Source organism: Melopsittacus undulatus, chromosome Z (genome assembly GCF_012275295.1).
Source record: "Melopsittacus undulatus isolate bMelUnd1 chromosome Z, bMelUnd1.mat.Z, whole genome shotgun sequence".
In the NCBI taxonomy this organism is placed as follows: domain Eukaryota; kingdom Metazoa; phylum Chordata; class Aves; order Psittaciformes; family Psittaculidae; genus Melopsittacus; species Melopsittacus undulatus.
In genome coordinates, this window is record NC_047557.1 from 47,922,982 (window position 1) to 48,206,136 (window position 283,155).

Consider the following 283,155-nt stretch of genomic DNA (forward strand, 5'->3'; position numbering starts at 1 on the left):
TTACCAGATCCGGGCTTACACAGAAAAGAACAGCAAAATGTAAATGTCAAACATAAAAAGGAATTCCCTTCGTCTATATCCTTTTTTCTTGTAAAGTGAGATCCTACACAAGGGTTTGGTGGAACAGGAAGTTTAACTCATTAATAGAAAACACTTCACTATTGAAAGAGTATTCTATTATATCTTTTAGCGTTATTTCTGATATGCCAACTATTTTCCTGTTTAGCATAAACTGAAAATCTCACTTCTATTACCTACCATGACTTTTATACAACCTGGACATCTCTAGGACTGGGTTGGATGTTGTCTTAACAGTTATGGGCCCTTAGAACAGATGTATTTTGAAGTCCTGCTGTTAAAATTCCACCTCTTTACCCCTTTTATTTTTTTACTATGATAAGTGAAAATCAAGACAAAGATTATCACTGCTAGGTGGAAACTGAATTGCAATAAAGTGAACCAGCCTAGTTTCTCTCCACCATCTCCTATTCTAATGGCAAGTCAGACTTCAAAAGTGGAAGGTTTTCAGATTATGTCAGTATCAACCAGAAATGCCAAACCTTGTGACAGTCAAGACTCATTCCAAAGTACTGGTGCTATGGCATCTCCCCCTGAGTTCAGCATAACCAGCACAGGTGTCACAGATCTTGCCAGCTTGGTTCACTGCTTCTTCTGATTTGCTCTTTCAAATGGGGCTTCAACTTGCAGGGATGGGAGCCATTATATAAACAAAATAAATGTAACAGAAAAGAAAAATACTCTTGAGGTTAGTTAAAAAATTAGCTGAGTCATTTGGGGCCTTCTAATCAATATTAGTGCAGAAAACTATACTGGAAAGAGGGGTTATAATATATAAAAGCAAAAGATCAAGTTAATAATTTGCAATTCCTTTCATTTATAAGAATGCCAGGTGAAAAGTCAACCTAGTGCTCAAAATAAGAAATCCTTTGCCAGTCGCTTGCTGGATTCAGTCCCTGAAACAGTGGGACTTATTGCTCACTGTCTTTTTCCTTGAAACTTTTCCCTGAGATATTGTTTTATTTTCAAAATAACTTGAAAAAGCATTATTTGAGAAATCCCTTGTAAAAGGTGCTGGAAGTGTACCCTTTCCAAAACAGCATTTTATTCGACTGCGTTATGTGAGGAGGTTCAGTTTGTTTAATGCAGCTTCTAAAACACTAGGAACTATTGATCAGTTTTGAAAGAATGTATTCCTTCAGTAGTCTGCTCAGCCTCTTCGACAATACAAAGGTAAGCATATGCATATGCTCATAGCAAGAATCTAAACAAGTAAGAATTTAAAGCATTTGTGCTTGACTTCAAGGTCAAGTGTAAGGTTATTTTGGCTTTATTGGAATTGCTGTGAAAAACTCCTGGGGAATCAGGCGGAGCATTTCCACAGAATAATGCACACTAAGGACTTCCTTAGGAAAATATCTACCTTAATTGTTTTGACATGACTTTGCGATGTTTAGCAGCAGCATAAAATCTTGATTTCCAACCCAGTATTCACAGAAAACCACTCAGGAAAAAATATTAAGTGAAAGTATGTACACAAGAACACACACTAATAACAGTGTCTTGAGAAACTGCAAGTGAAAGCAAAGCAACTAGGTAAATGTGGAAGACACATTGCTTCAAATTGCTGCATTAAGGACTAGTATAATAAACTTTGTGTATTAAACCCACACAATGTACATGCAAATTGATTTGTATAAAAAACAGTTAATCTAAAACCTGCATGGGACTTGCACAAATGCTGTCTGGGACTGCAAAATGCTGCTTCTTCCCCCACTATGGCACGTCTCTCCAGTTTCAGGAGCCAGCCAGAAGCAGAAGTGCTGTAGCAGCTGGAGGTCTGTGGGGCTATGTTTCTGTTCTGGAGAGAGGAAGCACTAGCAGTCCTGCCTGAAAGCCAGTTTTTATCAACTTGCTGACAGAGCAGATCCCCAACAAGATGAAGATGACTGCCTTCTCATTGCTGATGCTTTTTCTGGAGAGGGACGGGTGAAAGCTCACCAGCCTTCAAGATGGGGCCTGTAGCATCCCCCCACAACCCCCAGCATCTGCTGTAGTCCTGGGCAGCTGTTAGTGTCCACCAGCTCCATCCCTAGAGCCATGCGGAGTTGCCACAATGACCTTTCTGTGCTCAGTGCCCTGGGATAGACTCCAAGTACCCGTTCCTTAGAAGAAAGGAAGAAAGACCCCAGAGCCAGGGCCCAATAGGGAAGGGGCCAGGCTTGCCATGGGGGACATCAATGGGATGTGGTCCCCAGGATCCCTGGCCCTCTGATTCCCAACAACAGTGATGTGGCTGTTTTCAATACATGTGAATGGGGCAGAACACAGTCTTGTTCTGATCCCACTCTCCCTTGCTCAGGGACACTTAGATCTGCACCTCAGACTGGAGGTGGACCCCTTCCCATTATCCACCTCCCCCCAAAGACCCTCATAAGACAGCTCTCTTAAAACTGCATTAACAAGGTAGGTAAATTAACTCCCACTTATTAAAAGCAGATTATTGCAAATATGTATGCTTATTTCCAAGCAAAGCCATAAAGGAAAAAAAAAAAAGAGGTTTTCATGCATGTTCTTTTGGCAAATGTTTTTCCCAAGAGCATAGGCTAGCAAACAAAACGATTATAAGAAATTACAGTATGTATTATGAATACTTTTTGGGATGCACAGAACAATTTAAGGTGTTACAATGTTACACTGTCACACAAAAAAAAAAAAAGAAAAAAATCACAGGCTTTTTAAAGTTATTCACAGAAGAATACAGTGTTCACTCTGTGTTACAGAAGCTGTTAAAAAAATTAAAACCATGCTTTAATAACACAATGATTACAAGTTGGGGGGTGTTTATCTTAAAGAACAAGATGAATGTTTCTTACGGCCTTAATCCAAAACACTTTGAAGCAGAAGAGTTTTTCCCAATGACTTCAATGGGCTTAAGACAGTTTGTCATTTTAAGATGAACCTACTCATTTCAGAACAATGTCACCCACATAAGTGTTACATTTGCACCCAGTTTGTCTATAGTCAAATAGTCTGCACCAAAACCAAGAACACTGCAGCCTGGTAATAAAATAATCTTCTAGGAAGCAGAAAATGCCTTTATGCAATGCCTTTGTGCCTTATCTAGGATGAAGCATAATGTATCATCAAGCTGCTAATCTTGTCTGCAGTATTAATTCCCTTGTACTTCATATGCTTAACCTTACAATACCTTTATGAAGGACTAGAAATCTTGTTGTTTACAGGGGAAACAACAACATGAACATGAATAACTTACACAGGGTCCCACATAGTACCAGTGACAGAGGTGAGGGCTCAGTGCAGAATTAACCACCTTCAGCAGTTCAGCACCATCTTTCAGCATGAGACTTCTGCCTGATAAGAGATGCCCATACAGTTCACAGTTCACAGAACTATCTGGGCTGGAAGGAACCTTTAAAAATCATCTGGTCCAACCCCTAAGGTTGCAAGGTGTTTCCACCACTCACATACTTCACGCTCATGGACTTCCACACAAATTGTTAGAACGGGGATTTTAAATCCTTAACTATTCGGACTTCATTGCACTCTCTGAGCTTCCTTGTAACCCTTTCATGATTCAGTACTATACCAGTACTGAGATGGGACCCATTCCTTGTATAATGCACATACCTTACAACTATTTTCTTCTAGGTATGTCAGGAACAGGAGTCACTATTCAGGTCAATGTTTTCTGAAAAGTAGAGAGTGAAAGCACATTTAGGACCCCTGATGTCCTCCAGCACTAAGTAGCTTAGCACCTCCAGCATGGAGTCAGTCAAAATGACCATCCTTAGGTTGAGGTGGGTAAGGACTCACAACATTCTCTGCTCTGCGTCTCACCAGGTGTGTCCCAGACGTAGGGGGAGGCCTGAGCTTAGAGCATCCAGTCTGTTCTGGAAGTGAATTCTGCATTGGTTTAGATGCATTTGCTTCTTTTAATGTGAGGTAGCTCATACACAAAAGCATCCTTAACATACACCAACAGCAAAGGACTGTTCAGAGTTGAACTGCTTACATCAGGTACCTGGATAACAGAACGGGTGAAGAAATTACAAATATATTAACTAATTGTAAGCATAGACATGGCAAAATGTTGATGAAAAGACAGCACATATGTTTTATAGGATGAAAAAATGCAGGCCACAGAAGAGTCAGCAGCCAGCCAGCACTGAAAACTGAAGTCCTTGCTTCCATGCATCCCTTTACTTGGGAATGTTTGGATTTGCAAGTTAGTGAACAACAAAATCCTCATATTTTGTCACTGCATGCTTTTCAACATGTCAAGACTGAATTAATTTGTAAACACATCTATTCATAAAAATATAAACTGTGCCTTTTGGTCTGCCTTTAGAGACCAGTATTTCAAGTAGAGGAAATACATTAGCGAATGCTGTGGTTGTCCTCTGAGAAATGCCTAACGGAGGGCAAGAGTGAGGAATATATTAAAGAAACTAGGAAGAGAGGAAGCAAAGACAGTATGAATTACCTCCTCTTTATAAAGAAGCAAATTCTTTATTCCCAGTTCTCCCAGTGTTAACAGTGTATAATTTGAAATTTAAGTAATTTGTACCTAAATGATCACCTGAATGAGCCAGTAAGAGAAAGATGTGCTAAGAAGACACGCATGTGGTGTGGAAACAAGACTGGAAAAACTGCAACACAACATCTCCTCCTAGGTACAAAAGGCAGATGGCTATTAGCTCTTTCACAAGGTATTTCTCCCAACATTTCCAGTTACATCTTAGATATATATTTAATTTAATCTGATCTGAAAGTAATTAAATGGCAAACCACATCAAGGTATGAAAAAATGTATTCATAGGATTAACAACAGAGCAAGACAAAGTTCTTTACCATAGCTGTAAAACCTCACTTTTGGGAATAATCAGTCTGAAATCATATTACATCTAAATTAAATGAATGTTATGCACCTGAAATGTTTCTGGTTTAAAATTACTTAGAGACAGTCCCTATGTGGTCAATTACTTCTTTAGTTTGCTGCCTGTTTTCCTACCCCCATCCCATCTGTTAATTGCAATGTCTTTTGTGGTTTTGAAGGGAATTCCTTTCATTTGTTAACAGTCATGTATATCAAATAGTTACCTCTAAAGCAAACTAAGAATTAGAGTTAGATTTCTTCATAAGATTGTTGAAATTGATAGTTATGAATCAAGATTACAACAGCTCCCAATATCTCAAGTGATTACTTTGGTAGTTTGAAAAGAGATTTGCCAGAATTCAACATGGATGGTGGCACGTACAAAATAAAGTCTTCTTCAGTTACAAATAAAAAATATGTGGCAACAAAAGCACAACTGTAAATCTTCATGATGATTATTTATAACTCGGTGTATGGAAGCAAACATTCAATTTAATGAATATGGTAATTTTTAACCAAAATTTCCCCCTAATTCCACCACTTTGAATTAACAAAAGAACCTACTGAACAGACGGGTTATTTCCAGTTTTAGACACAGGTCTCAAAAAAGACAGTTAAACCATCAGGTACACTGTAATTGAGATAAAGTAAAGTTCCTCTTTCAGATCAATAGAAATGAGAAGTAGCTACATCAGATTCTGCGTTCCCTTGGTATCATATTATTTTAAATTCCGACTCTCCTGGAGATTTACAGCCCTGTGAACCCCATACTATTTCCAGCTCCTGCCATAACCTCAGCTATATTACTTCCCCCTGCTTCTGCAATCTTGCAGTACTCATCTAAGATTTAGAGCCGTGTTTTTTCATTTAGAACAACTGGATGGGGCCTGGGTTGGGAGAGCACTGAGACCCTTATCACGGGTGTCAGAGGGACAGCAAGAGTGTAACTGTGACAGTGGCATCCTCTCCACAAGTCCAGCATGGGGGTGGTACTCCATTCCTTGTGTCAGGATCAGCCCAGGAGTCTTTTCCTGGCACAGCCCCAAATACTGTGACCAACTGGAAGCAATGCCAGCAAAGGACTTCAGATTAGGAGGAACTGGATTTGGATTCAGAGCTCCAAAAGACCTCACACAGCCCTGGAACACCTGCACGTTGCAGAAAGGGCAAAGGGAAAAGCACCCCCTAAGGAACTGCAATTAGCTGAATATGCATTGCCCCTTGCTGTTTTATGGGTGCATGCACATGTGTTTACATAGGTGTGTATGTGTATGTATATGTATATGTGTATGTGTATGTGCACGCAGGTACACACATTTCATTTGACCCTGAACACAGAGCATTGCCTTATATTCCAGGTTATTTTTTCTTCCAAAACCAGGCATGTGTATACACATGCACACGCAGGGAGTGCCTTCTACTTGTGATCACAAAGCAAGCCAGGGGGCACAGTTTTCTGCAGTGGGAAACCAATGTTGGGAGCACCCAACATGCATCTATCAAGGAAAAACAGTGCCTACAGAGTCCTGTCTAGAACTTTCCAACATCAAACACAGGACAAGACAGGCATATCAGTTGTTAAAATGTTTCTACAGCATTTTTCTGGCAAGGGAACCCTGCTGAACCATCCTATGGTTTATCACAGTAGATGCAGTATGTTTTGCTCTAGAGAAAGGTCTGCCTGACAAGGGTATCATGGACTTGGCTTGTCAGCTGAGCACACTTAGTATTGCTTGATAGTCTCTAGATTGATCAGATGCCATCTTGCTAATTGGAGGATGTAATGACTTGTCATTTTTTCAAGCTAGACAAACTGAAGGCTTGCAGAGGGTCACTTTGGAAGACAAAAAAAAAAAAAGAAAAAAAGAGAAGAAAATTCAGATTTCTAATAATATGGAATTAAACCTTGTTCACTGAGCAATGCCATCATTCATGCTGTATGATCCTGCTCTTCTGATCTTCTAATACCCTTTTCTCAATGTCTGAGAAAACCCCCAAACTTGAATCCTGCAATTACACAAGCATTTCACAGATTTTACAGATCATTACAGAGCAGGAGCATACATTGATCCTTACAATATGAATTAAATGCCTTTCCTCAAACAGAGGATGGCTTTGCTAGTGGTTTTTATCTTCACATTTTGGGTAACTGAAATGCTGGTTTTGAGAAGTTTTCAGTCAAGCTTGCCAGTCTAGAAACAAAGTTACTGTCAAACTGTGACTTAAAAACATTAAAGCATGGCCTTACTTGAAGATAGAACTGTGCTTTCAGCTGTTGTGACTTCCACTGTTTGACTTGAAGCTGTTTTGCTTCCACTTGTTTTGACAAATACCTCAAGGGCTGACATCTTTTTGAGAGTGCTCCAACTCAACAAGTGTCCCTGAGCTCCCCTCAGAAAGCATCAGACCTCTTCATTCCTGTATGGCCAAAGTGAGATGATTTCACTGAACACAGGAGCTAGTGACATCTAATGAACTCTTTACATAATAAGTGAAAAACAAATTCTAATTTATATCTCTCATCAAAGTTTGAGGTTTTGTTACTGTGTAGTAATTTCCCTTTGAATTACTATGATTGTCTCCACAGCAGATACAGGAAGCAAAGGATTCATACCTCCACAGGAAGCAGTTCCTTCTGGATCGGCCTATAGAGAAATCATTAGATGAAACTGAGAGTAGTGAAGGTTAGATGAAGGAATGAAGCTGCCTATCAAAGCCTGTAATAATAAAGCCTGTTTTACTGATCAGTTAGTACTGTGGGTGAATCCTCAGTTTTTACACAACTCTATACTGCATTGTCCCTAGTTCTGTTTCCCCTGTGGTAAACAAGATGAAAACACCTTGCAATAGCCCAGATCTCAGCCAATATCAGAACAGGATTCAGACTGGTGGTCTTACTAGCCTGCACTAGCATAGTGGAGTTGTGCAGAGCTACAGTTACTTCATGTCCCCACTCAGACTCTGAACCATACCCTACTGTGTCTGCCCTGTGATTGCAAATTCATCTCCCATCTACACCATACGCTTTTGCAAACAGACCCACACTTGTTTTCGAGGACAGCAGATGCCCAGCTGACCAAGGCGCTGCTGAACCCTACAGACTTTTGCTTCTTTGTGCTCTAGGATACATGAACCCTAAGAAAGTCCTGTCGTAAGTCAAGACTTTCCCTTAGCACTTGTGAATATGCTACACCCAAAACCTTCCTGCCTCATATTCCAGCTTCTGCCTCCTTGCCTTTTCCTCACCAGGACTCATGAATATGGGCAGTGCACACCTTGAGGCTTGCTGATGCTGGGCTGATCTCCAGCCTTGCTAGGGACTTGTTCAGCACAGGCACTAGCACAGAGTTAATTTTCTTCCTAGTAGCTGGTACAGTGCTGTGTTTTGTCTTTAGTCTGAGAACAATGCTGATAACACATTGATGTTTTAGCTGTTGCTGAGCAGTGCTTACTCTGATAAAGGACTTTTCTGTCTCTTGTGCTCTGCAAGTGACAAGGGACACAAGATGCTGGGAGGAAGCAGAGACAGGACACCTGACCCAAACTAGCCAAAGGGATATTCCACACCACAGCACATTATGCCCAGTATATAAACTGTAGGGAATCACCCAGAAAGGGTTGATCACTGCTTGGGGCTGGGAGGGCATCAGTAAGTGTGTGGTGAAAAACTGTGCTGTCCATCACTTGGATCTTTGATTTTTAACTCCCTTTATTTCATATTATCATAATTTACTTTATTTCAGTTATTAAACTGTGCTTACTCCAACCAGTAAGTTTTTACCTTTTTCCCCGGTTCTCCTCCTCATCTCAGTAGAGGGGTGGGAGTGAGCAAGCTGCTGCATGGTACTTCACTGCCAGCTGGAATTGAACCATGATGAGCTCTTTCTTCACAACAGTCTGAGCCAAGATCAAACACATGCAAACTATCAGAGAGCTGGGATTGAGTAGGACAGCTAAATCAATTGGTATGGGCAGGGGGAAAAGCATGCAGCAAGTCCAGTGTCATACAGCCCCAGAGATGCAGAAGAGGCTATCTCTGTTGGCTGCAGCCTCCTGTCTCATCAGTGGGCTGCTGTGGACACTACCAATGCTCTATCCAGTTTTTCCTAATTTTCAACACCTCTCCTCTTGGGAAGACCATACTGGCTGAAGCAGAGAAGGCAACTAGCAAGAGGCAGGAGAAAACTTTTGAAATATCCCAGTCTTCTCAAAAACACCTTGCCCTCTCCTGGCTGTCCAGACATGTATTCATTGCCTAAAAAATTGTTCTGCAACCAGAACAAACCCCACCTTTACCGACCCTGGCATGCCCTAGTGAGGAGCATTATGCTGGTTTTTCTGGGCCACAACCTCAAGCCTTCCCTCCCGTATTCCCACTTTACTACCTTATCACATCCACTTACTACCACATGCTTTCCCTGCTCTTCCTTGGCCTTGCTTCCAAACCTCGAGGAGGAAAGGCAGATTCTGACTGTGGGTGGGTCTTTGCAGAAGCTACCACCAGCAGAATTGCCTGGCAAATTGCAGAGCAACAAGTTACTGCCAATCTGTATGATTTAACGTGGTTGTGGTATCCATTTGTGCAGAGGTGCTCACCTGAGCCACCAAGGAAGTGTTTGCATGCTGTCATGGCTCTGATTGTGGCAGCTCGGGCAAGTATGATCACATCAACAGAAGGGAGAAAACCCCTTAGCAGTACTATCACCAAGGCTGGGCTAGAGAATTGTATACCAATCCTCTAATATCACTTTGTGGTCACTTTGAGAGAGCATCCACATCTTGGTGGGGATGGGAAATTCAGCATAGGAGTATGTCCTAATTTTTCTGACTACAGTGACTTATAGGCTTGAATTTATGAAGTGTGAAGGAGGGAATTAGGAGTTTTGTGAGCTTCATCCAAAGCCCCCAGAGCTGTAATATTCCTTGGCTGTTAGAAATGGGCTGAACCTCAGCCAGTGCTGTACAGAACCTTCCACTGACAGCGACTCATTTATTATACCTCATCTCTCACTGATGTATCTGTGGTGTAACTTGGACCACTCACTCTTTTTCTTTTTTGAGGCAATAGGTTAGCAAAGGAATCCAATGTAGTTGATTAATCAAATTCATTAACCTGAGACTGCGAAACCTAGAGGAAACAAAGAACTAAAAGTAAATAACAAATGTGTTTTTATTTATTTATCCTTTATTTAGTAATAGCACCCAAAGCTGCATTATATTAACACAAGTAATAAAGCTTTCATATTTATTCCTACCAGTGCATTTCCAAATCCAGATGAAATGCTGGAAATAAGTAATGCTGCCATACCATGAACACAGGGTGTAGATCACAATGATACACAACTCACAAGTGAATCCCAATGTAATAAAACAGAAAGTTGTAGCTTAGGTGTGAAACCTGTAACCTAAGGAACTGTGGCCATCTCTATTTCCACAAAATACCGTAACAAAACATTGTCTGTAGGAACTATAAAGATAACATACTTAACAATATGTTTTGTATCACATTATTGAATACTCAATGTTGGATGTACAACTTATAGCTATAGTGTATGTTGGCTACAACTCTACAATAAGAAAGTGTATTGCTTGTGTAACAGAAAGGGTCATGAAATGTGTGGACCTGTTTGCATGTTTAACAAAATGAAACAGCAATACAATAAAAACTGCACCACATGTGAATATTGAAAATGGTTAAGTTACAAAGTCATTCATCCAAAAATCCAAATACTTCAATGAAAGAAAGTATATAAAATGTAGTAAAACATAAATTACATTTAAAGGTCTGTACATGATTCATCCTGCAAATAGAAGCACAAAACCAGCACTTTGTACAGTAAATTGCTTATTTTGTTCTTCTAAATTTCAGAGATTCATTTTGTCTAAAGAGGCAGGAAAAAACACGGTTTCACATGCAATCCAGCAGTAATTGTGGTAAATCAAGTAAGCCTATGACTCTGCACAAAACCCAACACTTCAACAATGTAGGAACATATAATGTGGAGCTCTTTTCTGTACTTGATAAACAATATGCAATTAAAGTTGGATTGTTAAGTTAGTGCACACCTACAATATCCCCTACAATATCCCCATTTTTGGTTAACAGTGTATTAAGGCTGCTTGCTGCTGAAAATGCACAGCAGAGAAGAAATACTTTAATCCATAAATGCAGTCAGACGATTTTGTTTGGAAGTTTCTGTCGCAGTCATTCATTGGGAATGATGAAAGAAAGCCATCTTCTCTCATGGTATTCCACAAGATGTTGTGGATGCTATAAGTCTATATGGGTTCAAAATCATTTGGATAAATTCATGGTAGAAAATTCCATCAAGGGTTATTAAACAGAAAAAAAATCCACTTCTGGCTTGGGAAGTCCCTAAGCCACAAATTGCTGGAGCCTGGGGAAATACCCTGGGAAAACTGCCCTTGCATCTTCCCTGGGTGGACATTATTGATGGCCTTTCATGACATGCCACTGGGCTGGACAGACCTGTGGTCTGACCAAGCACAGTCAATTTTATGCTCAGATTCCTTACTTTTCTGGTTATCATAATACAAACAGATCAGTATTCTCAACTATTTTTTTTTCGAACTCAAAAAGCAAATAACAATCTTGCATCCATTATATCAAAGAGATAAATACTATTAACTAAGCTGTCCATCACATCCAGGCCACTTCTTTATGCTCAGAGCAATTCAGCAACCATAGCTGGATTCCTTTTTGTGTTATTGGTTTAAGCATAATTCACTAACATTACACTCACATATCATGATATACATGATGTGCAATGCTACTCTGCAATACGTTGCACAGCAACAGTACATAACTGAAAAGCAGCTTCCCTCAAGAACTGTAGAACAGTAAAAAAGATTAAACTCAGCAATTCTATACCATCGTATTTGCAAAATATGATGGTGGGAATGGTCAGTAAACCTGGTATATCATTACTGCTGCACTTTACATGGTTGTAGGGTTTTTAGGTTTGATTCTTTTAGTCAGATCAAAATCACTGCTATTAAGCCTAAGGATCTACAGTCTCCATGCATGGAAGTGACGTGAAATTCTCAGTAATAAGGCCAAATTCCTTAGGCTTCTGATTGAATTTCTGCTTCGTCCATCTGAAGTGTCTCATTATCACCCAGCAATTCTGTTTCAGGCACAGAGCCCTCCTCTTCTTCCTCCTCCTGGACAGGATTCTGGGTGATGTCTTCTGTTCCATTGTGTGTGTCATCTGTGCCCTCTGAAAGTGGAGCAGCCCTGTCTGCCACTGATGCATTGGAAGGTGCTGTTGTTACATAACCTGTGCTGGTGGATCCACTCCCGCTGTGGTGGGAGCCTGGTTTGGGAATGATTTGGGGAGGCATTTGCTGAGGAGCCATCTGCACTGGAATTTGGACAGGATAAAAATTTGGCAAGTAAGCACCATAGGCAGGCATTGGCTGGTAACCATTGACTGGAATGTAGAGCTGAGGAGCTGGGACCATCGGTCTCATCTGCCCTTTCATTTGTATGAACTGTGGTTGAGGGAAAGCTGGTGTTTTCTGCTTTGGTCCAATGTACCTAGCATTGCTGACATTGCTAACAGGGCTTGTGCTGAGAGAACTTGTTTGTGTGGTGTTGCTTGCCCCAGAGGTTTGCGCTGAGCTGTTGTAATTAGAAAGGTTTCCCCATGTTCTTAGTCTGTTGTGTATATCTTTAAATCTTGGTCTTCTATTGGGAAATTCATTCCAACACTCCAACATCAAAGTGTATATCCATGTGGGGCAGTCATCAGGACATGGCAAAACCTGTCGGTTCCTTATCATCTCGATGACATCCTGGTTAGAATAACCACAGTAAGGCTGCAGGCCATAGCTGAAAACTTCCCACAGGACAACTCCATATGACCATATATCTGAATCAATAGAAAACTTGCCATACATAATAGCCTCAGGGGACATCCACCGGATAGGAAGAAGGGAATTTCCCATCAGTTTATAGTAATCAGCAGCGTAAACTTCCCTGAAAAGGCCTAAATCAGATATTTTCACATTCAGTTTATCAAACACCAGTATATTCCTAGTGGCCAAGTCCTTGTGGACAACATGGTGGCTTGAAAGATATTCCATTCCTGCAGCTATCTGAGTCACGATGTGGAAAAAATCTGCCGGTTCCAGAGTGGATTTTACTGTCTTGTCATCATCAGTGCTGCCAACATCTGAATGGGGAGATCTCATCACCAAGAACTCATGGAGGTCACTGTGGGAACAATAACTAAATATCATGCTTATGGGTTGTTCCTTCGTCACTATTCCCAGCAAACAAACAATGTTTGGGTGCTGTAATCGTGATCTCATCATTGCCTCATGTTTGAATTCTTCCCGAAGAGCCAGTTCTGCTTTGTCTTTAAGTGTCTTGATAGCAACAGCTTGCGTCTGTTCACCTGGTGCTGTACCAAAAAGGTGTCCCTTGTAGACTTTGCCAAATCTCTCCTCTCCTAATTCCTCCATAAACCGCACAGTAGATAGATTGATTTCTTTAAGTTTAGCCTGAAATGACATAAAGAAAGTAAAGTCACAATGTTTTCTAAAAGAAAAGCTCCTAGTGATTGGATGCTCCAATGGAAGATAAACTAGGTCAAAATGACTTCTAAGTTTTTTCTGTATTCACATCATATATTGATTTTACAGTTAACCTTGAAATGAGTTATTCTATTATCAGAAGTGTAAATTAAATTATGCTGCAAGTTGATGAGTGTAATTATTTTTACAAAGGAGCAACTACATTCCCTGCAAGCTAAATGAATAATCAGTTCAGAGTAAATCTGGCGAACAATGATGTCTATTAGCTGCAACTGCACATGTCCTACAGATTGGCCCAGCGGTGCTCACTAGAGATTCGTCAGAAAAGCTGTGGGCACTGGCTGAGGAGCTGGCAGCCTTGGGGCAAACTGAAACAGGCCAAAACAAGGAGGAACAAAACCTCTCTCCTTCGATCCTGCAGTAGCAGATATGCACTTTTTCTTCCATTGCACTACAGGAATGGCCACTGCCTGTGGGTAGCAGTATATAGTTAGTATCCCTGCTGAGAAACTTCATGCTAGCCCTTTGATGAAAAGGAGCTGGAAGAGGAGCAGAAGCAGGAAGGAATTTCTCTCTAGTACATGAAGGACAAGGTGGCAAACCCAAGAGTGCAGCTGGCAGGGAAAGCAAGGGAGTTTGTGATGGTGATCTAATGGGTCCATTCTGATCATCTCTATGGGCTGGACGAATCCCCAGATGGGACAGATGCAACTGGCACAGCTTCACACACAGGCCATCACAGCAGGAAGGAGCAGGGCAGGATGGAAAGGGTATTTAACAGGTGATTTGGGAACAAACTCTTATTTTAGTTGCCAACAGAATGGACCAGACAGTTTCTAGCAAAGTGCAGACTCAGTCATTAAACCTCCCGCTTATTACACAAAATCAATGCAATTTGCTGCAACTGGTTAATAACCTGCAAATATTCCACAGTTTCCTGAACAGATGTTGTCAATTGTTTCAAAGTAAGCATTGTTTTTTAGGGCTTGCAGCTTGTAAATGCTGTGATTAAAAATTCAGCATTAGCTCTGACCAGGATTTTAGACAGAGATCAGTTAGTTGACCCAGAAAATCATATGCAGGAGCTGAGATCTGTAGACAGGAGTTCAAAGCCATTTTTGTTTCACCATCTTTTGTGACACACAGCCTTAGAAACATGTTGCACCCTGGCTCAGCTGCCTGCACAGTGGTGGTTCAGAATGCCAGTGGACTGAGCTGATGGATTAGACGAGAAACCCCACCGTGCACCCTGCTTTAAACAAGCAAACCAGCTGTGTCTTTAACAGGAGTGAAAATGAGCTGTAGGCTGAAGACTGGATCAGAAATAACATTTCTAGTTACTGAGACAGCAGCAGAATGAGAATTAGCAGATAAGGACAAATGTCACAAAACATTTTGTCCTGAAAACTGTTGCCTGAGGCTGGGATTTCTAGACACATATAGTGAGTACAAGACCTTCTTTTCACTAAAGTAGATGGCCACCATGGTATGGAAATCACATCCCTCACAATACAGCTCAATTTGAACACTGATAACCTTAAGCACTGAAAATCATGACATTTTAGAAATACGTGGCCTAAGCAAATTCTGGAAAAAATACCTGTTTGTGTTGATTAATGAGTGGCATTTCCATGTCCTGGCTGGGAGATGCCATCAGCTGGCGGCGCTGTGGTGTCGCAGCAGATGCCTTCTGCTTGTTTCTGCACATACATACCAGGAAGAACAGGCAGGCAATAACCAGAGGGATGGCTATGCTGGGAACCAGGATATAGAGGATTCCCATTTTACTGTTGTCACGTGGACCTGTCAGGCACAGAAATGTTCATTGTTTACAGTAAGCAATTTTAATGCATCCTATAGTAAGGAAACAAAACAAACACAAAAGCAAACGACAATGCAGTATGATTATTAATACTATACTTAAAAAAATGCCTATAACTTGCAAAGAGAAGTCACATTACTGCCTTCCCCTTCTTTGTAATTTTCCATTAAATATTTCAAACAAGTTTAAGGGACATAGCAACTAACAGTATGAAGATAAATTAGGAGCCCTACATTTAATGCATTGCCTGTAACAATATGTATTTTATTTCACTTTTCTTTTGAGGATTCCAGTCGTGGAAACTGCAGTACACAGACTAAAATATCATTGCATTATCTTGTTCAGGAATACAAATCAAATGCGTAGTTTTCATCACAGTATATAAAGCAGTGACAAAAATGTGATAAAACATAGCACAACACTGAAGTCTGTCATCACCCTGCTTCAGCCATTTCATCAGTACTTTGCCCACTTTCTGCCTCCACTGGTAGGATAAAATGAATCTTCTACACAGCATAAAATAAATCTCACTTCTCATTGGCAGAGATATTATTTGTTCCCTTTATGTTACAGTGAGAGAGATATGAAAGATACATCTTTCTTAATACTTAATAATATTTTTATAGAACCTTCCTCTTGATACTTACAGACTCTAGGACAGCATAGTGATGTCCAAAATTATCACTGGAACTTCCTGGGATGTTTCTTGTAATCAGTGGTTTTGCTATTTGTAGCTACTGCTTTCACCCAAACATGCAATGTAGAAATTTATTATAAATGTCAAATTAAGTTACTGTATAGAAAGTGAAATAACTAAGAAATTTTCTCAAGTTTGAGCACTCTTAAATATCCAAGCAGTCTGTAACACAACCACTGATACATGTGCTGCTGCAGGAAACATGCTTTTCTTTCTAATCAAACACAGTTATTAAGTTGCATTGTTGCCTCGGAAGACTGTTACCACTGGAACAGCTTTAGGGTGAAGGTTGTACCCATTACAGGGAAGTGAGAGGGCCAGTATTAAGCTGAGAGAGCTCTGCTTCTCATTTTTGCTATCACTAGTGCAGTACACAGCCACCAGCAGACAGCATGGGACTTTTACAGTACCTCTGCTTCTGCACTTCAGTTTCCTTCCAATCAAGCATGGTGCTGTATCTCCCTCTACAGGACCTAAAAATCCTTGCTGCCGGCAAGGTAGCATTGAATAGCATGAGCAAATCAAACATGGAGTCTGGCGTTTGACAAGCTGGAATAAAAACTGCAGCAGTGTTGTTAATTGTTACCTCAGCTTAAGCACACAATATGTAATAAAAAGGGGCCACAGTATCTCAGTTACAAGCTCTGAAAATACTAAACGCCTACCACACAAAACAAGGGTGCTGCATTACAGCATAACATTCAAAACCATAACTTTCTTAAGTGAATTCTACTTTTTGGAAATAGAGAACATTAAAAATTACACATGATTTGGGACAGTAGGGAGAAAAAAGAAAGATAATACATACTACAAGAAGGTATGTCACACAGTTCCATGCGTACGTTTTTGTTCTTTGTAAAACACCAGGGCCCATCCATCTGACCTCCAGGATTTCGACAATATGCATGTCCTCCACCTATCTCTGGGAACTGTGTGCTTGTCAGATCATGGTTGTGAGGACTCTGGGAGTCCCAGAGCTGGCAAGTGTGGCCAGACTTAGTAACGCTGACTGTCCCTCTGTAGTCTGCTCCAGAACCATTGTAGCACTGATGATCTGCAACATAAGGTTTGACAAAACATTGCAAATAACAAAAAAATCAAAGGCCAGCAAGACCAAAACGAATTTAATGGGTAGACCACATATGCAAAATGTGCTTGAAGTCAGGTACTTTAAGATTTAAATGAAAGCTGTGGGATTTGAATTTTCCATTTTGTTAGTATCTGTACTTTTGTACCCAGTTATTTCTGGTTTCTGCTCTAAAGTGATCAATTGCTAGCAAACAGAGTAGGCAGAAAAATTGTCAGCACATAACTAGTGACCCAGGAACGGCCCATCTACTCCCGGATGCAAATATAAATTCACAGAAGCGAGATCAATGTTTTTACCCATCCTGTGTAGGTGAAGAAAGACAATTGCACTCCTTGCTTAATTTATAGGATTATATTCTTGTGGATTTCCATATAGAAAGGGTGAACATTAAGTTTAATTTCTTAGCAGATTTTTCCAGTAAATTTCCCACAGTTTTTTTTTGAGGTTTACTGATAGGTAAACATAACTCAAAAAAAGCTGCATGGGGGGACTCACTTAGAAAGGCAAAGACTGAGCCAGAGGTGGGGCAGGCATGTGGGAAGGGAAGCCTGAAATGCACTGTAAATATGAGTCAAAATTGGCTGTGTGAATATGAAGTTTTATAGCCCAGGGTGGTTCATATAACCCTTTTCAGTACTAAGCAACATCCTTTAAACTTCCTCACCAGCCTAACTATACCTTACAACAGTGCAAGATTATCATCAGTAAAACATGTTAAAAAGTAGCAGCATCCAGTATATCAGTGCTTTCTTTACAAAAAACATGACTATAAAAATACTGCTTCTCAGACCCAACCTGAGAAAGCCACAAATACTACTTTTTCCCAGTGATGAAACACCTGGACTTACATCGGCTGAGCCGTTCCACAGGAATTCCAATCCTTATGCAGTTGGCAGCTTCCAAGGTATCAGGTCTTGGGAGATCCTCACACTTAGGCAACTGTAGCTGCATCAAGATGAGGGGGTTTGACCTAGCAATGTTGTACTCCTGCCTACAGAGATCATTCTCCAGAACTTCACATTCATCCCGGCACAGCTCCCGTGGCTTAGGTATCCGAGAGCGCTCATCACACAGGGGAAACACGAAGTGGCAGAAGGATGGTATAGCGAACTGTGAACACTGATCAGACAAATGTGTGGAAGTGCCAATCATGGTAAATGCAGCTGCAAAGGAACAAAAATACTGCTTAATTCACAAGAAGCATGACAATTTTTTTGTGTAGTTTGCTTTTTATAACTTTTTTCTTTTCTGGAGGGTCTGAAAGCCCACTGAGCACTGGGAAAATGAGGTAAATTCTGCTGTATAGGAGAGCTGACAAATGCAGAAAGCAAATCCAGCATTCCAGTGTCCCTCTGACATCTAAACAGAGCTTGCAGACCTCAGTTTACCCAAGTGACTAACACTGAGCAAACTGCTGGCACCTAATTTTAACTTGAAAAGATAAAAAGCAAAGAAAAGATACACTTGCCAGGATGCTAACATGTATTCCCTAAATTCCTAATTAGGAAAAACCTGAACAAGGATCACCTAACTTCTTCCTCCTGTAGAAACTCTGACAAGTGTTTTTCAAGGCTTAACAGACAAAAGGAAGTGCGCCACTGCTATCTGGGGAGACATTAATAGACGTGAAAAGCCTAACAGGCAGCAGTTTGGGGAAAAAATGCAATCAATCTCAGCAAACTGATCACATTAAGATGAAAATTAAGATGCAGTGACCTAGGGATTAAGATGTAGTGAACTAGGGATTTAATCCTCCCACGATCTCAGCATCTACGCACTAATGTTTATCTGAAAGTTTCCTTGCACACTGCAAAGGAAAGATCAGTGTGCATGTGCGTCATGTATCTGGGAATGACTCAAGTTTTAAATGGAGAAATATTCATTGATGATTTGGAAAGCATCATTTATGAGTGAGGCTTACTAGACTGCATGTTCCACCAACGCACACTGTGAAAAGAGAGGAAATGAGCAGTTGAAGTAATTCAGCAATCTATTTACAACCTAGAAATCAATTCTTTCCCTCTTGTCCAGCTCTCTCCTTTCAATCATCTACTTCCTGCTGCTACCTGCTATCACTGTCTCCTGTTTACTCCTAAATGTCACACATACAGTAACCAGCCCCAATTCCAGCCTCTTCTACTGTTTACACCTCTGCTTATTTTAATACAGAAATATTAACACAGGGAATATAACCATTAATCTGACACATAGGGGAAAATGCATGCACATGTGATATCAGGCCTCAAATGACATCTGTGATGTGCCTGTCCCAAAGACTAGCAGGGAAAAAAATAAGCTTGGAGGAATTAAGAAGTCACTGTTACTATTTGAAACACCAAACTAATTTTTATGAAGGCATTACGGAACTTAGACTGGCATGAGTGAAAAGCGCACAATTCACGATCATGTCCTTATTTTACTGTCAGGTGCAAAAGCCAGCAAGACTGTTTGGTGGCATCTAAGGGTTTTATTTTGTTTAGTTAATGAACAGATATTAAGCAGCACAGGGAACACTTTACAAGCCACGCACATCCACTGGTCAGGAGTCAGGTCCATGCACTCTTTATTTCTGGCCTTCCAGTTGTTCAAGTCGTGTCTCTAGGTTTTCTCCAGACATGTACTATTGTTAACAGAAGGCTGCAATTCCCACCTAAGTACATGGCCAGGACTGAACAGCATCAGGGGTGTAGGAACAAAGGGAATGTATCTCACACAGCAGCACAGCAGGGAAATAAGAATCTAGAATGAAAATTCCCCCATGTTCCCATAAACTCCTTAAATGTTCTTGGCATTGGGCAGTAGGTGTCACCGTTTCCCACTCATAGTTTTCCCAAAACACACAAAGGGACCACAGCCTGCGTTTAAAAAGTATGGGCAAAAGTATAAGCAACATCTCAGGTGATTTTTTTGTTTGCTTGTTTTTAAATCTAATAAATTACTGCAATTTCAAAAACACCCTGTCGTTTGAACAGAGAACACTGCCTGAATACATTACTTGTTTTATGTGTAAGTAAACTTGGAAGAAACAAGTCTGTGTGAAATCCTCAGGGTTATTTTGCATAAGATATTTGGTCTGACCTTCAGGTGTATATAGTTTGAAAATGCCGTATTGTTAATGGATTATTATTACTGCCTAGCTAGGCACTGGGCAGCCCTACATGATGGTTCACAGACTTTTTCCAAAAAAGAAAAGTTCCATCAGAAATTCCCCTCAACTCCAGAACAGAGTCCCAGACCCCAGCCTCCAAAATCTATCCATCAGTGGTATTAGGGATCCAGCAGCCAGATGTTGTATATCCCAGAAGCAAGTATAACTTGATGTTGGAAGAAGTTTTTGCATTATTTTTTTGTTATTTAGGGGTTTTGTTGTTGTCGTTGTTGGTTGATTGGTTGGCTTGGTTTTTCTTGGTTTCTTTTACGGGGGGGGGGGGGGTGAGGGTTTGTTGGTGGTGGTGTGGTTTTGGTTGGTGGCTTTTTTTTTTTTCTTTTTTTAAGGATATTATGAACCTAATTCAGAGTTCTAGATTTCACCATTTCAGATAGCTGAACATTTCCATTATGCTGAAAAACATTCAAACAGGGCAACGATTCTGTCATAGAAAAAAAATTGTATCCATAGCATGTATTAACTAATGACATAATGGTAAATAGGCTGGAAAAACAACAAAATACAAGAGAAAGAAGGGAGGGGAATGAGTCACAACAGCCCAAGGAAAGGTCCACACCTGCATTTTGCCAGTCTTATCATGTGGTCACCATCTTAAGAAGAGGAAAAATCCTGACCTGGTGTTCTTTCAAAGGCCTTAAAGATAATGTCTTTAAGGAGATAGAGCTGACAGTCAAACTTTTTCTGGCAACCGGCAATGTTAAAATTGCAGATTCACTTGGCCATATATGGTCAGATGTAAATAAGCTCCTGCTGGAATGCGTTAATATGCCATATATTATGATAAACAGTTTATTCCATGGGTTCATTTGCTTGCTTTACTTATTCACATCAGAGTCACAGCTGCTCATGTCGGCTAACTGAGGGCCAGTGAAAAAACCCATGTTCATGTACAGACCATTAGAATCATTGAAGTTTCTGATGCAAGTTTGAGACTCTGTATTAAAACAATGATCAAAGAAACAACCAATACCTTTTTAGTACATCATAAATTGTTTTTCAAAAACATCTTCTATTTGAATCTATCATGCAAAAAGCTCAAGAACAAACTACCAGCTGTTAAAAAGTTAATGTTCTGACATTTTACTTAAGGACAGCAGATACTCATCTTCCTGGCTTCACCATTTTGCTAACTGTACAAGTGGGTAACCGGCTCACCTTCTTTGAACCTTAATATATGGATGTCCTAGTCATGGACCAATAATGCTGAAAAGGATGAGAGCATTATTTATACTTGAATTGGTACTTTCACAAATGTTTTTTTGCTCTGCTATAAAAGTGCATAAGCTTACCAGTAATTCGGTTTTCAATTTCCCCTTGCATCTGGAGGGAGTCCACATAAATAGTCCTGTTTCCAATGATTCGTGCACACGCAATTCCCCTGTATGGCTGACAGAACCCATCTTCATGGTAATCTTCTCTGCAAAAGACAGGTTAGGATTTTATAAGCAGCGGTCTAGCTGTCCCCAGTGAATTTTTACAAAATACATTCTTATAATGGAGAAAACACAAAAGACTAAATCTGAAATTTTTCCATTCCCCAGGTGCAGCTTTCTCTTCCAATTCTCCTTATACTACCTTAAAAGTATTAATGAGGCACCTTGTAAAGAGCTTATTAGTGAAAGAAGTAAACCGAAACTCAAGATTAATTTAAAAATCATATGCTATTAGTAATAGGATTTGGCAGGTGAATCTATTAAAAAGCCTTTTGATTCAGACAGCAACATAGAACTTGTTACATGTCCCCATAAATTTTTGGCATCTAGCAGCACCAAGCACAAGTAGGCAAATAGTGGGTTCTCTTCTCCCACTTATATATACCTCTCTTAATTTTCTCTAGTGACCATCAGAAGAGATCTTGCTAAGCTTTAATATGGAATAATTTAAACTCTGAATTAGGTAAACAAGATAAAAAGTGATCAAGGTTTTAACCTCTCTTCCTCTTTTCTCTAGTTAGAGTCTATGCCAAATTCCTCTTTCAATATATATTTTAATAAATTTTTCAGTTCAGTGAGGCTTTGGGCCAGATTTTACTCCCTTACATCAACACAAATATTTTGGCATGAAAGTACTAGCCTTTAGGCTCAGTGGCTCAACACATCATCCCCAAAGCTCCAGTATATAATACACAGCTGAGCTGTAGATCGTAACTGCTTAGTACTGAAAGGGGCTTCAGAGTGCAAGTACTCTCAGAGTTAATATTCAGTATGCCATGCATTTCCTTCGGCACAACATAGCCTCTGTGCTAGGATTCACTAGCCTGATGGATTTACATCATGTCATTCACTGCATGATGGCCCAAAAGAGACATAAAACATAGTACAGAAGGCTATGACTCTAGAATAATCTTAGGAAACTCAAAACTTTAACCAGCTTTTGTAGCTAAACAATCAGTTTAAAACTCTATGGCTCCTCTCTGATATAGGCAATATTTGAAGAAGTACTTCAATACACTTCTGCATCTTGTACTTCATTATCTAATCATAGGCTAAACTAGGTTAGAAAAGACCTTTAAGATCATCAAGTCCAACCACTAATTCATGTCACTGAGGGCCTCATCTACACAGTTCTTGAACACTTCCTGGGATGGTGATTCTACCACTTTCCTGGGCAGCCTGTTCCAATGCCTGATCACCCTTTCAGTGAATAAATTTTTCTAAATATCCAGTCTAAATCTCCCTGGATATCTATACCTGTTTTGGTCACATGTGTTTCCACTTCTTTTGCAAATGCCTTCACCCTTCCTTAGGGTGCCACATGAGCAGGGCAAAGTAGTCAGTGAATAGATGATAAAACACATGACTTCAGCTAGCCAAATTAGCATGAAAACCTACCGCTTGACAACAGCTAACTATGATGAGCGTATCACTCAACACCTACACAGTACCAAGTGCAGCCCATTATTTCCAATACCTTATTCTGTCTTAGGAGTCTCTTCTCATTTTTCCTCCCTGATAAAGCTCATCTCTTCAGGGAAATCTTACCAGTGTTTCTTAAAGTATAAACTCTTTTGGCAGTGGAAGAATGGGCAGGACAGCTCATACAGTGTAGACAAAAGCTGTAACCATTGATCACTACTTGAGCGGCAACTTTCCCTTTCCTCCCAGAAAGACAATGACTTGACAAGACCCAATTCACTACACAGCTGCTAGATAAACCATGGTCATATGAAGTGTCTCATACAGTTGTTGTCCTGATCTGGCCCTTATTTCCTATCACAGTATGATTGTTAGGTATTCATAAAGCAACATTTTGTCTACAAACTCTGAAACAAGTTCTGCTTCCAGCAAAGATATCCAAGTTTTTTATTATGGTGGGTGAAGTAAAGGAGGAGTCTTTCAGGATCAGTTAATTCCTGCAGTGAAATTATTTCACTCTATAAAACCCCCTCTACTTTTGCAACAGTTGCATCCTGCCTGAAGGGACAAAAATATCAAAGCATTCTGTCTGTGCCTATGATCCTTGTGTTTTATGATCCTTAACCACCTAAGTAGGAAGTCAGCAATTCCCTTAAGGAGCTGAATGAATATGAAACCTCTATTTGACCTCCTGCTCTAGAGCAAATTCATACCCTATCATGCAGAACAAAGCCTGTAATGTATCTAACTGAAACTATACCTCACACTTTGACTATGAGTGCAGAGCAATCTTGCCAGCACAAAAAACCCCCACAACTCAACACCCCAAAACCAACAACACAAAAAAACCCAACCAAAAACTATAAAAAATAACACTCCAAACAGCATGGGTTTGGTGACAAAAGCTGTGTGATCTCTTGCTTGGCTCAGTTTATTTATTTCTATAAACAACCTTTTAAATACAGCTTAGATACTATATATACACACATACGCTTTCCTTTCCCATGGTGTAGTCAACTGCTGATTAAACTAAACTGGATATGACCATTACCATGGATGCAAGCAAATGTAAACAGTAATCTGATGTCAGATACTCTAACAGAAGCTGGGTTGATACTCTACATGCATCTTTGTCAGGTCAGGAAACTCAGCGAATACCATTTGACTAACAGTAATGTTGAGGGGACAAAATTACGTTAGTCTTTATAGGAAAACAGTTTATTTCAATAAAGCTGCAGAAACAGCAGCATTTACAGTGTCATTATAGATTACTCTTACCCTCAGCTACATGTACACTCACCACATGGCAAAACATCCGCAGCAAAAAGTGACATGGGGTGAATCTGATAAAACAGTGCAGGTGCAGTGTCACACTCAGTTCCAATAGGAATCGTTGGAACCATGTGTGACTTTGATTCCTGCTCCAAACCATAGAACAGCAATTCAGCCACTGCCCAGAGCAAGAGTTACAAGCTGCTGAAAATACGTAGAAATACTGACTCTTCAATTTCCTGCTGTCTGAGCTGTAAATTCAGCTCAAGAACCCTGATAAAAGCAGATACCTGACTCCACAACAAGGATCCAGAAGAGTTAAATTTGTTCCACTTGCAGGATTCCTACAAGCTAAATGCCATAGGTGCTTTTTTAGCTTTGTTGGTTTGCTCTGAATGTTTCAACATGTCATGAACTTTTCTCACTAGTGATTTCATTTCATTTTTATGCAACTTTTTTGTTTGTTTTACAAAGTAGAGTCAGGAACATCATACGTGTTGATCATCTTTTTTCACCTTTGTGGAAGGCAGCATTTCCAGGCAGCCCACCCGGAAAGCAGCACACAACTAGAGTAGAGGTAAGCTTTTTTATCTTAGTGAGAGAACTCTCCTCCCAACTACTTGTCAGATGTACAACCAGAATTTGGATTTAAAAATAAAGTCAAACAGAATCTGACAGACCCTCCATTCTTAAAATCGCAACTTCCATTTCTTAAGATCAACGCCATTATTTTTCCATGCCCATAAGGTGATCTTATGCCATAATCATAAAGTTAAGATCTAGCTTTTTTAATATAAAGCTAAAGCAGGAGAATCTTTTATTTCAGGCATGGACAAGTAATACCAAAACATTCATACTACTTTTATATACAACATGGAGTGTCTCTAAAATTGAACAGGCTTAACAGGTCTGGAAACATCTTGAAGATGATAAGACATTTACAAGTTCCTTTTCACACATGCACTTCACTGTCTGATTAAACACAATCTGCTTTTAGGTTTGTTGGCACAAGTCTGTATGAAATGGAGAATTAACCATATAGGCAGTGCAGAATATATACACAGGTTCAGTGGTATGGTGCCAGTTCAATCTCTTCCCTCTAACAGAAATTGTAACCTCTAGGGACATCTGGGTCTATAAAGGAAGCACTGGAAGAACCAGATGCCTCTCAATAGGAATAAAACCCAGGAGGCATGAATAGGAATCTCTCTAGATGGTAGTCACACAGAACTTTCATACAACAGGTAGATATCTGCTCTGGAAGTATGTGGAGACATTTCTAGGTGTATTAAATGTGCTTCAAAGACATACATACTTTGCCACCCCCACCCTTGCATTAAGCTTCACTTTAATTTCACATGTGACAGAGAAAGAACACTGAAGAAAAGACTACAAAATAAAATACCTAGGAAACAAAGAGGCTTTTCTTATTGGAAAATCTGAAATGCTGAAAGAACACATCTGTATGATACACACTGTACGATACCCATGTAGCACAACCCATTGTGACTGTCACATCTGATCAGTCTGGAGGGCATATGAAACAAAAAGTCTCAGTAAATAAAAGGCAATGGTGGAAAATGTTTAACACTAAAATCATCGTAAGCATATAAGTCAGATAAGGGCTTTCAGTATGTATTTGATGCCACTGAAAACACAGTAAGTGCAGACCTAATGATTTTGCTGAAAAACAGAAAAACACATGAAGGTGTTTCAATTTTTAGCAAGGGTTCACAAAAGGAATTCTGAAAGCAGAGTTTAGAGGTACTAGATATTTATTCTCTTGTAAAATAGAGTTTTTTTTCTGATTGCATCCCACAAACAACTAACAAAGACAACAGAAATTCATTAAGATAAATATATTTTCCTGAAAATAAAAAAAAAAAACAACACTGTGCATCAGCCATAAAAAGAAATTCAGAAATCCTCCAGAAAACTCAGAAAGAAAAACTTTTTTTATTGAATAAACTGCAAAAGACAACTAACTTAGTATGTCTAACCCTTGTAATAAAAAAAAAGAAAAAAGTTAAAATTATGAGTTAAGAACAGTTTCTTTTAATACTTTAAATAATAAATTTAGAACTTATTTGGAGGGATGCATCCTCAGCTTACACTTTACCAAAGTAAATAATACTACTCCAGTTCATAGAATATAACAGGATATTCCAGAGGCTAGTTTTCAAAAAAAAAGATAGTGAAAACTTTGTTACAGCAGTTTCCCACAAGCAAAGTGCAGTTTAAATTTCCTATAAAATTTACCACAACAAATAACAAACCTGAAGTTTTGACCTTCTTTCATATGTCCAGGTATTAAACGGCTTTTAATTAAAAACCATTAAATACTGAGAAAGCACATTATGACTCCTCCTTTCCCCCCCCCCCTCCCCCCCCCATATTCCATTACAAGTGGAATGGCAAAGCAAGGCCAAGTGCACAGAAAACCACAGTTAGACAGTGACAGACAAAGGAAAGGATAAATTATTTATGCCATATTATTTGCTATGGGTAGAGAAATATAACATCTGGTATACAGTCACTTGACTTGAGGGAAAGTCTCAGAGTTTGTGATAGCTACACCTTGAAAACTGATGGCAGAAGCTGTGTAAAGAGAGTAATTTTGATCGACAGTCAGATCAGAGGGAAAAGGACAGGCATCAGATTTCAGATTACGAGTTTACTTAGCCCAGTATGTGGCTACTTCATAAACGTAAAGCACACAAGCTAAATGACCTACAATACAAAGAATAAAAGGAATAAAGGGTTTATGTTTAACCAAAGAGAGCAAATCACTCTGACTTGAGGGAAGGGCATTATAAAGAACTGCAGTAAAACATCAGAAATTTCTGGTTTTAGCATACATATATATTCATGGTTTGTTTATACTGCATCTCAAAGAGGACCTCTTATAACCTGGCACTAAGGCCCTTGTAATTTGTTACCCTTACTCTTGACATGTATCATATTGTAGTGCTGGGGAGCAAACTGACTCACAAGGGGATCACTTTTCAATGGCTAAAATGAGTTCACAGCTTCAAATATTCACTCCCTCCCACTGAAACATGTCACAGAGAAGATCAGAGAGAAGAGAAACACACTACCCTTGTCATATGCCATATCACATCTATAAAATGCCTCCTGTAAGAAACACAGTGAATTTATATTAACTTTACTATAGAAAAATACTAGGTAATTTCCAGCCAGGTTTTTATATCTACTTTTCAAGGGGAAATGTAAAAATAAAACTCTTGTTTCAGAATGAATTATAATTTGTCAAGAGTGCTGCCTTTTAAAATAATAGTTACAAAAGGCTATGAAACTGCCTTTGCTCATAGGCCTCCTGTTGTGCACAGAAGATGAATGGAAATTTTACTACTGACACTGAAGGCAACAGGACTACGGAATATTAGGTGAAAGAAAAGAATTGTATTTTTTCAAACCCAGTATTTTATTCATCTATTGAGAAGGGCTTGACTAATGCCAGGTGCTCCCAATATCACCCATAACTTCTGCCCACACAGGGCAGAAATTAAGTAAAATGTATAAATGGGTTAGAGGTTTTAATGAAGCTTCCAAAATCCAGATGCACAGGAAAACCTAAAAAAAAAAAAACACCCCAGCCAACCAAACCGAAAAAGAAACCCCAACAAAACCCCACAAACCCACCAACAAAACCCACAAAGCCAAAAAACCCACAAACCAAAAAATCCATAAAACACCAAAACCCAGCACCTGCACATCTGTGTCCTGACTGCTAAAGCCAAGAAGTAAAGAATGGTAAGGGCAGCTTTACTGCTGCATTAAGCCCCTACCTGGAGGGAGGCATCCCATCCCACTTTGTGGGAGAAGGGCACAGGCTTCCTGCACTACCTGTATCCGTGCTCTGAACAAACAACTTCATTCTCTGACCAAAGGGTTATCTGCAAATAACCTAACTTTCCAGCACATAAAATTGTTGTTTGCACATCTTCACCCACATTTAAAGATCATGGATCCTGGGATATCAGAAAATAGTAGTTAAAACCTCAAAGAGAACTTCACTATAATAGGAGATGGATGTAAAAACTTTTCCCATAAACTAAAGGAATGAAATAAACAGTATCAGAAAATAAGGGGACTCTAGCGTTAAAAAGTCAAACACTAACAGCAGAGGGAATTTATATAAATAGTCATAGCTCACTTGAAGTTAATGGACCTGTGACAATTTACACTCACCAGCTATATGGCCCATGAACTTTGCTGCCAGATACTTACTGAATGTAACAACAGACCCCCAAAGCAAGATTTCCTTACATCTAGCATGTAAATCGGATAAATATTAACAAATAGCATTTTTTCTGCATTTTATCTGAAAAGTAGTACATAACAAATCCCTAACAAAAAGTACTTAAAATCATATTCACTGAACACAGGAGTTGTGCTGTATTTGAGTTGAATACTTGGCTGCTAGTTCCTAAAAACTACACTGTGAACTGAAACTCCAGATTCAGTGTGTAAGATCAGTAACAAATAGCAGTTGATCTTTATTCTGTTGATTCTACTAAATGATGCATTTGTTAATATTAGTCATAGGACCTGAGACACCATTAATAGATAAAGCAATTCATTGGAATGTCATTAGTAAAAACCTAGCTGCAAATGGACTTATGTTTGTGACAAACTAGAGAAAAGTAAGTTGTTTGTAAAACAGCAACTTGTAAGCAATAATCTCATTTTTTTAGCCTATTTCAGTTATTTCCACAATCCCATAAGGGATTATAAAGGGATGATAAAATCAGTGGTTTTAAACGCAAAATTCAGGCTCCAAAGTCTGTCTCTAAAATATAGTCCAAATAATGTTATTCTGATGTTACCATGAAAGGAGTATGCAAGGTATTTAAAAAACATTTAAACACAAGAAAGGGGAACACATATCAATTGTGTTTATGCATATGCTTATGCTTTCACTGAACCATAAACCAAACTGCTTTCCTCAGCAGGCATTGCCTTAAGTGTATGTCAGTAATCCTAGCTGAGCTGTGTCCTTGCTAAAAGATACCACGTTCAATTATAAAAGCAGATAAAATCAATGGAAAATGGTATTGCCTTCCTTTCACAGAATCATCCTCTATCACTCCTGTACCACGGAAAGCACACAACCTTTACTAGCAAAGATGTAGGAAAGAGCTGAACATACAAGACTGTGGCAAGGTGCTCTTTAGATTACACCACACGCTGCTGTGATTTGATGGTATCACAGGCATTCACATATTTATTATTGCATTACATAATTAGAAAAGGTTTCAGTGTACCAAAAACTGTTGCTGCTTGCAAGTACAGTAATCACATACACAAGTACAGACATTGGTGGTAGGATGGTGCTTACTAGAGTAACCTGGATAAAACAGGCAAAGCAAAGCTAAACAAGGACAACTATGTCCTGAATTTCTGCAAGGAACAGAGGATTGTCCCTGGAGGTATAACCAGCCATAATCCTCCTTCAAACAGAAAACCTAACACTACCTCTACCTACAAACTCACAATTTACTCAAATGATATTTTTGTAAATTTTCTCAACTTTTATAGGTGTTAGCATGTTGGATGAAATCTTGAAATCAGATGAGTCACCTGGCAATTCAAGAAGGTGGCAGGTCTGTTTGCTGAATGCCACATATTTTTAACAGAAGCATCTCTGTTACAACCAGGGTTACTGAAGAATCAGGGGGAGGTGGGAAAGAGGGGAACCAGGTCACCAAACAAAAACAAAACAACTAACAAAAAAACCCCAAAGAAAGGAAAAACCTAAACAAAAAGACAAACCTTCAGGAAACTAATTTTAACATATAGTAGCACAGACCTGGCCATACAGCATTCCAGCTTTTTGCTCACCAAAGAAGTCATTATTAGTCTCCCTTCCCACCCCCCTTTTTTAAGGCATGTTAAGCCTCCCAGTGTGTAATGACTGTCTAACGAATTGTCTCCCTCTGACATACCCAAGAAAAAAACAGCAGGTCAATGAACCTTCCTAAGAGCCTCTAAAAAGCAGTTATTTCCTCTACTGCCAGAGGAAAGCAAAATTCTTCTTCACTTTTATTCTTTTTCCTCCTGCTATGCCACCCTGAGTAAAGTGTATGCAGAACAGCTCCAAAAAGATTTTGGAAAAATTTACCAGCTGAAAATGTCATTATAATTGCTGCCATATCCAGGTAGCAATAAAACAGGTAGGGAGCATACCAGGCAGCCCAGTGATATGGCTGCCAGTGCTTTGGGTTCTGTGGAGGGCATGGAGGACTCCATCTGAGCTGCTGTGCTATACTGAAGAAAGGGTGTGATCAGGTAGGCAGAGCAAAGAGGCCATGTAGGCTGCCCAGAGGCATGAGAAAGCCATCAAGGAAAAGGAGCAAAGAGCAGCTTTGATGGTGGGGATGCCATAGAAGGAAGGGCAATTGGGCCTGAGAGGACAGGTCTGGGTATTGGAGTTACTTCTCACCCCTGCAAGTGGATGCAAGGCAGTCCATCTTCTACTGGGATGCTCTGACCTTGCCTAGTGCTATGCTCACCCCACTTCATCTAAACTACCAGGGATAATAATAATTCATGCATTGTGATTTACCAACATAGGCAGATTCTAACCACCAAGAGAAATTTTATTATTATGCTCAGCCCATTAAAATCCACTGATGGAATTCTGTATTTCAGAATTGCTGAGGTGAGTAGCTCGAGAGAGGACGCCTTCAGCACCAGAGCAGGGAGAAGCTCAGCGTCCGGGAGCCTCAACTCAGAGCAGCCAGACCCACCGACGAGGGAACCTCAAACCCTCGCCAAGACTTGCTCAGGAACCGGCAGCTCAGCTGACGCGAGCAGCTGACTCGGAGGGGGCGGAGCCAGGCGGGACGGCGCCAGTCCGGACTGGTTAAAAGCGCGCCCTAGGAGTGCGGTGCGGCGGCTCTTGGGGACAGCTGAGCGAGTTGGTGAGCAGTCACTGGTATGGGCCAGCAGGGCCCGCTCTGGGAGTTCTGCTCTGGTTGCCTTGGCTGTGGTCAGCGTAGGCACCCAGACAGAGCCGGTAAGAGGGGAGGCTGCGGTGCAGAGCTTGGAGTGTAGAGAGTGCCTGCACTGGTCTTGTGGAGCGAGGGTGCACAACGGGCAGGGCTGCACTCGGCGCTCCGTGGTGGTGGTCCTCCTGCAGCAGGTGGCTGAGCTGTGGGACGAAATCAATAGGCTCCAAAATGTCAGGGAAGCTGAGAGGAAGCAGGACTGCTTGCTCCACGCCCAAACAGTGCAGGGGTCTCAAGCATCCATTGTAGCTCATGGAGGAAAGAAGGAGGCTGTTAACACAGGAAGCTGGGAAATAGTAAAAAAAAAAAAAAAAAAGAGGAAAAAAAGAAAAAAAGGAGAAAGAGGACAACTAAAAGCAAGAGACTTCCTCCTAAATCTATGTCCCCACCAAGAACCACTTTGCAATTTTGTGAGGGGCTGATGAGGAAACACACTTGCAGCATAGACAACCAGCTGATGCACTGGTAAAGAAGATCACTACTGGTGCTGCTGCCAGGAAAAAGCAGTGGGTCATAGCAGTAGGGGACTACTTTGAAAGGCTCAGAGGAACCCATCTGTTGGCCTGACCCAGTCTCAAGGGAGGTATGGTGCCTATCATGGGCTTGGATCAGGGATGTTTCAGGGAGGCTGCCTGCTCTAGTAAGTCCCACTGACTACTACCCACTTCTAGTGATCCATGTGGGTGCTAGGGATAAAAACAGCAGCAGCCTGGAGAACTAAAGAGCCCTGGAAGAGGAGGTTAGGAGCTCTGGAGCTCAGATACTCTTGTCAGTTCTCCAGGATAAAGGGAAAGACCTTAAAAAGGCTAGGAGGATTGGACAGGTTAATAGATATTTAGAACAGTGGTGCCACAGTCAGGGGTTTGGGTATTTAGAACATGGGACTCTAATTTGGGAGGCTACATCTACTGGGGGCTGGTGGAGCTGCTCTGATAAAGAAGGGGAGAGGGGTTTTGGAAGGAGGCTTGCCAGACTTGTCAAGGATGCTTTAGACTAGTTGTGTTGGGGGATGGGGGTATCATTCCATCCCAACACTCCCAGTCAGTTGCCAGTGCCTATAATAAATGCTTGGAGCAAATTAGAGATATTTCAGCCACTCCAGCCGATGTGCTGGCTTCTTCTGGAGCTTGGCTCAGATGCCTCTATACAAATGCCCGTAGCGTGGGGAACAAACAAGAGGAATTAAGAGATGTGTGCACGTCTACGGGGATATGATATAATAGGCATCACCGAAACATGGTTGATGGCTCCTATGACTGGAGTGTTGGAATGGAAGGTTACAGGCTCTTTAGAAAAGACAGGCCCGGGAGATGGTGAGGGGGAGTTGCCCTTTATGTTAGGGGTTGGCTGGAGAGTATGGAACTCTGTCTGGGGACAGGTGAGCAGTCAGCAGAGAGTCTGTGGGTCAGGGTTAAAGGGAGCACAGCTGTGGGGACATTACTGTGGGGATCTGTTACAGATCATCTGATCAAGAGGACTCTGTTGATGAAGCACTCTATAGACAGATAGGAACAGCCTTAAGCTCACAGGCCCTTGTCTTCATGGGGGACTTCAACCACCCTGATATCTGTTGGAGGGGTGGTAAAACCTGGCACAAGCAATCCAGGAGGTTCCTGGATTTTGTGGAAGACAACTTCCTTCTGCAAGTAATAGAGGAGCCGACAAGGAGAGGTGCCCTGCTTGACCTTGTCCTCAACAACAGAGAGGGGCTGGTTGGAAATGTGACACTCCAGGGGAGTCTTGGTTGCAGCAATCATGAGATGGTCAAGTTCGAGATCATCAGGACAGTGAGAAGAGTGTGCAGTAAGCTCACTGCCCTGGACTTCAAGAGAGCAGACTCTGGGCTCTTCAGGAACCTGCTTAGCAAGGTTCCATGGGATATAGCCCTAGAGGGCAAGGGGGCCCAAGACTCTTGGTTAATATTCAAGGATCACCTGCTACAAGCTCAGGAGTGTTGCATCTCAACTAGAAGGAAGTGCAGCAGGAGGGCCAGGTGACCTCCTTGGATGGATAGGGAGCTGCTGAGAAAAAATCGCAGGAAAAAAGAGGCTTATAAAAGGTGGAAGCAAGGACAGGTGGCCTGGGATGAATACAGGAATGTTGTCCGTGAAGCTAGGGACCAGGTTAAAAAAGCTAAGGCCCAGTTAGAATTAAACTTGGCTAGAGATATGAAAGATAAGAGAAAGGGATTCTATAAGTACATTGCAAATAAAAGACAGACTAGGGACAATGTGTGTCCTCTCTGGAAGCTATGAGGAGAAGTGGCTACCCTGGATTTGGAGAAAGCTGAGGTTCTTAATGACTTCTTTGCCTCAGTCTTCACTGGCAAATGCTCTGACCACACCACCCAAGTCTTGGAAGGCAGATGCAGGGACTGTGAGAATGAAAACCTTGGGCCCACTGTAGGAGAGGATCTGGTTCGAGACTATCTTAAGAACCTGAATGTGCTCAAGTCCATGGGACCTGATGAAATCCATCCATGGGTCCTGAAGGAGCTGACAAAGGAAGTTTCTAAACCACTGTCCATCATATTTGAAAAATCATGGCAGACAGGTGAAGTTCCCGATGACTGGAAAAAGGGAAATATAACCCCCATTTTCAAGAGGGGGAAAATGGATCACTCAGGGAATTACAGACCAGTCAGTCTCACCTCTGTGTCTGGTGAAATCTTGGAGCAGATTCTCCTGGAAGGCATGCGAAGGCACATGGAAAACAACAAAGTGCTTGGTGACAGCCAGCATGGCTTTACTAGGGGGAAATCCTGCCTGACCAGTTTGGTGACCTTCTATGATGGGGCTACAGAACTGATGGACAGGGATAGAGCAGTTGATGTCATCTACCTGGACTTGTGCAAAGCGTCTGACACTGTCCCACTCAACATCCTTGTCTCTAAGTTCGAGACACCAATTTCGTAGGTGGACCACTCGGTGGATAAAGAACTGGCTGGATGGCTGCACACAAAGAGTTGTGGTCAATGGCTCAATGTCCAACTGGAGACCAGTAACGAGTGGTGTCCCTCAGGGATCAGTGTTGGGACCGGTCTTGTTCAATGTCTTTGTTGTTGACATGAAGAGTGGGGTGAGTACGCACTCAGCAAGTTTGCTAATGACACCAAGCTGTGTGGTTTGCTGGATATGCTGAAGGGAAGGAATGCCATTCAGAGGGACCTTGACACACTTGTAAGTGGGCTGATACCAACCTTACGAAGTTTAACCATGACAAGTGCAAGGTCCTACACCTGGGTGGGAGCAATCCCAGGCACAGCTACAGGTTGGGCAAACAAGAGATTCAGAGCAGCCCTGCAGAGAAGGACTTGGGGGTGTTGGTCGATGAGAAAATGAACATGATCCAGCTTCAGTGTGCACTCGCAGCCCAGAAAGCCAACCGTATCCTGGGCTGCATCAAAAGGAGCATGACCAGCAGGTCAAAACAGGTAATCCTGCCCCTCTACTCTGCTCTCGTGAGACCTCACTTGGAGTGTTGTGTGCAGTTCTGCTGTCCTCAAAAAAAAAAGGACATGGAACTGTTGGAGCAAGTCCAGAGGAGGGCCACGAGGATGATCAGGGGCTGGAGCACCTCCTGTATGAAGACAGGCTGAGAAAGTTGGGGCTGCTTAACCTGGAGTAGAGAAGGCTGCATGGAGACCTCATAGCAGCCTTCCAGTATCTGAAGGGGGCCTATAAGGGTGCTGAGGAGGGACTCTTCATTAGGGACTGTAGTGACAGGACAAGGGGTAATGGGTTAAAACTTGAACACGGGAAGTTTAGATTGGATATAGGGAAGAAGTTCTTTACTGTGAGGGTAGCGAGGCACTGGAACGTGTTGCCCAGGGAAGCTGTGAATGCTCCATCCCTGGCAGTGTTCAAGGCCAGGTTAGACAGAGCCTTGGGTGACATGGTTTAGTGTGAGATGTCCCTGCCCATGGCAGGGGGGTTGGAACTAGATGATCTTAAGGTCCTTTCCAACCTTAACTATTCTATGATCCCCTATGAATTTTTATGGATACAATATTAACTTATTCTAGGCAATGTTTCAGAGTGTTACACTTCCCAGTGTTTCCATAGGTGCTTGTAACTTTGTAGAAATTGAGTTGAAATTTTCCAGAGTCCAAAGCCTTTTTTTTTTTTAACTTCTAAAGAAATGGTTAAGGTGTTCCAAAAAAAAAAAAAAAATAGGCCAGAGAAAACTACCATTTTTCTCTTTAGAAAAACAAACAAAAGAGAACCACTACCAGGAAGAGGAACAGCAATTTGATTGTGATGCTATCATGTTGCCTTGCTGCTGGGCAGACTCCTGAGACTTGCTGGAACATACCTTTTGCTGTTCCCGTGAAGCACTACATAAATTTATCCAGCCTTTATGTCACTTCCATCTGTATGTTCTTAGCCCAGCCTATGAGACTGTAGCTGATACATTCTCCAAATACCCTGCCTACAGGAAGCTTTGCACAGGTGTGTGTGAGAAAATAATACTCCTTGGCACCCTTGACAGGTCTAGTTCCTAAGGTTAATTGAGGCAGTGGTCTGAGGACCTTCCTGAGGGCACAGGAGGACAGGGGCTCTTGAAGTGGAAGAGGCTCATCAGAGATGCATAAAGGGGCTACCACCAGGAGAGCACAAGGTCTTCCAAAATGTGGGGCAAAACCGAGTATTTTTTTAATCTAACCATTTCTTTCTGTCAGCAGATGATTAAGTATGTGTCTCCTCTTCTGTGCTGGTCTGTATTGAAGACAGCAGTCTATTATTAGCACTATCCGCCTGTCAGCTGGCTCCAGCAACTGAAGTCTGGGTGGTACTGCTAAGGAATCCCAAACTCATGACATAATTCTGGTGTGTCATCGTAATTCCACAAAATAGGATTGTTGATCTTTTTGCAAATTAGGAAAATTAGCTTTTTCTGCAAAGGAAATTGTATCCCAGTTTCAATCAAAGCCTCTGTAGTTTTCAAGAATTAAAAATAAGCAGATACTTCAGCCACTGGAAGAGGGTACAAATAGACAAAACTTTGGCTCTGCAGCTCCCCTTTATTTGGCTGGAAACATAGGACCATGAATTGCTCAAAACTGCTGGGAGGCCTGTGTGATCATCCAGCCCTCATGTAATCCCAAATTATAATTTCCTCTTACTTTTCTTCCTTTGGATGTAAAACCATTTTATGGAATATTTATCAAACCTTAATTCCAAAGACTCCTCCTTCTTTTTTCCCTACACATAACTAATTAATTCCTGAATGTCACATTTTTTCATTTAAATCTGTACCCACAATATAATATTGGGTACTGCACTGTATCTCAGGCAAAGAGAAATAGCTTACATTCCAACATCAGAGTTATAATTATGCCACACATATGATGCCATACGAAGCTGATTAGTTTGTTAGGTTGTAAGTAGCAACTGAACCAGCACCACAGCTCCAGAAATTAATCTGATCAGGCTTAACATTAATAAACTCTTCCTGAATCAAAACACGTAGAAAACTCAATTAGGAAATCAAATGCTTCTCCAAGTTTAGTATTTCAGCATTTAGTTCTTAATGTTGGAAGCTTGAGGTCCTCTATATACTGATACATCTGTCAGTCTGAAAGACAGAGAATGTAAAAGTACAGTAACCATCCATTACATGTTCTTCCTGGTGTAAACTGAAGCACAGGAGATTCCACATTAACATCAGGAAGAACTTATTTACTGTAAGAGTGATGGAGCACTGGAACAGGTTGCCCAGGGGGGTTGTAGGGTCTCCTACATTGGAGATATTCAAAACACAGGTTCCTGTGTGATGTACTCTAGGGTACCCTGCTCTTGCAGGGGGGTTGGACTAGATGATCTTTTGAGGTCCCTTACAACCCTTGGGATTCTGTGATTCCTGAGACTTGGAATTATTGACTTTGTAATGTGTTTTTGCTTTTCTCTCTTCTCCTCAATCTAATGTGGGAGGAAATGCTGGATGCTGAGGTTGTCTTTTTCCACATTAATTACCAAACACAGTATGAACATGCTACCTTGAAGCTGTGAGGCAGGGTTCAAGGAGTTGTAGTGAATGGGCCTACACCAGGCGGGCTGGCAGTTGCCACTGGTGTTCTTCTGGGTGCAGCTCCAGGGCCAGTTTTGTCCAGTACTTTTATCCATGATCTGGAGGCAGGAGTTGAATCTAGTTTGTAAATTTCCTGATGATACCAAACTGGGAGGTGCTGTTGACTCTCTTGAGGGATAAGAAGCCTTGCAGAGGGATGCAGATGGATTGGAGCATTGGACAATCATTATTGGCATGAAATTTACCAAGAACAAGTAATGACTTCTGTAACTGGAATGGAGAAACACCAGACACAAGTGTAAATTGGGAGAGGAGTGGCTGGAGAGCAGCCCTGCAGAAAGGAACCTGGGGGTGCTGGTTGGCAACGGGCTCAGTGTGAGTCAGCCATGTGCCCTGGCAGCCAAGAGGGCAAATTGCATCTGAGGGTGCATCACAGCACAACCAGTGCTCAAAAGAGGTGATTAACCTGCTGTATCCAACATCGACACAGCCTCACCTTGACTGTGGTGTGCAGGTCTGGGCCCAAACACTTGAAAAGGATGTGGAGGTACAAGAATGTGTTGAGAAGACAGCAACAAAGCTGGTGGAAGGGCTGGAAGACATGTCCTGTGAGGCCTCCGGGTGTGTCTAGTTTGAAGAGGAGGAGGCTGAGAAATTACCTCGTTGGTCTCCACAGCTTCCTGAGGAGGGGAAGGGGAGAGGGAGGTGCTGATCCTGACACACTGACATGGCACATGGGAATGGCTCAAAGCTGAGTTAGGGGAGGTTCTGGATTGACATTCAGAAACATTTCTTCACTGAGAGGGTGGTCAAACACTGGAACAGGCTTCCTAGAGTGGTGGTCGATGCCCCACACCTGTCAGTGCCTCAGAAAGAGTTGTTTAGACAACGCTCTTAATATGCTTTAACTTTTGGTCGGCCCTGGTGTGGTCAGGCAATTGGACAAGACAACTGTTGTAGGCCCTGTCCAGCTGGAATTACTCTATTCTAGTTTATTCCATCCTCACCTGACCTGGTCTGGCCTGGTGACACTTGTGCTCTATGTTGTGGCCCCTCATTTCTTGAAAACCTCCCAGCTTAGGGATGCCACAATGTCTCTGAACAACCCACTCCAGTGCTTCTTTTTTCTCACATGGATTTTGGTTTTCATTCCTTATATCCAGCCTGAACCTCTCATTTCAGGAGCTGCCATTATCTCTCACCCTCCCACTCCAGTGCTTTGATGCCTAAGCCATAGAGACCAGGATATTCTCTGAGGTGCACCAACACTTTCTCTGCTCCATGCTGAACCATCCCCAGCCACACACACCCTCAGTGTCTGGCATGAAACACCAATTCTTAGCACACCAGATATGGGGGTAAGAAGTAGGCCTGGGTGCTGTGGTAACCCCAGATGCATGGGGTTGGATGGATGTTGTGACATCCCCGGGCAATGGCCAGTGACATCCCCAAGCAGTGGGTTCTGAGACCCCAAGTGATGTGTTCTGCTGTCACCAAGGCATGGGCTGAGATGTTTCCAAGTGATGGACTATGATGTCACCTAGCGATGGATTGCGACCACAGTGGATGCCAAGCCTCCCAGCCAGCAGATGCTCATGCTACCAGCTGAGCAACTTTGCAAGGCTTGGTGTGCTGAGCAGCGTTTTGGTCCTGAGGCTGTGCTCTGTGAGTTGCAATTTGCAGCTCTCAGGGCTCAGCTCCAGAGCTATTGAAGGATTTTCCCCAGCCCTGCCAGGGTTAAAGCAGCCAGGATACCCCAGAGTTGAGCTTGCAGCAGCAGAGGTGAGCTGTGCAGGGACACCTCACCCTGGGGAGATGGGAGGGTTTCCTTCTTGAAGGACCTGGGCATTTCTTCCCTCCTTCCCATCCCAGCCAATGACAATGGCCTCTCTTCCTAGCACAGCACCCGGTGCTGCAGCACCAGAGACAGGGAGCAGCTCAACATCACCAGTTCCCTCCAACCCACTGCAGCCTGTCAAGCGCATAGCCATGGAGATGGAGGACTGCTGTCCCATCTGCCTGGGCAACTGGGAAGAGGTCAGTTACGTGATGCCATGCCATCACCAGTTTTGTTACCAGTGCATCCTGCAGTGGGCTGAGACTAAGCCTGAGTGCCCCCTCTGCAAGAGGGGGATCCAGTCCATCTTGCATTCGGTGCAGGCTGATGATGACTACGTAGAGCATGTCATCACACCATCTGAAGCATCATCAGCCATTGTCCACCAGGCAAGGAGAGCTACCAGCCACCCAGCCACCCATGACTTCCGAAGGCGGGCAGCAGAAGTGGTGCCAGTGGGTCCCATGGTTGGTTTCTGGACCCCAAACTGGCTGAATTCTCTACAAGACCAGCCGGTGCTCTTCCAGACCTTGCAGTCCTGGTACCACCATTATATGGAGATGTTTGGCACTGTGCTGTTTGGCAGCAGAGAGACTAGCCGTCACCTGGACAGGCAGGGCACCCGTGCTGCCAGAGAGCAGGAGGGTACCCAAGAAGGGCATCTCACCCCCAGCTCAGCGACCTCCAGCAGCCCATCAAGATCCACCAGGGATGAGCTTCCCAGCACTTCATCTGCTGCCATTGGTGGACGTCCCAGCAGCCACCCCTCTGCTCGCAGAGCCACCCCTGTGGAGCAAGAAGAGCCCCAGCAGCAGCCAGAGGAGGCCATGCCTGGGCCCTCCACTCTCAGCTGGCACTGGCAGCGCTCCACTGGGAGGCAACGGCAAGCCCGTAAAAGGAAGACCAGCAGCCAAGGAGCCCCTTCAGCCAAGAAGAGGCCACCACCACGTCTGTGAGCAAAGTAGGGAAAAACTAACCATAATAACAAAAAATAACAAGTAATACAAAAGTAGAGAAAAACTAACCATAAAGCCATTAAAACTGAAAGAATGATTTATGATGTGATGTTACAATATTACCGTATTTTGTTAAATTACCTGTCACTACTGTACTTTGTGCCTAACTACGATGTTCATCGTTTCCTAGTAACACTTAGAGGCTATTCAGCATCCTAAGGAACTCTAATTAAACTCAGTGTTACTATCAAATGCTGACAAGAAGTCTCAGGGACATATAACTGTTCTTTCATAGGGCATACAATAAATACTGTGAAAGCCATTTAAGCTACTGAATGGAGAAGGGAAAGAAGGAGGAAAGAAGTAAAATCAAAACAAACTAAATATTGCTGGTTATATAAGGGATGTCCAACAGCTGCAGTAGCTACTCACCAAAAGGTCAAGGGCCATTACTACTGTAAATATCAATTTACATATATCCTTAAATGGATTAACAATTGTCTTAGTTCATTTGCAAATTGTTTAGTAGTTTAATTCATTTTTTTTCTCTGAGCTGCCCAAACCTGAGCACCTGCTGCTGATCTGGAATTTGTAGGTGAAGAGGGTTTTGAGCTTGATCAGAGCATGCTGAGCAACCTTGACTCTTTACTGAGCTGACCTTGAGCAGGAGGGATGGAACGAGAAGAGTGCTGGCAGGGTGTACAGGTAGGAACTTGGAAAAGAGAACGAGGAGGAGAAGAAGGTGATGAGAGACCAATCAACCAATTGAAAAAGTTTGTGTTGTACGCGTGGACAGTGGCTAATTGCATTGTAGCCCTGGGCACGTGAACAGAATCGTTACGTAGATAATTGTTGTAATCTTGAATAAAGGGTCTTTTTGGTTGTCAAGATACCAGAGTCTGTGCAATTAATCTCCACAAATGGTGCCCAACATGGGGCACGAGCATGGACTATAGAGCAGCAGTGGAGAGCTGACCCAACGAGCAAGCAGCAGACCAGAGAGCTGCCACTAGGGGTCATAACGTAATGCCAGTGAGGTGAGCACAGTCAGGATGATGGGGTCTCAGCTTTTGTCTGAGGAGAAGCCAATTTTCACCTTATTGTTAAAGCTCTTAGCCAGACAAGGGGTGAAATACGATGAAAAAGCAGTTTGATCACTTTTATCCTGTTTAAAGGGGCAGGGGCTGACTGTGAATTCTGCTATGGCCTTCCAGTTACGCGTTTGGGAACAAGCAAAGGAAAAGCTGAGGGATGGTGCTTCTTGAGGGGATAAAAGGGCGATGCCATTAATGACAGCTTGGTGTTTAATATATGAGGCACTGAAGTGGGTTAATCATCATACCAATGACCCTGATAAACCTACAGCAGCTCCTGTCACTACAGCGGTGCCAGCTTCCACTAAAGGCTCTAGCCCTGACCCTCCTCTGTAGCCTGTCGAATCTGCGTAGACTGCCAGCACTGCCTCTGTCCTTCCCGCATTGAAACAGTTAACAATAGACGAGATAGGGGACTGTGATCCTGCTGCTTGCTGGAGCCCTCTTCAACACCAAGCTGCAGCTGAAGGAGAGCTGGTGAATTTAACATTCTCTGTAGTTGTTTGTAATCAGGCACCTAACACATGGGAGCCAATGGGCTGGGAACTGGTAAAGGAGCTTAGAAAAACAATAATGCAGTATGGCCTGGCATTGCCTTTTACCTGCAGCTTATTACAAACAGCCATGAAAGGTGAACTCACTACTCCTTTTGATACACTGGCTCTGGCTGACTTAATTTTTACACTCACACAAAAGATGCTCTTCAGGGTGCATTGGTAAGAAGCTTGTGATGCAACAGCAATTGAAGACTTGGGCCAGCAGTTGAGGGATCCTCTGGTAGGGGCATTCCATAGCTTATGGGAGAACCACCAGTAGCAACCCAATTGCAAGCCCATTTGGCTCCAGAAGTTCTACGGCAGTCTGCTGACTTAGCTCTCCAAGCTATGCTAAAGGTTCCAGATACAGGAAAGATGTCAAAAGCATTTACAAGTACCCATCAGGGCATGGATGAGCCATATATGCAGTTTACGGATCTCCTCCACCATGCAGTTGATAAGCAGACAGAACACAAAGCAGCTAAGGAGGCACTACTGCCCAATTTGGAGACTGAATATGCGAATCCAGACTGTAAGAAAATTTTGCAAACTTTAAAAAATCCATCAACTGTAGACATACTGGAAGCCTGCAATTGTGTACACTCCACTGATCACCAAAATGAAAGTTTTGCCAGAGCATTAGTAGTGGCCCTGCAAGTTAATCAAAACCACTGTTTTCGCTGTGGGAAGCCTGGTCACTTTAAAAGAGAATGCCCATGACAAATGGGAGCTGAAGGGAATAAACCTGGAATATGCCCAAGATGCAAAAAGGGGTGTCATTATGCTAATCAATGTCATTCTAAATATAACAACAAGGGAGAACCATTATCGGGAAAAGTGAAGGGGAGCATGAGATGGAGCTACACCCAAACGCAAACGGTTCCAAACAATTGCATTTGCCAGGGACAAGCTTGGCCCCTTTATGAACCTTCACCTCTGGCAGTGCCACAGTGGATGTCCTCACAGCCACCAGTATCTCACCAACCGACACATCTGTACATAAAATACCTCTTGCGTTAACAGGACCTTTGGGGGATGGGTTTAGTGCCTTATTGTTAGGACAATCAAGTGTGATGCTCCAAGGGTTGTTTGTTATTACCAGGTGCTATTGATTCAGGTTATTGTAGCCAAATTCAAGCCATGGTCTGGACCACAACTCCTCCGGTACATGTACAGGGAGGGGAACGCATCTGCCAACTAATCCTTTTCTGTGGCTACACTATTAACGTGGATCCTGATGCAATATGTGAGTCAGGTGGATTCGGGTCCACAGGCAAACCAGCTATTTATTAGGCACAGAGATTGGAGAAACATAGACCTATGGTAGACTGTATCTTATGAGAAAATAAGATAAACCAACACAAGTCAAACTTAAGGGGTTAATTGATGCAGGTGTGGACATCACGGTTATTGAAGCCCATTTTTGGACAAGCACTTGGAACACTATTCAATCACAAACAGACCTGACTTGTATCAGAGATATGTCATCATCACGACAGAGTGCAGAAGTGATATGGCTAATCAACCGAGAGGAGCGGGTTGCAACTGCTCGTCCCTATATTGCCAATTGTCCTTTCAATATATGGGGGCAAGATGTATTGAGTACGTGGGGAGTAACTTTGAGTGCAGATGCCTGACCTTTTTAGGGGGGTCACTGATTGCCTTTGGCCTCTAAAACTCACATGGCTAATGGAACAACCGGTGTGGGTGGATCAGTGGCCCCTACATCATGAAAAGGCCAAAGCATTAAGAGGGTTGGTACAGGAACAGTTACAATTAAATCATATTGTTCTACCACAAGTTCATGGAACACTCCTCCTGCTTTTGTGATCAAAAAGAAATCAGATAAATGGTGATCAGTGCCTGACTTGTGTGCGATCAATGCAGTAATCCAAGACATGGGAGCAGTTCAACCGGGTATGCCAACTCCCACAGTGTTACCAAAAAATTCAGATATTGTTGTTATAGATTTAAAGGATTGTTTCTTTACCAGCTCTCTCCATGAGGCAGACACCCCATGATTTGCAGTTTCAGTACCATCTATCAATCAACAAGCCCCAGTGGAACAATATAATTGAACAGTCCTTCCACAGGGCATGAGAAATAGCCCTACAATCTGTCAATTATATGTAGCATCAGCTTTATAAAAAGTAAGACAATGCTTTCTGCAACTAATTTGCTGTCATTTATATGGATGATATTCTCTTGTCTGGCCCTGAGCCACAACAATTAGAGCCAATGATTCAGTTTACTAAAATCTGTTTGGAAGAACAGGGGCTAGTAATAGCCCCAGAAAAAAATACAGAGACAAGCACCCTGGAAATATCTGGGCTGGAAAATTTTAGAACAGGCAATTCAAACACAATCAATTCAGCTTAACATTAAGATCAGGATGTTAAATGACGTACAGAAGTTAGTCAGCTCTATGAGCTGGGTGCGCACACTACTGGGCATTGGTAATGCTCCACTGTTTGCATTGTTGAAAGGGGATGCTAATCTTTCATCGCCAAGGCAACTCACCCCAGAGGTTAAGAAAACCCTAACTATTATTTCTGACTTAATTACAATTAGAACAGTCTAAAGCACTCCATATATCCTCTAGAGGCCATGCCACCTTAAGGGACTGTTAATGCAGTCACTCCCTGAAAATAACCACAACCCTTTAAGCATTTTGGAATGGTTATTCTTACCCCATCAATGTTCAAATACCACAGTCACAATCTGTGAACAAATAGCACAGCTTATATGCAAGGGATGCTTACGGACAGTTGAATTGACAGGGAAAGAACTACATACGATATATGTCCCCCTCACAAAACAGTATCTTACATGAGCCTTAAGTAATAGCCATGAGCTGCAAATATCTCTTTCAGACTATTCAGGAGAACTAACTGTTCATCACCAACCACACAAGTTTTTTCCTGTCATTACTGAAACTGTATTAATACGCCCAATTTTATGTTGGGAGATACCTGTCCTGGGTCCAACTTATTTTACAGATGGCTCAGGAAAGACAGGCAAGGCAGTCACAGTCTGGCATGAAAACGAGGAGTGGCACCATGAAGAGCAAATAGTTCAGGGATCAGCTCAAGTAGTAGAACTAGCAGCCGCTGGTTTTGCTTTTCAACACTTCCAGAGGCAAATGAATCTGGTCACTGATTCACAGTATATCACAGGTATTGTATCTAGACTCGACTGCTCATGGCTAAAAGAAGCCACGAATTCAAATTTATTCTATTATCTTAATGAACACAACCATATTCTGTTTTGTACATCCATAGTCACACCAATTTGCCTGGATTTATAGCAGAGGGCAATGCTCGAGCCAATCGCCTTGTAGCAGTGATTCAAACCACCACCCCACCCAGCCGATTTGAGCAAGCCAGACTATCACATACATTTTTCCACCAGTCAGCACATTCCTTGAAACAACAATTTGCACTATCCTGGGCAGAAGCCTGTGCCATTGTCCAGACCTGCTCTGATTGCCAACTTTTTGCTACCTCCCCTAACATACACGTAAACCCATGAGGTCTAAAAGCCCTGCAAATTTGGCAATCAGACATCACACACATTTCTGAATTTGGCCATCAACGTTATATTCATGTCTCTATCGACACCTTTTCTTATACTATCTGGGCTACTGCAGAATCAGGAGGAGAAGGACGAGATGTTATACAACATAGGCATGGAGCCTTTGTCATTTTAGGTATACCACAACAAATCAAAACAGACAATGGTCCCAGTTATATTAGTTCCTCTGTCCAAAATTTTCTCAGTCTTTGGGGCATGAAACATTACTGGCATCCCTCATTCACCACAAGGCCAGGCCATCATTGAATGCACACATCAAACACTAAAAATGGTTTTAGAAAAACAAAAAAGGGGAATGCAAGGGGAATCCCCCCGGCATGACTTCTGAAAGCTGTATATGTGTTGAATCATCTAGCCCTTAGTGAGGGACAACAAAACCCTCCTATTGTTCACCACTTTATCTCCCTTGGTGATGGTACAGAACATGTATTATCCAAATCTTATCCGAAAGTATGGATCAAATCTCCAGTTACTTTTAAATGGGAAGGACCTTTTCCTTTAATAACTTGGGGATGAGGGTATGCTTGTGTCTCTACAGATCATGGCCCTCAGTGGACGTCTGCGAGGGTGGTTCATCCTGCTTTGGCTCCCGATGCCAAACTCAATGATGTAGATTCCTCCCCAAACAAAAACTAATGTATGGATTACCCAGGCCAATGTAACACATGAAGATTCTTTGTGAGTTGCAACTGCCTTGCCAGGAAATCCTTTTTCTATATGCCTTGTAGGAACCCCATTGGAGAGCTGGCCAACAACTAGCCAGCCTGTGGCTCGGAGTGGGGCTGATAGGGTTGATCAGTGGGAGGGTGGTTTCCATACCTGCCTAAGGCCACAGTGGAGCCTCAAGAATTAGAATTATTAGGGTCCATAAAAATTGATTATTGTGCGTTTTTCAATTATTCAGGAATGAATCAGTCTTTGGTGTGGAGTGTTAATTCCAGCTTAGTAGTATATAAAAATAGCAGTGCTTGGTGCAATTATACTTCAGCCAATACATCCCATTCTAGTAATATCCCATAGCTTTACCCCCAGGAATGTTTTTCATTTGTGGGGATCGGGTGTGTTGTGCAATTCTGCAATTCTCTCACATATCAAAGGTGGCCCATGTAGCTTAGGAAGACTAACCTTATTAACCCCAAACACATCTATTATTCTACAGCATCGTCTCCCTAGTCAAGGAAAGCAGAGTGTGCATGCATTCAATTTGGAATGCGATGACAACGTTGACTTTTGGAATTTGGAGAACAGTGGGCAGCTTCCTTTTTTGCCCCTGGTGTAGCAGCAGGGTAAGCATTGGGAACATCAAACAAATTAGGCTGTTGGCTAGCTAAACAAACGAATGCAACATTGATTGCCTTAAGCAACTTACTGATGGGCGTTGATTCTGTCCAACATGACACTTTACAAAACAGGGCCACCATTGAATTTTTATTGTTAGCACAAGGTCATGGCTGTGAAGATTTCGAAGGTATATGCTGCATGAACCTCTCAGACCATTCAGAATCTATCCATAAAGCTATTCAAGATCTGACAAAAGGAGTAACCAAATTGCAAGTAAATGATGGATTTTTTTTTTTATTAGGGATTTGGCTTAGCTCTCTAGGACTTGGAGCACAGTTTGTATCATTGATCAAGGCAGGCCTTATACTGTTGTTCATTGTTATTTGTATTTTAATGATTGTTCAATTTTTGTTGAGCTGTCTACAGCATGTTAGAAAAAAAATGTAAACAAGTACTGTCTTTAGAAAAAAAAAAAAAAGGGAGATGTAGGTGAAGAGGGTTTTGAGCTTGATCAGAGCATGCTGAACAACCTTGACTCTTTACTGAGCTGACCTTGAGCGAGAGGGATGGAACCAGAAGAGTGCTGGCAGGGTGTACAGGGAGGAACTTGGAAAAGAGAACAAGGAGAAGAGGAAGGTGATGAGAGACCAACCAACCAACCAATTGAAAAAGTTTGTGTTGTTTGTGTGGACAGATTAACCAATTGCATTGTAGCCTTGGGCATGTGAACAGAATCATTACATATGTAATTGTTGTAATCTTGAATAAAGGGTCTTTTTGGTTCTCAAGATACCAGAGCCCATGCAATTAATCTCCACAGAATTGGCTGGAAAGGGGCACATTGGGGTCACATATTTATAAATCAGAACCATATCAGGCTCTTTGCCATACACTCACATCTCAAAGTTGCACCTTACAGCTTGCTGGATATGATAGTCTGCTGGCTATCAGAAACCTAACCACTGCTCTGCAGAGGAGGAAGAAGGCTCCCCTAGCATACAGGCTGTGGGGAAATTATCCCATATGGAAACCATCAATTTTTTAATATCCACCTACAAGCTATATTTGTAAATTTTGGAAAACAGAACTCATAGGAATGAAAGTGTTGTGCACTTTGATGTATTGCCTGCTGTAACACCATATGTAAATGTGAAATGATAAGCACTGCATTCATGACACTGCTTGATCCAACCCATTTACAAGTTTCTTGGTAGTACTGCTTATCAGAAGTGGGAAGGTGTTTCTTCACATGTGACCTTAAATTAGCTTAACTGTAAGAGTAGACAGAAGTGTAACTAATCACTTCTTCTTAGGGTATTTGGAAACCTTACCAAACAGCAGGCAAATCCCATAGGCTTTCTTGTCTTTACAACCAGGCTCAGTAAAGCAGCGCAAAGTAGCTGCATCACAGCATAAGTCACAGGGGCATTCAGTTTATTCAGTAGCACAAAGAAGGTAAAGCTTTCCTAGAAGTTTAATCACTTTTGCATATGTTTGGCTTCCCTTTGGTTTTTGGGCTTTCTGAATAATATAGATTAGTGAGTGTAACAAATAGAAACAAATTAATATCCTTTTTTCTGTATTCCCTGTCAGCTTCTTTCCTTTGTTCTCCCGTCCTTTGAAGGAAAAGAAAAAACTACCACTTGCAACAGTTTCCCCAGATAACACATTGCAGGCATACAGATACATGGGTCTGCTTCAAGATGCTGTGCACATTAGTTTAAATACTCATCTGGCTTTTAAAAGTAGTCAATTTTGTAAGCACACTGAATTTCTCCTTCTTTCACTAAAACACAAATGCATTAAATCATCATTTATTTACTAGTGATTAGAAAAGATTTAAGTGAAAGTTTAAAGCTGAAGAAATAATGCAGTATGAGAAGAAGCTGGGATCTGTTGTGGTGCAAAGCAACCAAACCAAATACTGCTCTTTAATTCTGCCTTGAATTACACATAGTCTGAGGGTTTAATGAGAAAAATTTTAAATTTTGAAACACAAAAGTAAGATTAGGATAAAAATTCCACGCATTCCATTACAAGACAGAGGGTCAGCTTCCTCTGAGTGTACTCTACCATGATGGACAGAACAGAGTATAATTTTCAGTTACTTACTATTTGTGACATGATATACTTATGAGGTACACTAAGCTGCATCCTACACAGCTAAGGTAAAAACAGCCACTGTACCAAAAACTGCTCTCTAAAATAGGTAATAGAGAAATGAGCATGTAAAATGGTTTAGTACAGCCTTGGTTTAAGTTCCTTCCTTCCTCTGCAAATATTCTGTCTCAGACTGAGTGACTGTCAAAGGACATTCAAACCAATGGACCCAGAAGCAGATCTGAGATTGTGGATCAAAATTCCCTGAAAGGAGCCCCTACCCCACACCAGGGTGAAATACAGCTCCCTCCCCCCTCAACCTTGAAAGAAAAAAGGAAACTGACACACAGGGGCTAGGAGGGAATTGTAACATGTTCCAGCCTGATCCCCAGATTGGATTGTCAGGGAGCCAGGAAATCTGCCAAGGCAAACACATGCTGTTTAATGTAGACCAGCCCAAGATAATCTGTGCCTCAGTTCCTCACTCGTAAAATAGGAATAACATTCCATGCTTTATGGGGAGAGAATGTACCCTAAACATTTGAAACAATCTGATCCCGTAATAGGGGAAGGCAAAAAATTCCCAAGACTGACCATCTCCATTTGATGTACAAAACATGGAGAGACAAAGGTTAAACAACTTGCTGCAATCAAACATGGAGACAGATGCACAGCAAGAAATTGAATCCAGACCTCTAAAATTATGGTCCAGTGTTTTAATCACAAAATCCTTCTTCTTCCTTGATTAAAACAGGAAAACAGAACACAAAGTATGCGCTTATTCTGTAATTTCAGCATGTTACCACAAATATCTTAGAAAAAATATGTATACTTCAAATATGGTCATCTCAGCCAAGTGCATGTTTTGTTGAAACAAAAGGTGTGCATGTCATTCTGGAGGAGGCTGATCATTGAACACCTGGTCCTCATGGGCCTGAATAAACACTGTAACTTCTGAGTTGAAGCAACCTTGTATTTGTTATCTAAACATCTGTTTATGTGAATTTTACAATAACCTTGTACAATTTACAAGATTAAAAGTGTTGTTATGAGTGGCTGAACTGCAGTGAGACTAAAGAGTATTTGCCACACCACCTGAGGACAGGATGAAGATACAAGTGGTGCTGCAGTTTGACCATAGGTATTCTTCCTTTGTAACATGATCTTGAGTACCTTTGGTTTGCCAGACAAATCCAGTTTAAAAAACTGTTTTCCCCCACAGATACTTTTACCTGGAAGACCCCAGCCTTGTTCAGGAAAGCAGCCTCTGGGTAAGGTGCTCTGATGGCCCACTCCTTTCTAGCCTCTTTCCCAAGGCTCTATATACCTTTCTCCATCTTATATTTATGTGTAGATTTGTCATGATGAAGATAAATTGCCCCCATCATAAAGCTGTATAAGTACCTGTCACATCACGCAGAAGGTGCCCCTTTGGGATCACAGAAGAGATGTGCTTTGGCTATGTGATAAAAGGTAAGAGATATGCAAACCCATAGAGAATAAACTGCCCATGCCAAAATCAGGATTCCTCACCAGAGTTTTAACTCAGGCATGTCACTGTTTTTTAGACATTCTGTTATCCATTGTTGGAGTGAACTGTTATTTTTCCCAACTACAATTGTTTCACCACTTTTATTCAATGGATTGAATTTTAACATTTTTCCTGTTGTCCCAAATCACTTGAAGAAAATAAGGCATGAGAGCACACAAATTTATTCTGAATGATTAATACCTCAAAAATTTCTCCCCAAAGTAATGACAATTTCTATGCGATTATGGTGTTTTTTCCCACCTATTTCTCCTTCTAAGAGTCCAGCCTGTATAGGCATCTGTGACTGCAAACCCAAGTCTGAGTTTGATAAAACAGGGACTTTTCAAAGTTTCTCAGAAAGTTAAATTCCCCTGCACAGGGCACTGGAATGTCCACCTCCTGGCATCCTGAACAGACTGAAGAAAACTCATGTGTCGAAAAGTGAAGCAGTCACAACAGAGTCACTTTTATACATCTACACTCAGCAAAGCCTGAGTTTATAGCTACTGCTTTCTGCCTGTACTGTTGTGTTTTCATCACTCATCAGATTTTCCAGAAGCCTCAGAAACAACAAACTGTCGGACATCTTCTATCCCAAGTCCTTTCAAGGTGGCACCACTGTAGTCACAGCCCTAATGAGAACTCTAAATGGCTTCAAACCAGGAATTTGCCTCATGGGAAAAATTCAATCTAATTGTTCAAAAGAAATATACATTAGACTAGAGAACACACAGTCTATTAAAATAACATTATCTTGTAGGAGGAACACCTCTAGAGAGGAAGACAACTGTTTTTGCCCGCCTGTGCTTGACTCCAAGAGATAAACACCTGTTGCTTATTTTTAAATCATGCTAAAAAATATTCTCTGTTATTTGCTACTTATTTACAGAATCACAGAATAGTTAGGGTTGGAAAGGTCCTAAGATCATCTAGTTCCAAACCCCTGCCATTTATTTTGTTTCCACTCACTCATACCTTCCTGAACAGACAGCATGTTTCTCTTTAGAAGATAAAAAGCTAATAATAGCTATAAAACAAAAGGTAATAGCATTGTACAGTGAGAGAAATTATTTAACCAGCTGGCTTGTTCTCTAGTAGAAAAGTCCTCTAATAGCACAGGTTTGGGACAGCAAAGGCTGGCCAGATACTAGTTTTCTGACTGTATTTTGATTTTATTTCTTTTGTAAATAAATTTGTACTAGCTATTAATTCATTCAGTAATTTTTATACTTGTGATTAATAATTAGGATGGATTTTATATCTCCATTTCTTCAGAAAATATGTACAAATTTTTACAGTTACAGACCTTCACAGGAAATAAAGGCCTCTTTATCCTCTCAAAAGAATCTACACCAGATTAAGACAAAGTATTTGGTTGAAAATTTTTACTTTCAGATTTTTGTGGAAGTGTCTCAACTTCATTACTTGAAGGTCAAGGCCCTTTTTTGCACTGGCAAGTCTGACTGCATAATCAATATCTGATCTTTGACAATCTTTAATTGTAGACAATTACTAGAAACCCACACTAGAACACATTGACTGCATAAAAATACCTTGCTAGATGGTGTCTACATAGGTAATGGTTTTTATCCCTTAATAATTCATTTAGGTATAGTTTTAAACCAAGCTACAACGGTTTTAGGTTTCAGCACTTCTGCTGAAGCATGTCTTTTTGGAAGTGTTAATGCCAGGAGAAACAGCTCTCAGGTGGCTCAATGCAAAACTGTGCTGTGCAGCCAGCAAAAATAAAGAACCTTTTGTTCCATGTGGACTACTTCCAAGCACTTAGGTATTTCTTTTGTTTTTTTCCACTTCCCTGGCTTACAAATTGACCTGCATAATGTTACCAAAATATTCAGATAAAAAAATCATAATCAGTTTCTGAAAACTAAAAAATAATACTACCAAATTATTTTATTTGAAGGACTAGGTAGTGGGATGGAACAGAGAAACATGGGGACAATTGTGAACATAAGAAGAAAAGAAAGGCAGTGTCAAAAGGAAGGATGGGAACATTGGAAAGGTGAAGACGTTATTAAGTAGGAAAGATAGAACAAATTGAAACAGGATCAGGCATGCAATAAGGCAAAGATCTGTAATCCCTGGAAGCTCCTGGACCTCATGTGATAAGTCCCTCACTTCGCACTCGACCTTTGACCTGAGCTTGTTTTTCTCAAGTTTCAACTTTCCCTTTAATCTGTTGAATATTGGGGAAAATAAATAAATAAATAAATAAAAAAAAACCTATCATCAGTGTACTCTTCACCTTTTAATGGCAAGTCCAAAACAACAATGGTACACTAATGCTTCCAGGTCTACCATCAACACCATTGGTACAAGACTGATTTAGAGGTGTCATAATCCAAATGACAGGATTTTTTAGTTGTTCTTTCTTTCTTTCCTTCAACTTATAGTTCAAAACCAACAAAAGTGAATAGTCAAGGCAAAACCTAGGCAAAATCAGAAAGAAAGATGGCTCAGGAACCTTAATTCTCTTCCACTTTTGGGGGGAGCATTTAATTAAAAAAATGTGTCACACTGTACTTTTTTTCCACTTTATCAGTTGGATATTTTTAAAATTTTATGCAGATATTTCTGAAATATTAATTAATAAGTTGATGTTAAGTACAGGAGAATAAATGACAGGGAAACCAAAAGAAATCAGATTATCTTTTTAATCACTTAAAAAAAAAGTAAATAAATGTAAAATTTGATTCCCAGTTTTTCACTTCATATTTGGAGCTTACTAGATATTCAGTTGCATTTGAAAACTGTTCTCTGAGCTTCAGTTCAGTACTTCATTATGTATATTTCAGTTTGCTGTCTCTTGTAAAAGTCTTTGCCTTCTTATCTCATAAAAGATCAGGCAGCTTCCTGATATCTTGCTATTTTTCTCTTTAGTAGATCAGATGCATAACTGTTTTCCAAAGTACTGTAAGATCTGAGCTAAGATTTTGGTGGTTACAGAAATTATCATTATTTTTTTACTATGTTGTCATGAACAGCTGTTTTGAATCTTCAATAGTTAGCAATCAATTACAAATAAGTTACAAATAAGAAAACTTATTAAATCCCTATAATGTTAAAATCCTTTAAAAATCATTTCACTTTCTGCATATATAAAATACACGAATGCGTACCATGTGGTAGTATTTTAATGTATGTAAGATGACTGACTGAGGTACATGCAAGATGGGTGGATGAGTGGTTGGGCCACTGCAGATTAAATTTAAGTGCTTCCACTCAAGGTGTTGGGAGTTCAGAGATCACAGAATCATAAAATGGGTTGAGTTGGATTGGAACTTTAGATCATCTATTACCAAATCCTCTGCCATGGGCAGGGACAACTCTCACTAGACCATATCACCCAAGGCTCCATTCAGCCTGACCTGGAACACTGAATCACAAACACTCATCAATAATGTACTTCTGAAAAGCATCCATGTATCTTTAAAAATTTGCTTTTACTCTTCTTTTTAATTAATCCATCACCAACACTAACTTTATGCCATTAACACATCAAAAGGCCTCAGACTGCGTTCTTTACTCCATTGATCAATCAACTGCAGAATCTGTTTCAAGAAATCATTCAATACAAAGTATTTAAATTAAAACTAACACATAAAGCAACAATGATGAAACATAACTGCTCTATTTTCATCCTTACTTTTGCTTCAGCAAGTGAGCCCAGACAGATAACAAATATCTCCAAATCACTACCAAAGTCAAATGACAATAGCAAACAGAGGTTTTACCTAGCTATTGAAACACATGCTAGTCTTGTTTTATCTGATTTTTCAAGTTATAATAATATAATAGGGGTTAATTTACAGCCGCAGGAACACAAGCACTTTATCCATTCATTTTTAACCACTCTTCTAGCCCATACTTGCCCTGTAAACAATTACTGTTTAAACATCATGACTTTGTGGTATTTTGCTTGTCCAAAATATGAAATAAACAAGCAGAAGTTGCTCAAAAAAAATGTGATTAAACCAAACCCCACCATAATACAATGTTACCCCTGTCTGAAAAAGCTTCGTCTATTCTGTGACTTTTCAAGCAAATTAGGTATTTTTAGCAATCACACTGTGTTTGCAGGCAGTGTTTATCGAGTTTATGAACTAAATTCTTACAGAACAAAATTGTGCAACTGCATTAAGTAATTTTTTAAAAAAGTACTTACTGAAGATTGTGATTTGGACTGTTTGTTGGACCTGTAAACATAAAACAGACAAACATTGCTGGCAACTTTAGCTGAAGGACAACAGCATAAAAAAAGTCAATAGCAATCTAAAGGACACTGTCTCTTTAAGGAAGTTTTGTCTTAAGACTCAAACAAAACCCTCTGCGTTCCTGCAGATAATTATATATTGCCATTTTCAAAGCCACAAATAAAAATCACATGAATCTTCAGTCTGCTCAAGCAGAAACTTGAGTGAACTTAATTTTTGTTGGAAAATATCTCCCACTGTAAAAAAACAGGCTGCTAAAAAGACAATGTGTTGACTTGACGCCCCACTCACCTCCTAATAAGCCCCACCTGAACCTTGTTATCAGAGTTTATGGTATGACAAGGGCATGCTCTTAACCTTTGCAACAGCAGGAACAAGGTCCAATACCTAGGACTTAATGAATCACTACAAAGTAAACTGTGGGGTTAGCTATTTTAATCACAAAATCAAAAGGAAATTTTAAGAAAGCATCTCTAGAATTATTTTCCTCATTACTTCAGAGGCAAACTAAATAAAACCTTTCTTTTCTGGCTGGATGATTAAGTCTTCAAAATGCAATACGAGTACTTCTTGAAAGGAGTGGTATACCTTCAGCTGTCAAAGGGCAGAATTTGAGGCCAGGCTTCACATAGCAGTAGTACAGACATAATATTTCACAAGGATGGGCCCAGCACTATGAACATCATGTAGAAAATGGCTTCTTATTTTTCTCTTCCCTTTTTTTTTCACAGACTGAGTTCAGCAGTCCAGGCAATGAAATGTTATCTTTTTGTACTTTATCCTGGCATGCCTTTAAAATTTTTTCTTCACTACGTATTTACAGACCTTTCCATCTGTATTTATTTTCTTTTATCACCAATAAGTGGGTATCAAGTTCAACCAAGAAATTTTGCACTGGGGGAGAGGCCCCCATCAATGGATTTATTTATTTCCTTTTGTGTTGAGGATTCTTCTTAAAACATCAAATTCATTTCTCCTTATGCTATTGTGAAAACTAATACTTAGTCTATAAAGCTGAGTAATTATAGAACTAGGAACTCACCGAGCCTTACAAACAGCACTCCTGTTGCAGTTATTGTTTTCATCCCATTTGAAGCCACGCACTGGTAGTATCCTGTGTCTGTGGTATCCAGATCTTGGATTCTCAGACGTGAACCATAATCTGTTTTTCTGATGATGATCCGTCTTGGCTCCTGAACCACTGGAGCATCGTTTTTCAGCCATCTGACGTTCGGAGATGGATTTCCTGCTACCTTGCAGTGGAGGATTGCTGTTTGCCCCTGGACTACAGTGATATTGTTTACTGGTTCCAGAAAGGTCAGGAAGTAACCTGAGAGTGTAAAAGGTCAGAAAAGATCAAACTTCACTTGGGTTTCAATACAAGACTGCCCAAAGGCACATTTTTAAGAGTGGATCTTGGAAACAGTTTCGGTTTTCTTACAAGAATGTACTCCAAAAAATGGAAATCACTGTCTTAGAGACAGTATAGCATCATACTCCAATTTGTCTTTCTTGATTGACTTCATCTTTGTCTGCAGGTAGTTATGCAGATTAGAAGGTCAAGCATAAATTAATACTATTATAATCATAACACCCTTGTGAATACCTATTCTGAAGCAATAATGCCCTTTTCTGGTTATTTTTTACATCTCTTGGAAAGCAGTACTATAACAGAAAGCTGCACCATTATTGCATAAAAGAGTAATCCCAATTGCAACCATATTAGAACAACATTATAATTTTACCACTTCATCTTCTTAGGTGGTCATATATTTGTCTTAAAAATAAATAAAACTGAAAAAGTTACTTTTAAGTATTGACTTGCCAGATACTCGTCAGACAGAAAGATCTTAAGATGAACCTAATTTGGATATGTTTATATCTCAATTGAATTTTAAAGATGATTAAGTCTCATGTTCATAGAATCATAGAATGTTTTGGGTTGGAAGGGACCTTAAAGATCATGTGGTTCCAAGCCCCCTAGACAAGGACCACCTTGCACTGAACCAGCTGAATTTAAAGAAAGGGTATGTCAATTGCAGAAGAAACCTATGATAGAGGTGGCACTTTCAATTTGATTATAGGCTGCCATGTTTTTTAAATGAAGTCCTAAAATAGTACTAAATTGGATAAAGGAATGTCTGTGCGGATACTGAGTAATCAAGTTTCATGGGTTTAGTTTTATAAATGGTTAAACTAAAAGCAATAAATTGGTGAACTCAAGTGATAAAAAAAGGAAATAACTGATTGAAGAATACTGTAAAAACGTGGTAGTCCAATCTTCTGTAGGTTACTATTTTTAAATTTGATTTGGTGTTAAGAGTCCTGCAACTGACATACATCCCACACTGAAAGCATGAAAGTATGTAATTCCACTGAAATAATAATGAGATTGTCAAAACAAGCAAGAAAAGTATCTAGCTGTCATGCTCCTCTTATGTTTGTTTTGATCAATTTATACTATTTATACATACAGCATTAAGAATACTTCATATTATATTATATTTTTATGTCAGCTGGATCCAAATATCTAATCACTTTGATGGATGTTCATATATGCCATTTCCTATCAGTTGGACTATTTTGCAGTTCTGTAATTAGGAAATAGTGTATTACTGTACAGGAATCTAACACCAGTAATGCAATGATCAGCATTCACAGCCTGATTGCTGAAATACCAGCAGAAAATTGGTGCTCTGCTTTGATATACATTGACATGACCACCAGAATATAATGAATTTGTGAAGCCAGATCTTGCTGGAAAACTGGTAAGAATGTTGTACTCTACCACTGGCCTTTGAGAAGAAATCCTGCTGTAATGAATAATATGAAAATACAGTGTAAGCAATTTAGTGAATTTAGTGTGTCACTAAATAAGAAAATTAAGTAAACCTAAATACATATAATCTCTACATGACACTGCAAACTTACAGGTAAATTATTTTGTCATTCTTTTTTCTTACAAAATAATAAATTATTCTGTATGGAATTTTGCATTAGTTTTCTCTATAGTTATCTCACAGATCTCTAGTAGACTTTAAAACATTCTGACAGAACACAAAAAAATTATTTTCAAACACCTGATAAAAAAGGGAGAAAAATATAATGCTTTCTACAGTGTCATGCCACAACAGTGTCATTTGCTGTGGTTTCCAGTTACATTTCATAGCTGATGAATTAGAATTACTAGGATGACATTCTGACAAGGAACAGATAAAGAACAAATTGCCTTGTTGGTATAAGGAATAGAAGCAGTTGATTAAAACCATTACTTAAACCAAAATTTTGCATATATAAGTGTCTCTAGCGGTAAAAGAGAAAGGATGATTAATCCTACCAGAAGTCAGAAAAGGAGTTTCCCTAATTATTTCACTCTTAGCTCATTATTTAGGGAGTACCACTGCTCATCTTGCTACTTTTTGACAATCTGTATGTTGTTTATTCTCATCAGCACCATCGATGCAGAGTATACAGTGAAGAAATAAGTTTGAATTCACTTGAAGTATTTTCAAAAAGAGTTGTCATACACAGTAATACACAGTAATACTCGAGTCAGAAGACTCACTTTATGAAAAGAGGTGGAAACTTGGAAAAGCTGAAAAATTCTTTTAATTCTAGCAGAACAAATTATTCTAATATTAGTAAAATAACTAGGTCACTAAAGAAGTGCAGAGACATTATGTCATGGTAATTGCTGTGTCATGGTAAGCAGCATGGTAAGCATGGTAAGCATGGTAAGCAGCATGGTAAGCTGCTGTGTCAAAGAGGAGTGGAGCTGTAATGCGGGGCCATGAAAGTACCAACTCAAGGAATAGCTCTGGCAAGGTACAGATTGAATGTGTGGCCTGCAAGATGGGCAGAAAACTGGCTCATAGGCCACACTCAGAGAGTGGTGATCAACAGTTTTTACTCAGACTGGCAGCATGTCACACATGGAGTCCTCCAGGGATTAATACTGGGCCCCACACTGTTCAGTATTCTTTTTTCTTACAAAATAATAAATTATTCTGTATGGAATTTTGCATGGTCAGCATCTTCAGAAATGGCTTGGAAGATGAGGCTGAAAGCACCGTCAGCAAATTTGTTGATGAGACTAAACTGGGTGTTGATGGGACAGAACATCTCAGAAAGTGACCTGGGCAGGATCCTTCATGGAGCTTCATGGAGTTTAACATGGATTTTAATACAGATATGTCTAAAGTCCTGCACCTGGGTCAAACTAAACAGCTCCATACAGGCTAGGTTGAGGAGAAAGCTTGCTGAAAGGGATCTAAGGATCCTGGTGAACAAGCAGGTCAACATGAGTCAGCAGACTGCTGCTGTGGCAACAAAGGCTAATTGGATCCTGGGCTGTGCCCATGGGGCATTGCTAGCAGACACAGAGACATGATCATTCTGATCTACTTAGTGCTTGTCAGCCCACACCAAGATTATTGTGTCCAGTTCTGGCCCTCAAAATTAAAACCAGAAAGACTGAAGAGTGTCCAAAGGAGGGCAATGAAGACCACCAAAAGGCTTGAGAACCTGCCCTGTGACGAAAGACCTGAAGGAATTAGGTCTTTTCTCCCTGGAAAAAAGAAGGCTTGAGGGTAACCTCGTCACAATTTTCTTGTACTTAAAAGATCTCTACAAAAAGGATGGAGAGGATGGAGGATGGAGCGGCAGTGTGTGGAAGTTTCATCAGGAGAGGTTACTTTTCAATAGAAGAAAGAAACTTGCTGCATTAAGAACACTCTTCCAAACACAATCTTCCAAACGTGTGGTGGAGTCCCCATCACTGGAGGTTTTCAAGATGTGATTGGACAGGGTCCTAGATGATCTTGTTTAGGCTCCCCCAGAAATGTTACAACAGATGATCTTTTGAGGTCCCTTCCAATGTGAGAAGTCCTGTGATTCTATGGGTCTATAATTCAGCTATTGTAGGGGCAGCCTGAATGTGCTCACACAAGGGAGGCAAAAGAGACAATTTTACAGTCTTTTTTGGGGGGGAAGAAGTTGGTCCACTTCCAGAACGGAGCTAGCTCAGAGGTACAATCATCTGGCTAAGAGATGTTCCCAATTCCTATGAAGAGAATGAGGCAAAGATGTCTTCTTTAAAGGTGGGGCCAATGCAAGCGCTGTAAGTTGGCAGCCAGGGAGTGTGGCTTTTCTGCTACTTTGATTCACTTTTTGTTCTTAATGCAGAAGTATATGAAAGGGCTACATTGCTCCTGTGCCACTGGTCACCTTTTGTGCCATTGAGCAACTTACATCCTGCTCAAACACCAGTATTTCCCTTTTCCTGATATAAAATGAACTGGGTTGAGTCTTCACTTCAGGTTAATCATGGATATTACATTAAAATAAATTTGGTTGAAAACAGATACTAAGTTTACTTATTAGGACCAACATACACTATTAACTCAAGATTAAATCCATGTTAAATCTTTCTGTTTTGGCAAGTAAATCAGACTTACTGTAGAAAGCAATTTGATTCATAGCTTTTAAGCAATCCAAAATATTTCATATGAATTTATGAATTAGATCCTGTTAATTACTACAACAAAACTATTACCACCACAAGCAATGCCAAAGTTTTCTGGATGATTTCAGGCCCAGTGTGATTAGATACACTTCCCCTGAAGTTAGTGTAACTGAATCCATTTCCTGCAGGTCAGAATTGGCTTTAGTTCACTATTTCTCCTGCCAATATTACAGGCATTTTCTGCAGTGTTTTATATTACCCTGTTATTAAAAATCAAGTAACTAATATCTTACTGAACTTCAAAGCACTTCTGTTTTCTTCAAAGTTATGCAGAGCAGCTTAGGAGCAGTGGGGCATCTCACTGCCATTCCACTGTCCCTGTCCATACCCTAAAGCATACACTCTGCTAGTTTCATTTCCTCTGTGAGAAATTATGCTGAAGTCTGATGTTGATATACTTACTGAATCTAAAGTAATTGTATGACAGAATGGGCAGACATGTTATGCTGCTCTGTTATTTAGTGTCCACTTTAGATAGCCCATAATTGCAAACCTTTCAAACCAAGTGGAAAATTCAACCAACCATGTGCTTAAGAATGTTCTCCTTATTTAATTTCTGTGGTGATAATCAGCAGTTACTTTTTGTGATGTACGTCACACCACAACCACTGTGTGGATGACAGTTTGATGCAATGGTTTAGGGGAAAAGAAACTGTTTCCCAGGAAAAACTGGGACCTCAACAATGTGCAAAGCAAATTTCTTCCAATGTAGTTCCTTTTCTCTCTTAATAAATATTCATTTGAATCATATATGGAAAAAAAACCCTAAATATGAAGGCACTAGAACTTGTATTTAACTTGTGTTCTGTATTTTGTGTTAAGCATCAGTCAGCTGGAATTTTTTAAAACTTGAACTGTTTTTTTCATATGTTTTAAAACAAAGAATAAATACTCTCTATAAAGTATTTTGGACTTGCTATGTACAAACAGCATTACCAAACTTGTAAATATAATATAATAAACAAACTTGTAAATGTCATATAATAAAAATCTATATGTATTAAAAAAATAATGTCACAGAATCACATAATAAATGTAATATAATACATATTTAATTTGGGATATTGATATAAAATTGAAAATTTTAAAAATCTAAGTATAATGCCCAACAATTTTCTGTGTTACACAAATACAATTGTTATATACTATTTTCTATACTCTGGCTTGGTTCCAAGGGTCATTGAAATGAAAGAAAATGCTTCCTTTGCTTTCAGCCGTCTTTGCTTTGGCTTGAAGTGCTTCAAAGAGTAAAGCTATCTGGTGGATATTTCTTCATTTATTGTTGGCAAAGACAGTCTGAATTAAATTTTCCTTTTATTATGGTTTCTAACATAGTGTACAAGCGATATTAATATTTATTTTGCTTGAACAGAGTAAAAACTGTTCTGTCAAGAAGCTATGACAAGATAATGCATCTTAATCTATATATTATGTTCACTTATCATACTCTGTATACCCTATGAATAATGTAGCTTAGGGAAATGATTGACATTAATTTTGGCAAAACTCTTTAATATTTTGAAATACCTTTGTTAGGTTGCCAGTACTTCATATTTTTAAATTAAATAGATTTGGTATAAATATATCAAACAGAATCCTACAACAAATCAAAATAAAGATGACAGGTCTATTGTGCGTGTTTTGGCAAGAATATAAAAATAAACTTTTCTCTTATGTGTCAAATCATTGTAAAGATATGAACAAGAATAGATGATAAGCTAGAAACATAAAAGGTGCAACTATCACTGAGACCTCATATGCATATTATTTTTTTTAGTTTTATTTGTATTATTCTGGCACTTAGATGTCCAAGTTATTAGCTCAAACCATATGTGCTATTCTTGGCATAAAAACAATATAAAATAATTGCTCTGCTTATGTTATTTTAAGATCTTAGCTGTCATTTTGAAGTTCATTTTATAAAATATTTTAAACCACTTTAGTTACTTTAGATCAAGTTAATTCTGGCTTCGTTGTTCTCAACTGGAGTTTTGATTTCTATTAAAATTTTTCTTGTTGTTGCTCCTTTTTCCTGATATAGTTTTTAAAATAAGTATACATTCATTATTACCAAACCAACTTTTTGATGGCCTCCATGTCATTTATGAACATTGAAGTTTTATGATATGGGAAAATTATAACCAATTTTCTTTTTTTTCAAATGGGAAATCTGAAGCAAGGGGATTTTAAGTGATTTCTCAAATTCATATAAACTAAGTGGTAGTATGTGTGATACTATACTGAGTTTCACATATTTCTGTGCTCCTGAAATAATGAGGATATGAGGCAATCATCCATTTTTGTGGAACAGTTTATTCCCTTTTTCGTCTGCATTGATAGAGGAAAATAAACACTGGAAATAAAATGTCCAATTTCTGAGAAAAAAAGGAAATTTTGAGTCATAAATTGCTAGATACCTGAAGATGTAACAATCTTTTTAGAACAAGTAGTAATAATTACATATGTATCTTATCACTGTTTTGGAATACAGATTTCTTGACAAGACATATTTAGATATTTAAGTAACTTTATCCAACAGTTGAAAAAGCCCATCAGTGCATCTGTTTGGTATTACAGAACACATCACACCTTACAGCAGTGTTGGCTTTAGATTTAAAATTTAAAATCAGCTATTAAAAAAAAAGACAAATATTTTTGTCTGCATAACTGCAGATTCATGGCATAAAATATTCCCATGTTCAAAACCACTAAAAATATGTATATTGTGATTTGTTTAAAAAACTATGTGGGATTTTTTTGTTTTCCCTCAGTTCCTTGCTTTTTCTTTCTTTCTCCCTCCCCACCCTTTCTAATTTTTTTCTTCAAGCAACTTTCTTCATTTTGTTAGATATAAATAAAGAACATGGCCTCTCTCATCACAACTATGACAACCTTCTGTGATGGTGTTTTAAGACTAATATAATCTTATATGCAATATAAAAAATTTTGGGGGAAAACATTTTTAGCAATTAATGTACTGATATTCACATTAGAAGCAACTTAGTAATTCCTGGAATAAGACCTATTTTTTCACTTAGGAGGCATACCTTAGCTTATGGAATGACTGCTTATTAACAAGGAATGGCCTGAAGAAGACAACACTGTTCCCAAATTTACGGTGTTATGAATACAGTAATAAGTATAAAGAATTGTCAGGTAATCTATAGAGAGTATCAAAAAGTTAGGGAGTGATCTGGGCTTATGAAAGAACTGAACACTATCACAAGAGAAAACAAACATAGAAGTTGATGAAATTCAAAGCATTTCTTTCTAGAGGTGTGTACAGGAACAATGATGTATGTACAAGTTTTAGGGACTTGGATCACACCTTGGTGGATGGTAGGAGTCCAGTGAAGAGACTTTCCACAGGCAAATCAGGACTGAAAATACATCATTCTAATGAGGGGGAGTTAGAAGTCTAGGACTCAGTATTTCTTGCACAGACCATTTTCCTAAATACAAAACAGTCTTCCCAGTTCTTTACCCCTCTGCTTTATTTACAAAGTACACATGAGCAATTAAGGAAACTCTGCTGTTACACACTGTCACATAGTATTTCCAGATCAACTGATACTTTTAGAGCCCACTTTAATCCCATTATTTGCATCCCATCTTCTATACCATTTGTGATCTCAATGTACAAAAATGCAGCCAGAAGCATGTGCAATAAAGTAATTTGGATCATATGCATTTCAAATGTATTTCAGACCAAATTAGAGCCAATGCAGGAGTCAAGGGGAATTAGCATCAAAATACTGTCACAATGTGCGCATGGTCCTCCACACCAAAATCACTGGATTTAAGCTCTCTCATTAAGAGAAATAAATTTATTTTTCAGTTCTACCAGACGGAATGATTTTGTTTTCTTGTTTTCTGACTCCCAGATGAGACTGTGAAGAGGCATATACCACCTGTTCGAGGCTACTGCTCATTTAGGAGAAGATCTTCTAGGGGCACAAAAGTGCAGTTAGGATGTGGTACTCTACACTGCAGCTGCAGAGAATGGTCCTACCTGGAGCCTCTGGCAGAAAGCTCCAAGGGAGATTTGAGATCGACCCCTTGGCTTTTGGAGTTGGGGATACAGAGGACCTGAGGCCAGCTATACCCCAACTGAGAAAGAGATACTGGCAGCCTATGAAGGGGTTTGAGCTGCTTCGAAAGTGATTGGCACTGAAGCACAGCTCCTCCTGGCACCCCGGCTGCCCGTGTTGGACTGGATGTTCAAAGGCAGGGTCTCGTCTACACTTCATGCAACCAACGCTACATGAAGTAAGTGGGCTGCACCAATTATGCACTTTTTTTGTCCTCATCAGGTGGTCAACCTATGAAGGAGACATTCACTTACATTCCCAGCTCCCCCACCAGACTATTTACAGCATCTTTTGAGAGTCCTGAAGGTTTTGAATAGCCTCTAGGTACCCTCGAGACCTGCCTTAAATGAGATGTGTTGTCATTCTGGTCATACCAGAGAGGGCAAATCATGGCAATGTGCTGGGGCTTGGCCTTACACTTACAGAGCCCTGTTCAACACTGTCCAGCACCTTCAAAGGGGAAAAAATGTCTCTGGATCTGACAAGAGCAACAGACAACACAGCTACTCCTACTCCAAATACAGCAGCTACACCAACCCTAGTGACAAGTGCAGCAGCTACCTTAACTCTGACTACAAGAGATAACATGAGAGGCACCAGTACTGTAAATTAAAGGCCATCACTTTTAGAAAATATGCACGTTATTCCTGACAGGTTACCTTATGTCAAGTCAAAGCAGCCAGTGTCCAGTCATAAGCTGGATTTACGTAGATACCTCTTGAATCAGAGTAAGTTCCCAGACCAACTATACTGAAAGTCAGGTGCCTGGAGCAGCTCAATGTCTCAGCTGTTGCGGGTTGTCCTTATGCAGTTCTTTTGGTGCATCAGTCCAACATTCTCATGATCAGGCATTATTTATTTTACTGCAACTAAGATTTATTTTACTGCCAGCACAATTTTACTGGCAGCCTATCTGTGCATGAGCAGTTTGTATTTTACCCTTCAATACTTTTACCAGACTTGCTTAAAGAGTACAAGACTGAGAGCAGTGAACCTCTCCATGATGATGCACCAACAGTGATCATCACCAAAGAAAAGCTTGTTTTCAGCTTGTGCCACACCTCTTGCATTTGTTTGTGATTAACAGGTATGTTCTTTTTCTCTTCTGGGCTTCAGAAAGGAAAGCTCCCTGTAGGCCTTGTCCTGGCCAACCTTCTGCTGCAGTGAAAGAGAGAGAGAGAGAGAACTTCATCCTTCCCCAGCAACAGGAAAAGCTGGAGTGTGGGAAGGTGGGCAGGGAGCAGAACAAGATCCCCCAGGCAGCAAGTTTCCAGAGTGGAGCATGGGGCTGACACTGTTCTGCCTCTTTCACAGGGGAAAGAGACTTTTTAGGAGCTAGAAAGAGTTTGTTTGAGTACTTGTTGTAAAACAGAAATATACCAAAGAAATGCTCGACTGGTATGCTGTGGGGTGGGGGGGGGGTGAGGCACTGGCACAGGTTGCCCAAAGAAGTGGTAAATGCTCTATCCCTGGATCCCATTAGTGTTCAAGACTAGGTTGGACAGAGCCTTGGATGACATGGTCTAACATGAGGTGTCCCTGTCCATATCAGGGAGGTTGCAACTAGATTATCTTAAGGTCTTTTCCAACCCTAAACATTCTATGATTCTGTGGTTCTATGAGTGAAATCAAGGTTAAAGAAAGGATCATCTCTGCAAAGACTCCCAGGACTGTGAGGAGATTTGACTTCAAATCTTTTGGTTTTATTCCAAAGCAGCCCTAAATTCTTCTCTAAGTAAATGTTCGGTGTTCTGCTCTGCTTTTCTGTGAGACATGGCTGAGAGGCTTTGTTCTTCTGGTGATTCAGATGCTCACTTAAAGGAAACAGGAAAATAAATTTTGCTCAAAGCCCTAGCCAAGTATTGGTCTTATCACATGAACTATCAGAAGGCTAGCTTCACTTGTAGGAAGAGACTTGCAGCTTTTTTGAAGTGCACATTATTAATAATAATGTTTAACCTGGTTGCTTCTTTGGAGACAGAACCAATTTTCAGGACTTCTGGAGGATTTAGAGCAGAAAGTGACCAATACACTTAGTACCTCTAAAGTGGCTTTAACTTTGGGCATTTATAAAGACCATTTACTACTGTTTTCAGGCCTGTTTGAAGTCTATTCTACAATCAGTAAAAAAAAATAGAGGTTATAAATAAAACAGAGTAACAACATTTTTCAGGGAAGGAAAAAAGGTTGATGTGGTGAAAGAAGCTGAAGAACCCTTTCTAATGGCCTTAATAGTGTACACAAACTCTGAAGCAGAACTGTCCAATGATTTTTTTTTAAAACCAAAAACTGCTGCCTCACTATGATACAGGAACACACAAGTTAACATTCCAACCAAAGAAATTAAAAATTTCAACCAAGAGATTTTTGCTTATTCTGGAGAATTTTGTAGCCACAAAAATAAAATTGGAGCAAAATGAGACCCATTTCCTGACCAGGCATCTTGGGAACTAACAACTGATGCAGTAGCATTCAGTCATATGAGAACAAGGGTCTCTTCTTTTTTCTGAAGGAAGTAGAAAATCCTTATGATGTAGAAATGATTGAGATATGATTAATTACTTCCTTAGACAGGTATTGCCTGTGGCCCTGCAAAAAAAGAAATAACTGTAACTCCTTCCTCAGCAAGAATTTAATCAAGTAATGTCATAAGAAAAAAGACATTTTCTTTTAAATCTGTACCTTTAACAGGTACAGCTGTAAATCTGTAAATCTGTACCATAACAGAAGAATAAAGTGGGACCAACTTGCCAAGTAAACAAGCTTGTCAGATGCAGTTAAAGATTAAACATGGACCATTTCCCATCAAAATTAGTGGGTATGTGAGTGTGGAGTGAATAAAACAACTGTAGTATACAGTATTGCTGACAGGAATGACTGTTACTGAAATATATTCTCATGAAGGAGGTCAAAGTTTAATCCTCTAAAATAATTTGGGAGCTTCAGGAAGTGGAAAGGGCTGAAGAGTACACCAAGTCTTCTTTCCAACTGGGAAGAACACATGATGATCAGGTGTCACTGATGATCAGTAACAACACAGAGGTGCACAAACATTAATACATCTTCTTTTATTTAATAAAGGATAGAAATGAATGTAAAATTCTGAAAAAAATAGCTTCTAGGAAGCATAGTCAAGGTAAGAAACCTAAATAGCATTCAAATGAAGCACTTAGTAATATGATATCGAATATCTATGAGAACAGAGACTATATTCCAATGCAGTCTCAAACTTATGTTCTCTGAAGTAGAAGCTTCAAGAAAGAGCATCTGAACAGCACCCCAGAGCTTCACAGGCTTTAGCATGTGTTCATCTTGCTGAGAATGCTAATCATAAGGTAAAAAGGCTGAGCTCTTTATGCTAACAAAATTGACCTTTTTTCTAAGCATCAGTGTTGACTTTACTATAGCAGTACATCCACACAAAATAAAAAAAAATTACTACAAGTGACAAAACGTATTTCTTTGGTTAGAACACTGAAAATGTTCTTATTTAGGAAGTTATACCAGACTGTAATTGAACTCACAAAATGCAGTAAATATGTGCATTTTCAGATCCAAGAAAGCAGTTGGACCTGGGAGGTGGGGGGGGTGATGGAGAAAAAGTAACTACAATTGATGATTTTACCTTTAGGTGTTGGAATTGGTCTCTCAAGTCCATCCACATGACCTAAGGGGTCATTTGCTTCTGGAATTTCCATTTCACCTGGGAAGAAAAGAGAGATTGTTGAATTAAAGTTCCTGCTGTACAGGCAGTACTACTGATTCTATATGAGTTGTGTGCTCATTCCCAGACACCCCAGTTAGAGTAACGGTGAAGACAGTGCTATATCCCTGGTAACGCATTGTCTTTCAAATTGGAAAACTAAGTCTTGGGCAGACATATTCTGCTACTCCCAGCATAGGCCAATGAAATGATACTCTTCATCTGCAGACTGGAGGAAGAAGTGGAAATGGGTGGCCAAGGTGGTTGCGTCTTGAATTGCCATTGTAGATCAACCCCCCAGAGTCTCTTCACACCCCTGAGAGTATGATGCAGACTCGATGCCTGACTTTTCTGTTGATTTGCTTGATCCAGCCTAAATGGGTGAATGCATGACAGGGACACGTCAAATTTTAGCAGAGATACATCACATCTCATTTTTTACCAATGGTCAGCAAGGCAAGTTCACCTCTGTTCTCCTGCTTCTGCTTGACCTACCCTATGTTGCATAAGTTTATAATGGGACAGCAACATTTACTGACCACAAGGAAGATAAATCCAAGATGAGACACTGGAGTAAAAAAATAAGAAAAAAAAAGTCAAACCTGTTCTTTTAGTCCCCAAGCACTTGCACTTTACTTGTTCTGGTGATCATAACCCAAAAATATACACAGGATGAAACACTATGCATAAGAGCCCATTCTTAGGCACACTTGGCTGTGTTCTGAGTGGTGTTTTTGGGTTAATGCCACATGTTCAATTTTAAAATAGTTATTTCTATTTCTTCAGTCATTTAGTGGAATGCACAAAGGAAAAACTCTGGAAGCTCAGATAAATACATACGGAAACATCTTTTTCTTGGTTCTCTCCTTCCCAGACCTCTATCTCTTAATATTTTTAAACTTTTCAAGACAGAGATGGAAAGAAACAATAGCATTTGCTGATTTGCAAATGTTTCAATACTTTTTTTGTGTGATTCACTCTCGTGTTTATGTCTGGGAAAAACATCAATCTCCATGTGCTTTAATCTCCAATGTGCTTTACCAGAGAACAATTACCAACCATAGACACTACCTACCAGCAGAGCCTCTATAACTAAGCAAATTTAAAATTGAAAGTCCTTCATGTATTTTGGAATTTCTAAACACAAATCAGATCTGTCACTTAAACTTGTTTCCATGAAAGAAATACGTATATTTTCTGTAATCTGCAAAATTCCACTTTGACCACATTTATTATTAATTCCAAGATTTAACCCTAAAGTTTCTTTACCACAACTTAAAACACTGAAAAATTTTTATCAATATGAAGTTTTTTACACATAACTGATTTTTGATCAGATGACAAACAAGTCACTACAACCAAATAAAATCTTTTCCTCTTGGATTAAACAGAATTAAACACCGCTGCTGTGAAGAACTTGAAGGGAAAAAGTGTGTATTCTCTAGGTCTTTCTGATTTTGCACTAATAACTTTGCACATTTTTTCTTACATGAGTATATCCATATTTTTCTCAACAGACAATAGTCCTTTTTGTCATTTTTAATCCAATTTCCCTCACTGTAGTGCAAATGTACCCTCCATCAAGTGCCGTCACCAACTCTCTGCAGTACTATCTGATTTTTAACTTATGTTCCTTTTCCCACTTTGTTTAGTCAACATTTCAGTAAGGGTATCCCATTTTGCTTTTATTCTTCCTACTTCCTGTACATTTTTCTAGCAGCATTACGTGTTACTCTACTGCTTGAAAATAAGAAAATTCCATCAAGTAATTTTAGGTGCCAAACTTTCACTGTCAGTCTTGACCAGTAAGGCAGAAAAAAATATAACTGTTCATTACACTGATTTTAAGCGCAACAAAGGTATTGGATAGTTCCATCTTTTTTGCTTATCTATTACAAATATAGCATTGTCATACAATGTTAAAAAAAAGGTAGACCGCAAGCTGACAGAACAACACCAACCCACAGTCGTTATTAAAAACTGGTAGGAAAAGATGCTCAATATTTGAACCTTACATGTCGCACTATCAGCACAGGCTGGCAAGAAGTACAGTCTTACCCACTGCACATTACATGCTGTTGAGGTCCTCTCACCTCAAAAAATGTACAGAAGAGATGGAAGACTTTCAGAGAAAAGCAGTAAGGATAATTAAAGTTATAAACCAGGTTTTGTACAGCTGCCAGGTCTTGTCACTCTAGGAAGGAGATGGCTGAAGTCAACAACAGCAAAGTTCTATGGAGGCATGAGTCTTAGGATGGACCAATCTCTCAGTAAAGCAAACAGCAGAATGAGGGAAAACCAGCAAAAAGTCATTTCAAAACAAAGCTAAAACAAGGTAAAGTTTTCTCAAGCAATATGTAGTTAGGCTGTGGGCAGAGTTCATACATGTTACAGGTGAGACTGGACAAGTTACTGGAGAAAAATCCATGCAGAACTAATTCATAGAAGTCCTGTGCAAACAGCTAAGTCTCTGAGCTCAAAATGGCTGGAGGCTAGGTAAATACCCAGCACAGGGTACTATGTACAATAGACCTCTTCTTACATTTTTACTGGAGCATCTTCTTTTGCTGCCATTGGAGCCAAGACACAGGATTGCACTGATCTCTCATCTGCTCCACCATGGTTACTCTCGCATTTTTCATTTGCATATGTTCTCTGCTTACACATTAAATGTATCATGGCTTATTTCTGAACACCCAGTTCTTTAATTTAATTGACTGCGATACTGCCAGGTAGAAAAGATCACCAGTGTCTGTCCTCCTTGCATGTTGCATGACCAAACAAGACTTCAGCATAACCAGAACTCATCCTGAATGCCAACTGCCAGCACGGGACAATGTATTTTCCAGATATGCTACAGTTCAGATCCACAAGAACACCCCTCTTTTTAGGAACCACATGGTCAAGTAAAATGAAGATGCTGTAAATAAAAAAAGATGCTCTTTTAAACTGCTCATCAACACAAAAAGTATTTCTTAACTTTTCAGGGCATTAAAGGAAGTTACTTCAATTAAAGAAAAATCCCAGCTCCAAAACAGAAACCATATTTGAAGTCAGTGTTCTATATTTCTGATGTACAAAATACATCCTTTTCCTTTGACTTAATATAGCAAACTGCAGCAAGAAAACCAGCAGTATAAAAAATCCTTTTCCAAACAGAATCTAAATAATTTATCACTTCTTTTGTCAATTCAGTTCTCCTGAAAATATGAGGAAAATATGAGGAAAATATGCTGACAAGGTCAGCACAGGTAGCCCCATTGCTCCATTTTAGGCAACAGTGACAAAGAAAATAGACAAACAAGCATCCTGTGTTATTGAGAAAGGAATGGTCTTTCACACATTTGAAAAATAAATTGCCCAAATGATCACAGTGTCAAATCACAGGGCATATGCTATTCATCATAAAAGACCTAAATTTTTCCCTCTGAAATGGTTATGAGTTCACAGATCATTCCTTACTTGAGAGGTAATTGCAACAAACAGATTTCAAAATGCTCATGGCCATAAGCAGAGATCAAAACAATACATTAATCTTCATCAAAAAGCCAGTCACAAGGAGGAAGTTATCATAATTGATACCAGGAATAAACCAAGGTCTCAGCCTCACACAGGAAGAGAATAACAAACTCAGGTATTTTCAACCAAAGTGGGTCTGATTAATTTAGAGCAGTTAAGGGCTGGCTGATGCAATGTCATGCAATGTTAATAACTGCTTTTTAATTCTTGCAGAGCACATACGAGATCTTAAAAGATGGGAAATTGCACAAATATTTCCTATTATTTATTAAAAAGGGTGAAAAAGACTGCCAGAGAATTATAGACCCATCATCTTAACTTCAATTCCTGGAAAATAATGGAACAAAGAGATTATTTTTAAGCATTTAAAATAAAGCAGAGAGATGAGTAATAATCAGCATAGAAGCCAAGACTGACTTGTGTAGATTAGAATTGAACAAACATCAACAATCTCAAGCTATTGCAAAAATAGCAAATATCATATTGGAACACATAAGCAGCAGTAATTCTTCCAATCTACTCAGTGCTAGTAAGGCCCTGGAGCGCCTTATCCAGTTTTTTGTATTCCATTTTAAGATGGATACAGGTAAAACTGAAATACTACAACTAGTGTCATAAGGCTGGTCTACAAAACATGTCCAATAAAAAGAAAAAATAAATTACTACTACCCACGCTTAGTCTGAAGGAGATTAAGCATGAACTGAGAGCTAGCATATTTCAAACGTACAGGTCTCAGTGAATGAAATTTTCCAGGGTGGCAGACTGCATGTATTGCATATGACATATGCTATTTCATAGGCATATGGCATATGACACGACACAGATACAGCTAATACTTCTTCTCCCAAGGTGAACAGGACAGCTTAAGATTTTTTCTGTCTTATGATGCTATGAGAAAAACAATCATCCTTATAGCATTATACGTAAAATTCATAAATAAATCCTTCAACACCAACAATTGTATACAACTACCATTAGGAAAACTGCAGATTTTTGTTCAGTTGTTCCTTCCACTGAACAATAATACTGTTTCTGGAGCTGAAACTATTTTCACGTTTAAACAGCAATATGCAACTTTTGCTTCCTGTGACTGCAACCCTTGACTCAGATCCTAACTTTCTTCCAACAACATAAAACTACCAAACTCTCTTTCTTCAGCCTAATATCCTCTAATATTCTGTTCTTTTCTTCATAAAACTTTGTTGACCTTCTGTCAATTACTAACCTCTGGAGCTCCCAAACAAAGGGCCCACTGTACCCGTTGATTCAGCTGCCAATCTGATTACTTTGGCTGGGGGAAGCAAGCTGCTTGGGTTGCTGAATCAGGGCCTTTCATTGAAATTTCTCTTTTCCAACATCTGCAGCCCCTGGCAACCACTTGCAGAGTGGGCTTGGCAGACCTGTAAAGGGTGGTGAATAGTCTACAAAAGATGCAGTTTGTAGCATAAAATCAGTGCCCCCCTTTCATAGTGATGGCAGATTAGGACCTCCACAGCACACGTTGCTCAACTGCTGCAGCTTCACATAAAAATAGCTGAAGGTGGGGGAAGTAACCTGCACTTTTTGTCATAGCTCTACTCAGACAAATATGAGGTCTGAAAAAATAGGCACTTAGTTTACTATCAGCTTGCAAAGCATATTATTCACAGGATAGTATGTTAACTAGTTAGTTAAAATTTATTCTTTAGCCATCTGAAATTCTTTAAAATTACTTTAAGTTCATAGTAATAAATAGCTCTCACTATGAGACCATTAGAAACCAAGTATGCTTTTCTAAGCCTGCTCTGTTATAACATCAAAATAACATTAAATAAGCATATTTAAAGTAAAACCAAAGCCAGCCTGCAAATCACAGAACCTTCAGAAAGCTGGTAGAAAACACAGACAAGAAACCTTTTACAAGAGCCAGAGCTGAGTTGTACAGAATAAATTCCTGCAATTCATAAGCATTCCTTATTTAAGCAAATCTCTTGTTCCATTAGTGTGAATTTTACCCTTTTTAGTTGTTGCGGGTTTTTTTCTGTTTTACCTTGGAAAAGTAAAGCTACATTGAAATGGCTCAATTTCAGTAAGTATTCAGAAAACCACTCTGTTGCAGTATGTGGGAACTACACTAGGGGATGAAGGCAGATCTGAGGTTTATGATCTGTAGCAATGAAAAGGGTTTCATTATTTTGAACTGACAATTTATCATTGATTTAAAATAAAATTCCAAACACACACGCATGTTAAAGCATGTAATTTCTAAAAAAAATCTTAATAGAAATTCAAAATCCTATACTTTAACATCCTTTTGTCAGTTAAATACATAAAAAGAGAATCTGCATATTGCATTAATCTCTGCTACTGTGAATGTGTGTGTTCACAGAGTGATCTAAGATAGACTAGTTGATAACAAAAAAGCTGCCTCATAGACTTCATGAGGCTCCAGCAGGAACTTTGTAATTTGATTTTGTAAATTAAAACAATCCTTTGTAACCTACCACTAAACCACTGTAAACATAGTAAAAAAAAATCAGCTGGCAACCAGCACAAAATTTCAGAGAAGAAATGATTCCTGATTTCCACACAGAGCTGCAATGAACCTTCAAAACAGGAAAAAGTAAACTGAAGATGCAGTTTATCTTCTTAATCACCAACCAGGTGCCTCACCAAGTACTATGAAGTCAGTGTGAAAAGAATAAAATCAGAGAAGTCATTTAAAATATTATTACCAGGGATTCAAACACAGACTTCAATGAATACTTTGATTTATTTTAATGTCTCATATTGTTAATGCATATTTTACATTAACCACACAGCTGCATTTTCAATTGTACTGTCAGTCTTTACCCCTTCATAATACAACTATCGTCGAGCTTAGCTATGAAATAACTTAGATTCTTCCTCTTGCAAATCATATATGCTACTTAAAATGAGAGTTTAGAGATTTTAGTGAGACAAACAAAACACAGAGATTTATCTAGATTTCATTCACAGAGAAACCCTTATTAACCCTTAACAGCTGCTACAACACTGAAGTAAATCAGACAGCACCCATGGAAAAGAAGATACTCATTTTAAGTCAGCAGTTTTAGTGCACAACCAAGTTCTGAAGATCATATGCCTTAGATTACAAATGAGCCTATTAATTCATAGCCCAAACACTTTTTTGATAAAGTTACAATAAAGTTCATCTCCTCTTATTTTACAACACAGAATGGGAATTATTAAATAGGAACCCAACCTGCACAAATAAATATCCAAATTCTATTTTCAATGCTTAGGACTTCCTGCAAAGTCCTGGCCAAGTCACCTTAGGCCAGACTGCTAAAAGCATGTGATGCCAAAAGATGCAGACAGATGTCTACCAGGATTTTCAAAGCATGTGGGCATCCAAATATCATGTCTGCAGTAAGTATCCCGTAATCTCTCATACCTGGGTTGCCCAGGGGCTGAGAGGGGGAAGAGTTAGCTCCCTGATGTGGTTCCCAGTGCAGCTGCCTTTATAGCATTTGAGTCAGCAGAAGCAAGGGAGCAGCATGGAAGCAAGAAGCAGGGGTAGAGAAAAGGAGGGAGTTTTTTGATGACTGTGGTGATTTTTGCCACTTTTAACTGATAATGGAATTCTAGACTTTAAACTTATTCCTGCACAATGTGGCAGAGAAACCCTATGGTCACTGCAGATCACTAGCTTTGCTTCTAGTGTGGAAAAGTAAAAATTAAAGGACTACTTGGAAACAAATTAAGATGTAATTATGCCAGTAAAACTGTTCTGAATGTTTAATAAAGAAGAATGAACTCCACAGTATTTACAGCATGAAATATTTGAGGGTTTTTAAACCACAAATGCATTTCAATATCATTTCCAATTTAGCAACAATGAAACTGAGTCTACCAGCTATCACATAGTTTTTCTGTATAACTGTATGTTAGGCAGTTCAAGTCAACCAATGAGTATATAAAAGCCTCAAACTGTAATAAAAACACCGTAATTCTGGATTTCGTAATAAATCATATTTGTTAGTAATGCATTATGTTAAAAAGGGGACATTTAAAAGAAAGTAAAAAAAAAAAAAAAAGTAAAACAATTGTGGGTACATTCCAAAGCTCTTCAGCACCTCAGCTGTAAAATCACAGTTTAAACACAACTGAACACACCTGCAGTAGCTCAAAGAACACCAAGCAACATGATAATTATCCATGGCATTATGATTGATTATTTTACTGCTTCTGGCTGTGAAAACAAAATAGTCTCAACCAAAAGGCTGAAAATAATCATGATTTATGAGTATAACACTCCATCAACTGGGATAAACAACGATTTTCACAGCACTTTATTTTTTTTCTGAAAAATAATTTAGAATCCAAAAATGCCAGTCCTGTTCACAGCCTTAGGCTGAAACTTTTAAGACTCCCATTCAGAAAAACATTCCTAGTGAGACAGACACAGAAAATGGGCTTATTTTTAGGCACACTTTTACATGCTTTCCTGCATTTGAAACAAAATAATACATTAATCTCCCTCAGTCTAGGTGGCAATATAAAAACAATGCAGATTACAACTGAGCATAACAGAATATAGTAGAAACTGCTATTACCTATCGTAATGGTTATTTTGATGGGGTGAACAACAACTGGTAGAGGAACTACTGTAAGTGTGAAAAAAAAAAAACCAAAACACCTTGCTACATTTTGTTTGGATTTTACTCTCTAGCTGTATTTCGTAACAAGGAATTGCAGCTCCAGTCTTGGAAAGCAGGCTGGTACAGTCAGCTATGCCACTCTCTGGAAAATAGTGAGCATAAATAACACACTCATATTAAAAGCACTTTCTGAATTGTAATAGTACTTATGGGTAAGTATTATAGCCATCCTTCAGACAGAAAGGATACAGTGTATACCAATGAATAATTAATTCTGAAACCCAGTGCCTGACATAAAACACTGATTTGAGAACCCTGAACACCTAGGCAGGAGGTCTGTGTTATCAATATATTAAGAAGCAAAGGCTGGCAAATGAGTCAATTATAAGATGATATTCATCCCTAAATACAATAATTAAACAGATGCTCATGTTCTTTCCTATCACCAAGCATCACTTTTTTTTTTTTTTTTAAGACCCAAGAAGATACAAAAGTAAGCTTCTGGCTATCTGGTGTTTACCTGCTCACTGGAGATTTGTCTCCACTAAGTCATATTAGAACATGATTTTACAAGTTATGCTGCTAATAAGCAACACCAAATACTGTGTTCAAAGAGAAGCAGCTCCTCACTAGTCAAAATTATTTCTTATTCTAGGTTTTGCTGATGATCAGTTGGCATAAAGTTAAATACACTGGATTAAATTTTTAAAGAGGGTATTTTTAAAAAAACTTATCTTGGTTTATAGATCAAGTGTTTAAAATTCTTAATTTTCTACTGAAAAGCCTCATTACTATGAGTAACCAGTTATAATCTATATAAAGTAATGTCTCTTCCCCACTGACAGTGCAGCTTGTACTGACAGCCATCGAACAAGTATGGACTGAGTAGTTCAGCATGCAGGTGCGACGGACAGACAAGTCACCAGTGGGCAAATACTGTTGGTGACTAAATAGGACTGTGTGAATGTATGTGGGTGTGCACACTTACCTGTGTGTGTAGAAAATGGAGGACAAATATAAGAAAGGATGTCAGAATGTAAAGGAAACTAACACCAGACCTGTATTTTAGCCATTGAAATATGCAAGTCAGTTATTCTAACTGAAAGTTTAAAAGAGATGCTATTTAATGGACTTTTCACCATTTCACAGTTGGATTTATTTAAATAATATTAATAACATTTATATGTCTTCATTTGAGACTAAATATCTAAACCACACAGTATTTCTGCTAAGGAGCTGCTTGTCCAGTCTAGATAGGAAAAGTCTTTTTCTTCGTACTGCAGAATCTGTTTGATTTCTTACATTACAACTGAATGTGTACAATAAAGTCATAATGGTTATCTGCTCTGAAAGAAATTTCTATTTCTCTTGTTTAAACTAACTATGCTGCTGGGGGGAGGAAGGGAGAGCAAGAGAATAGCTCAGATGCATAAGTGTACTTTGATACAGTCTTTTTTGTTATTTGTCTTTAATTAACAGAGCCAAGAAACACTTTGCTGTGTGAAAAGAGATGTGATATTATTTGCTTATACTCTTCCTAAAAAAAATAATAAGAGAGTAGAGCCCTGAGGCGGAAAACAGAGTGAGCAGAGTGCTTCCAGATGTGGATACATGCTGTTTTCAGTGGGTGGACAGTGAAAGAACTGAAAGAAAACTTGGTCATAGTCCCACTGACAGTAGCCAGCACGGCCATTCCTAAACGACATAGTGATGCAAAGGGGCAACACTTGTTGTGAAGTGCAGTACACTTTCACAACTGCATCTTCCCATTGAAGAGCTCAGAAACTTGCATGTATAAACTCCTATTTTGCAAACTACTGACTTTCCCATATTCGTGTTACTGTGACAGCAGAACTGACAGGTTTTTTTGTTTATAACATGGGTGCATTTTCTTCTACACCATCAAAAAAACTTTGGCTGTAAACCACCTGTTTTCATGACATACAAGTGAGAAACAACACACACAACTTAATTTTAGATTACAAGGCTAACTTATGGCACTGAGTCATGACCTCAGATTCTTACTCATATATATATTGAGCATATCTTGTCTGAAAGTCACAGACACCACAGCAGAGCTTTCATAGAAGTGTTTTCAAAAAAGCACTCACTTGAAGTGAAAGCCTGTTATTTTTTACAAATGCAACAAAAAACTCAGATCTGTAAGTTAACTATTTCAGTCATAATCATATATGGGAGTGGAACAAGCTGTGTGGAACCAGCAGCATTTTTCTGCTGGAGAACTGGTTAGTTCCACGCTGAAGTGTGAAGCACACAAAAGCCAACAGCTAACAGCTACTCCAAGCAACTGCCAAACGTGCTGGTCTTCATTCCTAACACTTCTGAGCCATAATGCAGATCTCTCAACTTTGGGATTGAAACAGATTGTGTTTTAAGGAAGAATGTTCTTTACAGTGAGAATTAAAATTGGGACATAATTCTATTCCATTTTTATGCATTTTATTATGTTTCAACATTTCAAAATATACATAGCAGGTATTCTGCTCAGATCCAAATGTTCCTCTTATATTTGATACATTCCCTTGCAACCACTGTTTACTCAATCAAAGTGGACAGCTGTGGTTTTCATTATCCTTAAGCAAATATTTGCACAGGTATTACTTACTTGTGTTATACATTACCATAAAGTTTTGCAAGCAAAAGCCAACCATGATGATCTAAATGCCCTCACATATGAACTTGTAGCAAATGTGAGCAATTGCCAGATAAATTGTTCTAAGTATTTAAGCAGTTGCCTTCATTTATGTTAGCTGTGGACAGTTCTAAAACTGCATTAGCTCCAAAGTATAGAAGGAAACTGCTAACTCTAATAAGCAGGAGAGGATGCTAGAATCAGAATATACACAACAATCAAAGCAGTCACTACAACACAGAATAACATCAAGAAACTACATGATTTTTGTATGTGATCTAAGTATATCTAATAGAATCTAAGACTTTTGTTGATAATGAAGATTCAACAGAAGTGTTCCATGTTGTATGATATCCATGGAAGCAACACATGCATCATTGTCACTTACGGTGCAATGGAAAGACAGAAAATTACTAAGCTTAACGGGGAACTTCTTAACTGCAAATGCTCTTTATTCTCTGTACTGGGTACATTCTAAAACACTAACTAGTTTCTGCTGGTATTAAAAGGAAGTAGAATAAAATCTTTCCATTCTTGCTTGCATATGTAGTTAAACCACTTTCCTTGCACTACATGAATTTCCCAGGTCTGGCTGGTACAGAGCCCATCAGATAATTACCAGCTTGTTCTGTGTTACTGCATAGGCTGTGGTCTGCAGTATTTGGCACACCAGCTGATTCAGAGAAGGACCTGTCAGAAATGGAAAAGATGGCAGTTTCAGCTCAGCATGGACAGATGAGGGGCTCAGTCAAGCTCAAAAGGAGCCAGGCTGTAGGAGTGACAGCAGCATGCCCAGTCAAGCAGCGTGGAAGAGGGAAACAACACTACAAGGCAATTGGCAAGATGACTTCAAAGTAGAGTGTTTCTTTTCACTCATCTGACCATTTTGTGCCAACAGTAGGCAACATTAAAAGAAAGCCAACAGTTTGTCTTCCATCAAAAGCATAGATCTTCTGTTTTGAAATAAGCTCATTTGCTTGAGTTTAACCTGACAAAGCTTCACAGCAATAACGATAGCTATCTGATGGTTGCCTGAGCCTCAGCCTCATTTATAGTAAATAATATTTACATGACAAACAACTAACATAAAAACTATCAGCCAATAGCTGTCATTGCTATAAGTCACAGAGACTGGTATCATGATAGATCATCACTGACCAGTTTAAAGACAAGGAAAGTTTGTTACATCTGCCACTAGTTTCAGAGAAACAGAGCTTTTTCTTCTCTAGTACTATCAGGCATTAATTTCTCAGCACATACTTAGCTTTATAAATATTTGTTATTTACAATGTTTTGGTTTGGGCTTTGTGTGTTTTTTTTGGGGGGGAGGGGATTTGTTGGTTTGTTTTTGTGAGCATCCAGCTGTTTCTTCCTCTTTTGGAGCATGACAGGGAATTTTGGGAGAATCTACGTGTTCTGAAATAAAATTCAGCTAAAGCCAACTTTTAAATCTTGGCAGAGAACCCGCATTAGGTAGAAGTTACTGTCTTCCTAAAAGTATGAGAGGTTATTTTCTCTGGTATGTATGCATGTTTCCATGCTGTGGGAAAATACTTAGGGAATTCTGTTCAAAGAACCAAGTGAGATGCTAACCACAACCTAAACATTAGCTACCTGCTGTGGTGGGTAGCTAATGCACTTAAGAAATGCATCTTTGAAAAGACTGGAGTGATTATTTGCATGTGCTTCAGTTTCAGTTCTAACCCTATGGCTAGACTGGAAATAAAGAATACACTGGGAAAAAGCTGCTTTGGATCTTCCACTAAATCCACTACTTACTGCCTCTTAGTTTTTTTACAAAGCAGCCAAGATGAAAGAGAACTGGTGATTTACAGTCTAGCTCTACAAACGTAGATAAGATCTGGCCAAAGATCTAAACCAAAACAAAGAACTTTGTATTACTCCTGGAATGGCTTCTCAAATATTTATAACTACTGTGACCCAGAAAGCCAACCGATTGATATATTGCCCTCGACCTTGTCACTTTTGGCTAGTCTGTTTTGCTCTGCTCTGTCTCTGTATTCTGTCTTGTACATATTAATCTGAAATACCTAACCTCACTTGTTTGATAAAGAAAGTACTGTACAGATAATAGGTTATTAAGTGCTCTGCTCAGTTACTTGGCTGTCCAAGAGTATCTCTTGACTTCGTAATGTGGCAGAGACATCATTTTTGCTAGTATTACTTTTCAGAAGAAAAATATAATAAGAAAAGTCTATTAATTTGACTCCTAGGTTAATGAAGTTCATATCTGAAACTTCTAGGGTAAAGTAAATTAACTCAATTTTTTCTCATCTTTGCCTCACTGACACAATATATATCATTCTTTGTAACAGAAAGAAGCAGTGATAAACTTGAACACACAAACAAGACATATCAATCTAAATACAATCAATGAATAGAAAAAAAATTATTGCGCATATAGAAAAAATACTACAGGCTGTACTACATATACAAATTTCTCCCTTTTATTTTTCTCCTTTTCTGCACAAAAGTAAGTATAGAAAAACCCAACCACTCTCTCCAGAACCTGTAAAAGAATCTACATTTCCAGAAATTGAAAGAGAAATCAGAATTGAGTATCTGGCATTGGAGGTCTTGCATGCTTACAACTGCTAACAGGAGCCTGAGGAAAGAACAGTAACAGATGGAGTCCTTATTTGGCATAAATCCCTTTCCAGGAAAAGGTCTACAATATAGCAAAAGTAAAATTAAATGATGTTGAAAAAGACTCCAAATGTCAGCTTTGAAGAACACATATCCTTGCCACAGCACAGAAACTCAACTTCTAGTAGTCACAGAGGTACTTACCATAATCCACCTTTCTACCCATCACTTTCCCTGAGACAAAGGCTACAGCAAACTTTCTGTCACTTGATTTGGCAGGACTTTGTGAAACTGCTTTATAAACAGAAAACGCGACACATATACTGTATTATGTTACTGTAACGAGGTTTTTAAGCAGATTTGAAGTGACCTTATTGGCCTGAGTCATAAAATGGTAATTCTTTGTGGACTTAAAATTTACGGCAAAATTTGAGGCTTGCTGCTTTAGTTACTACAAAAGGCTATATCACATTCTGATTTATTGCATTCTGATCGCTATACTTTGAATTTCTTACGGGTTTTTTTAAAGAAATTCATGACAATGCTATTAAAGAGCTCCAGTACAATGACAACAAGCAAATCAAGAACAAAATGCTTTAATAGGCATTTTGCTTTTCTAGTAAAGAATTTAATACTCAATACCAAACTCCAAACTCAAAGTGCTAGTTAGGTTAGGATAAGATCCAGTTATATCAGTTCACTGCAAAGTGTGCTTAACAAGGTATATTGATCAAAATAATTTTCTATAAGATGCAAGTATGACTCAATTTCTGTAGTTTTCCCTCATTGCAGTGACTAAGCACTCAAAAGAAGATGCTTAGGTGCAGTACTCTTTAACAAAAAATAATAAAGTAAGGTGAAGCCTTTATGTTGATATTTTCCCCCACAGACTTTTTAGCTAAAGTTTTTGAGAGAAAGAGCTGTGGGAGACTGAGCACAGGTTGGAAAAGAGCAGTAGTAACACAGGCTGTAATTATTACCCATCCCTCTTCTGTCAATGGAGTATAAAAAAGCCTGAACAAAATTTAGACTTCCTTGGAGGGCATCTGGAGACTAACCTATAATTCAGTACAAACAGGACTGAAATTCTTAAAATTCAGCATTATCTTGGCTTTTTTCATAATATTAGATACTACAGTTTTGTGAAAATTTCTTATATTTTATTTGTGGGAAATCCTTTCAAGGGTAAAACTTGTGCATAATTGATCTGAAGACAATTACAGGACTCAAGGACAGAAACAAGCAGGCACGTGTCAAAATTTCATGTGTCAATTCTTTGCTATATCCTGTGTAATGGGCCTACAGAAACATATCTTTAGGATGGGAGAATATAATTTTGTGTTAGCTTTACAAGTGATAAGTCCTTCGAAATTCAAAAAGTCACATCCACCTAGAAAAAGATGTACTAGGCAAAAAAAAAAATTCCTTCAAATTGCAAAGTTTTCAAAAATAAGACAGTTTAAACACTTGTATTCATACTGTCTCCCAAACATTGTCGGGCAGAAGTGATCAAGACATACACAGTTAAAAATTCCACGCATTTGAAAATGTATTTTTTTATTAGATTACCAGAAAGCAGTTGCTACACCCAAGAAATCCATCACGTTTTTAAATGTTTAAGTCAGTAAATGCTTTTTTCTTTTATTCATGGTGAGAATTGGGTCATCAATTAGAGTCCATTCATTCATGTCAAGCTGCAGTTTGTCAGGAAACCTGGTATACTAATTCTTGTCTCTGCCATCTTTTCACCTTTAAGTCTTGATTTCTATTAGGTAAAGATAAAAACGCTTTGTTTCCTGTTTGTACTTGTGTCCCCCTAGCTACAGCTAAGGTCATTAGACATTATCTTTATTATGCAATAGAAATAATTAAGAAATTCTGATAGTGAAAATAATTCCCCCAATCAGCTCCTTAGAAGGTGCCGTACATACATGTGCCGTATGTGCTTCACATCCCAAAGGCAGTAAAGAAAGCCTGAAGTTATAGAGCTGCTGCCCGTGAAGTGCAGCAGGGCAGCAATACGATGGGCATACTTCTTGGCTCCTTCCACCCCTGCTCCCTGGAGCTGCAAATCCCCCAGGTAGCCAGCAGAAAGCTTTCCAACAGCAGATGTAAGGGAGATAAACTCCATCAGCCAGCTTTGTCTCTTCTGTGTGTACTATAAGGTTTGCTGTAGCTGGGAATGAGGAGTCAAACGGGTTACCACTGACCACTGCTTATGCAAATAGGCTCTGAAGCTGCTACTTACTGTTCACAAGCACTTTCAAAATCCCTGATACCACTAGAATGAATAGAGCTATCAATAAACTTGTTTTCTGCTCATATGCATTTCCTTCACATAGCTATTGTTTTCTTAAAAGGGTGAATGCTTGGGTGGCTATCCCTACCCTGACAAAGATGGTTTAACAGTCTGTTCAGTAACAGCAGAGTTGTTTGCTGTGAAACATGTCACTATTGTATTGCAACAAAGTGAAGATTCTGCAGTCTAATCAAAACAGGTAGTCTAAAAACAACAATAAAAAAGAGGCACATTTATGGGGGGAAAAAGAAAGAGCATCCTTGTGAACAAAGAGATTCTCTTCTGTTTCAAAACAGGCAGCTAAGAAGAGCATACTGCTTTAATTCTATACCTTCACTCAGTAACACAGCACGTGGGTAGTTTATGATTGCTTTTGTAGTCATTCTCAGAATAACTGACAGCACAGACTACAGTGTTTCTGTAAATATTCTGGACAGGAGCCATAAAATATGAACAATTCTGTTTATTTAAAGAATTCCCAGGACCAAGTATACATTTCACCTTGGTGTGCTCATGGTCAGTCTGCCCTCTCTTCATCCATCTTTTCCTCCCTCCGTCTGTCTCCCCCTTCTCTTCCCCCACCCCAGAAAAGTTTTTAACTTTCCTCATGCTTTCACTTTACCAATTTAAACCAAAGGATTTGCAATAACCCTAACAGAAGTACTTAAATTTGCTGGCTTAAAGTTAGGTCTTAAAAAGTTATGTTCTCAACAAAACTGACCAAACTTCTGAGTCTTTGGTTAAGCCATTTTCCACGGTGGTTCACCATGGTTCACAGGTGTGTGGTTACTTTAGGGTAGAGGGGAGAACTGAGCTGCTTCCATGTACATTTTAGACACAGAGTCTTACAGGCTCAGATACTCGGGTCTTATATCTCTTCAACCAGCTAAGCATAAGACTTTTAGATTATGATTTAACTAGATGCACACTTCTGACTCAACTAGCTTTTGCTATTAACGTAGCTTTAGATCTTAACATGTGAAGAAATAAACTTCAATTAATACTTTTTGCTCTCCTATTCTTCCTTCTTAGTTTTACCCAGGGAAAATATGTTTATGACCACACTCCTCTAAAATGTTGACTCATCACCCATCATGCGGCAGAGCATTCTGTACTGACTACAGCACTTCAAAGCTTAAGGTATATTGTGGATTTTTTCTGCCAGATGTTGCCCTACTCAAAATCTGTACACAGGTAAAGAAAAATAACAGTGACGACCTGCCTTTTGGCAAAATGACAAAATAGACATACACTAAATGTCAACTTTCTAGCATTTACATCACTCACACCCCTCAGTCTACAAGGACCTACAAATTACAGCTGTCGAAGTTTTTTTCATAACCTAAACTTTCAGCTCTAGAGAACCCTTACTTGTCTACATTTATTTATATTCTTGGTAATGGAGTGGTTCATTATTTATAACTGTTTAAACAGTTTTAGGAATTGTGCATTTGTGCAGAGGTGGGTTGTGCATTTTATGTATCTGAAGAAAACCAGGATTTATTGACAAAAGTAAGTTAAATCTTTACAATTATAAAATATTTTTCCCTAAAATCTTTTGCAACAGATTTTGCAAGCAAACAATGTAGATTAAGTTACTCCACAAATGTACTACTCATGTTGCTTGATATTGTTAAATTTATAAACAGACATTAGTACATTTGCAAGTCTCCTTTCATTTTCAAAAATATGTAAATTCGCTCACATGTAAACAACAGCTCTGGAGACATGTTATGGAAGAGTTATTGCCTACATACTAAACACTCCCCTAGCTGAGCTTAGAAACAAGACTGCAGCTCTGCAGACCTTCAAAACCAGAAATGGGTAAACCTTTTCAAATAAGGAGCCTTTTGATCTTAGAGATTCAGCATCCACAGAAGTACCAGGAACTCTTGCATCTCTAATCTGCACCATTCTGGATGCATGTTTCTTTTCAAAATTGACTGCATCAACAGAATTATTATTTGCAGGAATTTAGAAACCTGGACTCTGTATGAATGACACTCTATATTAAGCAGTAGATATTAATTTGGACTTTTTTCTCTGTGCGGTCCTGTTCCTCCAGTATCTTTTAAGTATGTATCTTTTAAGAGATACTCAAAAATGTAGAAATTCAAGTAATTTTCTGAAAACTAGTTCAAAAAGTTAATAAAATAGCACTCTGGATCCCATATTTCAGATCTTAAAAGCCAGGTAAAAAGGATGTTAAGGGTTTCATGCTAAAACACTGGCAGTGACCATATATCCAGTACAAAGGTGAGTATTTATGACCTTTGTGAGATGGGATTTCCATTTTCTTTAATGAGCCAAGACATCAGACCTGCACTCTTAACTTACTCTTACACATAACCTGCCCCTGGGACAGTATGTCTGTTTCTGTGGAAGCAAAGGAAAGTAGCTATGGAGAAGTGGTGGTGGGAGACAGGGATGGGGACTTGGAGAAAGACTTGCATAATTAGACCAAGACCACAGATAGTATCTGTGATGTGGCCAATCTTCGGGACATAAAGGAGAGGAAGAAATCACAACAGTGAAGTTTTGCTTTGTGAATCACTGATGATTCCCATATTCCCCAGCTCTGAGTAGCAGTGTCCTGGGTTCAGTGGACACACACTGCAAGTATTTTTATTCCAAAGATTGAGTCCATCAATAGCTCTGATCACCACAAAATACTGATTTTCAATTTTTTTATCTCCAGAACCATGGTTTTTGTTCACAGAGCACAGTGTTTTTTTTCAAAGCCATTTGTATTTTGTTTGATGAGATAGCAGGAACATGATACCCCAGCTCCTCTGTCACAACAATTAATACTGGCAAAGAAAGTAAACTAAGGTGCCAACAATGACAAAAAATATACACTGTATTTAAAGGCATCTTTTTTACTCCTACCATTCACTGTTTCTTCTTTAAGTAAAAAGACACATCTCAGATCTACAATACATGTAGGCCACAAAGTTAAAATTCTGCCTTATCACAGTTGAGAGGCAGGCTATGGTTTTTAGCCTAAGGTTCACAAGGAGTGCAAGTCTCCTAACTGGAGACTGGAATTGGCTGGTGAGTGAGGAAGGGTATATTCTCCATCTGTAAGGTCCATACCTGCCTGATCATCTAAACCCCTTGCCAAGCAGCATATAACACAAATTCGCTCTGGCAAACCAAACAACAAAGGGGAGAACTTGCATATGGAGGTGAATGAAAAGAAAGACAGGAGGGCAAAGGGGGAGCAGGGAACCTGGGGAAGCAGGGAACCTAAGGAAGCCTGGAGGAGTCTTAAGAAGGGAATAGAGAGCTTGGATATGGAGGCACTGCTGTAGGACTGTAGGACTGTAGACTGTAGGAGAAAAGCTTCAATGTAGTGGTATATGTGTGGAAAGAAAAGATGTCTCAGAGGGGAAATACAGGAAGTCAGCTGGTAAATGAACTTCTCAGCAAAACACCTTACCCACATGTACAGAATAACCATAAACTCTTTTAACCATATCACCTAAACAACCAGTTTTGGCCTCAGTAGCCTCTGCTATTCTAATCTCACTCTCACAGATCAGAGAAGGGAAGGCAAAAGTAACCCAAGTCTTGAAAAGGTCTTCAGAAGACCTATGAAAGAAAGCGTTAAAAAGGAAAATAATCTATGGCATTTGAAATATAATTTGGTGGTCCCAATTAGAAACCCCTTGAGGGATAAGAGATACTACAAGTACACAACTACTGTGCTCCAGGGTGGTCCCTAATCTGAAGTGGTCCATTTCTTTATTTTTAATCCCAGGCTAAAAAGATTGAATCTGCATGAGTACTAGTATTAAGTTTATTTTTTTAGAAGAATACCTAACAGCTTAATTTACAGGCAAGAATGAAAGATGTTTGGGTAAAGCACTTTTTAACTACAAGAATAATTAAATGTCAGATGGCTAATCCTCTTCCTGGAGCTTTTTAATTTCTTAATATCTGGGAAAAACTATTAGCTGCAAGTCATTTGTTGCAGCTGTAAAGTACTGTGAAGCACCAGGCTGAGTCATTTCATTAACTACTGTTTTTGAAAGAACAGCTTGCTATTTAATTCTGTAAAGTCATTCAGCCTCCTGGTAGCACATGGATACATAAACCAACACAAAGTTTCGCCAGTCAGTTTCTGAGACCAGACTGACAGTGACACAACCAAAACCACAGAAAAGGGTAAGTGCTACATGGTTTATATTGGATCTGTTAGCTTTTGTCAGAAAAAAATGCAATTTGGACATACAACAAATAATGCTCTAATCAAAATACTTGTATAGGTATCTGCCTCAGCTTAAAGCAGCGTGTAATCTACAGGTTCACAAGATCTACACAACCCAGTTGTTCCACAATCAGAATAATAAAGCTTCTGCTGTTATGGAAAATGAAAACACAACTTTAGATAAAACAGCTATACAGATAGCCATGACTGTTTATTGTCTTGCTTATATCATGCAAGCAAAGTACAAGCAGAGAGCAAAGAGAGACAAAAGTATTCTAAGGAAGCAGAAATTTTAAATGTCTTTGATTCTTGCAATCTATACTTCAACATGCTGAAGTATCAAGTAGATGCAAGAGATGTGACAGGACCAAGAAACCTGGTATTAAATACAGACATTTGCTCTTAAATCGACCAGTCCAGATCTCTAATGTTACACATGCTAGTTTATGTGTGAAAAAGTACTACAGACCATCATAATTCATTATAATAGCTATACAGTACAAACCATTATTTCCTTTTGAAAAAGAGCTTTATAATAAGTAAGCAATACATTTTAAACTCATAGCAACATGTCTCAAAGCATCTTCTTTCATTAATACAGTTTGTCATTTTACAAAAATGTATACTACGGCTACTTGTATTTTACGCAAAGCTAGAATGCAGGACTTGAAACAGAACACTGAACTTTTAAGATAAAATATGTACATTTCAATTCCAAATGAGGCACTAAATCAACCAAAACTTGTTTCTGACAGACTAGTGATGAATTATAGGATTTTCAGTAATCCTCCAATAAACAAAGTGAACACTGTTCTTCATGCAGAAACTGCTTGTGAAATCAAACACAACATAGATCTGGTATTCTTGCTGGAAAATATGACATTACCTTGATTGTCAGGCAGCCTTCTAGAAACACTCAATTTTCCAGCTTGCCTCTATGTAAGCACACACTTTAAAAGAAAAATTATGTGATAGAAGTCATAAACATACAAAAACCCTACCTAGCAATGTAGATCTTGAAAGAGTTTTCTATGCTCCGGATCAAGGAAGAAAAATACTTTCAAAAATCTACTGTGAAGACAGGAAGAAGGATTACATGAAGCTGGAATTATTTTGCAAAAGAAAATGAAGCCTGCCATCCCTCTCCAACAGCCTGTAAAGATGCCTAATATTAAAAGTGGTTTGTCTCCTGTAAGAATTAAGAGTTGATATCTGGAACAAGATATCTGCATGGTGTCTGGAACAAGACCTGCCTTGCAATGATAAGCTCCTATATGTTTGGCACGGAAACAGAACTACCTGCACTAAATGGCAAAACTTATTTGTGTTCAAGGCCAACATCTTACACACCTTGATGAAACATGCCTGTTTCAAAGCTTGTGGAGCAAAAAATGCAATGTAATGCTCTGTGCTTTAAAGTGAAAGTTTGCCATGGCAGAAATACTTAACAGAGTAATTTCAACTACAATACTTATTCTAATTTTTTGGACAAAACAATTAATTTATATAAATATCAGATTAACAGAATGAAATTATATCACCCCCCAGTTTGTCTGCTTTTGAAGTGACGACTGTGTTTTAGTGAAGTGGGAACACATATCAACCCTTTCTATCAAATTTCCTTTCTTCAGAGAGCCAGCTTCTCAGATCTCCATAGGCATCTAGGCAGGGTGGATGAAAAGGAATTAATATTTTAAATAGCTAGTTGCTGGATCTTGAGTTATTTAAATATATTTTTCTTTTCAAATTCCCCATTTATACTATATATTAATTATATTTTGTGAAAAGTAGTAACCGAGTAAATATAATTAATTTAAGCTACAGTAGCATTTAAAGTGTTTAAGAAAAATCAGATCTGAAGAAGTAGAAGACAAAGACAAAGCAACTGGAACTAGAATAAGCTGAAATATTAAACCAACTTTTGACAGAAACAGACTACTCCGCAGGTGCATAGAGAATATTTGATTCATTCCAAATTTCAACTACTTCATTCAAAGCTGAAAAACCAACTGGGATTTTAAAAGCCAGGAAACCTTATTTTCCTCATACAATCCATGAATAAAAATGAGGTGTTAAAGCCCATGGTAATGGGAAACAATCAGTTCAATTCATTACTATAGATAAAATTGTATTTACTAAGTCAGTATGTTTCAAATTAAAAACATATTTTTTGAAAGTTATTTTCTCTTCCATATGCATGCTAAAGAGATTTTATTTTGCTATTTTTTTCCGAGGCTTTGTTTATGCACAAACAGCACAACCATGGTTAATAAATACCTACACTTAACACTGTTTATATTTTGTGAAAATGTGAAAACATAATAAATGTGTATTAAACTACACTACTGCTGAAGTGCATTGCCCCATTAGAAAAAAAGGATACTAGTAACATGCGCCTTTAAGCTGTTTTCATTATAAAAGACAACACTTCCCTGACAACAACAAAAAAATAAAATTGAAAGCAACACTTTTCTTATTTTACAATTTAAAGTATAGTCAGAAGCATTTATGTTACTTTAAGTTTTTCTACCCTGCTCTTCTTTGTCTAGATCTTGGAGGAAAAGGGACATCAGTTATAGTCCTTAGAAACAACTTAGCCCCTCTGCTAAACTCATTTCAGGTTTCTTTCATAGCAGAAGGAGAATCCTTGATTCAAAACTGACATTGCTTCTCTTGAGAATCACAAGATCTCATTTTCTCCTTCTAAAAAAGTCAAAGTGCTGAAATACAAGCTCTAAAATAAGCTCCATGGTGGTGTGGGGTTGACAGTGGGATTTGCTGGTTGGCACTACTCGTCACCAATATCTGAACTTTAAAAAAAGAACTTAAAAGAACTCATTTCTGTTTTAAGACAAATTTCCTCTCTTTTTCCTGGCACAGGCACAGTACTTTCCCTTCCCCTTTAAATAGCAAGGAATGGTCTTTGTGGGGCAGACAGAAGTAACTCCCCCTAAATTAAAATGTATCAATAAAAAGGATAAGGAAGGCACTGGCCTCCCTGAGTCCACAGAACTGTATTGCTTTAAAGTCTATGAGCGGGAGCACAGTAACTCTTTTGATATATAAAAACACCTCCATAATAACCAAGCTTGCACAGTGAAAAGACTTCAACAAGTTGCTTGCAATTAAATCATTTGATGTCATAAATTTCAGTTTCCTGTCACTGAGAGAAATTAACAGGGAGTTGAAAGGGCCTGTTTAGGCTACAAGGAGATGTTTTCTGCAGCAGTGAAATGGCACAGGTGAAGTCAGGCCACTTCAAATCCCTAGTATGGGTGAGGTGCCTAGCACAGCGGGCACACAGAATCAGAGTTATATTAAACGATGTTAACAAGCATGTTGAGGACAATTTCATGAAAAAGACACAAACTAATGTTCTGTGGGTTTGGGTTTTTTTTTTTGTTCTGGGTTGGGTTTGGTTCTTTTTTCTGGCCAGTTGAGCACCTAACAAACTGCTACAGTTGAGTTTAGCAACAGAAGTAGAACTAGATTATCCAGCTTTATAATTAGCTAAGAACTTGTACCATTGGCTCAGTTAATTTGATGCACCCTGATCCCAGTCTGAAGATCTGCATTTTAACCAGGAAGGTCCATCACTTCAGCAAAGTATAAATTGTTTAAGAATGGAAATGGCAGGTTATATACTGTGGAGCAAATCCACAGTACCAAAGTACAATTTTTTACCTTTAATCAAGCTTTCCTTCCCCAAGACTTGCTAATATTGCTTGGCATAAAATTCATATATATTTTGCTCTTGTATTGTTTATGGGCATGTATTTTACAAGAGGTTTTCATCATACATTTGATCTTAGCACTGCAAATAACATGATATTATATAGTTTATTTAAAGTCTCTTCATTTCCACTGAACATCCTCAATATCTTTATTAAGATAAAGTTATTGCTATTCAAATGAAGAAAATCCACTCAGACACCTACCTGGTATTGCAAAAGAATGAACATCAAGTTTTTTACTGCTGATGTACACATAGATCTATTGTTGAGCCATATATACAGGTATATACCATATATAATCGCTTATGGCAATTATATATGCATATGTTCTGTTTTATTTATTAGAGAAAAGTAAATAACTTATCTTCTAAAACTTAAAATTGTTCACAAATCAGAATGTGTTACCTTAAATGTATGCAGCTGATCTAATTTAGCTATGCTGATATAACTCTTAAGTTGCCTGAGCTCTGATGGCAGTTTAGGCATTAAAATGTTATAAAATGGATCAAACTGCACTTGTTTTATCCATTAACTCCTCAGGTATGGGTGGCTTGATAGACATTCTGACTATCGGTGAGCAGTCACCCCTGTCTGCTAGTTATTTGATCACAGGAGCAGCAAAAGAGGAAATTGAGTACACAGGAAACTATACTGAAGGCAAATACAGTATGAAAGCAGTAAAAGCTAATTCTTTTAAGCAAAAATTCAGCTTTGAAGCATATATTCTCCCAGCACCACTACGAGACCCAAGCACACTCTCAGAGCAGCTCTGACTGCTCCCAGTATCAGGCATTTTGCAGGCACTCCACAACATCAGTCATTAATCTCCATTATGGCAGGAGATGGGTCAGTGGTAGAACTTGTACTTGGGGCATAGGATGAAGGAATAGAATAACATAGTATAGACCTGAGTGCTGCTCTCTGTGGACTGCTCCCCCCAACACTGCTTTCCACTCAGAATCATCTTTCCCTTCACGTTCCTTTACTGGGAGACAATGGTCTATGCATTGGGCTTCCACAGGCTCAGTGCTGAGCAGATGGAACATCTAAGTCAGAAAACTCCATCTTGCTGAAGTTCATGCATCAAGAACTTTAGACAATGTTATAGCCTTATTCTCCCATTCACCTTCAGAACCATGCAAGGAGCCTAGCTGCACCCTGAGGTTTTAGAGGCTGGCAGGATATGTTAGAGTTAGTAACCTAGTCAGCTTGCTGAAGAAGTAGGTTGTCTAGTCCTTCTAAGGGCACACATCAGTGGCAACAGCAGTGAGGAGTCAGTGTTAGATGAAATGACATCTGACCTAAAATGGTACGACTAAACACAGCTAAACTGGTTGGAGTACTGGCATGTGCAAATGAACAAAAACAAGAAGTTTTCTTTCCTGGTATTCAGAGAGAGACTGCTTTTCTCCAATATCCAGTAAACAACAACAGAAATGGTTTTCAGGTAAACACTAAGAAAGAGACAAGGAGCAGAAGTACCTGGGAACTCTTGCAGTATCTGAAAGCAGATGGGAAAGGTAAAGTCATCTCCGGCTGGGTACAAATGAAATGAGCCCTACACATTCAGTTCAGAAATACAGCTAAATGTTTGGTAAACATAAATCAGAAGTAAAAATGTTACTGGCTTGATCCCAGAACCTATGTGGCTCAGATACAGCAGCTAAAGTGAGTTTATTGTGGTTACATGGCCTGCATTTGAGACCACCACCATCCCCATATAAAACAAATCAGGCAGCTCTTGAGCTGAAATAAAAATGTGTGACATGTTCTACCAACTAACGTGTTTAATAGTATATTTTTTTTAATGTTTTACTTTCTTTCATAGTCATCACTAGACATGGATTAAATTGACAGTTGTGGACAGTGTCCATAACTGACATCATGCTGGTCTTACATTCAGTGAGAACCATAACACTTCCATTTTCAATGTTTTCCCAAGCATGTAAGTATACTAAGCATATAAACCCTTCAGAACTGTAATTATGCAGTAGCAACAATATAACTATAATTGTCTTGACCAAACAGGGACAATTCTGAGGAAAAAAGGGAATGGCAAAGAAACGGTAACAAAATAGTCAATACAGATTTAGGAACTTAAGTACAACACAGAGTCTCTTCTGGCATTCAAACAGAGCATGCAATAGCAGTCCAGGAGACCTTACTAAAACCAATTTTAAATACCCTTAGTTCAATATATCTAATATGTATTTCAGAGTATCTAGTTAATAACTTTTCTTTCTCCATGTAAAAAAGAATAATCTTCAGAGATTTCAAAAATGAAAAATTGGCCCTCAGTGAATACCAAATTCACCTATTTTTCACTAGTTCTATGGTAAGTTCTGTTCTTCCTCAAGCAGTGAAAAACAGTGCAATGTATCCTTCTTTCATTACTCTTATTTTCCATATGAAATAAAACCAAATAAAGGTGGTGAGAGAAAGGCAGAAAAATGTAAAAATAGTAAAAAGTACCCAAAACACAGTAGTCCCTCAAGAAAACTACCATCTCAGAATAAACATGGAAATCTACCAGCTGAAGGGTTAACAAATTTGTTTCTAGCCTTACTTTTCTTAAACAGATGTTCCACACAACATTAAATACGGGCTAGAAAGAGGGGGGAGGCAGAGAATGAACTCTGGTGCAGTATGGAATTTTTAAAGGCATTTCCTTCTCCATAAGAGCCAAAAGCTGTGACCACTTAAGTCTTTGCTTTTTTAAATACATATTCATTTTGTAGCTTTTGCCAAACTAAATGAATCCAGTCTTTGAAAACCTTTTTTTAAAAAAATCATACTTTTCCCAGTCATACTTGAAGTCTGACTTTTTTCCAAGAATGTCAACAAATATGTACATGACTTTCCCCCTTTACAATGAATTCTTACCTGTTCAGATGTGTGCCACAACAGTAAGCTAGTGTTACAGTGTAACAGATCTAAACCTTTCAGATCTAAATAAATTCATGTTACTCAATAATTAGGAAAAGAAGCACTTATTTCTTCTGGAATGGTGTTTCTGTATTCTTTATTCTGGGGAGGGAACCTTGGGTTTGGTTTGGGCGTGTTGTTCATAGGGTTTTTTGGTTTTTTTTTGTTTTGCCAAAGATAACATCAAGTAATGATAATACAGCTTTTGACCCTGAAATTCAAATAGTGTTTAGCAGTATTGAATAATATTATCAGTATTTATAATATAGTTTTTGAAACTGAATTTGGAATGTTTTGTTACTGCATAACTTAAAGTTGATCATGTTTCCAAAGAATGTTCCAGTTTTCTGAGTATGCAGATGTTTGATATATTTCCTTCCTCTTCCTTTATGTGAAGTTCTGAATTAAAATATAAATGATTCAAGAACATAGTCTCCCAAATAAAGTATTTCTTCAACTCCTGAAGGACTGTAAAATATTTTTAATAATCAGAATGTGCTAAAAATGTTTTAAAATCCTCAATTATGTTAAAAAAGTTTAATAAATCAGAATATTTTTACTTCACAAATGACGGTGTAGCTCACAAGGCCTTACTATAAGAAAGGGAGAAACTCCTCATCTGTAACAATAGCTATACATCTGCTGCACTATATTAACTACAAAAGTTAGAAGGAAAAACAAAAATTAATTTAACAAAAAAATGTAAAAGCTGGGTTTTTTTTTCTAAAAGACTTATCTATTTCAGATTCTTTTATTTTCCACATGCATACATTACACATTGATAGTGCTCTTTCTGCTCCACTTTCTCACCACCAACTTCATGCCTTTTACATTTAAGAAAAACAATCTTGAAAAACATTACCCAATTTTAACAGGCATAAAGGAAGGCAAATGGGAAATGAAAACAACAGAGGAGTACTGATAAATTATGGATAACATGATAAAAAAGATCTCGATGGGTAGGGCCCCATGTTTTTGCACGTGTTGACACTGTTCACAGTGTTGACAGTGTTCACCATAGAAATGACCTTTAGTAAACTACCAATAGTAGTCAATTGGACTGCAGTGTAGAAAAGAAATAGCTAAATCAGTTATTCTGAAGAAAAAGAAAACTTTAGATGTTTTAAAAACCAAAATTAGCATTTGATGACTCCCATTCAGTATTGGTGAGGATCCTCATGTAGGATCCTCATCTGCTTTAACCAGTGTTTGCTATGTGTGGAGAAATTCAGTTGTGACTCAAGTTAAGGTTCCAACAAATGCAGTATTTTGTCTCTTCTACAAGCTCAGATAGTAAAGATAATTTATTTCTCTTCCTCATACACCAAATAATTTTAATCACTGTATATCCAATAGCAAAATTCAAAATAATCAGAAATAAAATTTATCAGATTCTCAGTAAACCAAAAGTAAATCGTGAGGTTTTTGAAGACTACATAGAACAGCACACCAATAGAAACCCTAAAGGTCTATTATGGTACAACTTCCAGAACTCTTAATGCAAACTTTTATCAGAAACAAAGGCAATTAAGTCAGTGAAGAACTTCATGGTAATAAACAACAAACAATTTAAATGACCACATAAGGGTGAAGTTTGAGATCCTTGGGGCAGTAAGGGGCATGCAGCAAGCTCACTACTCTGGACTTTGGAAGAGCAGAGTCTGACATCTTCAGGGATCTGTTTGGTAGAGCACCATGGGATAGACCCAGGGAACTACAAGATAGTCAGTCTCACCTCAGTCCAAGGTCACGGAGCAGGCACTCCTGGAAAGTACGCTAAAGCACATGGGCAATAAAGGGCTGACTGGTGACAGCCAACAAGGCTTCACTAAGGGCAAATCATGCCTGACAAATTTGATGGCTTTCTATGATGGGGCCGTGCCACTGGTGAATAAAGAAGGAGCAATTGACATCATCTACCTGGACTTGTGAAGACATCTGACACTGTCCTGCAAGGCATCCTTGCCTCTAAATTGAATTGGCTTGGATTTGATGGATGGGCCACTCAGTAGATAAGGAACTGTCTGGAGGGTTGAATTCAAAGACTTGTGGTCAACAGCTCAGTGTCCAAGTGGAGATCAGTGACAAGTGGTGCTCCTCAGGGGTCGGTACTGGAACCGGTGCTGTTTAACATATTTGTCAGTGATATACAGTGGGATCAAGCACACCCTCTGCAATTTTGCTGATGACACCAAGCTGTGTGGTGTGGTCAGCTCACTGGATGGAACAGATGCCATCCAGAGGGAGCTTGACATGCTTGACAGGCGGGCCTGTGTGAACCTCATGAAGTTCAACAAGGTCAAGTGCAAGTCCCTGCGCCTGGATCAGGGCAATCCCAGGCACAGCTACAGGTTGGGTGAAGTGATTCAGAGCAGCCCTGCAGAGAAGGAACTGCAGGTGTTGGTTGATGAGAAGCCCAGCATGACTTACCAGTGTGCACTTCCAGCCCAGAAAGCCAAACTTATGCTGGACTTAAGTGCATCCAGCAGGTCAAGGGAGGTGATTGTGCCCCTCTACTCCACTCTTGTGAGACCCTACCTGGACTTATAGTGCTCCCAGCACAAAAGGGATGTGAACCTTTCAGAGCAAGACCAGAGTAGGGCCACAAGGATGATGAGAGGGCTGGAGCATCACTCACTTGAAGAGATGCTGAGAGAGTCAGGCTTGTTCAGCCTAGAAAAGAGGAGGCTCCAAGAAGACCTTACAGCAGCCTTTCAGTACCTAAAAGGGGGCTACAGGAAGCTGAAGAAGGACTTTTTATAAGTGCATGTAGTGGCAGGACAAGGGGGAGTGGCTTCAAACTAAAAGAGGGGAGATACAGACTAGTCATTAAGAAGAAATTCTTCATTGTGAGGGTTCTGAGGCGCTGGCAGAGGTTGCTCAAAGAAGCTGTGGCTGCCCCAACCCTGGCAGCATTCAAGGCCAGGTTGGACAGGGCTTTGCTCACCCTGGTCTAGTGGAAGGTGTCCCTGCCCATGACACAGGGGTTGAAACTAGATGATTTTAAAGGTCTCTTCCAAGCCAAACTATTCTGTGATTATATGGTAATATTCAGAATTACCAACAAGAATAATAAAATAATTAACCACTACTGACTTGGCAGTACATGGGGCACTAGAATTCCTGGTACTGTGGTGCTGCTTCAAACATTACAAGAAAAATAAATACAATGCAGATTAGGCATACAGTGAACCGAGTTCTCAATCTTAGATATTTATATGCATTAAAATGATGTATTTTCCAGAGCTTTTGAAACGTTTACAGTAATCCACAGCACACTCTGTAAACTGACTATAGTAGAATTACCAAGCCTGAAGTCATGACAGAACTTGACCCATACACACAACAAGGGAACTTCATCCAGCTCTTTAAAAAGCTGGCATTACAAAGCTAGAACACAGGAGCTATAATCAGATCTACAGTGACAGCTGTGTTCTCTTATTTTCAAACCCTTGCACACCATGTTTCTGTCAGTTCCTCAGACTTGCAGGAAATGTGGCCTCAACTCCATCGCATGCATCATATACATGATGAAAAGTTACAAGCAAGAAGAGAAAGAAACAAAACACAAGCTGAATCATTGAACACTCATATTTCTCACTGAAACCATACACTCATATCTTCAGCAAAACTGGAAACATTCTGTTTGTCTTTTAAGTGTAAGGAAATTCAGTAATAGTTGAAATAGTGCAGATTTTTCAGAGAGGATAAAATAAAATGGCCCCCACTAAAACAACAGCTTGAATCTCTCTCTCAAAACCCTTCTTAAATATGTGAAAGTAACTTTGTACTTTCTGGTGATGACAGAGGTAGCTGAACAAATGCCAAGTATCATTAAGAGTTTCAAAATCTCCAGTTCTCCCGAGATTTCAGAAGTATTCTGTAGACATTAAAAGACCTTACAGAGCTGGGCTGCAGCTCTTGACAGCACCCAAAATTCTGAGCACTTGGTAAAAAAACACCTCATTGGCAATAACCTGTGTTATTCTTCCAAAAAATTAGTTAAAATTATTCTCAAAACGTGTTACCTATTACTAAAAATTGAAGTTTTGTGCACTTTTCAACAGTGATGTTGTGAATGAATCATAAGATACTTTTTATTTTACTTGTCACTACATTAAAAAAAAAGTAATCCCCAGCCCTTACACAGTGAATAAACTATTATTTACTTGAAAATAACTACAAACTTGACAATCTTTTTTTTAATCCTTATTCTTCTCCCTTGCATGTTCTGTTTATACTAAAAATTATCCTTCTGGAGAATGGTTCACAGAGGAAGAGAAAATGAACTGTGTATTCAATACTTTAATGCTATGATGTCAGGGTTCTGCTGTGCAGAGGCCAACATTCGTATTACAGCCATTACTTATTCTTGCTAAGCATCAATTAACACGGGAAATATAACAGAAATATAGAAGATTTAAAAATTCTTCTCAAGTTTCCAAAAGCAGACAGCACACTTGTAGATGGTGAAACTAAGAGTAAACTATCATTTTTAATTCTTAGCAAGGTGACTGGGCTTTTTTCAGAATCTGTTCCCCTTAGCATAAGCTATTCACATTGAAATATTTTGGGGTGCTCACTGTCTGCTTAACAGCTGTACTTTGTCACAGTTTGATGAAGCAGACCTGCTTTGACAGGGAACAGGGTTACTATGGGCTGTCATTCATATACGCTGAAGCAGAGCAGGAGATCAGTCGCCTTCTGAGACCATGCCCTGCTCTTTATAAATATTATCATGTGTTTGCAATTAGTTAGTGGGCTCTTCTGGCAGCAAAGGTTATTGAAGGCTGTTTTCCAGACACGGGTTGGGTTTTTTTCCCTTCTGAACAACTAATACTCAATCTAAGCATGTTTAATAACTATAAAGCCGAACAGTAGGCTCCTGTACATATATACCAAAAACCATTTTAAATGGAAAAGTTTATCTGCCTTTCCTTGCAAAAAATTGCATGTGCTTTAGATCTAAAGAGACACAGAATACAGCTGTGTAACTTTTAACAACATATGACAAGCAACAGAAGCTTTGCAAAGCACAGAAGATTTCTATAAATTAGGCTTTAACTGCAGTGGAGTTCAGAGTGCGCTGAATATGGGGAAGAAGTCAACCTCCTGAAATTTCATTCTGCTAATTGTTTAATTAAGAAATTAAGTTAGTTAAGTATTCTCCTCCAAGATCTGAAAGTATTTACCCAATTAATGCACTATCCGTTGCATCTCAAGAAATAAATTCATTTGTTCATGACAGAAGTGCAACCTGCATCTTACTGGAGTAAACTATCCCAGACTTCAGGAACATGTGGTGTGATATACCACACATATAACAAAATACCATGTTTCTATTTGTTCTTTTACATTAAATTATAGCTTAAATATCAACCTAATTGTCTATATCTCATAATTCCAAGTAGCTTGCTCATGAACAATAGTGGAATAATCATACAGAGCACATATCCTCAACCAGATACAGTACTGAGGACTACTCATAATATACCACAAGTGATTATGCTGGATTCAGGACTAGCACTGAATAAAGAAATATAACATGATTAAGTAAGTTCTTTGTCAACAATTTTTCCATTTCAGTAAGTTGTCTCCCTTGTTCAGTGAAATTAAAATTATGGTGCTTACTTTAAAATCTTTGGATACAAAAGGTAAAATATAAGTGTAGATTAAAGGGCTGAAGAGAAAGGTCATGTGGGATTATTAAAAATTCACTAACCAAACCATGAATCATGACATTAGTCATGAACTTAGAAGCAAAATGTAGGTTCTGCAATCTAATCTGACCAGCAGCAGTTAACTCATGCAATTTTACTTATTACAAGGACCATTTAAATACACAATGAAACCTGCCATTTTCATTTGTTATGGAAATTTGAGGAGATTTAAAATATATCAGACTGGGAAAACTGTGATGGTGGACCTATCGAAGTCAGGACAACTCCAACACATTTCACCTTTCACCCTTCTACATACAAAATAGACCAGCAACATGTAATCATAAAGAGGATAAAATAGATTGTTCTTGTACAGCACCATTGATATATGTGCATTTTAAAGATCAGGAGAGAATACAGTCAAAAGAGTTGACTCTGTGAGGGGCTTTCACAATGTGTTAATACCAGTAGGATAATTTATGTAACAATGCAACTCATGTTATGAATTAGGCTTTAAAGTAAGAAGATGTCAAGATTACCTAACACACAAGAAGTGTAAGAAATAGGCTGGATGAAAGTGAGGAATCAAAAATTATGAAGTCTTCAAGGGAGGCAGCATACCATGTCGGTACTTTAAAAAGTCTGTAAAAACGGAAAACTATTAGATGATTTGCTAATTCCACAGCAACACATAAACCATAACCAATTACATTCAAGCCATATCTCCATATTATCTATTTAATACAGACAGATTAAAAAGAAAGCCTAACATCTAGTCCTCCTCAGTGCCTGGAAGGAAATAAAGAGTTTGATCCAAAAACCAAATGCAAACTGATTTTTCCAGTACTCAGTCAAATACAGACATAAATTCACAAAGCATTTGATTTCATGATACTTTTACCATTTTGGAATGAAACAGTCTGATAGCAGCTTCCAGGAATTCAGCATAATTAAAGCCAGGCATCATCAAGATTTGGGCAAAAGCCTAAAATATAGGTGAAATTTCATTAAGATGAGCCCTTCAGGTTCATCTCTAATATTGCTACTATTAAAAACACAAGAAGAACAGACAGAATAGAAACATTAGGACATTAAATGCAATTGTACATTTTACCACCATTTGCTGTTGCAAATGAAAACAAAATAAATGCTTTGATTACATAATGAGGGAAAACAGAAGGAGAATAAATGAGATCCTCAAGCACACTGCTTGAAAATATCAGTCAAAATCTATCAGTTATTTACAGTCCTAGAGTACGAAGACCGACAAGTATCTTTACACTAAAGAGGGCTGAAAATCTGTTTTGCTGGTATAGATGTATTTTCAGTACAGGATTGTACTTTCCTGTGCCCACTCTATAACGTACAACTGAAAGGCTACAAATCATTTCACCATCGTCAGGAAACTTGCTGAATCTTCTTGTCTTGGAATTTTCCCATCACCAGCATCTCTGTTTACACAAGGAGGTTCCCTTTATAAGCAGATAATGTAACTTAACATTGATATAACATACTGACCTCCGATGTCAGTTGCTTTCCAGGGCTTATAAGCCTAAAACTTCACCAGAATCTAGCACAGTACCCTATTCACAGCTGACTGTAGTGAAGGAATGCTTGCAAGATGAAGAAACAAGCAAGCAGATAAAAACTAGAAGGCATGGCAAATAATATGATTGTATAGTATACTCTGCATTTGTTTTGAATTTCCCATCTGAAATTCAGTCATGGTCTTCAACAGCATTTGCCACCTACAATTCACAGTCGCTACGAGATGAAAATATGTAACAGATCGCAGTCATTCATCTCCACCAATGGAAAATTACTGCATATAGTGTGTTTGCCAGTATTTATCCAGCCCAATTTTATGAGTTCCAAAAAAACTGAACCTCCCTTGAGAAACTATTCCTAACAGTGTTCTTCATTATTTTATCATATCCCCTACTATCAGTGGTGCTTACACCACGTATTTATGTTCTTGCACCTGCCTGTGTCACCCTCACTTCCTCACAATACATCTAGCCAATCCTCTTCATGCATTTGTACGTAAATACATGGGGCCTGATTATTTTTGTTGCTTTCCTCTGAGCTGCTTTCAATTCATAATATCTATTAATGGCAAATTCACACCCGCAACAACCTAGCAAAATATATTCCCACCTCACAGAAAAGACTGGTTTACACAAAACTGTTTCTGTGCAGTCTGCTTTCCAACCCAGCCCTTCTCAAGTATGTTCAGAGACCTTTCATTCAGAAGCCACTCTGTCTTTACCTCCCCTGCCCTTTTTCTCAGTATGCCTGTGGCAGCAGTGTACCTGTTTATCCAGCCATGCTGTGATTTGGATCAAGCAACCAAGCTAAAAATAACCCAGCAAAAGAGAGAAAGAAAAGGTTATTTTTAACACAAATCAGTTTTCCAATCCAGGTGCACACCTTGTTGTACCAGTTGATTGATGGGATCTCTGGAGATTGGAATAAACAGAAGAAAGCAATAGCAGTAATGCAGAATAGCACTGCCAGAAATGGATATGGCCATGAAACTACACAGTCTTCCCATGAAGATCAAATTGCCAGAGAGTTCCTGGAACTGCACTTCATCACCTGCCCAAAGAGCCCTGCACTGTGATGAAGTGCAAAGAAACACTCATTGGTATAAGTACGATACAGGCAAAATCAGGTGAGAGGGTCTATTTTTATTCTGTATTCCAAATAAGGCAATGTATATATTTAAAAGTAGTGCAAGGCAGTATATTTCGCCATCAGTGAAGTTAGTATAAGGATTTCTATCCTTCCTCTCCACAGAATATTTTTCTGTCACTTCAGCTGTGGCCATGCAAGCAGGATCTAATTCAGCAATATCCAAAGCAGAGATACAATAAATGCTCAAAGATAAATGACAACACTAAATGAACTAGCAACCTGTACTAGAAATAGATGATCAACTTGATGAAATACATATGAAAGACTGATGAAAATCTGTGAACTTGAGAACTACATTTTACACCAACTGAAGCAATCTTCAGTTTTGATCCAAGCACAGCACATAGTAATAGCTTACCCTCCAGGTAGTAAAGGCATGAAATATATCCGCACCCACCCAAAAATGAAGGAATATTATGGAAAGACCTTTGTGTTTACTCAGTACAAAGTAGACTATGTCATAAAAATGTCTGTGCTTGTTGCAAAACCTTTTCTGTTATTATATGGAAGGCAAACACTATGAATCTACTGCTGTGCAGATGACTCATCCAGTAAGGATCTTGTATACTGCTGACAATTCTGGATGAAAAAGACTACAACGGCTTCATTGCTGGTCCTGCAGAAATAGCTTTACTGCTTTCTTTTGTCTTCCTTGTTCCATGTTTTGACAATGCTCTTAAGAAAATCTTCTCACTTAATATGGATCCAGAATTCTGCCTCCTCTAAGATAATGTTGGTCTTAACATAGTAAGTGAAAATTACTTTGCAGTTTTGCACAGTTACCTACACTCCAGGCACCTTACTTCCCTTCTCTAAAGGACACGAGAAGAGAAAGACACCAATTCAAGAAACAGCAAACTGACTCACCGAAGCACTAACTCAACAGACAAAACAAAGGCACTGTCACAGCGTAACAAAACCCTTACTATGATCAAATTTACTCTGGCAATCATTACTGCTCCCCTTCCTTTTCTGAATGAGAGGAGAAAAAGAGAGACCTTGCAACTACCCTTGCTATACAGACTCAGATAGGAATAATATGCAAATATAGATAACAATATGTTGTATTACATATATAATGAATAATATATAAATGTATAATGATACAATAGCTAGTAAATAGTATGTTATAATGTAATATTATAGATACCATGATATATAACATAATATACCATACTGATATATAATATGATAAATAATATCTAGGAATAATATTGGACAGTATAGTATAGGTTGTATTTTTTTCTATGGTTAAAAGCAACCAGATATGCAAAAGAAGTAATTAATAGGACTGTGCCTTATGCAGATAGGATTTAGAGTGTAAATAATCAGAAGCAACCAAAATGTGATCCAGACATTTTCAGCCCAGGACTTCATTAATGAGCAAGGCTTCAGAACAATTTTTTAAAGAAAGACTAATTAATATGCAGATAAATTGCAAACAAAACAAATTATAACACAGGATCTAGAAGAATTCTATCAGTTTTACCTTATATTCTTCTCTAATAGCAGTACTTAAAAGACATAGAAAATGCCTTTTAGCTTAGCTTAATTAAAACGTTTGAAATATGGAAATTTATACACTGTGTCAGAAGAATGACGAGGTACTACAACAGCACCTGAAAAAAACCTGGGAATAAGTACTGACAAGATGAGTTTAATACTGGCAGAAGATAGTTAGGGAGGCCCCACACAGACTGACACTTTAACCAATCTATCTTAACATTTTTATTGATAATGCTGGAGCAAATATCAGACGTTTGATGCTGAAATCACTTAATCACAATACACAGTGATGGCATTGTAAAATGCCTAAGAAGAATGACCTTTATGTCTGGAACAGAGAAGTGGAATGAATCAGTATCATAATCATGAGATCATGGAGTTAGGGACTAATATAAAATTCCATAGTATACTGGGAACTCATTTAAGTTGAAGATGAGTGAGAATGCACTAGTAAAAGACAGATGTGAAACAGTAAAATAAAATCTGTAAACGTATCAGGCGAAACATTGCAACACTGCAGAAGAGCTAGTGCTGTTATATATTTTATATAGAACCTTGAATTAATACCACATACATTAAAGAATGAAACAGAAAATAGAATAGATGCAAAAAAGGAATTGCGAGACAGTACTTACAGAATACATGGAAAAGAGGTTTGTTTGCTTTCCATAGACAAACAATATCAAAAAGAATTCATGTCTGCTCTTCTTGGAAAGTTCAAAGAAAGTAGGCCCAGAATGAGAAATAAGTGCTTGCACAAAAATAAGCAGATATAAATGAGCAATGGATGAACTTAGGCTCAAAAATGAAGATTCCTACCTGTTAAAGCAATCAAGTCCTGAACAGCCTTTCCAGTGGGAGTAGCAGAGGCAAGAAAACACTAGCTGTTTTTCATACAGGCTTCGGTAAGTTTAAAAAGGGGCTACATGGCACAGAGCCTTCAATAGCAGAAAATTGTTCAATGATACAGGAGGTTCCCTATAGTCCTAGGAAACCTGCTTTTTTTCCCCTTGGGTTCAACAGCTCATAAAGAATTTGGACTTCCACTCTTTGCCTTCCAGCTGATCCCTGTTACAACTTACTGGCTGTGAAAAAAAAGTGCCTGAGACAGTGCAGAATATGACCACCAAGAGCCATAGTGATTAACGCCAGAATAAGGAGGAAATAAGAAGCCAGCAATGTGCTCTGCACTTGATCCTGCAGATGTGGACTAACCCAAGCAGGATATACTTCTTGCCTGACTGAGAAGGTGACAGGCATATCACCCCAGCCACAGGGTCCTGGTTTGACTAAGCTTCACAAAAAAATGCTGGTCCAAAGCCAGCACCAGAGCAGAACAGCCTGGGTCAGAGAAAAATGTGATTGCCCCTTTTAGCGGCAACAACGTTACATCAGCTTAACTGCAACGTCAAAACTAAACATGTTCTGAATAAGGGCTAATTCAGTGCAAAATCATCTTGGGTGGTTCTGCTCAGTGCTTGTAGCACTGGGGCTCTAGGAGTGTTAATCTGGTGACATCCAAACACTGCTATGAAAAGTCGCAGCTCAGTCCCACTCTTGGTGCAGATCTATCTGTAGTAAAGACACACCTGAAGATGAAAATCTTGGCTGCCTGTGATGACATTTGGGCAAGGGGGTGAAGAGGATAAAGTTGAAGAGCTAGACCCTGTGAATCTGAAACATCATTTTTTTCCTCAGCTACTCCATAGCAACATAAACCCGCTGCTTTAGAGCACATATATTAGAGCTTTCAGTGTTGGAATTAAAGTTACATACAGCCCCTCTTTCTTTCTAAAGGCATGCAGCTTACCTTTCAGATACATGGATCATGTAGTTCTAAAGCTGATCTATCAAAGCAGCAGTGGCTTCTGAAATTGAATTACTCTTCTGATTTTTTACATTTTTTAATACAATGTTTTGACAAAAGGCTATTTCTGAATTGAAAAGAAAGAGGGGCTGTATATAGCTTTAATTTCAAAATGAAATACAACATTTCTCCCCAGTCCCATAGTTCATAAAGGCACAAACCTTCAGATGCAGCACACGGGTTTACCTAAAATTTCCATTTCTCTTTACTCCCACAAGGCCCAAGATAAACAGTGCCCTAATAAAAGTTGATAGCATGAGCTCTGTTCAAGTGAAACCACTTTATAACTTGACCAAGTGTGTTCTCTGCCAGGAAATGATTGCTTTTCCAGTTCAACATAAGAATGTTGTTCTGCCTTATGTCTGTTGGCAACAACTTCTCTGTTTATGGGTGGGCTAAAATAGGAGGATTCAAAGGCTAAGTTTAGACCTCAGATAATGGTGCAAGGATTAAGATTTGGTTCTGGATTTTACCATATCTCTAATACTGGTTTGTGAGGATGAGCAGACAAACAATGAAGTTACTATAACATATTACATAGTTTACTAATTTTCTGTTTTTCCTCTCCTTACACTTATTTACTACATCTCCATTAAATCATAATCATGTCCATAATAATGAAACCAAAAGCAGGTATGATTTTGCCATATGATGTTAGCACTATCACATTCTTCTGTTAAAGTGACTGTATTGTCAGAGATTTCTTTTAAGAAAAAACCTTGTACCTTACTGCAGAAGATCTTTTCTGATCAGTGCAATGAAAAACCAGTGCTGTAATTGGTACACACTTTGCAATGTACCACAGTACTACCCTTTAATGAAGAGAAGAAAATTGGTTCCTCTCAAAAGAGAAAGACAATCAAGCTACCAAAGGGGTTGTGCAGGACACCACACATCACTCTTCCAGGGATACTGGTGGTGGAACACGCTGCCAGTATTCCCTGTATCTCTAATACAGAAAGTGAAAACTAAAATTAAATAACCCCGTTTTCCTGCTTCAACATTAAGCTACATATTTAAATGCACTCACAGCAATTTCCCAGACTTGAGGAATTAAGAAGAAAACCCAGAATAGGTCATATAATCATATAATCATAGAACAGTTCAGGTTATAAGAGACCTTCAAAGGTTATCTAATTTAACCCATTGCAGTGAGCAAGGACATTTTCAACTAAATCAGATGGAAGAGTTGAAAGAGTTACACTTCACTGCCTGAAACTTCCTGTAATCATCAAACAGCCGAGAATAAAGTGAATTATGCTACATAGTCATGCTCCATTTATTGTTCTACCTGTATATTGACTTTTCACTTTGAGAAAAAAGTGTTGGCTTTGTTTTTTTTTTCAGAATAAAAACTTGTTGCAGCAAAACTGTCTGGAGTTACGGATATTTACTTCAGTTAATTCACTGCCATGCAACACAAACCTTTGATGTCTGATTTGAGCATTGAGAAAAAGGACATAAACTATTAAGCAAACACATAAAGCAACACCCTCTTCCTTCTCCAGTCAGAATTTACCAGATTTTCACAGCAGATTAAACTCAGTCTGTTCACATGGCCTTGGTGTGGGACAGGCAGTATAAGAAATTGAAGGGGTGCAAGTAATGGCTTTTGTCTCCTGCCCTGTACTTAGGATTTCTGCTGCCATACGCTTAGGAGTTTGTGGCAGCTTCAGATGACAGTTTCTACCCTCCTGTTCCTTGCTGCCACTGTCCCAGCATGGGCCACCTGTGGTAGCTGCAGTCCCTCAGGGGTGTTTCTGGTCAGGCCTTGGCTGCCCAAGGGCTGTCCTTTTTCAGGGGTGTCCTGATCTTGTGTGGTCCATCCATGGGTCTCCCCAGAATTACCTTGCACCACTGCTGCCTCTTGCTACTTACAACCCACAACGTATGTGTGCTCAGCTTACTACCACTGCCCCAGAAAGCACATCTTTAACACCAGGCTACAGGAGTTGACATCATAAGAGTCTGGACATATTTTTATCAGAGACCTTTTGGAGCAGAATCATTTCAGGAGACAATGCCAGAACGTTTTCAAAACCAGTGATGTATGAAAGAAATACTCATCAACAATGCAGTTATGGGAAAATTGGGTGGATATGTGTAAGTAAGAACTGCAGAAGAGAGGGCAAACAGTTTAAATGAACTCCTATGAAAAAAGCAAGATGTGAATGTCTATGCTGAAATGTTCTTATTACTAGGCTATCAGAAAAACAATTTTATCACTGAGCCTTTTATATATATAAGGCTGCAAAATCCCCATAATTATAGACCTTTTAACAGTTTCCAATAGCTTCAGCAAGGAAAGCAGAACAGAGTGAGTGCTCCATCCCCACAGCTCTTCAGGTCACACTTCTGACTACTCACAGATGAAGCAAATATGGAAGTCTATCCCTGGAAAGAAACACTTGCTATAATTTCATACAGATGCAGAAAGACATGTGAAACTGTGCCTCCTTAACAATTTATCCAGAACTGAGAACACTATTAGAAGTAGTTCAGAGTTGTATTAAATAAAAAAGGACCAGAATGCCATTATGCCAAATCTGTATCAAGTTATAGAATTGAGCTGGTTTATAACAACTGTGTTTACAATGACACAGCATCAGAACAGAAAACGATTCTTCAAGTATTAACACGAAAACCAGACATTTGGGGGATGAATGTCTAACACACAACTCAGACTAACAAAAGCCTTCTTAAATTGATTCTTAGAGGCCTGCATTTAGCTTAAAAGGTTTACTTCCAAGATGTTCTGTATTACTCAACTTGGTAATGTAGACTACCTATGAGGAGCCACCCTCATACAAACTTAGGAGAAGGGTGCATTTTTAAATCATGCTTTACTGGACACACACTTCTGATAGTATCACATCTCAGTTGTCACCAGAATTTTTTAATTGTTTGCAACATGAAGTTTTTTATTGCACATAAAGAACAGGGAAAAAGCAAGTTTGGGTAAAATGACTATTTGTACAATTATGAATATTATAGCTAATCTAAGGAGCTCAGGATTTAATACCAGACAATAGACAGACTACACAATTATCTCAGAGAAAGGAAAATGTAGAAACCTAAAGGAAGTGCAGCTGTCAGAAGAATTAATACATCACCTGTCTTTTTCCAGAGGTCGTTGCATACAGAATAACTGGGCAAAATGAAATGAACCTCTCTTGAGAATAGGGACAAACATATAGCAAAAAGCATACTTTTGGGGAAAAGAAAACAGCATAGTAGCAATATAATACTGACATTTTAGAGACATGAAGATAAAGACAGAAGAAATAATATCTCTTGTGTATGAAGGACTTTTAAAGTAAAGACAATATTCAATATTTTTTTAGACACTTAATATACCCTGGAAAAAGTGGAAACTATATAATCTTCAAACTCAACTTATTGTAAAGAGAGAATGTAGTGATATCTCTGGAATGTGATGTAAACAAGGACCAGGAGAGATTTAAAGCCAAAAGTAAAGAGAGGAGGAAGAGAAGGGGTAAGAGAAAGAAGCCTATGGAGAGAAATTACAAGGATTTAAGAAGGAAAAATTTAAGCCTTGTTTTAGGCAGTTGAAAAGGGCAGTTGGTTAGCTGTAAGATGGTCTGAAACTCTGTTCTGGAAATCAAGGTGGTGTGGTCTGGTGGCCATACTAACAATACTAGCAAATAGAAATATTCAGGAAACAGGTATATTTCTTAACCAGAAAAATAAGTGAATGTTTCAAGAATATTTAAATAGAGCCTTGGGACACATGAGGACTTTTAGTTTACTATATTTTTTTTAATCTATTGACATTAACATGACTAGAGAAGTTGTGAAAATGAACATTATTGCTACAAATCTACTCACCCTTGAATCACCTGCAGCTTCAGTTAAGTCAGATTTAGTACAAAAATCTGTGGTTATAGACATCCACCATTTTTAATCCCAGCTTCCTCCTGATAACATTTTTAGAGCTTGTTGGTTGTTGCAGTTAAGAACGGCACATCCATCAATCATTGTCAGTCATCAGCTATGGTTTCTGCAGCAAGCAACTGTATAAGGATATTGCTGCCTGTACACCTGAGACTCCTCCAAAGTGGATGGAACAATTTCTGTGAGAAAATGAACTCTTGTTACAGCATACATATATGTGTATATATGTGTATATATGTGTATATATATATGCATATAGGTGTATCACCCCGTGAAAGCAGATTATTATTTATATGATTAATGGGTACAGCAACATTCCCAAGGTAAGAATTGTGTTTGGTGTGAGCAACATCCTGACGATGCTTGGGTGAGTATTTCAGTCACCAACACAGTATTTGCTATAAACAATGTCTGTGACAGCCTATGCCACAGAGGCCATGAACATTAGCCTGAGAGTGGCTACTCAAAGCCCATGAATCAAAGCAGAAAAAAGATGTTTAAAAAAGAAAATACCTAATAAACTTGCTAAGGTATTACTTGTGCATCTGAGAAGCCAAAGAACAGCAGTGAAGCTGGTGAAGGGTCTGGAGCACAGGTCTTATGGAAGCAGCTGAGAGAGCTGGGGTTATTTAGCCTGGAGAAAACAAGGCTGAGGGGAGACCTTATTGCTCCCTACAACCACCTGAAAGGAGGCTGTAGTGAGGTGTGTCAGTCTCTTCTCCCAAGTTACAAGGGATAGAACAAGAGAAAATGGCCTCAAGTTGCACCAAAGGAAGTTTAGATTGGATATTACAAAAAATTTCTTCACTGAAAGGGTTGTCAAGCATTGGAACAGGCTGCCCAAGGAAGTGGTTGAGTCCCAATCCCTGGAGATATTTAAAAGACGTGTAGATGTGGCACTTCGGGACAAGGTTTAGTGGTAGACTTGGTAGTGTTAGGTTTAAGGTTGGACTCAATCTTATTTGTCTTTTCTAACCTAAATGATTCTCTGATTCTATGATTAAGTTCTTAAGTCTTGCTATACAACACACAAAGAGGTCACAAAAGAAAAAATTACATTTTCTGTTCCTTATCTGCTAGAAAATAAAAAATATCCTTTGTTCTGAAATGAAGAAACTGCCCATGAAATCAATGTATTTTTTTTTTAATTTCTAAAATGGATTATTTAATTCTGTTTATCTGAGGATAAATACCAGTTCCACCAAGCACCTGAACTCATGAGCCACACACACAGAGCAGTAAACTTTGTTATGAACACTTAAGACATTCCTTTAGCTTCATTTGCTAGTTATTAATTTGAGGATGAATTTAAAGTTCTGAATTATACTGTTCTCAATAGCAGAGTGAGATTTAAATGCAAATAAAAAACATAAGCCCATTTATCAAATATTCAATACTACTTCTAAATCTCCATGCCACAGGAGATCATGCTGTTCTATCATATTGAGATCTAAATACAAGAGCCATCTCTTTGATAAAACCTTCCCTTACAATGCCATCTTAACATCAGCACAAAAAGTCAAAACAGTAAGGAGAGAGGAGACAGCAAAGAAATATGAAGGTCTGATGACTTTGTATGATTCGTAATAACTTCACTTGCAGGACTAAGGTTAGATGAAAGATACTGGACACCTACACTGGGCATGTAATACACTGACAATGACAGGTGGCTCTTCTGTAGGGTGAAGTGCATTTGTACGAGTGAACTTATTTGGGAAGCATAAGATACAGAGATGCATTCCATGTTTTCAAGTTATTGTATACCTACTCATGCCTATTGACTTCAGCAAGGCTTTATGCCAAACTTGTACAACCTGAGGATCCCTTCAGGCTACAGATCCTTCCCAATAACCTCTCCAGTCATAGTGTTACTGTTAAACTGTGACACTGGGAAATGTCCAAGACAAGTTCATAGGAGACAGATTCACAAATGAAGCCTCCGAAAATACCCAATAAAGCAGCACTAAAAGAACAGGTGACTTCTGATTTTCTTACATAACCACATCTTAAATCCTGGGTAACATAACAGAAAAGCAACTTCTTCATGTAAAAGAGCACAGGACAAAATGAGACAAGGATTTTCATCCCACCAAGCCCCCTGCAGTTTATCTTCCTACACAAGAGTATTGCTTGTACTACAGTAGCTGAATTATTTCTGCAGAATTCTGCAATAATGCTAACTCATTGCATGCTATTGCCTAGAAGAGGAAATGTAAAATTCTCCATGGGACTGATGTTTGTATGGGTATCATTTCACAAATTGCAAAAAAAAATGAATTTATATGTCTTTAAGCAGCATTTTAACTATTTTAAGATACCTGATCTCGAAGGAAGCATGTAAGACAGAAAAACAACTTTTTTTTTTTTAAATTTGAATTATTTAGCTTTCCCACCATGTCTGTTCCCCTGAAATAGATATTCCATACATAATCAGGTCTCCATAAAATAAATGTGAAAAATTAGCAAGAAGTCCCTGTAAATCTATATTCCTAGCTTCAGACAAACTAGAGTGGAAAAAGAATGCAATAATTCTTTCTTAATCTCACTTTTCTTTTTCCTTTCTTTCCAAAACTACCATAATCTAATCTGGGACCAAGAAAATTACTAGTTGAAAGAAAAACATGGGACTCAGATCAAAATTTTGGTCACACTGTATCTTCAGAAAAAATCCCTCATGTTCATAAGATCACCTTTTTTTGTGGTGAAACTGAACGTGAGAAACAATAACAAGCTAATAAAAGCAGGACTGCTGAGTCCACCCAAAACCATTCACTAAGCCCTTTACACAGTTTTTGAACACTTCCAGCAATGGTGATTCCCTAGATTAAGCTTTACAGGCAGTGGCACTATAGAGATGTAGTTGTAGCATAACTCTCAATGGCACATGAAATGTAAAGCCTATGTTTCAATCTAAATCCAGGCCTAATTTACAGAGCTGGCAGATGTTTCTGTGTATGTGCATGCACTTGCACACACACATAGGGTCAGGCATGCACACGTATTTTGGGGTGTGTTCCTGAATGTAAGGTGGGTTTGTGTGTAGGAGGGTTATGTGTACAGGGGTATAGATGACTGGGTATTTGCAGTGTGGGTATACAGCACATGGGTATAGGGGTCCACATGTGTTTAACTGTGAAGGTGCACATGTATGTGGAGGGATGTGTAGGTATATATGTGTCTTCTGTTCCAGTGTTGCTGATTTTCTCACTACTGAGTGGTGTCAAGTACTGCAAAATAAATACTGCTCTCATACTATATTTCACTTTATACTGAGGATCATGAATCTGACATCCTGACTTTGAGCAAAGGCTTACTCAAGACTATTTTCCTTAATTGACACCCAACATTCACAGCAGTTTATTTGATTATGAGCAAGGAAACAAAGCAATGAAATAGCCATAATGCAACTGGAGACAGGGGGGATACAACAGATTGAATACGTTGTATATTCTCACACCTTTTAGCTGCCTGCAGCTGAAGGGCTTTCCTGAGCTAAAGGTGGTTTCTTGGTGTTTAATAGCTTCTGGAAATTCTAATGACCCCTTAATGTGCAGACCTGGAACAAGATCTATAACTTATTCAACTTAATATCTGAGAAAGAAAATTGATAACAAAGGCATGAAAATGTACAACTGGCCACACTGCATTAAATCAAAGGACCACTTAGCACATTGACCTGTCTCTAAGAATAGCCAAAACCAGATTCATATATGACACTTCCCTTTAATAGTCTTCCAGCTTCAAACTTTTTTCAGGCTCAAGAAGTTCCTAAGGTAGATGCATGCTCAGTAACCCTCAGTAGAGTTCTCTTCCATGACCATTGCCAAAGCTCCCCTTTAAACTACGTTTTGGCAACCAACATCCCTCAGCACCTACTTCCACACCTCTGTTGCCAGATGCACAATGATTCACCTCCTGCTTCATAGAAGCTGGTTCTTAACAGTTTTATTTGACGCCTTCTACATAGTCTGAGCTTGGAATGAGCTATACTACCTCATATGTTTCTTTAAAAAACAAAATACAGATATGAAAAATATCTTTCAGGCAGAAAAATTAAAATTAACAAAATGGATATATGGTCAACACCATTTTGATACTATAATTACAGAAACCATAAGTTGTTTTTGTCACAAGTATCATCTTCTCAGTCAAAAGATGTGTGTAAAACAGGGAGACCACGGCACTTTTGTTACATGCTCTACTAACAGCACTTCATTAAAATCAGAGTGAAGGCGAAGTGTCTTTGTGTGTTCTGAAGTGAAAACTAGATTAAATTCTGTTTCAGCAGACAGGAAAACTTAATAACTAAGTCCTGAGCAGAGAGTCAAAAAACGTATTAAAGCAGAGATATAGAAACACATGCTGTACAGGATCCTGATAATATCCATACTTCTCAAGAACAAGGCATACCCCAAAGCCCATAGTGATTCAAATATGGAACAACAGCACTTAAAACTTTAATGTAATAAAATATCAAGTGATTTTTTGGGAAAAAAAATAAAGGAAACAAATTCCCCCCCCCCTTTGGATTGATTCCTGGCGCCACTGGTTGAGCAAGGAACCACAAGCATAGCATATTTACAGCAAGCTTTCCAGATTGCATTGCAAAAGCCAAGAAACTTTTCTGTCGACTGAGGCCTCAATCTACCCCACACACTTTACATTGCAGCTACATGCATTTAATAAAACTTCGCATTCACATTTTTATTTTTCTCATTACATTGTTTATATTACTCTGCATTAATTTCCTCTTTGTAAAATCCCTTAAACTGCTCGTAAAACTGCCTTAAAAAGAAGTAAAACAATCCAGCTCGAAGATCAAGGAAGAGAAGTGGGGCCATTTTTCACTAGACATGTAAAGAACAGAAAAGAAATATGATGTACCACTGATTATTACACAAGGCCTGCCAGCAAATACAGTTCTGGACTCTTACATCATCGATCTATCCCAGGAGTATAGACTAATATTTGAGAGAAGGCACCTGAAAGCACCTGTAGTCATATTTTAAAAGGTATTTCTGACGATAGATACACAGAGGTATGCATGCTTCTCATGTAAGCTTAGCAGAAACAAGGAAAACATATACAACCGAATTTTGATAAACCTCACAGGCTTGAAAATCAAATCAGGCATTCTGAATTGCCTTGGTAGCTATAAAGGTCACTACACAACCTGATGTGAAGACAGAATCACTCACATGAAAAAATAAGGTAAGGTGTGAGTAAGTAATATGTTGAAAAATAACTGCCACAATCCAAAAATCAAGAAGAAAATAATCTTAAAATTTAGATTTATCATAAAGGAATAGATAGACAACAGAGCAACAGAGATGACTGTATTCAAACAGCTATTCCGTACAGAGATTTGTCCTTAAATCTGCATCTTCATATATCTTCTCTAGTTAAAAAAAAAAAAAATGAAACAAACTTAGGCTAATGACAAGACCACTTGGCATGAACTACTATAAATATTGCAAAGTTTCCATTTCTTTTTCTTTAAAAAAAAGAACAAATATAGTCCTTTTATGTTCCCATTTAAGTAATCACTTCCAGGTTCCATGCAGAACCATCCACATGTGTACTGCTTAAGTCTGCTATTACGAGCAGAAGGGATAAAACTACCCTTTAGCAGAAGTATTATTTTTGTGTAGTTTGACTTTTGGATTTCTACCACTTCACTTGTTGGCTTCTATTCTTCAACCCATCCCTACTTGCATTTATATTGGACCTTTAACTTGCATTGCCAAAAATCTTCCCTCAAAAGAGTACATAACGGGAGAAAAAAAAAGAGCAATAAAAAAGTCAAATTTTCTTTCCAATGTTGTGCAACAAACAAGCCACAAAAGGACTGGGTCAGCAGAAACAGCAGGCCATTTACTGTTTATCCCCTAGAAACATTCTGTCTTCTGCCCAGAAAGGAGCTAGGACACCCACTGGAGTCCTACCTATGCTGTCCTGGCTCAGCTAGACAGAGTCACCATATGTATTCCATTGGAATATTTAAAATCATACCCCAGAAAACTTACTCTGAATACAGTTATTGAAAACTTGTCATAGAACACACATCGTTCCATCTGAATCACAGAAGATGAGATGTTAGGGTGGTGAGGTACTGGAATGGCTTGCCCAGAGAGGTTGTGAATGCTCCATCCCTGAAAGTGTTCAAGACCAGGCTGGACAAAGCCTTGGGTGACATGGTTTAGTGTGAGGTTTCCCTGCCCGTGGGAGGGGGGGTGGAACTAGCTGATCTTAAGGTCCTTTCCAACCCTGACTATTCTATGATTCCATGATTCTATGATTCTAAGATGTTCAAAAGACACTAATTATCAAAATAAATTACTATTAAAGATGTAGTTTTTGCCTCCATGCTGACTCATTAAAATATGCCATTGGATTCTTAAACCATAGTTGTTTTGCAAGAAACAAAGATAACTTTAAACAAAAGACTGCAGTTCACTCTAGATTTGTAGCTGGTAAGTTCAAAACTGATGATGTTGCACACCTCTACTTATGAAATGGGACATATTCTAAGGAAGGCTAAGTTTTGGCAGAGAGCAGTCAGCAAATTCATGAAACTGGGCTCCTCTGAAGTGCTCCCGGTTGAGTATTGAAAATAACTACATTTTGTAGCTGAAAAGTTTTCTGAGGTTTGTAGGGGACTGAAGAGGGACAAACATGCCAGACATTTGAGATTTCTATGCAGAAATGTCAGAAAAAGAATAAACGGGAAGGGCATTCAAGTCTTCAGAATCAACCCAAAAGATTTCTTAGATGAGGTTGATTTATATTTAACTGTAAGTAAAGAAGAGGTGAGTCAAGAAACAGAAGCCAGATTAGTGATCACAAGATGACAAATTCTTTACCCAGTGGGGAAAAAAAAGAAAAGGAAGAAACAAGATTAAAAAGATCTTGGTACAATAATGAATATTGTATTCAGAAAGGGATACAATAACATCATAAGTATACTGGTAAGCAGAGTGCCCAGGGTTTAAAATCCTGAGCAAAAAGCAGTGAAAAGAAAATGTCCCAATGCAGAACAAGAAGCATAGCAAGGGACCAGTGCAGCTGTGTAAGGGCCTCTTTATAATCAGAACATATAAAAGGAATTTTTAAAAAATAATTGATAAATAAGAACCTGTGATGACTGATTAGTCCTAGTATAGAGGAATTACAGAAACACATATGGGTAAAATCATAAACACCAATGCATTCAGTGCGTTATAGTCAGCATGGATACAAAAGACAGCAAAAACATGTTCTCTATAAACTGTATGTTTAAATAAAGTATGAAAAGTAACTTAACTGTACTTAATTGGGAAATAAAAGAAGAAAGAGGCAGAAGTTGTTTTCTTGAACATGTTTTTAAAAAATTGTGACTTGTGTTTTTAACAAAGAAATATGATCATAGGCTTGAATAGAGATAAAACAAGCAAATACTATATAAATTGGAGTAATTATTCAGGTCACCTTCAGGATTTGATCTGTCATCCTCTGTCCCACCAATCTCCTTGCACCAGACTCTTAGAATCATAGAACAATAGAATAGTTTGGGTTTGAAAGGACCTTAGGATAATCTAGTTCCAACCCCCCTGCCATGGGCAGGGACACCTCACACTAAACCATATCACTCAAGGCTCTGTCCAAGCTGGCCTTGAACACTGCCAGGGATGGAGCATTCACAGCTTCCCTGGGCAACCCATTCCAGTGCCTCACCATCCTCACAGTAAAGAATTTCTTCCTTATAATCAATCTAAACTTCCCGTTTAAGTCTGAACCCATTACCCCTTGTCCTATCACTACAGTCCCTAATGAAGAGTCCCTCCCCAGCACTCTTGTAGGCCCCCTTCAGATACTGGAAGGCTGCTATGAGGTCTCCATGCAGCCTTCTCTTCTCCAGGCTGAACAGCCCCAACTTTCTCAGCCTATTTTCATATGGGAGGTGCTCCAGTCCCCTGATCATCCTCGTGGCCCTCCTCTGGACTTGTTCCAACAGTTCCATGTCCTTTTTATGTTGAGGACACCAGAACTGCACACAATACTCCAAGTGAGGTCTCACGAGAGCAGAGTAGAGGGGCAGGATCACCTCCTTCGACCTGCTGGTCACACTTCTTTTGATGCAGCCCAGAATACAGTTGGCTTTCTGGGCTGCAAGCGCACACTGAAGCTGGCTCATGTTCATTTTCTCTTCTATCAACACCCCCACGTCCTTCTCCACAGGGCTGCTCTGAATTTCTTCTTCGCCCAACCTGTGGCTGTGCCTGGGATTGCCCCGACCCAGGTGTAGGACCTTGCACTTGTCATAGTTAAACTTCATGAGGTTGGCATCAGCCCACCTCACAAACATGTCAAGGTCCCTCTGGATGGCATTCCTTTGCTCCAGCGTATCAACTGAACCACACAGCTTGGTGTCATCAGCAAACTTGCTGAGGGTGCACTCAATCCCACTGTCCATGTTGCTGACAAAGATGTTGAACAGGATCAGTCTCAATACCAGCATCTGGCAGACACCACTTGTCACCTGTCTCTGGTCGGACATCAGCACTGGGCAATGTCTCCAAGTTCCCACCTCATATGCTGGATATGTCACCCCAAAGCAGGACCACATGTGTTCATACATGTTAGATGACCTGCAGCTGTGTGCCTGTAGGGTTATGCAACTGTCACAGTTGAGAAGGCATGTCTGAATGGCAGTCATACAAATTATCTTGCCTAGCTATAGCTTCTAACCTTCTCTTCCAAATAGGAAACTGAAACATTGCCAAAATTTCAGTTAGATGGACTCAGAACTCACTGAAAAACTGTCTGCCTGCAGAGTAATTCTCTGCTGTCAGACCAAAAAAGAAGCTGCAGTAGGATTTCACTGATTTACTGCTTTGGATTTTATTGTATATTTTAATTAATAATTGGATGGTAGACTAGAGACTGGATATCAAACCTGTGAGTAACTTCCATGCAGGACATATCATAAGCACCCTAAGGAATGGGCTCAGAGTCCATTCACAAATGGAAGAAAAAGTCTAACATTAAAACAGATGAACTTTAAAAACATGATATACATTACATTTAGCAACATTTAAAAACTACAATAGTACAACATGAGGAAAAGCTACTCAGGTAGCAATATTACAGAAAAACTTCTGGCTGCTACATAAGACTTAAAACCCAAGGAAATCTTACAGGAACTATCACACTGAGATACTAAAGAGGATGATTTTATTCTGCTAAGATGTCGATAAGGACTGGAAATACTTATTCTGCTGATTAAATATCAAGGTCCTTGTCTAACTTTGGGCACCAATAACAGCTCCAAAAGCAGCAGGAAACTTCAGTCATAAAGAAATATTGCACAACCAGGCTTAAACATACAAAGACATAGGTAAGCAATGCATAGGAGGTTGTTATAAAAAAAGGACAGATAATCTGTTCCTATTTCTGCTATGTGAAAAGGGAGAAATCAGCTGAATTTGCAGTCCAGAAGACTTAGGTTAGAAACCAGGAAAGTGTACTTTATGTTGAGAATAGGTAAGCAAAGGAACACACAATATATTCACTGGAGATTTTAAGGAGCAGGGTAAGCATCTGTCAGGGCTGGTGTGAAGAGCATATAGCCTGCTTTAGAGCTTGAGCTTGGACAGCATCACCTCTCGTTTGTTTTAAGCTTATTTTTTTCTTGAAACTTCTAATTACTTCATTGTGCTTTTTATTCTACACCTGAAATACCCGCAATGAACTGGCACTTCTGGGTTTTTTTAATAATGTCCATTTTTAAAGAAGGTGTTTAAGCTCCTAATATTTTAAAAGATATTTTCCTTCCTGTAAAATTGTTAGCACAACCTCCTTCTCCCAGGTACAAGCTTGACAGAAATGTAGTACCTATCAACATTTGTCTTGGAATTGGTCAAAGGTGAAGGAGAAAAGACATAAGTAGGACTTCCTGGACACACAGTAACCATCTTACAGGCAAAGGAAAAAGCAAAACAAATATAATAGACAGACAAGGCTTGAGCTACGGCTAATTCAAGGTACCGATGGCACTGGCAGGTGTAAGGAACCATTCCCCAGATCCTGGACCAAAGCTTTTGCACAGATTAAGTTTTCATTCAAAGGACACAAGCAAAGTAATTAATAAAATCTTTGTGTGGCCTAAGGAGACATAAAGCACTTTAAAACAACAGAACAAGTAAGAAGAACCTGGAATTCATCCTTTTCAGGTCTCAAGCAAATAACCTTCTTTTAAAGTCCTTCCTTATCAAACATGCTTGAATTTGGCTTTAATAGCTGTTAAAGAGGTGCTGTCAAGAGGTGTCTCTTCCAATAAGCAATACTCTTGTCTCTTCCACTCCCTCTCCCTACCTAAAAGAGCAAAACTAATATGCAATTGTCACCTCTAGACACCCACTGAGCCTAGATTAGGCCTGAAGTAATACTGGCAGGAGATGAAAGAAAATTTTGATCACAGTCCAGAGGCTGATTCAAACTGGGAGAAGGGAGAGGTGGTAAGTGGGTGTGTTAATTCCCGAACTTAGTTTTTTCCCTTCATCTTTTGCTGGAAAAGAGGTGACGCTGGAAATCTTTTAAAGATGAGTGAATACACTGCAAAACAGGTTTAAGTGCATGTGCCAACTTTCAGAAAAAGCATTCAGTCTTAAACTGCAGGCTTGCATACACTGGAGAAAAGTGAAAGTATCACTAAGTCTCTTCTCATCAGAAAATATAGAATTGGAATATTAGTGTCTCTAATATTTTGCAGAAGAATTTTTCCACTAACAAATAGAAGTGATTGACCAAAATAATGCAACTAACAGTAGTAAGAATAAGTATAAGCAGCATGGTTTTCTTCTACATAAGTGGCTATAAATTTGCAACATTAGATGAGTTATATAATTAAGTAGCCAAATATTACCATAACCTGCACTTACATTAATAAGCATCACTCTGTTGTTTTGGTTCCCTTCCCAGAATATTTGAATAAATTAACTCTGGCTAAAGTAAAATCTCTGTAGTCATTATACAGGCATCATCCAAAAAAAAATGTTACAAGTCTCTTTCAATTCTGTCTTACCATCCTGTTAACAGAAATGATCTTTTGCACAGTTTTATGCATCAAATTCTTTCACAATCTAGTTTAATACTTTGATATTTTCCATACTAGCTGCAAAATCCATCACTGATTGAAAAAAAGAAAAAAAAAAGGTAGTTTATTTCAGTATCTGCACTGAAACTAGTTTTAAATGACTTTCAGTTAAATCTCATCTAAGCCTCCACTAAAAATCTTCTATGTTGCTACTTATACTTTAGCAAACTTCTTCTAAGTGATCCAAGCATAAAGAAATCCATATGCTCTTTGTGTTCCCACAGCATGCTTTCTGCACATCTAATCGATCGTTGGGTGGTCCAGCTACACGACAGCATATTCCACAACTGTCTGGTGGACAGCCGGAACAGGGAGGATGTGACCTGACCCCTACCATTCACTGGGTTTTATACAATTTATTTCTCCCAGTTCTAACATACCTTTTGTAATGCTTTCCAACAGTTTTCTTTGGAAACAATTGAGATTTCTAAAGAAGGCATAGATCTCAGTCTGAAAACACTTCACAGAAACATATCTATTTCTAAGAAACACAGATTGAAATTAAAAACTTGCATGAGTTTGAGGGTAGGAAACTTTTTTCTCCAAATCCTTTTTATTATTCCCCTATGATGCACTACCAACCCTTCATCCACTTTAAATTTAGGGGATTTTTAACTTCCCAACAGGGCAATTTCAGTACGGATCTCATACATCATAAAGGAAAAGTTCAGTAGGAAAATTATACTATTCACCAGGAGGGTACAGAGTGGTGGTAGTGGTGGGGGTGCATGAAGGGGTGCATGTCACCACGTATGAGTGGCTGTGGGTGTTACATGGAAATAATCATTATGCTTTGCTTTGTTTAAAGTTACTGGCTTTCAGCCCAAATTTTGTCCCCACCTAATTTATAAAACTGGGTAGCTATCTCATTGCCATGAGCACTTACAAAACATTGGAAGGATTACTTAATACAGTGTGGGTAACCCTGAAATGATGACACACTCTTTCCTCTCCCCCAAGATGAATCCATTACTTATCTGATCACTTTGCTTGCAGCTGATAGCGTCATGTAGTTCCAGTTCTAAACCACAGAGTCCCTCTAGACAGTGTGTTAGTGCAATCCCCTTCTTCACAAATAAATTAACTCTACAGACTGGTGACGCATTGCAAAAAAGCAGAACAAGGAAGGGTTTTAAAGTAGTCTCTACTTTTACTACCTATACATTTTTTGCTTTTTCATCTTCTAACATTGTAAAGATTGAAAAGGTTACCAAGCATTTCCACTACAGTAGTTAAGCTATGAAAGAATTATGACAATGTAAGAACATAAACATGCAATCCAACCTTAATGCAATCCACATTCTTGAGCCAAACTCTATCTAATCCTAAAACTGTGTACTGTTATGCTACTGCTGCTGTCAGGCAGCAACTGCATCATCAGTGATAAAGTTGTGCCTCACCTCTGCCACTTAAGTTTTGTCTTGCCTTGGCTCCTGTAGCCCTTCCAATGTGGGTAGAGGTGGAAGCCACCTGTCTCACTTGCAATGATTTGCTCCTCTGCAGCAAAATGCCAGAGAAGGGAAGATGACATTGGACAGGTTTTCCACTCCTGGCAGTCAACAGCTGAAACAGGGGTTTATACTGAACTGTGAAATCCCACAGCCCATGAGAAAGAAAGCACATCCCAGTGCAGAACTTCTAGGGGAAAAAGACAACTTTTTCTGCTTCGCTTACAAGAGAATTAAATCTATTTGGGAATGGGAGCCAATGAACCAGGGATACAGGAAAAAAGGGAGTAAGACTTATTTTACTATCCACCCCCTTCCAGAAATTCATACACCTCAAGCAAAAGGTTTAATAGGATAGCAATATTTTTCATGCGTATTATGGAAAGTCCAAACGGCATTTCCAATTACTAGTTTTGTCCTCATTTCCACATCAAATAACCCTGAAGAGTAAGAAGCCATTTGTCTTCCTACTCACCGCAGAACAGAACCAAGTTCCCTCTGGGGCGTTGGGATTTTGCTTATTTTTTTCAATTTTCTTTATATTTCTGTGTTTACACATAGATGAGCCAAAGACAAGAAGAGAGTTTTTTCTACTAAAATTGACTTATTCTATTGCATCTGATCATGACTGAGAAAGCACACTCAAAAAGAACCCCCAAACCCTTAATTCAAACATCACCAACAGGATATTATCTTTTATTGCTGAAGAACTACAACTAGTTATATTCCAATATGACCAGAGTAGGCCTATGTGGGTCAGAGTTCCTTTGATGCTGATGGAAACCTGCTTTTCAATTAATGCATAAGAAGGGAAGCGCACATATTTTCATTGCAACTCCCAAGCTAAAACCTCACAACAGTATATAGACTCTGCTAAATGCAGAACAGATGAGCTCTAAAAGAAAGTTATTTATATCATGAAATCTTTCAGTCAAATTGGGAACTAATGTTGACTTATCACCTGTCATTCTCCATTAACGATACTTGAATATGGGTATTAAAATCGTGCATATGTTGGGAGGGGAAAAAAAAACCCAGTAGCAAAACATCAACAACAACAGAAAAAAATACCACAAAAACAAAAACCAAAGAAAATAAAAAAGACCTCTTTGATGATAGAACTCATAAAAATTCAGTGAACTTTTGATCTGTAAATAATGAAAGAGCAAGTTAACAACAACAACAAATCAGTGGACCAACTTAGAAAAAATTAGTTGGAACTTAAGAACAGGTTTGCTTAATTCCTCCCATTTTTATACTAGTTTTGGTTCTACTCTGAGCAGCTTCATAAGAGGCATCACTGCATTCCAGGGTTATTGCTTCAATGATTTCCCAAAGCAGTGAGTTCAGTTTACTTTCCAGCTCTGCAAATTTGACTTGGAACCCAATCATCAAGTTGAGATACTTCCCTCTTCTATAAAAATCAGGACTAAAGATAAGCAAAACTCTGCCATATGTGACAATTCAGAAAAATGTATCATCTCCATCAGCGCAGCAGATATTCATTGTTGCCTTGCCAGTAAACCAGGTGAAAGATGAACCATAAGAAAGGAAGATAAAGTCAGCTCAGGCAGATGACAGAATTACAAGTTTAGCGTGTTACCATTATAACTATGTTTTAATGTAGTAGATGTCTTCTAGTTTTAGCTCAGCTGTGTCTCAACCATGCTTTTTGCACAAACTTTTCTGACCTTTTCATGAATTACAAAACCAATTGTCCTGCTGTTTAGGCATGTCAAACACCTCTGACAGAGTACAAAAGGAAACAATCAAGAGGAAAGTATAAATAGTTGTTCTCACAACTGGACTTCTACTAATTGTGCTTCAAGTACTTAAAAATTAAAGCCCATATCACAATCCAGGCTGGCACATTCAGGAGTAGAAACAGAGTTTATTATTTCTTAAAGTAATATCAAGTTAATGTTGATAATATGCTTTCAGACTCAATCTGTAGTTTCTGATGATAAATCATATTATGTTGAGAAACATTATGTGATTGTCATCACATTAGAAGCTGATGAAGCCAGGATATAGACTAAGAACCCTCTATGGCCTGGGCCAGTATGCTTGTTTCTTTGGATGTATATAGAAGGAGAGAAAATGTATATCAGATGTATTTATTTGTATTTACATTGCTTGTACTACAAGTACAAAGGTACAAAGAATGGAACCAAATCTGCATACACGAAGACTTTAGAATCTGTAATTTATTCAGATGTTTCCTGATTTGTACTTGGAAACAGTTTGTCTTGTTAGAACTAAAAACCTATTTCAAACTTTACAGAACAGCAGGACACAGTAGTTTATTAAGTTACCATAACAAAAATATGATCAACCACAAAAGTTTTTCAGACTAAATGTGAATATATGATTTTGTCAGAAAGACTGAATAGTCCAACAGTGATTAGCTTACATTTTCTTTTCTCTTTTTTATGTTCCCAGTGTGTTACTGCATGAAAGTAACTTCAAATAGGTGAAAGCTGAAAGCAACAGTGGAGTTTTCTCTGCCAGAATTATACATTAAAAAAAAAAAAATAAAAAAAATTGCAAGCACACTATGCTATTTAAAATGAGACTCTAAGGCACCACAAGAAGAAACCCTTTATAAATCAAGGGCACACTGTATACTGTAATTCAGTTACAGTACTGAAGAGAGATGTTGTTAAAATCTACTAATCCATTTTTGGCATGAACTGCAAGAGGCGAGATAGTTTACAAATACAGGTTATAAGCACTGTTGCTAAAGCTGCCATTCCTGTGATCTCAGGCAAACTCTGAAGCATGCTGCTTCCTTTCTGAAAAGCTTAAATATGTTTCCTCCCCCCACACACCCTTAGCTCTGGACAGTTTAATCATTCTCACAGCAGATAAATCTTTCTGAGAGCTGATTATTCTGACAGGGGGAAAAAAAGGCACTATGTGTGACAGGGTCCCTTTTGTTTCATTACAAGCACAACAATCTGTTTTCCATTGAACAGTTTTTAGTTCTCCCTCCACAACATTTTTCTTTAATTATGATAAAAGACAGTAACTTAATCAGGCATAAATCCTGTTCAACTGAACATAAGAGAATAAAGGGGTTAACGTTGGAGGCAAAAAGTTAGACATGTGACCTCTCAATTACAGGTCTAGATAATACACCACTAAGGCACTGACAAGAAAAAAATCATTCGTTCCTCAGATTTGTCATAGTGTCAGCAGAAAAAAGTCCTTAAAGAAACTCACAATCATTATTATTTGGGTTAACATGCTTTGACTAGAATGCAACTATTCAGTTGTAAAATGATCTTGACTTTTACTCCAGTAGCATAGTCATATGCACAGCTACCCCCAGAGAAAAATATTTTCTTTGCAATATGCTATTTATTTCAGAAACTCTGGAAACCAGCACCTCAATTCGCCATATAAGCTGAGGAAAAATTAAAAAGACTGACACCAGAAGGGGACTATACTATCTTCAGAATCGGGCTAGCTGACACATACAATACAGGCAATATGTATACAAAGGCTAGGATCAGCATCCTCAGAGTACAACCAGTGCTCTCACTCATTGCGAAGTCCAAGAACTGGCACAGCAAGTTCCAGTTTTAATTCGGTTTAGTTGTTGGAAGCAAAACTCACCTTTACCAGCTAAACTGATGCAGAACCAACTATCAACAGCTAGAAGTAGGGACAGGTAGGTGAGCAGGAGTTATGAGAAAGACATGGAGTAATTCCAGTATGACAGACTAGCAAGTTAAGATATCTTTGGGATGGAGGCACGAGGTATTGTTAGACATGAGGGGAATACAGCAAACAAAAGAAATTTGAGGGCTGAAATCTGGGAGTCACTGGAAATGTGATAAAAAAAAAAAAAGTATTCTAACTGAACAGGCATTTCTGCTCTCTCACTGAGCAGAAGAGACCAGTGGCAGTTCGTTGGCCCTGAGGACAATGTCATGAGTCATGCCCATGTTCTTGCAATTCCTCCTCTCAACCCCCAAAAGGCTGACTGCATTAAAGATAAACCTGGGAACATGCCTTGCCACATACTCCTCCCCCACGTTATACTCCACACTGACAGAGTTAGACCTACAAGCTACAACTATAGCAGAAAGCAGGCTCCTCAGAAAACAACAGCCAACTGCAGGCTGACATACAGCCTTCAACCTAAATACTGATTTTTTTTCCCTCCAGCCCAAGATGCTGGAGTGAAAAGATGATGGACATTGGGGAAAGACAACAGAGACAAAAAATCACCATTAAAGACAACCTAGGGGATTCATAGGGAATCCTCTAAATATGGAGGAATGGGAGTATCTGACACAAAGACCTTGGTGGGCAGAAGTAATGGACTGCAGAGCTTAATGCAATGAGGACAGTGTGCAGACCCTGCAAAGTACGCAAATGCTCCACTACCCCCCTAAATAGCAGTAGCAGCTACTACCAAGGTCCATCAGTCATCACACTGAGCTTCCCCAGACTCTGTCAGGTCATGTCTGGTTTGTAGTTAGTACTTCCTTTGCATAACTAACCTCAAGATAGTAGTTTTAAGACTACAGTGTCACTGTATGAAAAAGATAGGTTTGGTTAATTGGTTAAAAACATTTCTTTGTTGCTTAAGTTAAAGACATTTCTTAAAGTTGAATAAAATGTTGAATGTTCAAACTACAGATGTCAAAAAGAAGAAAAATCCATTGGGTATGGGGTTGGTTTGGTTTGGGGTTTTTTTTTGGCCAGTCTGGAGTGCATTATTTCAGGCAGCATGGAACTGCCTCTGGCTTTAGTTACCAGAGTAGACTTTAATGAAAACTGGTGTTGGTCTGCATAATATTTTGTGCACCTGGGGAAAATATTTATCTAAGCAACACCCAGATCTGAGGCCACCAGACATGTTGAGGACTTGCCTGCACTCCATTCAATGGCATCTTTGAAAGTACCAGAAGACACTTTTAAAAAGAAGCTGGCTTCTTTTTAAAATTTTGAACAAAACTTAGCAAAACAAATTATTGACTTAGCAACTAGGTATTCACATAATGTGGTTAAATCTGCTACACAATTATTTTCATAGTATGTATTTTCATAATGACTTTTACAATTACACTTTAGGCTTACATGCATCACACTATAATTAGTTTTCCCTCCTATATAACTTTAAAATATAAACATATACTTAGGGTTCTAATATCTTAATATAAATCTACCCTTTTAAAAAGTCATATGCAGACTTGTTCATGCACACCAGTTTTTTTCCAGAACAGGTGCTCATGATGTACCATACCAGGTTTGCATTAATTCAACATCCAAATGCTGGACTTTCCGGGTGTGTGATGGTGTTCAGGATGAAGAGTGGAATAGCAACACTTCCTTATCAGGAAAGCAGACATTTTAAAGTAACCACATTCTTCATTTATATGAAAAGTTTAATATATTAAAAAACCTACATTCCTGCCATTCAGCCCCAAAATCTCTCTGTTCATATTGGTGTGTTCCTGCATCCAGATTATTTGAGATGCTGGGAAAGTTTGTTAATGTAAACTAAATCTGAACCGTTTGGACTATAGCTCACTGCCTATTTTTCTTTCCTGGAATAAAACAGAATATGACAGCCATGTGAAATTCAGAGCTAAATTACAGTTTACACTGTTCCTCCCCCGCATGTTAAAAGAGCTCTCTTTGTAAAAGAACTCTACTAAAGAACATCTCTGTTACAGAAGTGCATTTAGGTACCTTCCTAATCCTGAGATAATTAAAATCTGCTAAGGTAGTAAAGTACTATGTCTGTAAAGAGTTTATTGAAGAAATGTTCTCTGCATTCTAAAGGGCATCTACAAAGTTTCAACTAACATACACAGGTATTTTTCCTAATCAAGTAAAAGTACTCTTTCTTACTCTTTGTCAACAAGACCAAAAGCAGAATTGTTGATGGAATTGCAATTTACACACTGGAGCACAGCTGCTCCAAACAATGTCAAGCAGCATCCTTAGCACATCATCAGCACTGCCCTGCTCTTTGGTCACATGCTTCCTGGAATAATTGCTTTTTGAAAGAGCTCAGACTACAGATTACCTCATTTTGTCTTTTAATGTAAGAAGACTAGAGATGCCACTTAAAATTACATTAAAGAGATTATTTCTTGTCTCCCAGTGACCACATTGCTTGGACTATGCCAGATCCAGTGTACTAGCCATCCTTTACTACTTCTGACCTGCAATTTATTTTACATGCACAGGCAACTAAAGCTGAAGCAGAGAAAAATTGCAATGGCTGCCTGGAAAAGTGGGCTAACAATGACTCTGCTGTGAAAACCATCACAAAAGCCCATGAAGAATATGCTAAGGTTGGAGGGACAAATTTGCAAATAAAAATTTTAATTGGTTCTAAAGAAACCAGATGCAGAGGCAGATCTATTCTGAGATAATCTTAATGGGAATACAATTTTCCAGCATGCAATGTCAGGAATGAAAAAAATTATAACTTTACTGCCCTTTAACAACCTTATACACTCTTAACTGAAACACATCTTTAGTCCCAGAAATTACATTGTGTAATGAGAGAAAAAAATTGTAAGCAAGCACACTTCTTGCAAATTTCCGTACTAATTTACAAAAATTTGTAAGCACTATTAAATTTATAGACGTCATTTCAGACCAATGTATGTCTAAATATTTTATCCATTTATTTATATACTCACATCTCGTTTAGAAGCGCAAATTAAGTCAAGTGTGAAACACTAAATCTTGGCTTACATTTTTAAGGTGACTTTGACAATGCTTTACCAATTAGTATTTTGCAAGATGAGGAAGGTACAGAGTTAGACTTTACAGTTGGAAATAAAATGGTGTTTATACCTCCTTGAATTTGTATTACTGGATCACAGGTGTAGCAGGTTAATTAAAATCTAATAGACAAAAGAAATATTAATAGTTGTCCTCACACTTGATTTTCCAAATAACAGGATGTAAATCAAAAAATACTTTAGCCGCTGAGCAGGATTCCTTGGAGTTTTTTTCACTGTTTATTACAGAATCATAGAATAGTTAGGGTTGGAAAGGGCCTTAGGATCACCAAGTTCCAACCCCCTTGCCATGGGCAGGGACACCTCACACTAAACCATCTCACCCAAGGCTCTGTCCAGCCCGGCCTTGAGCACCTCCAGGGATGGAGCATTCACAACTTCCTTGGGCAACCCATTCCAGTGCCTCACCACCCTTACAATAAAGAACTTCCTCTTTATATCCAATCTCAGCTTCCCTTGTTCAAGTTTTAACCTGTTACTCATTGTCCTATCATTACAGTTATGTTATAGAAGACACTGTATTCAGGACATGATCAGTTCAAAATACAAAACACCAACTTTTAGAGATAAGTCTGCTCTTTAACCTCCCTTTAATTTCAGTTTCTGTCACTAGGGAGGCAAGAGGGGAGTAAAAAAAAGGAAAACAAAAAGAATATGTTGACTACTTACATAAAAGTGGTATTACATAGTGCAGAAGTGCAAAGTTAGAAGTAAGAAAAAATGCCAGTGCGCAATCTTTAGTAACTCAGCAAAGACATAGAAACTTGGGACTCCACCCTCTGTTACTGCTACCCATGGACCAAGTAGCTATTGCACCCATGTGATACAATTATGCCTCTTGTGGGAAGGCTGTAGAAAACATTTAGCAGAAATACAGCAGAAACTGCAAAATGAGAATGACCAGGATCGTCACTTCTTCACCACCTTATCTTACCTTTCAATTTCGCTTACAAGGCTAGACACCAGATAGGTAGCTAAGCCAGTGGCACAACACACAAGTTTATTCAGCCACCTTCTGAGACTTATCAGAGATCAGATTTATCACAAAACATCACTGAAACATCACTACACCAGAGCCAGATGCATTAAAAATATTGTTTATAATAAAGAGATGAAATTCTGGATTTAAAGCAGAAAGGAGCAATGGCTAAAACTGGCAAGTCAGAATTCGCAGCAGCTATTGGTTCATTCTCAATGATAGTCAGGAAAGAAATGCTGTTAGGTCCTTAATGGCTTTAATTATCCCAACCTACTTCATACACATTACTGTAACTGTTTTTGAAAAATCAGCTACAAACCATCCAATATTAACAGACTGTTCAACGATTTCTTAATGTAAATTCCTCTCTGCCATGTTTTCAATGCCTTGCTTAGCTGGGGAAGAAATAGTAATGATTACAATAACATTTAAATCTGATACTACCCCTGCTTGCTGAGAAATTGTTGGATTAGAAACAAGCAAAGATTTCACTTTTGGTTTGGGTTTTTTTTTGTTTGTTTGTTTGGTTTTTTTGTTTTTTTACTGCCTGAACAATCCATTTGGCAGAAGAAAGAAGCCTTGATTTTTGGCAGCAAGGAACACACTCAGAAATCTGTGGTTGGACCAAAAAAGTCACTGCTAGTGCAATAATGGAAAACATAAACCCATCACTCAAAAAAGCAACCAAAAAGAAAAACATGCCTTGCTTTCTTAAAACAGTGAATCACATATATCATCTCTCCTGGAAATTCTTTACATCAATTAAAAAATTAAGACTTACCAACATCCCATCCAAGCCTGGAAAATGTGGTGGTTTGTTGGGCTTTTTTTCCCTTAAAGTTGTATGCCTTCATTTTAAAGTACATTGCCTGTTCCTCCTCCCTCCATCTTCCACTTGGAAAATTACACCCCTACAGTTACAGAGATAATACTCAAAAAAAAAAAAAAACCCAAATGCAATGTTTTCATCCCAAACTTACTGCTGGAATAGTACAATATTAGGTCTCCGAGTAAGTTTACAACTGCCATCTGCAACCCCACAGGCAGTAAAACTACCACGAACCAAGTCAGTTTCCCATGGCTTTTAAAACCTGCAAAGAAGTGTGAATTTAGGATCTCAAGTTATTATCCAAGAAGAAACACTCAAAAGATACAGACTGGGAGCAGTAGTTTATTTTCTGTACGATCTCATCGATGTCCTGCACCAGCCAGCTGCATGTGGGAAGCCACACAACTTTCTGCTCACCCAGATGGAAACACTGTTTCTCCCCCAAAGCATGCAGCCAGTGTTTACAATTTTGCTAGGAAACCAACATCCAACAGAAGAGCACACACTCATGGAATAAAAAGTGATGAGACTGCTGGGAGAGAGAAAGAGGAAGTCACCACCCCTCATCACCAGCTTCCAAAAACATTTTCTATACCTTCAGTCAAATAGGGGTAATTCCTGATATAACTCAACCCACTTGTCAGTAATTCAAGGTTTCTCTCAAATTACACATAAAGAAAATGGCTTTGAAGTATGTTCCAGCTCTTTGGAGCCCTTCGCAATTCCAGAATGAACTGCTCAACAAATAAAAGAAAAAAAGCCAAAAACACCAACCCACAAACCATGCACCACTAAAATATGTTACCTGATTCTCACTAGATACAGGAATGATCAACTCTATGACAATCAAATCAGATAAACAAGATTCTGGTATTTATAGTTCAAGGTCCACAGGTGTTCAGAAAGAAATGTTCATACAGAAAAGGAGGGATGGAGGGATGAGGAATAAAAGGAGCAAACACCACAAGGTAAGAACTGGAAGCAAATAAATCTGATCTGGTGTTGTTTTCAGGAAGTCATTCATCCATACTGGAGTGTAGATTTATTATTTCTTTAATAAGAAAAACATCATACACACATCTTCACACATGGATGTATTCCCAGTTTCATCCCATTATGAAAGCAGACCCCATGTACATCAGCAGGCTTAAAAACGATGTACATTAGATGAGCAAAATAAAAATATAAAGATGAAAGGTTTTATATAAAGGTTTTATAATTCTTTTAAATGTATGTTCAAGTTGTTACTTAAAATTGACAGAATCACAAGAGCCTCACTGTCTCTTCAAATGATTTCATGCAACTGCTTCTAAAAGAGTGTGCTGCTGATTTCTCCAGTGCTGCTTCTGCTTGGCTTCCCAACGTCAGCTGTTGGACTTGCTTGGGCAGCTACTATGAGTACATGTATATTCAGAGTTAAGGCTAGTGCTAGAATCTTCATAAGCATCTTGAGTTTCTGTAAGTGTAGATGTATCACTGCATTTAACTTCTTTTTTAACCTTCTAATCAATTTTTTATGATCAGTTCAATAAGATTAGAAATACTTTACTACATACTACACTATATTTCTGTCATGTTTGCCATGACTTCCTAAATATGAATACTGTGGAGGTAAAAATACGCTCGTGTATACAAGGAAAAATGTAGTAGGTACACATGGGTAAGAGAAAACAGTCTGGTTATCTTGAAAACTAGAGTCTGGAAAATGAAGGAAAATACAAAATGTTCCAAACCTGCAAATACTTTCTCTGTGCAAAATCTTACTGAGTCTTTTACAATGACAGAATTTCCACTTAAAAAAAAAAAAGTTAGAACTTCATGAAAATAAGCATTTTTTTGTTAAATTCTTAAACCCAACACATCTGATTAATGTCACACCACTGAAAAAAAATCTTGTAAAAGCAAAAACTCCCATTGTTTTCCTAAAATGTGCTCAAAATAAGGTTGGTAGTTTTATTTTATAAGGTATTTTAATATATAATGATTTTTGAGAGTTTAAAGGAATATTTTCTGGTTTTGGCACCTTTTAAAAATACAGTAGACATAGGAGATAAGTACATTTTTACCTCCAGCTCATATAGCATTTAAAACAAAAACAAGACATTACAAATACTTGTATACTATCAGTTTCCACCTCAGACTTCAACTCCTATATCCCAAGAATACTATGTTGTTTGCTTTTCATTTGGTACTGGTACTTGCACGCAAATTGTAGGAGGTTTATAAATCCATTTTCCCAGACCCAGTTATTTCTGAAATAGCCTGCAAACTGTAATAGAGCTTTCCAGGAATGCACCTTCTAACTCCATTTCCTGTTGTATTTAAAATCCTGCCAAAGGAACATTTCAAAGGAGAACACAGGATGCAAGTATATGATGGAAAGTTCATTGAAGGCTTCCAAAATCACAAAAGTAGACATGCTAATTTATAAAATGAGATCTGAAACTGCTTATTGAAGAAATATAAACTACAGTGTTCAAGCGGGTCTAAGAAATCATGCTAACAGCGCTGCAGCCCCTGCAGACTTGCTTTTAATTTTACATAAAGGCTGTTACTGAAATAAAGCACAACTGCTCCTGCAACTGTCTGTCTCCCCTTTGCCTTGCTCCCTGTAATGCCTGGAGTAAAACAGGTTTTGAAGAAACCTCCTTTAAATACCACGTGCTGGAGGCTTCAGAGAGAAGGAGATTTAGAGCCCTCCCTGCAAATGGGGACCTGACCCAGTGACAGCAGATCCAAGAGGGAGCTCTGCCGCTGCCTGAGCTCGAGCACAGCCGGAAGCTTGCCTCCTCCAGGTCCAGCATCCAGCGACCCCACAAACTGTGCTTTCTGGCTGGCCTGGTAATTTGCTCCCACGACTTGGGATCTGCAGCAACAGCACTGTAGTTCATCGGTCTGACTTGTTCATTCAATCCCTTAAATAAAGGATGCAGAGTGCTACTCTATTTTCAGTGGCACTGCTTGACAAGTAATGTGAAAAGATACCTGAGGAGTCTGTAAAGTATTTGCAGGAAGAATGTGTTTGCAGCTCTCCTCTATCAGCAGCTGCTGCTCTTGGAAATGCTGTAATTGCTATACATGAAAAGAGAACAAAGGCTTTTGGCCACACAGCGCTGTTGAGCAGCAACTGTGCCTGGCACACACCTGCCAGCAACAGCCTCTGAAACCGCCGGCATCTTGTCTTAGGTGGCAACAAAGGTGCAGAGCTCAAAATGATCAACACTGATCCTGCAACATGCTAGAGACTCCCTCCCTCCTAAATTACTAAATGTGCACTTAAAAAGCTAGGAAATCCTGTTTTATCCATTGCTTTACCAATACCATTTCCTTCTGAAAGCTGCAAACTTGTAGGGAGAAGCAATAAAAACGGTTATATTCAGGAAACTTCCAAGTGGTAGTGAGCAGAAAGTTGCATTCGGGTCTTGGATTCACCAAGTAGCTTTTGAAAGGGAAAAACAGTGTGCAGCAAATAAGTGAATACAAGAAGGTACTTTACTACAGAGCACAGGCACAGGGCAGTCTACAAGTACACAAAAACTGAAGGAAAACTGACATGGGCTGACATGAACATAGGACAAACTTTTGCAAGCACCAAACTGGACAGAACTGAGGTAACACTAAGATGACATTCAAAATGCATTTAAGAGGTTCTGCTCATTATTTTTTCTGTTTTGGTGTTTACCACAGTATCCTTTACTCAGAAACACATGCTTTTCCTAGGGCCTTTAACTATGCTTCCCTATTTGGCAAAAAAGACCTGTAGATACCTAAAGATCTGATTTTGAGCTTACGGTACAGTTTTGCTGTAACCCTTCTGAATGACTGCCACCAAATGTGGCCTTTTTTGTAGTAAATAAAACTTTGATTTATAAAAAATTAATTGGTTTTCCGGGGGGGGTTTGGTTGGTTGGTTTTGTTGGGTGTTTGGGTTTGTGTTTCTGTTTGGTTTTGTTAGCTGTTACCTGTATTTAAAGAACAAATTTTTAAAGAAAGACAAATTTGCTGGAAATCAGCTCCAGGCTTGTTAAAAGAATTGAATGCAAATGTCAAATCAGAGGTAACATCTCTATTGTTATCAGAGGTCAGTGCTAGTTCTCCTTATTTTCCTATGAAAAGTATGTTTTGAATAATGCTGCTTATGACTCCTTTTAAAGAGAGATTCACTTCTGAATACAGAAATATTAAAGTTTGATTATTACTGAGAATGGATAATTACAATAAATGTAATACTTATTTTTAGGTGGTTCCCAGCTTTCCCCCCACCCATCCACATCATATCCACTATCATGTTATATATTCATGTAAGACACAAAGAAATACACCATATTATTTTAAGATACCTGGAGTTTAAACTATACTAGTTTTAAAGCAGATTAAAAAAAATAAATAAATCTCTGCAGTTGTATTTTTCTTCAGATTTGTAATTGATTAAAACAAAACAATGCTCTGTCCAAACCTGCATTCTTTTCATGATTCTCCCATCCTTCCATTATCATTCTAAAAAATACTGCATTCTTACAATATGGAATTATTTAATCAGTCCTGACATGCATCTACTTTTTACTTGGCGCAGCCCCAGTCGTGCTCTACTACACATCATTTCTCTCCATAGCCTCTCTTTTCCTTTGGGTAATATACTTCATTTCAAAACAAACCTTCTGCTGGAAAGTAAGACTCCAGGCTTCTGTAAGGGTTAAATCAGAGGCTGAATAATTGATGCACAAGCAGAATTTTGATTTAGTCCAGAAATACAACTCCTATTCAATCTGAATTCTGGCCAAACCATCTACAAAATTAAGCTTTTATCTGTATAATCAATTGCAATAGCCTGTTATTGAAATCTTCATTTTTTTAAAAAGACTTAAACTTGAGAGTATGTTTCAGGATAAATGACTCTTCAGGTTCATCAACTCTTATATTTAACAAAAATTATTACAAAATAAATAGATAAAACAACCTTAACTCTAAAATTTCTGATACCAGTATTGCCATTTAGGAGCTCAGCCCAACACAAAGTGTATGATGGTAGAGAAGAGAGAGGTAATTTTCAAGAACCACACCACTGGAAAAGAAAAAGATACGCATACATTTTTCTAATAATGCTAATAATAATGTACAGTGGCACATCCTTTCAGAGCAAGAAAAAAAAAGTTCCATTTCAGAGAACAGGAATACTCAAAACTATATATAACTTTCCTAGGCCAATGGGTTTCATCCAAAATCCATTAAAAGGGCTACTCTGCTTCTCACTTCAGCTGAGGTGCCAGTAGCCTTAGCAACATATTAAATTATGTGCAATTCTGGGACTCTGTTTTCCATCCACCATGCTGAAACCCTAAAGATGAAACTTTAACTTCATGTTACAGCTCTTTTTTCATGAGGAGAATATTGACTATATATCTGGTTTGTATACAGAGTTCTCACAACAGATATGTCTCCTTCAGCCATGTCCTACTCTCTTTCTGGAAAGCTGTTCCACTGCAAGACAGACAACATCAACTGCTTTCAATGTAATAATATTGTGACTTTTCATACTCAGCTTAGACACAGTCATGTTGGTAAACATTTACCACAGTAGCTAGAACAATCAGAGGAAGGCTCTAAGGAAGCATGTGGCTAATGTGCTTATGGATGTGTGTTCTTACCACAGAAGAAGATAATGTGCATTAATCAGAGGAACAGCATGCACATTTTATGAATAATGCAACAAACAGGTAAAACTGACACCACAAGCCGTTGTTGACAGGTGAGGTAGAAACCCCCTCTAGGCAACAGGGAGTGAAACAAGAAACTCCCAGTTCTGAGCTGCACATATCCTTTCTGTAGGACTTCATCCTCCTGGAGACAGGCTGGCAGCCACACACATCTCCTGGAGACAGCCTGGCAGCCACACACGTCTTGCAGAGTTGGTACTTCATTTGCACGTTAGACACAGTAGCTAGCTGAGCAAACAAAACAATGTTGAGTCAGCATGTCAGACAGCCTGGTCAGACCAGAGCACATTCATTGCCTCACGCCTGTTTTTTTAACCAAGTAAGATTTGCACAAGAATAAAGACAGCGCTCCCTGTTTTTTACAAGAGCAGCATTACTTGTACCATTTTTTCCAAAATAAAGTAACTTTGATATCTGACAAGCCAAACTTCAGCTGGGTGCACAATGGAAATCTCTTTTGATCACAGCTTTCCCACCAGTAACAGGCACATTATGGGTTCTCGTTAAGAAAATGGAAAGAATAATAAGTGCTTTTTGCTTTGAGAAGTCTATAAAAGCAATCTTTTTGTCAATATTGTTAAACAACTGTAAATACTTAGAAACCTAAAAAAAAGAGATTTTTTTTTCTCCCATTCATTACATAAACAGATCAAGGCACACTTCAATTCTTTTGTTTAGGAAAATCTTTAATACTTTGTTTGTTTTGTTGTCAGAAATAACTTTTATTTCACTCAGGTTAAAGATAAACCTTATGGCTCTTGTTCAGATAAATAATCAAAATCCCAAGCCTGATGTTTGACCTTAGTCAGTAGGCTTAATCAGTTAAAGGACCTAGATGTATAATGTTCTTGAGCCAACTTATGTTAACTTTTGCTACATGGTTTATATGAAAGCAGATGTTAACAAACTCAAGAATAAAATCTCCATTACATTTGGTCTGAACTACACAAATGTCGCTAAAAAATCCAATTAAAACACCCTCACAAAGCAGAACAAGAAAATTTTTAATGCATCAAAGCATAAAATATAAAAGCAACTTGAGTTTACAATATAATAGAATGTTGTCATGGATAAAAACACAGAAAAGCCACCTATATGACGTAAAGGAAGTTTTGCTGTTCTCTAAAATACCTATTGCACTATGGTCAGTAATGCAATAGGCAGGTTATACGCCTGTGCGGATTTTCCCTGTAACATATTTAAATCCTAGGACAGTCTGGCCTGTGGCAGTCAGTGTGAATTATCACTGACCCCAAATATCTCGCTTAATGAGAAAACCTTGCTTCCATATTATGACAAAAAACTCCCCTTATTTTGTAGCCACCACAATTGAAACAAAACGACTAAAATAAATTCACATTGTCTTGATAAATTAATTGCAATACTAGCTGTTCTACATGGAATGGTGCAATGACTGCCACAAAGATTTTACACAGTTCAAATGTCAGCAAAATATACTGGGCAATGTTTGAAAGCAGAAATTGCTAGCAAGCTCACAAACCATCACTATGTTACTCAAATACACATTTGTCACAATAAACATGCCAATTTTTCTCTGTTCTGACCATAAGTCCATTTATTCTTCCACTGAAGAACAGTGAAAGGTGGATAAGCCTTTCAAAAAAAGCTCCCACGGGCCACCTGTTATCATGTACTTTAGTGTTACCTACAAATATGGGAAATCCTCACATGGCTGTTGCCACACACATACTTTGGGCAAGAGATTTTCTTCATAGCTGGGCACAGATATTATGGACAGATACTCGGGCATGGCAGTACACAACTGCACCACAGTACACACAACTCCAGGGGCAACCCATGAGGTGTTCAGCCACAGGTACGAATGTTTTGCAAGCAAGGTGGTGCTCGTCGAATGAAGGCAGACCTTCAGAAAATCCCAGAGGAGCACCACGACACATTCATGTATTAAGTGTACTTGACAAACGGCCACCTACATTCTCTTTTTCTCTTTCTTAGGGATCCTGAGGGAAAAAACAAAACAAAACAAAAAAAGAACCAAAAACACCCACCACAAAAAGACAAGCTTCATTTAGACCTAATCTTACAGAAATGCTAATCCACTGCATTCCCTCATGACCATATCAGCACATGTGCTGCCTCATTAACCTCATCAAGAAAATTCCAACCAAGAGATGGTGGAAGAACCTCATGCTTCAAAAGTATATGCACTGAGTGTATGTACTACTCAAACCAAAACAATATTCATGGCAACAGTAAAAGAGAAGTCTGACAACATTCTGGCAGCTGAGCTCCCAGATGACAAGCAGTGATAAGTGTTTTCCTCTGAGGCTTTCTTTAGAAGGTAAGATACTGAGCTGTCACATTTACAACTGAACACTCCCATGCTCCCAAAATTTCAACAACAAATCTAATAACTGATCAGTAACAATTAAAAAAGCCATACAAATCAGTCTTCAGATTACAGGTGATCTCTCAGCAGTGCAAGCAATACAGCTACTTCAATCCAAGTAAAATTCAGCCTGAAAAACCAATCAGATGGTGTCACAGTAATCTGAGAATCCCAGGAAATGCCAGAGTTGTCTCAGTAACATTTCCCCCAGATTAGAAACTGGATACGCTATGTCACTGGTTGGCAAAACTCCCAGCCTCAAATGATGGCCTGTCAAGCAAGAGAGAAGGGCACTCTTCCATCTCCAGCACTACAAACAGGAGGGCCTGATGGTCTCTGGAGAGCAGGATCAGTATTTCACCACAGAAAAATGACAGGGATGTACTTTTATTTTGTGTAGAATACTGCATTCCCCAGCAAACCAATTTCTTCAGAATTCATGAAATAAGCCTTCTATTCAAAATCCTCAACTTTAAGGTGTTGGGTAACTTGATCTATTGTTATGTAATGTACTTCATTGAAATAATAAAATGCAAACTGGGAGCTCATTAAGAGTGGAGCAACCTGATTATCAAGGTGATAAAAACCTCACAGTAAGTCTGTTGCTAAATATATCTTAAGTGTTGATCCCTTCATAATAATTGAAATGGGGGAAGGTGGTAGAAGATGGAACATTAATCATAGAATCACAGAACAGTTTGGGACAGAAGGAACCTTCAAAAGGTATCTAGTCCAACACCCCTGCAATGAACAGGGACATCTTCAACTAGATCAGGTTGCCCAGAACCACATCCAGCCTGACCTTGAAGATCAATAAAGCTTTTTATAACAGATTTTCATGGAATAAGAAAAACAGCTGTTTCTAAATCAGTTTATGACGTCAAGAATTCCTTTGCTCACTTATACCCTTTCCTTCCTAACCTCGAAGGCGGACCACTGCTACAAGGGCTGCGTGCACGCATTATCATGACAAACAGTGCCACAGTCAAATACAGAAGTTCTACAATTTTTAACCAGTCTGGTATTTTAGAAAGATCCTAATATGCTTATGTAGCTATCAACAATAACATAAATGCCCCAGCCCCTATAAGGAAGCTGATTCAGATGAGGGAGATGCAAAGCCTTCTCTGCATTGTGGGGAATGAATGCTCTACAGAACCTTAGAGCTTGTGAGGACCCAGAGTCTCCAGAGCACAGAACTTGATACAAAACTTCATTTCTTTCCTGCCTGACAGCCTAACTATCTCTCCAAAAGGAAACAAACTATGTAGAATCAGTGCATAATCAGTCTCACCCTGACACGGAATCAAAACACTCAGGGATGCTGGCAGGAGACCACAATGAGCAGACACATCCTGAAATGCATCTGTCTAGGATGTACAACAGATCATCACTGGAGACACTAATGCAAAACAAAAACGCATCAAAGTAACTGCTGAAAATTTTGATAACATTAAAAAAAACATCAAAGTAATTGTCACTGCTGAAAATTCAGGTGCTAACGGTACATTTTTACTTACAGAAACTAGGATGTCAAAGTTAAGTTTAGGTGAAGGTATAAAACCTTGTGGAACAGAGATTCTTCTGAAATGCCATTTTACAGAGGCACACTGTGCTTGTATATTTCAAGTTAAACATTCATTAGGCACTTGAGAAAACATTAATGTAACTAGTGGAAAATAATCAGATTCTCTACAAAGGTCACATATATGGAATAAAAAGTAAATCAGACCATTGTTCTGAAAAGCAGAAGTATAAAAGTCACCAGATGAAAAAGGAAGAAGACTGCAAGATCTTAACACACTTTTCAAAATAAAACAAAATAAAACCAAAAAAATTCCCACTCCTGTTATTAAAGAAGGACTGGTTTCTGAAATCTATCAGGATGAATCAACTTGAAAGCTTCTTTCTGGAAAGACTTAGAAGGGAATTTTTCTGAACCAAGCTGAAATTATCACCCTTGGTACAGCAGAGGAAATAACGTGTAGTACAAACAGCATTTTAAAAATTCCATTAGCTATGTAGGGTTTGGGCTTTTTTTTCCTTTTGGATAAAAGTATAGTAGATACTAGACTGGACACAAAACAGAGTTCATAAAATTACAGGATAGATTTATGTGAAAGAATGCACGGTTAATTCTTTTTAATATTACTAACTTGTCACAAACTTGTGACTTACACAAGTAAAATAGCAAACATATCCACATAGAAAAAAAAAATTGTATTTTTACTTAGTTCCAATGAAATTTACAAGAATGGTGGTTGCTCAGGTGTAGTTTTTGGAATCTACAGATCTGCGTTTTGGTATAAACTACCTTCAAAGAAGCAGAACTGGAAGCTAAGACTTTATCTTGCACAAGCTGATTGAGGAGAAGGGAGTGCTAGTCTGGCAAACTTAAAAGCTGGCTTTTGATGAGGGAAACCAGGCTGATTGAGAAGGGGGAGGGAGGAAAAGTAGACAGGACTACATCAAAACGTCACCAGACCGACCAATTCTGCTAGGCAAAATGGAGACACTGTGTACACAGTCAGTGCATATGCTGACTTTCTGCCTTAAGATCACTTCTCTGTGATCACAGGGACAGCAGTGGGGCAGGGCTACGTATCTTCCTATAAACATCTGAAACAAGTACAACGCCAAGACTTGCTCAAGACTTGTTATCAGGCAAAAAAAATATTAATCCACACTTGAGGATGTAGCTCGTGGATATCAGCATATCTGACAAGGGTGTGGCAGGTATTAAATTGCAAAACAGTTCCTCCTCCAAGAGGAGAGGAACACGGCTTGCAAGTACAAGAAATAACAGTTTGTGTCACTGTGTTGAAACACGGACCTGAAGATGAGGTAAGCGGGTGCCAATAAAACACCCGCTAGGACAACCAGGCCAACAGGTTGGTGAAAAGCCTTAATGCAGCAGAAGCTGATGCCTCACAGGCCACCTAGGAGAATGAGCCACCTATACACCCACACACACACAGACCAAGCAGGAATGGTCAGCTGTGGGGCTGTATGCACCACAACACAAGGCAGCCAGGCAACACAGCTTTTCCAGGAAAGATGCCATGTGGACTGAAAGGTGCTAAGGAATTGCTTTAAGGACACCAAGCCAAACCCAGCACTGGATGGACACAGAAAGGATGGACACTTTCAGCTCTCCCATCTCTCTTCACCTGACAGCTTGCTGGTGTTGGTTCAGGGCCACCTACTACCACAGTAGTAGCATCCCCAGAACTACTCCTGGGCAACACCCACAGAACAAAACCATCTCACAACCCACCTCTTCAAAGTTTACAGTGTAGGTAACACAGATATTAGTCCAGAAAAAAACACGCATACAATAGAAATAACATGAATGCCAGCTAAAGCAACTTACTTAAAACATAATGACTACAGGACACACATTCAGGTTACGCAGGCAAACAATCCTCTAAAATTTAAAACAAGGCTGTCATGAATTGCCATGTTCACACAACGTTAACATACTTTTCACCCAGTATTTTCCAAACATCATGACAGATAAGAGCTGAACTTCAGCAGCATCACTCTAGGTCATCATTACTAAATCAGGTACAAATAAGGCCAGTTAATAAACCACAGGCTTCACTGTAGCACTTCCAACTCATCAAAGGCTGAGCAATTCTGGATTTCTAAGACATTTCTTTCCACTCTCCACTCTCACAAGTAATCAGGTATGTTTCAGAGGCAAGAACAGAAACACAGCCATCCAAGAGATCTCAGAGCCATGAAATAATTTTACTTTTGAAATGTGCTTCAATAATATTTCAGTGTGAAGAAACAGACATCTTTACTGTGCACTACATTCCTGCCATTCCAACCTGTCCACAGGTTCCTGTTCATGTACTTTTTCCTCCATATACAGAAAGCCTTCTTTCTCAAATGATATATTGCACAGTGAAATTTCTGAGCAAGCTACATTTTCAGATGACACGGGTTGAAAGTTTAAGTTATTGAAAAAACACTATCCTTTAAGAAACAAACAAAAAAAAAGAGCAGGAGAAAGACACAGACCAGATTGTGTGAGAGGCAAATCAAAACAGTACAAGGGTTGTTGAATTGAATCCATTTGGAACTATTAACTGGCTAAGAATAAGCAAGACAGGTTTCCAAGACTGAAAATTCAGTGCTAAAATCCTGGGATGAAACTAGCTGCAAAACTACTATCAAGAGATTGACAACTGTAAATATACTGGAAGGGGTGGGAAGAGGGGTAAATAGTGTTTAAATTCTATGCTTGCTATATTTAAAGCAGTGTATTAGAACAATTAATCTTTCTGATGGCAGAATACAAATTCTGCCTTCTATGGAGACTCTCCTTTCCCAAAAATGCTCTTCTTGTACATGTTGCGTAACAGAATCATAGAATGGTTTGGGCTGGAAGGGATAATAAAGATCATGGGCGGGGACAGTTCTCACTACACCAGGTTGCTCAAAGCACTGTTGAACCTGGCTTTGAACGTTTCCAGGGATGGAACATCTGGGCAAACTGTGCCAGCACCTCACCTCCCTCATAGTAAAGAACTGCTTCGCAATATCTAATCTAAATCTACCCTCTTTAAGCTTAAAGCTATCACCCTTTGTCCTATCTGTACATGCCATTGTAATAAGTCCCTCTCAATTTTTCTTGTAGGCCCCCTTTAGATACTGGAAGGCTGCTAAAAGGTCTCCCGGAAGCCCTCTCTTCTCCAGGCTGAACAAGCCCAACTCTCTCACCCTGTCTCTATAGGAGAGGTGCTCCAGCCCTCGGAGCATCTTCGTGATCATCCTCCTGACTCACTTAAACAGGTCCACATCCCTCTTGTGCTGGGGACCCCAGAGCTGAATGCAGTACTGCAGGTGGTGTCTCAGGAGAGTGGAGCAGAGGGGCAGAATCACCTCCCTTGACCTGCTGGCCATGATTCTTTTACTGCAGACCCAGATACAGCTGGCTTTCTGGGCGGCGAGCGCACATAGCTGGGTCACATTATGCTTCTCATCAACCAACACCACCAAGTCCTCCTCAGGGCTGCTTGCAATCCAGTCTCATCCTAGCCTGGACTTATACTTGCCAAACCAGGTGTAGGACCTTGCACTTGGCCTTGTTGAACTGCATGAGGTTGGCATTGACGCGTATCTCCATCATGTCAAAGTTCCTCTGGATGGCATCAATTCCCTTTGAAACTGAACCACACAGCTTGGTGTCATCAGCAAACTTGGTGAGGGTGTACTCAATCCCACTGTCCATACCACTGACAAAGATGTTAAACACACCAGTCCCAGCACTGACCTCTGTGGAACACCAGCTGTCACTGATCTCCACTAAGACATCAAGACATTGACCATAACTCACTTGAGTGCAACGATAAACAAATTCTTTATCTACTGAGTGGTCCATCTATCAAATGCATTTAGTTTAGAGACAAAGATGTCATGCAAGAGAGTGTCAAACGCTTTGCACTAGTCCAGGTAGATTATGTCAGTTGCTTTTCCCGTATCTACCATGATCCTTCTGGCTTTTGGGGTTTTAAGCAGGAGGTGTCAGAAATGTTACCACAGGGATAACTGGCTTGTGGTGGCCAAGCATTCATAGTGATGTCGCTTTTTGATCCTTCGATATCGGCTCTTCCTATCATTGTGAAACAGAATTCATCAAGCTTTGGATTTTTCACCCACTAATAGGGAACATGACCTGGGATTAGACCATCGCGAGACAGGTTAGCTTTACCTTACTGTTGTTGTGTTCTTGCAATAGTAATACTGCTCAGTACGAGAAGAACCGCAGGTTTAGACCCCTGGTGCGTGTGCTTGGCTGAGGAGCCACTGGTGCGAGGCTACCATCTGTGGGCTTATGACTGAATTCCTCTAAGTCAGAATCCCGCCTAGACGCAGCAATACTGCAGCACTGCCAGCACCTCGGTGGGCTCGCGATAGCGGTCGCTAGAGATTGACCCAGCAAATTACAGTCTTGCTCAGAACGTAGGAGAAGGAAAACTCCTATCTTCAAACCTGGGCTGATGGAGCTCCTCTAGCCTTGTATGGTGTTCCATCTAAGAGAAGGACACTCTTACAAAACCTACAACCTGCAGACTTTGCTGTCACGGTCCTAGCTCGCTAGGCCTGGCAGTTAAACCCCCGGTGTAAAGAGAGGGGCCAGTTCTGCACACACTGCGCCTCACCTAAACATCCACTGCACAGGCTGGAAGGGCTTGCTCTCACTTGTCGGTATGGACAGGTGAGGGTTGAACTGGTAGGTGACAAGGTGCATGGGAAGCTGCAGATCCAACCTTGCATGTGGGCGGACCAGTGCATGGGTAGCTCGAGATTACTCAGGAGATGACAGTCCTGGTCTGACACTTCCTGATTGACTAAGCACCCTTTTCCAACCAGATTTGTATATCCCACTCACCCTTGGTGATCGTGCTTAAAGTAAGCGTGGTTAAAGCCCTTCCTAAAATCTTAGCTCATTAAGCCAAGCCATCAATCTACCAACACCATAACCCCATTGCAGAAGGCCACCAAATTTGTCCAGCACCATTTACTTAAGTGAAGACACACTGGCTGTCACCAGTCATTTAATTTTCCATGTGCCTTAGCACAGTTTCCAGGAGGATCTGCTCCATGATCTTGTCAGGCACCAAGACTGACTGCCCTGTACCTCCCTGGGTCTTCCTGTTTTCCCTTTTCACAAACAGGGATTATGTTTCTCCTTTTCCAGTAAGTGGAAACTTCACCACACTGCCATGACTTCTCAAGTATAATGCACAATGGCTTAGCAACTTCATCCACCAGTTTCTCCAAGAATGCGGGGCTACTCTTGTCTGCAGAGGGCTTCATCTGCTCGGTATCACAATGAGAGAAAAAGCCACAAAAAATGCTTAAAAATTTCAAAAGCATATACTTCTTCCAGTGAAAGATGCAGATACTGTGTAATTACGCAGTCACTTCAATGTAACAAGCAACTTTAAACATCCAAGTTAGAAAATTTTGGCCAAACTGCATAGCACCAAGATATGAATGTCTCAAATGTAAAAAAACGTAACATGAATTACTACAGCTCATATTTACTAGAATGCAAAAAAAATGTTCCTCTTTTTTGTTCTTACATTCTGAGCTACATGACTTTAAACTGTCTGCCGATAACAAGAAAAAGGGAGAAAATAAACTCTTACAAAAGGTTAAGGACTAGAGTAATACATCTGAAAACATGATGAAATTTGTCAAGCTTTCAAAGAAACAGATGGGCTAAGAGGATATTTGCCTAAATTATATTAAGCAAATATAAGGCCAGCTCAGATCCTTCAACTCCAGGGCAATTAGGAAGAAAAGTGGTTTAAACAAAAGAATTCTTGAGGTAATTTTTTTTAAAATCACAAAAAGATACAATGCCTATTAAAGGGAAAGGGCTTAGGTCAGGTATTGTTAGTAATTACAGCTACACAACCTCATCTTCAAAGCATTAAACAGTGAAGATGCTCAACTTCCCACTGACTCAGAGTATATCATTACTATTATGCATAGAGAGAAACTAAACTGTTGATGGCAACCCCAGGCTGTCAAGCCAGTCCATGTGAAATCAAGCATTTCAGGCAGAAATTTGACTCACACTTTTTTGAATTCAAAATTATGATTCTTGAAAGGTGAGAAGAAAGGAAAGATGAAAGACACTGTAAAACAGAACTGCTGACATAAAAGTGGTTTAGTGAAATCTGTCTCTTTGGGTGTTTTAACTTTAAAGGCAGAGTAGTCATAGGGAAGAAGTCCAAGGCTAAGCAGAAAGCTGTAATATCGCAGGGCCCTAAAAACAAAAGGTGGGTTAGAAACAAGATATATTTTCAATATTTCAGTTATTTTCTGTCAAAAATCCAAAAAGCTGTGGTTAAAAGCAAGGTTAAGAGACACTCTTAGAATTCAGGTTTTCTTTAATGCTCCAGAAATCAGAAGTTACTCCTCTGTCAGCCATAACTGTGGATGGGTACTTGGTAAGAAAGCATATCTAAGAAAGGGTAATTCTGAAATAAAGCTCAAAAGAATATCTAAAATTTAATATTGTTAGCTGTGCTCTGAGCAGGGTCTGGACACCATGAAGAACTGAGGGTCCCTTCCAACCCCAGTTATACCAGACAGAGTATATTTCCACTTCCTTTGTCTGTTCAGTGCCTAGCCTACCTAATGCTCTATTGTTTTAACTATTTGTCATTCCTTTTGCTGTTAGATTTGGCCATCAGTCATCTTGCAACTGAACATCTGCTTCTTTAGATTGACCACAACTGAAAATCCAGCCCATCAACAAGAACTGCACCTGGGGCTGTTGGCAGTGTTCTGCATTTGAATGTTTCAGTGCTCTCAAAAGCAATTCCCTTCGTAAAAATGCAGAGATAAACCTGAACATAAGCAAACTGTGGTACATTGAGGCAGACTTCATAAATTACAGTATCCTGCAATACTTGTTCCAGTTAATATAAAAACCAAACCCAAGATTCTTCTTGTTTGAACAGAACAGCTTTAATGTTTGTCTCCGCAAGCCTCGTACAGATTAATGAACCTAAGAGTAAGAAGTCTAGGACAATGCACTACTCAAGTAAGCTAGAAATATAGCCATTTAGGCAAGTGAAAAATATCATACTTCAGAGGACCCTGCACTTCATTCTACCCATGAGAATCTACACATTCGTTAACATATCTACCAGGGTAGCGTGAATTAGAGGCACAAAGGCAAATTTTTAAATAATTAATTTTAACCAGTTTGCTTTTAGTGTCAAAAAAAAAAAAAGAAAAAGGAAAAAATCTCTATCCTGTTAGCAATCTAAAATACCCCACCTTTCTGAATTACACTTACAAAAAAAAACAAGCGAATAATGAATGGTTATAAACCATGTTCAAGTAATCCAAACAAAAGCATTCGGGCATTTCTTCACCAAATGTTAATAAAAAAAAAAAAAAAAAAAAAAAAACAGGTATTTTGAAATCCAGCAATAAGCAACTGCAAAGACATACAAAAGCCCAAGATTAAACCAGTTCCTGTATCTTGATCAGTGGCCAGGGGAATGTTGTTAATTTACAACATCTATACTGCTTTAAGGGGAGACCAGTTTGCTTGAACAGACTTTCTAATCTAAAACAGCTCAGGAACTAGAAATATCATCTCTCAAGTCTCTAGACCCTAACTTTAATATTTGTTTGAATGTTTATTAGCATCCTCAGTGTGACTTCATTGACGGTAATAGAATCATGCCAACCTACAACAGCTGATTATACTTTTTATTATATACTTTTTGTAGTTATTATCCTGTAGCCAGCATCAGCCTCTACGTTCTGCAATCACATAAACAGAATAAAGGATTAGAGAAAAAAAAAAAAAAAAGCAGACAAGATGCCCTGCTGGTGTATGGAACTCCTTCTGTAGTCAGCAGTTTGCAAAATCCCGCTTGGAGAAAACGAACTGTCCTGCCACTTCCTTTAAATGTGTGCATGTTTCTTAGTACACACTTTCATTTACATTCCTGTAAATTAAATTAAAATTATACTAGCTTACTGTGAGCAAGCTCTTTCTTCAAGACAAGCCAATATCTTCACAGCCACCCTCCACATCTATGAAAACTATTTCTCCAAACTCCTGGAGCACATGCTGCTTCTCTTCACATCAGCAGAATAAATGCCCAGATGACATTTTATCATTCTGGTCCAAACAAAGTTCTATATGACTCATCTTCTTTCAGGTCAAATCCTGGCTCCTGTTCACATAAAAATTTCAACTTGTTTCCAAGCCTGAAAGTCTGAGCTTCACAGAAGGACTTTAAAAGCTAGGTACTGAGTGAGTGATATCATATGGAATAAATAATGACCAATGGGAATCAAGGTGAACTACTTTAACTTCATCGTTGTGAGGATGATAGCTGAAATTACCATAAAAAAAACCACACACACAAAAAAAAACAAATAAACCCCAAGAAGTATTGCCAAATTATCAATTTGAAAATACTATTTTTTCCAAACATATACCACAACTGTAAGTTACCGAAGTTCCATGATTCTTCAACCATATATGTACATTTTCTTATTTTCTAATAAAACCATTTTAACATGAGGAAATCTTGGATTCAGCCATTTCAGAACAATTGCTTTCTTCCAGTTATGACATGCCAATTCTTCTCTTACGCTTTCTATTTTAACTTGCAAACAAGCTTTTAAATGTCTCTAAAATTCTGATTGGTATTTACTTGTTCATGACACTGCTCTAGAAATACTATCAGTTTTTGCCATTTCCCTGTGTTGCAGTCTTCCTTTTTAAAAAGTAATCATTAAGAATGAACCACAGCAGTAGGGCACACTTATGCCAGGACTTTTACAGGTAGTAAGAAGAGCTTAAATTTCATATTTCCTTGGATAAAATTGTAAGCAAGCTAGTTACTTCACTTCTTGAATACAAATCAACAGAATTTCTGATATAGAGGCTTTGGTTTAGCATTTAAATCTCTTTCAGTTTCTTCTTAGAATTGAATATCGTAGTATGTGTATGTACAATCGTACCTAGTGCCACATCTTCATGGACACACCATACGTATAATTGGCATTTATAAAGTTCTTTCACTATTAAACAGGAGTTTCAGGAGGTGTTACTGCCTACACAAAACAAGATATTACCAACATCTTCAACTGTGTCAGTGAATTTCAACTCTGTGCTCTGTTTTAGATGTTTAACACTAATGGTTGCAGAAGTAACACAGAAATTCGCATTTGGAAAGTTAAATGCTTTCCAGTTTCAATCTTACGCAGTATAATCATGTGGGTCTGGTTTCTTTTTTTGTTTTAATACATCTTCTGAATAGGTAAAAAAGAATTATTGTATGTTCACTGAAAGAGTCTGGTTTCTCACAGAGTTAAAAATTCATTACTGCCTTCCTCAAAGGGGTATAAACGCTAACTTAATTAACAAATTTTCCCTGTGTGTCTTTACAAAAGAGGTAGGGACTGCCTCCAGAACACTGCTCCTCATGCAATTCAGAATGCCACTATATGAAAGACAGATGTCTGTCCCCACCTATTCTAGTCTTATACAGCACTGCGTTTGCTAGACTCATATACAGACAGAGGCTGCTATTTGTCACACAATCTGTATGTGTACATGAACTTCGCAAGCCACTGGCAAAGCTGTTTTATTTGTGGCACTGGTTATGAGAGGTACATTTAGAAGAGTGTTAACCATAGGAGATAGCTGGTTTACAAGCAAAATAAAATGCAAATAGACCTTATGAAACAAGGTCTTTTAAAGTTCATCTCAGAAGATACTGCTAAGCAGGAAATTGCAGAGCAGTCCTTAGATTTTTACTAACAGTCTTGTAGGGTCTTAGTTCTGAACAACTCATGGTTCATGTACCTCCTTCACTGTCCAGTCATGTGGAGACACAGGCAAGTTTGGCTTTAGACGGTTAGGGTTCACTCACATTGTTTGTCAGATCAATAAAACCATACGGTGAATCAGAAACCAACCTAATGCAAAAACACACATTAGAGTCTGAAAAACAAATCATCCTGAAGACTTCTTTTCAGTCAGAGTTATAATCACACAAGTGAAAATATAAAATAAAAAAGAAGACCAAAGCAACTATTCTACACTACACAAAGGTCTGCCTTCTTCAACAAAGACAGAAACAAGGACTCCACATAAATGAATGTTCAGGTTACTGAAGTTCAATGGAAGGTTTGAGAATCCAACATTTTTTTTTCTGTGGAGCTGAGTGGCACTCTAGAGCTAATTAAGCATGGCAAATGATTTAGCAACACAGTTCACAAATCACTTATCATGTAAGTGCTAGTCTACTACTTATTGCAAAATTCAACGCATCGCAAGTCATGCCTGATAAATTACGATGATACAAAACTGGTCAGTGAAAGAGCTCACATACAGATGTTTTTTAATATATGTGAGAGACAGAGAGACAAACTGATACTGGTTCACAGATCCAACCAAAATAAAAAAAAATGTTGTTTTAAAACTCTTGATGATGAAGCAGCGATTTATATAGAATTCTTTAAAAATAAATATATTTGTGTTGTCTGACTGAGGAACACCTAGAACATGAAGGCTTTTACTGCTTGGATCTTTACTACGGCTGTAATCAGGCCAAACACCAATGAAAACTGTGCAAAAATCAGAGTAACATCTTGCTGATAACACTGTTGTTACATGACAAACAACACACTCCCAAGCAAATATCACAAATGCCAGCTTCAAATATGTACAAGGATTTAGCACAGTATTTTGTAAGTCAGTCAAATAAGTCTCAAGTACTGAAAAAATGAGCTCAGGAATCAGCTGTTAGTCTTCACCTATATTTTACCATCTGCACATAGAATAAAAGTACAAATTTAACTTGGTATCTAAATCTCAAAAATTTTCCTCACTTGGATAGTCACTTGCAATATTAATCTCTTTGAGCTGCTTTTCCTATAGTAAATGTCAAATTACGTAAGTTTTGAGAAGTTCCAGATGCTATACTTATTTTGAGGGTTACTAACAGATTAAAATTGTTGCCTTTAACTTCAACATATAACTTGAAGCTGAACTGCTTCATTTGCTAGTCAAATAGCATTTTGCCCAACTCTAGGGAATAAATACACCACAGAGCAGAGAATTCTTACCACTTCATAAATATCTTCTTTACAGCTAAACTATGACCTAGATAAGACATTTCATCACAGAGCAGAACATTAAATCAACTAAACTGTTTTGTTAAAGGAGCAGAACAAACTTTAGTTTTTTTCAGAATGGAGGGGTACCCTTATAGTGAAGAGAGTAACAACTAATAGTATAAATTAAAGTACTGCGGTTTTTAATTTTGGGAGTCAGGAAGGTTCCTTTCCAAATGATGGTTTTTAAATTAAAGACATTTAGAGGTCTCAAGTCTTGGTCCCTTTTGGACATTCATCCAAATCCCTAAACCACCAAATATTTTATAAAAACTTGGCAGTCTCTGCACAGAAAAGCCCAGGCCTAGGACTGACCTGAGTCATAATTACTAAAGAGAGTGGGTTTATCATTTACCCAATTTTTGACCAAGTGTCATAATGAAACATGCTGTAGGGAAAAAATTAAATCATAGTAACAGAAAAGTAAGATGAAGTGAGAGGACAGGATGATGGGAGTTATAGGAACTGCAAACAACCCTGTACAGATAATGACAAGTGCACATCTTTATTCTCACATTATTTCTATAATTTTAAGCCCAGAACTTATTTCAGATGCTTTTTAATGCTTGAAATTGAAACTATATCATATGCTCCCAAATGTACAGTAGTTTTACTTAATTGCCTTGGTCTTGCAACATGCAACTGGGAGTTCAAAAACTGTGTAGATGAGGCCCTCAGTGACACGGTTCGGTGGTGGTCTTGGCAGTCCTGGAGTACCAGCTGGACTTGATGACCTTAAAAGTCTTTCCCAAGCTACTTGATTCTGTGATTCTAAGTACTCCATAATATGGGATTTTTAAGATCAAAAGACAAAAGACTGTATCAACCACTATGACATTAAAGGATACAATTTTAATATATTAAATTTATGCAGGCATGATACTAAGAGAAACTGTCATTTACAAAATGCTTGCTATGGACTTTGCCTGAACTCAGGAAAAAAAAGAAAAACATAAAACTGACTCTGAAAACAATCAGAACTCAGCTAAGCCATTCAAATTGATGAATCTCATTCTCTAGTGAAGTACAACAATATACCTATATACAATATACAATAAACAATATACTGAGTTACAGAAAGCTACAGAAAGGCAAGTTATTTAAGAAGAAACCACAGAAGCAGAGCTTTAGACATGTCACAAGAGTTTCTCCTGAGGGAAGTTAAGCTCCCAAGGACTGTAATATGACAGCTCCTATCCTGCATTGAATGACGGCATGAAGCCGAGGAACCAGCGGGAAATGAACGTGATAATTAGTTTGGAGGGAAATGTCCCATATGACATTCTTATGGACGACATATGAAAAATCTACATAGATGCAAATGACAACTCATTGGAAAACCACAACAAGAGTTAACTCTTTGTAGCCAACTGACAAAATGAAGTTTCACCAGTTTCAATGCGATAGACACTTTTCTTCCTGAATTCCACAGGCTGTTAGGTGTTGCCAATATTTTGATTTTGGCAAATAAAATAAAATGTAAGAAAAAAAATGGTACGGACTGGGTAGAAATAAAGATGTACAACTAAGTAAAGACAGGCTGAAGGTTTTGTGCTTAGACCATTGCACTGGTACCAAATGGGGAATTGGCAACAATTCTGCATGAAATATCTGGAGTAGATCAGAACTTGAGCAATGCCATCCTGCCACAGAACAGTCAAGACATCACTCTGAGAAATATAAACAACGTCATCTGGTAAATACGGGAAATAATCATCTTCCTTTAGCCAGTGTTGGTGTAGCCTGAGCTGGAATATACCAGTTTTGGTTAGTATGCTTCAAAAAAGATGTTTTGAAGCAAGTCCATGAGACATGTTGAGCACAACCATGAGATTCGGAAAACAGGATGTAAAAGGCCAAGAAAACAGGAGGGGGAAAGGAGTGTCCAAGAATAGAAAATATGACCTTTAAAGGTCCTTTCTAATCCTTTTTCCCTAGTCATTTTGTAGTTACAAATCTTGAGCTTACTAGAAAATAGATATAAAGACACTTGAAGTGTTTCTACAGAGCCTAACACAGTGTTGAAGTTTGATTTTTCACCCTTTTTTTCTAGAAACAATAAACCATGTGCCAATGGCCAGCACAAAGGTGACATTTCAAGTATTTAACTGATCACTAAAGAATTGCCTACAGGAAGAAGTTGCTACGTTTAGTTTACTCTGTGGTTTCACACTGATCTACTTTCTAATAACTACCTCTGTGGACACAGTAAGTGTTCAGTAAACGTGAGGTAGCATTTTCCACTTTTTGTAATTTTGAAAATGTGCTGTAAATTGACACCTCTGCATTTTGTAGTCCTTTCCTGTGTAAACATTATCTTCTCCAAGTCCAAGAATCAAAACTGCTCCTTGCTTTAATTTGGCCTATGGATTACAAACCAAGATAACTTCTGAAATCTACCTTTCCTAACTCCACATGCTCGTCTCTGGATTGTATGATCCTTGTTGAAGCATTTTCTACACTTGATATGTTCATAAATAACACATTGACAAAAATTATTTAAAACATTGCCCAAAAGCTCTCTAGACATAAAATTTGAAAGAAGAGTGATGTTTATTCTCTTGTGGTTTGGAAACTACAGCATCATTAATTTTGTAACAGATTCTTTATTACCTCTCTTAGGGAAGAGATTGCTGAATCCTATTTCTAATAGACACAGAGAAAACTAGATGAATGTGCAAACCTCCTTAGTAAACCAGGCTGAATTACTATCCACAATTTCAGATATTAATATCCAAATTCACTGAGTTTGCAAAACCAAGCATAAAGAACAGACTCACTGCCTTAAGATAGTTATTAACTACTGCTTCTGGTCTGGCTGGAAATACTAAAAAAAAAAAAATCAATGTATTGTATTAAATTGCTTCCAGGCAGAGCTAGGAAGCACAGTTATTTTTAAAATTAAAAAAAAAAGAGCAGATATATTTTCCTCATGTAGGTTTGGGTTAGATCCTGTTCAAGCTTGTAATTTTATCTAAATAATACCACTTTCCCCTTTGTAAGAGATCCTGGTCGGTCATGAAAGGAGTCATCATTTAACCACCACTGAAACTACAATTTTTTAAATAATTTTTAATGTTTAAGCTCATTCTTCAGCTACTGAGTTCCCAGGATACCACAAACAATTTTTATTTCCCCTTCCTTAGTCAAGGCATTTCTTGTATGAACGTAATTCCCTGGTTTCTCTGTCATAGATTCCTCCCCTTTTTTTCTTTTCAACTTTATAAAAAAAAAAAAAGTTTCATGTCTGTTCTAAAGAAGCATGATTTGTATTTCTCAACAGAAAGTTTCAAGATCTAAAAGAGTAATTACAGCTAAATGCTACAAGATCCTTGCTATGTTCAACTTAGAATATTCAAACAGCACACTGAAAGCTTCAACAGATCTTTAGAACCTTCACAAAACTCTCCTTTTGTCCATTTCATTGTTTACTGTACAAAAAAATGCCTCTTGTTTTATTAACACATTTAATTTCAAAAGGTCATGCATTCTTACCTACTATAATGCAATACAAAATTCGGTTGAATCCTGAAATTCACCTTATGCATCATCTGCTGGAGATTCAACGGCTCACTCAAACACAAACAGAAATGACAAAGAGTATTTGTGGTGAGAATAACTTCCTGATGATTAATTAAACACTTCTTTGCAGACCAGACTTTCGGGGCAGGTGAGATTCTTCTTGTTTGAACAGCACAGGTTCAGCCCAGCTCTGCAGAATCCAAATCTTAGACTGGTGCCAGATATAGCAATATTGTAAAAGTGTCTCTACCCCACACACTTCTGTTAATATCTCTGCATATTGCATTTCCTACCTCCAACAGTATAGACCCATGGCAATTTAAGGTACTCTGTGCTAGGGCTGCCATATGTTCTCTCCCCCAGCCCTCCAGCTTGGCCTCTTCCCCACACTAGCGTTGGAGTTTCTGGGACAGGAGGTAAGCCAATTCAGGAAGCCTAGCCAGCACTGAGTTGGGCTTTGCAGTGTTAGTTTTTGTCCAGTCAGCTCTCTGATATACAGTCTGAGTAGTTTTGCATTACTTGACAATTACACCTCAGGGCAGGCACACCTCAAGGGCACTTTTTATAAAGAAAAAGCTTCTCCAGCAGAAATGGCAAAATGCGAAAACCAACACACATTTAGAATCAGGACATAATTGTTACTGCCCAAAATAAAAGGGTATATGAAATTATATTGGGGATTATCTGTCTAAAATCTATGACATAGCCTTTATTTGCTTTTTTGTGTCTTTGGGTTTTTAAGAAAAGATAAAGTTTACTATACACAGAAACATCACTGACACATTATTAGCTCTAACACTGGTTTTTTTCTGTAACACAATTCTGCCATGTCATTTTTCTAAACTAGAAACAACCACAGTAAAACTATTTGATAACTTATCACCCAGAATATGCAAAATCTTGGCAGTCTCTTTACACTGTGTGACTTCTTGCTAAAACTTTACTATGAGGAAGTATGCAAAAAATGTTATACATGGTGGAAGCCTCTTAAACTTTCAAGCAGTTTTGTTTATTATTGGTTCATACAAGAAATTCACAGAACCTTTCTTAAAGTAACTCAGCTGCAGCTGTTAAGAGTCCTGGGCTGTCAAGTAATACCTTTTTTTCCCTCTTTTTCCTCATTTTCTGATCTTGATCTTTTCAGCAAAGCTTCTGATACACTCAAAAGTTAATTTTGCTAGACAAACCTCATGAATGTTTCTAGAACTGTCCTTGGTTTTTTGTCTTCCAGAAATGCCTTATTCTTCTAATATCAGACCTTTGTTCTACATCCAAAAGAACAAACCAGTGAGGTACTGATACCTTTGTTTGATCTAAGGGGGCACTGCTGTGACTCAGACCTCCTGTCTCTCAGTGTGCAGCCCTTTCTGCCAACACGAGTGATCCCATAGACAACCAGTTTTATCGTAGCAGTCTCACAGGGACCTACTGTATCAGTAACCTATTCTTGTTTCTTTATATACCTGTATCTTACTGGAATTGCAGGCATTGGCCAATGCTGTATTAAACTGTATTAAACAGCTTGCAGTATGAGATGAAATTAAGGATGAGTATATAGAGAAACAAAAGATAGTGACCAGCATGATACCACATAATTAGCACAACCTTTAAATGAGGGATTTCTAGAGACATCACAACAAGGAAGGATGACTATTAGTTTTGCAGGCATTTATAAGAAGCTCCAGTGAAGCATGAGGGAAGAAACTAGGAAAGTGTGTGACACAAACTGACACGTGCTAGCTAAACAGAGGTTCATTAAGTCTGCTCTACAGGTGCTACTGCTGCTCCTATTCCTACACTCTTCCCAATTGCTCAGCAAAATTCTTATCACCAAAGGCTACCAGTTGTAAGTGAGCCAGTGCAATAGGTGACTTCCCTGCTAAACCTCAGCTTGGTAGTAACATTGCAGAACTTACAGCCTCCTCTGACCCACTGGCAGAGCTGTTCACGTGAGAAACCTCTGATGCATCAAACTCAGAATCGACTGGGTTAGATTAGACCAAGTGAACTACATGGTTTTTCTGATGTTGACTGAAACAGGTTACCAGATGTTCATCTACTGCTCTGACAGGAAAGTTGGAAGGTGATAACATCCCACAGGAAGGAAATTATAAAAAGCTGGGGAGAGGGAAAGAGATAACTTTTAGCCGTGCTGTTGGATACAGAATCATAGAATAGTTAGGGTTGGAAAGTACTCTAAGATCATCTAGTTCCAACCCCCCTGCCATGGGCAGGGATGCCCAAGGCTCTGTCCAGGCTGGCACTGAATACCTCCAGGGATGGAGCATTTACTACTTCTTACAGGCAACCTGTTCTGGTGCTTCCACAAAGAACTTCTTTCTTATATGTAACCTGAATCTCCACTGTTTAGGCTTAAACCCACTACCCCTTGTCCTATTGCTACAGTCCCTGATGAAGAGTCCCTCCCCACCATCCTTATGGGTCCCCTTCAGATACTGGAAGGCTGCTATGAGGTCTCCACGCAGCCTTCTCCAGGCTGAACAGCCCCAGCTCTCTCAGCCTATCTTCATACAAGAGGTGCTCCAGTCCCCTGAGCATCCTTGTGGTCCTCCTCTGAATTCCCAGAAGGGTACCCATCCACCCCTTAAGCAAGGTATATTTGAATCAAGACACTTCAAGCCACACCTCATTTTAAGTAATATTATCAAAAGCTTAAAAAAAAAACTAGCAATATGACGAATAGTTTAGGAAGAAATTAAAACTTAACAGACTCCAACAAAAAATACAGTGGGGTCTTTTACATGAAACAGAATATCAAGAAAATGACTACTTAGGTATGAAAGTGAGGAACTCTGCCTTCCTGAAAACTGCCATGGTAGTTTTACATATGAAACATATCAAGCTTAAAATACCACTAGTATGACAGCAAGCAACCTGGCCATATGCAAGAGGAAAACTACAATAGTTACAGCATGTTAAGGCCTTTAGAAGTGAAAGATTAATATCTTACCAATAGAAAAGTACTTAAGAAGTAGCTTTAAGATCTTCCTGTGAAACACAGCTGAATTACCTGAGCTGTGTTCTGGACTAACCTGATCCTAAGATTTTCCTGTGCTGGTTATCTCTGCCCCTGAACTCTACTCTTCAAAAGAAAAACCAAACCTTTTGTGCCTCATGTACAAGTTAGAGATATGAAATCTCCCTATCCTGTTGTAACAGGGAGGAAAGAAAGCTCCTTCACTTCTGCAGGAGCCTGCTAGTCTCTTCAGTTTGCACTGGGTAGAGTTTTGCGATTCCTCTTTCAGACATACTTTTGTTTACAGTTCATGTTATAGAAGAGAGTGTTTCTGACTAGTAGAAGCCAAATTTATTCTTTACAACCATAGGATCTTACACCTATTTTTTACTAAAGAAATGGGGATAAAAAAATCTTCCTGTCTTTTCCTGTATGGTACCTGTCCCCTATATATCCTATAACTGAGTATGACTGCGTTATTACTTTGATGAGGAATTAGTCTATTCATAGTTTGATTTATGATTCAAGTAGACAGTTGTGTATGTTGTTTTGAAAAATAAGACAATTTTAGGAGAACTCTAACAGAACTTATTGTTTCTGCATACAGTCAAGTCATTCTATTTATGTACACAATACCACTAAAAAAAAAAGGAATTAAACTACCAAAAGCAAGGAAAATAATTTCTAGAACCCACTTCATCTTAAAATAATACTTACCAGATAAAAGCTAAATGAACAGCTAGAGCAGTGTTGGTGAGAACAAGGGGCAATGACTAGGAGTTACAGAATTAAATGTCTATGCATCTTATGTAAAAGAAAGTGTCCAAACAGTGAAGTTAGAATTAGTTCAGTAGGTTTCATAGATTTGACAATATATCCACAGGTACTTTTCATTCAAAAAAGTACACTGAACGTGTGTTTTCACAAGTTCACATCTAGAAGTGGAAGTATAAATCTGACAGGTTTTTAGATGCATTTCTTCCATGTGAAACTGATGGAGAGCTCTGTGACAAAATGCCTACAGGGATCCAATCTAGTCTCCTGATTGGACTACTCACACTTCAAAACTAGACATTGACCAAACTGTGCTCTGGAACAGTTCCAAATTGATTAACTTTGCTGTTCCTGCAAGTAGTATCCTCACAAAACATTTTCCTGTTGCTCCAGCACAACTGACAGTGGAAAGAAGAAAATGTCTTTCTTTGTTGTTCTCTCTGTTCACCTCTGCCCACGTAGCCTTTCACTTCTGCAGAATCCTTTTTCCCTATGATTACCTTCCAGCAGAGTCAGCTTACTGATTTGACTAAATAAACAAAGAGCTTCAGTTGCCCATGAAACTGCACCCTCACAACCACACAGCCTTGAGGTTGTCAGTCAGATCTGCTCTGGACTCAGAGGTACTATGTGCATAAGACAATTCTCATTCTTCAAATACCTTCTACTCAATCAGTATAATTGTGAAATCTTTCCTCTTCCATGAGCTATTGTATACCACACTTCTTGATCATCATAGAGAGGCATGCATTGGGACAGTTTATACAGGAAAACTAGAAGACATCAATATAAAAAAAAATAATTCAATCAGCAGACAGCAGTAACAGCCCTTTGTTTCATGAAGCAAGGAACACAGGGAACAGTACTACATAATACTTGTGCACAACAGCTCATGCAGATACGCAGGAACTGATAATAAACCAGAGGAGAAGCATGGAACTGTCTATAGGACATCCAAATTTCATCTTCAACGTCATCTGCAAACTGCTCTAGATCAGTGCTACCACCCTGTGAGCTAGCTAAGCCTAAGGTAGGTGGAATACATCTACTTATCCCTCGTCACAGTAAACGTACCATTGATGAAATACATTTCTACTGTGATTTCTTGTTTTCACTGAAATTACAGTACAGATTTATTGGTTTTCTTCAATGAAAACTTTCACCCACTGCTGATTAAAAGAGAAAGTCATACTCTGTAGCCAAGGGATCACCCTGACTTCTTGAAAAGCACCTTTTGCTGCCACCACAAGTCACATAGAGCTATTTTTAGTTAAAAAAAAGGATCACTGGCCAGCATCATTTGGAAAAGAAACTGGAAATCCTTTCCCAAACTATATGAAGAGGACAAACAGATGTGAAGAGAAAAAGATTGGTTGTGAGTCAAGTCTGTGGAGAACATCAGAAAAACCATCTAGCAGGATGTTTGAAATTAATATTAGTGCACAGCAAAGGCTTGGAAAAAGTAAAAGCAAAAAGCTGGTAAGGGACATTTCACTGCAAACTACTTACATGTTTAGACAAAACCAAGAGGAAAGCCAATAATTTGTTTGTCCTGAGTGGTTACTAGCAATGCTGCAGCAGTCTGCAGTATGAGTAACAATTAAAAGCAGGATTAACAAACACTGCATCCTCTTTCAGTGCAGCAAAATCCTGTCATTCCTTTTCTTTGAAGCTTTAACTGCTTTGTAGTCACTGGATTAGAAGACTTGAGGACTTGCATACTTTCCAGACATGCTGAGCCTAATGACAACTTCCTTTACAAAGCAACAGCCTCACAATGAATAAACAAACTTAAATAGCAAACCATTCTTTGCACAGAGAACATAGTGACAGATGCTATAAATTAGATGGAATAATGTAAGTAGCATTTCTTCCCTCTGAGCAATAGCGCAACACAACACAGAACCTCTATAGAAAGATTTATGTACGAAAGCCAAAGGAAGTTGGCTTAATATATTTTCCTTGCCTGCAATGTTCAAAATAACATGAAGAGGCATTTTAAAATAAATTCTCTCAGTCAAAAGTATGATTTAAAACCTCAGACGCTGACTGCTTCTAGCTGACATTTTTATTGAATGCAAAATGTGAATTTAAGACTTGGAGGAAAAAACCATGGGGAGGACTCTACAAGTAGTCTTCTATATAGAAAATTCTTGTAGTTATCAAACAAAACTCAATATTTATTACCACTTTTCCTTTTATATTTCATTTTCATTGGTAAGTGGGCCAAGACTGTGAGTTTTCTAATTAGTGGTCATATATATTTCCATGCCAATGACAGTTCTGAAAGCTCTTCACACCTTACACAAAGTGCTGTAAGTTTAGAAAAAAGATCATGCTTCCTGCAAACAGCTGGAAACTCACAAAACAAGATTAATTTGCCTTGTCTGTCAACTGGTCCTTTTCTTCCTGCATCTTGCATTTCTATGCTGTTTACAGCAGAAAAAAAGATTAAGGAGAAAACTGCAATTCCATTACAAATGTTTAACATAATCAAGATACTCTAGGGGAAAAAACATTCAGTGGCAACCCTTGACCCAGTATAAACTTCACCACTGAACTACTTAACGATTTAATTAGTGATAAGAAAGGTTTAATTAAGGTTTGACCTAAAAATAGTTAATGTAGTCAACATTATTTACTAAAAGCTATGAGAAAACTTCTTGAATTTAAAACTGTATCGACTCTTATCAGGTGGCCTATGTACAATTTCCCGAGCCGAATCGCATTTATTAAAGTCAGAAAGGAGCTATACCTAAATCTCATGCAACTTTAAAAGGTTCAAGCGTTTTACAACTTTCTATAGTTAGGTATTTAAAGGCATTCAAAAGTAATCAGTGCTTCTATTCATTCCTCCACTAACGTTGTACTCTAAGATATAGGGGGCTGTGTTGGGATTTTTGGTTGGTTGGTTTTTGGGTGGCTTGCTGGGTTTTTTAATTCATAAAACTAGGTAAAGGTTTAGAAACTTCAGGGCTTGCACAGTCATAGCACAGCGTTACCATCATGTTTTCATACCCAAACACTCTGTTGACAACATTTATTTATTTATTTTTAACACAATATTCTGCATATTTTGCAAGTCACACGAGTATTAACTTAAGGTTGATTAAACGTCTTTTCCTATTTAATGGTAAGGCGACAAAACTATTAAGTATACCGTCCATCACCGGCAAGTGACCACCCTATATTATTCTGTTGCCTCTCCTTTGGTCGTATTGTAAAGTGAACACTGAAAAGACCGAAATAACATTTTCAAAAATAAACCTTTAAATGTAATGTAGCTTAACAAAGACTCTGTTTACCATTAAACAAATCTAATTTAAGAGAAGAATACCGTTTAACAATAAAAGTACACAAGTATTTAGTGCTGTGATTCTGGCCTCTCAACCACTGTGCTGTACATTCAGCGAAGAAAATGGAGTCTCCAACTTCATGCCTACCGAAGTATAGCGAACCCACGCTTTCTACAGGTGGCTGAGACTATTATCACAAGCCCGTCTACGAGGCAGCATTAAAAAAAATAATCCCCAAATCCACTTTTATTGGTAGTTTGTGATTTTACACTGCCTCCGAGGTGGCTGCCCGCCCTCGCCGCAGTTGAAATGTCTCCTGATGACATACGCAGGCAGGGAGAGCCGCAGCATTGCTCACAAAGGCAGACGGAGATGGGAACAGCCCCGCTCACAGCCGGAGCCGTCGAGAGCCGTTTTGGCCGGTCGCTGATGCCCGGGAGCCCGTCCCCCGCCGGGAAGCCGCGGGAAGGCTCGGGGTATTGAGGAGTAGAAAGAGGCTGGCAGTGGCAGATGCACAAGCGTTGCTGTTCACGGGCTGCAGGGGGCCAAGGGAAGGAAGGGAAGAAGTGCCGGGACACCCTGCCCTCCTCCCTCCCGCTGCGCCTGAAAAACAGATCTAGCTGCCGCAGAAAGAGGGCAGAAAGCGCGGACTGGGACAGAAAGTCCGGCACCTCCGTTTATACCGTGCAGAGGACGGGCTATCACCCTACGGGAGGACTCACTGCCTTTTACCACAGCCCCCTCCCGAACTCCCACCCGGGAGACCCCCGGGACCCCGCAGGAGGGCAGGGCGGCGGGGCAGACTCTTCAAAGGGAGCAATAAAGGCACTAGGAAAAACAAACGCGACGGGAACTGACCCCGAATCCGCTAGCTGAAACACGCTCCCCTCCTGCTCTCCCCCCGGAAAACCCCCAGACCTCTCTTTACCTTTCTGCTGACCCTCTCCCTTCACGGTAATGCAACAAATGGCAAGACCTAGGACCCCGGAGCTGAATAACAGGAAATATAGGCATCTGTCACCTCCCGGGGAGAGGTAAATGGATTAGAGAAAGCAACAAAGGGAAGAAAAGCCCTTTCAAACGTGCAATTGATTAACAGATCCCCTCTAATCTGCAGCATCACTGTTTTTCCTTAAAGCCATTATCGGTCTCCTCCAGCACTTTGGTGCAATTAACTTAAAGCAAGGAACGGCGGGAGTTCTGGGGGCAGGCGATGCTCTGCCGGCCACCTCCGCTCCGCCCGGCCCTGTAGGAACGGTGTGGGAACGGTCACAAACCTGGCGAGGAAACGGTGCCTCCGGGCATCTCCTCCCTGAGTCCCTGGGCAAAGCGCCCTGGGAAGCAGTTTGCGAGCAAATTTTATCTGCTGCAGAGGGGGAGAGGGCAATTTTCCCGAGAATGGTTTCACGGAAGATCCAATCCGCCAGCCAGTACCTCCCCGGCGCATTTCACATCCCAGAGAAAGAACACGTTAAACCTCCCCTTTTTTGCTCTGAAGGCACCACATATCTGAGGCGTACGGGGGGGAGGGGGACGGGAGAAGAAAAAAAACAAAAAGGTTTTATGCGGGTTCTTTTACAGGAACAGTAACTCTTACACCATCGCGGCTTTCCAACCCCAAGCGCTCCCCAAGGTCCCTGTAAATCCCGGCGCTCGCCTGGGAGATGCCGGACAAACTGGCAACTGTTCAGCAGCGGCACGGGCGCTGTCACGGCGCAAGGTCAGATGTTAATAAGGACAGCTAATTCAGCCCTAAAAACAATTGTGGAGCTCAGTGAACTGAATCCTGGAGTTTTCTGAGCCCAAACGCTGACCTCCTCAGTCCCTGAGGGTCGGTCAGGTACGCAGAGGAAGTGGGACCCTCTAAAGCTCAAAATCACACAGGAGACCCTGCGAGCCTCTATCAGTTGCAGGCACCGCGGCTGCCCCCTCGCCCACTCGACTTTTATACACAAACTCCCCGCTTCCTCCTGGTTCCTGCTGAGATTCTGGCAACACTCAACGACCCAAATAATAATACATTATTATAACCACTCCGAGGGGAGGATGGGAGGGCGGGCGGAGTGAGGGAGGAGGCTCCACTTATTGCTACCCACCCTCGGCAACAACAAAACCTCCAACTTTTCCTTTGTTTTCTCCTTCTTCCCCCTCCCTCCCCTCGTCGCTAACAACCAGCCTCAGTGCGCGGAACCAGCCGAGGAGAAGCACGGGCTGCGGCGGCGAAATGCGGCCGGGGTAAAAAGTTTTGGCGAGCCCTGCTCAGTACAACCACCACTGCCCTCGCCTCCTGTCAGCCCCCGCCCCCTCGTAAACTTAGAAAAAGAGAAAAAAACCCAACATCAGGTTTCCATTTTGAAAAAAAAAAAAAAAAAAAAAAAAAAAAACAAAAAAAACCCCCCACCCCAACCACAAAAAAAAAGGGGGGGGGGGGGGTGCGGGGGAGAGAGAATGGAAATAAAGAAAGGACAAGGAAAGGAATAAAAGTAAGGGAGAAAGAAAGAAAAACAGTGAGTAACCAGCGCGCCAACTAGCAACAGGGGATGCTCGCAGCTCCGCTGATCCCAAACGGTCAGGCGCAACTTCCTCAGACCAGGCGCAGCTGTCCCTGCGGCACGCACACCCCTTCGCGACGAGCTGCAGCATCCTCCCTCCGCCGGTCCCGATCCCTACCTGCCGCACGGAGCTGGAGGAGCGCGGCGGCCGCCAGCAGGGCCAGGAGTTGTCCCGCCGCGGGGACCATGCTGCCCGGCCGGCCGCTGCGGCAGAGAGCGCCGGGATAGCAGTACTTGCTGGCAGAGCGGGGTCCGCTGCCGGTGCCGCTGCCGGGGGGGGAACCAGGCGCTCACACAAAGTTCTCCTCGGCACCGCCGCCCAGGCCCTGCGCTCCTGCTAACGGACTGTCCTCGACTGGGGGCGGAGGAAGCCGCGCTTCTTTCCCCTCCTCCTCCTTCTCCTCCTCCTCTTTCCCCAACATCCCAACGTCACCCGGGACAAATCCGACACAGGGGAGGGGAGCGGAGCCGAGGGGCGGACGGGACAAGGACAGTCTCTGCGCGCCGGCACCCTCTGCCGGGGGCTGCTCCGCCTCTGGTCCTGGCCCCGGCCCCGGAGCGGGCAGTCCACACCCGTCGCTCCCTCTGCACAGGGGTAATGGGGCCTCGGCAACCCCCAAGAACCAGCAGGCCTTTGGCCCCCTCCAAAGGGCGAATCCTGCCCCCAAAAGCGTCAGGAGACCTCAAGGTTCCTCAGAAAAATCCCCAATAAAACAACCAACCAGCAGGCGGGTGGGCACATCTGCTGCTTCTCCCATGTGCCTCCTTTCTCGTCGCTGCACAACCGACGCCTTTTTGCACCCACACAGCGCTGCGTGATTGAAAACAGCTACTCCTGCCCCCAAAACTTTAAGGGATGCCAGCCCCGCTACAAGTACTCCATGAGGCAAGAACCTCTTGATCGTATCTTCCTCTGCAGGCTCTACCGGTCCTCTCTCGCTGGAATGTCAGAAGCAAACTTTACTGGCTATCTTTAACAGGCAGAAAATTATTCTGCTTCCAGGAAAGTTTCAAAACATTGCAAAGTCATATACTACCAGAAATAAGGGCACTCTGATCGCAGTTTCAACATGCTTTTCAAAATCCTTTTTAGGTTTTTGGTTGTGTTTTTTTCAGTTCAAAGAAGTCCGTACTCTTAAGATAATGCAGAACTGTGAGCAGGTATCTGTTAACTATGTCATATAAACTCCAAAAACACAGTAGCCCACAGATAAGTCACTATATTTTTAAACTTGTCATTTAATGGCAAATTTAAACAGATGCTTTCTCTATAAATATGATATTCCTACTCCTAACAATAATATTGTTCTAGACTTCATTTATAAAGTGCTGAGTAGTGAATACATACAAATCCCTTTAAGTTCTTCCCCAAATTCTGCTCTAAATTAGCAACTCTTTCAGTGAAATTAATTTTCCACTAAACTTCAAACAAAGGCAAACACGACAACATATTTTTTTCTTCCTGCTTTTGCATCCTGCCTCTTTCCTTTCAGTTCCATCTTGAAAATTCTTCTGGCACCTAAGAATGACAAAGGGAGGTCCTAATCCCTCTTTGGCAGGAATGTAGGACTGATTGAATTCAGTCCTTTGCCATCACAACAACACATTTAACAATCCCTTTCATAAACATATGAAACCTAATGTAAAAGTAAGGAGGATCTTTTTTATAGGCTCCACTCTTAAGGCTGCTCCAGGCCTCACCTCTTTGATGGCTAGAAAACTAGTCTTTATTTCCAGCCTGTGTGTACTCATGATCAGTTTATACTTGTTACCTCTTATGCCTCTAATATTCTTTCAGATACATAGGTTCCCACTTTCCCTCTTTATGGTATGAAATAACCAGAATCACACCTCAACTTTTATTCTGTTACACTAAATAAGCCTAAATTTTTAAATTTCCTGTGAATTATAAGTTCTGCATTCCCTGATCACCCTGATCTTTTCCTTTTCCCCTGCCATTTTGTCTATCCTCTATCCTGTCATATTTTTGTGAGTCTGGTTTAATCTTTCTGAAAAAGGATAGCTCAACCTCAACATATGATTAAAAATGCTTTTCTTCTACCAGATCACTTCTAATTTCCTTTCTGTGATGAGAGGACTGATATATCCTGATAGTTACACCTTTCCAGTTACAGATATTCTATGATGTGTTAGAAAATCTACATCCTCTCTTTATTGTTTCCAGTATCTGCCTAACTACAGAGAACTGCATCAAAATTCTACATGTCTAGGTTCAGGACATCCACCCCACCCATTTTTGGTTGTTGGTTTGTTTGTTGTTTTTTTTTTTTTTTTTGTATTTCAGGTTATCAAGACCAGTTCTTTCTGTAAGATATCCTGCTCCATCTTTTATGAAGAATACCTCTTGCTTCTGTATCAAAGAATTTTGGTTGCACATTCATAACTCATCCTAAGGCTTTTGTGAATGTATTAAATCTATATTAAGTATCAATAGGGAAGAGCATTTGTCTACCTAATATTTTGCTATTGAGAATTTCTCATTTTTCTCTCTTCTGCCAGCTCATCATTCTCCTTACAGTTTATCAAAGAATCCCCATAAGCTCAATCTTAGCCTATAACTTCCCATATGTAGGTATATAAAATATTCAACTCAAGTCCAGATGAATGAGATCTAGTATGTCCTTTGTTTTGAAAATCACTGGAAAGAAGCTATTAATGTCACCTCACATGGCATCTTCTTCATCAATAAGTTTTATTCTACAAACTTTCACAATACTTTTTTTTTTTTCCAAACTCTGTTCCAGAGCTTTGTAAATTTCTGAGGCCAAACTGATAGATACGTAGGTATCTGGACAACTTTGTCTCACTCTTCATAAATATCATCTACAGATCTGAACAAAGCCTTAATCTCTGGGGAAATGGGCAAGATCACATAACCATATAACGTGTTACAGGAAGCATATGCAGCACATGACCTGTGAATAATGAAAAGACTACGCAGACTTCTGCTGCTCTCCAGAATGAAACTGCTACTTGCCAATGGCTGGAAGTAGCCAATCTGTTTATTACTTTCCAGTTACACAGCACTGTACCTTCTTCAGTAGATTACATGGGAGGGTGAGGAGAAGAAAAATTAAAAAATATCAGCTAGGCCCTCAGTTTAATGCCTTGTGTCTCCTTTCTTCCATTTTTATTATATTCCACAATTTTGGCAATATCTGCTGTTTAGTTATGATGGTAAGCACAATATTTATTAGGTGATAGGATTAATCATCTGATGCAAGGTAACAGATGAACTCAGTGCTAAAAAGTGTGCCCAAGAAACTAAACCAGAGACAGTGCTGTGACTTTTACAACAAAATTTAATTAGTTAAATCCCACAGCAGTTAGCTGCCTAAAACCTTAAAAGCTCTGAGTCTGTGTTCCTCTGGAGTTTGTGGTTGTTCAAATGGATTTTTTTACCTCTTAAACATAATAGGGAATAAAACTGCTTGCGTAAACTAGTCTACATTTTTAATAATTCTCCCCCAAAATAATATTTTACCTTTTTTCCTCTGATGATCTCAAAAAATCTCACAAAATATCTAGAATATGGATCCAAGCTTTTTATTTTTTCCATTTGGGAATAAATTAGAATTTGATAGAAACTTCAGTTCTGAATTATTTTTCTGACTTAGCAGAGGGAACTCATCATGTTATGAAGGTTAAGTGACCAAAGTTAGGGACTGAGAATTAAGTCACCTTCATAGCCAAAAATTAGTTTCTTCATTGACAACAAAACCCACAGTTTCATATTTCACCTTTGCAGGATAATCACTTGGCAGGACCAAAGTGACATCATTACAGCAAAGAAACCATAGTAAAAATTCTTGCTCTGTATCACAGAAAAAGTATGTACAGCAGGCAAAGGAGTACGGACAACTGCACATTTCCTCCGAGTTGGTTCACCCTGCTCCTGTAAGCTGTTAGAGTGCTTGCTTGTGTTCTGCAGCATATGGTCCCAAACTGTTTTGTCACTTTCTGACAAAGAAAAAGCTGTGCGTGTATTTGTTTGCATGACCATATGGTACGTGCCGGATAGGAGTAGTTGAGAGCAATGGGCAAAGCTGGAATTCAGCCTGAACTTGCTTGGAATCCCTGACAGAATTTGGATGGATTCCCTTTACCATGTGTGTTTGCTTTCACAATAAACATAAGAGGAGTAACTTTAAAGAAAATGTAACATTACATGTGATCCAAAGTCTTAGTGTTCCTATAACCATTCCACAAGCTTAGATAACTTTTAATTGGTGTACTATTTTTATTAAAAAAAAAAAAGATTCCACACCTGATCTTTCTATTCCAATGATGAAAGCAGCACAGAAAACATTACTGCAAACATTACACACATGCCTCATATTTGCAGGATCAACTCTTGGGCTCTCTTCTACAATGGTAAAGTACATCCCATAGAATTCTGTTATGGGCCAAAACTGAGAAAAAAGCAATAAAAATTTGGCATCTAAAATAGTGATCAGATGGGCTTCAGACACCCAAGTCCAAATTTCTAACCCAAAAATGTACCTATTTGATTTTGAATGTCTCATTAGCTGGCTCCTGTTTGGTGTAAGCATTCTGCAAACATCCAGACATCTATGCAACTCCAGAGCTGCCCCAGTCATAGCAACTGAATGCCTTGTTCCACTGAGGTCCAGAAACTTTCCTGGTGCAATGCTTGAGGCTTTTGACAACCTGTGTGTGATTTTGACCACCTAAAGAGTTTTAGCCATTGTCTTCTGAAGAGCACAGCTTGGAAGGAAACTGTGGTGATGGTACTCAAGTGTTACACATTGGTCCAGAAAACACCAGCCCAGCATCTGAAGAGCTGAGCTCTTCACTTTTCTCAGCATCTAGGCACTAACTTGGCCTCAAGACAGAAGAGCAGGGTACACACTACCTCTTGCTAAAGCTGTGCCATTGTACATAAACAAATGTGAGTCTTGGAATGGAAGTGAGAAGGCACAGTGGGAAGCCCAGCTGTGTGTTTCAGACACTGAGGGAAGCCTGTGAGACAGGTCACCCTAAATAACTGGTGTTACAGTTAATGAATCATTGAATAAAACAAAAAATAGTTTGGAGCAGCCACTCAAGGAGCTGCATGTTTTCAGTCTACCTGCACACTTCTGCATATTTTCTTTTTTTAATGAAAATTGTAATTATTAAAATAAATAAAAAAACAAATCACAAAAAAAACCCAAACAACAAAACCCACACAAAAACCAAGTTAAAACCACTTTTTTTCTTGAAGCAAAATAGTATCAGGTTTAAATATATATGATATTGTGATACATACGTGCATATTAAAACAGCCACAGATAAATATTTTGAAAGAACTATTTTAACTCTGGAAGGTAAAGCCCGTTTCTAAATGGGCTCAGGACTCATCTCCCTTCCTGTTTTCTTTTCCAGTTCTACACATACAAATATATCAAGCAGTATTGCCACAGAAGCCAGCCCACTACAAAATAGACAGATAAGACAAATACATCAACAATACTCTTTTTAAAAGGGGATCACCAAGGGTATTTCTTATTTTTAGAACCTTAGGAAACAATAAACAAAGCATTTTCATTTATTCATTAAGTTTGGATGCAGGCAGCTCTCACAGAAATAGAGCAGATTCCACTAACTTATGCAATCAGTTATAAAATACTTATGAAATCAGTTATAAAATACTTATGAACTCACCTGATGGTCTGAACAACATGCAGTGTCTTCAGGCTGATGCCTTCTCAATCCTCAGTCATAAAAACTGAGAGGAGAAAGCTGCATCTTTCTCTCTCTCTCTAGCAGAGGGGGTAAAACTGTTAGAGAATGACTTACCGAGGATCAGAATCTGAATAGAGAATGGGCTTTAGTTTTCCATTATGCAAATTAAACAAGACCATGAACCTCTGAATTAATTTATGTTATAGCTCAACTAATCCTTGAAAATGTTAAGATTATACTAGAGTGATCTTGGCATTTAGTCCCTCATACTCCAAAAAATAAAACCGAGGTTATTCTTCCATGCAGTTTTCATTCTTGCTTGCTTTTAGTTGTACTGAAATAGTTATGTGTATTTTAGTTGTTTATGTTAGCCATCACCATGGCACTAGAATGTTACGCTTTTGTAAATACCAACTAAAATTGTAAATATCTGTTTTATGTAAACTTTAAAACAAGTTCTAGCTGTCAAGATGGAGTACTGACGTTTGGTGGATTTCAAAGTAAAAAACGACTGTCTGTATGCCCTTAAAAACCTAAGTTACTTGACAAGTTCATAGAGAACTATAAATCCATTACCCAAGCTCACAATACTATGATATGTATTCAGTACTATAATGGTAAGTACTGTAGTTTACAAGGCAACACAAAAAAAGCAACATTTTCTCAGAGAGGAAGGCACAACAATGTCAGTGGATCTAGACACCAGAAAAGGATACACTATGCAGGGTAAAAATACAGTTTAATTTCAAAATGCATCAGATCTTTGCAAGTCACCACAAAACTACATACTGTTTTATTTTGAAAGGTCATCATCTGAACATGAAGGTGTCAAACACTGAACTAAATCAAGAGGTTAAAATTCAGCATCCAAAGGGTATTGCCTACTAAGAATGCTCTTTTGAGAGCCTTGATGTTCATGTCAGTGTCTAAAAGACAGTTGTGGAGGAAGTTTGGAGGGAGAAAGAAGAAAAGGTGGGTATTTTTTTTTTGTTTGATGTTGGGTTGGGGTTTGGTGGGTTGGTTTTTTTTGTTTTTGTTTTTTTTTTTTAACTAGCCTTACCTGGAGAACAGGCAGTCTTCAGCTTCAGCTGATTGTTCAGGGCCACAAACAGGAATTAGAAGTTCCCAAGAGCACTGAGGAGTACTCCAGATGGGATACATTTCATTGCAAGCTTGTCAAAAGTGCAAAGAACATCTTGAATTTGGGGAATGAAATATATATATATGTAATACATATATATACATACTTGTGAAAGAGATAAAATCTGAGAGAAAAATAGTGGCAGTCAGCACAACCAATTATTTCTTATGCCACAGACATGAACTTTCTTGCAAGTCCTATGTCTTTATAGTCACAAAGCAGCCCACAGACAAACTCCATTCAGCAGAGACAGGCTAAATACATCGTAGTCCTGCACTATGGATCAACCATGTGGTAAAATGAAATTCCTCTCCTTCTGTCTTCTCCCCCCAAACCTGGGGGCTCATATGGCATACACACAGAAGAGAGCAAGAATAACAATGGTAAGAACTTCAAAGACAACACAGTACAAACAGTAATGAGAACATGAATACAGCTAAAATCCATTTGGTGCTGCTGTTATCTGTGGCATGGAGCAGATGAGTGCTGTTGGCTCTCAGCATACATTTCCCAGTGTTTCCCTTTCATCTACAACACTGAGAAAGACAGTATGCCCCATTTTCCTGTTCTCTCACCCACAGTGTGAACTTTGAGACATATGAAAATTCACTGTATTAATGAATAGGATACCATAAGCTAATGGTATTTCTTGCTATTCTACAGCAATTCATATTCTAATAGCATATTCTATGCTATTCTACAGGCCATTGTGTTTAAAGAATAGGAGTGTGACATCAACTCGCATAGATGTACATGCTGGAATAAAACTGCTTAACAAACACACAAAATGAGTCAATAATATAGAAAAACAGAGACTTCATACTGTCAAGATGGAGCACTGATGTCTGATGGTTTTCAAAGTAAAAAAAAAAAAAACTTCGATGACATTAGATTCTACTTTCAAAACATTTAAATACTGTATAAAATCTTTTCTCTCAGAAAAATTCACAAAGCAAATCAGCTAGAAAAAAAACTGGGTACCCAACTCCACATGGATCAATGACGTTCTCTTCTGTTATAGAAATATAGTGCTAACAACTAAGATTACTTAAAATATACTGCATTTTGTCTGAATTGGTTATTAAATAGTTTTGATCCTGGAGTGCTACCACCTATTATGTAGTATTTTTTACCCTTTTTGTTTCAGCTTTTCTCTGTCTGTGCACAAGTCCCATAAACATAGGTGAGATACTGCTGTTCACTAAAAGATGCTCTCTACTTCTTCTCATTCCTTTTACTGCACTTGGAACAATCTGAAGTTATTCACTACACAACTACAAAAAGAAGCCTTTTTTTGTCCCTCTTCTAGATCTTTCTTGGTTTTATTGAAGTGGATTTTAAAATACTAAATTATCCTGACTTTTCTGCCCAGCTATGTTCTTTACATTCTACCAGTAGAAAAACCTTCTGTAAATGTATTTTTCCTTCAAGATCTTATTATCACCCCCTTTAGATTTTATGTCTTTCATTCACAAAAGAAACAAGATTGGAGACTAGCAATAATTAGAAAAATTACTCATGTTTTTTCTTAGGTTTAAATTGCAAGCTCAGTCTGATCTGCCAAGGGAGACAGGTAATTGCCTCAACCTAGGGGCAGATTAGATAACTCTCCTGAATGAAAAGGTCTATCTCTGTATACAACACAGAAGAAAACATAAGGAAGGCAAGTAAGCTGTTTCACCTTTTATGAGGGAATCAATGTTTTCATACCTGGTCAGCTACACAATTTGATTTCTGCCTAATCTGAGGCTCCACATAGAGGGATCAAGTGCCCTTTGTCTGGCATCAGCCAGCATTCCCCACTTTGAGCAAAGAGAAGAGGATGAATTATCAGATCAGTCATTACTGTTGTCTCCAAACAGCTGTGATCTGACCAAGACAGGAGAGAAAACGTACTTTGATTCTTATGTTGTTCAGAAATTGCTGAGCCACAGGTTTTGATAGAGGCTTATCTCACTTCCATAAAAAACAGCTGCTGTGTTGCACAGCTGTCTACTTGCCTTAGTAAGCATCTTAAATGAACACTTTTTGGTATCTTTCTTTCCCAACCAGCCATAACAGCAGCAGCAGTCAACTTCTCACAACAAATCTGTAATTAAATTAAATAACGCAGTTAAATTAGACTCAGATGCTCCAAGCTATTGCACAGACTTGGTATCTCCGAGATACCAGTGTCATTTTTGCAGAGAAGTTGATTAAGAGGCCTCAGCATGTGCCAGTTTCTGCCTTGTGCAACAGCTAACATTACACAGTGCTGGCCCTGCAAAACTCAGACCCTGAGCACAACTGTCCTCTGTCCAGTTCTCAGCAAGTACAGAGCAGCATGGGAATCAACCCAGCTAAGAAAAATAGGAAGTGGAGAAATGGGATGGTTCATTTCCAGCTCTGAGTTGAAGGCCTCTGGTAGCATTAATGGTAAATGAGGAAAGTCCAAACAGCCATTTTTCTCTTGCCTGTAAGTTGTGGGTAATAGGGAAAGCAAAGAAAATGGAAGATAATATCACCTCTCTTTGTGGTTAGTTCTGAAGTACTCAGTATTTAATAGCAATTAAGTCAGACAAGAATACAGACTGATTTGGCAGAAAAGCTGCTGGTAAGTCTGTAACATAAAACATACAAAGGTGGTCTACTTAAACTTTGCATTTCTACATTTGCATAGCTTTAAACTTTCAGTTCAGCAGGAAGGGAAAAAGACCTCATAGACAATTGTACTTTTGAAAGGGTAGGAAAAAAAATCAGGAGACTTTTGTTAAATAGTAATTTAAAGTATTTATTGGGCTGCTCACACTGAAACAAACATGTATGGAGTAAACTGCTTCTGGGCCACGCATGCCACTAGGAATAAGAACAACAAAATAAATACATCTGGGTGGAAAGAACCATGAGAAATTGTTTTTTTCCACTGTAAAATGAGGGGGGAGAAACTGGAATATTTTTTTAGCAGACCTGTTGCCAGTGGGGCAGAATGTGAAACCTAGAGCTTGCCATGGATGCTAATCTTGTTGAGGAAGTTTCTTTCTGAGCGAGAGCCCAAGGCCATAGAACGTGGAGAATGAATACTGAGTATATGCACATTTTACTAATGATGTCCCACAGACATGGTTTTATACTGATGCATGTATATTATTGAAATAAAGACCCTTACAAGATATTCTAATGAAACCAACCACCGGTGTTCCAAACCCATAATTTTTTGTTTGTTTGTTTTTTTCTTTTTTTATTCTTTGGAGACAATGCCATTAAAGTAAAATGAAGAAGACAGAGTTAACAGTGCAATAGTGAGAAGATAACTTGAAACAGAGTTCTGCATATATTCATTTTTCTCCCAGTTTCTGTTAACAATTCGAATTTCATAAAATTATGTTATTTTATTCTCAGGCAATAAAACTAAAGCAAAAATTTAGCCAAAATGCAAATGTATTCCTCATATACAACAATGATTGAGTTAACACTAATGCTTCTCTTGGAAATTTAACATTTCCTGTTTACTTCTAGTTCACCCTTTCAACATTTTAAATAGCAGAGATGCAGCAACTGTTGTGAAGGGTTCCAGGCCAGAGCCTGATCAACTAAGTCTTACCTTTAGCATTGACAGTAATGCTGAAGGACCATGTTGTTTAAAAACTTAAAGTTAGCCTTCCTATTACCTACAATAAACTCTATGGGGTTCATTTTGTTTATTTACTGGTATATGAGGTCAAGGTAGGACTACTTGAAGCTATAGGTTTTTCAACTTTTATTAGCATTAGTGGGAATAACATACATGTATCAGTGGTGGTATAAACTCTGAGAAAAATAAATTTTTAAATCAAAAAGCAGATTTAAAGACAGATTTCTATCAGTGCATTTTACATGACCATGCAAAGATTTTTATTTGATCCACACTCAGCAGGGGTGCCCGTTATTCAAACCATGTGGTATCCACTTGGTATGCAGGGTACAATACTGCTGCTGTCAGCATTTGCTTTAAAACCTGATGCAATATATTACAAAGAAGATTTGAACAATCATAACTAAAATTTGTTGGGAAGACTTGAAACAAAGGATTGAATGAAGTTGAAAACTTATGGAAACAATAAAATCTGAAATGTTATAAAAAGAAAGTTAGTATCCACATGGGAACTATTCTACAACCTCCTTTGCAAATTTTAATCAGACATGTCTAACAAAAGTAATATAACTAACTTCTACATAAACAAAAACATGCATATCTTCCAACAAAGGGATTAAACATTGCAGTTAACATTTTTTAGGACTAGTACGTAAGAGTACTTGGTGCAATCTGATGGCACTGCACTTAAAAATGCATGGCCAATTAGCAAAATAATTTCCAATGCATATCTGTTTATCAAGTTATCTTTTGCTATTTTCCTCTGTGAAGATTACATTTACATTAATGTTTATACAATCTAATTCTACCAGGTTTATTTTATTTAGTTTTATTTGCTCTTACTAAACCTTAGGAGAGACTTTCCTGTCCAAAACACATGCATCAATAACCATAGCCTCTACAGCTTGCTATATTTACACTTATTTAAAATTTTACTATCAATGTCAGAATAATTTGGTATTTAGACAGGTCTATCAGAAGTTATGAAGGAGGTCAGATGAAATACTTGTTTCCCAAAGAGATCTGAAGCTTTACTGTAAATTACACAGCACAGAGGTGGAAGACACAAGACTTGAAAATAGAGACTTGCCTCACAATAAATACTTTGTACTACACAACTCATTGGTTCAGAGGTTTTCAAAGTCTTATGGAAACACGAATATATGCAACCCAAAGATAAAGAAGCTGAGTTAACAACCTTTTTGAGGTGAAGAAACTAAACCCATGGGGAAATTAACGAACATTTTATGGATATTGTGACAGTATGAGAAATAAAACCTGCACCTCGAATCAGGATATGAAAATTCATACCACTTTGACTTTCAGTCTGTACTTCAGAGGATTTGCCTTCAAATACATGGAAAAAAAAACCCAAAACCCTTCTGACAAACTTCACTTGCATTACTTCTGAAATCTTGAGAACTTAAAAGTGATGTCAAAGCATAAGAGTACACCTTAATGGACAACATACAACGTTTCCAAACACAGGAAAAACTATAACAAGTACATTTAATATAATAAAATGTATTTTGCATTATTCATAGTGGAATCATAGAATCATAGAATAGTTAGGGTTGGAAAGGACCTCAAGATCATCTAGTTCCAACCTCCCTGCCATGGGCAGGGACACCTCACACTAAACCATATCACCCAAGGCTTCATCCAACCTGGTCTTGAACACTGCCAGGGATGGAGCATTCACTACCTCCCTGGGCAACCCATTCCAGTACCTCACCACCCTCACAGGAAAGAATTTCTTCCTTATATCCAGTCTAAACCTCTGCTGTTTAAGTTTCAACCCATTACCCCTTGTCCTATCACCACAGCCCCTAATGAATAGTCCCTCCCCAGCATCCCTGTAGGCCCCCTTCAGATATTGGAAGGCTGCTATGAGGTCTCCACGCAGCCTTCTCTTCTCCAGGCTAAACAGCCCAAACTTTCTCAGCCTGTCTTCAAACGGGAGGTGCTCCAGTCCCCTGATCATCCTCGTGGCCCTCCTGTGGACTTCTTCTAACAGTACCATGTCCTTTTTTTGTTGAGGACATCAGAACTGAACCTAGTACTCCAAGTGAGGTCTCACGAGAGCAGAGTAGAGGGGCAGGATCACCTCCTTTGACCTGCTGGTCACACTTCTTTTGATGCAGCCCAGGATACGGTTGTTTTCTGTGCTGTGAGTGCACACTGCTGGCTCATGTTCATTTTCTCATTGACCAACACCCCCAAGTCCTTCTCCGCAGGACTACCATAATTTCCTGTTTGTCCAACCTGTAGCTGTGCCTGGGATTGCTCCCACCCAGGTGTAGGACCTTGCACTTGGCATGGTTAAACTTCATGAGGTTGGCATCAGCCCATCTCACAAGTGTGTCAAGGTCCCTCTGGATGGCATTCCTTCCCTCCAGCGTATCAACAGAACCACACAGCTTGGTGTCATCGGCAAACAAGCTGAGGGCTTGTCCATTGTCCATTGTCCATGTCAGCGACAAAAATATTAAACAAGACTGGTCCCAACACCGATCCCTGAGGGACACCACTCATTACTGGTCTCCAGCTGGACATTGAGGCAATGACCACAACTCTTTGAGTGCGACCATCCAGCCAGTTCTTTATCCACCGAGTGGTCCACCCATCAAATTGATGTCTCTCCAATTTAGAGACAAGGATGTCATGTGGGACAGTGTCAAATGCTTTGCACAAATCCAAGTAGATGACGTCAACTGCTCCACCCCTGTCCATCACTTTTGTAGCCCCGTCATAGAAGGCCACCAAATTGGTCAGGCAGGATTTCCCCCTAGTAAAGCCATGCTGGCTGTCACCAAGCACATTTCTCTTTTTCATGTGCCCTAGCATGCCTTCCAAGAGAATCTGCTCCCAGATTTTGCCAGGCAGAGATGTGAGACTGACTGGTCTGTAATTGCCTGGGTCATCCATTTTCCCCTTCTTGAAAATGGAGGTTATATTTCCCCTTTTCCAGTCATCAGGAACTTCACCTGTCTGCCATGATTTTTCAAATATGATGGCCAGTGGCTTTGCAACTTCATTTGCCAGCTCCTTCAGGACCTGCGGATGGATTTCATCAGGTCCCATGGACTTGTGTACATTCAGGTTCTTAAGATGGTCTTGAACCAGATCCTCATGTTCAGTGGGCCCAAGGTCTAGGTTTTCACAGTCCTTGCATCCGCCTTCCAAGACTTGGGTGCTGTGGTCAGAGCCTTTGCCAGTGAAGACTGTGGCAAAGAAGCCATTCAGAACCTCAGCCTTCTCCAAGTCCTGTGTAGCCAGTTCTCCGAAAGTTTCTGGAGGGGGCCTACATTGTTCTTGGTCTGTTTTTTAGCCGCTACATACCTATAAAATCCCTTCCTATTATCTTTAACATCCCTTGCCAAGTTTAGCTCCAATTGGGCCTTAGCTTTCCTTACTTGGTCCCTAACTACCCGGACAACATCTCTGTATTCATCCCAGGCCACCTGTCCTTGCTTCCACCTTTTATAAGCCTCTTTTTTCTTGTGAATTTTTCTCAGCAGCTCCTTACCAGGAGCTCCTTACCAGGAGCTCCTTACCAGGGTCTCCTGGCCCTCCTGCTGCACTTCCTTCTAGTCGGGATGCAACACTCCTGAGCTTGTAGCAGGTGATCCTTGAATATTAACCAAGAGTCTTGGGCCCCCTTGCCCTCTAGGGCTATATCCTTGCTAAGCAGGTTCCTGAAGAGCCCAAAGTCTGCTCTCTTGAAGTCCAGGGCAGTGAGCTTACTGCATGCTCTTCTCACTGTCTTGAGGACCTCAAATTCGACCATCTCATGATCACTGCATCCAAGACTTCCCTGGAGAGTCACATTTCCAACGAGCCCTTCCCTGTTGGTGAGCACGAGGTCAAGCAGGGCACCTCTCCTCGTCGGCTCCTTTATTGCTTGCAGAAGGAAGTTGTCTTCCACACAATCAAGAAACCTCCTGGATTGCTTGTGCCGGGCCGTACCATCGCCCCAACAGATGTCAGGGTGGTTGAAGTCCCCCATGAGAACAAGGGCCTGCGAGTGTGAGGCTTTTCCTATTTGTCTGTAGAGTTCTTCATCCACAGGTTCCTCTTGATCAGGCGGTCTGTAACATATCCCCACAGTAATGTGTCCCATCACCAATTTCCCCTTAACCCTGACCCCCAAACTTTCTGTTAACTGATCGCCTGTCTCCAGAGAGAGTTCCATACTCTCCAGCCTATCCCTAACATAAAGGGCAACTCCCCCTCCCCTCCTACCAGGCCTGTCTTTTCTAAAAAGCCTGTAACCTTCCATTCCAACACTCCAGTCAAAGGAGCCATCCCACCATGTTTCTGTGATGCCTATTATATCATAGCCCTGTAGATGTGCCCACATCTCTTATTCCTCTTGTTTATTCCTCATGCTACGAGCATTTGTATAGAGGCATCTGAGCCGAGCTCCAGATGAAGCCAGCTCAGTGGCTGGAGCGGCTAGAATATTACTGCATTGCTCAGAGTATTTATTATAGGTGCTGGCAACTGACTGGGTGTGTTGGGATGGAATGATACTCCCCTCCCCCCACAGAACTAGTTTAAAACATCCTTGACAAGTCTGGCAAGCCTCCCAGCAAAGCCACTCTTCCCTTTCTTTATCAGAGCAGTTCCACCAGCCTCCAGTAGGCCTGGCCTACAAATGTGGGCCCCTTGTCCAAGACACCCAAACCCTTGACTATGACACCACCCTTTTAACCATTTATTAACCTGTCCAATCCTCCTTACCTTTGGAAGGTCCTCCTGTGTCTTGGAGAATTGTCAAAAAGACTATCTGAGCTCCAGAACCCCTGACCACCTCTCCCAGAGCTCTGTAGTCCTTCTTTATACTCCTCAGGCTACTACTATCTATATCCCTAGCACCCACATGTATCCCTAGAAACAGGTAATAGTCCGTGGGACTTACTAGAGCAGGCAGCCTCTCTGCAACATCCCTGATCCATGCCCCAGGTAGGCAACACACCTCCCTTGCGACCGGGTCAGGCCGACAGATGAGCGCTTCTGTCCCTTTCAAGGCAGAGTCCCCTACTACTACAACCCGCTGCTTTTTCCTGGCGGCACCAGTAGAGATCTTATGTACCAGTGCACCAGCCAGCTGTTTCTGGTGTATTTCCTCATCAGCCCCTTGCAGGACAGCAAAGCGGTTCTGGGTGGGTACAGCAGATTTAGAAGGAAGCCCCTTGCTTTTAATTGCTCTCTTCCTCCTTTGTTTTTTTTTTTTTTTTTACTAATTCCCAGCTTCCCTGATCAACAGCCTCCTTCTTTCCTCCATGAGTTAGAGGGGAATCTTGAGGCCCCTGTGCTGTTTGGGCCTGGAGCAAGCAGTCCTGCTTCCTCTCAGCTCCCCTGACATCTTGCAGCTTACTGACAGCATCCTGTAGCTCAGCCACCTGCTGCAGGAGGACCTCCATCAGGGAGCAGCGAGCGCAGCCCTGCCCATTCTGCACCTTTCCCTCACAAGACCAGTGCAGGCACTCTCTACACTACAAGCTCTGCACCGCAACCTCCCCACTTACCGGCTCTGTCTGGGTGCCTACGCTGGCCACCACTCGTACAGTGAGTGCTCACCATCCCGCTCACCTGAATCCAGTAAAGGAAATGAGACCAGCATTACAGAATATGACTATTAAAGTTGTGTGCTGTTGAGTCCTTTTGCATGTTTACTATCATCAAGATCTTAAGAAACAGAAAGGATACTCTTAACTGAATAGGTGTTCTCCAGTCTGATGTCAACAGCAATCTGATAACAAGTTCCTGGGCAGACAGATGTCAATCCATTATGCTTAATCTTTTATTAACCATGATCAGCAGAAGTTTTCTAGTATCAGCAAGAAGAGACTCCACCACCAACTTTTGATATGTACTTCATTCTGCTTCAGAACAGATTACAGGACCTTTTAAGATCCTTTCCAAGATAATTTAAAAACAGCAAGACACATATTACTGCTGATATAAAAAATATTAAAAAAATTGTAAACACAATGAAATGTTAAATTGTACCATGACACACAAATGTTTTTCACTGACATGAATGAGCACTGAAGCATCCAAATTTGTTTCTGCAGATAAATACAACAAAATTAAGACTGAACTGAGGACTTAGAATTTATACTCTGAAAAATAATACTGACTATAACTTATAGCAGCAAAAAAATCATGTCTGTATTTTCTATCACAAATCATGAAATTAAGGGACACATTAGTATTAACAGGGATTAAGGTTCCCTTGACAGTAGGCACAATTGCTCTGCTGGCAGAAAAAAACCCCAAACCTATCTGAATTGTGCTTTTGACAGTTTTTCTATCCTACTGATGGCATGCACTTCTTTATTTCTTCTTGGTTTTGGCTTCAACATAACCCCTCATACTTGCCAAGTCTGTGCTATAACCCTATGGAGATGTACACAAAAGGAACATATTAAAACAGACAATTCAAGTATTTTCCTCAGATTAACCAATGACAAAGATTTTACAGAAACTTTTCAATTTCAGTTTTCAACTCTCTCCTTTCTATTTGCATGGATTATTTATTATTTCTAAGAAAGAAGAAGATGGGTTATTAAAAAGTAATGATGGAGCAACAATAACAACTATATATTAACAGTAAATCCAGCTGTGTTTTATTCACTGATTCATTCTCAGCTTAGAAAGCCAGTTTCCAAAGCACAAAAGGACCAGTAATATGCGGGGATTTTGGACTTTTTCTTAAGAAATATTTTTCCCCCTACTGTATATCTAAGACCACTCGTAAAACAGCAGACTTTTATTTTTGTGTTAGACAGATAAATGGCAGAATTAGAGCAAAGTTTCTTAAAAAGCAAAACTGTAGGGACTTTATTGATCCTGAAGCACAAAATCAACTGTCAGGCAATTAACCAGAATGCAAAGGGCATGGGTTTCTGGCAGTAGCTTTCTAGTCTTCTTTACTACTGATCAACACACCACCATACAGTAAGAAAGGTGTCCAAACTCTTACTGCTGTGAGACAACATTTGCAAAAGCAATCACTGAGTTGAAATGGGTTGCCCAAGGAAGTTATGAATGCTTCATCCCTGGTGGTGTTCAAGGACGGGTTGGACAGAGCTTTGGGTGACATGGTTTAGTGTGTTGGAACTAGATCACCTCAAGATCCTTTCAAACCCTAACTATTCTATGATTCTAATTTAATGATATAGCCTCCATAAACAGTCATTCATTACTATCTAGAACTACAATACAGATAAACACTACTAAGAAAATTTTATTGTATGAACACAATATTCCTAAAAGATGTAAAACTCACCTTATCTCAGTTATTCATTCTGCATCAGAAACACACTTTCTCTCATTTCCTTGCTTTGACGGACCTTTGCCATCAGTTTTATCCCTCATACATAACACCTTGGATTTCATTCCCTATATCCAAGCCCTCAATATTCCATTGTCATTTCTGGTGACCACAATAAATCACCTAGGGATAACTATTATACCCATAGAAGGACAAAATTTGAGATCCAATTTCAAAAAGTCTATAAAGTCTTTCAGAATACGAGTTTGATGAGCCCGTGCAGGGCACTCAGACAGAAGAGGCCTATATTCAGATGGAATTCGAGGGTACATGCCGTGGACTGCTTGAATCTCCAGCATAACAAAACTCCACCCTCAGACTGGTACTTTAAATTCCCACATGCAAATCCCTAAATAAGTGGAAAAATTAGTATTAGGCACACATTACCTGCTAATGTGATTTATGTATACCTCAATGCTGCCATAATTTAATTTTCACCATTACAGATCTTCAAATTCAGAGCCCTCAGCGGCTGGGGTGGTGGTGGAAGAAGTTGTACTTTAGGTTTTTTAAATCACAAGCACTGGGAAAAAAAACCTACAATTGAAGCCATAGTTTGGGTATAAATAATGATTCAGACAACTGTTTTTTATTTTCATTTTTGTTTTCACTGACTGAGAATGTCAATTGAACTTTAGTGCTATTGTGCTTTGTTCTCCTTCTCTGTGAAAATGTGTTCTGCATTAAATTGCATGGATAAACTAGAACAGCTCCAAATATCACCCTTCAGCTTTTGTATAACACAAGAGCCAAGAAAAGATAGAGAATGTGGTTTTATGACCAACAGATGGTGTAATTGGTATCATAGATGTTTTTATGTCAGGGGGTCGTAGGTTCAGCCTCCATCTGGAGCCTTCTCAGATCTGCTGTGTAGCTAAATGATTAAAGAAGCTATATTGGGTCAAAACCACAACCACCTGCCTGAGGGCAGAAGTATTGCTTTCTTGATCTAGCTGTTATACTACAGTTGCCTCCTATATTACAGTTCTTAAGCCAACCAATGCAGCAGTTAATACCAACAAATTCACAAAATATTTAACACCAATTTGCTCATATCCATTAAGATTCTCAGGAAATTTTGATGATTTTCATAAAGTATGTCTAGTTTTGCTTACTTAAGTGAAAATCTTTCAACTCGGACCAATAAATAATTGTGATAGGCCAAAACCCAAGGAAAGGAAAGTATGCTGGGTAGACCTTTAGAAATTAGCATTGGCCATTTGGCCAAGATGTCTCACGTAGAATCATAGAATGGTTTCGGTTGGAAGAGACCTTAAAGATCATCTAGTTCCAACACACCTTTCACTAGATCAGGTTGCTTAAACCCCATTCAGCATGGCCTTGAGCACTGCCAGGGATGGGGCACCCACAACATCTCTGGGCTGCCAGTGTTTCATCACCCACACAGTGAAGAATTTTTTCTTAATGTCTAATCTAAATCTCACCTCTTTTAGCTTGAAGCCATTCTCCCTATCAGAATTAGACACATTTGTATTCTGATGGTAAAAAGCAACATTAATACTCAACACAACTGGTTTTAGCTAGTTTCTGGATTAGGATCAGAGTATCAATAAAACGCTATAGTCCTACAGTATTGGGGTTATACACGATTGACCTGGCTAAAAGGGTGTACAGACAGATCAAAAAAAGTCATTTATGCACCCAGCAAGGTCACCAGCTTAACTGTCTTACGGAGCAAGTATTACAAGTACACAAATTCAGTGAAACCCTGATGTCAGTGGAAACCAATACTGTCACTTCCATGAGGCAGGGATTCTACATACTTGTAGTATTATCATCATATAATTGGTGCAGCAAACTTGCCTGAGATACGTCACAATTTAAATGCTTTCTCTAGTACTGATGCCAGAGAGCTTATCTGTCTCACACTGGAAACTAGTAAAATGTTTGTCTAATAAAAAACCCCAAACATGTGAATTACCATAGTTTCATGCAGTTCTCCCACAATGCATCCTATTACTCTTTGCAAACTATGGACAGCAGTACTCTTATATCAGGCGAACAGCAGTCCAGGATCCAAATTTTAAATATAATGACACAGGTATGAGTAGAATGTTTTCCATTATCACAATTAATGTGCTCACACATGAAAGAATAAAGTCAAGATCTTTTACAAAATGTCAAAACACTTCCCTAGTTTGTTTTAAGGATTTTCCCATGCTAATGAAAAACTTGGTATTTATTAGTACTTTAAAATAAGCTTTAACATAAATTAAAAGCTAATGTTAGGCAGACTGGTTCATTTTTGAAATGTAAACACAAACCCTGTAATTTGAAGTGAACATAAACAGGAATAAACCAACATGTGATCTCATTACTAGCTTTAAAATTTTCTCTTTCCCTGTACGACTGAACTGACAGCCTGCTAGATCTCTGCAATCACTTGCTGAGGAATTCTCTGGCAAACCTACATACCCAAGACCAAGCTTCGAAATCAGAAATTTCAGCATGAGTATATGCTTCTTTTTGCAGACCCCTAAACAAACAAACAAACTAGATATATAGGTATCACACACACATAAGGCTTTAGAAAGCATTTTCTTAGAAATGGTAGATGAAGTTATAACTAAACTTTCTTCAAAGATAAACAAGTTTTTGCACAGGGTGTCATTTGTATTATATGTGTTTATTGGTATATAAAAATCTTGGGATACAAGTGAGGGAAAAAAAAGGTGTATTTCTCTCTCATATACACAGTAAAAACCCTACAACACTTTTACCAGAAGCAGTGAAATATTTCCTTTAATAAAGGAAACATTCTGCTGCAGAGTACCTTCCCTAATCTTCTGTACTATGGCAAGGATAACACATCAAAGTAGTAACATGTATTTCCATTCCAGTCAGCTCTGAAGATCTGAGAGATTTCAAGTGGATGCAGGATTTACAAAATTCAGTAATATTAGATGACCATACCAAAACATTTATACTAGCTGCCAAGCATATTGCTTAGACATTTGAGTGTCTCTAAGTGTGAATCATCAACATAATTATTCAGCAGTCAAGAAAACAAGTTTGTTAATTCAAGTACTTCTATGTTAATTTATGTAGTCTGTCTTCATGGGTATATTATGTCCCTTAATTACTGCTCATGAACATCACACAGTTTCACATAGTTCTTGAAAAAAAAAAAAAGTCCATATTGAAAACACTTTGCAACAATAAGTAGGCAGAGAACTGCAATAAGGAGTTCACACATCCTGAGACTGTTGTGAAAGACAGCATGATGCTCCTATGCTAAGAAACCTAGGCTGCTCTTGCATGAACTTCAGGAATTATTTCATAATGTCAAGCCAGTGGATAATTCCACAGGAAAAGTGATAACAAGAAGACAGGTCCCACACACTGGATCTTCCAAGAAAACTTGAAAATTAACCCCCTTTCACCATGTGCACTTAAAGTTACCCATTGGTCCAGAAGCTGCTGTTCCAGTGTAATCTGTAATAACAGATGTGTCCAACTTCTCTTTTTTGCTTTAATGCCTGGCAAAAGCAATGCTGTGATGTTTGCGAACAGTAAGAGCAGGATTAATCAGTGGCATTTTGGGCTGTGTTCTGTTGAACACAGACACAGCAGCTAGAAGAGGGTGTTTCCACAGCAAGGTACTTTTACTCTACTTGCCTCCTCAAATACTACCTTAAAGAATGACAAACACACACACAGAAGTGTGTACTGGCAGCCTAGGACTCTTCTGAGGCTGCTCTTGTTTTCTGGAAATAACAAGTTGTTTCAGTCCCTTCATTCATTGTGAGAGACAGTCAAATGCTAAACAGATCGGGCACTGTGCAAGTTTCATGCTGCCTATCAACAGTTCTAAAGTAAACTATCTCAAAGGCAAATACTGCTGCCATTTTGCCATCTGATATGACAAGAACTCCTTTACCTACGAGTTAGCTTGCTACAGCTTTCTTCTATGCCACTGGCTGCACAAACGATGTCTTTGGCCACAGCAGTACACATATGCTGAACTTTTAATTTATCTATTTATTTATTTTAAACAGTTGAACTTGTTCAAACCTTGCCATCTGATACTATCTCTGAGCTCTGCTTCAAACCGTCAAGAGGGTTTTTGTCTGGTTTGAGTTTTGTTGGTTTTTTTTTCACCTGGCTGTGAAAAATGCTACAGACCAGCATAACAAATGCATTTATAGAATGATGTGTGGATACATAATTCATATGTGCATTCAACTCTGGGGCCCACAGAACATGGACCTGTTGGAGCAAATCCAGAGGCCACAAAGACGATCAGAGGGCTGGAGCACCTCTCCTATGAAGACAGGTGGAGAGATTTGGGCTTACTGAGACTGAAGAAAAGGCTCCAGGGAGATGTTAGAGCAGCCTTCCAGTACCTAAAGAGGGCCTACAAGAAATCTGGAGAGGGGCTTTTTACAAGGGCAAGTAGAAACAGAGCAAGTGGGAATGGCTTTAAACTGACAGGAGATACAAATATTAGGAAGAAGTTCAGAAAAGTTGTGGCTGCCCCATCCCTGGCAGTGTTCAAGGCCAGGCTGGATGGGGTTTTGAGCAACCTGGTCTAGTGGAAGTGTCCCTGCCTGCATCAGGGGATTGGAATTAGATGATCTCTGAGGTCCCTTCCAACCCAAACCACTCTATAATACATTCCCTTTCTATCACAAATTGAACTCTTCCCCTTGATTGCAAGTAGTATATATAAATTCATTCAGTTGCTATAAGATTTTGCAGTTGCCTGCAATTTTGCTGTGAGGTGAGCCACTATCACTTTTTTTTTTCTGGAAAACATAAACAGTTTCTGACATGCAACAATTTCCAGTCCTAAGAAGCAAGCTCACCATTCACCAAGGTGCATTGTTACTCCGTAGACTTGGATGAACCAATAACAGGTGAGCAACAATTCTGGTGATAATTAACTTCTGTAACCTAGTTTCATTACTAATGATAGCTAGCTCCTGCTCTCCATTTTCTCCATTGAGCTGTACTGCAACACTTTGCATTCTTTTAACTTACTCTTAATCAGCCTTAATGAGCCCTTGATGTCTAGTGTTCAAACTGAGAGCCACCCAACTACTAGCAAATTCCACCTCTGTGAAAATTGTTACTATCTTGCTATCTTGCATCTCACAGCATTCAGACAGTATTTCCATTTTTGACCTGCAACTCCAGCATGTCTGGTACTGCAGCTGTGATATCTTACCTACACTTAATTCTATGGTTTCAAATAGTAAAAAGCTACTAAAATGGCAAAACTAGCCTTCTGTACTTAGAAGTGGTCACTGACACTTGAGTCATTTATGTGTTTCTACAGATTTCAACTTACACTTCAGACCTCAGATACATGTGTATTGTAAATGCACAGTGTCCACCAGCACTATTTATTAAGAACAGATGAGCACTGGAACTAGACTGAAACTGAGTCATTACATTTTCACTAAAATCATCACCTAATAAATCAAATTAATTTGTGCCATCATTTTAACCCCCCAATTTAATGCAACTTTCTGCACATTCCTTGCCTCCCACCAGTCAGACATCAATATGCCTCAGCAATTTAGGAAATGTGGACTTAATCACTAAAACAAGGTCTACTGTATACCAAACACTTTCACTGCTTAAGTAATTTTTAGCAACTAAAAATGCATGTATTTTTGGTGGCTACTCTGAAAAACAAAGGAAAATGCAGGAAGATATCCAGAAAACAAAAGAGTACGAAATAGCAAAAGCTTCAAGAAACAAGAAAGCAACCTATTTAAAACATCTAATCTTTTAAAATCCTTTAATATTGTAGAATACTTCTTCTCAAGATAGCAATTTATGTATAAGCAGGTAATTAAAATTTGCTTGTTAGTGCAATCTGAAAATCGACACATTTCAGTAAAACAATCTGCGTAGTGTTATACCTATGGCTTAACTTCTTCCATGTCATTCTTCAATCCATGAAAAACTCAAGAAACTTATTACTGCAAATGATGACTACTGTTTACTAGCAATTCTTTGTGTGTAGCTTGGCCACAAAAAAAAATAATCTAAGGATGGATCAAAATGAGATGTATAGTCTTCCACCAATAAAATATTCTACCTAACCAGTCATAAGTCAAATATTGTTACCATCAAGTATTCCACAGCATCAGCCACTCTAAAGACCACTTAAACACTCATAGATTTTAAACCTAAATGTTGCACACAAAGGTAATTTTGCATTAAAATGTATTAAAAATGCAGTCTGTTTAGATGTTGTAACTAAAGGTCACATTCATGACTGACACCAAGACAAAACTTCACTCAGTATAAACATGATAGCAGCTAGCTTATAAAGAAGTAGTATCCTGGACAAAGTTAAAACAAAAAAGTTAGCATTTGATCTTTCAGCTGTTAATTGTACAGAACAGCCATTTCATGATCTTGTTGTGCAGAACAGAGAAAGTCCAAACCACTGAAAAATTATAGGAAGTTAAAACCACCTCCTAGATTATCATGAAGTACTAGTCTTATGCCACATTTTTTTATCCTCTCTTTATCATCAATAACATGCACTTACTGTTATGTTCCAAGTTTAAATTCTTTCTCTTGCATTCCCTCCAGCACCTACTGTGACATTCTTAGGTAATCAGCAAAGGGCTTGTTCCAAAAGAAGCTACATTTTGAATAGTCAAGTGTCAAAGATTACTGCCTGTTCCTGTATTGAGTCTAGAATCATAAAACTACAGAGTAAGAGAACAGCAGAGGTTGGAAGGGACCTCAAAAGATCATCTGGTCCAATCTCTTATAAGATAGGGAGCCTACGTGAGACTAGCCAGAACACTGTCCAGTCATACTGTGAAAGCCTGCTGTGATGGGGACTCCCCCACATCACTGGGGAAGTTGTTTTCCAGTGACTGAAAGTTCTTCCCACTGTGAAAAATTTCTTTATTATCAAGATGAAATCTTTCCTGGTGCAAGTTGTGCCTGCTGTCCCTTCTCCATATGGCTCCTTGTCGAAAACCTCTACCCTCTTTGTAGATACCCTTTAATTACTGGAAACCTGTGTTGAGGTTCCCTCAGCCCTTCTCCAGGGAGATGAGACATGAATCTTTTGGTCTTTCCCCTCAGGGCAGGTTCTCCAGCCCTTTAGTCATCTTTGTGGCCCTCCTTTAGACACTCTCCAGTCTGTCCTTGTCTTTCTTGAACTGCAGGCATCAGAGCTGGACACAATACTCCAAATACAGTCTGACAGGTGACAAGTGAAATGATCAGTCTCTGTTTGTAATGGCCCAAAACACTTTCATTTTCAATCTGCAGGGAAAAAAAGTTATCCAGTGGATATACATTTCCAAATCTACTTAAGTTTCCCCTCTGAATCCACTACTAACTAGTTTTTGCCAGCACTGGATCACCTCTTGGAAAATACAGCTCAGTTATCCAAAGAGTGTGCAGTCAGGTGGTAACACCTTTCTTTAACAGCAGGGATAAACAGAGAAATATTACCCATATAACACAGTAGGCAAAACTGCAATATTTTCTTCCATAAAGGTCCTTCAAAGCTGGAGCACATTTCATCTGGACTCAGGAGTTCATTGATACATCAGAAATTCTACACCGAGTCACAACAAAATTGTATCTTGCTCAGTGTCCAGTTTCCAACAGCAGTTTTACATATGTATCTGCTACTTGAGCATTAGAAACTGGTCATGTAGAGAGAACAGTAGCTCCCTGACAGATACTTCCAGCAATCTGCAGCTCAGCTGATTTACCAGCTTATGTGACTTGCTATAAAAATTTTGCAACAACCTAGCACACGTACTGGACAGGAAACTCAGATCTGAAAAATCCATCAACAGCAGGGCAGTGTAAGTGCATCATCTTATCAGCATGAAAATTGCCAAACAACATAAAAACATAAGAAATGTTATCCACACATTTCCTTTTATTAGGACACTGAAACAGTTTTATGTACAAATGTTTTGTGTTAGTTGTAAATTATTTCCTCTTTTTAAGCAGCATTTACAGCTCATGTGCATTTCCCGAGTCATCTTAAGATGCAAGACACTTTTGCAGTAGCAACTTCATAGATCAGTGAATGCCAACACCCCACAACCCTGTTTAAAATAATAAAGTCCAGATGGAGTGACAGAAAGGAGACAGTACAGCATTCTGTGCAGTGACTGGGATTATATTTCAAAAGTAATAAGAAAAAAAAAAGTTGTTCAGCCATACCTCTCTTTTTTTCTTAATATTCTCCTTGTGCACTTCGCCTTCTATCAAAAAAATGATTAGTACAACAAACAGAAAAGGTATCTGTAGGTTTTCCTATAAAGACAATGAACCTACACAAATAACAATCAATTATTGTTAAATATTCCAGGAAAATATTTTTATTTAAAAAAGAATATATAATGAAGACATGTTTCTTCAATCCAAAATACCTTCAAAGTATAAATTCTTTCCAGTCCATTCAAGTCACTACATATTGCAAAAAATTGCTTTCATCAGGACAATTTCAAATGGCTACCTCATTACGATCAAAATGTGTTCTTTCTCAACTACCAGATACTAATCTTCATTTGAAAAAAAGTAATTTTTGATCACAATTTATTATCCTGATGAAATTAGGGAAATCACTCAGCTGAAATTCTGTTCCAAATACTTGGCAGCACAAAATACATAATTTAGTTGAATTAAGAATACAGATACATATTTTCAACAGAAACTTTGAAATACAGGCTAATCTCCTTATGTGTTTGATTCACCACAAAGTATCCTGCTAAACAGCCTTCCATTTACTAAGACCCCAGCTTCACTCCCACATCAGAAGAAATGGATGAAAAAGTCCCTTTTCATCCAAACATAACTATAAAGCAATTAAAACAGGCTGGATCATATACTTATCACCCCACAGCACTGAGAACTTCAGCACCCTAGCAGGCTTCTTATTTTTTAATGTCAAAAGTTTAACCAGAACATGTGCTGTCTGTCTCCCAAATCCCAACATTTTTTCCCCCACAGAGCCACACTTCCATTCATCTGCTTGCCATGTCAGAGACATTTATTAGAAAAGAAAAAAGAGAACCAGACATGCTTAAATTGACCAGGGATACATCTCTCCATCAACTACATCTCATAAGTGCCTTAATTTCTCACAGAGACTGCATATATAACTTGTCAGTAAAACACACATTATAACAGTACTTCAGGTGCTATTAATCACAAAGCGCTCACTTTAGTGTGATCTAAATGCTTCTTTTCTATACACCTGTGGACAACAAAAATCGACAAAGGCCATTTTTCCAACGGTTTGTTGCTGGGTTTATTTGCAAAATTAATTGGATAATAGTATCTCTCAGCAACACACCTGAACTTTAGTTTCATCAGAACGTTTGAAGTCTGAGCTTCAAAATTGCCAGAGATTCCACCCTGCTTCCTGGAAATTTAGGTATTATCACTTTACTTTAAACTGAAAAAACAAACAAACAAACTCCAAACGAAAACCAACGAAACAAACCCCTGTATCTAAAGAGTGCTGCCAATTCTCAAAAATGCAACAAGAGAGTTCCCATTTGCAGACAGTTTTTAAAAAAAAATATATATAAAAATAATAAAAAAAATAAAAGCCAAGAAGTGAATATAGATCCTGCAACCTAGTATTTCAATGCTAATTGGTGATTTGCTTACCTTCACAGGTTTACCTTGAACTCCAAACCCATTTATTATGCTGCACTGGAATCAAAGTACCTCATTTGTTCCCATCTTACACATCAAAGGCTTGATTCAGGTTTATATTATCCACTCTAATTTCTGATAGTCTTGAGTAGGTTGATTGTTCTGCACTTCAGTTCCAGTCTGTGAAATGGGAATCAGCTTCCCTCCCCATGTTTTCACTCTTTGGAACTGTTGGCTTCTCACAAGCTTTTACTCACAGTTAATAGAGAAAACACAAATGTCAGTGAAATAGGAATACTCTTTCACATTGCAGTGACTGTTCCTCTGTGTTGCACAGCAGATAATGATTTGACTATTTCAAACAGTCAAGCAACAGTCACAGTGGTGCACCAACACAGCTTTAGGTGGTTTATCTGAGTGCCTGCAGCTGAGAAGTTTTGAAAGCCAGTGTATGGACAGTCATTATAAACTGAAGGAGGCAACACAGACTGTGCATATCTGACACAGAATATTCAACAAAATACAGTTGATCATGCTACAAAATCTAATTATACAATAAGTAAAAATCTGAATCAAACATGATTAACTTTTTATTTAAACAAAAATGTTTCTCAAAAAATAGTCCTGTAGCAGCAACCAAAAAGGCACATAAATACAAAATAACCCAGAAGACAGACCAGGCATTCTTAAAGCAAAATTCTGAACTACATAGCTATCATTTTTATTTTATAAGAAGGTACAGTTGACTGTCATTCTTCCTTACCAGTTTCCTCTGATAGGTGTAATGTGTCCATCTCTGTAAAGTCCATCTGTGCTTCCTGAAAATCTGGACAGCATAACCTCCATATATTACTATCCAGTTATGTAGGGTTTTTATGTGCAAGTATTGAGTTGTGTTTCAGTAATCTTTCTACAATCTAAACTCTTATTGGCTATCCATCTTTCCCTCTAAGGTATAGCTGCTCAGAAACAAAATGTAGCACACACCATTATAGCGCTTCAAAGTAGTTTGACTAAACTAGTACAGAGTTGCTGTTTCAAAATCTTCATTCATTCTTCATGCTGCTTATAACTCCTTTTCAAGAAGAGCACAAAGTCTGCCTGACTGAACATACTATAAAGGAATTACATGAATTTCAATTTTCAGGTTACATGTTTTACAGTTAAACATATGAAAAACCTCACCCATAGTATCAAACATGCATATAATTACGTGTGAAATGCAGGAAGAAAGTAGTATTTAATATGGATTTAGCATTTAGAGAATGGAATTATCTGGCCAGACATTCTTAAAACTTGGTTTGCAAAAATGGTTAGGGAAAGATATAAACAAAAAAGGAATTTATGTTCCTTCTATAGTTCAATCATAAATGACATAACATAGCATAAAATCATCTCTTAAAGTGTTATTTTCTCCCTTTTGACAGTATTAGGAACAGCCTATCTTTAGGGTGTGCGTGTGGAGATTTCCTTGAAACTTGTTTGAAGTTCCTAAATTCTAAGGATATGTGGAGAAAGTGATACATTTTAGATGTTTTGGAAGAAAACAACATTCATACACATTTTTTAAAACATGTAAGCGTTTGAAGAAATCAACTGAAAACTTCTTAGATGCAACTTATGAAAGAGTCATATATGCAACAGTGATATCCCATTTGAAAAAATGCTGGTAAGTGGTAGAGTGAATTGCAAGTACACTGTGTCATTCATAGGTCCAAAAATTCAGCATTCTTCCCCTCACTGCATTTGTACTGTTCTGGAACAATCTTGTTACTCAGACATATTTCAGTGTCATGAGTGGAAAAACCTGGAAGTCACTACATAGTGTAAAACACAACCTGGTAAGTTGGGAAAGAGGAATCCAATCCAGCAGTCTAATTCAATACAGACTGTGCAGCTTCCTTAATAAGTGACGCAGCTTTGTCCAGCTCTTGTTCTGTTTGTTCCACTGTTACCACTACTCGAATACTAGAAAAAGAAAACCAGAGCATACAGTAAAATTTACTCCTTGGTTCACCTTTGGAATTTTTCTTGTACCAATTTTAACACATTAAGACCACTCTCTCTAGGGAAATTACTATGGATTCAAATTCAGCCAGAAACAACACATTTGTCTAAGCAGAAATGGTCAGATTACCTCTTTTTAACTACATCACACTACAGATATGTGATTATCATCTTTTTTACTTGCAGATCATGTGCAGATTATGGAAATGTGCTTGGTAGCTTTGATACACTTATTTCAAGGTATTAGGATCCTGTAACAGTCACTGACAATATACCTCAAAATGGAACATTTTTAAATATTTACAGGTCCAACTACTCAAACCAGTCTATTAAATAAAACCCCATTTTCACTATATGAAAAGAGATAGTCATATCCAACAAAATTAAATGACGTATTGACTTTCTTCTAACCTGGGTGGAGGAAGACATTTTTCTTCTTTCTCCAGATAGCAGGCCTGAGTTAATGCAATACCACTATTCATGCACTACAAATAAAGAAGATACAGCAGTTGTCAATCTGGGAACTTCTGATTGCATAGTCTTTTGATAACCAGATACATATAACTTAGCTTCTATGAGTCCAATATCACAATAAGTTCTTTCCTAATTGAGGTTTATAAGTCTGTGAAAAAATCATCTCTAATTTTAACACAGCATAAACACACGGAATTATGAACACATAGGATGTGTTAGCATGTAGGTTCTTTAGCTTTCAGCACCAAGTAATCAGACAAAAATGCTGTATTAAGTAGGCTATTAAATCATATTTAAACATGTTTCAAAGGCAATCAACTTCTGAGTTTTTTGCTGTGTAGTCTTGTTTACCTCCACCTGACATAGAAAACTTCCTCAACTTACCTTCATCTCCTTCACGTGGGAGAAAGAGGGTATTGAAGACGAAAAATATACTACATGTAAAACTGATATTCTTCAAAGAAAAAAGCAAGTTCATGTACTCAAAGTTACAGAAAACTAGACCTCAAATGGTTAAAACCTTCCACCAGAACTCTTAAAATGATAGCCTTTATTCTTAGAAACATCATAAAAGTTTTCTAAGCAAAAGTTTTATATGCAAATTTGAGTTTTGAAGTACAAAGCAGGAAATATTTGCTGAAATAAAAGGTCTAATTACATATTTTCCTGCAGTGCTAGAGACCTAAACATCTGCAGCATGAAATTTTTAGAAGATGGTCTTTAATATAGCATTATAACCAGCAAAGAAACTGAGTTTCTTGCAGCATTCCTGCAAGACATTACAGCAAGTTATCCAACAAGCCTCTCTACTCATATGCACTTCATACCCATTATTTACATTCAAAGAGAACAATATATTTTATTTGCTATGGGGACACTTACATAATCCACAACTCTTTTGAGTAACTTGACATCATTTTCCCGAGATCCATGGCTTTCTTCCAACTGTAAGTGCAATGCTGGAGAAAAAGTTTCTCCCACTACTTTTAAGCCAGAAATCCTAAAACAAATAAAAAGCCTTCAATGCCTACCCTTCTTGAACACATGTTGAAGTTCTAGGTAGTAAGTGTTCTAGGTAGTAGCTGGTAGTGAGAAGAAACAGATATTTTCACTTCAGTAATACTGACGCAGACAAAGCACATATGCATTTCAGCTTGCAATAGGTAAAGACAACAAAGCTTATCAAGGGAATATCTTTACTAAGGAGTTTACTAAATGTAGCCTCAGCAAATTTATGTAACAATAGTGACTCCTTTTGCAAAAAGGATTAATGATTCAGAAATTTTGAAAGGATCCTGAGGCAGGCAAAATGTTAGTGTGAGGCTTGTATGTTGCTGATAAAAACACAGCTAGTTAAGTCGTCTCTGGAGTCTATATTAAGAAAACAGGTAAGTCTTTTTACCCACTTCTGTCACAAACAGAAACAAGGTGTGATTTTCCTTTTGTTTTTGTTTGTTTTGCAAGATTTATGATTTTTAATTATTTTCTGTAAGAAAATCTTTACATTGTCATTTAGTCAGAAGCTCCTCTAGTTATATTACTAGAATTGTTCCCAAATCTGTACATAAGGACGGCTGTCAACTGGGTTCATAGAATCTGGCTGAATGACTGACATTTGATTGTCATTGTCCTGATTCAGGACTGAGTTACTCCCCTCCAAAAAGATGTATCCAATACCCAAGCAAGACCTCTGGTCTCCAGTGTTCACAGGTTTCATAAACGCATGTTTACCATCAGATGTGATTTTGATTTCCTGACTTTGATGAGCTCGTCTCACGCTCATTTTAAGTTTATGTACCCTGATTTTCAAGTGAGTTTTCTATTTTTACAAAGTTCAAGACTCAGTCAGCAGTAGAGATGTTGAATCCATAAATGCCAGAATTGGAGCCTGGAGGAGAGAAAACTGGCTCTAGAGACACACTGAATCAATTATAACCTAGAAAAAAATAAAATCATACTTTCAGCATGGAAAGCATCTTGCACTATTTCTACAATGCTATTTCAATTCACAGTCCATTTCAGAAAGACAAATCAAACTGATGTTCTTCTTCAGCCACAAAACTGCAGAAATTCTGGTGTCATTCCCCTACACTTTCAAATTAACCAAATACAACTCCTACACAAAAAGAAATACCTGGAAGAGCTGATTCTGAACAAAGGAACAAAACCAGCCTCCTGAACTCCAATGTTTAAGGCTAGTTTTATATTAATAAATTAAATATGCCTTGGACTGTTTTCTGGTTCTGTGGTGAATGGGTTTGGAATGATTCACATCCACACTTCTAAAATGTGAGCCTTCGCATTAGGGTAGCCACATCCAAACTGACTAGTGTGAACAGCTCCTGCCTCACACCAACTCTTGAACTGTGTCCAGGAGTCCTTTCAAAGAGCACTGTTTGGCCTGGGCCAAACCCATGCCACAGATCACTCCAATAATTTCAGAGAGTAGACAATTGAGATCCAGTGTCTAGGAATGCTTCCCAACATTAACATACCAATACTGAAGTAGCCTTGGGGAGCATCTTCCTCATCCCAGCTACAAGGCTGGGTTGCAGAACTGAGTGGCAGACCAAGCTCCTGGCAGTAGTAAACCCTGTGTAACCATGCCTCTTGGAACACCATAAACATTTGTCCGTTTTTCTAACAGAAATCTAGAACAAGGTCTCATGGAAAAAAATCTTCAAGTTAAATCCACTTTTCCTCAATGAAAACCTGCTTTATTGGAAAATTCTCAGCCAGGTGCAGGATACACAGTAAGTAGTGAATTGCTAAAGGGGTACTACTTGCTCTTGTCATGCTTCCCACAACAGAGCTTTTTCATTTCTACTTTCTAAGACACTAGGTGTCTCTTAAATACACAACCAAAATCTACTTTATCTAAAGGTTGTTAAGAAAGTCAGGAAAATTCCCAACTTGTGTTAATTATTCCATCTCTTACTGCCTTTTCTTATGCTTTACAAACTGCCATAGACAATAAGAAATGATATCTGTACCATAAAGAACTGGAAACAAGCAGCAGCCATAGTTAGGCAAGGAAGATGGGTACATTTAACAACACAGCATTAAAGAAAGCTTTTCCAAAAACTCTCCCTCCCCTTCAAAACATCACATGCTTTTTCTAGTGTGGTTTTATTAATAAAAATACACTGGACCCTGCAAATACTAATTCAAATCTTCCCCATAATATTGCTTTATGCAATTGTTTGGATAGTTTTTCTGCTACAGGGCTTCCCAGTTCCCTGGTATTGTTAAATCTTTCAAATTCTTTCCCAGTATGACCTAGAAGAATTTTTTTTTTTGACATTTATATTACCACACCGTTTTCCGTAAGGCAAAAATACAAAATTCCTATTACACTCAGGCATTTTGCCTACTTGTTGATTTGTGATGATACTAATCACTGAATTCAAGTGAAAAAAAGTTATCAGTCACAGCATAGAAAACTACCAGCCATGGCTTATTTGCTTCTGTTTTGAAGTGAATATTAACAAGTAAAAGGTTGATAATTTTTCCTTATATTCTTTCCCTGTATTTTAAGCACATTTGTAAAATGGTATCTAAAAATGAGTTAGAGAAGGATGTTACAAATTTTCTCCTTTGAGCTCAATCATAACAATCCATTACTAGAAAGAAAAGACACTAACAGTTTTTAAGTTGCTCCAAAATTTTAAATGTCAAGCATAGAAATATCTGGGTATTTTTGACCTGAAAGCCCATGCATTTTAAAACCATGTTGAAACACAACACAGCCAAAGGAAATAAGGATTAGTTCATGGTAGGATTATTCCAAAGAAGTGTAATATAGCTGAAGTTCTAACATAAAACATCAGCTAAGCAGGATATCATTTATTTGAAGTAATGAGCAACTCACACTGAATAACTAAGTTACTAATACCACAAAAAAACAGCTAGGACAATCAATAATGCATTACAGATTTTGCATATGTTCAGATGTCATTCATTTCTGTAATATGTTACAGAAAACTGTTGAAGAAAATTTTGAAGAAAATATTATACCAGCTAACACCTATTAAACAGTTGTTGAAAAGTCATAGTAATCTCTATATCTTTTTAGTATCAGAACCTTTCAGAAAAAAGCAATTACTCAATATAGACATATTTTAAGAGAGGACAGTGTCTGTAAATTTTAAATAGAATCCTTATTTTTCAGATAAATTCTAGCAATCTTCTATGTGCCCTCAGAACTATGTATACTTCTATTACTATTTAACAGTCTAGTTTTATATGCAAGAACAATATTGCATTTAAAGGTGACTGCAAGATACACTGAGTTGTCTGAAAGACTATCTGCTAAGCTATATCCCAAGTGCTTTTACTTGGACATTTTTTCTTTTTTCAAAATGGTTATCAACACTTTATACCATTGAAAGCTATCACATTCTTCTAAAGACTTAAATGCATAATGGCTTCCAATCATTTTCACTAGCGTGAAGGTGTAATCTGATTTTATCTGTAAAGGGATTTTTAAAACTCAGACACTTGTTAGTAGCATAACAGAGACAACTGGAAAATAATTATTTTCCTCCTTTAATACATATATAATTTAGTGTACCTATCCCAGTCCAGGTATCTGTAAAACCAGAAACAGATTTGGTCAAGGAGAGCTCTTTAAAAAGTTGGTATTATAAAGGCCTGGTCATAATCAACAACAGCCAAAAAAAAAAACCCTACAAACAAAAAAAAAAAAACAAAAAACAAACCAAACAACAACAACAACAAAAAAACCAAAAAAACCCAAAAAACCAAAACCCCACCAACAAAAAAAACCCAACCCAAAATAACACACTTACCCCTGTAAAGCTTTGTGAATTCGTTCACACTTAGCCCGGAGAGTCTGAAAAATACCTACACACATCAAAACAAACAAAAAAAACCAAAACAAACCAAAAACAAAGGAAAAAAGAAAAAGCTTAGAGATCTCGTTTTTACTTTACATTTCTGTAAGTCTAAGACTTCAAGAAAAAGCATTTGGAAGGAAAACTAAGAGACACATATCTATTGAAGTATTAAGTCTCTTCACTACTCTTCACAGTGTTTCCGATTCCCATTTTTTCCAGGAAACAACAGGCTTTTAAGATGTGACAAATGCATACTTCCCTTTATCTCATTACTCCAGCTGCACCAGTTCATGATCATATGGAAAAGATGACACAAACACTTGGTAAGAGGATTGAAATACCAGGTCCAATTTACTTATATCTATAAAATATCTACAGGCATGCTGTCTCTGGTCCTTTCACCAAGTCACTGCAAAATTATCAACAGGAAACTTTGACTCCTGGATCTGTAAACTTTGGTTCTGTTCTTTAGTAAAGGTTGGCCCTCCACTACAGCTAACAGTCCTCTAACTTACTCTTATTTTTTTTCTTGCTTTTGCTTAATTCAGAAGATTAGGCATGGGCTACCCAGTAGATTTTATTTATTTGTGACAAATTAAGTACTGCATCTCTCTGCAGATGTACTACAACCTGTCAATGCTAATGAAGGTGAAATATGTGGAAATATATTGCCATTTGTTTATCTTTAACCTTCCCTACCTCCCTTTGTCTTGAGGGAATTTGCTTTCACGGAAGAAGCATATCACTAGTCTACAAAACAGATTTATAATGTCCTATTTGCTTAGTGAAACCCATCTCTGTCCCTCCTAGCTGCAAATATCTTGCTCATTTTCAGCTAAAAGAAGGTAAGGGCACTTGAACACTGAAGACGAGTAGGATGGGAAATTATATTTAGAAAATAAAAAATAAAAACCATGCATGTAAAATTAATTAGCTGGAAAAGAGAGAGAACTTAAAAGAAGAAGAGGCTAAGGAATCAAATCAGGGAAAAATATGAGTTATTAATTATGACTGAAAGAAGACTGAAGAATAAGATTTTTCCTGAATCAAGTACCTGGATTATCTTCCATAATATTCAGAGCCTCAATAGCAGCTGCAGCTAACAAAGGAGGTAGGGATGCAGAGAAACAGTAGCCTTGACCAGATAATCGCTGAAGGAGGGGGAGGGAAGAGAGGAAGAAAAAAAAAGAATTTACTTTTTTTGTTTATAGCAGTATAGATAATGTTTTTAAAGTCAATTCACATCCATGTAAACAACCTCTACTCCACACCTACAGGTTCACTGAAGAATTTAAAACTAACTTTCTAATTAATCTACAGTATTTTACAGAACCAGATAGTTCCTTATGGAATAAAATATTGCATAATAATTTGTATTATAACACTCCTCATAAATAGAAATTAGATATATTTATTAATATCAAAGTAACTAATCCTGCCACACCATGTAAAAATTAAGGCCTGGCTTACCTGATGGTCAATAATAAAAGATCTTCCACAGCAAAATCCTCCAATAGAAGCCAGTGAATTTTCCATGTTTGCACTAATAAGATCTATATCATCAATCTGCCAGTTAGATCAACAAGTTATTAATGATTACATCAGGGCTATAAGATAAATCTATTAAAGGTGTATCTTGTTTCATATTACCATCGATACTAGAGAAAATAATTTTAATATCACATATTAAAATAAAACTACATTTGAAATAATCTTAAGCAAACCAAAAGAACTTTAGAAATTGAAATTTATGAACCTGTAGATAATTTTAATAGGATCACTCTTTTCTAGACATTTCAATGTGACGTACACAAACAGAAAAAATATACAGATTCTGCTGAGAATTCCTCAAAGCACTCAGTGTGACAGTGCTGTTTAAGAATGTAAGTAGTCTCACTGCAGTCAGTAGGAGCTAGAATGTGATTAAGATTGAGCATAAGCCTAGTTAAATCAGAGTTTGAATCTTAAGAGACACACTGTCTTTCACTTGTTGGCTGCAAACATTTTTTGCCAGGCTCTGTAATGCACACTGATGACCACTGCTACAAATTCCCATTTTGAGCAGACAAAACTGAAAGATTATGCTTGTAAATTCTTGTAAATCAATTTAACACATAAGCCAATTAATCAGATAGTACTTGGCAAGCATCACAGCAATATTGTTTATTTCATTTGCTAAAGCTCTCTTTTTCACATTTGGTATGAAGATACTTAAAGTGAAAACAGTTGGAGATAGGGAAAGATGGAATGAATTCCTCAGAATTTGATATTTCATTTCCAAGCTGAACTTAAGACACTGTTCGAATGTAGTGAGAGATGCTCCACACTAAGACACTGGCAACCAGAAGAGCATTTCATCCTTCCACAGCTCAGGTGGCTGTGGTAACCAATGACCACAAGGGTACTGTTTTGGATTTCCAAAGTATTCCTCAGCTGAATCAACACTATAAATGGTAAGCTCTCAGAAAAACAATCTATCTTAATCTGTAGGTAAAGTATTAAAGCAGTGCATTCAAAAGGACTATTAAAAGCTTTATCCCATTTTTTTCTCATTGAAGTAAAGGGCACTAGAGCAAACTAGACTGGCTATACACGGATAATTCTTCTGACTTACACCTAGTCCCCAAATATTTCTTTGTAAGCATGACACTTGTAAGGGTATGTGGCTGGATAGTACTGCAATCATCATCTCACTGAGTGTCCCAAAGAGAGATAAAATTACACTGTAAAAATCATTTAGTTATCTTCCTCACTAAAGATAAATAAAATTATTCCATGAAGCAAGTGAAAGAAAAGTGCAAAGACCTGAATGCTTTAAGCCTGATAAAGAAAAGTATGTTTAAATTTCTACTGTATGCTAGTAAACACTGTTAATGTACAGACATAAGAAAACAAATGTGTAATTTGTTTCTGTACAAGTGTCTTGTTCATAATAAAACTCACAAAAAAAGGTACTTACATTTATTCCAAAGTGTTCAGTGATTCCTCTTCCATGTTCTCCAAGGACTCCAAATGAAAGGCTTTCCTCCAAAAATATTCTAACTTTGTATTTATACTTCAGTTTTATCTAAAACAGAGGAAATGATATAAAATACAAGTCAAGCCAATCAGAATTCAGTAACAAAATTGGTGGGGGAGATAAGATAAAGACAGACAGACAAGTACAGTATCCTACAAACTGCAAAAATGTCAGCTCCAGAGTTGTATTCTGTCGTGAAGGCATTGTAAAAGCCTTCAAAATTCTCCCAACATGTGAGACCAGAGGAAATGTCATAAAGGTTCATATACATTTTTTTTTTCAAACTAGGCTATCAAGCACTTTCAAGACGATCAAAGAATTATAGAATAGTTAGTGTTGGAAAGGACCTTAAGATCATCTAGTTCCAACCCCCCTGCCATGGGCAGGGAGACCTCATACTAAAACCATGTCACCCACAGCTCTGCCCAACCTGGCCTTGAACACCACCAGGGATGGAGAATTCACAATTTCCCTGGGCAACCCATTCAAGTGCCTCATTGTCCTCACAGTAAAGAATTTCTTCCTTAAATCTAATCTGAACCTTGTTCTGTCATTACAGTCCCTAATGAAGAGTCTCTCTCCAACAACCCTATAGGCCTGCTTCAGATACTGGAAGGTTGCTATGAGGTCTCCATGCAGCCTTCTCTTCTCCAGGCTGAAGAGACCGAACTTTCTCAGCCTGTCTTCATATGGGAGATGCTTCAGCCCCTTTATCATCCTCATGTCTCCTCTGGAATTGCTTCAACAGCTTCATAGCAATTTTTCCGTTATCTACTAGAATATAGCCAGCACAAAATGCAGGTTCATTTGCAAGTCTCACTAGATATGCCATCAGGTATCCCACCAGAATCCCAATCCTGATCAGAAGTTTCAAAACAATGCAAGATTTGGGATCATAATTTCATTCACGAATGTTTGAGGAAACAAAAAGGTAAACAAAAAAATGCCTGCATGCAGAGCTTTTCACAGTAGGCTTAACTGCATGGAAATACTATTCCATTAGCCACATGTTTTCAAACATAGAGTTTAAAAGGCAAGCTGAAACCACTTACCAATTCTGGAAGAGGGCAAATGTCTCCTGTGTTCATATACAATCCTTCTACTACAATAAACCTTCGAGTTACACGGGCCTTACGAGGATTCTTGAGAAAAAGATATGGTTTCAGTTAAAATTAACTGTTACTAACATGAAAAGCACTGAAGATTTTTTGATAGGGAAGGTCAGGAATGACAAGGGAAGGAAGATACTGTCTCTTTTTCAAGTAAGCGTTTAGTTTAAACTTAGTATTTATCATTTGTAACAAAACTTGAAATGCCTCATTTGTCTGGTTTGTTTTGCAATAAAGTTTTTTTACTCTTGCAAGAGATTTATGATGTCTTGTTTTGCAACAGATCAGCATCAATTCATCTGAACTTTATGAATAAAACGCAAACAATACAACTATACAACAACTACTAACAAATCTTGGTTCCTATTATATTCATCATTAGCCTGACCATTTAGAAGGCTTTTCAACAAGTGCACCAGGATCCTCAATGCAGCACAAAGCTCTGTAGTAGCGCCTTCAGAAAGCGCAGTCCAAAAATATTCATAACATTCAAGTTACAATCTCCTTCTCTGATCTCCAGCCAGTGTAGGCTGTAAGAATATCCTGCACTGGTTTCTGTCTAAACTTCAGTGGTATGACTGGAGTTTAGTTTTTTAAAATGCTATTCCCCTGGCATTTACTTTAAACTTACTGATATCTTCTGATCAAGGATATTTTTATGCTTCTTACCTTTTTTTAGTTCTTGTAAAAAGATTCAGAGAACATCTATTTGACATTTCTGAGTGGCAGGCAAAAAAAACAGGCACAGTCCATTCCACAAGTTGAATGAACTCTAGTGGTAACATCTACTCCTCCTAGTCTTAGTTAAACACACACGGTCTATATTAAGCTCTGGCCACCAGCTTTATATTCACATTCAGCTAATTACAATAAGAAACCTTAACCATACAGCTAAATCAAAGCACTCTGCTCTAACAAATCAAATGTGTTACGCAAATTGCATCACTAGTCTGTCAGCCACATCTAAAAACTCACATAAAGAGTATCTGACAATATGTATTTTCCATGAAGGTATGTTAACTAGTATGTTGTCTATACATTTAATATTAATCAGATCCATTACTGATTTAGACTGATGTTAAGCTGACTGGCTTATAATTATGCAGTTTATCTACTTTACTTTTTGCATATTAGCATAGAATCAGCTTTCTTCCAATTGTCTGTTAATTTTACAGCATTCTGCAAGCAAAGCACATGGTGATGATTCTTTTAAAATTCATTATCTGCTTTCAGATGCCCTTTTGTACTACTGTCAGAATGAGAAGCTAGCCAAACTGACCCAAATGTTTTAAGAGAGAGAAAATCTTAAGAGTTGAGTGCAAGACAGGGGAAGAACTTAAGCCCGAGGAAAAAAAATAAAAAAGTAAAAGAAAAAAAATCATGTTGATTCTCTAAATAAAAGGGTTAGGACTAGCCACTTTTGTGTCGATTTTATAGTGTGGCGTTTGAACTGGTAATAGTATTTAACAGTATATCTGCACATAAAGATATTCCGCAACTGATCACTTCCATTGGATATGCAGACAAATGCAAATAAATAAATAATTTTTTTTAAAAAATCTATCTTATTTACATACCCAATATCAACTCCTCAATAGAGATTTATGAAAACCAAGTAACTGCCTACAAGCATTCCACCCATTGAATTACACAACTCAGCTCAAAAGTGAGGAGGTGCGTGGCACAAAAGAGTACAAATATTTCTTCAAAGGAATGGTACCTTTTGATCTTCAGTCTCTTGTTCTTTCAACAGTCGCTCAAGGTCAGCCATATCATTATGCTTAAATAATTTGATGTTACTACGAGATGCTTGTAATCCCTTCTGAATAGCAAAGCAAGCAGCTTCATCTCTGTAAATACAACAAGCCCTTTTAAGTTTGCACTTGGTTTAACAATTATTCAAAGAAAGCTGGCTATAAGGACTGTCCTGCTTTTGAGCAGATAGCTGTATTCAGCTGTAGTTAAAACTAGGTTTATTCATAGAATCACATTGAAGAATCATATTTTATTTACATTTTGAAAACTCATTTTCAAAACTTCTCAACCTAAGTACTACAGCCACTAAAAGCAAGCCAACAGTTTTGGTTTTTTTTAAGTGTACGCTGGTCCTTTTGTTTGTATGTGACAGCAGTCTACCTGGGCACAGCATTCCATGGATCAGCTACAATACCATGGTAATCATATCAGAAACAACTCACTCAATTTACTCTGGGTCTTAGAAAAAAGCGCAAAGATGTGCCTGTAACATTTATAGTGGTCCTCCACATACTGGAAAGCTGCTTTTTAGTATGCTTTGTGAATTACTCACTATTCAAAAAACTGCTATTTTTAAGTATTGAAAAGGTAAAACTCTTAAAATTATTTCACAACTGCTTAGATTTGAGTAATCTTTTAAAAATGGCAACTAAAGCAAACCTCCTGCACATGCTAAGTGCAGTATTCAACCAAGTTGCTTTTAAATATGGAGGGATCTTTTGTCACTGTGAAGCTGAAATTGTACACTGGCATCCTAGCAAAATCCTGGCCATTCACCTCTATAAAACTGATCTGGAAAATGCCCAAAGATGACCAAAAACTATGACAGAAGTTATGAAAGAACTTCTATAAGGAAGTCAAATAGGCTGCAAGCCTTACACTTGGAAAAAGAGAGCACTGAAAAAGATTTTGGCAGACAAACAGAAAATTACCAGTGTCTTGTGGCTTAATCCCAGCAGGCAGCTAAGCCGCACATAACCACTCACTCCCCCATGGATAGTATGCATCCGTTCAGTTTAAAAATCAAATGGATCAACTGAAATGAGTAGGTGTTATGTTCAAAACAGGTATTTCTATATGTCTTTTCATAAAATGTTCAAGGTAAACTGTGAAGATACATGTCATAAAGCACAATGAATATTAAAGATTTACAAAGGTACTGAAAGAATAGGAAGGCTTAAGAAAAATCCAGTTACTACCACTAAATCCAAACCCTCCTTTTTTGGCTCAGAAAGTTTTGAATATTGTTACATTGTTTCTCTTAGGTTTTTACTCTTCCATAGACAAATTCTGGCTGTAGTTCTCAGTGTCCAGCTACCACACTTTCTCATTCCTTAGTTTGACCCTGCACGGCCATTCTTTTGTTAAAATTTTCATATGTACCAATACTTACTGAACTAATCTGCTGCAAATATGAATGAGTGGAACAACTGTCCTGCAAGAATGGTTAAAAGCTAGCAGTAAACAGGACAGAAACCAAACAGTTCCTTGCAAGAAACCTTAGATATTAGACTTCTGTTAGTTCCTGCATGCACAAGTTTCTGGTTTTATTTTTTTCAGTTGAGTGCCCATGTCCACTTTTCCATGATAAAAACAGTAACTGATTTGATTCAGAGTATTTGGCAAAGAAGAATTATTGGAGCTTTGTACAGCAAAATACTTTGTCAAAACCAGCATTACTTTTTAAATAGTTAATACGATTAGCAATAATGAAAAAGAAAAATTTAAGGGAAAACTCATTAATCCGGAATTTCCCAAGTAGAAAATAATACTTACACAAACACAATGTCCCCTCTTTTTGAATATGCAGGAATAGCACTAGCAATTGTTGCAAATCCATAAGAGTATATAATAGCTTCCTCTGTCCTCATGAATTTTGCTAGTCGTTCCTCTAATTCCAAGTGCACATCTGAGTGAAAAATTGAAAATATCTGAGATAATTTACTTGCTTTCATATCAGAAAAATTACTTTTATATCAGGAAAATTATCATTGCTTTTCAGCAAACAGCTTTGAAGCAAACAGAATGTTTATTTGTAGGAAGAGTATTACATCAAGTAACTTCCCCAAAACCAGCTTCAGTTATTCCAGCCTTGAACTGAGAAGTAATCTGGTATTGATCAGAACATTTGGTAGATTTTAAAATATTTACATAATACGGTTCTTATGTTCTTATGCCATGGCAATTAAAATCTATTTAGGATTAGATCACAGGTGAATTATGCAGTGTTCCTGTACTGTGACTAGGGAGCACAGTTCCTACAGTCAGACAACAAATAGCCATGTAATTTATAGCAATTAATGAGGTCCTGTTGGCAGACTGTCAGTTCTTCCAAGCTGGTATTTCCACTGTATATAGCACAGCTATAATTATAACAGAAAACTACTCTTGTCAGGCTACAATCACATACCATCTCCTGAATGCATTTCAGCCAACTGAAAGGTCACCATCTGCATGCCAGGGATTACTCACGCTTAAGATAAATTGACACAATTAACACACACATTTTCCAAACTAAGTCAGTCATTGATCCATGTCAGAAACAAAACACCACTAAATCAAAAGATTAAGAAGGGCAATACCACAGAGCAAGTGGATTGTTCCTGCAGAAAGGTGACCACAGCATGGAGAATTCTGCAACTAAGCAAAATAACCTGTTAATTTAATCACATAGCTCTCTTGCCACTACCTGCTTCTGCTAGAAAATGTTAGCCAGAATGATGCCTTTTATCAAATGGAAATAACAAGACTAAAAGGCAAGTAGGGGTCCTTAGAATGTTGAAACATCATCATTGGCAAAACTACCTTCCTGGAGTTATTGAAAGTACACTGAAACTAAAATCAGACGAGGTAACATCAGTTAAAAATACAGATTCTTCAATAGCCTATGAAGCACAGTTATATCAGTGTTGCTATTTCTATCCAGGTACCAACAGCAAGGGTGCAGGAAGAAAGGGCTTTGTAAAAATCTTAACTTTGCTATACTCAAATGCCTAGCATAACCTTTCCCCAAAAAAGCACATCTACCCAATTCATGTATTTATATATTAAAACCAAAAGGTTATGTCTTCAAACTACAGTCTCCAATTACACTCAATAGCAATTCTATCCAGAGACTGCAAGCTATATATCTTCAACAATCCTTTCCTAAGGAACGGAAGCAAATTATTTGGTTTTCCACTAGTTTTAAATGGAAACAAAAAGTTTAATCACTTATTAGTTGAAAAGTTTCCTTTTGCTATCTATTGATATGTAATGGGGAAAAACGTTTTTTTTGCATGTAAAAGACCATGTATATCCTTTAATCGAAAATAAAAAAAAATAGATTTAAAAAAAAAAAAAGATGATGAGATCACTGCAGTTAAATGAAAAACTGAGTCTCACTGAACTTTACTCAGCAGCAACCAGCACTACAATGAGCAAAGACTAAGTAAAAACAGTAGGCAAATGAGATACTGTCAATAACAATCAGTTAACAAATATAATCAGATCTGTGTTATGCAAAAAAATTGCAAGCTTAGTAATTTTTGCCAAGGGCAAGAACATTTACATTCAGAATTGGCAAACAGCGTACACAAATTTGATACATCATTACATAAGGTAATGAATGCTTCATATAATTCTGAGGTTGAAAAGCTTAAGACAGTATTAAGCTTCACAGAATTAAAACTTCACTACCATTCCACTGTGAGAAAAACAGAGTACTATCTCACTCTCCTACTTTTTATTGCAGTGATTTGCTTTAGTCTGGTTACAACACTTGAGTTAGCTTAGCTTTAAGTGAAAGCTGAAAACACTACCTACAGTACATTTGCACAGAGGAAAATATGACTGGAACAGCTTTCTACATACTTAGGAAACCTTAACAAAGCTATTATTATCACAACTTTATGAATGGCAGTTCAGTATCCAACATGAGCTCACATGCAACTCCAAAGCAAGAAAGAAAACAAGAACCAAGATCAAACCTCACATCATCATTTAAATATTTTATCAGGTAGCCAGTCCCAGTCTTCACAGTAGTACTGAAATTGTAGCTGATAGGCAATCAACAATAGCCTTAAAAAAAACCCACTATCAAAACAGCAATACAATCCTCAGCTGTCATCATGGAGAAAATAACTTTAAAGATTCACTTACGTGTGAATATACTAGTATTTCAAGCTTATCATAGGATAAGGGCATGCTGTTTTCAAGTGATACAGCACAAAGCAAAAATGTCTTGGTAGGGACTTACTAAAGCTACAAAATCCCTTCAAACAGGCAGTGATATGAGGAATCAAGTCTCCATACAAAATAAATTGTAACATGGTATCTAATGTTTCCAAAGAAAGACATCTCTAATATTGATATATCAGCCCCTAAAAGGGGATAACTGAGTGACAACATTCGACAATTCTCAATTACAATCTCTATCGTTAAGAGGAAACTACATAGCTCTGAACACAACATAACTCATTTACTAGAGTCACAGCACATGAAAATTTGTGTGAAAAGTTTGAGGCATACAACATTACTGATGTAAGAAGTGCTTATCAGAGATGCATAATGCTGCAATACTCAAATGTTTAAACTCAAGGGAGAAGAGAATGACAGTTTGGGATCCAAGAACAGCAGGTGTTTGTCAATTTTCAACCAGTTCTACACTTGGAGAATTGCTTTCTTCACTAGTCATGTCATGCAGCAATACCAAAGATTATATGACCTTCTTTGTGAAATGCAGCTTTTACCTAAAAAAAAATCACAGCCAATGAAGGCAATGCAAAAGCTATACAGTTTGGATCTTAGGAGTAGAGCTCCAAAGGTGGCAGAAAACAACACAAAGAATCTCACACTTAACAGACAAGAAAATTTAACTGGTTGTTTTACATAATTATTAGAAAGAAGCAAAGTTTAATAAAACTTAAAATCAGCCTGGACTCGAAACGCAGGAGGCACTAGTCCACAAGTTTCTTTGAGCTTTTGGAGGAATTCCAACAGATCACTGTGAAACTGATCAGTTCCTAAAAGCTCTCTACCAATAAGGGTCAACAAAACCTACTTTAGAAATCAGTAATAGCTTTATAATAATGAACAATCTGCAAGATTGGTATCAAAGATTCAACTTCGTTCTGATATATAAACTTCTAACAAATCAAAACAGGTAGAGTTCCTGGTTGATCACTTAAAAGAGTAGCTTGACTGAGAAAAGTTCAAGTTACGTCTTGGTTTCAAGTCAAGGCTTTAGGAAGCTGTATCTGTGAAATCATTTGAGCACAAACACACTGTGAATTCCACCTCCTCTGGGAAGATCAGAAGGTCCACAAGATGATGAGATGATGGTTTTAGCCTACAACTGTGCAGCTATTCTTGTATTACTCTTTGGTTTCCATAAAGTATTTCAAAATACCAAATGCCTGTAAATAACCATTTCTAGAATCTGATATTTAACAACTTCTTAAAAGAATGAAAAAACCCTTAGTAACACCTGTTTGTGTCATAAAATCTCTTAATTACAACTTCAAAGTTATCAGCAAAGGAAAACTTCATTCTGACCACAGCATTAGCTAAACTTAATTAATAATCTTTATCATAGAAATCAGACTGCCCTCTTGTGGTTTACTTAGAAAATTATTAAATTACACTTAAATTCACCATGCATGATTAAATTCTAATATGTTTATTTTCTCTTTCTACTTTGGTGACCAGAACTAAAACAGATCATATTTAACTTCACAACTCTCCAAGATCAGCATTACAAAGAGTACGGAAACTCGTAAAATTAATAAGAAACAAAGCTACTAATAAAAACTACTAATCCTTAACAATTACAAGTAAAAAGTGTGTTAGAGGATAACTGCTATTCACAGCATTAGAAATTATTTGCTGCTTATATACAGGACTATTTTGACTGACTTACCAAACCAGTCTGAACACTGTCAGATGAGAGAAAGTTACTCACCAAAAGTACCATAGAATCCTCTAGGTCCACAAGTGCCAACACCATATTTCTTCAGAGATGCCTGAGCTGCAGTCTTTGAAAGAAAAAAATGATATGAGATACTTATTCCTACACTAAATTTCCAACTCTTCTGTACACTTCATATTGAGAATTTTATACCAATTATCATATATTTTATACTAATCATTATGTAATATGACATGCTTTACATAAAGTACAATGAACAGAATTCTATGAATTAATTTCACATCAAAACTACTTTAGACAAGTGTTTAAGCATGATCCATTGCATTCTAATTATTAAGGACATTAGATACTAATCTTACTTGATAACTGGTTACTGTGAAGAAAGAACAGATTAAATTTCAGTAAAAAGACAAACCTGACTAGCACAAAATTAAAGGGTATATGATGCCCCTTGCTGCTTTACAAGAATACTTCGTTGACAATGTTGGTGCTTTCTGAAGTCACTCTTAATTTCAAGATAACACACAAAGAAGAGGAATAATTGCACAAACAGAGTAACTGGAAGAACTCACCTTAACATTTTCATTATCCAAAAGTCCAAGAAAGTTAAATGATGCAAAGTTTATACATTCCTTGCCATTAACAGTGATTATATGGGTGGGAGGACTGAAAAAAAATTACAAACCTTTTGTTACAAACAGTTGCCATTTTCATGAACAGTCAAACAGTACACTAGTTTCATTTTTCAACAGTAAACAGCACAGCTTTGTCAAGACGCCCTCTTCACACTTCTTCCTTTGCAGCTGCCAATCAGTAATTAAGTTCAGTGCCAAGTCACAAATATACTACTATACTCAGCAAAAAATTATTCCTGTATTTAAATAAACCATAAACACCTTCCCGAGATGCTTAGTTTTGGGATTCAAAACTAATTTGGGAATCATCAAAAGATGATTACTTAAGATATATACTGAAAAGATATATTAAGATACAGAAAGCTTCTCCTTTAGAAGCAAAGTGGTATCTATTTTAAAGAAGAAAAACTACAAATAAAAAGGAAATTTAGTTCCTACTTAATTCCATGATAAAAATGAATTTAAAACAAACGTTTTTATCACAAAACAAACCCACAATACCAATCCTATACTGAACACAGATCCTTAAATACAGATACTAGCTGTAAGAAGACAAAAATATTGTCTTATCAAGTTTCATACTGTCATCTCAAGTTTCCAGTTCTGTTTAACCTGTAACAGTTTGAATAATTCATGTAATCAGGAAACACAAAGTCTGAAAACACACAATATTCACAAATGAACGAGTGCATGATACATATGAAGCAAGGGGCAGAGAAATTTTCTACCCCAAAAGATTATGATTTAGATAAGCAGTTATTAAAAATCTAAGATAAAAATAGCTATTACGGCAAGCATCTCATCTATCTTAAAAGCAGTTACATACTTCAATACTACAAAATTAAGTTTTACTAACTACTCAGTGTCAAGAAGTCTCAAAGGTAAGCCAAAGATAAAACTTCACATGTGCCCATTTCTGTATGTGTTGTCAAGTATTACAATTTACAGTCTATATTATTCCTCAAACTCAAAAATTTCAACAAGCTTTTCCCATGTGGAAACTAGCACTGAGCAGTTTTCGCAATCAAAATAAAACAGGGATGCTCAAATGTCTGTGCACAGCTGCTCCAAACTTGGTTGCTGACAGTATTTCAATAGGTATATTTGGTGTGCAAAGCAAGTAAACTCTAAAGTCCAAGATATACATTACAAATTAACAAAAACACTGAACTGCCTGAACTTCACCTAAAAAACCCTCAATGGTTTTAGCTCTGTTCACTTTAAAAATAAAACTCATCACTTTATCCAATCAATTGCAAAGCTTACAAAACTGCTTTGGAAAGCTTTCTACTAAAGGAGCACATTGCTGTGCATGTTCAACACTGCCATTCCATGACATTAAACTGACACAAGTTGAACCTGACCCCATATAGGAGCAATCCTGCATTACTGTAATGCATCTCCTGCACAGTAGTAACTGCTCATCAACAAGCTGTACCAAATGTTATTAAGTCCTATTACGTGAAACAACTACTTAGGCTTGTAAACATTCAGAAGAGCAGGACTATACCTATAGATTTTGGCGCATACCATAAAATCATAGCATGGTTCGGGTTGGAGGGACCTGAAGATCATCTAGTTCCAACCCCCCTGCCATGGGCAGGGACACCTCACACTAAACTATGTGCTCAGAACTCCATCCAACCTGGTCCTGAACACTACCAGGGATGAAGCATTTACTACTTCTTACAGGCAACCTGTTCCAGTGCCTCACCAACCTCACAGTAAAGAACTTCTTCCTTATATCTAACTTGAGCTTCCCTTGTTTAAGTCTGAATCCATTATCCCTTGACTTATCACTACAGTCCCTAATGAATAGTCCTTCCCAAGCATCCCTGTAGGCCCCCTTCAGATACTGGAAGGCTGCTATGAGGTCTCCACGCAGCCTTCTCTTCTCCAAGCTGAACAGACACAACTTTCTCACCCTGTCTTCATACAGGAGGTGCTCCAGCACCCTTATCCTTGTGGCCCTCCTCTCTGATGGAGCCCAGCAGCTCCATGTCCTTCTGTTGAGGACACCAGAAGTGCACACAGTGCTCCAAGTGGGGTCTCACAAGAGCAGAGGGGCAGGATCATCTTCGACCTGCTGGTCACGCTTCTTTTGATGCAGCCCAGGATATGGTTGTTTTCTGTGCTGTGAGTTCACACAGAAGCTGGCTCATGTTCAGTTTCTCATCAGCCAACAACCCCAAGTCCTTCTCTGCAGGGCTGCTCTGAATCACTTCTCCACCCAACCTGTAGCTCTGCCAGGGATTGTCTCATCAAGATGTAGGACCTTGCACTTTCTGAGGCAGTAAGAGAGAGCTGAGTCTCTTATTGCTAAAAATGAGAAGGTGCCCTCTCACAACAGTGCTGTCAGTTGTAGGAAAGCTCACATCTCCCTTAAGAAGGGGGGAAATTATGGCTTCATTTTCAAAGCAACAGCTAGGTTTATGCTTTCAGGTCTGCTTTGGGTGGTTACACAGTCACCAAGTAGGATGCTAGCTGTATTTACATCTGTAAGGGATGATGTAAGGTAGTCGCCATGTATGAGCAGTGGCTTACCACAAAAATGGAGTAAAACCTCCTTGAGTGGAAGACACTGCCCAAAACAAGACAAACCTGCTCCCAATTCGCAGGTACCCCAAAACAGCATCACCCCTGCTCACAAGAAATAGAACACCCTGAAATGGAACAAATCCCTCTGATAAGCACTGAGACTCTCTGAAAACAAAATAAATGCTGCTGGTGAGTACCTTGCAAAAAAACCCCAAGAGCTGGAAGGTGTCCCTGCCCATGGCAGGAGGGTTGGAATGAGATCATCTTTGATATCCCTTCTATGCCAAACTCTTTGTTCAGGGTTTTTTTAAACACACAACACTTTTTTTAAGTCCACAGTAGGGCTTGTTTCAAAATTCTGAACAACAAAGGATTATTCACATCACAGTTGATTAAAACAGGCATCTCTCTTCTGAGGCACACCTTTCTATGGTGATAGAACCATCAAAATGGAGTTCCCCCTGACAGCAAATAATTGTGCTCTGTCATTGAATTATTTTAAATTATTGGGTCACCAGAAGGATATTAAGAATGCTTATATTGTAAAAGTTACTGACATAAATCAGAAGCTTGTGAAAAAAAATTTAAAGCAATCTCCAAAGTATTGTGACTCTTGCCTAAGTCTTTATACATTTTAAAAGCCTTGTAACACACAAGGAATGCTGCACCGTAATTTCCTCACAAAGCAACTTAATCATCTCCACTTCTGATTGTCCAGAGAGGAACAACTTTTCATGAAGTGTCAAGTAGCTAGCTGCAAAATCAGTTTCTTCTGAAGCGAATTTGTGATGAGTGTTTTTCCTCCCCAGCCCCTACCCAGAAAGTGGTAACCACTTTTGGACATCTAAGTCTACATATTCAGAAAAAAAATAAATAAATTATTAACACACAATACAGACCCACAATGAAGACAAAGTGTTCCTCACTCCACCCTCAATAAAAAAAACACAACCCAACCAACAAACAAACAAACAAAAAAAAACCCCAAGCCAAACATAAACCCTAACATTTAAAGTAAGAAATATTTTCTTAATAAGATAGTCTTGATAATGTTGCAAAATCAAGCACCTCTTCAGTGGCAAATTCATTCTGCTATCTAAAAATGGAGCTCATTTATGAAAGGATTTAAAAATATGGAAATGCTTACTAAGAAATACGCTTAAAAATATGGATGTTAAGTATTTGAATTGAAATAAAAACCAGAATTTATTTTGGTTACATTTACCCTGAAACAATGTTGTAGTTGAGAGCTGGGTGATCTTTTGGCACAGGAGGTACAAGAGGCTCTGGCTGCCATTCTTCAATCAACTCTTCTTTTTCCTGAACAGGAGAAAAGGAATACTTCTCAGAAAGATTCCCATGAGAAAAGACATCGTGCACTAATAAACAGCTGGTAATAGTTGTATCAGAAATTATGTATTCTAATGTGTCACCTTTCTGAGATACTAAGAATTGATACTCTCTCAGTATGTTCAGCTGAGGGGCTCCCAATTCTTCAAAAGGAGGGAGATATAAAGAAAGCCCAGCTGTGCCTGTGCATTACAGATCTCATCATATGATAATCAAGAGAAGATATACTAGCTTGTTATTCCTGCCAAATTTTAATCAATACTGTTTCATTCAATCTAGTATTACAAAATCTCTAAAGTTTATGTAACTGAATACAAAGTACATAATAAGTGAATATAAATGGCTTCACTTTATATTTTCAAGCCTTCAACAGTGCTGTTTAAGCAAGTGTGGCATTAAAACACTTAGCAAATTAATACATACATGACCAGGACACAGTGCAGAAAAACTGCCAAATGCTCAAGAAATGGTAATAAGAGCTTCTAAATCACACACCCTTCTCCTAACCACAGGGAAATACTGAATGCGCATTTATTTTTAAAGTGCTTTAACTATTTGGAAAACCTCAGTTAGACTAATTTTCCAAAGGACATGCAGTAGACCAGCTTAACAGGTGCACTAGATTAGTTTCACATAAATTAGCAACCACTCAGGCAAATCATCAAAATCATCCTTCATACCATGAAAGCAGAACTTTCTTGAAGCATTATTTACTAGCACAGCAAAACACACCTGCTAACATATTTGTAGACACACTAACTTTGAATGCTATAGCTACACACAGTTTATGTTTCTCTATTATTTAAAAAAGCAGTAGAATATAAGGCTACTTATTTCAATATTAAAAATAGAAATTCTGAAATGAATTTTCAAAAACACCACAGCAATACCTTTTTCCTTTTTTTTTTTCAAATACACTTTTCAAAGCCTCTAACAAAACCAAATTAAGATACAGACAAAGTCAAAAAGAAATTACATACAACACAGTTTGTCTTCTGCATTTTCACCAGTTTCCTTCTACCAAACAGATTAATAACTTCATTCCTAGGTAATTCCAGAATACTAATTAATATTCCAGGAGCTCCACAAGGGTCTATTTCAAAACACAAATGGAAATTTTAATAGCTGTCTATTTCAGAAAGATCCTTCTTACGTGAGCATAATCATTTGTGTTTCTAATATTTTGCAAATGTAGTTTAAATACCTTTTTATTTAACTTTCCTATGTTAGATTTCTTACTGAAATGAAACCCATGTGGCTTATGTTTTCAAGGAAATAAAATGACGTTAATATGCGCAACAGAACTGAGCATACTCAGCATTTTGAAGTGGCTACATTAATATTAGAAAAAGTGCTTAGTTTCTTTAATCACCATAGGACAGACCCCATCTGGAGCCTTGCACACAGTTATCTATGCACTGAAATGATGTACCACAGATAAAGGAAAGCATTAAAGTAGGGGAGTAATTCACCCTGTACTAGGGCTACCCAAAGCATGGCAGCTGAATTTAATGCTTCAATTAAAAAAAATCCAAATAGGTAACTCGGTACCAGATAACAAACAGTAATAAATACTATCAACTATTATTAATTACTACATTCTCTTTTCAGACCTAGTGTTTGACATGACCCAGCAAATACCTCAAGAACCCTATGGGAGAAAACTACCAGAAGATATAACCTAATGACAATTAACTTGCGAAAACAGTACCAAAATGGTGTAAAAGCATTACCCAAGTTCAGGTTAATCTCAAGAGTAGAACCACAACCCTGTATGCTGAACTCCATTAATCCAAGACAGAGTGGCAGTTCCATCCTCATCTCAGAACAGGTACTAGTGTGCATCTCTATACTGTCCTGCTATTTGGAAAATAATACCAGACAATTTAAAACTAAACATGTTGACTAACAGTACTGCAAACCAGGAGCTGCTACAGTTCAGTGCTCTCAACCACAAACACACTTCTGTTCCTTGTTTAGGTATTGGTAGTTACAAAAGTATACAATAACCTTGTTCAGAAAAATTACCCAGATGAAAACTAACTCAGCAAAAGCAGAATGGATGTATAGCTGAACTAGGTCCTACAGTAAAGTAGTCCCAACCTAGATTGGTTGATGCTACCAGTAAGCCATGTCTTGAATTACAGTTGCCCAGGGTTCAAAGAGACTTCTGAAAAACCAGAAAGCAGGACGTATGTATGCTCATGCAGCCTTCACTCTGCTTGTGTAACAGCTGGTGTCAAAAGGCCCTAAAGTACTGATGTATGGAGTAGCTTGTATTACCAGTTTTGTGTTCATTTTAGAGCACAAGAGCTGGGGGTTTTGTTGGTTTGGGAAGCCTTCGAGTTATTTCGTTTGGGGGATTTTTTGGGAGGATGCTGACGTTTTTTGTTGGTTGGTTGTTTTGGTTGTTGCTGTCTATTTAGTAAGGAAGCAGAACAGATCAGGTGAGAAGTGGTACAGCCTGTCAGTTCTGGACAAATAAGAAAGGCATTAAATGATGTCAAATGCCTAAAGGGAAAGAACTTAGGAAGCAAAGTGTTTCTTCTATTTAAGACTTGAAGACAGAGTATTTGAACAGCTTTTATACCATATGGTTCAAAGGCAGAGCATTCAACATAACATACCTATTCTTCAGAGAAGACAGAACTGAAGCTCTGCAAGCACATACTTAGATTTTTCATTTAAGTCTAATTTTTGAACTAAGAGTAAAAAGAAATATCACCAAGCAGCTTAGGAACTGACACACAAATTCAATTAAAATCTTCCTGTGTGCAATCCAGCAGAAAGAAAACCAGTATTTATAGGACACCATAACTAAAATAAATTAGCATAATACAACTGAAGTCAAAATCTGTAAACATGAAGATAATGAGCAAGTCATAATTTGTACTTCTCTTCCCCACTTAAAATAAGTTGCAAGAAGTTTCCAATTTTCCGTTTGAAATGTCTGCAACACACAAACTAACTGCATAGGTGACAAACCACAGATGAGATGTGGCAGTACCCTGATTTTTTTTTCTCAACACAGAATAAAAAATATAGGAGAAGACTAATCTTTGTTTCAAGCAATGTTGTATCACTAATTCTAGATCATGTTCATTCACATCCATTACTCTGCATTCTGCTTTATGACAGATGTAGCAATATAAACAACAAACAACTGCATCTTCATGCCTTGGCTCTTTCGACAGGTACTTAGGACAGTAGTCTAAGAAAGGCTTCTGTGACAGTTCTTTCATTATGGTGGGGGACTGGAAATATTGGTGATTAAAATTAGTACTAATCTCAATCTAAAACTGCCATCCACACTGCAGATGTGACAGTCCACACCCCCTTTATTCACCAAATATTTCAGTAGGCTGGCCTGTCCTGCTGACTTTTCAGGGTAAATGTGACCATCTCCCTTTGACCAAAGGGCCAGAGCAGAAGCAGCCTTTTGTACACTGACCCTACATTTGTAACAGCACTTTAATCTTTTTCCTTCTAATTACCCACCAGATTGTATTAATAGTCAATACTCTGGGAAATATAAAATGTTTATATGTACATTTAACAATTGTAAGATACACACTTAATACAATTGTGCATCTATATAAATATTTAAAATGTGTTTAGCTAAATACACACACATATATATTTAAATAAAATGAATTTGGGGGGTTGTATTTCATTTTTTGTTATTTGTACTTTTTAAACAGCAGATACCTTGGATAACAGAAATATTTGGATATAAACACATCTAACCCAAATTACTAAAATCAATTGCTTTGTTCACCCTGGTTTTTAAGAAAAGGTAGCAATTATATTCATGAAAACAGTTCTGTTTTCAAACACAGTCATGCATGCATGTATTTCATGATCCAGAAGTTAGCATTTTTTTAATCTGCTGGTTCTCAAATAATGGGTCTTTAATTTCATGGTATTTACAGAATCATGTATCAGCATGGCATAAATAGGCACAAACTGTGGGCTTGAGTTTTCAAACTATGCTAATACTTCAGAGAATCTTCACCTACACAGGGAGTCTTTGCTCAAAATGACTGAAAACCTTTGCAAGAACAGACTACACCTGCTTTCCCCTGTAGAACAACACTGAATGAATGCTGTTCCTGCAAGAGAAAACAATTGTCGCCTACAGTATTTCTTAGTCACATTTGTCTCTGACAGGAACTTTCCTTCCTCCTAATACCACTCTAATAAAACAGTTCTCATGCTAATCTGCAGTGAAAATTCTAAAACCAAAGAAAACAACTATTCCTCCCACCTACAAATGCTAAGACATGGCTCGTAGTAGGACTTCAGCTATTTTGAGATAAAAGCTCAGTAACATTTACTATATGCAGAGTGAAAAGCACTTACATTGGAAGGGCTCTCTCACACAAATAGTTGTTGGCTTGAGAATGAGCCTGTAGATACATGATGTCATGCAATCACCCACAGCCTGCTCCAGTTCTCAGTTGCACTTTGCCACTTGCCTATAGATTTTATTTTGGCCTAAAAGCCCACAAGAACTTCTACGTCCAGAATCTTGTCTGGCCACAGACTTACCTGTACTTCCCAAAATCCCAACCATAGGAACTTACAGACAGGTTAACTTTTCAGTTAATGATTTGGCAGATTTCATTATTTTGCAATAGAACCAATTGTACTGCCTACAAACATTGCTGTTAAGGGATGACACAGCCAGTTAAAAGATGATTCCTGCACTAGATTTCATAGTTCTCTTGCTACATGTTTGACTAAACCCAGAAGCCACCTTTGGGGCAGATTTCTTCACTGTTGTAGAAGTGTGACTCCTAAGTACACTAAGCTGCACAATGTATCATCTACCTCTGCTTTCCCAGGACAGCCTAGGCATGACGTATCACATTAAAATGACTGTGCATTAGTGGTATTCCTCTGTAGTATTTATTATGCTGATACCCAAGTATCATTACAAGAGTGGCTGACATAAAGATAACCTGAGCTCCACCTCCTGAACTGGCCTATCTCCAGTGCCTGTACCAGAGCAACCTAGAATTCCTTTCTGCTGTGGCGAAGACTGAACGACACAGCATGAATCAAACTAGAACCAACCAGAAGGCAAATCAGCAGCCTCCTTGCTGAACAACTGGCATGTTACTACATGCAGCTCAACACACACACAGAAGCCTGGCTGTGTGGGATACCATACTGTATTAACAGCCTGTACTGGGTTTGGCTGGAATAGTGTTACTTTTTTTTTTCTTAGCAACTCATATAGCACTGTGTTTCAGGTCTGTGACCAAACAACCCTGATAACATGCTAATATAGATTAACACACTGAACGGTGCACAGTGTTCAGGTCTTCTGTGTCTCACTCTGCCCCCACAGTGAAGAGACTGGGGGATGCACAAGAGGCTGGGAGGGGGCACAGCTAGGCAGATGACTCAAACTAACCAAACAGGTATTCCATACCATACAAACTCACGCTCAGCAATAAAAGGGAAAAGAGGAGGTTTAGGGAAGTCAGCCTTCTTTCGCTCGGCAACTGGCTGGGTATTTGTCCACCCATGGGATGTGGTGAGCAATTGCTTTAGCATCACTTGTCTTCTTTCTCTCCTCTTCCATTTCTCCTTTGCTTATTGAACAATCTTATCTTCACTCACAACTTTTTTTTGCCTTTACTCTTCCTCTCCTCTTTGCCTGTCCCATGGGTGTAGAAGAGACAGTGGGCAAGCAGCTGCATGGTGCTTAGCTGTCTGCTTGGGATAAACCCACAACACGGACCAGTATCAACTATCTGTAAATTTTTAGTGAAGATTCAGGTGCATTGTTAGTTTTTGTCATTTTTTTTTGTTTGCGTGTTATTTTTCTTTCTCCCCACACAGCTATTTCCTTACACAAAATAAAAAAGCTCTTCTCCCAGCTGTCTCCTACACTGTAGAGTAAAATATGGGATTACTCCAAACCTCTGATGTGTCAGTCTGCTTAAGTCCACCAACTGTAAAAGTCTTATTCACACTTTCACTTTGGTGTTGTATTTATGGTTACTTTCAATAAACTATCTGCAGATAAGACAGACTCTTCCAAATAGAGCTCCTCCTAAGGAAAACACTGCTTCCATCTTCATCTTTAGCTGAGAAAAGTAAGCATGTCCCTGTTCATGTCCTTTTTATTTTCACATTCAGAGAGTGCATCCCATAATACTTTAAATATATCCAATAGCATCCTCTGACATTATACAGCATGCACAATTACAGACAATATCTCTGACAAAATAGTCCAGGGAGATCTCCAAACCAAACTCTATTCATTCCTGATAGTCTCCAGCCAGAAGTCAGGAAGAAATACCAGTCAATGGCATTGCAAAAAAAGAAAACTGCTAATAAACGAAAAAGTTTTTTGGATCCCACTTACCATCGTAAATTCTCAGTTTCATTACTCAAATGAAATAGCTTTCATTTTTAAAGCAAAGCCATTCATTAAGAAGAGCTAACATCAGTTTTTCACAGCTTAGCAGTTACGTTCACATCAGTTCTTTTGTATTTCTCAAGATTCCCAAACACAATCCTATGTTAAAAGCATGAACTGAAATGTTTAAGCAATAAGTAGTTTCTTATACCAAAGCAAGCTTATCCTCTGATATCCTAACAAAAAAACAGCACATTTTGTGATGCAGCAGGGGTTCAACAGCCAAATGTATTGACAGCTATAGAATATTTCTCTAAGAAAAGTGTTTTTTCATTATACCTTAGGTGTTAAATCAGATCTCTCTTGAAGCTTGTATGTCTTGGAGAAAAGAAGTCTGATTATCCATAGAATCAGAATTCCTTCTAAAATGAGATGGTAAGTAGGAGCCTGAAAATAGAAAGCATAAAAATAAGTCTACAAAGAATTCTATCTGAATCAATGTGACACTATGCAACAGTTTTGGCTCTACTAGCAGACTCAGAAAAAAAACCAAAGGTGATCAACTGGCATGTGTTTCTAAACCAGCAAAAGCTATATGAAAATGGACTACCTTGCAACTAGTACTTGTAGCTGTTAACTTGAGTTTCAATGGATTTATTCTGTTGTTAATAAACAAGGCACACTAAATTGATAGGTGGCTTCAGTTCCACACATGCACACAACTGAATACTGGGAATAAAGGCAGTACAGGTTGCACAAGTATCTGTGAAAGCAAAAAGGTTTCACAACGAGCAGGAGTCTCCTGAAGAGCTTGAAGGTGCGTGTCATCTATATACACCCACTTCAAGCCTACATTCTTACGACTCATAGTCCACCAGCTGCACAGCTATAATTATTTTAAAACAAACCTAATCCTGTCTGCATAGCCCATTTTGGTCTATGGCCTGTTTCACAGGCACTTTGAGCAGGTATAACCCAACTCAGTAACCAGAAGCAGTTTTACTTCTGTGTCATCTACCCTCTACATGGACACAAGACTGAGGAACATATACAGCAAACCAGCACAGAGAGCTGAGCCAACTTAAAGTCAGCCTCTTTAGGTGCTTGGAGGGAGGAAAGTCAGTTTCCTCTGGCAGCACAGCTAGTCTGAAGTAGATGTGGAGTTACAGCATCAGCACTTGCCATGTAATTTTAATGATGGGTTAAGTTATTCCAACTCAGAAAAGCTCCTGTCTACACTTTGGATATCTACTACTTTTAAAAAACTGAAAACACACACACACTAGTGTACTTCCTCTTCAACTCAATAGAAGAGCTCCCACTCACCAGCATTCTCAGGTAGGATCTGACCTGCCAACAAAGGAAGTGGAATGAACCACACATTCAAAAACTAAGGGAAATTGAACACAAGTTTTTGAAACCATTAAGGAGTTCTATGACATATCAAACTAAAAAAAAAAAAAATATCATTTGCAGAGTACATTTCAGCTCACCAAGCATATTAACAATAGACATATATAACATAGAATCATAGAATGGTATGGGTTGGAAAGGGCCTTAAGATCATTTGTATCCTGGACTGCATCAAAAGAAGCGTGACCAGCAGGTTAAAGGAGGTGATCCTGCCCCTCTCCTGCTCTCATGAGACCTCACTTGGAGCACTGTGTGCACTTCTGGTGTTCTCAACACAATAAGGACATGGAACTGTTGGAACAAGTCCAGAGAAGGGCCATGAGGATGATCAGGGGACCGGAGCACCTCCTGTATTAAGACAGGCTAAGAAAGTCGGGTCTGTTCAGCCCGGAGAAGAGAAGGCTGCATGGAGACCTCATAGCAGCCTTTCAGTATCTGAAGGGGGCCTATAAGGATGCTGGGGAGGGACTATTCATCAGGGACTGTAGCGACAGGACAAGGGGTAGAGAGTTTAAACTTAAACAGTGGAGATTCAGGTTAGATATAAGGAAGAAGTTCTTTACTGTGAAGGTGGTGCGGCACTGGAACAGGTTGCCCATAAGAAGTAGTAAATGCTCCGTCCTTGGCAATATCCAGTGCTAGGCTGGACAGAGCCTTGGATGACATGGTTTAGTGTGAGGTGCCCCTGCCCATGGCAGGGGGGTTGGAATTAGATGATCTTAAGTCCTTTCCAACCCTAACTATTCTATGATCTATCATTTAGTTCCAACCCCCTGCCATGGGCAGGGATGCCTCACACTCTACCATATCACTCAAGGCTCTGTCCAACCTGGCATATACCATGGCATCTAAAGAATATACAGTATAGTAGCAGTAGGAGTCCACACAAACTACTTGCCCCTCCTTTTCAGTGTCTACAGTTTTTCTCAATTCAGCAGTTTAGACTGTGCTAAGCACTTCTGCGTTTGTACTGCAAACTGCAGTATAAGTTCTTCGAAATGTACCAACCTTTCCCAAAGAAAAGGAGGGAAGCAGACTGTTTATACAAGAACACAGCCTATCATCAGGTCATTATTTTTAATGTCATGAAACAAAGCCTGGATACAAACTTTTCTTTCCTTCCCTGTGAGGTTGGTGAGACACTGGCACAGGTTGCCCAGGGAAGCTGTGGCTCCCCCATCCCTCGCAGTGTTCAAGGCCAGGCTGAATGGATCTTTGAGCACCCTGGCCTAGTGGAAGGTGTCCCTGCCCATGCCAGGGGTGTGGAACTATATGACCTGTAAGTTTCCTTCCAACCCAAACCACTCTATGATTCTATGAAACATGTCATGCTGATCCCCTCCAAGAGACAACCTAAGCACAAACATTTAAAAGTAGTTTCCTACTTTTCTAAATAACACTTAAAAGTCACAAGCCCTGATCTTACTATATTCACAGTGAATCTTATTAAGGCTTTATGCTGTGATATACACCTTAAATGTAGCTCTACAAACGAGAAAAACATAACATCTATTTTTCTCAATATACAAGTACGCTGCACACACATATATTCACTATTTTGCCCGTGCAGCCCCATAGACGCGGAAGTGATGCCCAGCCAGCTCCCGGCTCAGTGCAGCGAGGCACGGCACCACCCCTAGAGCCTCCATCCGACACAGCGCCAACCCCACCGGTTACCGGACCCGCGGTAGGTCCGGCTCTACATCCTGCTCCCAGCATCCGAAACCAGCGGCCCAGGGACAGGGCGCACTCACACGCAGCGCCCAAGCTCTGACAGCCACTAAGCGACTGAGGGCCCCGTCCTCCGGGAGGCGGCGGCGACACCCCTTCACGCCATCCTATCTCGGAGGCGAGTGCCTGCCAGTTTCCCGAGCCGGGGAGCCCCTTCCCCGGCCGCCCGCGCCGCCGATCGGACAGCACCTCGGTCCCGCGCCCCACGCCGCACCTCGTAGAAGGCCTGCACCATCTCCACTAACACCCACTGCTGCCCCACGCCAGCTGCCGCCATAGCCGCGATCCCTACTTCCGCCTTCTCCGCCCACCGGGCGTTGGCGCTGCCGTACGCCGGCGTCAGGGGCGGAGGGGCAAGGCCATAGCAGCGGGAGAGCGCCCCCTCCGGCGCGGCGGGACCGGGACAGGCGGTGGAAGGGCCTGGAAGCGGCCGGCCAGGGAAGGGGCTGGGGATGTGGTTGGGTCGCGGCCGGGCACCTCCGAGGCCCTGACGGCGGCCCGTGGTGATGGGTTGCGAACTGGCACCACAGAGGAGGATGAAGTGCAACCTTTACCCAAGAGTACCAAGTTCACCACTAAGCCATAGAATCATAGAATCGTAGAATTGTTAAGGTTGGAAAGGACCTTAACATCATCTAGTTCCAACCCCCCTGCTATGGGCAGGGACACCTCACACTAAACCATATCACCCAAGGCTTCATCCAACCTGGTCTTGAACACTGCCAGGGATGGAGCATTCACAACCTCCCTGGGCAACCCATTCCAGTACCTCACCACCCTCACAGGAAAGAATTTCTTCCTTATATCCAATCTAAACCTCTGCTGCTTAAGTTTCAACCCATTACCCCTTGTCCTATCACTACAGTCCCTAATGAATAGTCCCTCACCAGCATCCCTGTATTCCCCCTTCTTAGTCTGCTGCTGCTCTGAGGTCTCCATGCAGCCTTCTGTTCTTCAGGCTGAACAGCCACAACTTTCTCAGCCTGCCATGTCACTAAGGGATTCACCTACACCGGTTTTCAACACTTCCAGGGATGGAATTCCCACCATTTCACTGGGCTGCCCATTTCAATGCCTGATCACCTGCTCTCCAATCTAAATTTCCCCTAGAACAGCTTGAGGCCATTACCTCTTGTCCTACTGCTTGTTACTTAGGAGAAAAGACCAACCCCCACCTCAATACAACCTCCTTTCAGGTAATTGCACCCCAGTTCTGTTTGTTGAAGATATTGATGTAATCCTGGCATCACTTTCTCCACACCCATAGGCTCCTTGGGCCCCATGCCCAAGTGTGGAACTGCCAAGGGCGGAGCCTGTGCTTTGATACATCTGCTGCCTCTAGTACCCTTGCTGCTTCTGTGCCTCTAACCATTGAATTCATTGCTGTAAAAAAGAGTTGTTCAGATACTTACCCAATAAATTAAATGGCAAAAGCAAAACCAAGCTCTAGTGAAAATAATGAGTAAATTCAAATGACAAGAGAAATTACAGCTCTAAGAGTCCTGCCAAAAGGAGCAGCCATAAAAGCAAACCACTGTTGGGAAGAGAAACCCCATTAAGAGAAAGTGTAAGGGTGAAGACCTTGCACAGATGCACCTGAGTGTGGGGAAGTGACAAAGTCCCTCTGCACTGCACCATGGAACTTCACCCTTTGGGACTTCAATCACTAGTCTTTAACATGTTTAGAGTAGGTGAACCTAGGACAGCATTTGATTAAACAGATGATAGCAAAAATCTTGAGTGCTGTGGCTACCTACAATCAATCACTGTAGTTTTACAGCAGTTGATGGTTAAAACCAGTGAACTTGACTTTCACACTGACTGAAATGTGTAATAGTTAATCTCCTCCCCAAGTTTCTGTCCTTCATGAGACGCTTGTCAAATTTCAGGCTTTACACATTAAAGAGAAAAAATGTGGTTTGAGGCTATCTGAAAAGTCAAAACAGAGACAATAAATGTCCCCTTTGTTTAAGCTGCATGAAGATAGGTCTGTTCACTGTTAAGTACTTCTGTGGCCATTGCATCATGCTAGAGAAGTCTTGGGCTCTTGGGAGATAGCTACTGCCAGCCTCCAGGAATGTGTCTGATACGCATTCCAGTCTCAGATTGTCCCCAGAAGAGCGGTCCATACTAGTTGTCTTGGGCCACAGATTAAGTTACACTGCTGCTCTCAACATCAGATTCTATCTCTCAGTGTATGTGTATGGTGGGGAGACTAAGAAACTGACTTTATGAAACACTTTGTTTCGAGCTTGAAATGCAGTGAAGTTAATAACATACTAACCAGCAGCTGTTCTGGCAGCGAATTCCAGTTCCTTGCCTGGATTATCATAGGCTGTCTCGCTCATAATAATGAGCCTATCCCCATTGTTCAGCAGTTTCATTGTTCCAACACAAGGCTTGCTGCTAATTGCTTAAGGCTGCTATACTTCTCACAGCAAAAAAGAGGTGGAGGTGAGGGGAAATGTCCTTTGCAATGACAGTTTTTTGCTGGGAAGAAAGGGGAAAGGAGAAACTTTCTGAGTCTATCTCTGAAGTTAAAGCCCTGACAAAAGGTTTGGACATAGTGACTTATGGAAATTCCTGCTCTGAAAACATAAAATTTTGTTTTCTCCTCATATCCTTCAGTCTCACAGGACTCTTCATCTGACCGTCCTCACCAACCACGTGTGTGCATGTCTATGGGGATATGTTATCACTGGCATTATGGAAACACGGTGGAATGGCTCTTATGACTGGGGTGGTGGAAAGGAAGGTTATAGGCTTTTTAGGAAAGATGGACGAGGCAGAAGGGTAGGGGTTGTAGCTATTTAAGTCAATGACAGGCTGGAGAGTATTGAACTCTGCCTGGGGATGGGTGATAGGCCAACTGAGAGCCTGTGCGTTAGGCTCAAAGGGAGAACTGTGATGGGGGACATTACTGTGGGGGTCTGTTACAGACCACTGATCGGGGGAGAGTGTGGATGAAGTGCTCTATAGACAGATAGGAGCAGTCTCATGCTCTCAGGCTCTTGTCCTCATGAAGGACTTCAACCACACTGATATCTGTTGGAGGAACAATACAGCACAGCACAAGCAACCCAGGAGGTTCCACAATTCTGTGGAAGACAACTTCCTTTTGCAATTGCTGGAGGAGCCAACAAAGAGAGGTGCCAATCACCAACAGGGAGGAGCTGATGGGGAATGTGATGCTCCAGGTCAGCCTTGGCTGCAGTGATCACGAAATGTTAGAGTTTGAGATCCTTGGGGCAGTGAGAAGAGCGTGCAGCAAGCTCACTGCCTTGGACTTCAAGAGAGTAGACTTTGGCCTCTTCAGGAACCTGCTCAGTAAGGTTCCAAGATATGAAGCCCTAGAGGGAAGTGGGCCGAAGAATGCTGGTTGATATTCAAGGATCACCTGCTCCAAGCTCAGGAGTGTTGTATCCTGACCAGAACAGAATGGGCAGGAAGCCCAATAGGCCTCCATGGATGGATGAGAAACTGCTGAGAAAACTCAGAAGGAAAAAGAAAGCTTATAAGAGATGGAAGCAGGGTCAGGCAGACTGGGGGGAATACAGGGACATTGTCCAGAAAGCTAAGGATCAAGTCAAGAAAGCTAAGGCCCAGTTGAGACTGAGTCTGGTCAGGGATGTCAAGGATATCAGGAAGGACTTCTATAGGTATGTTGCTACCAAAAGAAACACTAGGGATAATACGGGCCCTCTCTGGAAGGAAACGGGAGCACAGACTACCTTGGATTTGGAGAAGGCTGAGGTTCTCAGTGGCTTCTTTGCCTCAGTATTCACCAGCAATTGCTCTGACTATACCACTCAAGTCTTGGGAGACAAATGCAAGGACTGTAAGAATGAAGATCTTAGGCCCACTGTAGGAGAGGATCAGGTTAAAGATCATCTTAGAAATCTGAAAGTGCACAAATCCATAGGACCTGATGAAATCCATCAACACGTCCTGAAGGAGCTGGGGGATGAAGTTGCTAAGCCACTGTCCATCATATTCAAAAAATCATGGCAGTCAGATGAAGTTCCCAACAACTAGAAAAAGGGAAATATAACCCACTTTTCAAGAAGGAGAAAATGGATGACCCAGGGAACTACAGACCAGTCAATCTCATCTCTGTGCCTGGCAGGATCATGGAGCAGATTCACTTGAAAACCATGCTAAGGCACATGAAAAACAACGGGGTAGTTGGAGACACCCAACATGGCTTCAACAAGGGCAAATTCTGCCTAACCAATTTGGTGGCTTTCTATGGTGGGGCTGTGGAACTGATGGACAGGGGTAGAGCAGTTGATGGCACTTGTGCAAAGCGTTCAACACTGTCCCACATTACATCCTTGTCTCAGAATTGGAGAGACATCAGTTTTGTGGATGGACCACTCAGTGCATAAGGAATTGGCTGAATGGCTGCACACGGAGAGTTGGATCAACAGCTCAGTGTCCAGCTGGAGATGGATGAAAAGTGATGTCCTTCTGGGGTCAGTGTTGGGACTGATGCTGTTCAAAATCTTTCTCAGCAACATGGGTATTGAGTCCACTGAGTGGGTTTGCCTTCGCCTTCAGCAATTCTGCCAATGACACCAAGTTGTGTGGTTCGGTTGATACGTTGGAGGGAAGGGATGCCATCCAAAGGGACCTTGACATACTTGATAGGTGGGCCAATGACAGCATTGTGAAGTTAAAGCAAGCCAAGTGCCAGGTCCTACACCAACACTGACCTGGAATTGTAGGTCAGGGCAATCCCAGGCACTGCTACAGGTTGGGCGGAAAACTGATTGAGAGCAGCCCTGCAGTGAAGTACTTGGGGGTGTTGATTGATGAGAAACTGAACATGAGCCAGCTTCTGTGTGCACTCACAGCACAGAAAACAACCATATCCTGGGCTGCATGAAAAGGAGCATGACCAGCAGGTTGAAGGAGATGATCCTGCCCCTCTACTCTGCTCTTGTGAGACCCCACTTGGAGTGCTGTGTGCACTTCTGGTGTCCTCAATATAAAAAGGACATGGAGCTGCTGGGGTAAGTCCAGAGGAGGGCAATGAGGATGATCAGGGGACTGGAGAACCTCCCATATGAAGACAGGCTGAGAAAGTTGTGTCTGTTCAGCTTGGAGAAGAGAAGGCTGCGTGGAGACCTCACAGCAGCCTTCCAGTATCTGAAGGGGGCCTAAAAGGATGCTGGGGATGGACTATTCATTAGGGACTGTGGTGGTAGGACAAGGGGTAATGGATTCAAACTTAAATAGGGGAAGTTCAGGTTAGAGATAAGGAAGAAGTTCTTTACTATGAGGGTGGTGAGGCACTGGAAGAGGTTACCCAAAGGAGTGGTAAATGCTCCGTCCCTGGCAGTGTTCAAGGTTAGGTTGGACAGAGCCTTGGGCGACATGGTCGAATGTGAGATATCCACTGCCCATGGTGGGGGAGTTGAAACTAGATGATCTTAAGGTCCTTTCTAACCCTAACCATTCTATGATTTGGTGTTCTGGGTGGTGAAAGCTTAGCTTATATTATTGCATTTGTATCATGCCTTGTCATAACTTGGTTCTGTGGTTATCCTCAAAAAACAATGAAAAAGTAAATAAAGTGTTGAGAATGCAATCCTGTACTGGCAAGGAGAATAGCTGGATAGTACCAGTTAGCTTTTTTTCATTTTTGTTATCTTGAAACCTGATGCTAAACCAAGATGATGCTGGCAACAAGCACAGAAAATGTCCAAAGTCAGTGGAAATTTAATAATAATACCCAAAATTGTGTCTCAAGTCCTATTGGGAAGCAGAAAGATGTTGCAAGAGTACTGTGCAAGTGCCAGGAAGAACTTGAATATCGAGTTCCGTAATCTACCTGATATGCAGAGGCGAAACTGTTCACAAGACAAGTGGAGCACAGGATAAATTTAGCATAATCTCTAGCCATGCACTGCTGCATTTTGGAAATGTGTTTAATCCTAGTTCTGTAGTAAATTACCTCTGAATTAACTTTACCAGAAGAATCCTGTCATAGATCTGCCTGGGAAACACCTGGAAATTGCAGTCTTTAGCACAAGCTTTGTGTAAGAGTAAGCAGTGCATTCTACCTATTCCAAACTCTATCATGGCACCCTGAACACCTGTTTTGCCAAAGCGGCAGGAAGTTGAAATGACATGATGTTTTACTGGCATACAGTGGGACCAAATTTGACCTCAACTCTTTGGAGTTGATGGCAGTTGTAACTGTGTATGAGTGGCCATATTCATATGGTATGAATATGCTTTTTAAAGCATATTCAGCCAATGGTGGACCCTTGGAACAAAAAGCTAATTTAGCACAGAGATGGATGTAGGCACAGCAGTCTCTCTCCTGCTTACTCTTCTTTTCAGCCCTGTGTCCCCAGGTGGGCTTGGCAGCACTGGGCTAAGCAACAAAGTTTCCAATATATGACAGAACTGTCTTAAAATGGAATTGGCAGCAGATAGGACCAGTTCTGTGATGACTAAGTGTCGTGGTTTAAACCAAGTCCCCCAACTCCCGGAGAGTTAGGAAGGAGAATCCAAAGAATGTAGCCCCCACGGATTGAGATAAGAACGGTTTAATAGCTAAGGCATAACACAAAACCCCTACTGCCATTTACTACTACAAATAATAATGATACAGCAAACAGCAAGTGAAAAGAATACAACACCCCACCAGCCACCGACCCATAACTCACTCCACCCTGCCCGGCCGAGCACCATGTGCTCCCTCCTCCATTTTCCTCCACAGCTCTACCCTCCAGCCTTCTCTTTCCCAGTATGCATCCTGGGCATCACGTGCTATGGTATGGAATACCTCATTGGCTAGCCTGGGTCAGGTGTCCTGTCTCTCCTTCCTCCCAGACTCCCCCTGGCTGGAAAAAACCTTGAACAAAAACACCCTCAAAACATGCTCAAACCATGACACTAAGTTGCAATTGCAAAGCCTTAAAAAAAAAAAAAAAAAAAAGAAAGAAAAAGGATCCATTAGAAAAAGTAAATGAGCATGAAGCTGACCATTTAATGCTCTGGGGGTACCAGTATGCTTTGAGTCCTACGTGGAGGTGGAAATTTGGTTGTTCTATAATTCAGTCTGTTTTTTGAAAATGGCGCAATGTGCATTGTAGATTTCATTTGTCTGCAAAGAATAGGCAAATGGTTAGGCAATTACACAGTCATGACATTACAGGCAGGTGTCTGCATCCTGCTTCAGTTTTGCAAGAGATCTTCAGCAGGCCCTGTGAAAAATAGTGTCAGTATCAGAGATAAGCTCTTCCCTGCACTGGACTGTGACTATAAGTGCTCACCAGAATTTCAGGTTTAGCATGTGATCCAGATGCAGTGAACCTTGTGAAAGCTTCTTTTTTAAGATTAAAATGACAATTTTATTCTCCTGATACAGAGAAATACAATAGATACCTGTATTCTAGCATCAGCTTCGATGAACTAGCTTTGGATCAAGTATCACATACCCAGTTCCTAGTATTAAATTTGAATGCATGTTTACTCCTTTCAGGTAATAGATCATATTTAAAGAGTAAGGAGAGATTATTTTCCTCATTCTTCTACAGTTAATTGTCAATAAATCTTTCTGATGAAAGGTAGAAAAGAACTATTGAAGTTTTTCAGGCCTGCAGAAAAAGAACACAGAACTCAGATCGCAACTGGGATAAAGTAGTGCTCTGTGCAGTGGTCGGTTTTTGTTGGCCTAAGGGAAAATGGAATGACAGCAGATAGCTGCAGATTTTGGTGAAAGCAAAAGCATCTCTTGATCACACTTCTATTGTGGTGCACGTGACTTAGTTTCTGGTAGCTTCTTACATTTGTGTAACACCACAAGGCATAAAAGTATTGTAGGATGCACGCTGTCTAAGCATTCTAAGGCTGAAAGTTTATTTCAAGTTTTAAGCCAGCTGTGAATCTTCAGAAACCAATTCCAGGATCTTTGAAAGCAGTTTGAGCTGTCTATAAGAACATAATCTTTGTTTTTCCTCTTTAATGACTGTGTTTCTTCACTAAGGACTGCAGAATATTCAGTGTTCTCAGAAATTCCATTGTGCTGACTGTAGCAAGCATTGATTATTAATGCATTCATTGACTCTGTGATACCTTCTACAGATGCTGGTGGGGCTTTTTCAGATATTTTTCTTCAGTTTATCTCCATTGCTGTTCATGTGATTCTGCATTATAATGGTAACTGTAGTCTGAAGCATGTGATTGTGAAACCCTTACCAGCATACTTGAGCTTAGAAACAATCGACAAGGTGGTGTTGTCATAGTGAAGTTTGAAAAGTTACGGTAATGTCAGCATTTTAATACATGGTTTTTAGCATGGAGTTTGCTCTCTTGAAAGTGTATCTGAAAAACTGCATGTAAAAGAAGCAACTAAATTTCAGACAGAAAAATGTAAAGTAGTCCTTTGCCAACTCATCGTTCTTGGTGATCTGCTGAGGCACAGAAAGCACCAAATTGTTTACAGATCTGTGTTACACATACCAGAACACAAGTTGAAATTCTTTGTGGTTATAGGTAAAACGTGTGCATGTGTTGGCAAAGCTAGTCAAGTCTGGCAGGCAACACCTTGCATATGTTTGCTACTCAGAGAGTTGCAACATAACTGCTACAAATTCAGAACAGATGTGGCTTAAAACATTTTTAATTGCTAAAGCAATGCTCTTTCAAGCTCTAAAATTCTTACCTGGCTCTTAAACTGTATGATTTTACCAAAGTAAGGCCTGAGTAAAAACACGGTTCCTTATTCAACTGTGTTTCATAGCAAACTAATGGGATACAAACTATCTTCTCCATTATTAAGCATTCATAGTCACCCCAGATGATTCACAAAACTAAGTAACTGTAAGCAGTTAACATCTAAAACATAAAATAAATGGGATAAAATAGCAATGCCAGGATATATAGTGACTGAGAACCCCTCCACACACTTTTCCTACACAGTGTTTAAATGTACCTGCCAGAGGGACCTGAACTGTAGGATTTAACAGGGAATTGAGATAACAATGGAGTCCTTGTCAATGGGTGGCTTTTCAGTACAGACTCTGATCTTTCCGAGACCTCTGAAAATCTAAGTGAAAGTCTGCTGGAATCAAAGTAATGCGCAAGTTGGGTTTTGAGGATTTTCAGAATTTCCCAGCGCATCATGAGACACTTACTGGTTTTGTAGCTTTGCTTCTGTATAATGTTTGCACTGGAGGACAAGTCTGTTGCACATCAGCTGCTGAAGCTAGCACGCAGTTTCGAGTGAAAAAACTAGCATAACTTAGCTCCTGCTCCATCTGAATATTCAGCTAATTATCCCTGATTATCCTGGTAGTATTTTTCCCTCCTCTTGAAGGAAATGGCTGCAATTTTGCAGCTATAATGATAGCCTATTTTAAATATAAATTCCCATTTATACCATTGTTTCACTTTAGAATTCATATTGAAAGTAGGACAGCCGATGTCTTAAAAATCTTCTAAGAAATGCAGTGGACTAAAGCTTGCCTAGCATGTGTCATTTTGGCTTGGAAAACAAGCAAGCCAGTTTTCAGTTGCAATTTCTTCTTTGTGATTTTTATTTCTGTACTGGTGGGTTGTATTCTGATTATTTTAAACCGTGGCACTAGTCTTAATTGATGTGTAAGATGATAAAGCAGCTTAAAATCAGTTGGTCTTTGCTTAAACTTAGTAACACAATGAAACAATTCTCCAAAGATTCTGGTTAGTTTTCCCATAAGACAGGAAAGAACAAGCATGTTGACTTCTAGACAGTTATCAAATAGAGGAGAATGTGAGATGAGAGCTTACGTTCTCTGACAAGTATGAATAACAGAGACCACTGATTGATGCAAATGCAAATAGTTGATTCCTTAGGGGAGTGGGTGAAATCTGGAGAAAAGTCTCATAAATGCTTCATTCTTGAAAAAGAAACTTTTTGCAACATTTCTGTCCAAAGAAGCTGATTAACTTTATCAGCTCTGATGATTCATGTCACAACCAGGATGTAAACCAATGTTTTTCTGTCCTGGTGGGTTTGCTGTGGTTTTCAGTTATAACACATTTAATTTTTGTCTAAAGGGACAAAAAAAAAAAAACCCAAAAAAAACCAAGTATTGAGAACATTTAGAAGTACCTCTAAGCAAATCTCGGTTCCTTTGTATCTGGGAGGTAAAAAGTCTTGGTCTGATTCTTTGGGTCATGTCTGTATTTATATGGAAAGAAAAGGGAACCATTAGATTCTGCAGCATTTCTACTTCAGTAGCTCCTAGGATTTCTGTGTTCAGTTTTGTGATGCTATAAAGTTACCTGTGTTTTCTTCAGCTCCAAGCACAGCTGGTGAAATGAGAATCATATTGGTAAATTGCCCAACAATCTTATCGTGAAATGGGTGGCTTGTGCAACAGAAGTTTTTACAGTCAATTCATATTTCAAGGCTTTTTGTGTATGGATCTCATCAGGAAGTAAGTGAGACAATAAGAATTTGGAGCTGTGGTACCAGCATTCCCAGACACATTTCATTATTCCATATGGAGAAACAAATGTGTAAAAAACATTTGCAGAATTACAGTACATTTTCCAAGTGATTTTACTGTTAAAAAATTTAACCAAAATTGGACATGTGTGGCTAGCTACAGAAACAAGGGCTTTTTTCCGCCTTTAACCACACTTGTATTGCCTCATAGAGAAAATTGTACAAAGCTTCTGTACCAGATTGTTGGCCCTAAGACTATAGAAGTCTTAACTATTTCAGGGTTTGAAAGAATATTGTTGTGGGTTAGATCTTGAGACCCCACCACCAAAGAAATTCTTGATAAGTGGTGTCATTTCTGTAACTCCACTAAAGTAGCACTGACAGCTAACAGTGGCTGTCTGCTGTAACTGATTCAATAGGATTACTCCTGTTCCCAGTAGCTTAGAGGAGCTGTAATGTTCTAGTATCTAAAGCTGTGAACTTATGCTTACTTGAAGTTCTGCACACTCAGAAATTAATTCTGCTGCCCTCAGAAATGTAAGGTCAGGTGCAAGATATCAAATAAAAAAAAATCCAATTATTTTACTTGCTTTCTGATATAGATCTCTAACCTGCCAAAACCAGGATCTGAAAATGGGTATTTAGATGCCCAATTACATAAAACAAGTTCTGTGTTAAAGAGGAAATACATTTAAGTCCCACACAAGAAATCTCAGTGGAGTGTATTTATGGACCACCTAATGATTTTTGTGTTAAACTGGCAAATTTAACTAAGAATAATCATCCTAATTTTCTTCGTTTGAAAGTGTAAAGTAAAAACTGAATCAAGATTCACAAAATTTTGATATCTTCCCTTGATCTTTCAGTCTTGCATTTACAAAAACATAGAAGCAACGTATTTTACATATGCCTAGACCTCTGTGGAAATAAGTGAAGTAAATATGGAAATGGAAGTGAAGAAAATGTGGAAATAAGTGAGGTAAATAAAGTCTGCTGTTCAGCAGATGTTCACTTAATTTTGCAGCTGCTAGCCTTTCCACAAATGCAAAGTGGTGGGTACAAGGGGACATCTGCTGTCAGCAAGAGGCAATACACTGAAGCCACTTCACGCTACATTTCATGCAATACTGTTGTAGGAAAGTAAAAATAACAGACTACTAAGCTTACCTTACACATTTATGCCAGACTCCAGGAAAGATCTGAGGATTTCTGTGTGTATGTGTGCTTGTTTGTGTATGTGTGTGCGTGTGTCAGGAAACGACAGCAAGAAGACCAGATGGGATAGCTGGAAAATATTTTTTTTAAATTTTTTATTTGTTTACCTCAGAGCTATAGGAAAGGCTTGACCCTCTAGATGCTTCAGCAGCTGTTTGAAGGGATGGTTATGTTGCAGTCCTTAAAAAATCCTGAAAGCCCTTTCATCCAGCAAAACAAGGTGCTAGGCCAACCCTAAAAGGCTCCTACATGAAGCAGTTGTGTGCTGTGAATAAACAGTAGGACCAGGAAGTTATCAGTTTGGGTCTGATGTGGAGGTGGTCTCATTGCAACTAAATTATTTTTAAAGTGTGTGCAACTTGCATAGAATTGGTTAATAAATAGTCGTGAGCCAGACCCTAGTGAATATATCAGTGGGTAGAAGGCTACAGTAATACTGACAAACTTTTCTTAAGACTATTCAGTGATATTTCATAGGAAAAACAATGCATTATTGGAAAAACAATTCATTCTTAGCACCTCTACTTTTTGTAGTTATATTAGTTATATAGCTTTCAGATGACACAGTTATGTTAGTTTTCCATTTCGAAAATCTGTACTGCAGTGTTGATCATTAGTCAGTTGATGAAACTTCTTTCAGACATATATTTATCTTTTTTAATGGTGTTTGCTCTTTGGGAGGGTAATAGGTTAAATAAAATAATCACACGGACCAGAAAAAAAGTGAAAATGGTACCAGTGCTCTGAACAATAGGGGTTGGCTCTGTTTGGTTTTGGCTTTTTGTTGTTTGTCTGTTTAAAAAAAAAAAAGCACATCAAAACCCACAGAACACAAAACAGTGTAGAAGGTAAAGGACACCACACAGGCCCTCATTGCTAGATGTTGATCTTGCTAGATGACAGTTCTGATTAAGTATATTTCCTCTGTACGTAAGTTCAGTCAAACAAAGTTGCAGATACCACAAAATTAGGCTACCGCAAAAACTGTACATAGATCTTAACCTAATTACTTCTCAGAAACTGAACATGACACTGTTTGGTGTGGTGTCACTGAGTACTTGTAATACTGAGGTAACTGTCTCTGGATTACATGAAACTCAGGGCACTGGGGTTTGATTTCTGATGCTTCTGCGGGTGGGGATAAGACAATCTCCCACCCACAGAGTAATACTGCAGTTGTGCTCAGGAGGCTTTTGAGGTGTGTTCCACCGCCCACAAAGGGAACATTGCTGACTCGGCAATGTTTGTCATGCTGAGTCTGAATGAATTTCCCTTTTTGTGGGCCAAAGCTCAGATAAGTTAATTTTCCACATCTGCTATGAAACAAAACAATTAAAAAAAAAAAAAGCCTAACCCCAAACCCCAACCCAACCAAAAAAAGCAAATCCTCTTGAAAACAGAACCCTTTATGGCACGTTTCCTCCATGGGGGAAGGATGAGAGTACAAACAACATATAGCAGATGTTAGCCATGCTGTTTTAAGTGACAGCGGGACTTTAGACACTATGGGGATAGGTGATGAGTGAGAGCACACAAACAGTAGAAAGGTGGTCCTCTCCAGACGATTTCTGAGAGGGGCTGCAAGGTGCTGAAATGGAAAGACACATCGATGTTGCAGACAGCCTTTATGCTGAGGTTGTAGGGAAATAGACTGCTGAAGGGAGAGCTTAATATGTGAAGAATAATTCATTCATTACCTGTTTTAATTTTAATGTATTCAAGTCATTGCAGTTGGCCCACAAACACTTCTTAGCTTTTTAACACATTTAAATTTCATATAAAGATTTTTCTTGGGTTTTATTGCTGTTTTTTTGGAGGGAGGCAGGAGCAGTAGAGTTGTGATATATTTCCTTTTAGCACTATTGATCCACATTCAAGTTAAGAAATTAGTTAAAAAATTATTTGGGTAAGGAATAGTGGGGGGAAAAATTGCAGTTGCCAAATTTAAGTTTTGGTAATGAGTGGGGATCAGAATGAAAATCAAGCTATCATCTAAATCGAGGCTCAGTTTTTGTGTCAAAACAGTTTTGCTTCTTATGAAAGATACTTTATGTTTTCTTATTAAGATGGTAAACATTTAAAAAATAAAAAGAACTGAGGAAAGACAAGCCAGAAAGGATTAAATGCTGACAGCATTTCACTGGAAAAATATCGTTCGTGTATCTGACATGCTGCCCTACATTCTTCCTCTGTCTAGTAATTCATTCCTGACTGTCCTGCTGTGAGGCATGTTATCTTAACCACAAGGCCTTCCCTCCCTCCCTCAGTCTTCATTTTGTTCAGCTTTTTGATGATTACTCATCACCCTCCCAGGTTTAATACAAATGTCTTATGACAGTTCGCTCTCAAGATAAAAGCTCAGTTTGCATATATATATCTTCCAGCACACTAATTGCTTTTCTCTTTGACCTTCTGCAGATCATTAGCCAAGGATGCTTTGAGCAATTTCTGCAGTTAGTCATGCACTGAGCAACACTGCTTTGCCTCTATTTTTATAAGTCTTTTAGAAATGGTGCAAGTAAATCTGATGCAATGCCTCCTAAAAGCATGAGGTTGTATCAGTAATGATTTCATAATTATTGGAAACTACAGCTGTGAAGGGGTGGCTTAACAGTGTGTTGACTTTGGACTGGTTTAGCTAGGGACAGTCTTTTATGGTTATATAAATCTTTTATATGGTTCTATGAGTGCTTTTAAACAATATTGTGCAAAAGGAACAATGTAAAGTAGTAATAGCCCACTATCAGCGTGTGTGCGTAGATGTAACAGCCCTTGCTTAAAAAAACATGATGTTGTGCCATTTGGAATTGAACTATATAGTAGCCTTGTGAGAGCAAAGTATGAGATTTCCTTGTACACTTACCACATCTATATATACAGATCAGCCAGGGAACAGCAGGTGCACCTGTTTTCTTATCACCTTAACTGTTCTGAGTAGTCCAATCAGAAAATCCAGGTAAGTTACCTGGACTGTTTGGTTTGTAGTATTGACTACACAGGATTTTTTTTTCCCTAAAAAACTTGTGTTTTCAAACTCAACATCAGTCTTGATGTAAATACTTCTGGATTTAAGTTAAGTGGAAATGGTATGCCTTGACATTGTAGCATAATCTTGAGCCAAACTAAGTTTGAATTTAGTACTGCATATATTTTTTTCATGCTGTAGAGTAATACTCTGAGTAGAAATACTAATAAAAGCTTCTAAAATGCTCATCTGAGCTATGTCTGGGACAGAGCAACAAGGTGTCCTGTTCTTACAGAACTGGAGGCCTTGCTTCACTAGGCACTCCCATAACTCCTTTTCTTTTTCTGCAAAAACAAAATATTTGTCTCCTTCACACAGAACTTTGATTGAGTTTGTACAGCAACCTGGTTATAACAGGAATCTGCAAGTACTGCGACATGCAAGAAGCTTTATACAAACACAGAGCAACCTTGTTGCCCTCTCTAAAATGCTGCAGCAGATCATCCTCTGCACTGTGCCAGTGTAGAACATTTTTGTGAGTTAGGCAGCTGCTGCACTGTGAAGGCTTCCCTTATGCAGACCAGTCTGCCTGTCTCGTACACTCTTTTAATTATATTCAGCCCCTTAGATTGCTAGCAGTTTGGGGCCAGGATCAGCTGGATTTTAGATAGGGCTGTTGCCTAGTTAAAGTATAAGAAGAGGCAGTACACAAAGACGAATTATTGTGCACTATTGCAGTTCAAAAACATTGCAGGGGGAAAGTGCTAAAGGATTAGGTATTTATAGATGCTCTTGACTGGCAAGTGCACAGATTTTGCAGTTGTGTGCATCTGCACATCCAAGTGAGCTTCTGTCTTGAAAATCCAGAGTTGTGACTTCAACTGATAAAAACCTCCACTGCAGTGGAGACGGACTCATCATTAGGGACTGTAGTGACAGGACAAAGGGTAACGGGTTAAAACTTAAACAGGGGAAGTTTAGATTGGATATAAGGAGGAAGTTCTTCACTGTGAGAGTAGTGAGACACTGGAACGTGTTGCCCAAGGATGTTGTGAATGCTCTATACATGGCAGTGTTTAAAGCCAGGTTGGACAGAGCCTTGGGTGACATGGTTTAGTGTGAGGTGGCCTGGCCCATAGTTGGGGGGCTGGAGCTTGATGATCTTAACGTTCTTTCCAGCCCTGACTATTCTATGATTTTATGATCTTCCCAGGTTTGAAGGCTGACAGCTAAGAAAATCAGTGTACTTTTGAAGTAGGATCTGTTTTTCGTGAAGTATAACCTCATTTTGTGTGTTAATCTGCTCTTTTTCCACTCTTCTTAATCTTTCTTTTACTGAATTCCACCAAATATCATACAAATACATTGGTATAAGGAGAACTCAAAAGATTTCTTAAGTCACTTAGATCCTCTTAAGGCTTCATAAAACTCAATTTTATCCTGGCAAGATATCAGGTATGTTGGAGGCTATAGCAGAACTGGTCATCACACTCCTTGCTGTGACCTTGGATGAGAAAGCACATGTAGGTGCTGCTGAACTTCTGCATGTTAAAATAGCCAGTTTCAGGTAACTTTTATTTCTACTGGAAACTGGCAGCTCATGCCTCAACCCATGTATGTGTTTTAGCCAAGTACTGATGCAGGGGACTAATGGCCAATTTAGCTATCTCTGTAGTTTAATCTATTAATGTTCGTAAGTGAACACCAGCTTATGTGTGAATTACTAAAATGAAGAATGAAGTAGCTGAAAGGCTAGAATGAGTTGTGCTATTCAGCCTAATCTAAACACAATCATGATTTCAGGAGCTAAAAATGTGGTTTACAAGTCTCCAAAGTGAAATGAATAGACTGTAAATTCAATTGTGCAATATTTCTTCCCAGTCTTTTTTGAAGTCTCTTTTGAAAAGTTATGCAAGGGAAGATGTAACAGGGAAATGATTAGAATGATCTAATGACATTGCTATCTCCTATTTCTATGGTTAGCTTCCTAGCTTAAAGGGAAAGAAATATTACTGACAAGTAATAACATGCATGTGCATAAAGAATTGACATCCCAGTCTTGTAGGCTTTCAAGCTTGCTGATTTGAACTTGATAAAACCCTGCACATTTCATGCCAGCAGTAAATGGGGTTTTTTTTGCTAGATCTCTTCTTTTGATTACCCAGCCTACCTCAAATATATTATAAGCCTCTGTTACAAAACATTGATCTGGTACTGCCAGAGAAATTATTGGTAGAATTATTACTAGAATTATCAGATCTAAGCAGAGTTACATACTCGTAGCTTCAGTCACTCAGATTTTTATTTAATTAATTAAGAGTGGGGTTTTTTCTTGTTACCTGCACTTGAAAAAGAACAACGAATTTACTTCATAGCATCCGAATTTTCTGTAAAATTGGTGTGTTACGTTTTTGCCGCTAGAGAGCATATTTGCACTAGAAAGTGTAGTGTATCTTCACCAGAGATGTCAAAGGACTGGAAATAGCATCCTGTAAATAAAACTTTCCAATACAATTACCTAGTAATATGCCTGTATGACTGTCTCATATGGACTTCAGACTCTTCCCTGATTATTATAAATTGTTTCTTTCAGAAACAGTAATGGTTAAAAATTACCTGTGTTTGAGGACCTCAGCAGAACTCTGCAACTTTTTTCATGTTAACCTGAAATTCAGGAAAGAACAGAGCATTCATTCATACTGTTTTAAACATACATACTACCCTGGTAGATGTCATATGAGCTGATGGAAAATTATCAGCTCAAATTACTTTATGCCTCATTTCTAAATGTTTCATTCCCTTTAATCAACCTTTCTTTACTTGGACATTCCATCAAGCTGTATTCAGAAGAAACCTGGAAACACCTCTTGGCTATTGAGGTATTGCAAAGTAGGTATGGGGGGAAAGAGAGGTTTCATATTACAGTTTCAAGATTTCTGACTATCTAAAATGAACAAAGACTTTGCAAAGCCAGAAAAAAGGAGTCTCAGAAACCCTCTTTATTGTCCAAATACACCACAAAATTGTGGTATAAGCCAAAGTCCATTAAAATCAATAGTTGTGCAAATTAGACCAGCTGATTAGATTAGACCAGATTTTACTGTGGGGCAAATATTTTTACACCTATTGCATCACTTAATGCAGTAAGACAGTTAATAGATATCAAAAATAACATTAGAAACTTCAAGGTATTTTTCTTTTGCCAGCACACCACAGGGAAAAAGTAAAAAGGTGTTGTTGAACAAGAACACAAACAGACATGGTCAATGTAGCAACCAAGTTTCATAGGTCAATATTGATGTATCCCTTTATTATTCTATACAGGCAATACATATTCTTCATGTGCAGTTTGTTAACTGGGTTAGGAGCAGTCCTTGAATATCCTGTGATCACACACAACAGACTGCTTGAGGGATTTCAGCAGTGAAGTGTTCTTCTACTCAAGTTTCTTTACATTCTGTCAACACAAACACACATACTTTTGATAAAAGCAGTATTATAGCTCTGAAGATTTGAAAAATATCTGTATCACGGGCAGAGAATGTTTTAAATCCCATGGTCTCAGCATTGCCTTATAGATTCTAAGTACACAGAGGGCATAGTCCATGTTTCAGTTGTGCAGCTGTTTGTGAAGTGTGGCTTGAATAGTAAGAGCCACAAACATTTCAAGTTAAATTTTAGTCATCCATGAGCTATGTGGCAGATAAATTCTGTGAGGGGATTGAGAGAACCATTTGTTTCACTTAATCCTATTAAACTAAAAAAAATGGATCAACATATTCTTCCACATTCTCACCTGTATGTTTTGGCTGAAGCTACTATAGGAAATGAAATTAAACTGAGATATGTGAAACACGACTAGGAAAAAGAATTCCAATATATGTCCTTGGAAAAATTCAACCACAAAAGTTTATGCAACTCATATGTTCTAACATATATTACATATATTCATCCATATGCAGATGTGCTGCATCACATCCATATTCTAAACAATACCCTCTCTATTCTTGCCTTTGGGATACCCACTTGCTACTGGAGAGCAAGATGCTTGAGAACAAAAGGCATATCTCTACTGCTCAGTAAGACAGAGCTTGTTGGCTGCTGTACAAGAAATAGCAACTATATCAACACTATTTAAATATAATGGCTTACATGATACCCTAATAGCATTTTAAGTAGATGTCCTGGCTTCAGCAGTAGCAGTCATTTTTTCTCCTTCTTGGTAGCTGGTGCAGTGCTGTGTTTTGACTTTCAAGCTGGGAACAGTGCTGATAGCACCTATGTTTTTAGTTACTGCTCAAATGTTTGGTTTGTCCAAGGACTTTCTGAGCCTCATGCTCTGCCAGGGAGGAGGGGAGGCCGGGAGAAAGCAGAGACAGGACACCTAGCCCAAGCTAGCCAAAGAGGTATTCCATACCACAGCACGTCATGCCCAGGATGTAACGGAGAGTTTACCCAGAAGGGCTGGTGCTCTGCAGGGGTTGGACAAGGTATCAGTCGGTGCTTGGTCAGGCAGAGTGGGGTGAGTTATTGGTCAGCAAGTGGTGAGGTGTTGTATTCTCTTCACTTGTTATTTCCTTCATTGTTATTATTATTCTTGGTGGTAGCAGTAGTGTTTTGTGTTATACCTTAGTTATTAAACTGTTGTTATCTCAACCCGTGGGAGCTACATTCTTTGGATTCTCCTCCCCAGCTCTCCAGGAGTTGGGGGAGAAAGCTGGGGGGAGTGAGTGCATGAGCTGTGTGGCTGGGTTTAAACCACTACAGTAGAGTTGGAGATTACCATGTGTTAACAGTGCAGACTGGTGAGATCCAGTTCACTTTATCAGTTCAAGAAAGGAGACAAGAAAGAATCATTGAATATGGTTCAGTCTTGTTATGTGAGGTGCAATGAGATGATGTTGCTTTTTTTTTTTTTTGGTAAGGCTGTTAGAAGTCAAAATACATCTCCTGCCATTTGATAGAGCAATATCAGCCCAGACTAATGGATTGTATAGATATTCATGTTTGCAACTTATTCCAAGGTAGGTTGTTACGCAAAACAATGTGGTGTACTGAGATACAGTGGTTCATGGCAAGTGAACCAGCATGTGCAGTAGATTTTGAAGTAAGCTGGAGTTCTTACTGCTCTTCCTTCTACTCCATTTGCCACTTCTGTCTGCCCTTCTCAGTTCATTTTTCATGCTGAGATGAACTTAGAATGGAAATCTGAGCACAGAAAAACACAGATTTTGGAAAAATCAGTCTGTAACTAGTCAGAAGATTCTACTCATTATAGGAAAGTCTGATTTCTTCCTGTAATGCTATGACTTGCTATTCCAGAATTATCTTTGAGATTTAGGGAAAAAATAGTAGAGGCTATTTTAAACTTTTAAGTGTTAATCAAGAGCTATCATCCAGTGATCCAGTTCCAGCTGAGAACAATCTTGAAGAATTTCTGATTCTTTCTAATATCCCTGCTTTTTCTGTGTGCAGAACATTTCTAGGAATATGTCAGCATTGAGTTTGTGCTTCTGTCTTAGGACATACGGTTAGGACACACACTTAGGACACAGTGTGAAACAGTATATTATGAGCCTCCTAATAACAGCAACTAAAAATTATAACCCTGGATTTCTTCATGGAACAGTAGTCTTCAGGAGTATCTTCAAACAGTAACTAATACTAAGATAATCAAACCAAGATATCTTGAAACATTCCTACTATTAAAAGGTCAGATTACAGAGACACACTGCAATGCAATATATTAACTAGGAAAAATGTGTTGGAGATTATCAAGTTTAATCAGAATTTATAGACCTTAGTTGATATGATTTATCCAGATTCTTTGGGTTGGTCAAAGATTATCACCTGCTTTTATTTCTTGAAATAGGAGGAAGGATTCCAGTAGGAATTCAAATAAGGATGCTAGCCTTTTTTGCTGGCCCTTCTTTGAAGGCCTTAAGTCCACAAGCATAGAGAATGTTGGTATGCATATAAATATAGTGCAATATTTTGATACAGTACTGACAATGGTAGATTTTTTAACCCTATGTTGTTCTTAGATGGAAATTATGTTGTGTATGTTATGGTGCATTTAATAGCTGTGCAACAATTAACACATTAGCCTTGAACTCAGGAGACAGAGGCTTGATTCTCAGCAGAACTACATACTTCTGAGTGTCTCAGTCTCACTTCCCTCTCAGAGAAATGCAGATAATTTTACTTCTCTGGGGAGATGCATTATATGACTTGGAGGAATTCATACACTAAAGAAACAGCACAGATATTTAACATTGACTACACAATATTTAAATTGCTGCTATTTAAAGAGCTAGCAGAGGAAAGATCATTCTCTCTTTACATCATAGATGTTTAAGTATGTTGAAATAAACCTCATTTTTTTTTAAGGGTGATAAGACAAATCACCACAGATGACAGATTTTCTGCAAACCTTTTTGTATTCGTAGCATACAAAAAGAAAACTGTAGTTTTCTTTGTGTGACATACCAGTATATTTTTACGGTGTTTTTTCCGAGATTAACAGCAGGCTTGCTAGGCGATATTTCTAAAATATTTCCATCTGGGATAGTTTCAAATAAACTTAAATAAGTAATGTTATCTGTCATTACTAGCAGTCATATTCTTAGCACACCTCACCATGTACTTGTTTATGTGAGCTTAAAATGATACATGTTTTTTGCTGAAAATAGAATCTAGTCTGTTATTTTGTTCTGTATCTTAAACAATTGCATAGTGTTGAAGTTATTTGGTACTCCATGTAGATCTAATGAACTTATCAGATGTCTTTTTCCTTTGAACCTAATAGAAGATTTTTTTTTAAATCAGTGAGATATTTAAAAAGTGCCGTGAACTTCCTTTCAAACGATTCCAGCCTAATTTGTCTATAGAAGCACTCTGTTCTTTTTATCACTTTTAAACACACATGATTTACAGTATTTAGTATGTGTAATGGTGCTTTTGAAGAAATGCATGAAATTTTTAAAGTGGTGAAAGACTGCATGAAATAAAAACCCTTTTGACTACTGCTGTTCACTCATAACTTCAGAAGTCAAAAGGTTTGGGTTTTTTTTTCCTTCTTCTAGACACCTCCCTTACCTCTACATGTCTCAGGGCCAATTCTGCTTTGCCTTGTCTGGGTCTCCTGATCCAGAAGAGACCTTGGAGGAAGGGCAATCCCCTGCGTAGTTCAGTGACAGAAAATTCATGAACTTGTGCTTAGGCCCTAAAGGTTAAAAACAAAAAAAAAAAAAGAAAAAAAATCAAAAAAGTGTTAATGTCCTTTACTAATGAAATGATTTGTACTTATGCAGTGTAAATAATTCATGATTATATTTCATTTACACAAACCTGGGAAGAGAAATCCTTATTCTGTTAGAATTGAGCTCACTTAAACCAGAGAGTTGAAGTTTTAGGGTTTTTTTTTTTTTTTTTGAGAATCCATGGCTATATTCTTTAGCTCTTTATTGCATTTAAATAAGACTTAAGTACAATTAACACTAAAATCCAGAGCCTGCTCCATCTGAATGCCATGTAAGTGAAAAGGTAAGCTCACTTGGATGCTTTCACAGTCAAGTGGTTTAAAATTAGAACATGCATCCAAGAAATGCACCAGTGCCAGTGTTTCAGGTGGTGTGTTGAAGTGAAGCTGGTGTGGTACACCTGCTCTGAGATTATTTAATGGTTTATGGCAAACCAGGGTCAGCCCTGACAAATACAGGGATGTCTTCTACCATGGTGACAGTGAGGTACACACCCCTCAGAACTTCATAACTGTAAAATCTAGTCTTATTTACCTCCTGTGGTAAGAACAGACAGCAAATGCATGAAGGCAAGCACAGCAACAAACCCTGAAGTATACACCAAACTAGGACATACATTATGGCCATCAGTGGAGAAGAGGATTGAAAGGCTGAGAGAGTTGGGGTTGTTCAGCCTGGAGAAGACTCTGGGAAGACTTTCTTGTGGCCTTTCACTGCTTAAAAGGGTCCTATAAGAAAGATGGAGAGAAACTTTTTAGCAGGGCCTGTTGCGATAGGACAAGGGTAATAATTTTAAACTAAAAGAGGGGAGATTTAGTCTGGATGTGAGGAGAAGATTCTTTAAAATGAGGATGGTAAAATACTGGAACAGGTTGCCAGAGAGTTGGTGGCTGCTCCCTCCCTGAAGACATTCAAGGCCAGGCTAAATGTGGTTCTGGGCAATTTGATCTAGTTGAAGATGTCTCTGCTCATTGCAGGTGGTTTGAACTAGATGACTTTTGAAGGTCCTTTCTAACACAAACTATTCTGTGATTCTATGATTATGTGAGTGTCATGGGTTCAGCCGTGGCAGTAATTTTTCTCCTTCTTGTAGCTGGTGCAGTGCTGTGTTTTGACTTCTGGGCTGGGAACAGTTGCTTGATAGCGAGCATGTTTTGAGGGTGTTTTTGTTCAAGGCTTTTTCTGAGCACGTGCTCCAGCCAGGTGGAGGAGGGGAGGCGGTAAGGAAGGAGAGACAGGACACCTGACCCAGGCTAGCCAATGAGGTATTCCATACCATAGCACGTGATGCCCAGGATGCATACTGGGAAAGGGAGAGCTGGAGGGGTGGAGCTCTAGAGGAAAATGGAGGAGGGAGCACACGGTGCTCGGCCGGGCAGGGTGGAGTGAGTTATGGGTCGGTGGCGGGTGGGGTGTTGTATTCTTTTCTCTTGTTATTGGCTGTATCATTATCATTGTGTTATGCCTTAGCTATTAAACCGTTCTTATCTCAGTCCGTGGGGGCTACATTCCTTGGATTCTCCTTCCTAACTCTCCAGGAGTTGGGGGACTTGGTTTAAACCACGACAGTGAGTCTGCCAACTCAATAGCAGTGAAACTGCTATAGGTTGCTGATGCTGCTTGCCCTCACTAGAATGGGGTGCTAGTGAAAGCTGTCATCAAGAAATAAGAGATTCAGGATGAGATCCATCTCTATAGTTCCTGGAAGGTCAAAAGAACCAGGACAAGCAAATACAGAGGCTTCTTTCACCTTGTCTGGTACTGCCATTAAGCAAGAAGAAAAATTGTTTTCTTACCAAAAGAAAGCACATGAAGGTTTATGACTCTTATGTAATAATGATTGTGAGAAGCCCTAGATTATGATTTCTGTTTCCAGACTCTGGTTTTAGTTTGTGGATCTGTTTTTTCTTTTTAGAAATATATGGTCCAAAGTCAGGTTTTAATGTTAAATTGGGCTATGAAGAACAGAGTGAACTTGAAGACATGAAGACACTAGAGCCTTCATGTGTACCAGAGGGACTAAGAGCTGATTAGAGCAGGACTGGTTGTCTTGGTTTTTAGTAGCTATTACAGAAAAAATTATATGATTGTTCTTGCATCCTCTAGCCTATTCCTTTGAGAAAGTATGGGTTTACTGCATTGTTAACCTGGAGGACCTCCTTTCTTGGGTGCCAAATGCATGCATTTTGCTTGGCAGCCTTCCATCCTATGTTGGGATTCAATCCTATGAAATTGAATCTTGTCTCACAGCAGCATTTACAGCCTTTGTACCTCCAAGATTAAAATTGAAATTTGTCAGTGAGTCTGTTATCTCTGTTCTTGCAAGCAATTACTACATGGACCTCACAAAATATTCCATCAGAATACTGTGAATTTTGTTAAAAATCTGTGAGAAACTCATTATTTCTAGCAAGTCTACATAGGCAGTAACTATTAAAACAAACATAACCATCTCAGTCTTGATCATCTTGTACTGATGAGTCAAGCTCTTTTCCTAAACAGAATGAAGTCAGGATGGTTAGCTAAACCACACATGTCCTTTCCCACCAGCAATGTGTAGTATTGTAAGTACTGTTTTCTACAGAATCCAGAGCTTAAAATACTGTAAGGGCTGTCTTCTATCTCTTATTTATCCTACCCAAACCACATGAAATGCTAGATTAAATGCGACATCAAGTTATTCCCAGAGTGTTTCACTATTATGTTATAGCCCCGTTTCAGCAAAGATGACTCAGCATTTTAAATGGTGAAATAGTTCCCCAAATTGTAACTTAGCAATAGAAAGTGACATGGATTGTCCAGAAATTATAGTGGGAGGCAGGAGAAAAGAGGAGTGATGCAACTGCTTGTCTCCCCCAGATTTTTCCTTGTTTTTTTTTTTTGGTTGGTTGGTTGGTTTTGCCAATCTCCCAAGATGTTAAGCAAAACACTAGGTATTTTAGTTGCCAGTTTCCAAACCTGACTCTTGTGACTTCAGGTTTCATCATCTCAAAAACTGTGAAGCTAACAGCCAGCTGCTGACCTTGGTAAGATGTCTGCAAACCCCAAAGGTTTATGTCAGCCACTAGGGAGACATTTCAGATAAACCATGTTTTAATAGATGGAAATCTGGCCTACTTACTAGGTTTTATTTACTGCAATGTTTGTGGGAAGTGGAAACAGAAAGTGGGAGAATTCTTGACAGAGCAGAATAGTTCCCTTGAAAGAGGTAAGTAGCAGGACCCCTTTTTGCCTTAGTTACAACACTTGAAGGATGCTGATTGATGAAAAAGCACAGAATTCATCACAGAATATATTAATGACCTTCTCCTAAAAGTAAGTTTTACTTAAGCACTTCATTGGCTCAGGTGAAAATTTGTCTATTACTTTCCTTCCCTTGAAAAAAATCTCAACACACACTGCTCACATGGACTTTCTAGGCAATTGATGGTCTCAAGAAGTTGTAGCAATGTTAACAATAAGATTGTGTGTCTTTTTTTTTTCTAGTAAATTCAATGCAGAACCTAGTGAATGGAAGTTCTATGGATTGTGTTTATGCAAGCTGTCAGATTACACATCTACAAAGGCCTTTTCTGAACCTGAACCAGTCTTCATTAGAAAGCTAGCTGATTCTCTGTTTAAGGGCAATGGAGAACTTCTCCTTAAATGTATGGAGGTGGCACAATGTTATCAGCATAATTCATGCAAGCAATGGTTTAAGAGGGCTACTCCTTCAGGTCTATTGACATAATCTGCATACAGCTGGAGGTATTGCTGCAGAATGGTATAAGAAACTGCAGGTGTTCAACTTCAGTCCTAGTTATTATGTACGTTCTGTGCATATGGGAAGTTTATACATAGGGTCACAGTATAATTTGCATACAAATGGCAAATACAATGTTTTCATTGTGACTACAGTATTGAGGTACAAAGTATGCAATTAACTATATGGGAGTTTTGTAAACCAGACCAAACCAACCAACCAACCAACCATAAAAACCCCTCACAAAACAAATGCCCCCCCCCCCCCGTAATCATTTTGCAATACTACACTGCAATTAAAAACCTCTACTAGAAGTTGGAGGACATTATCCTATCTTTTCTTCTATCCATACATACTGTTAGGTTTTGATTATTTTTTTCCTTCCCCTCTCTGTTATACATGTAATTGCTGTATTTATAATGAATTTTGGTTTTTTTTCAGATTGGTTTGCTGCACTTTGAATCTCATTTACAGGTTTCATTTATTTCTTATATAATTATTGAAACAAAGCTAATTAAAAGCTGTTTAAATGAATTTTAGCACTTCTGTCGACTGTTGCATGAAAATATGTGCAGTCTTAAAAGCTGCAGTCTTGAACCTAAGCACAAGTAAACATTTTTGATGTACAATTTACCGTACCTGATTTGGAATCATACATTATGCCTGCTTACCCTTTCTATAAAGAGATTCCTCCCCATAAATAATTAATTAATGCTAAAAATAAAATAAATAAATAAGCCTTTTTTTAAAAAAATGTAAGTACTAAAAAGACAAGTTAATATTAAAGTGAGAAAAGAAAAAAATAAAAAAACCCAAAGCTAATGTCCCAAAACATCCTGGTACCAGCAGAGATTATAAAGATGCATTCTTACAGCAATTTAGGGTAACTGTTTAGCTATTTAAATGCTTATCTTAATCCAATTCTACTAGGCTTGTTCATCTTGCTTGTAAGAGCAAATAGTTACAGGACAAGAGGAATGGCTTTAAACTGAAAGAGGGTAGATTTAGCTTAGATATTAGGGAGAAGTTGTTTACAGTGAGGGCGGTAAGGCACTGGTACAGGTTGCCCGGAGAAGCAGTGCCTGCCCCATCCCTGCAGTGTTCAAGGTCAGGTTGAGTGGGGCTTGGAGCAACCTGGGCTGGTGGAAAGTATACCTGCCAATGGCAGAGGGGTTGGAACTGGATGATTTTTAAAGTCTTTTTTACCCCAAACCATTCTATGATTCTGTAACATCCAATTAGTATTAGATTCTATCTCTGCAATGCATTTCTTAGAAGTTCAGATTGGACCCTAGGAAAAGGTTTTTCTCCAAGAGGGTGTTCGATCACTGGAACAGGTTCCACAGGGAAGTGGTCACAGCACCAAGCCTGGCAGTTTTCAAGGAGCATCTGGATAATGCTTTTAGTCATATGGTTTGGTTTTAGGTAGTTCTGTGAGGAGCAGGGAGTTTCTCGGGTTCCTACCAACCTGAAGTTATCTGTGATTCTGTAATTCTCTAAGTAACCCTAGTCCAAAGTAGAGATGTTGTGTTTATCAAGTACCTTGAATAAAAAATAATCTTAAAGCTACGTGTAAACGATGATATCCTTTTGATGGGATATGAACTCACTGCTCATCTATAAACTGTTTTCTTCTTTCTGCCATTTAGTGCAGCAAATACGTAACTACACACCTAATTCTAAGCTCAAGTCCATTTCTGCATCTCTCAATACCTTTCAAAATCAGTGCCTGGTGAAATTAATTTTCTGCCACTTCATGGCATTAAATTTGTCAGTCTGCTAAGAAATGGTTGCTTCTGACCTAATCTTGTCTAGAAATAAGCTTTATAGGACAAAACAAAATCCTTTCTTCAACTGACTACTTCTAGCTGAGAGGAGAACGTACAAGCTCTCAACTAGCATATTTATTTTTTGCATATTAAATACTTTTCCTTAAGTATGTAAATCGCAGTTCACAGTGGTCAAATTTCAAATGTTTTATAAAGGTGGCTTAACATCTTTTGTTTAAAATTACAAGGATTACCAGGGAGACTTTTAAAAGCAAATATTAGTTGAATTAGAAAAGCTTTCCAACTTCTATGATTACTAATCTGTCCTATGATTATGTACTTAGCTTTCTACTGAAAGAAAACATCAGTCTTTTAAACGGTATTTGGTTAAGGGACTATTTTGTACCCTCAGTGTTCTGTAGAAACTTTGAATGCAGCTTGGATATAGATCCCCTGTTACTTTAGAGGACTTGAGAGTTTATTTTGCTATGTATATATGCCAGTGAGATGGAAGTTTTGCTGCAGTTTCATTTCTAACTGTTTAAGATATGTTCACCCATATGTGGATACCTTTTTTTTAAGATCTACTGCTGAGGTGCTCAGCTTCCTATTGATGTTTATTCGGTGTCTGGAATAATAGGACTCATAACACCACCACTCCCCCCCTCCAGGTCTCTATTAAAACCTGCGAATACACTTTCTCTATAAGAACTAAGGGAATAGCAGCTGTTGAGGTACAATTGTGCATTCCTTACCTTCAGGTGCTTATTAATGCAAACTATGTATTTTTATGCAGTCTTGTACATGTTTCCTTCACCTTTCCTTTATTTGACATTAAGTCTCTGCAGACTGACATTATCCAGTTTGGAAACTACTTCAATACTTTAGATTCAAAAGGTAGATGATTCCTTTAGTGTTTTCACACTGAGCTTAGTATAGAAGTGAAGGACTAGAAAGGGAAAAGAGTAAATATGAAGCCTTTGAACCAAAACCACTTTAAAGTTAGTAAGCAGTGAAACTAGTAAGTAAGAAATGCTTTTTTCATGGACCCATTTGTAGCGAGAGAATCCCTGGCTGAATGTGGATCTCCTCTGTCTCTGCTGCATGCCATTCTCATTGCTGCTCAGTAAACAACTTCACTGCTCTTTAGAAACAGCAGTCTAAAAGCTTCAAATCGTGTCTGTGAAACACATTTTCTTCATACTGCTGCATGTGACAGAGTACCAGCCTTACACTGAACCTGATGCATGCCCTACATGGGCAGAAAACCATATACTTCAGATGCACACAGCCTTCGCCCACCACCACCCAACCCAAACTCCAGTCCTCTCATACCTCTCTCAAGAAATTCAGTTTCCAACAAATACGAGGCAATCCTGATGTGTTAGTATCTGTATTTACACACTGTTCTGTATGTGAAGCACTTTTACTGCTAAGTGTGATCTAGTGCTTCACACTGATGTGTCTCACTTTTTAAAAAATACAAGGTTCTTACCTGATGCCAGTGAATTGCGCTGACTTCTGTTTTTCAGATAATGGAACAGAAAAAATGTTAAAACATAATGCTGATTTTTTATAGTCCTGACCAAGCGTTTTTATTTTAGATGTAGTTCTCAGGATCACACAGGGTGGTGTTCTACTACAGCAGAAAATCAGTTAGCATTGTGTGACAAAACGAATCTCTTTGCACCTTCCTCAATCTGATCAGGAGAAAAAAGATTCTTTACAAGGCATGATTTGTTACTGCAACCTCTTATAAGCAATAATCTAGAAACTAGGCAGGTTCACATGAATGATGAAACAGTAGAGGTGGTTGCTTTGATGTACACTTTGAAAGGGGAAAAAAGTTTTCCCCTAAATAAGAAACTGTGTACTTTGTGCCTACATTGATATTTAAACAACATGGGTGGGAATCAGACCAGGGGTTTTGTTCTCAGACTATATATGGTATACAATGACAAAAATGTAGAACATTTCCATTCTTGGCAAAGCACATCCATTTAGTGTGATGGAGTACAGAGCTTCAGATTCCCCTTGAATGAGCTTAGGCCTTAGAACCAGAAATTAATTGCCTACTGCTGGAATATGGATTACTTTCAACAAGCACTTCAACACAATTTGAAAGAAATTGTTGAACTATTGTAAGCCTTTGTCTACAGAGAGTAAGTTTTTGGGAAACAAGGAATATGTTTTTCAGTCTGTCTGAGCACAGTATTCTGAATTGGGAAACAAATTCCCAGCCATCAAAACTCTGGACTCTTTAATCTGATATATGAATACTCTGTTGAAGTGGCTGCTGTAACAGACAAATTGGTAGAAATCAGACTAAGCAAGTGGTTTGTGAACTCTCTCCTCTTATAAGAAAAGAGAAGAAACAGTGGCAAACAAGTGCAAAAGAGAAGACCCATAGAATCCTGTCTGAACTGCCTTGAAAATATTCCTGAACAACTTGCTTTAAATTTGAGACTGCTTTCTAGGGAAGATCATAGCACCCAAGAAAATAGACTTCCATCGTGTATAAATGCATTTTCTTATGGTTCATCCTCACCTATTTAAGTGAAGCATATGTTAATTTAACTCAAACAAATGTACACATCCTCAATTGGTCTGCTTGAACATCAGATGCAGCTATAGCAGACACTTAAATATCTTTAACATCTCTCCTTTATTCCAGAATAGGGTGTTAGTCCAACTTGTGAATCATTAAAAGTACAGATGACCAAATGGAATTTAATTTTAAAATAGGTTTTGGATATTTTTAAACACCAAAACCATTGCAAAGCACCTAAAGAGTGCTGGAGCTGCATTAAAAGAACCTGAAGTTACCTTCTTTGTAAAACAAAACACAAGGGATTGAAATATTTAGCTTTTATGAGGATTAAGGGGCAAGTAAAGGAGAAGAATCTTTCATGGGCATACATCCTTCACATAGATCCAGTATTATAAGCTTGCTGTTCCCACATAGTCTCCTTGTGGAGAGAAAAGTAGCATGTGACCAGCCTATGTCTATTGATGGCCGACAGCTCAAGTCCTGAACACCAGGATCTCTCCTTTCACAGAGACAACTCTCAAGGTTACTCCCTGAGGCTGAGATATTCCTTGCTGCAGGAGACCCTCAGTAAGTGACTAAGAGCTCTCTAAACTTCGAAATCTTAGCTAAGTGATGTAAAGGATCTATTGCACACCTATGATCCTTCGAACGTAAGTTTATGTTTAAACCAAGTCTGGCACCTAAATCTGGACCCAGCTGCACCTGAAGAACTCTGAGAAGGTGTTTAGAAGGTAAGGGGACCCCTTCTGAACCTCATGACTCAGTGAGACTGTTTCCCTTGCTGTTTTGTCTGAGCCTGTCCTCTATGCAGTAAATAAACCAGTGTATCTTGCTATCAAAATCTTGCTAAACCACTGTCAAATTGCCACCAAGTTTTGTTAACTCACTGATTTATATTAGTAAACATTGATACTTCTGTCTTATGAGTGAGTTGCATCATTCAATCCATGACACCTCACAACAAAAGATTTTTTATGTGCTTTCCTATCTTAAGGGTAAAGCATTTTTCTTACTTCAGCTCCAAGTTATGTTACACAATAAACTATGGATTGTGCTAAATTAATTGTATCATAAAGAAAGGTAAATATTGCCATTAAGAAACAAAAGTAGATTTTTAACATACACTTGTGTCCTCAGGTTTCCAGTTATTTAGAAATATGTTGTCTAACATGATTGCCAGAAAAGTTGGAAACCAGTTCTATTGCTACGTTTTGCCTCAGTTATTAGCTAAGCAATAAAAAAGCCAAATGTACATCATCATAGTTATTTAAGTAAATTAATTTCTGAAACAAGTGGCATAAGACTAATAACTTGACCCATCTGAGAAGTGTAACAAGCTGTGAGAAATTAGCTGCCTGGAGTGTTTTGCTGCTCCTTTCAGACAAAATGAGCTTTTTAACTTATACTCTTATTGACAGCAATAGTTGTGAAGCTTGCTTGGACCTTGTTTTGCATTACTGGTACTTTCATTTGAAGCCTGTAAGACAGGAGAAGGCTTAATTAAGCTATTTCTGCTTCCTTTCCTCATACAGAACTTTTGGATCGAAGTCTCTGGGGTGTTTTTTTTTGTGTGTGTATTAGAGATATAGTTGAGCTTGTTTTCAAGTCTTTCCCATCCTGAATGGTCATACCAGTTTTCTTTTCCCCGGTGCATCTTATCCTGTAGTAACATGCTACATCCTAATTTTTTCCAGTAGTTAACTGTTCTTCTTGTCTTTGCTCATCTGCAATGAAAATTTTACTGCTAATTATTATTTATTATCTATTGCTGCCTGAATTCTTGTGGTACACTGCTTCTATGTATTTGTTACCTCCTAATGGAAGTGCTGTAAAAGTCACCAGTAGCTAGACTAAAGCAGTAACAATAGGCAATCAGCATGAAAATTGGCAGGTGACTATACACATGGAAAGCAACTCAAGAATGCATAATGAGCATAAAGTTCCTGTTTGAAAGGATTTGTTAATTTGGAGTATTTTTTCTTAAATTCTATCATGAATAGTTAATGTTGGGAAAAATCAATTTGTTTCCTCAACATCATTCACTGTTAACGGTTACATTTTCTCCAGTCTGTTTGTTTTCAGCTGAGGCCTATCTTCTCCTTTCTGCCTGATTTCCAACAGCAGAGGTCCTGCATGAGGTAGATTGTAACTACAAGCAGTACAATGAAGCTGTACTTGAATATTTCCTGATACGTGTTTCCTGAATATTTGATTAAGATTTTATGGCACTTAAGGAGAAGTGATTGTCTCCTAAGTCACCTCTCCAGACATCTCATGAGAGAGTTAACTTCTTTCCCTGTAGGCTGCCTGTGCTAATCTTTGCATATGAAAATTGGGTAGTCCGTTCACTACATGGCCTGCACAGCTATTTGAATTTGTATCCGGATTTCTGAAACCATTTAAAAACTATCTATCAAATGCACTTGAATTTTATTTTGTCTTGGATAGTAATATGAACATGCATCAACATGACTTATGCATTCATTGCCTTTAGAAAAAGTGGCAGATGTCAGCCAAATGGAAGAAGTCAACTAGTCAAACTTTCAGAGATAGCTTTATTATACTAAAATGCCAGCCTATCCCTAACTTAAAAATGGAAAAACCAAATACAAACAAAACCCCACAACAAAATAAAAGCAAACACCTCCCCACCAAGAAAACCCCACAAAACCCAAAACCCAGAAACAACCTCCCCCCCCCCCAAACCCCTCATAACAGAAAAACAAAACAAAACCCAACCATTTTCTATTTAGGAGCTACTTTCTCCAAGCACATGGTTTGCATTAGGTTAAGGAGTTCACCCTTGCTGCCAAGTTTAATAAAACTCAGTGTAATATTTTTTTTAACCAATGCAGTTGAAAACCCCCAATTATAATGTCAAATGGAAATCCTTATTGGAAAAAGGCCTTACTTGCCACAGGGTTTAGCTAAGTCTGAGAGAGCTGAAAATCAACAGTATCCATGAATTTATATTTGAATTGTTGTAAAATGGGTTTTGCTTGTTTTGGTTTTTGTTTTTGAATTTGGGTTGGGTTTTTTTTTCCAAATTACTCCTGAAAATGTGTAAACTTCAAAAGCTTCCTTCAGCTGGCTCAGATATTGAGCCTCAGCCAATTGTACTTCTTAAGTCTTGGTTTACCACTAGTGAACTTGCATTGCAACTAGTAGTTGGCTGTTTACCAGTGGGCTGTTTACCATTACTTAATAATGAAAGTTGGCTTTCATTTCTCTACAGAGCTCAGACTTCCTTTCTCAGCTGAGTCTTTTCTAAGCTCTGTATGGGGAAACTGCCACTCTCTTATTGATAATGTCCAGCATTTGCTTTTTTTTCAATCCATGAAATCCAAATCTCTAGTAGTTTTAATAGAGCTTACTTTCTAAAAGAAAAAAAAGTAGAAACTTTTCTGCATTACTTAATAGAGCTTTTCTAATTCAAAATTATTTTGACATTGAAAAGCACATCTTCCTAACATCCTGTTCAATTCATTCAGTTTGAGAAATTCAACACTTACACAGAGAAACATATTTTTCAAAGTAAACTACCTAGAAAATTTTTGTTAGGTAAACTACCATTATTAGAATGTTAGTAATTCATTTAACTCCATCATAATAGAAGATAAAGTTACTATAGATTTGCCTTGATTCCCCAACCCCTTTGTTTTCAGCCTTCCCAACATCTTGTGGTATCTTGTAATCTCAGAAAAAAAAAAGGCTCATTTTTTATGCTCTATTACTGGCCTTATGCCTGCTTGTTCTTACAAATTGAAGACTTGAGTTTGAATACTGAACTGTATTAGAGAAGCCAAAGAACTGGCACAGTTCTGGTAGCTTGGTTTGGTAAGAAAGCTAGAGTGCACCCAATTCAAAATTACTCTATATTTTCATCCCTAGATGATGCTAAGCATCTCTCTAATGGAAAGCAAAGCTTCTTTTCTGCTAAGGAGGGAGTAGAGTGGGACTGCTGCTTCTCTTACAAATTAAAAAAATGTCTAGCTTTAGATCTAAAAATCACACCATGTACTATTACTTTAAATAGAAATTCGCCAAAACCAGTAAAATGGAATTATTACAAAGTGTCATGCTAAACAAGAATTCTAATACATAAATCCTACTCTGTAACATTTCTTTGTGTATAATTGCTTTTTTGTACTGGTTTAATTAAAAGGCCTTTGAAACAGTTTCAGAAGGATAAATGCTACATGGGAAACATCTTTTAAAAAATAATATTGAAAAGTGTAGAATTACATTAGTTTGCCAGATTGCTTGGCTTGGTTGTTGTTTTTTTGGGTTTTTTTTGTTTTGTTTTGTTTTTTTTTTGTTTTAGTTTTTTTTTTTTAGGAACTTATCCTGTATATTTCAAATTGTACATACAACTTATCTATTTATATGCTGCTTTTATTGTTATTGTTAGTCTTATTAGCTATTGGACAAATTCTAAAAGAATATGTATAAAATTTGGTGGTTACAAAAGTCTAAGTTGTAGCTACTGCCACGGAGATAAGTTTGTCCTGAGATATTTTTGTTTGGAGGAAACTACTCTTTTTTCAGACGTATGAAAAGATCTGGTGTGTTAATTCAAGTCCATGTATTTTTAGGAATTAAACAATACAATGTTTTAGCTAAGCGCACTAAAATGGGTCCTTTCTGAATAATTTATAAGACTAAGAAAATCCAAGCTGTTTATCTTCCAAAATAAGTGTAGCTGAAGAGTATTTTGAGTGTGATCTGTTCTTTGAAGTGTATTTGGAGGAGGCCAGAGAGGGAAAGGAATTGTACTGAGGGGTGTCTGTAGATACCGATGGTGAGACATCTCCCAGTAGCTTTGCAAACAGAATGCAGGAATCCTTATGGAAGCAAAACCAGAGGAGTCAGCCTTGTAGAGATTTTCTTCCACTCCTGACAGCACTGTACCATTCAACTCAGTATTTCTCGTGGCAGTCAGAAGGCCTCTCTCTCTCTTTCTCTCTCTCTCCCTGGCTCTTACACACTGTGTAGACACACATAGAATCATAAAATCATAGAATAGTTAGGATTGGAAAGGACCTTAAGATCATCTAGTTTCAACTCCCCCACCATGGGCAGGGACACCTCACACTAAACCATATCACCCAAGGCTTCATCCAACCTGGTCTTGAACACTGCCAGGGATGGAGCATTCACAACCTCCCTGGGCAACCCATTCCAGTACCTCACCACTCTCACAGTAAAGAACTTCTTCCTTATATCCAGTCTAAACCTCTGCTGTTTAAGTTTCAACCCGTTACCTCTTGTCCTATCACTACAGCCCCTAATGAATAGTCCCTCCCCAGCATCCTTTTAGGCCCCCTTCTGATACTGGAAGGCTGCTCTGAGGTCTCCATGCAACCTTCTCTTCTCCAGGCTGAACAGCCCCAACTTTCTCAGCCTGTCTTCATATGGGAGGTGCTCCAGTCCCCTGATCATCCTCGTGGCCCTCCTCTGGACTTGTTCTAACAGTACCATGTCCTTTTTTTGTTGAGGACACCAGAACTGCACACAATACTCCAAGTGAGGTCTCACGAGAGCAGAGTAGAGGGACAGGATCACCTCCTTTGACCTGCTGGTCACAGTCCTCTTGATGCAGCCCAGGATACGGTTGGCTTTCTGGGCTGCAAGTGCACACTGCTGGCTCATGTTCATTTTCTCGTTAACCAACACCCCCAAGTCCTTCTCCACAGGACTACCATGAATTTCCTTTTTGCCCGACCTGTAGCTGTGCCTGGGATTGCTCCCACCCAGGTGTAGGACCTTGCATTTGGCATGGTTAAACTTCATGAGGTTGGCATCAGCCCACCTCACAAGCATGTCAAGGTCCCTCTGAATGGCATTCCTTCCCTCCAGCGTATCAAGGGAACCACACAGCTTGATGTCATCAGCAAACTTGCTGAGGGCGCACTCAATCCCACTGTACATGTCAGCGACAAAGATATTAAACAAGACCGGTCCCAACACCAATCCCTGAGGGACACCACTTGTTATTGGTCTTCAGCCAGACATTGAACTGTTGACCACAACTCTTTGTGTGCAACCATCCAGCCAGTTCTTTATCCACCGAGTGGTCCACCTATCAAATTGATGACACTCCAATTTAGAGACAAGGATGTCATGTGGGACAGTGTCAAATGCTTTGCACAAGTCCAGGTAGATGACGTCAACTGCTCCACCCCTGTCCATCACTTTTGTAGCCCCGTCATGGAAGGCCACCAAATTGGTCAGGCAGGATTTCCTCCTAGTAAAGCCATGCTGGCTGTCACCAAGCACATTTCTCTTTTTCATGTGCCCTAGCATGCCTTCCAAGAGAATCTGCTCCCAGATTTTGCCAGGCAGAGAGGTGAGACTGACTGGTCTGTAATTGCCTGGGTCATCCATTTTCCCCTTCTTGAAAATGGGGGTTATATTTCCCTTTTTCCAGTCATCAGGAACTTCACCTGTCTGCCATTTTTCAAATATGATGGCCAGTGGCTTTGCAACTTCATTTGCCAGCTCCTTCAGGACCCGTGGATGGATTTCATCGGGTCCCATGGACTTGTGTACATTCAGGTTCTTAAGATGGTCTCAAACCAGATCCTCATGTACAGTGGGCCCAAGGTCTAGGTTTTCACAGTCCTTGCATCTGCCTTCCAAGACTTGGGTGCTGTGGTCAGAGCCTTTGCCAGTGAAGACTGAGGCAAAGAAGCCATTCAGAACCTCAGCCTTCTCCAAGTCCTGTGTAGCCAGTTCTCCCGAAAGTCTCCGTAGGGGGCCTACATTGTCCTTAGTCTGTTTTTCAGCTGCTACATACCTATAAAATCCCTTCCTATTATCTTTAACATCCCTTGCCAAGTTTAGCTCCAATTGGGCCTTAGCTTTCCTTACTTGGTCCCTAACTACCCGGACAACATCCCTGTATTCATCCCAGGCCACCTGTCCTTGTTTCCACCTTTTATAAGCCTCTTTTTTCTTGTGAATTTTTCTCAGCAGCTCCTTATCCATCCAAGGAGGTCTCCTGGCCCTCCTGCTGCACTTCCTTCTAGTCGGGATGCAACACTCCTGAGCTTGTAGCAGGTGATCCTTGAATGTTAACCAAGAGTCTTGGGCCCCCTTGCCCTCTAGGGCTATATCTCATGGAACCTTGCTAAGCAGGTTCCTGAAGAGCCCAAAGTCTGCTCTCTTGAAGTCCAGGGCAGTGAGCTTACTGCATGCTCTTCTCACTGTCTTGAGGACCTCAAATTCGACCATCTCATGATCTCTGCATCCAAGACTTCCCTGGAGAGTCACATTTCCAATGAGCCCTTCCCTGTTGGTGAGCATGAGGTCAAGCAGGGCATCTCTCCTCACCGGCTCCTTTATTGCTTGCAGAAGGACTATTGCACACAGGTGGACTATACAGCATGCCCAGAATGCTTTGGATTCAAATTGCTGTGGCTGGAGCTGTGCCTGACAAAGTAAAAGAGTGATGCAGGTAGAGGGATGCCCTTCAGGTATTCTCTTTCAATAACCAGCTGGGATACAGCTTGAGCTTAGCACAGTGCTGTGGCAGCATAGTAAAAAGAGGTGGTCTGTAGGGACGGGTGATAGCTAGCAGTTTAGACTTGATTTTAATGACAGTTAAGGAGATGTGAATTTTTTGAGGATACATGTTTTTGAGTGTTGTGGAGCAAAATCCTAGCACTCCCTACAAGTGAGATGTTTGGTAAGCAGTGTTGCGTTGGAGATGTAAGTGCCACATGTTGCTTAAATGTTGTAGAGTTCTATTACTATTCACCTGTCGTGGCTGTAAGCTTGCTGAGGAAAGAAAGGAGGATAGGGTCTGTCTGTTTTGTCCATGACAGTGGGTACTCTACATCACTGCAAATAGTTTATATGAGTGTTAATAGGTGTGACATTATTCATATTCACTGCTCTTCAGTTAACTAAGTCACATTGTTTTGCATTCCTGGATAGATAAAACCCTAATAGTAATACCATTTAATAGCATGAAATTGGTATTATAAAATCATATTATTTGTAATTGTTTCCCAGATTTTGTTCTCTAGACTTGATGATCTGTACCTTCAGTATCAACCAGCAATGCAGGAAATGTGAACATGGCTGAGACAAAACTTAATTAAGCATCTCAGATATGATCAGGTTTATTCTGTCTTACAGTTTCAAGTGCAGGAAGAATTATTTTCCCTTTCCAGATGTCAGAGTGCTTTCTAAAATGCGAGGCAACAATAAGATAATGACCTATTCAGTAATTTTAAGTAGGAGTCCCCAAACACTGGGGTGCAAGTGCAAAGCCCAGGCATATAGATTGCCATAATTCAGGGTAGAAAAAATGTATCTGGATTTTTATGCATGGCTTCAAAATATTAATGTTACTTAATGTTAGTTAATGCTAATGTTAGTTAAATGTTGCTACAGAAAATTGAACTAAAGATATGTGAATATAATTCAGCTTTTAATTGTAGAATGAAAACAAATAATCTCTGACTGCATGCCATAGCTTTTGGTCATTCTGTTGATTAAATGCTTTCTTTAGTACCTTTCTTTAGCAGTATGATTACCGTGCTATCGTTTTTCATGCTGCCATTGTGTATACTGTGATTTTTGACAATGGACTATAAAACCCACCTGTAGGACAGGTACAAGTAAATGTACCTGTAAATATTTAGCAATAAGATTTAAACTTAACGAGCAGCCCTAGATAAGATGACAAGGTTATAGCCAGAGCAAAATACATAGTGCCAGTTCTGAGGACTTTGTGGGTGTATCTGGCTCCTTTATCAGAAACTGCTGTGAACTGAGCTTAGATGGGCACATGTTGACATTGGATATCATGCTGCAACCAGTGAGTTGAATAGTTTCAGCTCATTTCTCAGTTCTCGTGAGCAAAGTGTCTGAGTGGTATAACCCACAATCAGGTGGCTTTACCTCTAGAATAATCTGACCATAATGATGGAAAATTGAACAAGCCATGAAAGTTAATGTAACCTTAACACTAAGAATAAATGTGCTTTTGACCAGCTGTTGTGGGTTGACTTTAGCTGGATACAGATGCCCACCAAACTGCTCTATCCTGAGCAGAAAAGCAGAGGAGAAAATGAGATGAAAAAAAACCTCCTGGGTTCAGTTTAATAAAGAAAAATCAAAGGCTGCTTGTGGAAGCAAAGAAAAACAGAGGATTTATTCTCTACTTTCCATTAGGAGGTGATGTCCAGTGAAGTGGGGCCTTGTTCTGGAGACCATGTAATGGTTGCTCCAGCAAATAAGTGCCTAAACCACAAATGCCCCCGACCCTTTCTCTTGGCTTCTATTGCTGGTCAGACATCATATGATATGGAATACCCCTTCAGTCAGTTTGGATAAGCTGCCCTGGTTATGTTTCCTCCTAAGGTTTTGCACACTCACCAGCCTACTGGCTGGAGGACAGCTGGATGCTATAGAGCACTGTAGCTAAAAGACTGGTGTGTTATCAACATCATTCTAACTACCAGTACAAAGCAGGGCTCCTCTGAGCAAAGTTAACTCCATCCCTGCCAGACCCATTTCACCAGCTGTGCATGATACAGTAAGGAGTCAGTGGTGGGAGTTTTGTTTGAGTTAGTTCTGTTTTAGTAGTTTTCACCCTCCTAGCATTGTGAAAGATGAATTCTCCCAGGCAGCTGGGAGAAATTGAGATTCCTGGACAATCCAAAAATTAATGTAAGCCTATAAGATTCATATACATTTAAAATAGGTGTAGGGGAGATGGCAAGGTAGCTAATGGAAGGTATTAGCTAAAATTTTTTTCTGTGTGCATAACTTGGAGTGGTATAGTTCTGCTAAAAGCTGCAGTATAGGGAAGATTGAGTAGATTCATATCCTGAACTCAAACTCACTGCAACTAAGCAAGCTCTGTTATTTGTCTGAGAGTAACTGTAAGTGCATACAAAAATTATAGCAGCAACTAACAAAATGTTATTTGCATTTTGTGATGCCTGAAGCAAACTGGTATCTAGTTGTATGAATGTATTACCGTCCATATGCATGAATACTGAAATAATCTCCAAAGATTGCAAATGCAGTCTGCATTTTAATGTAGCAGCTTCCCAACTTGTGTCCAGAACATAGCTATTTTCGGCTCTCATGGGGGTACAAAGTTTTTTTACAGTTTTACTCAGTGGGAGCTGTCAAACTGCCTTTAACAAACTGTTAGCTACTCCTTCCCCCACATAAAGTTATATCCTCTAACATGTGACCCTTTAAGATCATGTTGAGTCAAAAAAGTTTGTAAGACTCACCGGGATGAATTCACTAACTACCCTGTTCCACAACAGAGCAAGCAAAAACATACTGGGAAGATGAACACTATGCTTTTTCACCCTGCTTTCTTCAACTCCAGTTGAACAGGACCTAGCCTGTTAATACATTTTTTCAGATCAATCAGTTTTTTGATGTGTGGTGTTAGCTGGTAGTAACAGTATTGAACTGCTATAATGGGAAAGAAAGACAGAGCTACTGATGCCAGTTCTTCTGACATGAATGTGAATGAATAAGGAACCTTCAGAGCAAGGGCTTACCCACGGAGGTCAGGAAATAGGGAAGGCTGTATGGTCTTGACAGCAACGGTTTGCAAGCTAATGCTACACCTGTATAAAAACATAAAGTTTAATTTCCCAAAGAGATAGCAGCATTGAGCTGTACATCTCAGCATCTCCTCTGCTACATCTGCTCTCTATCTCTGAACAGCCAGGTACGTCCTGGAAGACTAAAGAGACCAATGCCATCTACGCTGTCATCAGAAACAAGACTGTAATACCTAATCAGTCTGATTATTGCAGAAATTTGTACATCTTCCTATATTTAAACCTAGAAAAACAGTGTTCCCTACAAAACTGTCATAAAACAGACTGTTTTATTTCTGGTGAGCAATGCTGCCATTATCCCAGCAGAAGGAAATCTGGAGACATTGTCAAGGAAGATTTAGTTTTACAGGTGTAAAACTAAAGCAGCAGCTTGTTGTGCTACATATACTGGAATTAGTTAGGACCTTTCCTTTTAATTTTATGACTGCAGATCATGATTAACTGATGATATTGCTTAGTATGCACCAGGAGATGTTTGGGTTTAGCTGTACTCTGAAGAGTAAGATTTGGGGCATTAAATAGAGTGGTGGTGTCACACATTTTTCTAGAAAAAGTGTTAGTTTTAGGTTATTTAAATTTTGTAAGTTCAGAATAGAAGCAAGATATATTATTTGGAATTTTCTTTTTTCTCCTTATCTAGATATTTTATGTGTGCCAAAAGTAGGTAGCATCTTCACAAAAACCCCTCTAAGACAGTGTGCTTTAATGTATTAAAAGCATGAGGCTTTACTGAAACAGGTACATGTTACTCAATAACACTCTTCCTGTGCTTAACAAGAAAGTTCTGTCCTTTACAATAACAAGTGGAACAGTGCCAGGAAAATGGTGGTAACATAGATGTAGCTATACTGACAAAATTGAATATGGTAACATAAAGCTTTTTATTTTTTCATTGCTCATCTCTTCAGAAACAAACAAGCCCAGTGTGATGGTACCTCCACAAGGGGATTCTTCTGACTTACGTGTGTTGGCCAGTGACAGCAACTTCAAATGCCTGCTTAATGTTTAAGTGTCAGAAGATATATTGTAAAATGTAAGTGCAGCAGGAGGGCCAGGAGGCCTCCATGAATGGATAAGGAGTTGCTGATGAAACTTAGGGGGAAAAAAAGAGGCTTTTAAAAGTTGGAAGCAAGGACAGGCAGCCTGGGAAGAATACAGGGATGTTGTCTGGGAAGCTAGGGACCAGGTTAAGAAAGCTAAGTCCCAGTTAGAATTAAACTTGGCTAGGGATGTAAATGACAACAGGAAGGGATTCTATAGGTATGTAGCAAATAAAATACAGACTAGGGTGGGGCCTCTCCGGAAGCTATCAGAACTGGCTACACAGGACTTGGAGAAGGCTGAGGTTCTGAATGACTTCTTTGCCTCGGTCTTCACTGGCAAAGGCTCTGACCACAACACCCAAGTTTTGGAAGTCAGATGCAGAGACTGTAAGAATGAAGACCATGAACCCACTGTAGGAGAGGAACTAATTTGAGACTGTCTCAAGAACCTGAACGTGCACAAGCCCATGGGACCTGATGAAGTCCATCAGCAGGTCCTTAAGGAGCTGCTGAATGAAGTTGCTAAGCCCGTGTCCAACATATTTGAAAAATCATGGCAGTCAGATGAAGTTCCTGATGACTGGAAAAAGGGAAATATAACCCCCATTTTCAAGAAGGGGAAAATGGATGACCCAGGCAATTACAGACCAGTCAGTCTCACCTCTGTGCCTGGCAAAATCTGGGAGCAGATTCTCCTGGAAGGCATGCTAAGGCACATAAAAAACAACAAGGTGCTTGGTGACAGCCAGCATGGCTTCACTAAGGGGAAATCCTGCCTGACCAATTTGGTTGCCTTCTATGATGGGGCTGTGGAACTGATGGACAGGGGTGGAGCAGCTGATGTCATCTACCTGGACTTGTGCAAAGCATTTGACACTGTCCCACATGACATCCTTGTCTCTAAATTGGAGAGACATCAATGTGATAGGTGGACCACTCAGTGGATAAAGAACTATCTGCATGGCCACATGCAAAGAGTTGTGGTCAACAGTTCAATGTCCAGCTGGAGACCAGTAACAAGTGGTGTCCCTCAGGGATCAGTATTGGGACTGGTCTTGTTTAATGTCTTTGTCGCTGACATGTACAGTGGGATTGAGTGTGCCCTCAGCAAGTTTGCTGATGACACCAAGCTGTGTGGTTCTGTTGATACGCTGGAGGGAAGGAATGCCATTCAGAGGGACCTTGACACACTTGTGAGGTGGACTGATGCCAACCTCATGAGGTTTAACCATTCCAAGTGTAAGGTCCTACACCTGGGTGGGAGCAATCCCAGGCACAGCTACAGGTTGGGCAGAGAAGAGATTCAGAGCAGCCCTGCAGAGAAGGACTTGGGGGTGTTGGTTGATGAGAAAATGAACATGAGGAGGCTGCAGTGTGCACTTGCAGCCCAGAAAGCCAACCGTATTCTGGGCTGCATCAAAAGGAGCATGACCAGAAGGTTAAAGGAGGTGATCTTGCCCCTCTACTCTGCTCTCGTGAGACCTCATTTGGAGTATTGTGTGCAGTTCAGGTGTCCTCAACAAAAAAAGGACATGGAACTGTTAGAACAAGTCCAGAGGAGGGCCACGAGGATGATCAGGGGACTGGAGCACCTCCCATATGAAGACGGGCTGAGAAAGTTGGGGCTGTTCAGCCTGGAGAAGAGAAGGCTGCATGGAGACCTCATAGCAGCCTTCCAGTATCAGAAGGGGGCCTAAAAGGATGCTGGGGAGGGACTATTCATTAGGGACTGTAGTGATAGGACAAGAGGTAACGGGTTGAAACTTAAACAGCAGAGGTTTAGACTGGATATAAGGAAGAAATTCTTTCCTGTGAGGGTGGTGAGGTACTGGAATGGGTTGCCCAGGGAGGTTGTGAATGCTCCATCCCTGGCAGTGTTCAAGACCAGGTTGGATGAAGCCTTGGGTGATATGGTTTAGTGTGAGGTGTCCCTGCCCATGGTGGGGGAGTTGAAACTAGATGATCTTAAGGTCCTTTCCAACCCTAAGTATTCTATGATTCTACTATTCTATGAACTAATAGTGTGAAAACCAGAGATTCCTGATATATCACAGGTGTGAGGAAGAATAATTACTTTATTATGATTGTTGCTGTTGCTAAATATGTAGGAACTGGAGTAGAAACCACCACAACTGAGTGGCTTAAGATTAATTTGGTCTCATGTTTTAGAGGGATGAAAAAGTCTGGTAAAAACTTCCCAGAACTAAGCTGGAATTATTCTAAAGTGATAGGAAGTAAAGTATTTGGTAACCAAACAACCACAGACTCCTATCCAATTTACTGTGCAAGTCGCCTTGGCTTTCTGCACAAGCCGTTGCCACAGAATTGCACTCCAGAATTTGAAACTTCACTTCAATACTGCTATTTCTGAAAAAGAAAAATAAATATGTGAGAAATTGAACCAGATGCACACTGCTACTTGAAGCCCAAGAGTGCTGACTCACCAACACAAGGAATTTCAGCTCCAGTGGTTGATTTCTCTTCTTCTCTCCAGCCTTTGCCAGAAGCTATTTTCCACAGCACTGCAGAAGCAGCCAACAAGAACATGTATGTGCTCCTTATTCTCTTCAGCTCATAATATAATCTTGCATCATCGACAATTTATTCATGTCAGGCTGGCAGCAATGGTAGGACTGTAGAGAATGTGCCATTCTCACTAGAAGCCATGTGTCCATGGATATCTGACCTCGGAGCAAAGCTGCTGCCTTTTATTTGTATATCTAATTGTTATTTTAAACTTGGTCAGTTTCTTGGTTTGGTTAGCTTGTAGCTGTAGAAGCAGTCCTACAAACTTCACAACTACCAAAACTGGGTGAGAGCACAGCAAAGGGAAGAGGCGAGAGGACAAGGGGGCAGGAACTGATTGCATCGGTTTTACCAGGAAATGTCTGTATCACCACAGCCAGCAGCAGGGCAGGGGACACTGTTGATTGTGGGCAACAGGAGCTGCTTCTGTGACTGCAGCTGAGCCTGCTGCAAGTGTAGTTAATGTCTGTCTAGTCTGTGTGGGAACTCCATCATTTGCCTTAAGGATGAATCAACTCAGCAGTTGATAGCACTTTGTGTCTGGAATCAGCTGTTCTGCAGAATAGCCTGTTAATGTTCCTTGGCCCATTCACAAGTGCTTTCTTAGGTGTCAGACTGCTTCCATTCATATTGAACTCAGAAGCCATGGGCTTTTGAGCACCATCTTTATGATTTCTATGTTAAAGTCGCTGTTATCAGTACATAAACCTGGACTGACATAAAATACAGATGAAAGAAGACCACTGAAACAAATCACGTCATTGTATAATTCATTTCAAAAATAGGCAGCTCTTTTTTTGAAAGTGTCTAAATTTCTATCCCATAATGCTGGGGTGACTGTCCTGGGTTCAGCAGTAGCAGTCATTTTTCTCCTTAGTAGCTGGTACAGTGCTGTGGTTTTGACTTTTGGCCTGGGAACACTGCTAATAACACTGATGCTTTTAGTTGTTGCTCAGTAATGTTTAGTCTGACCAAGGACTTTCTGAGTCTCATGCTCTGCCAGGGAGGAGGGGAAGCCAGGAGGAAGCAGAGACAGGACACCTGACCCAAACTGATCAAAGAGGTATTGCATACCACAGCACGTCATGCCCATTATATAAACTGGGGGCAGCTAACCAGAAGGGTTAAATCACTGCCAGGTCAGGCTGGGTATCGGTTGGCAGGTGGTGAGGGGTTGTATTCTCTTCCCTTGTTATTTCCCTTATCATTATTATTATTGGTGGTAGCAGTAGTGGTTTGTGTTATACCTTAGTTACTGGGCTGTTCTTATCTCAGCCAGTGGGAGTTACATTCTTTTGATTCTCCTCCCCATCCCTCTGGAAGCGGACAGAGGAAGGTGTGGGGGGCGGGGAGTGAGTGAACAGCTGCCTGATTTCTGGGTTTAAACCATGACAGGTGACTTTTAATTTTCTTAAGCAACCTGACTTAACTCCTGAGACACTGAGCCCTGGTGAATACAGTAAAACTTTGTTACAGAGTCCTCTGCCAACCCAGATTCCTATAACCTGTTCATCTGTGATGTTTGTCTGTCATGTAAATGCTGATGTGCTCTTATATAGAGATATCTTTTTTCTGAAGCCTGTTATCAGGCCTTCATAGCAGGGCATGCTACATTGTGCATATATATAAATAAGGGTAAACACAAACAACTCCTGGCTTTGCATATATCTGTCAGGTAGAAGTAGTCAGGTAGATTTGGTGTTGAAGATGCCAAGTTGTATGCAGCTGCTCTGGGTAAAATATCCTGTTTCTGCATAACCAGGAAAGATCTAGTGAATTGTCAAAAAAATGGGCTACAGTTTAGTCAGAAGATGAGGGGGATTTTATACTTGCCAAGAAAACCACTACCAGGCTAAGTCAGAATGGTGTCAATCCCTTTTGCTGGTGTCTGTGTCTTTGGGGTAGAATAGTGCTTACTCCACACTTGTTGGCAGGAAACAAGCTATCTTGTTGTGTGGCAGTACCACAAAAATTATCTAGAATGTTTGCTTTAAGGTAAAGAAGATAGATAACAAGCCTTCCTTAACTCACAGTGCTACCCAGAGCTTTGATTTAGCTATCCAAGGAGCAAGTGCAGTGTTTTTACTAACACTTCTATGTGGTTCCACAAGGTAAGTCTTCGCTGACCCAGACAAAGCCTTTATCTGATCAGCAATTCAATCCTATCTGTAAGTGCTAGGTCAGCAGGTTAATTGGAAATTTGTGCCTGGTTTGACAATCCTGGAAAACTAAAGTGATATCTCACAGGTTTGTATTTGTAAGACAGAAGTATGTTGAGATCAGTATGTCAAAGAGCTCAGAGAAGCACCCCCAAATTGTTTCAATTCCTGTGTCAGCAGAGCACTGTTACTATTTAGTATTTCGAGATTTACTGCTAACAGGAAACTTCTAAAGCAAAGACCCCCAGGGCTTGTGATTGTATCATTCTAAACAGCATAACAATACTTTTTTTTGTAGCTTTTAGCACTCTTCTGCCCGGAGCCAGCAAGCTGCAGTTTTGGGAGGTTTGCTTCCTCAGAATGATTTAGGACAGGGCATTTGAGCTACAGGGATGCTCAGAAGCCAGTAAGAGAGTAACCTATACAAAAAGAGAGAACCAAAAGGAATGGGGCTTGCTCGGGCAGACAACTCATTCAGTTGCTTCCCTCCTGCTGTTGTTATCGTATGCAAGCCAAAAGGTTCATTCTGCATGGTGATCTGCTGCTCCCATAGCTGTTGCAGCACATAATTTTTTCTGGCACATCTTCTCCAGTTCTTGCTTGGCAAAGCCTTCCTCTGGTGCTGCTGGTGGTTCTGTCTTTGGTGGAATGATAGAAACGTAGAAAAGTGATGGTCCCAGCAGTGATGGTCCCAGCAGTCCCCTGGTGGTAGCTTTAGGCAAAAATGGATAGTATGTGACTAATACCCAGTCCACATTTTGTGCTCTTGCTATAGCACACAGCACAGTAGTGCTTCCAAATTTTTGTCTCTCTGCCATTAAAGAAAAATATTTTAACTCCTTTTACAAGCTTCTAGGATGTTCTTTTTCAAACCTTTAAAATAGACTTTAAGAATTTTTCTTTAAATTTATCTTTGTCACTCTGTATGGGTTATTAACTTTGGTTGTCTAATACACTTACAAGACAGATACCATAAATTGTTTTGGGACTGAACACATTCATGTTGAGATGCAAAGTTTTCCTCTTTGCTACCAAGCTTCCTTCCTCATGCTAGGTCAAATTCTTCAATCAAGAAGCACGAAAAAGGAAAAAACTCCTGTGGTGCATGTAAAGACTAACGAATACTTTGAAGTCAGATGCTTTTTAAATCTGCATTTATACTTTTTTTAAAGCCTTAGCCAGTTTTCTGTCTGTAGCACCTCTGTGCTACACCACAAGGGAAAATGTCGCCAGTGCATGTGCCATACTATGACATACCTTATTTTTCAATAACTAAACATTGAAAAAGATATAATTCTTGCTACCTGCTGATCTTCCTCTGTAGCTTTTGGCTGGTTTGGAGTACATCTGTTTCCCATCCCTTCCTTAATGTTTCATTCATTTAGCAGTTTCTGATGATTCTTTGGTGTTGTGTCATATTTGGTCAGCACAAGGGAAAATAGATTTATTTCTGTTGAATTAGACTCTAAGTAGCATGTATGGGAAAAAAAAGGGATCTGCTGCATTCACTGTCAGAAACCTCTATTCAGGGCTATTAGAAAAATCTACTGTCAAAAATCGTCTCTCAATCCTTGGAAGACAGTATATGCTGAATGAAAAGAGTAAACTGCTGCTGGGATAAAATACATTTAATATCCCCATTTTTGTCTTTCATGCTAAAAATAAATGCGCAAATTTTAACAGTGCTGGTGGGAACTCATATTAAGAAAAGACACTCTGATGGGAAAACATCTCTGTTCCTTCTACTGTAGTTCATGATTTTAACCCAGAATATTGATATTTTCATCCACCAAGATAAATAACTCCATTATTGCTTGGGTGCTCTGACCCGTATCCTTTTTATTATTCTGTTTCCACATAGGAACCAGACACCCAGACAGCTGATTCCTCAGGAATTCTGTCTTCACCAAATGCCACAGGATCATTATGGGAGGCAGGAAATCTAGCAACTTAATGTGTCTCAAGACTTAGAGCAGCTTTCCCACTGTTGGTAAAATGCAAATTTTTCAATTATTTCTGAATTATACCTAAGAAAATTAGAGAAAAAGGATTTTTTAAACTATTTTTTTTCCTCTATAATCTTACAGATTTGAAAGAAAACTGTCATATTGAATATGCATTAGAACATGCCAGTCAGCAGGACAGCTGACATAAGGTGCAAAATAGATAAAACCATTAGTAAGTGAATGTTTTGATGCCTTTCCTTACATAGTCTCCATTATTTGAGTAAAATCTACTTATGACTGTTTGTTGAACCTTTCGTCAGCCTTAGGACTTGAATCATGAAATGCCACAGTTATCCTCATTGAGTCTCCTGATAGGAAAAGCTGCTTATTGGTACTATTACTTCATGGATAACCCTATCTAGGGTAGGCAAAAATCACTTTAACTTTTAGCAAAGGGGCATCAGAGGAACATAATTACTTTTGGTGCCTCTGACCCAGAGGAATGTTACACACTGGAAATCTTGATGTAATAAGGTGACAGGGAAGAGGAAAATAAAATTTATTTGGTTTGTTTGCTATGAAGATATCCTAACAACATTTTGTAGCAATACAAGGAAGGAAAACATAGGGAAATTCTCATGGAATGAATGCACAAAGCATCTCCAGGTCTATCAAATATTAGCAGATACACTGCTGAAGAAGGCAGGCTATTTTAATATGAGAAACCTTGGAATGGTGATTCTCTTATCTAAGTCCTACTTTTTTAGGAGCTCTCTTCTAAGGAATGCTTTACCTTGTGAAAGTTCCCCAAGAGCTATTTCTAAGTGGAATATCAGAGAAACCGTTGCTGTTTTCATTTAACAAGCTTTTAAACTACATCAGATGCCACCTACAATGTTTCAAGTCCTCTGGCTTGTATTTGTTTCTGTGAGTTCATTTATGAAAAAAAAATAACTAGATTAATGCCAATTTAACTGCTTGGACTGGCACACCTCTCACCTAAACCTACTTATCCAGCAGCTCTTGTTCATTGTGGGTGTCAGTTATATTCTGTGGTAGAATAGAAAGGGAAAATAAAGCCTGTATGTGTGACATGTTTTAAGGACTGATGGAAGGAGCTTACAAACCATTTCTGCAGAAATCTCAGTTTGGCCTGTTGGCTCCTTCACAGGAGATTCTGCCACAACCTGAAGGCACACAAGTTTTTTTTGGAGGGGGAAAGGTTGGGGTTTTTTTTGTGTGTGCTTTTGGTCTGACACCTGAAAGTAGTATTTTATCTTTGCTTTGTTGGTTCAGATTTCCCTGAAGAAGTGACTACTTTTAATTATGCAGAGCCTATTGTCCAAATAGTGTTCTCAGTCTCAGCTAGCACCTTTAGACATAATTGTAATACAAAAAATAGTCCAGGGTAGTACATGAATGATTCTGTAGATGTCCTGAAGCTGTTGTTCTCCCTTGAGAGTAATGTTAACATATATCAATTATTTAACAAGCATGACACTGCAGATGTAGTCTGAAGATTGGTGCTAATACAGTTCTCTGTCCTTGAGGGAATGCATGCACTCTGCACTCTTGTAAGTCAGGATTGCAGCCTATTCTTCTGGCAGTTTGCAAGTTCGGTTGACTTGGGCAATTAAGGAAGATTTATACACAAGCAGAGACTTCAGAGGCATACCAACCGCATTATTAGCTTGTGACACTAAGCTCTTGTATTTTGTCTCACTTTTAAATGGAAAGGAAGAGTGGAAAAACACAGAAAAGGTTAGAATGACCTGACCTAGCTTGGAGTTGAGCTCAGATACACATACAGATACAATCTCTGTTCCTTTCTGTCTTTGGTCTTCTCTTCTTCCTCCACAGTCCCCAGAACTGTCAACAAGAAACAGCCTCCAAGTTTCACTTCAAAATATGTGTCTCTTCTCTCAATCTGCTCTCGTTTTAGAGCCAGCATTATAGTATTTATGCTTGAACTTGGCAGTGATTTTCTTAATTTGGCAAGATTGATAACGAGCTTTATAGATATTTGTTATTACATTTTGTCTGGGTCCACTTAGACATGTTTGTACTGTGAACATTAGAAGTTTTTGGTGTTAGCAGCTGCAGGCTGCATTCAGTCCCTGTTTTCTCTTAGCTGTCATCAGCTCACACAACCCTCACACAGCAGCCCTGTGAGCTCACTTCATTGTGCCTTATTTATTTATTCTTATGAGATCTGCTGCTAGAATGCTGTTGTCTCACCCCCAGAAAAATCTTATCTAAAGAGTCAAACCACAAAAAGAAAAGAAAGGAAAATAACTGGCTGTGTGCTTAGCAGTTTGTTTTGCAGCAGGCACATTCCCATCACTACCTGCTTGTGAAACAGGTCTGCAGTGTCTGAGGGGAACACTGTATTCTGCACAAGTGATTGAAATTCAAGTGCAAAAGTAGTATTTACAATGCTATTGTCTTGTCTGTCTCTGTGCTTTCTTAATGGCTCAGGAGCTGTTAACGCTAAAGCTTCATACATGTCTTATTTGCTCTTATGAGATCAGCTGTTAGAGTGCTGTTTCCTTATCCCTAGTAAAACTCTAATCAGGGGCAGTTTATACAGATGTGGTGCTGAGGGACATGGTTTAGTGGTGGATGAGTCAGTCCTGGGGTAGTGGTTGGACTCGATGGTCTTAAAGGTCTTTTGCAACCTAAACAATTCTATGATTCTGTGATCTTCCTTGCACCTTTCCTCAACTGTCTGACCACTTCCCAAGCACTGAAGAAAACCTCAGATTTAGTATGGGTGATCCAGGCATCCATAAATTTCCACCCCTATATGCACCACTTCCTCAGACCTCCCAGCCAGAAGAAGCTCCCCTACAGTAGATGGGACCCAAGAGAATCTTACCCAAATGAGGTAATGAGCTGTAGAATTAATTCTAACATGAGAGGTCAGGATATGTTTCATCATAGATCAAAGTACACTAGTAGCTAAAATATTTCTCTTTATACCTCTGCAGATCAGCTTTTGCCAAATACTTCATTGCTATCATGAAAAACCTTCATTATAATAGCAAGAGTCATGGGACATCTCTTCTAGAGAATCTAATTATTAAACCCTAGAGGATACAGTAGCTATGGTGTGAACCTGTGTATATATGGATAATCATGCTTATGGGACAGTTTACCAGTAATTGTAGTTCCAGATGTGTTGTCCATATGCTCATTCATCATTCCTCCACCCACTTTCCCCCTGCCCTGCATCAAAGGTTCAGAAAATATAGCGTGTGCTTTGTAGTACCCTTTTGTAGTCATGCACAGAGGAACAGGAAAGAGGGACACACACCACAGGGTGCTGCAACAACACAGAGTTTAAATAGTGCCAAAGAGAGGGGAAGGAAAATCATCATGAGCAGCACATGGAGAAAAAACCTGTAAGGGCACTATCAGAGCAGGGAGGCAAAACACAAAGAGGGTAAGGTGGCAGCAGTAGCAGCCTAGGCAGAGCTTTGACCACCGGGTTGGAGCAAGCACCACAGGGGGAAAAAGGAGGAATTGAGAGAGAGGCTGCTTCTGATGCCACTGAACCGAGTTCAGAGCTGCCATTCAGATCCCACCAGAGCTTTAAAAACGCTCCTGTCCCAGTGCCATAATTCAGGCATCTTCTGTCATGTTTTGTGCAGTGAAGCTTGAGAGGAAGACTGGACTGGCTTTACCAGTGTAGGAGGAGTTTGGGAGCAAGTAGAAGATTGGAGGAGAAACCAGTTGCTGTGCAGATACCTTGAAGCTTACCTTGCCACAGACTGGAATAAGAAAGCAGTCTGATAGGTAGATTAAATGCACGTGTGACATTTTTCATGCCCTCTGTCTGCAGTGTACACTGCTCTGCTTTTCATTTTACTGTGTGCTATCTTTACTTTCTCTTTACTGCAGGCAGCAGAGGCTTCATCTGTGATAAATGTGCCTGGCACCTTCTAACGGTCTAAGGTGTGCAGATGTGTGTTTAACAGGGAATGGAAAATTGGGTTGTGCCTAGATTGATAGAGCAATTGCACTCAGTAGTGGCACTGCCACCATTTTCAGTGTGCAGGAATCAGCTGAGGCAGCAGAGCTGCAAGAAGCACAGGGCACTTACTCCCTTTGTAGCTGACCAGAGTATTCTAAATGTAAATGGCTTTATCAAGAATCATAACAGTGATTGCCCTATAAATTGGGCAGGCAGCTTTTACAGCTTCTCTCAGAACAATTGATGTATCTGCAGAGCTGGTTCCTGATCCTAGGTGAGGATTTAGAGAAACATGCCTGTGAGCTTTGCTGTTGTACAGCATACATTGCTGGGGCTGTGGGATGGGTAGATTTCTTTTCCTGTTATTGCATGTGGTGCTAGAAACCACCTTGTCCTCATGGAAAAGCACTATGAGGCAGAGCAAATGCAGGGGCCCAGGATGGGAGAGGCCTGTTCACTCTGCCATCCCCAAACGGAGGGGGACTGCTTTCCCATGCATGGGAAATGGCAGTGCTGGAGCATGGGGACCTTGGGGATAGTATGAATGTGACTTGCTCCACGTGGTGCCAACTCCTATAGCTTTGGGCTGTTCATGGCATTCTGGTACCACGTCTTCCACTGCTAGGGTCAGCTTTGGGGTAAGAAAGTTGGAGAGGCATGCGAGAACAAAGCACCACAGGAAGACCTGAGCTGAAAATGGAAGCTAGTCATGCTGCCTGATTACTTAATGCCATCACATGTAACCTCTCCCACAAGCAGCTTAGGGCCAATGAGCATTTTGAAAACCTGTACGGGGCTGGAGCATGACCTGAGAAACAGGTATGCTTATACATGTGCTGTTTTGTCCTATGTACACGCTTCTTGAAAGCATATTTAAAAAATAAGTATAATTTCCTATCTAGCAAAAGTGGGTGTATACAACAGCTCTTTGAATTTATCTATAGGGAAGTAACAGAGATGGAAGGTGTCCAAAACCAACAATAGTTTTCAGTAATGCTTGCCAGGTCATCTGCTTGCCAGGTCTAAGAGGAGGTAAGAGAAGGAGATCCAGAATTTAGCCAGACTTGATGAAAGAGGCATCATAGTGTAAATTACACATGCTCCTCTCTCTCCTCCATATTTTCATCCTAACAAGCTTGATGCTTGTTTCTGAATGCCAAATGCAGCAGAAAAACATGCACCTCTTTTCTTGGTTGTGTGTTAGAACTTGTTTCTGTTTTGCTGTAGGGGAAGGAGGAAGAAGGAACTGGTTACTCCTTCAGCTTGGTTTTCAGAGATCTGGAACAGTCCTAAGGGACACGGGAAGAGCTTTTATGTTCCTGAGGTGGTGGTTAACTTGGGACGGTAAAATTGGTAAAATGCTGCTTCTTGGTGTGTCTGGTGGGAAGCTGATGGGTCACGGGCTCTGGCTGGAGCTGATGCTAATACTCCCCCCTAGCAAAACTCACAGCTAGAAGTGAGGAAACAGTGCAACAGGAGGTGGGGCTGCCAGCAGAAAGCCATGGGCACTGCCGGCTAGGGTTTACAGTTTCAGCTGAAGCAAAGGAGTGCAGAGGGCAGTAATATGGCACATATGGCACCATGTCAAACAGTTTTAAACTTTAGAGGGGAGGCTGTTTTCTGCTGCCTTTTTCCACTCTTATGGGGGTTGAGGTCTCCAAGTGCATCATCACAGAGCAAGTTTTAGCAGGCTGCTCGATCTGACTGCTCTGCTGAAAGGCACAGCCCAGAAGAAGAAGGGCTCAAAGTGCAGATGGGAGCACAGGGGGAGTCTTGTGTTCACTCAGCTCAATCAAGCCAACCATTGTAAGCTGATTTGTGACAGAGAGAAGTTTAATGAGTGTTCAGGATCTAGTGGATAAGCAATATGACACTGAGTTGTTTTCTTCACGTTCATGATTTTTCAGGGCTTTAGACCTTTTAAAGACTGACAGCCAAATGCTCAATGAGGAATGGGATTGCCCTAAGCTTGATATCTGAGATAACCTTCACTGAAGCTGCAGGGTGTTGGCAAGAAAGCAAAGTTGGGGTGTGTCGGGTTTTATTATTTTTGTCTAGATTCATGTATTTCTATTTTTCTTTCACTTGGAATGAGAAACCCATACATCATGTCAGTGTGCTTCTCACTTGTTCGTGTTGCCTTCATGCAGAGACACATGTAGAGTACCAGGGGCACCAGCACATTAGAGAGATGTACACAGGTGCTCACACCACTCTATGGTGGTGATGTAAATACCATATATAGGGTGGTCGCATACAACTCACGCTACAGAATGCCAGGAAACCTCTGAAGCCTTGTATGCTGCTTTGCTAGGTGAAATCACCAGTGTACCCTCAAAGGGAGACCAACTGTTAGCCAGTATGAATGGGGATAACAGATATCTTCCAGCACCTGTTCTGTGCAGTGTATTGAAGGCTTAGCACTCACAGTCCCCCTTGTGTGGATAAGGATAATGTCTGTACAACACATTTTCCAAAAACCTCACAAGCATAAGGGAGAAATCAATACCAAGGATGTGCTGGTCTATTCTGAGCCTATCAGCCACAGTGGTAGTGCCTCTGTGAAAACGTTATGAGGAAGAGTAAAAAAAAAACAGATCCAAACCCAAACCACTGTGGAACAACAGTCGGGAGAGAGGAGTGAGAATATGTGAGAGAAGCAGCCCTGCAGACACCAAGGTCAGGAGGGGAGGAGGTGCTCCAGGCACCAGAGCAGAGATGCCTCTGCAGCTGCAGTGCAAACCATGGTGAGACAGGCTGTGCCCCTGCAGCCGTCTTTCAGTTCATCAGTGGGCAATGCTGTGGCATTCAACTTGGCCACTTCTGCACCAAACCCCAGCTGGTTTGAACTCTGCAGCAGCCTCTTTCAGAAGGAAAACCAGTTATCAGTTTTCCATAAGCTACAATAAGCTTGTATCACTTAGCCTGCCATCTTCTTTGAGTCCTGGTGCTGACAGTCATCTGCCAGCTGATGCTTTGCATGATGCCATGTTTTCATCCTCAGGACTAGGCTGATGCCCCAAGGTGTTCCTTCCTTCAGGGACCAGCTGTGGGACCACTCCAGAGGTTTTCCCTGTTTTCATCTCTCTAGGTAGGTTCACCTGACTAAAGGAAGCTGGTGGAGCCTGGAAGTGCAGAAGCTTCTGAATTTCCCTTTTCTCACTCCCAAGAACTGCTGCCAAAGGCTGCTTGTGTTTGTGTGCTTCTGTGCTGAGCTCTGTGTTTAGCCTCTGAACAGCTGGGCAGCCACACTGTGGGCCTGGCTTTTAAGAGCAGCACTGATCCTGCAGCACACATCTTTTTGTGCATTTCAACTTATGTAAAGCCAGGCTGGGATTTTTCTGTTGCTGCCCATAACCCAGAAATACAAACATCAAACCCACTTGCTGGGTAAAGAACCACAAACAAAATCAATATTGACTTTGCATTTAACCACAGGAGCAAAAAAGGCAAGACCCGAAGCATTTAGCTCCGATAAGGACATGGTGCTATGTTCACAATAGCATCCTGCTGTTAATCACCCTATCTGTAAGGAAAATAGATGATATGTCTTAGACACACCTATTCTCAGTGACAAGGGCTCAAAAGGGTATTACCTCGGAATGCCAATGTTGCGTCATTTGGTCTGACATCGGGGCATCTTAGTGTTGTAAACAACCTCTCTAATAATCACTTCCAGGCACACTCACAGACAGAGCTACTTGTTGGAACCATGGGAGGCTGCACAGAGACCTCTGCCTCTTGCCAAGAGCTGGTAATACCAGGTCAGTGCATGTGAGCAAAATTCCAGATGAGCAGTCCCACAGGCAGAGCTCTCAGTTACAGCTGGGATGACGGCAGCAGCTCATCTTCCCCTGCTCCCCACTTCCCTTGGGGGTGTTGCTTATAAGAACCAGAGGAAAATGAATTATCCCATCTATCTGTTCAAATTCATTGGTCTTTCCTCTTATTTGTTGTTTGTTCCATCATGCCAAGACACTGGTAACAGGACTGCCTCTCTGCAGCACCTTGGCAGAGGACAGATCTGATCCGGTTCCTATGTCCCATCAAATGAACATTTGTATTAGAAATTGCTAAAAGCTGTATGTGAGGCTGTATTAGAAATGAATGGCTCTTTTTCTTTTCACCCAGGTCACCCTAAATGCTCTTACTGGCAGAAATTGGCAAAGTGTAAGTTGCAGTGACCTCTGATGAGACAAACTGCTCTATCCTGGCTCAGTTCCTGCAGCCCCTTTTCAAATAAATTATTTCATAAAAATAAGTGAACCCTTTTGACAAGAGTGCTGTGACTGTTTTTACTTTCCTCAGAAGATCTATTGTTTCGTATCTTGTGGTAATTGCTTGAAGCAGTAGAGAACTCTCTCATTACCCTGATGTTTCTGAAGCAGTCTCATCTTCTTGGGTACAGAATGCAGGCAAGAGACAGGGCAATTACTTCATGCATACATATATCTTATATGTATATATATGTATATGTATAAAAGCTTATTTATATACTTTTCAGTAAGTATTGCCAACTGACATGAGGATGAGGCCTGGGATGCCAGTCATTTGATACAATGCTATAAAATCAAAATGTGGCACTGCTGTCATCCTTTAGAATATGTTAGCCTCAACCAAATATCAAAATACAGCTAATGCTTCTCCAGGAGCATTCTAGGAGGTGTTTAGGGTCAATTTTTCCATGTTTGTTATTTCAAGCCTCATCTACTTAAATTCACTAGCTTCTGCTGCACATTCCTCATCATCTATCTAAATGTGACTATGATGCCATTTGTGATGGGAAGATTAAGATTGACCTTGGGTAAGACACAAGCTACATCAGTAGCATGTAAAGTCTTGAGAAGACTTTCTCAGAAGCTGAAAACCTTAAATAGTACACAGTGACAGAATAAATCACAGATGATGTGGTGTACCAGAAACGAGGGCAAAAACTTGTGCAGATGGAAACCCAAAGCAATGAAATCCTGAAGCACACAAATGTATTCCTAATTTTGTAAAATCCTTTAAACTCTTTGCAACTATCTGATTCTGGATTCTCTTTGCCTGATTAGAAAAGACCAGTCTTATTTCAGGTTCATTTATGGTCAGATGATTGGATTTAAGGTTCTCATTTGGGAAACA

The 283,155-nt window shown here is 39.1% G+C and overlaps 2 protein-coding genes across 3 annotated transcripts; both read right to left on the reverse strand.

The window, feature by feature from the left end:
* Positions 1 to 10,107: 10,107 nt before the first annotated feature.
* On the reverse strand, positions 10,108 to 165,551 carry ROR2 (receptor tyrosine kinase like orphan receptor 2). The gene is made up of 9 exons (XM_005154906.2): positions 165,330 to 165,551; positions 67,854 to 67,931; positions 55,656 to 55,943; positions 54,565 to 54,595; positions 21,548 to 21,675; positions 17,938 to 18,252; positions 16,808 to 17,053; positions 15,081 to 15,283; positions 10,108 to 13,447 (listed from the first exon to the last, which is right to left on the reverse strand). The coding sequence occupies exons 1-9, from the start codon at positions 165,397 to 165,399 to the stop codon at positions 12,005 to 12,007; spliced, it is 2,802 nt and encodes a 933-aa protein (XP_005154963.2). The 5' UTR covers positions 165,400 to 165,551; the 3' UTR covers positions 10,108 to 12,004.
* Positions 165,552 to 192,011: 26,460 nt separating this feature from the next.
* Positions 192,012 to 226,127, reverse strand: SPTLC1 (serine palmitoyltransferase long chain base subunit 1). 2 transcript variants are annotated; one of them, XM_031054425.2, is made up of 16 exons: positions 226,035 to 226,123; positions 224,003 to 224,026; positions 223,016 to 223,123; positions 216,176 to 216,270; positions 212,350 to 212,443; positions 211,811 to 211,883; positions 207,646 to 207,778; positions 205,835 to 205,964; positions 204,058 to 204,147; positions 202,946 to 203,053; positions 201,457 to 201,552; positions 201,041 to 201,137; positions 199,939 to 199,993; positions 196,010 to 196,127; positions 195,065 to 195,138; positions 192,012 to 194,614 (listed from the first exon to the last, which is right to left on the reverse strand). In XM_031054425.2, exons 1-16 carry the CDS (start codon positions 226,095 to 226,097, stop codon positions 194,521 to 194,523), a joined length of 1,452 nt encoding a protein of 483 aa, XP_030910285.1. In that variant the 5' UTR covers positions 226,098 to 226,123; the 3' UTR covers positions 192,012 to 194,520. The 2 variants fall into 2 exon arrangements, with proteins under 2 accessions (XP_030910285.1, XP_005154962.1); XM_005154905.4 differs by lacking the exon at positions 224,003 to 224,026 and having other exon boundaries at positions 226,035 to 226,127.
* Positions 226,128 to 283,155: the final 57,028 nt, after the last annotated feature.

Bases quoted from the DNA above. Each gene is read 5' to 3' on its own strand.
- ROR2 (XM_005154906.2), bottom strand. From the start codon at position 165,399: ATGGTCCCCGCGGCGGGACAACTCCTGGCCCTGCTGGCGGCCGCCGCG. The intron at 54,596-55,655 runs GTGAGTTCCTAG...TTATGTTTACAG, and splicing joins AGTGCTGTTTGTAAGGCTCG to GTCCAACAAACAGTCCAAAT. The intron at 18,253-21,547 runs GTAAGCTTATGC...GTTCCTTTGCAG, and splicing joins AATTGAAAACCGAATTACTG to CTGCATTTACCATGATTGGC.
- SPTLC1 (XM_031054425.2), bottom strand. From the start codon at position 226,097: ATGGCGGCAGCTGGCGTGGGGCAGCAGTGGGTGTTAGTGGAGATGGTG. The intron at 212,444-216,175 runs GTAAATGTAACC...ATTTTTTTTCAG, and splicing joins AACTACAACATTGTTTCAGG to TCCTCCCACCCATATAATCA. The intron at 211,884-212,349 runs GTGAGTTCTTCC...TTTCTTTCAAAG, and splicing joins TGGATAATGAAAATGTTAAG to ACTGCAGCTCAGGCATCTCT.